This window comes from Lepus europaeus, chromosome 13 (assembly GCF_033115175.1).
Source record: "Lepus europaeus isolate LE1 chromosome 13, mLepTim1.pri, whole genome shotgun sequence".
NCBI lineage: Eukaryota > Metazoa > Chordata > Mammalia > Lagomorpha > Leporidae > Lepus > Lepus europaeus.
In genome coordinates this window covers 24,008,066-24,245,361 of record NC_084839.1, presented here as the reverse complement: position 1 = coordinate 24,245,361, position 237,296 = coordinate 24,008,066, and the positions used below count along the sequence as shown (strand labels likewise).

The following is a 237,296-nucleotide window of genomic DNA, read 5'->3' as shown; positions in this document are numbered from 1 at the left end:
TTAAAGCCGATCAAACATTCAAGGCCTGGCTCCAGCCTGTCTAGTATCCAAGACTGCCTAAGCTATGAGAATAATAGCATGTTGATTTAGAGTATAGATCATGAGTTCCATTTGTAAAATATATTTAGGCTTGAAGTGTGTGCACTATCCAAGCATCTTCTGCCCCAGAAGATGTGTTTTGCTTTTGATCCAACAAATAGGTGTACAGGAAAAGCATTTCATTCATCTGCCACAATCCCTGCCAGTCTTCTGGGCCAGGTCCTTTATTTGTTTCAGCATCATCATGGTCCATGTTATTCTAGCTGTTTTTGCCCTCAGATATGTTCTTTCTCCAAATAATGGTAAAAGTTGTCACCCAGGGGCCAGCACTGTGGCGTGGGGAGTAAAGCCGCCACCTGCAGTGCTGGCATCCAAAGTGGGCACTGGTTCAAGTCCTGGCTGCCCCACTTCCGATCCAGCTTCCTGCTCTGGCCCGGGAAAGCAGTAAAAGATGGCCCAAGTTCCTGGGCTCCTGCACCCATATTGGAGACCCAGAAGAGGTTCCTGGCTCCTGGCTTTAAATTAGCCCAGCTCTGGCCGTCATGGCCATTTGGGGAGTGAACCAGTGGTTGGAAGACTCTCTCTATCTCTCTCTCTCTCTCTGCCTCTCTGTAATTTTGCCTTTCAAATAAATAAATCTTTAAATTAAAAAAAAGCTGTTACCCAACCATTTGTGTCCAGATAATTCTTAGAAACCTCTGAACTTCTTTAGCTCTGCCTAGGTCACAGATACTATTCACAACGATTCAGTTCCTAATGTCAGATCCACATACAAGTGCAAGTTTCCAAAAGCTCTCGGTTTTATTTGGCTGTTCTTTCACCCTTCCCTAATCTCCTTTCTCCCAAAACTTTCCTTGATTCTTGGTCTACCTTGTAATCTCCCAAAACAATCTTGGCAGATCTCTGTACTTACCCTGCTCTTCCACCCACTTCAACTCTGTCTTCTTCTGTTGGAACTGCTCATATGTATCTGTGGCTTCCTAGGGGATGAGGATCAAATCCAGGCATCTGTGTCTCCTCCATAATACTACAGTCTGGTCTCTAATGTCCCCCAAGGCTGAGCATTACTCTACTTTTCTCATAACCCCTGAACATCATGTCCAACTATATAAGAATTGAATTCACTTGACATGTTACCATTCAATTACTTGGCAAGTAAAAGAACTCTCACTGTCTAGGGTCCTCCTTCATCTAGCACTGGAGAAAGCTAGCTCTATAGTATATCCCATTCACAGGTAAGAGTGGGGCTGCTCCACACACAGATCATTAACGGGATCGAAAGATTCTCTGCCCTCTCAAGCCAAAGAAAGCTGGGTCTCTTCTCTGACTTGACCCTGCTTGTGATGCCCAGATGTGAGATAAATTTACTCAATCAAAGCACATTGGAGAGAATTGTGGGGGAAAGAGAAGAAAAGGGCCTTGCAGGAAACTTGCCTAACTTTAGCCATGTCGAGTTGCAGAGTTAGGAACAGGTGTTTGTGGAGAGTGAGACACGAAGGAGTGACACTCAGAAGGCACTGTGAGAACTGTGTTTGGTTAGAGATATAACGCTGCACTGGAAAGACGTAGAAAGGAAAACACTAATCAGATAGAGGCTGGGGGCCCTCGGATGTATAGAAGGGACCTTATGGCTGCCTTTGAAAGGTTGATCATCCCATAAAACCTACATCCGGGCTCCTTAGTAGCCACCCTCCTACCTAAAAGCTCCAGGGACCTTCTTGACAGAGGTTTTATTATGGTGTTCCTGGGTGTCTGTAACCTGGATATTTCTTGGGCACAAGGGGGAGCCATCTCTCTACTATCGGAGCCATACATCACAGTTAACTGCAGGATTGGCATGGATCTGGGGTGAACAAGGGTACCTTTGAGATCTACAATGTGCAGACTAGAGTTTCCCGTGTTTGTTGGGTCCTGCCACCAAAGGATGTTCAGCACCCTCAGAGCTCCTTGTGTTCCTCCTACAAACCTGGGGCTGGGGATGCAACCCCTACTTCATAATCTAATATCTGGGTGTAGAATTCATTCTAGTGATAAGGATTCTGTCATGTCGAATCAAGATTGCCTTTCCCTGGGTGCCTTATGTTAGGAATTATCTTAAAGTTCCCACTTCTTGATTTGTGTCTGTGTGATCGGAGTGTGTGCCCATGTGCATATGCATGTGCCTGTATGTTGGAACTGGGGGATATTGTGATGCTAGAATCACGTTTGATCGGGGCCACACAAAGAGGGATGGGGTAAGAATTAAAGAATCTGATGTTGAGATCAACCTCTGCCATCCGTCCTGTCCCACTTCTCACCCACTGAGTCTGTTTACTGACCTTGGAAGGTTAACTTTCCAAAACAAGACACTGGATTTTATTTTTGATATCAGAATAAGCCAGTGAACATGGAAACCATTGGGTCAAGAACAAGAACGTCTCCTCCAGGGTGGTCAGACTCTTTCTTCCCATGTTGAGCTGTAGGTACCCCTGGAAACTGGGCTTCTTCCTCCCATCACATGTGCTGCTGGCACAAGTCCCCTCGGACCCCGCTGGCTGGGCCGTCTTCACACGCCCGGAAACATCAGTTCACTGCACAGCAGGTTCCGGAGCCTCCTGGGGGTCCGCGCTGCGCTTCCGGCCGGGCCCAGTGAGGGCGCTCCTGACAGCCTCGCAGATGGAAGCAGCCGCAGCCAGGTGCGCCTGAGCCTCAGGGATGGAGCACCGGAATAGGAGGCTCAGCAAGGCTACGGGAATCACCTGTGGGGAAGAGGCAAGACGAACTGAGGGCTGAGACAGTGAGGTCATCTGGAGGAGTTCGAGCACTCAGAGTGGGAGTCAGGATCCACCAGGGTGGATGCAAGAATACAAAGTCACCAAGACTACAAAGTGGTGGGGGCCGGAGTTGTGGCACAGCAGGTTAAGCGGCCATCTGTGATGCAGGCATCCCATATGGGCACCGGTTCCAGTGCCGGCTGCTCTGCTTCTGATCCAGCTCCCTGCTAATGTGCCTGGGAAAGCAGCGCAGGATGGTCCAGGTACTTGGACCCCTACAACCACGTGGGAGACCCAGATAAAGCTCCCAGCTCCTGGCTTCAGCCTGGCTGTTGCAGCCACTCGGGGAGGGAACCAGCAGTGGGAAGATCGCTCTCTCTGCCTCTCCTCTCTCTCTATGTCTCTGTCTCTCTCTCTCTCTCTCTCTCTCTCTGTCTCTCCTTCTCTTTCTATAACTCTGCCTTTCAAATAATTAACTAATAAATCTTTTAAAAATAAAAGAAGACTAGAAAGTGGTAATACAGTGGGTCAACAGCAGAGAGGAACCAAAAAACTCCTATTCTTCCTTAAAACCCAGTCCAAACACGCCCCCCTCCCTTTCTGATGCTCCTCTAGGCAGAACTGAAGACCCGTTTCCTATGCCTCTGCAGTACCTTTTTCACAACTCTGTGACCGTTTGTCACTGTCACATGAATGAGGAGCTCCTGGTGGACAGAATGTCACTGAACTTTGTAAACCCAGTGTCAAGCAAAGTTCCCGACACATTGAAGTACTCACTAAGTGTTGAAAGACCAGCCATTGGGCAGGATACCTGATCTTTGCAGTGTGCAACCTGGATGTGGCGGGAGATGGGAGCAGCCCGAATATCATCTGACAACGGCTGAGGAAAGTGAATCGCTTGGAGTAGGCTTTCAATGCATCGCGCCTTGGACTGTCCAGAGAACCGCTGTGGAACAAGTGGTAAGGTCAGTTCCAGGCGAGAAAGCCAGGAGAACTGAGTGAGGTCAAGGAAGAACTGGGAAGGTGGGAGGCTGGGATACTGAAGAAGGAACATAGACAGTCCCATAATTCCCAGGGATGGGGAAAATGGAGTTAAAATAGGTGGTGGATGGGGCTGGTGCTGTGGTGTAGCAGGTAAAGCTGCCACCTGCAGTGCCGGCATACCACATGGGCGCTGGTTCCAGTCCCGGCTGCTCCACTTCCTATCCAGCTCTCTGCTATGGCCTGGGAAAGCAGTAGAAGATGGCCCAAGCCCTTGGGCCCTTGCACCCATGTGATAAACCTGGAAGAAGCTCCTGGCTCCTGGCTTTGGATGGGCCCAGCTCCAGCCATTGCAGCCAGTTGGGGAGTGAACCAGTGGATGGAAGACTCTCTCTCTCCCTCCCTCCCTCTCTCTCTCTCTCTCTCTCTCTCTCTCTCTCTCTGCCTCTCCTTCTCTCTATATGTAACTCTGACTTTCAAGTAAAATAAATAAATCTTAAAAAAAAAATCGGTGGTGGGCCTTGATTGGCTGGGTTAAACTGCAGAACTAATGGCAGATTGGACAAATTCTCAGCTGTGTCCCACCAACTTCATAGGTTGCTAATCTTAAAATGTACGCCCTCCCTCCAGTTTTCTCCTTAATTAAAGCATCCTGCACACTGCTGTCAAGACAGTTCATCTGCAGATACTGCTTCCGTTTTGTCACTACCTGTCCCTCTATCTAGCTCAGCGCTGTCCAGTAGAAATATACTGCAAGCAGCATGTGTAATTTTAAGTTTTCTAATAGATACATTAAAAGAGAGGTGGGACGTAGGCATTTGGTGCAGCAGTTAAGATGTTGCTTGGGATGGCTGCAGCCCATGACAGCCTTCAGGCTGTGCTTCTGAGTCCAGCTTCCTGCTGGTGTGTACCCTGGGAGACAGCAGGTGATGGCGCAAGTACTTGGGTCCCTGACAACCACATGGGAGAATTGGATTGAGTTCCTAGCTCCAGGCTTCATCCTGGCCCAATCTTGCTTGCTGTGAGCATTTGGGGAAAGAGCTAGTGGATGGAAGATCTCTTTCTGTCTATCTGTTTCTCTGTCTCTGCCTTTCAAATAGAATTAAAATAAAAAATATAAAGAATAGGAAAATTAATTTTTAATAATTTAATGAGATATATAAAGTATTTCAGCATGTAAGCAATATTAAAAGTTATGAGGTATTTTACAATATTTTTGCAATAAGTCTTCGATATCTGGTGTGTATTTTACAATCATAGAATACCTTGATTTAAACGTAGTCCTACCAAAACAATAAAGTTGCATTTAATGAAAAAAAAAACTGCTTTAATTTTTAAATAAAACTAAAATTCAGTTTCTCAGCCACACTAGCCACATTTCGAGGTTCAGTAATGGCGTGTGGCTGGTGGCCGTGTTTTGGAAAGCACCGGCAAGTTCAGATTCCTGTCTGGTTCTAACCTTTTGTGTTTACTCCCCTTCCTGCTCCCCTCTAACCCATCCCCTCTCTGGTCAGTGTTCCTTTTTATAGGAAAGCCTTTCAGTCCTGCATCTACCCAAGTCCTTAACCAGCAGGCCTAGAGTAAATATCACCTCTTCCGTGGAGCCTCTGTTTTGCTGTAGTGTGTGCGGACTCCACCTCCACCTCTTCTGTAGTTCCTCTGGACTTCAGTGATGACCAGAGATTGTCTTAGGGACCTGGTGTGCTTGCTAGATGCTCACTGACTGATTCCTTTCACTGGATTTAGCACTAAAACCATAGGACATCCTGTTACATTTGAATTTCAGATAAATAATGAAAAAAATTATATATGTGCCAAATATTGCATAGGACATTTTACGCTAAAAATTATTCCTTATTTATCTGAAATGCAAATTTAACTGAGTGTCCTGCATTTTACTTTGCTAAATCTGGCAGCCATATTTCCATGGCCATCTGTCACGCTATCTGCTCAGCATCCATTCCTCCTCTTTCTGGCATCAACACCTTGGTTTTCCCCTGGGGAACCATTGCTCTGCGTGCTCAGGCCATGACGCTAGACGGAGGCTCACCTCCCAGCCCTTCCTACACTACTATCCTGGAAGTCCATGGACGAGTGTGGATGCAGTGCTCTTTCCCCTTGAGCTCAGGAGTTGGTTCCAGGTTGTGCATGTGACCCAAGCCGAACCAATGAGAGCCTTCCCCCTGGCATTTGTGAGAATCGTGTGGACAAATCAACTTTCTCCCCACGAAGGTTGCTAAGTTGGTTAGACGTCAGTCTGGCACTATGGATGGCTGATTTGCCACTTAATGGAGAAAACCTACCTGAGAATGAGTGAAACCCAGAGGAAGGCAGAGCTAAGGCCTGAAGGTTCTGGAGCTCATCATTAGAGTATCTGAATCCAGCTGCTCTGGGGCTGTTCAGTCATTTGCCTTGGTTAGTGTGAACCAGCATGAACCAGTATGAACCAGTATAAACCTAGTTTCTGTCGCACACTTGGAACTAAAAGAATCCTTCCTATCGTTTATAGTTCCACAAAAATTTCTTAAAGGAAAGGATGCACCTAGCAGAAGCATGAGAGGAACTCAGGGGAAAAGTCAGCCCTTACCCTACATATCTCCACAGCTCTGCAAAGCGCCCTCCTGTGACAGCCTGGGCACTGAGGCCAGACCCACCCCGCCCCTCCCGCTCACGCCCCTACCTGCAGCATGGCCAGGGCCCGCCAGAAGAGCTTGGAGTTGCTAATGCGGATTTCCAACATGTGGTTTTGTAGGATCTTCCCAAGAAGCACGTGGGCCCCTGTACTCACCGTATTCAGCACCCATTTGGTGCTGAGCTCACGCTGGAACTTCTAAAAAGGGGAGACACAAGAGTGTTGAAAATTAGAGGAAATGAGAAAGCAGGTTGGATAGGGCCCTATTATCTGACAGGAAATCAACAGTTGAAAACAAGGGACCAAAATGCAGATATGATTTGTTTGACCAACTCAAGGTCTAATTGTTGGAGACGATAAGTGCAAACCAGGACTGTCCCATGCAAACCCGGAGCCTTCACTCATGTTTGAGCATGTTTTAATGAATTAATTTTACTTGAAAAGCAGAGAGAGAGAGAGGGAGAGAGAGAGCAAGCTCCCATCCACTGATTCATTCTCCAAATGCCTGCAACGGCCGGGGCTGGGCCGTGCTGAAGCTAAGAGCTCAGAACTTGATTGGGTGTCAAGGACTCAAGTACTTGAGCCATCACCCACTGCCTCACAGGGTGTACATTAGCAGGAAGCTGAAATGGGGACCGTAGCTGGGACTCGAACCTAAGGATTCCAATATGGGGCGCAGTCATCCCAAGCTGTAGCTTAATGGCTCAAGGCCTCTGCCACCCATGTGGGAGACCTGGATGATACTCTGGGCTCCTGGCTTCAGCCTGGGCCAGCCCCAGCCACTGCAATCATTTGGGGGAGTGAACCAGCAGACAGAAGATCTTTCTCTTTCTCTCTTCCTCTCTATCGCTCTCTCTTTCAAAAGATATATAATTTTTTTAAAAAAGAAAACAGTGAACCTAACTGTTTATTACATTGATAACATCACTACAGAGGAAAAAAGAATCAATTCAAATTATTTGTCAATACTTCACTCTGATTATATACTTTTAGTGGGATATGATCATAAAACAAGAAGAACTGCAAAGAAATCTTGAACATTTTTGGGTAACTTTTGTAGGTGATAGATGGTATTAGGGTAGCAACTCTACAACTGTTTAGTGTATATTTTAGGACTGAATAAATATGTTGATGATGTTGTAAATCAATGTTCTTGCTAAAGGAAAAGAGGAAGAAAAGTCAGAATATATATGAGCACATATATAGTACACACACACGTGCCCTTGTTGTTTGTACTGATAGAGATTAGAGGCAAAGACATACCAGCAGCAGTGTGAATACACCTAGCGACTAGAGTTTTAATAATAGAACCCAGGGAGAATGAGGATTCCCTGGAAGGATTGCGACTCCAGGGCTGGACCAGAGAAAGGACAATTGAATCTGTGACCGTGTTTTTGGGTTCCTCCCTACAATATTAACTGGGTGAAATAGTGTACTTGGACACACAGCAATGTAAATAATAGTAAGAAAGAGACCAATAAACAGCAGTGGCATGATTTTTGGAGTATCTTGTTACACAAAACCTATAAGATACAAAAGGATTCTATCCCTTGCTTAAAAATAAGTGGATTTCCTTTCTTCTTTTTTTTTTTCCCCACAAAAAGAAATATAGCACAGGATTCAAATACTGATGTGACTATATCACAAGAATCATTTTGAGTATTAAAATGAGTGAATAATGACAAAATGGATTAAAACACATTTTACAACACCACACTCATGAATCTATACAAATACTAAGCAAACAAACAGAAATGGCTAGGAGGGAGAAGAGAAAGTTTTGCTGTACAGAAGAATACAAGTCATAACGTAGACAGAGGGCTAGAAATAGCAAAGCCACCCCAGTCAGAAACTGATTCAGCCAGTGATCATGGTGGATGCTGAGATCATGGGAGATTCCTGAGGAACAGGACACAGAGAATGCTAGCAGGCACTACTTTCACCAACGATCAAACGCGGTGTCACCAACAGAGTGACAAGCTGACATCAGGCACCTGCTGCTGTGATGCCCTGATTAGGACACCACCTCCCCTTTGCAGTACTCACGCCAAAAAATGGGCCCCAAACATAAGGCAGAAACAACCAGGCCAATCCAAAGTGAGGCACGTTCTGGAAGACAATGGCCTAGACTTCTTAAACATCAATGTCACCGAAGACAAAAAAAGAAAGAAGACCGAGGAACTCAGCTAGATTAAAGGAAACCACAGAGACCTGATAACTAAATGCAATGAGTTATCTTTGGTTGGATCCTGGATCCAGAAAAATAAAAACAATACGGGAGAATGGAGGGCAGTTTGAATATGGTCTGGATATTAGACAGTAGTATTTTTATTAATTGCTATTTTCCTGAGTGGATAATTATACCATACGTATGTAAACAGATGCCCTTGTTCTTAGGGGACACATGCCAAAGTAATTACTGTGAAGTGTCGTGATAGCTCTGATTATCTTTCAAATGATTCAGAGGAAAGAAGAGGTGAAACAAATGTGGAAAATGTTAATGATTGTTGAATTTAGGGAAAAGCATATGGGTGCTCATTGCACTATTCTTGCAATTTCTCTGTATGTTTGAAATTTTTCAGATTAAGGATGTGGGGGCAGTTTGTATCAAAAATATTTCTACAGCTAAAGATCTACCAGCCCTAATGGATGTCTCCTGTTTCAAACAGTTACAATCCAGTTAAAGGAATAAAGCCAGCAGAAAGCAAAAGACAAAATTCACAAAGGAAAAGATTGGTAGATTTGACTACATAAAAATTTAAATGTCTCTGCATCACTATTATAAAAATATAATAGACAGAAAAAAATCTAGAACAACAAAAAAGGCTACTGTCTATAAATACCCCTTCTTACAAATCAGTAAGAAGAAATAAATAAATAAATACCTTCCAAAAAGAATGAGTGAATATACCCAGAAGACTTATTAAAGCAGTACATGGGGGCCAGTGTTGTAGCATTATGGGTTAAGTTACCACCTGTGACACCAGCATCCCATAGGGCCCTGGTCTGTGTCTAGCTGCTCCACTTCTGATCCAGCTCCCTACTAATGCAACTGGGAAAGCAGCAGAAGATGGCCCAAGTGCTTGAGCCCCTGCACCTACATGGGAGCTCCTGGCTCTTGGCTTCAGATTGGCCCAGCTCCGGTCATTGCAGCCATTTGGGAGTGAACCAGTGGATGAAAGTATATTACTATCATAAGCTTTTTCTTTTAAGCTACAATTGCTTAGAAGATCACAAATACCATTCTCTACTATTTTCCTTATCCCTGGAATAGTACCTGGCATATGATGTTTGTTGAAAGAAAGAAAGAGAGAGAGAATGAAAGAAAGAGAGAAAGAGAGCAAGAGAGAGAGAAAGAGAGAGAGAGAGAGAGAAAGAGAGAGAGAAAGAAAGAGAGAAAGGGAAAAGAGAGAAAGAGAGAAAGAACCTGGTTCTTACATACAACTAAAAATTTTATATGGCGAATAAACCATGGATTTAGAGTCACAAGCCTTGAGTTCAAATCCTGACTCCTATTTTAGCTAAATAGCCATGATCACAATCTCTTGGTTTCAACCATGAAATGGCAATATTAAATAGACATTCTTTAGCAGATTGTTGTGAGAACGGAGATAAGGTATATGAGATACTTTGTAAAGTGTGACAGGCTATCCCAGTGTGGAGAAGAATATAACAACTGAGCAGCTAAGGTGACGTGAGCTCAATTAGAGAAGATGTCTTAGAAGATGGGAGATCTCAAAGGAGACAATGGACGTGCAGAGCATGCAGTAGAGATGTGACCAATGAGCACTGTTTGGAAGGAAGACAAACATACACATTGGAAGGGAAGCGGATCCCCTGCCTAGGATAGAAGCCGCCGTAAGAGTTCCAACAGCAGGTGAGGCAGCATGCTTGCCTAGAGGGTTGCTAAAGGAGGTGTTCTGAATAATGGGTAAGAGACTGCATCTTTCCCTTTGGGGCCCAGGTTCTGCTCTGTGATGGCTGCGCTGGCAGTGTGTGAAGAAAACGGAAACCCAGTGGGCTAGCATTGTGGCTCAGTGTTTAAGCTGCCACTTGCAATGCCAGCATCCCATATTGGAGTGCCAGCTTGAGTCCTGGTTGCTCTGCTAACAACCCAGCTTCCTGCTAATATGTCTAGGGAGGTAACAGAAGATGGCCCTTGTACCTGAGCCCTTGCTACAAAGGTGGGAGTCCCAGAGGGAATTCCTGGCTCCTGGCTTCTGCCTGGCCCCGGACCTGGTTGTTGCAACCATTTGGAGAGTGAACCAGCAAATGGAAGATTCTCTCTCTCTCTCGCTGTCGCTCTGACTTTCAAATAAGTAAATTGCTCTGACTTTCAAATAAATAAATAGGTGATAGATAGATAGACTTAAAAAAAAGATGTAAAATTGCTGTCTTTTATGGCCCACACAGCAATCGGCATCTAGATCTCTTCATGCCAATTCCAAACTAAATTGCAATGTGCACAGAAACTGATGATTATGTCTATGTTTATTATTAGTGCTTATACTAGATCATAATTTTATTAGCACAAAAAGGCTAAACATGATCTGCAGTGATATAAACAGAGTATAACTTATCAAAAAAAAATGCCTTAATGGCTTTTGGATAATGAAGATGACTATGGTATTGATGATCAACCTGTTCCAAAGGACAAATGAGATTTCTGTCCAGTGGCCTATACCATGCCTTTAGCATATTCCTAGAGAGAAGTGAACTCAGTAGCTCGTTGCCTTGGAAACTCTAACTAGTAGTCTGGTAACTCAAGAACTTGCCCAGTTGGCTTTGTGGGGAGACATAGCCTTCAAAAGAGCCCCTCACTGAAGGGATCACCTTGTCATTCCCCATACCTGGATGAAGTTCCCTTCATACTCAAAGAAGAGCAGTGGCCATGTGATGCTGATGATGGAAGGAAAGAGCTTCTTCAGGGGGCTCTGAAGAGAAAGACAGGTGAGAGGAGAGGTCTTTCCAGGAAGGCCTGGCTGTAACTGCCAGCTAGAGCCCCCTCCTCAAGGCGGGACCCTCACCGGCAGGGACTGCCCCACAGTGCTGTGCACCAGGGCCTGGATGTTGCTGGTCTTCTCTTTCACCTGCTCCACCAGTGTCTGCACCTCTGAGAGGTTGTCTAGGAGACCGGGAAGGCATCAGAATCAAAAGGCTGCTGGGCTGCTGTCATTCCCACTACCCTAGGGTCCATTCAGGCCTCTCATCCCATTCCTCCCGTGAACTCAGAGAATCAACAGCTCCTCTGAGCTCCCTACCACCTCCGCCCTCCCAACCCCCCACTCCCATCATCCCCCTCACCATCCAGAGTGAAGATGAAGACCACAGTGTCAATGTCTGTGAGGGAGGGCAGGATGGAAGTCTGGAAGTCCTCCTGGGAGAAGGTGAACTGGGGACCCTGGGGCAGGAGAAGATGGGAAAGTCCTTCCAGGCAAGCACAGTGGAACACAGACTTGAAGACACAGGAGGACCCTGGAGGGCAGCTGCCACAGATGGAAACCTGAGGCTCCCACTAGCAAAGTATATTGCCCAAGAGGAGGTGGGAAGTCAGTGGTGTGGAGCCAGGCTCGGGGGGTGAACACAGCTTTCCACACTTCCTGTGCTGCCCCAGAACTCCTGACCTCTCACTCACCACCCCTTCTCTGGACCATCTCTCCTAATGTGCACCCTCCATTCTCTTCTCCTTCCCTCCCACCCTCTGCACACCGATGACCTTCACAACCACCCCAGGTCCCGTCTTCCTCTGACCTGGTTGGTGAGTTCAGCTTTCTGGTTAAACATGTCACTGTGATCACCCATGAGAAAGCCACGGATATCTCGGAAATCTGGGGAATTTAAGGACAGGGAGATAGAAGTGGTGGGTGTTACAGGAAAGCGGGGTTCTAGACCATGGGGGTGTCCATGGGGCTGGGAGGGGAAGACAGCAGGTGGAGCAGAGGATGAGGAGTAACCCATGAGGGAGACCAGAGCAAAGCACAGGAGTAGGAGTTAAGTAATCAAACACTGAGCTGGGGTTCGATGGAAGAAGCATTTGACCGTTATGCTTATTTAAATAGGGCAGGCTGGGCATAGAGGAACCCCCGCGGTTTGGTGGGACAGTGTCTGGCCAGTGGCCAGCGTGGTTGGGATCAGGAGGAATCAGGAAAGACGTCTGGACCGAGGTCCCCACCAGCGCCAAAGGTGTGGATGCATTCAACTCCGTCCATGATGGCAATGATGCCCAGGGTCTGCCAGCCGACCAAGTGCACACGGCCTTTCTTCTTCAGGCTGAGAGGAGTCGGGGCCAGGACAGGAGAGACCACAGTGAAGAGGTCAGAGAGGCACTTGGAAGAGCACAGTGGTAGTAAACAAACAAGAAGCCTGCCATGGCCTGCCAACACACAGACGCATCGCCCTCACCACCTGACCAGGTCTCAGGGAAGGCCCCTGCCCTCAGGGCGACCCCCACCCAGGCCACACACACATCTACACACCTGCTGCTGACTTGCTTCATCAGGGCGGCAATCTTGGGGCTTTGGCTGTAGGTGACCTGATGAGCCCGCTCAAATGTCCGCAGGATTTCCAGGAGGCATCTGGGAAAAAGGCCACCAGCTGCCAGGGAGGGCCCAGCGCCCTCTCAGAAAGCCTAGGTACCCTCCAACCCCCCCCCCCTTAAAACCCAAGTCTGCTGGTCCTGCTGGGTACACAGAGAGTAGAGCAGACTGCATTCGGGAAGATCAGAAAGGGCTTCAGTGGGCAGAAAACTCAAGGACGGGAAGAGGGGTAAGAGCATTGTGGGGGCATTGGGAAGAGGGTGGGGTCTGAGAGTTGAAGAGGATGAAAAGGAACAGTCTGGAAGCGAGACAGGAAACCTGGGGAAGAGAGGAGGCCCACAGCAGGACGAGCTCTACCCTACATGGCCGGGGTTGTCCCCAGTCAAGGACCTGCAGGAGCCAGGCTGGCCTTGGAGATCCCAGGCAGGCTCAGGGATTAGGCCTGGCCCTGAGGACTCCAGAGTCCACTGGAAACAAGCCGGACCCCGCAAGCACGTGGTAGGAACAGCAGCATCCACTTGCCAGCTCCCGTCCTGGGGCAGGTGGCGGGGTGGCAGTCTGGCTGCCACCAGCCCACTTCACAGCTCTGGACTTGCCAGTCCCCCGTGCACACCACCCCTTCCCCTGCCTGACTCTGATCTCTCTCCGGTCCAGCCCCTCCTTACTTTGGAGAGGCTGCAATGCCCCGGTCCACCGTCTTGTGCGCTGCTAATAACAGGGTTTCCAACAGGACCTTGGTGGCACTTCCGCCTTTCATCCGGGAGGAACCACTGAGACCCTCAGGCTGGGGAGGCAATGACAGCCAAGAGGGAAGGTGAGAGGAAGGAAGACGCTGGAGCCTATGGGTAAGGACCCGTGTTTAGTGACCTCTTGACAGTCCTGGTGGCTCCCAGTGTGCCGTGAGGAATGCCAAGGAGGGCTTCACTAAGAAGAGAAGGGAGAGAAAAGGGGCCACTTCTGATGACTCCTACGGCCCATTCAGGACTCTGGGGAGGAAGTCACAGGGATTGGATCTCTTGGTGACCGAGTCAAGGGTTTTTTTCAGAGAATGCTTTTCTTTCTGTGCCACCATGCCCACCATTCTTTGTCATGGGTCAATCCAAAGACCACATGTCACATGCTTTGGACAGAGCAGTGTAGTGGCTGTTGCAATGGTCCAAATATACAACACATCAAACAGGCAAAGAGATGCCAACAAGGAGGCTGTCAAACCCAGTGGCTGGATCTGCCCTCCTATGCCTATGGCAGCACTCTCCACGATAGCCAAGGTGTAGAATCGACCTCAGTGCCTATCAACAGCTGAGTGGGTGGAGAATAGGCGGTGTACTTACAAAATGATATACTACTCAGCCATAAAACAGTAGGAATGCTGTCATTCACACCGACACAGGTGAGCATTATGTTGGCTGAAATAAGATGGACACTGAAAGAGAAATGCTCTGTGATTTCACCCATAGGTGGACTCTAAAGAAATCAATCTCATAGAAGGGTGGTCACCAGAGGCTGGGGAGGAGAAGGGGAGAGGGGAATGGGAGAGGTCAAAGGGTGAAATGTCACAGTTAAATAGTTAATTGTTCTACTGCAGTTAAATGTTCCATTGCACAGCAGGGTGCCTATAGCTAAGAATGGTGTGCTGTCTATTTCAAACTAGCTGGAAGAGAGGATCTCGAATGTTCTCACTACAAAGACATGATAAATATTTGAGATGAAGAATACACTAATTAATCTGGTCATTAAGTGACACAAACATGCACTAAAACGTCACACTTTACCCTGTAAATATGTATAGTTATGTGTCAATCAAACATAGGCTAAAACATACAAAGCAGTGATGGAGAAAATAAGATTGAAAGTCAACAGTTCCACAGAGGAGAGAAGCACAAGGAGGCTCTGGAAGCTGCAGGTGCAAACCTCTGGCATAACATGAGGTTCTGACTTCCTGTCACACAAAAGGAGGCTCTAGGGGAATGTCAGATGTGCCCACCACCAGGAGAGGGAGGCATAGGCAGTGATTTGGTGAAGGCCGTCGCAAGGCCAAAGCCAGGGGAGATGGTTCCAGTGAGATGGAGCTACCACCCAGAGGAGAACAGAGGAATAGCAGCGTTAGAAGCTAAAAAGGCACACCCAAGGGTCAGCATTGTGGCATAGTTGGTAAAGACTGGATTGTGGCATAGAGGGTAAAGCTGTGGTCTACAATGCTGGCATCCCATATAGGCACTAGTTCATGCCCCACCTTCTCCACTTCCGATCCAGCTTCCTGCTAATCGCATGGGATAGGCAGCAGAGGATGGCCCAAGTACCTGGGCCCCTGCCACCTACAGAAGAAGCCCCTGGATCCTGGTTACTGGCTTCAGCCTGGCCCAGTGCTAGCTGTTGTGTCCATCTGGGGAGTAAATCAGTGAATGGAAGCTCTCTTTCTTTTTTTTTTTTTTTCTTTTTTTCGACAGGCAGAGTGGATAGTGAGAGAGAGAGAGACAGAGAGAAAGGTCTTCCTTTTTGCTGTTGTTTCACCCTCCAATGGCCACTGCGGCCAGCACATCTCGCTGATCCAAAGCCAGGAGCCAGGTGCTTCTCCTGATCTCCGATATGGGTGCAGGGCCCAAGGACTTGGGCCATCCTCCACTGCCTTCCTGGGCCATAGCAGAGGGCTGGACTGGAAGAGGGGCAACCGGGATAGAATCCGGCACCCCAACCGGGACTAGAACCCGGTGTGCTGGCGCCACAAGGCAGAGGATTAGCCTGTTAAGCCACGGCGCCAGCCAAGGAAGCTCTCTTTCTCTCTGTCTTTCCCTCTCTCTCTCTCTGCAACTCTTTCTAAATAAATAAATAAATCTTAAAAAAAAAAAAAAAAAGAAAAGAAAAGCACACCCAGTTTTGGAAAGAACTTCAAAAGGCAGAAGGATAAAACTGCACCATATTTTTTTAAAGTTCATATTTGAAATTTAAATACACAAAGAGGCAGAATGAGACATCACAACAGCTATTCAATGGTGTCTCTACACAGATGGAAAAGAGAGCCTTTAAATAGAGCTACTGAAGTGTTTAAAGATTGCTGATTTGAGAGCCAGGGTCAGCAGGAAGGCAAACATCACAAGGTGGAAAACAAGAAATCAGGATGTGATTTATAACGTTAGCAGACACATCATGCCTCCGGAATTTAGACAAGATGTTATACAGCCCGAAACCAGAGGTCCAAGCAAATGGCAAGCCATTCTCAGTTTCAGGGGGAGAGGGGAAGGCACATAGGAAAAGAAGAACGAGGCCCTACCCCAACCGCAGGGTTGAGCACAAAAGCTTCCTGTTTCTCCTGCACTTTTAGCATCCGTTCTGCGATTTGTCGGAATGTTGAGCTCCAGTCTTCAATGGGGTCATTTCTGGGATCCGGAGAGACACAGAGATGGAAGGATTGTCCATGAGTATCTAAAGGAAGGGCTTCAACGAGGAGCTGGGATCTTAGACCACACTGGGTTTGGGGTCAGAAGTCAAAGACTTCATAGAGGTATGCACACATGGGGCACCATGTCCCTGAACCCCGAGGACAGAGGTTAATGAAACTTTCAGCCCAGAGCCCAGAGAAAAGCCAATGCTCAAGTTTAAAGTTCCAGCCTGGGATCAGAGCCTTCTTGTATCCTGGTTCTTGCATAAGTCCTGCTGCTGTGGCCACACGAGCCTTGTGTTCTGTAGAACCCTGAAGGAATGAATGCTGTCATCTGATTCTCAAAACTGTCCCCTTAGTTCCCATCTTAGGGTCCATCAGAAGCCTTTCCCGTTCCTGGAAGCCCCTCCAAAGAGTGAATCTGTGAGAGAGATGCAGTTCCCAGCAAGGGAACAAAGCTGTAAGGTCTGTAGCGCCTAAGGGTTGGCAAACATTCCTTGAATGAGTTCATCAGGAACAAAGCAGAGTGTCCACGAGCCTGCTATCTGCTTAGTTACAAATCGCAGAATCTGAAAGATTGAGGGTCTTCTGTGGATGATTCATGATGGCTTTGTGAGGGGATCATTTGTGAATCACCCCTTACAGGAGGACCCCAGAGTTACCACTGTCCAGGGTACCCCAACTTTCCCTTCTCTCCCCAGGTCTGCCAAGCTTCCATCCCTTCTTTAATAATTTTTACATTTTTTCTGTATTACTTCTAAGGCTGACAAATCGTACCTATTTCCTACCCCTTGTGTGACGCAGTTCCTATCATTTGTCCTTAAACTATTTTTAAAACTTCTTAGAGACCTAATAAAGAGCAGACAGTGTCCCTATTATACGGTTGAAAAATCAAGATCCCCCAGCTAGCCTAGGCATCCAAATCACCTGGAGACTCTTATTTATTAATAATCACGCATTTGGGGGGTGGGACATGCACCTGAGATCCAGATTCAGTAGTTCTGGAGCACAGCCCCCCCCCCCCATCTGTATTTTTAAAAAGCCTCCCAGATGACTCTGATGATCAGCCAAGTTTAAGAGTCACTGATTTAAGGAACAACTGGAAGATCTCCACGCCTACTTTGTTTGAAGCTCTTCACTTCCCTTAGTCACAGGGCCTGAAATTAGCATCCACTGCAGCAGATATATTTCTGGGGAAGAGTCCTCCACGGAAAGGGTCACCCTTTACACCTTGTTATGAATGATCCTACAAGCCCAGCCCTAGCATCTGAGAAAGAATCCAGCTGCTCTCTCTCCCCAGGACCACCGGGAAAGAGTCACAGCTGCTGTAAAGTGACAAGCCTCAGCTGCCATCTCTCCAGGCACAGGCCACCTGGTTTCATGAGGTGGCCCACTCCAGTGCTTTATTTAACAGAATCCCCAGGGAGGCTTTAAAAAAAAAAAATAGGTATTTCTGGGCCTTACCCCAAACCTACAAAAGCAGACCTCTTATGTAAGGGACTCAGGATCTTCTTTCTTAAAAGTTTTTTAACACTCCCCAGGGCAGCTCAGGCACAGAACCACATCTGAGTGCTGCTGGTCTAACACACTGACTTTTCTCTAAGATCAGACAAAGTAGCCATTGAAACAGAGAAAAGGGCTGGTGCTGTGGCGCAGCGGGTTAACGCCCTGGCCTGAAGCGCCGGCATCCCATATAGCATCCATATCTACTCCCGGCTGCTCCTCTTCCAATCCAGCTCTCTGTTATGGCCTGGGATAGCAGTACAAAATGGCCCAATTCCTGGGGACCCTGCACCCACATGGGACACCCGGAAGAAGCTCCTGGCTCCTGACTTCGGATCGGCACAGCTCCAGCTGTTGCTGCCAATTGGGGAGTGAACCAGCAGATGGAAGACCTCTCTCTCTCTCTGCCTCTCCTCTGTCTGTGTAACTCTGACTTTTGAATAAATAAATGAAATCTTAAAAAAAAAAAAAAAAGAAAGAAAGAAAGAAAGAAACAGAGAAAAGAGGGAGGTGATCTGTTGGCACAGGGCTCTCGGGAAGGGGACCGGTCAGGAGGGAGCACAGAGGGAATGAGCACTAAAATAAGGCGGCAGTTCCTGGCACACACCAATGCTAATTTGAAACAATGCTTGGAGCTTGCCCCAAATGGAAGCACAGATCTTTAGCGTCCGCATTTTTCCTGACCCTATTTTATCTTCCGGATCTTCTTGTCTTTGCCTCTTAAATCCCTGTTTTGAATGCATGCTCTCTTACACGTTATGTAGCATTTGTAAAGCTGCCTTCAGTCCTTTCTGAAGCAGAGAGAGTAACTAAGTACACTAAATACACCAACCAACCAAGAAGCCAAAATCTCCCAAGCGTGGGGCACCCCTGTTTGCTCGGGTTTGGTGAGCGAGACTACACTCATCTGTCCTCCCTGTGACTGTGCGGTAGACTTTGCTACGTTCCCCAGCCGCCCCCGGGGCTGGCCACTCTCTGTCTTTCAACATAGAAGGCTCACCTGGCCATGCTCACTGGATTGAAACCAACCAGGACTGGCAAGAAGACAGCTGTGTTATCCATGCAGTAGTCCATCTGGCCTGCCACAAAGGGAGCCTGGTAGCAGGGAGAGAGGAGGGGGTGATGGGGAACAGCAGTACTTTGAGTGTTGCCTGAGGCCCACGTGCATCAGAATCCTTCAACATCCTGCTAGCAATGCAGGTCCCTAGTGCCAGTGAAGATCTACTGGATCTGAATCTGAAAGGGAGGGGCCACATTGTTTTGTTTTAGATTTATTTATTATTTATTTGAAAAGCAGGGAGAGAGAGAGAGAGAGAGAGAGAGAGAGAGAGAGAGAGAGGTATCTTCCATCCAGTGGTTCACTCACCAAATGGCTGCAACAACTAGGACTAGGCCGAGGCTGCAGGCATCGTCTTTACTCACTACACCACAGCACTGGCCCCAGGGTCCACATCTGTAACAAGTTTGCTGGGGCCAGCGCTGTGCCATAGCGGGAAAAGTTGCTGCCTGTGGCTCTGGCATCCTATATGGCTGCTGGTTCGAGTCCTGGTTGCTCTACTTCTGATCAAGCTCCCTGCTAATCTGCCTGGGAAAGCAGCAGAAGATGGCACAAGTTCTTGGGCCCCTGCACTCAGGTGGGAGACCTGGAAGAAGCTTCTGGCTTCATCCTGGCCCAGCTCAGCCATTGCAACCATTTGGGGTGTGAACCAGTGGATGGAAGATCTCTCTCTTCTGTCTCTGTCTCTCTAACTCTACCTTTCAAATAAATAAATAAATCTTAAAAAAAAAATACCAAGTTTGCCAAGACTACTCGGTTTTTAATAAGTTCTCCAAGGAAATCTTCTGCATGGTAAAGTCTGAAAAACCACAGGAGTAAATTGTAAGCTCCTTGAAGTCAATGCCCTGTTCCCTCTACGTTCCCCTTTGACGGCTAACAATGCTGAGATCTAGCTTTTGCTCGGTGAATTCTCAGAATCAGAGAGCTGCAGAGAGAACACTTGGGTTCATCTAGTTCAGTGCTTAACAAACACTGGGCATCTTATTAAAATGCAAATTTAGACTCAGCAGGTCTGGGGAGGGGCCTGAAATCCTACATGTCTAATAAGCACGCTTTCAGCAGCAAGGGACTAGTCCAGGGACCAGATTTTTCTGTAAAGGACTAGAGAGTAAATTTGCTTTGGGCTTTGTGGGCCCTATGATCTCTGTCCAACTGTTCAACCTAAGGTCGTGCTATGAAAGAGGCATAGGCCATATGGAAACACAAATGGCTATGTTCCAATAAAGTCTTATTTACAAAAACAGGAAGCTGGCAAGATTGACCTGACAGTGTGGTTTGCTGACCCCTGGACTAGTCAGTCCACCTGTGTTGGTTGTGGATGATTGATACACAGCTATCCTGAGACAGGTCCCCTTCCCCACTTCCCACATTCATAAAACCGGATCCAACTTAGGGAAACTAAAATCAAGTTCCTTTGCGCAGACGTTGTCTCCTAGCTCCACCTTGTCCGTCCAGCTTCCACACCATGTCCTTCCCACCCCGTTCCTCCCTGTAGAACAGAGCCACTCAACCTGCCGCACACTCACAGAGAGTCCCACTGAAATGCCGATGACGATCACCCTCTTCTTCCCCGCAGCCACCTAGGAGAGGAGGAAGTGCCAGGTCACGGGTGGCACACACGCATTGTGTGCCGATGTCAGGACCAGCACCAGGGCAGGGGAAGGCTTTGGCTGGATGTCGGGGTTTTTATGTCCTGTGAGGAGGAACAGCTAGGGGTCTCTGGCTGAGTATCGGTGGGAAGCACACACCTTCTTCAGTTCCTCAATCCCGTGCAGAGCGCTGTCTTCTGTCCCCTCCCTAGAGGCCACCACAGACCTAAGAGGACAGAGTCAAGGTCAGTGATACTGGCTGGGAAGAGAAGCATATGGTTTCTTGAGGCAGGCCGCCTTAAAGAGAAGAGAATGAGGGAAAACTATCACTGAACAAGCAACCACTGATTGCTGGTCACCATGATAGATACTCCAGAGTCAAAAAAAAAAAAAAATTCAAATAACTACAAGCAGTAGTCAGGCGACATCAGTGTGTGAAGTGGGCCCAGTGTAAGGCAATTAGGAGTGGTGGGGACCAAGGTAAACTGGATGCAAACTCTTTTTGGAGACGTTCAAATTCAGTTTCTAAAAACTACTATTCTAGTGAAATAAAATACTCCTGGGTCATCTCGCTCACCTGTCACCTCCTGCAATGAGGTAGGTGTAAAGAGGTTTCTGTCCGAGGCCTCTCATCAGCTGGTTAAAGGAAACCTGTCCAAGGGCAGAGGACGGGAAGAGGTAAGGACCACCAAGGAACAATCGCTGTGGAGTTTCAACTCCTAGAAGGCATACGTTGCATAATGGCTGTCTTCACCCAGTCCTGCTTGCAATCCAGCACTTAGAAATGCTATCTGGAAATGATTAAGTGGGGGCCCATGAGATTTAGAGAATTGGCAATGGACTGGTAGGACTGGGAGAGGCTGAGAAGACATGAGACTCCATGGGAAGATGCAGCTTTTAGAGACTAGAGAGAGTGAGCCAGTCCCGGGGTCCAGGTTGAGGGAGGGGTTCACCTGGGAGCCTAGCTATGATCAGCTTCCTGGTCCTCATAAAGTCATCCCCAGAAAGGGGAGGAAGGAAAAGCAGGCACTGGGGTACTCACCGACATGAGGAACGCCATCCGGCCAGAAGTGCCTCCTCCACTCAGCACCACCAGCCCCCCGTCAGGCTCCTAAGGAAGGAACCATCCCTGGGTCAGCAACAGAAGAGGAACTGGAAGGTCTCCTTATCCTTCCTTTCATTGCAAAATTGAACAGAACACAGGCTGTTGGTGTAGCAAAAAGAACCCTCGACTCAAGCAAGAAATCTCAGATTGATATAGCTTAGCTACTTATTCAAAGCCTTACTTATCCCAGACAGGACTAAAGACAGCTTTGTCATCTAAATAAAAACTAATGATGAAAGCAGCAGCATCCATCAATTATTAGCTAATTGTATTTGGGCAATCTACTGTGATTACCCTTCCTAAGTCTTTCTCACTAAAAAAAAAAAAAAAAAAAAAATACAGGCAGTAATGCCAAGTCTGCAGGTTCGGGGAAGGTAACGGCTATGAATGCGCATTGCCAATTTTAGTGTATGATGGGGATAATGGTTATTATTATAATCATTCCTGATTAAGAAGATGACAACAGGGACCCAAAAGGGAGGACTGGCAGAGGGGGACAACTGAGAGCTATAAAAGTGAGAGATGGAGATCACTCCCCCCAGAGAGAGAAAGTTACGGGGCAGGAGGTAGATGGAGGGACGGTACCTTCAGCACTTCCTGAACTTTCCCAGCCACTTGTACCATGGTGGTCAGAACTGACTCGCTGTACAGTCGCTGTGGGGGACAGGTAGCAATCAGAAGCCAAGGGAAGGAGGACAGTGGGTGGGGGTGGGGAGGGCTCGCGGGGCTTCCAAAATCAGGAGCAATGGTCTGAGAGGGCAGAGGTTGAGGTGGGGTTAGGGTTAGGGTTGGCATCTTGATTTGCCTGTCGCAGGGGATGGGTCTGGGTCACCTGGTACGTGGGCACGACTTGCCCTTCCTCCTGGAAGATCTCCGCATCACATTGCCCCAGCAACTGCACAATTCTCTCTGCATCCGCTTTGTCCAGGTCTCGGGTCAGTGGGTTTGACTTCTCTGTGATTGGCACAGCAGCCTCATACCCAGACAACTAGGAGGAAGGGGAGATAGAGATGGAGGCTGGACGGTAAAACCTGCTGAACAGGAGGTGGGAGTGGTGGCAGGCACAGTGTTAGGACTCTGCACGCACACACACACACACACGCCAGGAACTTAGTCTGCACTTGGGGCTCTGCACCTGCTAGGGAAAGAAGATCAAAAAGGAAGACAGGAGGGCAGAGGAACTGAGCAAACACCTCCGGTAGAGGGAAATCCAGATGAAAGGTGATCCTCGGAGTCAGTGAGAAGGCCAACATGGAGAAGGGGGTCTCACCTCCCACTCGCCAGGCTCCGGGGTCTCAATCACATGTTGAAAGCGTTTCGTGCCTGGCATGGTCCCGTTCTGTGGGAGCCCTGTCCTGCCTGCCTCTTCAGCCATGCAAACTCCACTGGTGGCAATGACCACTTCCAGCTGGCAGGGCCTTATCTGAGCTACAGCGATGATTAACCCAGGGACTCACCTCTCTGAGCACCACCCCCTGCACCTCTGCCCAGTCACTAGGCCCCCAGGTGGCTGGCAAGCCCAGGGGAGTTCCTGGGCCTCCCCTTCACAAGCTCCCCCGACTCGCCAGCCCTGGCCATGGTCCCTGAAGTCCTGCTGCTCTTGCCCATCAGGTGCAATGGCCTGTTCTCTGCAGGACCTGGAGCCTAGGTGTGCAAGACAACCCCCAGGCCAGAGAGGTCGCCTGGGCAAGAGCGCTCTGGGACCAGGATGCCTTGGGAGGCCAGAGATCAGGGTCCTCGGGTCAGCAGGAGTCAGAGGACCATGGCTTGATCACGTGCTCAGCATCCACGGTTCTGCCCTGCCCTGCCCCACTGGCCCGTTTTCCCGTCTCTGCAAGGAAGGCACTGGAAGCCTCAGAGCCCTGGAGTGCATACCCTGAACTGGATATTACCAGGGAAAAGAGCCGCAGAAATAGAAATCCCGCAGCGAGGCTCAGTGACCACAGAATGTGCCCTAAACACAACGGGAGCCGGCGCTTAACTAACACGGAACCACGGGCTTCTCACATCCACACCGGGATAGTCCAAGCTGGCACCCTCACGGCTCAGATGCAGACACCCAGGCTCAGAGAAGTGAAGTCGGTTGCTTAAGGTCACACAGCCAGCCACAGCAGGACCCACGCTCAGGCACGCTCCTCTCCCAGATGTCATGCTAAGCCAAAGAGTTTAAATAACTTTAAGGCTCTGTGGTTGTTGAGTGAACAAAGTCACTAAGTGGGAGCCGATGATCATAATCGCCCATGCACACGGCGATCCTTAAGGGCGTCTCATTTGGTCCTCAGCAGAGCCTTGTGGGCTTGCATTGGCTCTGCTTCACAGGCGGGCTACCTGAAGCGCAGGTTCATTTCTTCAAAACCGCTCGGTAAAGCGGCAGAGCTTAAAAAAAAAAGAAAAAGAAAAAAAGAAAAAGAAAGAAAGAAAGAGAAAAGCCAAAGGTCTTTGTTCCTGAACGCTCCCTCTAAACCTAGCTCTCAACAATCGCCGCGCTCAGCTCTTACGGTAATGTCAGACCCATAGGAGACGCTCAATACATATTTGTTGAATAAATGAAAGACTGAATGAGGAGGCGAACGGAATCCGGCCAGGCGATGAATGGCAAAGACACTTAACAAGCTGACGCAGTCTGCAAGCAGGAGACGGCTCAAACCATCCTCCTCGCCACCCCTCAGCCCTCCCGCGCCCGCAGCAGACCCCCCCCCCCCCCAGGTGCCCGAGACCCTCGCCACTGCGCGGGTCCCCGCGCCCCCGCCGGCTCGCGGCCAAGCGAGGCGAGCGCGCCGGCGGGACCCGGGAGGCCGCCATTGAGAGGGTCGTGGGAGGAGCCCCGAGAGAACCGGGTTGGGGGCGGGGGATGACGGCGGCGAGAGCCCCGGCGGGGCGGGGCGGGCCCGCACGTCCCGGCCGGGCTGCGGCGGTGCGAGCCGGGCCAGCGCTGCAGAAGGCGGCGGCTGGCTCGCCGGGACGGTCACATCCCGCTGCAGGGGCTGGCGGGGGCAGCCGCACTGCCTCGCGCCCGGGGGACCCAGGCCCGCGGCCAGGCCGCTCCGGCAACGCCCCCTGCTCCCTGGCAGGCTGAGCTTGAGGTGGGGGGGGGGGGCTCCCCAGACCCGCGCCCGTGCCCCCTCCGCAGCTCGGCCCCGCGCTGCCCGCCTCGCCGGGCCGGCGCCGGGATGGGGTAGGGGCAGCGCCAGAGTCGGGCGATGGGCCCCGCTCTGGGCACGGAGCAGCCCCCCGAGGCCTGACCGACCGCGAGGACCCGCGGAGGTGGGTGTGGGCAGGGCGGGCCGCGCGCGGGGGGCGCAGGGCGAATACGAGGGCCGGGGAGGAGCCGGGGGGACGCGGGAGAGCGGCTGCGGGCCCCAGGCGCCCGGGACGGCGGCTTGCCCACCGCGCGTTCTGGGCAGCCCTTGACCTCGCACAACTCCTGCTGCCGCCAGGACCCCGCCTGGAATGTCAAGCGGATACCCCCGTGCCCCGCAGCGGACGCGGTGGGGACCATGGCTTCGCTGATGCCCCTCTCCCCATATCTAAGCCCCACGGTCCTCTTGCTGGTCAGCTGCGACCTGGGCTTTGTGAGAGCGGGTGAGTGAAGAGGTCGGAGCGGGGTGGGGGCCGACCGGAGAGGGCCTGTGGGGGAAACCTGTTAGCCTGCTCACACCCTGGCACCCGCAGATCGGCCGCCCTCTCCTGTGAATGTGACTGTCACTCACCTCAGAGCCAACTCAGCCACCGTGTCCTGGGACGTCCCAGAAGGCAACATCGTCATTGGCTACTCCATTTCCCAGCAAGTACGACCCACCCTCCCGCCACCCCAACCCGTGTCCTTGGCTCTCTGGACTTCCCCGGAACTCCCCGGGGAAGAGGTGGGAAGCCGGGGGGCTGGCATTTCCCCGCTCCAGCGGCCCTTTCCATCCTCCCTCCTTGGAGTTCTTGGATGCTCTGGGTGAGCCTTGTGGCGCGGGCCTGGGATGAGGCCGTGCCCTCGTCTCCCTGCAGCGGCAGAACGGCCCCGGGCAGCGTGTGATCAGAGAGGTGAACACGACCACGCGGGCTTGTGCGCTCTGGGGCCTGGCTGAGGACAGCGACTACACGGTGCAGGTCAGGAGCATCGGCCTCCGAGGAGAGAGCCCTCCAGGGCCCCGGGTGCACTTCCGAACTCTCAAGGGTTCTGACCGACTACCCTCCAACAGCTCCAGCCCAGGTGAGGAGGATCGGAGCTACTGGACGCCCCGGCTTTTCGCCTCTCACTTGCTTCCCCTAGGCAAGCAACAGTCTAGCTTCGATGAATAGCAGGATGATTTAATTCCTTGTACTGCCAGGAAAGGAAGCGAAAGCAGGTGGGCAGGGGCTGGGTAGAGCCAGGCTGTCAGGAATCATTTAGGGGATGGGCTTTTCAGCTGCTTTTACCCAACCTCATTTCTTAGCATCACGTGCAGCCTTCCTGAACAAGCACCTGACCTGTAGCCCTTCTGCCTTTTTGTTTTTCACCACCTGTCCACCAGTGCCATCCTCCCAGAGAGGAGCTGCCCTACGGCAACTTCAGGGGCAACACTGATGGGTCTAGTCTAACTCTGCCCCCTTCCCCAGATGCTCCATCTCTAGCTGGCTCCCAGTCACCCGGAGTCTGTCTCTCCTCCTTTGTCAGGTGACATCACAGTGGAGGGCCTGGATGGAGAGCGGCCGCTGCAGACGGGGGAGGTGGTCATCATCGTGGTGGTGTTGCTCATGTGGGCTGGTGAGTAAGCAGATAGGTGAGGGGCCCAGGGACTTAGAGAGTGAGACTCAGTGTGGGCAGGCAAGAGGTGACCAAGGGTGTCAGGAGAGCAGGGGGAGACGCTTACCCGAGAGTGGCTGATCGGGAGAAGTTTGAAGAGAATGAGAGGAGGCTGTGGGAGCCTAGAGAGGAAGATCGCCTGGGCACCGGGTCTTCAAGGAGTTGCTTCTTGCATCGTCTAGAAGCTGTGCGGGTACGGTGCTACCCTTCAAGGCTGAGACTGTATTGTTGTGTTTCAGCTGTAATTGGGCTGTTCTGCCGTCAGTATGACATCATCAAAGACAACGACTCCAACAACAACCCCAAGGAGAAGGGGAAGGGGCCAGAACAGAGTCCTCAGGGAAGGCCAGCGGGGACAAGACAGGTGATGTGGGGGCCAGTGAGGGTGGCAAGGGTGACTTTACCCCAGAGGGGCAGCCAGGGAAAGGCAGAGGACAAAAATGGGCAGGACAAGCAGGAGAATGGATGGTCCGGGGTTGGGGAGGCTGGCGAGAACCGGGGGCGCCCACTACATTCTGGAAATTAGAGACCCAGGCCATTTTCTTTCACAGAAAAAGTCACCATCCATCAACACCATCGACGTTTGAGTGACGAAACAGAACCCGAAGACCACTGCGCTAAGGACCTGGGGCTAGGGCTGGGGTCAGGGACAGCCTACGATGGTGATCTGCCCGAGTCTCCCAGAGGGTGATGGCACTCCCACACTCTCAGGCTGGTACCCATCCTCTTTCCACTGTGAGCAGGGCCAGAAGGTAGGTCTGTTAGAGTCTGCACCCCTGGACATGGAGAGCGGCTACGAGATGGGATAGCTCCTCCCATCCCGCAGGCCCAGGGGAGAGTGACCTGTTCAACACTACCCCATTCGGTCCCAAAGAGGGGCCCCATTTCCCCTGCGTCAGGACTCTCGGCACCCCCAGCTGCTCTCACGTCTTGCCTCTGGGCCTCAGAGAGAGGCGCTGCAGCAGGCCCTCCTCCTCTCCCAGCAAACAGAAGGCGTCGTCCCGGCCTAGAGGCAGATGCTGTACTGCACTACTCCAATGTCTTCCACGGAGCCTCAGGTGCTCCCCCCGCTCACCGGCAGCCCCTCCAGCTGCTGGTGATCTCGCCCCTTGGACATTTTTCCAATAAAGGTTCTTGGACAAACTGGAACTGACTGTATGGTATACTGTACAGTATGCTGAAGATGTGGTCCTGCCTTGTCTCTCTCCTGGCTCTCCAGGGGGCCCTCAGATCACCTCCAACTCGAGAGGCGCAGACTCACTGGAAGGTGCTCGCTTCTGTTCTCTAGCCTGGAATGGGTGGAGAGGGATGACCCAGAAGAATGGTGTAGGACGCTAAGGCCTAGTTTCTTTTGCTTTGTTTGGTGAGAAGGAGGGAAAGGAGAAAAGACGCGCGCACTTCCAGCGCCGGGGGACACTAAGCTCTAAAATGTGAGAGGGCCGCCAGCCTTTTCGTCTTTACCGCTGACACTGGCAGCCAGCTCCGCACCATTTCATTTTCAGATTCCTTCATTACCATGGGGCTAACGGTCCACGCAGGACTGAGCACTGGGGACTAACAAAAGTGGATCCCTCTGTGCCACGTGCTCCTGTCCTGTGTGTTCCTGTGACTGCACTTCTTGCCTTTGCTCTCCCTTTCATCTTTGTCTCTGTTCAGCAGGTCCAAGTGAATAATAACTGTTGAGCAGAATTGAGTTTGTATCCACGCTTAGCCACCATGACCTGAGGATGATTCTGGAAATAAAACTGAGGGATTGTGTCTCCCCTGTCAAAAACATTCTAATTTGGGCTCTGAGGCCTACTTGTGTCCTGTGGAAAAAAGGGGCTATTCCCCGTGCTTCCCTTGCTTGCAATGGGGAGTTGGTGGCAGTGAAAGAAATACCTACTGACATTCTCAACTCCAGCAGGGGAAAAACACAGTCTAAATGGAGAGCATATGAGACACTTTCTGGCGGGTTATGGGTCATTCCCAACGGGGATTATGAAGAACTCCTTTTGAGCATTTTGATCTCTCTGCTATGCTACAAGAAATTAGTCTCAAAGGGACCCCAACTCAAACAAAGGTCAAGAAGTCACTATCTTCAACTAACCACGCTGCAAGCCCAGGTATCACAAGGCTTAGCCAGAACCTCTCAGGTGTGCCAAGCTCGTCTGCCCTGCCCCCTGAACCCTAAAAACATCCTGCTCTAAGCAGCAGTCTCACCTACCATTACCCAATCCGGGGCACTTTATCTTTCCCTGGACAAGGTTTGCATAACACATCTCAAACTCTGGAACCACCATCATTTCTTGGGACAACAGTGTCAGAGGGAATATATAGAAGCAAAACGCGGTGATAACGAGCTAGGAGTTGGGAAGGAATGGAATCAGCTCTGGGTTGAATCCTAGTTCCATCCTGTACTGACTGCCTTAGTTTGGGCAAGCGACCCCTCTAATCTCGAGACCCCCGGTTGGTAAAATGTGGCTAATAATAATGCTATCCCCTTCAAAAGGTGGTTTTGAGATTAAGTGACATCACGCACGTACACTTTGCACATACGGAATATTCACTGTTAGCTATCGGTATTAGCCCCGTGATCCTGTGCAAGCTGCATAGCCTATTTGGGTTCCTTTTGGTCGATTGCAAAAGGGCCATCACAGCAGCCGCGCTGATCTCCCCAGAAGTTGTGAGGATTCAAAGGGGATGCACTCAGTCACGTATAAATCCTCAAAGAGCGAGAAAGCCTACATTACGACTACGATTACGCAGGACCCGGAGTTTGCCGAAGCCCGTGGGCGGGGCTTGGGCTAGGGTTCGCAGACAGCGACGGGATTGGTCAGGAGAGGATTCCGCCCTCTCGAGGCCCCGCCCTCGCTTTCATCGCGCATGCGCACGTTCTGTTTTCTTCGGCGCGCACCTACGTGCTGACCCTGCGACGTGTGTTGCGCTCGGGTCGCGTAAGCGTCCGCGGCTGTCGCTGCGGCTGCGTGACGGGTTGTCCAGGTAACCACGGGAGTTGTCGCTGTCGGGTGGCATCTGAGAGACAGGTGTGCGCCATGCAGTTGAAGCACCTGAGGACCCTGCTGAGCCCTCAGGTGAGGAGTTGCGTGTCTCTCCCCTCCCCCGCCCGCCCTGCGTTCCCAGAGCAGTAAGGGAACTGCAGTTTAATGATGTTGAGCGCCTACTGTGTGCAGAGCGCAAAGTGTGCGGCGGCGATCCGACTCTGCCCCGTTGATCCGGCGTGGAGCAGGCGAGATGGACCGCTAGCCGTTGTGGTTTTCATGACATTCCATAAATGCCGGTTGTGTGCCAGGCCCCGTGCCGAACCTTTGGTTCTGACGGTGAAGCCGGAGCTCCTCGGATTCGGGAGAGGCCGGGCCCCAGGGGAGGAGTCCCGAAACGGATTCGTCCCAGCTCCGCTGCCCTTTAGCTAAGTATCCTGCTGTCCGACCGTAGCCCTTATCACACAGCGTCCCTCTCCGAACACTCACTGGCCTCTTCGTCTTGAAAATCAGAGTACCGCTAATAGCAACTCAAGGGGTTTCGGGGGAGAGTTAAGTACAAACGCCAAAGAGCATTGTAAACTGAAAAGCAATGTGAAAATGCTTTGACAAAGCTGAAACCACAGGATGACATAAAGCTGGTAAGAATATCTTCATTATTGAGCGTTTAATATGTCCCAGGGCAGCGTAGCTGAAAGGCAGGATTGTGGTTTATAGAGTCAGCTGTACCCGGATTTAGCTTCGAACCATGACCATCTCCCACGTGTGGTGGGAGTTGTAAACTTGGGGAAAGTCCTTCTCTTTTCTGTGCCTCACCCTCCCCACCTGGAAAGGGGGAATAGCAGTAGCATCTACGCCAGAATTATGAACTAAAATGGGATACTGCATGTCAGACACTTATCAGCATGCCAGTCTATTCCCTACCTCATTGGATTCTGTGGCTGTCCTATGAGGTATATATTATGGAGAAAGGAAAATTAATTAATTGTTAGCATCAAGAATGCTTCCCAAAAGTGGCATTTGGTGCCCTGGGAAGCAGCAGGTGGTGGATCAAGTCCTTGGGGCCTTGCCACCACCATGGAAGACCTGGATTGAGTTCCAGGGTTCTAGCTTTCCTGGCCCAGCGTAGCTGTTGTAAGCATTTAGGGAGTCAGCCAGTGGTGGAATATTTCTGTCTGCCTCTATCTCTGCTTTTTTTAGTGAATACTTTTTTTTTTAAGTTTGTGGAAATGGAATTAAAAGAAGTCTTTTTTTTCAAAATGCATTGATAATAGAAGGAAATTAGAACAAGAGAGCACCGTACTCATTGCTCAGTGAGCTGCCCTTTGAATCTGAAATGTAAAATTCCTTTACCTTAATGGAAAAATAGGAAATGAAATCCTTCAATCTCTGAAAATTAGATGATGCCATGGCGCAAGTGCGGCCATGCCCAGGATTGGGCACAGCCATGGGGCGGGACAATTAGCAAAGCTTGGTGAGGAGCTCTCAGCCCTTCCAGCCTCAAGTAATGAAGACTGGAAAGAGAATGGCCATGGTGTGGCTGCTTTCTGGCTTGGTGTTGTTGTGTTGTGTTGTGTTGTGAAAAGGAACCGTTTTCCTTCTGATTTGGGAGGTAGATGGCTTCAGAGTGAAAAGTGATTAAGTCAGAGCTCTAGAGCGCGAGGAATTAAACAACTGGAACAGAAGCTAAATGTTCTGTTTCATGGAGGCAAGTCCTTAGTGGCAGAACCACAGGGAAGCAGAGCTGGTGGTGGAAGGGACAGATGTTGAGAATAACCCACCAAGAGATGAGCACTTCCAGCTTGGGTCCCCATGAAGTGGAGAGTTAAGGAGAGGAGGAATAATAGCGTTTTTCATCCTAGGTTGCAACTCTAATTATCTCGTACCCATTCTATAGCTTTCACTGTCTCTTCCTCTTTGCCAGTGTAGCCCCAGACTCCTTAGCTTCACTTCAGAGGTTTTTCCTGAACTGGCCCAGTCTGTTTTTCCTGCTTTACCTCCTCTATTTTTATTTATTCATTTGAAAGGTAGAGTTATGGAGAGAAGGGGAGAAGATCTTCCATCTGTTGGTTCACTCCCCAAATGATCATAATGGCCTGGGCTCAGCCAAGTTGAAATCAGGAGCCTGGAACCCCATCCAGGTCTCCTGCATGGGGGCCCAAGTACTTGGGCCATCTTCTATTGCCTTCCCAGGTGCATTAGCAGGGAGCTGGGTGGGAAGTGGAGCAGCTGGGACTCCACCCAGCACTCATATGGGGTGCTGGCATCACAGGCCATGGCCTACTCTGCTATGCCACAATGCCAGCCCCCTATTCTATTTACGTGGTAGTTTCAGCTAGCCTAACTTATTCTTCCTTGATCAGAACTTGCCTTTGCTCATGTTATTCATTGTAATTTCCTACTCAACTGTATCCATTCTTCAAAGCCTAACTTTGATCATGTAAGTATAGAATTATCTTGGGCTTCTCCAAATGAAACTGTATAACACACTTCTTTTATGGGACTCTTCTTACTTTGTACCAACTTAGTAACTCCTAGATAAGTTGCACTCTTTGTTTCTCTCTACAAGAGCCTTTCTCAGTAGAGCACTCAAAATATATCAATTGAGGCCGGCGCCGTGGCTCAACAGGCTAATCCTCCGCCTTGCGGCGCCGGCACACCGGGTTCTAGTCCCGGTCAGGGCACCGATCCTGTCCCGGTTGCCCCTCTTCCAGGCCAGCTCTCTGCTGTGGCCAGGAAGTGCAGTGGAGGATAGCCCAAGTGTTTGGGCTCTGCACCCCATGGGAGACCAGGAGAAGCACCTGGCTCCTGCCATCGGAACAGCGCGGTGCGCCGGCCGCAGCGCGCTACCGCGGCGGCCATTGGAGGGTGAACCAACGGCAAAAGGAAGACCTTTCTCTCTGTCTCTCTCTCTCTGTCCACTCTGCCTGTCAAAAATAAAAATAAAAATAAAATATATATATATATATATATCAATTGAATGCTTAGCTGAAGACCTAAACTTGGGGCCCACACTGTGACGAAGCAGGTAAAGTTGCTGCCTGCTGGCACTGGCATCTCATGTGGGTGCCAGTTTGAGTCCTGGCTGCTCCACCTCTGATCCAGCTCCTTGCTGTTGGCCTGGGAAAATGGTATAGGGTGGCCCAAGTGCTTGGGTCCCTGCACCCATGTGGGTGACCCAGAGGAAGTTCCTGGCTCCAGGCTTCATATCGACCTGGCCCAGCTCTGGCTGTTGCAGCATTTGGGGAGTGAACCAGCAGATGGAAGATATTTCTCTCTCTGTCTCTCTCTCTCTATCTAACTCTGCCTTTCAAATAAATAAATAAATAAATAAATAAAGCTAAAAAAAAAAGAGAAAACTTGTCAGACTGCTTGAATTTATTCTAGTAGCAGATCTGGGATACAAGGGAGTAAAGAGCCCATTACACTGACACATTGGTGCAGTTTATTTGGCACATTGCCTCTTAGTGCATTTGTATTGTGGGTGTCTAGAAACACATTGTTTGGCCGGTGCCACGGCTCAATAGGCTAATCCTCCACCTGCGGTGCCGGCACACCAGGTTCTAGTCCCAGTCGGGGCGCTGGATTCTGTCCCGGTTGCTCCTCTTCCAGTCCAGCTCTCTGCTGTGGCCCGGGAGTGCAGAGGAGGATGGCCCAAGTGCTCAGGCCCTGCACCTGCATGGGAGACCAGTAGAAAGAAGCACCTGGCTCCTGGCTTTGGATCAGCGTGGTGCACCAGCTGCAGCGGCCATTGGAGAGTGAACCAACGGAAAAAGGAAGACCTTTCTCTCTGTCCCTCTTTCTCTCACTGTCCACTTTGCCTGTCAAAAAAGAAAAATAATATAATAATAATAATGAAACACATTGTTCTCCCAGTCTTGGGTCTGATGGCCTTGGAGTCCAGGATGAGCCACAGGCATCTCTCTCTCTCTCTCTTAAAGATTTATTTATTAAAGATTTATTTATTTATCTGAAAGGCAGAGTCAGAGAAGGAGAAAGAGAGAAATCTTCCATCTGCTGGTTCACTCCCCAGATGCCTGCAGCAGCAAGGACCCCAGCCAAAGCAGGAGCCTATAGCTTCTTTCAGGCCTCCCATGTGGGTGCAGAGGTCCAAGCACTTGGGCCATCTTCCCTTGCTTTCCTAGGCACATTAGCAGGGAGCTGGATTAGAAGTGGAGCTGCTGGGACTTAATCTGGAGCCCATATGGGATGCCAGCATCCTAGGCAGTGGTTTAACCTGCTGTGCCCCAGTGCTATCCCCAGATCTTTTTGTTTTAAGGAAGGGACAAGGGTCCAGCAATGTGACATAGCAGGTTAAGTCACCGCCTGTGATACCGGCATCCCATATGAGCACCGATTCAAGTTCTGGCTACTGGGATTCCAATCCAGCTCCCTGCAGGTGTGCCTGGGAAAGCAGTGTAAGATGACCCTCCCCTGCCACCAACCTGGGAGGCCTGGATGAAGCTCCTGGCTCCTGGCTTCTGCCTGGCCCAGCCCTGACCTTTGTGGCCATCTCGGAAGTGAACCAATAGCTGGAAGATCTCATCCTCTCTGTCTCTCCCTCTCTATATATAACTCTTTCAAATTAAAAAATAATAATAATAAAAAATAAGGAAAAGACCATGAAAGGAAGAAAATGGACCAAAATCACCATAGAAACAGTGGAACTTGGGGCCAGCGTTGTGGCAGGTAAGGCCACCACCTGTGATACCCATGTTTCTCTGCAGGATGGAGCTGCAAAGGTGACCTGCATGGCTTGGTCCCAGAACAATGCCAAATTTGCTGTCTGCACTGTGGACCGAGTGGTATTGCTGTATGATGAACATGGGGAGCGAAGAGATAAATTCTCCACCAAACCAGCTGACATGAAGGTAAAGAGGGTACTTCTGTGTGCCTACGGATGGGCTGTACAAATTTGGAAGACTTCCTAGCCCACCTGCTTGCCATAGGCATAGGAAATGGCCTATTCCAGCTTTTCTTGGTATAAAACTCTCCAGACTGTTAGAACACACATGTACATTTTTTCTTGTGTGTATACTCACTGTGATTCTTTTTTTTTTTTTTTTGGACTCTTAGTATGGCAGAAAGAGCTACATGGTGAAAGGCATGGCTTTTTCTCCTGATTCCACTAAAATTGCCATAGGACAGACTGACAACATCATCTATGTCTACAAGATTGGAGAAGATTGGTAAGGCCAGAAACTGGGAGATAGGATGGCCCAGCAAAGAAGGGGAGGGCAAGAGAAGTGCCCCACTGGGGAGGGGGAGAGTGGGATGGAGAGCCAAGTCCAGGCAGGAATGACAGACTTTCTGGAGTCTGCTGTTCCTTCCCTCCCATTGCCTGCCCCCTGGGTTCTGCCATCCCATCAGTCTGGGGTCCACAGGAGGCCCTGTGAGACTCTGGGATCCAGAGGGTATTGCGGCTTTGTTATGAATTGTTCCCAAGCTCCTCGAGCTGCCTCTCAGGCCCCCTTCTGGGGCTTCTACAGAGTGGTAGGAAACTCTAGAGGCCAGGGAAGGTGTTTGCTCTTTCTTCCCTTCCCTCAGCATCATTTTTTGGCCATTTACCTATGGAAGTAGTTTCTAATGGGCTTTCCCTCCTTTTACTTGGCAGGGGTGACAAGAAAGTCATCTGCAACAAATTCATCCAGACGGTAATTCAGACCAGTCCTGGGAGCTTAAGATGAGCAAACTATCAGTCTGCTCACAAACGTAACCAGGAGTTGCCTTTCGGAACATCTGAATCAGGCTTGTCCTGGGAGGAGCGTGCTGCCTGTCCGCACACCTGCTGTCGTCTCTTTTCCTGCTAGGAGCCCGGCTGTGTCCCCTCCTTAGGGATAGGAGATTGGGGGGTGGCATGTGGGGAGGAGGGGGTGGCGTTCTCCATGTTAGACCTGTGCTAACCCGCACAGATGCATTGTCCTTCTCATCATGTCTCTGCACAGAGTGCTGTCACCTGTCTGCAGTGGCCGGCAGAGTACATCATTGTCTTTGGTCTGGCCGAAGGGAAGGTAAGGAGGGAGGGGAAGCACAGGAGAGGCTGGGCTAGGAAGGCGGTTCAGGAGAGAGCAGTGTGCTCCGCCTTCTCCCTGCGGGGCAGGTGGCCCACGGGGCGGGGGGGGGTGGTGGTGGTGGTGGTGGTGGTGGTGGTGTGCCAGTTGTGTTGTTTCGGCTCTTTTCTTTTTCTTTCCTTAGGGCTTTGGGTGAAGTTCAAGGTGGCCTAACCAGGCTTATATTGTTCCCTCATTTCAGGTTCGTTTAGCAAACACTAAAACAAGTAAATCGTCTACCATCTATGGGACAGACTCTTACGTGGTATCACTGACAACAAAGTGAGTAAGAGAGAGTCTCAAGAGCTTAAAAATGTTAGGAAAAATCTGTCTAGACTGGGAGACTGTAGATGAAAGATGGGAGGGCTGGAAACAGGAGCCGTAGGTAGGGTAGAGTTTGACAGAGAAAGGGGACTTTGCTGGGGAGAGAGAATGATCTCTTCCTAGATTTTTCTCCTTTCTTCTTTCCCCTCTTTTCAGTTGTTCTGGGAAAGGAATCCTCTCTGGCCATGCAGATGGTACCATCGTCAGATATTTCTTTGACGACGAAGGCTCTGGAGAGTCACAGGTATGAATAAAGGGGGCTCTAGGGTGGGGTAGAGGGGATTCCAGGAGCCCTCCCAGAAGAGGTTGGGCCTCTGAGGCATTGAGATGGAGGTGCTTCACAGGAGGGAGCAGGCTAAGGAGGAAGACCTCAGGGAGACAGCTGGGTGCTGCCACAGGAAGGGGTGGTGTTCAGGAGACTGGAGCTCGCCGTTTATAGGAAGGCTGACTCAGCGGAAGGGACCTTTAGATGAAGAGAATGAAGACTGAGGGGAAGGGAAAGTGAAGATTATTCCCATTTATGCTTAAAAAATGCATTTATGTATATCAATTCATAGAAAAATTAACCATTTTCTCTGGAGAAGAGAAAGGAAAGATGAGGGATAAAAGGGAACTTGGATGTTTTACTTTATATAGCTCTGTGTTGGAATCTTTTACACTTGGAATTATTTAGATTATTAACTCAGCCCCCTAAAAAAAGAGGACCATGTGCTCGCTCTGTCTGTGGGCGGAGACAGTGTTGGCTAAAGTGCAGGACGCGTGCCTCTGGGGAATTTCACTAAGCGCATATGAGAGGTCTTCAACACGCAACTACTTTGAGGTTTCTCTAGAGCACGAAGCCAGCAAAGTGCGTGTATGTCATGTGTTTGTACACGCATGCTCACACACAGGGATGAGACAAAAAGATGGTTTGTGGAGCCTTCAGACTTAGGATGTATCACAGCGGGAAGGTGTTGGGAGGAAGCTCTCTGCAGGGTGGGGTGGTCAGAGTGTCTGGTGCTGGAAATGAGGCATTTCCGAGGCAGAGTCCTCAGAAAGTGATTAGCCCTCCTTCTGTCCCAGGGGAAGTTGGTTAACCACCCGTGCCCACCCTATGCCTTGGCTTGGGCAACGAACAGCATCGTGGCTGCAGGCTGTGATCGGAGGATCGTGGCCTACGGAAAGGAAGGCCACGTGCTACAGACGTTTGATTATAGCCGTGACCCTCAGGAGCGGGAGTTCACCACAGCTGCAGCAAGTCCCGGAGGCCAGTCGGTGGTGCTGGGAAGCTATGACAGGTGGGTCCCCTCTCCAGTCGCACCTTCCGTCTGCTTTCCCTGTGCGCCCTCTGCGGTAGCCACATTATCCTGCGTGTGACTGGGAGACTGGACCACAGTCAGGCATGTCTTCAAAGGCAGTCTCAGAAGGCCATTCGTGCACTTCCCTCTTCAAGCTCGTGCCATCCATTGGCCCACTGGCAGTTCCAAAATGCACCGTGCCTGGGTTTCACCTCCGTGCCTCTCCCTGGGCTCCCGTAGCAGAAGTCACCTCCATTTCATTTGTGTCTCCACTGCCCCTTTCAGACCACTGGCGTGGAGTGTATCACATCTGGCTCCACATCTGGCTAAATTGAAGAGTCCTTGAGAAGAAGGCCTTTTGCTCATCTTCTTATCTCCACTGACTGAATTAGCAGTTAGTACTTCCTCTGTGCTCAGCTGCATGGGGAGTGAATGGCAGAACAGCAGATAACCAGCTACGACTGGATCCCCCACGTTCTGGGAGTGGGTTTAACCCAGCCTTGTCAGGCCTGTCTCCCAAGCCTGTCAGTCTTATGTTTCTCTGTTGCTTTTTCTTCCCTGACCCCATTTCTCTTTTCTTTTTTCATTATTTCTCTAGCACTCACAGTTCCTTTTTCTCACCTGCCCTTTTTCTTTTCTTTTCTCCGCTGTCATCACCCATACTCCATTTTATTTTTGCCTTGATCTTCCCAACTTCCTTCCTTCCCATCGTTGTGCCATCTCCTGCTAGACTTGCCGCCTCATCTGTTCTATTGCCTTTCCTCTGAGACAGCGAGACCAGTCTCTTCCTTCTCTTCTAAGTTACATGCTTTGTTTCAGACTTCGAGTGTTCAACTGGAGCCCTCGAAGAAGCATTTGGGAAGAGGCGAGGCCCAAGGAAATTGCCAACTTATACACCATCACCGCCTTGGCCTGGAAGCGAGATGGCTCACGGCTGTGCGCGGTGTGTTACTCCTAGCCCTTTTCTCCATTGTAAACCCCCTCCAAACTAGAAAAAAAATCCTGCTTTATCCTGAAGCACTCTTCCCTAACACTGAAGAATCTACTCTTTCCTTCTGAACCCAACCTAAAGATCCAGTGTTAAAGGCAGGAAAGAGAAATTTATACTTAAGCGGACACCAACGGGGCAGAGTTGTGTAGGCAGGGCTGATTTCTCCCTAATCCCTTCAATATACAGTGCCTTTGAGCCCTGTGATTGCTCCGTCTTTCCTTCTGCCACTTCCAACAACTGCCGGTCTTTTCACTGCCAGTGCTTCAGATTCTACAGCCTTACACTTTGCGGCCATCTCTGGATGTGCTGCCGTGCCTGTGTGCTGTGTGTTACTCTCTGTGCCCTCCCTTTCCTTCTAGGGTACACTTTGTGGTGGTGTGGAACAATTTGACTGCTGCCTCCGAAGGAGCATCTACAAGAACAAGTTTGAGTTGACTTACGTGGGACCTAGCCAGGTAAGCAGCTGAGAGCTTGCCACTCGGACGTTGTGCGTGGCGCATTCTCTGCCTTCTGGCCACAGTCAATGTCAAGTGTAATGGCCATCCTTCTGGTAGAGCTGCTCCGGGGAGTAGAATGTGTCAGGGCTCGTTCTTCCAGCCTCTTCCAAGAAAATGCTTAAGCTTCAGGCTTAATGCATGCTGTTGACTGGGGAAGTTGATAAATAGGACAGCCAAGATGAACTCTTGTTTGGGGCCTCCGAACTCACTGGGCATGATGCTGCAAGCTAATTTTTTAGTTCCTGAGCCTACTTTCTCCTTTTATATACTTCTTTCCTTCTTTCTTTCCACTTAGTATTCATTGGCTCCTTCATTCTTTCATTCTCTCCAGAGACATTTATACATTCTCTGCTATGTGTCAGCATTGTTAGGCATTGAAAATGTGTAGATGAGTATCTATGGGATATTGTTCTTTAACCAAGGAGATCATTATAGCAAAGAACACAAACATATCAAAAAAATATAAGACACTCTGGTGAATGATATGAAGGTTTGTATAGGGAGCTATCAGAACGAAAAGAGAGTGATTGGTTTTACTCAGTGGAACTTTGAGAATCATGTGAGTATTGAAAGAGGTATGTATGGAAGCGTTGGCTAAATAGTGAAGCCCTACATAAACATAAGGATCCATCATCAACAATATCCTGGCCCAGGGAGGAAGCCAGCTGCTGGCTTTGTTCAGCACTGTGGACGTGGGCAAAGGCCATAGCACGTTCACCCCTCTTTTGATCTGGGGAAACCTAAGGGGCTCAGACTTGTCCCTTACCAAGGTGATTGTGAAGAACCTGTCATCGGGGACCCGAGTGGTACTCAAGTCACGCTATGGCTACGAGGTGGAAGAGGTGAAGATCCTGGGGAAGGAACGTTACTTGGTGGCCCACACATCAGACACGCTGCTGCTGGGGGACCTGAACGCCAATCGCTTGAGTGAGGTAGGAACCAAAAGTGGAGAGGTGGGGAATAGGACAGCCTGGCTTGTTACCTCTATGAACCCAGGGTCCCTGGGGGTAAAATCTCCATGGGAGGTGCCAACATTCTGTTTTCAGGGAATGAGACTTGGGAGGGTTGGAGTCCTGGAACAGGAATCACCAGAGTTGGACTGTTTTTATGCTGTCTCTCAGAAACATAGGGACCAAGGCAAAATCTGACATTTGTGCAATGCCAAAGCCTCCCTGCCTTGATCTCTGTCTCCCACTTGTCACTCTGTAAATGTTTCTGGGTTGATTGTCTACGTTGTTTCTTATGTCTTTTTTCCCTTTACAGGTAGCTTGGCAGGGATCTGGTGGCAATGAGAAGTATTTCTTTGAGAATGAGAATGTGAGTAGAGCTTGACTGACTATCAGCATCATGGTGAGCCTCTTTCTGGCTCCTATGTCAGAAGGGTGGCAAGGGATGGAGGGACAGCTGATAAAGAAAGAGGGAAGATGAGATAGGCAGGGGAACAGAACAAGGAGAAAAGTGGGAGTCCCCTTGAACTGATAACACCTCCCTCTACTGTTCTGCTTCATGCGACCTTCCTACCATATAACAATTCCATTCTTCCCCAGGTATGCATGATCTTCAATGCTGGAGAGCTAACCCTGGTGGAATATGGGAGTAATGACACCCTGGGTTCTGTACGCACTGAATTCATGAACCCCCACCTCATCAGGTAACCTCACACAGCTCTCTAAATCCTTACAACCCAGAACAATTCCTCTTTGACTTTTACATTCTGTCTCCTGAGGTTAGTCTAAAACCTTCAACACGTAAGTACTTCAGAGCCTTTGATAAATATCCTGACTACTTAAGCCCATTTGGCCTTACCTACCCTTCCTATTTCAGCGTCCGTATTAATGAGCGGTGTCAGCGAGGAATGGAAGATAATAAGAAGTTGGCCTATCTTGTTGATATTAAGACTATTGCTATAGGTAAGACGCTCATAATTTTAATAATGAAATAGATGTTTGTATTATACTCCCATATCTCAGGGATGTTTTAGATGGTGAATCCAGGAATCTGAGAGACACCAGGTAAATACATAACTCCACTCTCACATTAATATGTGCAGTGCTCAAGTCTATGCATAGGTCTATACCTAGATGTCCAGTATATACCCCCTCATATATACTGTATAGAGCTGTCCATATTCATGTTCCCCGGACTCAAAAATTGTGAATGGTAGAGAGGAACCATTAGCAAATTTATGAATTTTCCTGTTTAGGCTTCATGGAATCATAAACTCTTAAAACTAGAAGAGGGCTTATTTTTTGTATAGTTTGTTGTTGGTACCTATAATGATAAAGACTATTTTTATCTCACAAATGTTTGAGTTTATACACTTTATTTTATTAATATTTAATTTTTATGATGAGATGGTTCAAGTATAGTAAAAAGTACAGAGAATAACATGGAGTTCTCTAAAAAGTATAGGGACCTATATAGTATACCTGTAAAAATGGGCTCAAGTCAAACCAGCCACTTCTCTACTTGCTACCTGTGTGATCTTAGCTGCTAACTTACGTAACCTTTCTGTCTCTCAATATCCTCACCAACAAAATGGGGATAAAACTAATATTTGCCTCATAGGAAAAGACCTTAGGCAAGTTTCTGGTACATACTAAGTACTTGATAAATAAATGTTAGCTATTAATAATGATGTTCTCACTTATTCACCCCTACCCGGTTCTGTCAAATCCTAACATCTGTTATTCGTAGACATTTAAGTTGTTAATTTTTCACTACTACAGTGATTCAGTTTAGAAGTCTATATGTAGAGTGGAACTGCTGAATCATAGAGGAAATATATCTTTAAGTCCACTAAATAATTTCTAAATTGCTCTCCAAAGAGGCTGGATCAATTTACACCTTCCTCAGCAGTTAGAGTTCTCGCTGTGTGATATCCTCTCCAATACTTGAAATTGCCTGACCTCATAATTTGGCTCACTGTTGTATGTGAAACAATATGTGATTGTATTCATTTCATTTATTTATTGGCCATTTGGATTACTTCTGTGAATTGCCAGTTCCTCTCCCTTAACTCATTTTTTTAAGATTTTATTTGTTTCAGAGTTACAGACAGAGAGAGAAAGGTCTTGCATCCGCTGATTCACTCCCAAGATGGCCACAATGGCCAGAGCTGAGCCAAACCGAAGCCAGGAGCCAGGAGCTTCTTCTGGGTCTCCCACATGGGTGCAGGGCCCCAGGCACTTGGGCCATCTTCTACTGTTTTCCCAGGCCATAGCAGAGAGCTGAATCAGAAGAGGTGCAGGGGCCAGCGCAGCTCCGGCTTTGCAAACAGCTGGGGAGTGAACCAATGGATGGAAGACGTCTCTCTCTCTCTGCCTCTCCTTTTCGCTCTGTGTAACTCTTTCAAATAAATAAATCTTTAAAAAAAAAAAGAAAAGAAAAGAAAAGAAATAGAAGAAGAGGAACAGCTGGGACATGAACTGGCACCCGTATGGGATTCTGGTGCTACAGGTAGAGGCTTAGCCCACTGCGCCACAGTGCTAGCCCGCCTTAACCCATTTTTTAAATCAGGTTATCCCTTATTGATTTGAAGGTCTTTGCAAATACATATGTAGACTCTTGGTTATTAGCATCACAGAAATTTTGTCTCAGCCTGTGGCTTTTCTTTTTATGTTCAGACATTTTACATTTTAGTGTAGTTCATTTGTTACTTTAAAAAGTTTCTGATTTTTGAGGCCTTATTTTAAAAATTCTTCCCTATGCCTTCCTGTACTTTAACACTTTAAAACTTTGCTTTTCACCTGGAATTTATTTTTATGTATATTGTGGGTAGGGATCTAATTTTGTTTTTTTTCCATATGTTTAACCAGTTATTGAAAGTCCGTTCTTCACCCACTAATTTGTAATGCCATTTCTCTCATAAACCAAATTTCCATACAGATGGACCTATTCTTAAGATAGTATTACATTTCATGAATATTCTATTTCTTTAAAAAAATTTGTATGTATTCATTTGAGAGTCAGAGATGTCTCAAATGCCTGTGATGACCAGGCTGGGCCAAGGCTGAAGTTGGGAGCTGGGAACTCAACCCAGGTCTCCCCTGTGGAGTCAGGGACCCAAATACTTGAGTTTCTGCTGCCTTTCTGGGTGCACACTAGCAGGAAGCTGGAGTCAGGAGCCAGTGCCAGAGCTGAGTACCCACGCCAGGCACAACGGTGTAGGACTTGAGCATCCTAATTCCTGCCAAACACTCACCCCGTGAATATTATATTTCACATCATGTTGTTGAGTTCAGATACGTAGGTATCTATGATGGAAATAATAATTTTTTTATTTTTTAAAGATTTATTTATTTTTTTGAAAGTCAGAGTTACACAGAGAGAGGAGAGGCAGAGAGAGAGAGAGGTCTTCCACCCGCTGGTTCACTCCCCAATTGGCCGCAATGGCTGGAGCTGCAACGATCCGAAGCCAGGAGCCAGGAGCTTCTTCCAGGTCTCCCACATGGCTGCAGGGGCCCAAGGACTTGGGCCATCTTCTACTGCTTTCCCAGGCCATAGCAGAGAGCTGGATTGGAAGTGGAGCATTCAGGTCCCGAACCAATGTCCATATGAGATGCCGGCACTTCAGGCCAGGGTGTTAACCCACTGTGCCACAGCGCTGGCCCCAATAATAATGTTTTATTACTCATAAGATAGCTGAGATTATAGTGACAATAAAGGGCCATGAAATTTTGGACAATACGATTTACTGTGTAGGTCCCATTTTCAATATATGTAAAATGACAGTTCTTTTCTTAACCTTTTCTGGTCACCAATTCCTTTGAGCATCTAATAAAAAAATCACAGAACCCTTCACCAGAAAAAAATGTATATAGCCACACATAATTTTGTGTATAACTTCAGGGTTCACAGGAAGACATCCTTGTAGCTGTAGCTTTTTGTGATTCTACTTAGAATTGGGACATTGAAACCTGGCTTGACTACTTTGCACTTTATTTATTTTTTTATTTTGGAAAGTTTTTGATTAACATGCATACTTGTACATCTCTGTAGGGTACAGTGCAATATTTTATCAGTGTATACCCTGTACACTGATCAAATCAGACAGTCGGCATTTCCACTTCTTATGGTTTCTCTGTTTGCAGCCTACCAGCTCCTCTCTTCCTGTTCTATATACAACATGTGATACATTACTGTGCATTTGCAGTTGCCCTACTATGCAGTAGAATGTTAGACCTTGCTACTATCTTTACCATTTTGATTTTTTTAATTATTTATTTATTCATTTATTAGAACAATAAACAGTTCCCATTTGCTGGTTCACTCTCCAAATGTCTGCAAGGAGGAGTGGAGCACAAAGTCAAGAATTCATTCTCAGGGGCCAGCACAGTGGCGTAGTGGGCTAAGCCTCTGCCTGCAGCACCAGCATCCCATATGGACTCTGGTTCGAGTCCCAGCTGCTCCTCTTCCAAACCAGCTCTCTGCTATGCTCTGGGAAAGCAGTAGAGGATGGCCCAAGTCCTTGGGTCTCTGCACCCATGTGGGAGACTCAGAAGAGGTTCTTGGCTCCTGGCTCTTAGCTTCTGATTGGCTCAGCTCTTGCCATTGCAGCCATTTGGGGAGTGAACCAGAGCTTGGAAGACCTTCCTGTCTGTCCCTCTCTCTCTGTCTATAACTCTACCTGTCAAATGAATAATTGTTATCTTTTAAAAAAGAATTCATTCTAGGTCTCCTATGTGGGAAGCAGTAACTCAACTTCTTGGGCCATCACTGCTGCCCCCAGAGTCTGCATTAGCAGGAAGCTAGAACAGGAGCCAGAGCCAGGAGATGAACCAAGGCACTCCTGTGGGATGCAGGCTTCCTAACTGGTGGCTTAAGTGCCAGATCCAATACCCACTCCCATTTTACCTCTTAATTAAATTAACATTCATTTTTAAGTTTATCTTCCCAATTTTAGACTGTGGCAGTACTTGGTCTTTGGCTTAAATATATGTAACAAAGGCAGGCACACTGTTTATTAATAATGTATGTCAGGGAGACTGGCATTGTGGCATAGTGGCTAAAGCTATTGCCTGCGATGCCAGCATCCCACATGGGTGCCCAGTTTGAGTCCTGGCTGCTCCACTTCTGATCCAGCTGTCTGCTATGGCCTGGGAAAAACAACAGGAGATAACCAGGTGTTTGGGCCTCTGCACCCACATGGGAGACCTGGAAGAAACTTCTGGCTCTTGGCTTCAGGTTGGTCTAGCTCTGGCCATTGCAACCATTTGGAGAATGAACCAGCAGATGGAAGATGCCCCCTGCCCCCATCTCTCCTCCGTCTGTAACTCTTTCAAAATTAATAAATAAATCTAAAAAAAAAAAAAAAGAAAAGAATGTATGTCAGGGGCCAGCACTGTGGCATAGTGAGTTAAGCTACTGTTTGCAATGCTACATCCCATATCAGAGTGCCTGCTGTAGTGCCAGTTGCTCAACTTCTAATTCAGCTCCCTTCTAATGTGCCTGGGAAAGCAGCAGTTGATGGCCAAGTAGTTGGGCCCCTGCAGCCACACGGGAGACTCAGATGGAGTTCTGAGCTCCTGACTTCAGCCTGGCCCAGCCCTAACCATCACAGCCACTTGGAGAGTGAACCAGCAATTGCTGGAAGATCTCTCTGTCTTCCTTCTTCTCTCTGTCTCTGTGTCACCCTGTCTTTCAAATAAATAAATCTTTTCTTTTAAATGTATATCAATATGAGTTGTGGGTGGTGGTTAATCAAGAGACTGTCTGAAGCCATTGTTTCTTCTGTTTTCTACAGGATTCAGACCAAACTAAATATCCATCCTCTGCTTTGACCAGGCTAATTTTAGACAAAGATTTCTCCTATTTTACCTGAGAACCATCCCCACTGCTTGCATTTTAGTATGCTTATACCATTGGCACTCTAATTTGTGTAACTCCCGGAGAGAACACGATCCTCAAGGGCACTTCATTCATCAGCTTTGTCTCACTGTGTGTAATGGGTTCAACGCAATGTGCTCAGTGCTGCCCTCTAGAGGATTTCAAGAGTAATAGAAGCAACTTGCTCGGTTCTGCAAGAGTCCCAAAGAAGAAATCACTTTAAAAAAAATTTTTTTTTTATTTGAAAGCCAGAGAGACAGATATTTCCCATCTCCTGGTTTACTCCCCAAATGCCTGCAACAAATCAGGGCTGGGCCAGACTGAAGGCAGGAGCCAGGAACTCAATCCAGGTTTCCCATAGGGGTGGCAGGGACCCAACTATTTGAGCCATCATCTGCTAACTCCCAGACTGTGCATTAACAGGGTGCTAAAATTGGGAGCAGAGCTGGTACTTGAACCCAGGCACTCTGACATGGAAGTGGACATCGCAATTAGTGTGCTAATTGCTACACCAACACGCACCCCCGAAATCACATTTCTTGATGGGTCAGGACCTTTTGAGTTAACTACAGAATTAAATAAAACCATCTACACTTCTACAAGAAACCCAGTTTCTTAAGCATCCTGGCAAAATTATGGCATAATTTCCATTTGCATTCCATAGTGGCACACTCTGAGCTGAAGTGACATTCTTAAGCCCCAATGTATGATTGTGACAGATTTTTATGAATTACTTCATGCCCTGCATATGAGTATACAGAATGTCTCTTCTTTTTTTTTTTTTTTAAACTTTTTTTTTTTAATTTTTTTATTTTTTTGACAGGCAGAGTGGACAGTAGAGGGAGCCAGAGAGAAAGGTCTTCCTTTTTGCCGTTGGTTCACCCTCCAATGGCCGCCGCGGTAGGCGCGCTGCAGCCGGCGCACCGCGCTGATCCGAAGGCAGGAGCCAGGTGCTTCTCCTGGTCTCCCATGGGGTGCAGGGCCCAAGCACTTGGGCCATCCTCCACTGCACTCCCTGGCCACAGCAGAGAGCTGGCCTGGAAGAGGGGCAACCGGGACAGGATCGGTGCCCCGACCGGGACTAGAACCCGGTGTGCCGGTGCCGCAAGGTGGAGGATTAGCCTGTTAAGCCACGGCGCCGGCTGGAATGTCTCTTCTAACTCTATATCCTTTACTCTGTAGTGGACCTGATTGGTGGCTACAATATTGGTACCATCAGCCACGAAAGCCGTGTGGATTGGCTGGAACTAAATGAAACTGGACACAAGCTCCTCTTCAGGGACCGGAAACTTCGTGTAAGAGGGATTATTAGGGCCCTAGGCATTGGCTGGTCTGTATAGGGTATGAGGCAGGCTGCTTCCGGGGATGGTTGGGGGCAGGATTGAGCATACTTTCTTGGTGCTATGCCAATAGCATCGTGAAAGGTACGGAAGAATCAGCGTTGTCTGTATCCAGTGTCACACCCTGACCTATATTGCCCTTGAGAAGATTGCACTGTAATGGCAACAAAGGCAAGAGGGGAGTTTAAAGTTGGTTTCTCTCTCACTGTCCACAAGTCTGTGCCCTCCTGAAATCTCCTTGCCCTGCCCCTGCCCCTCCTCTGCCCAGACCTGGCGTCTCCGTACTCTTCAGCTACACTCGCCTGGTGTCGTTCAAGCTGCTGGAGGAGCCTCCTCCCAGCCCCTCACGGGTTCTCAGCTCAGAATGCAAACACCAGTGAGTTCAGCCATGGGGCCAAAGAGACAGTCTGGTGATTTTTCATTTCCCTGAAAGCTATATCACAAATTATCAGATAATCCAATTTATTTGATGGCCTTACTTCTGTAATCCAAGCCGGCCCAGAGTTGTTCTAAATATAGATCTCTGTTGTTTTGGTCATCTCTTATTTGGCCACAGTCAGGATCTGCCAACTTAGCACACAAATTTCAAGGGCTGCAGGTCAGTGAGCTTTGCAGTTCTGCATGGAGCTGACTGGTGTGTCATTTCATTTCACCTTTAGGGAAATGCTGCAAATCAGAAGACACCCCCACATCCCCTTCTAACTGTGCTCTCTGCCTCTCCTTCAGTTGCATCTGTACGATATTGAAAGCTGCTCAAAGACCATGATCCTCAACTTCTGCTCCTACGTGCAGTGGGTCCCCGGAAGCGACGTGCTGGTAGCTCAGAACCGAAACAGCTTGTGTGTGTGGTACAACATTGAGGCACCTGAGAGGGTCACCATGTCTTCGATCAGGGTATGTGGACAGCAGGGGACCTCAGACCTGGTCAAGCTGATTAACTAGAGCCCTGAGGAGACTCAGGTTGCTACCTACCTTTCATAATCTCTGTGACGCAGCTGGCAGGCGATGCTTACAACTCTTCCCACAGTGGGGAAGTTTTTAAAACCATCCTTGTGGCCGGTGCTGTGGCTTAACAGGCTAATCCTCCACCTTGCGGCACCGGCACACCGGGTTCTAGTCGGGGCGCTGGATTCTATCCTGGTTGCCCCTCTTCCAGGCCAGCTCTCTGCTATGGCCCGGGAAGGCAGTGGAGGATGGCCCAAGTGCTTGGGCCCTGCACCCTCATGGGAGACCAGGAGAAGCACCTGGCTCCTGGCTTCGAATCAGCACAATGTGCCGGCCGTAGCGGCCATTGGAGGGTGAACCAACGGCAAAAGGAAGACCTTTCTCTCTGTCTCTCTCTCTCTCACTATCCACTCTGCCTGTCCAAAAAAAAAACAAAACAAAACAAAACAAAAAAAACAAAAAACATCCTTGTTCAGATCCCTTACGTTATATTCGACCCTTGGAGTGTGGATCTCCATGTCAGGGCCCAGGGAATTCACCACGTCCCAGTGTGGCACCCTCTCCGGGTGGGAAGGTCCCTGATAGCACAGGTGGCTCGGTGCCATCCTCCCGTGTGCTGCCTCGCTGCTGTGAGCCATTCAGAATTCCTTTTGCCAGCTTGCAGATCAGATCTCCTTTCCTGTCCTGCCACAACATCACCCCCAAAGGTGGGAGTGTCTGTGGGCCAGGAGAGAGGCAGGCCCCTGCGCCGGGTGCGGGTGTGGACAGTACCCCTGATGCTTTCGTTTTGTCCCTTCTCTGTAACCTCTTTTTTTCCTCCTTTTTTGCCTTATTTCAGACTGAGTCTAAAATCAGTTTGTTTTATCTTTATTTTTAAGCACCTTTTATTCACTTTTTTAGCTGGAGATGATATATCCTATTTCTATAGCAGTCCTGAAAATTTCACAGGCTTTTAAAAATTTTTTACAAAGATTTATCTATTTGAAAGGCAGAGTTATGAAAACAGAGAGAGAAGGTGAGACAGAGAGGTCTTCTGTCTGCTAGTCCACTCCTTAAATGGCCACAATGAGCTGAAGCCAAGAGTAAGGATCTTCATCTAGGCCCCGCATATGGGTGGCAGGGACTTGGGCCGTCCTCCCCTGCTTTCCCAGGCACAGTAGCAAGGAGCTGGATCGGAAGTGGAGCAGCTGGGACTCGAACTGGCACCCATAAGGGATGCTGGCGTCCAAGGTTGGCAGCTTTACCTGCTACACCACAGCACTGGACCCAGGTGTTGAAATTGTAAATATCTAAAGTTAATGAGCATCTAACCACCGCTTCCTTGCAAACAGTACAAAAACCTTAAAAAGCATTAACTTTGATCACATCCCCTTTGTCATTTTTGTCCAGTATTTTTATTTCTAATCATTTAAAAATATATATTTATTTATTTTGAAAGTCAGAGTTACATATGGAGGAGAGCCAGAGAGAGAGAATATTCCTCCCCCAGTCATTCCCCAGATGGCCACAACAGCCAGCACTGAGCCAGGCCAAAGCCAGGAGCCAGGAGCTTCATTTGGGTCTCCCACATGGTGATAGGAGCCCAAGCATGTGAGCCATCTTCCACTGATTTTCCCAGGCCATTAGCAGGGAGCTAGATAGGAAGTCAATATGAACCTGGGACATGAACCAGTGCCCATATGGATGCTGGTATCACAGGTGGTGGCCTTATGTGCTACACTACAAGGCCAGCCCTTCTAATCATTTTATATCCAGAAAATTAGACATTAATCATCTACTGGTTCACTCCCCAAAAGAACACAACAGCAAGGACTGGGCTTGGCAAAGCCAGGAACCAGAAATGCCGTCCAGGTCTCCCACAGGGGTGGCAAGAACCCTAACATTACATGAACCATCACCACTGCCTTCCAGAGTCTGCAGTGACAGGAAACTGGAATGGGGACCAGAGCTGAGAATCTAACTCAGGTACTCCAGCGTGAGATGCGGGCATCTTAACTGTTAGGCTAAATGCCCACTGCCATAACTGTTGCTTTTAATACATGACATCTTTGAAGATCCATAACTGTTGTTAGTAATTATCATTTAACTGTTCCATAGTGGTTTGTTTCTTTGCATTTTGTTCTTTTTTTTAATCATGAGCTCATACGACCTTGAATGTAATATTTAATCCTGAGTGCTTAACACAGGCATGTTTTCCTCTGGAGTTGATTCACGGTTGCTTCCACAGGAATCAGGTGTTATAGTGGTTGGTCCTGCTTGCTTAGTGGGTTCTTAGTGCAGTGAGGGAGTTTCAGATTCAACGCCCCCTTCTGCTGGATGGCCCAGGCTTATGGTCCTGATAATTGTGCTTGTCTTTAGGACAACTGTATCTTTCCTATTTGTTCACTTTCCATTTTTTCTGTTCAGCTTACTGACCTTTTTCTGTGTTTTTTTTTTTTTTTTAAAGGATGCTTAGGATAGAGATAAGGAAAATTTTCTCTAGTGATTTATTCAAATGAGCCCAGAAGTGCATTAAAAATCACGTTCCAGGTTCAAGTTGTGTTTTAACAGGGGATGTTTAAGATCCTGGTCTGGGGACTGGCATTATGGCACAGCGGGTTAAGCCATCTCAAGATGCTGTTTCCCACATTGGAGTGCCATCAGGTTCCAGCTATTCCACTTCCAATCCAGATTCCTGGGTGATACACCTGGAAAGACTTGAGACCTTGCCACCCATATGGGTGATCAGGATGGAGCGCCTGGCTCCTGGCTTCAGTGTGGCCTAGCACCTGCCATGCAGCCATTTGGGGGGTGACCAGTGAATGGAAGATTCCTCTCTCTCTCTCTCTAATAAATAAATCTTAAAGAGAAAGAAAAAAGAAGGAACACCTGGTCTGCAGTGCTGCCAGCAGGGGCTGCCATGCAGTGCTAAGGCTTCCCAGCATTGCTGCTGTCATGGCAACGAGTGTATTTACCCCAAAGATAAAGCATTGTTATCTGTTGGAGAGAAACCGAATGTCAGGGAAAGGAGGGCCGTGTGTGAGCGCTAGGGTTGGGTGCGGGCAGGTCTCTTCTACAGGTGTTTCCGTGGAAGCGCTAACCTGGAGTTTGGGTGGGCTGGGGGAATGAACTTTTACAGGGCGATGTTGTAGGTCTGGAGCGGGGCGGGGGAAAGACGGAGGTGATGGTGTCAGAAGGTGTGACCACTGTAGCCTACACGCTGAATGAGGGCCTTATCGAGTTTGGAACAGCCATTGATGACGGCAACTACACCCGGTGAGAGGCTGGCTGACGCCAACCGGCAGGTGGTGGGAGAGCCTGCGTCCAGGAGGAGGGCCTGGGGCAGGTATAAAGCTGGTCCTGTCTAATCAGGGGAGGAGGTTGGGAGAAAAGAGCCAAACACTGGCTGGCCCCGCCCCTCTCCCCGCCCCTGTCCTCCTGTGTTGTCAGGAACCTGCCCTCACTCCTTAATGTTTGCTTCCTTTCTTCTCCAGGGCAACAGCCTTTTTGGAGACTCTGGAAATGACCCCAGAAACAGAGGCCATGTGGAAAACCTTGAGTAAACTGGCACTAGAAGCCAAGCAGCTGCACATTGCTGAGAGGTGAGGTAGCTGTGTGGACAGCTGGGAGGGCCCGCGCTGGGGGGTCTCCGTGGAGGCTGCCCCTGCCCCACGCTGAGGCACTGCTTCCCTTCTCCGGGCTGACAGAGGTCCTCGAGCCCTTCCTGGGCAGTCGTTCCGAACACCCTGCCCTCCTAGGTTGCGGAGTGTGCCTCTGATCACATCGCTTTCCCTCCCTGCAGTGAGGCGGCCCGTCAGAATTTTTAGCATTCATATCCTTCACCCCGCGCTTTGACGTGTATATTTCATGTGCTGGTGCAGTAACGTAGTTAACAGGACAAAGCTCGGGACCCCAGCCTCCTTGAGTTCAAACTTTGGTTCCAATGACTGACTTGGTAACATACAGAAGTGATTTAATCTTTCCAAAGCATGCTTTCTGGATGTTCTCATTGTAAGATGGGGATAATAACAGAATTGCCTTGGTCAAATGGTAGGGAAGGAATGAGAGAAGTTGTGCACCGAGCTTACCATACTACAAGTGCTCAGTGTCCACTGCTGCTGTGTTGGCTGGGAACCATGCTTGATCCCGGTGCCCCGCACCTCCCCCATGTGAGCTGTCAGTAAGTCCTAAGGACTCTGTCTTCACAACAGACCCGAATTCCCGATCTGCTCTGACTCTCCTGCCTCGACCCTGGTGCAGACCGCTGCATCTTGCACCTGCAGCCCTGCAGAGCCTGTCCAGCAGGCGCGCGGATACTGTTCTTGCACCCTGCAAGCCAGTCATTCCACAGCAGATGAAGTCATTTTTTAGAAAACTTGAGTTAGATTGTATCAGTTTCCTGCTTGGAATTTTCCAATAGCTTACTATTACATTTAGTATGGAATCCAAACTCCTTGCCGTGGCCTGAGGCCCTACAAATATTTGCCCTCTGCTTCCTTCTTATACCAGTTACCTGCTTGCCCATTAGTCACAAGCCACACTGACATCCTCTTGGCCCTTCAAGCAAGCCAAGCTCCTTCTTGCTGTAGGGCATCTACGCTACCAGTTTCCTTTGTCTGCAATGACTTTCCCCGTTGGCCATGACTGGCTCTTTCTCGCATTCAGCTCTCAACTCAGATTAGCTCCTTGGAGAAAGAAGCTTCCTGTGACTACCGACTTAAATAGGCCCCTCATTCATTGTCTGCAATATCACACTATTTCCTTTTTCACTCTCTCATTTTTATTTGCTTAATTATTTGTGTCCACTAGAAGTTCCCCGAGAGCAAGGGCCTCATCTTCTTATTCCCTTTTGTGTGTCCGTTGACAGTAGCAGTGCCTGGCACATGATAGATGCTCCATGTCTGTTTGCTGAGCCAGTGGGTCAGTGATGGCCCTCTAATGACGTCACTATTGCTCCCATGCTGTAGGTGTTTTTCTGCACTGGGCCATGTAGCAAAAGCTCGATTCCTGCATGAGACTAACGAGATTGCAGATCAAGTGTCCCGGGAATATGCAAGTATTATCCTCCTGACACATTCAGGCTCCCGAGCCAAGACTTCTGCCAGCATTCAGCCCCACGACTCCTAGCCTTCCAGCCTTCCCTAGTTTCTTCTGCCCTGCCCACCCCAGCGCTCTCCTTGAGTGGTCCGTTTTTGGAACTGTTTGTGAAAGCTCAAGCCTCTAAGCCCCCCGTAAATCCTTTTAGTCTCCCAGGTCGTCCCTCCAAGCATCCTGTCTCAGCCACACAGACAGAGTCCAGAATCTCCTTTTCTGCCGCAGGGTGGAGAGGGAACAGACTTCTATCAGGTCCGAGCACGTTTGGCCATGCTCGAGAAGAACTATAAGTTGGCAGAAATGATCTTCTTGGAACAGGTAACGGGGGAGAAGGGATGCGAGGGGGAGGGGATCTGTGGGGAAAAGGCAGTGAGGCCTGCAGCAGCCTGGAGAGTCTTCCAGACCTTTCAAGAGAGGTATACATAGTTAATTTCACTCCTTTCTTACTTCCTTCCTCTTGTGTTAGTCATTACTGTATCTGGGCAGACTTCCTCCTTTGGCCTTCAGTTATTGCTTTCTTTTACAAATAGTCTACTATCAACCCCTTACTCGAGAGCCTGTTGTTGGAATTCTTATCTGCAGGGGGTTCAGGTTTTGTGGGGCCCAAAACTTAGATAAATCAAGGAGCTCTCTTTAAGAGAACTTGCCTCGGAAGGGCCTGTGAAAACAACCCTGGAGCATAAGGTTCTTTTAGTTTCACAATAAATCCACACCTGCTATGCAATAAGGAAAGTGTGAGTGTCTTGCTGTTCATGGCCTAGCACCTTAGCCAGGCCAAGGAGGGCTTGCTGATTTCAGATTCTTGTATCTTCCTGATGTCCCCCTTTCCTCTGCCTGGTTCCCCTAGAATGCCATTGAGGAGGCCATGGCCATGTACCAGGAGCTCCACCGCTGGGATGAGTGCATTGCTGTGGCTGAGGCCAAGGTACCCGTTTTGTCTACTCCACAGTTGTTCAGAATTGGGTTCTACCACTTTCAGAAACCTCCTATTGTCAAGGAGGCCATGGAAGCCAGAGTAGGGTTGGAGCAGGGACCTGACACAGGGAGGAGTAAGGATACTAACATGCCGGGGGGATTGGAGCAGTGTGGGAAGCAGGGCTGTGACTCCTACTTCTCCCCTGTGCACATCCAGGGGCACCCAGCCCTGGAGAAGCTGCGCCGAGGCTACTACCAGTGGCTGATGGACACAAAGCAAGAGGAGCGAGCAGGTGAACTTCAGGAGAGCCAAGGAGATGGGCTAGCAGCCATCAGCCTCTACCTCAAAGCTGGGCTCCCTGCCAAAGCTGCTCGGCTGGTGCTGACCCGAGAGGAACTGCTAGCCAACACGGAGCTGGTGGAGCGCATCACCACGGCCCTTACCAAGGGAGAGCTCTACGAAAGGGTAGGGCTGGCTTCCTTTCCCTGGGGTGCAGGCCCTCCCTGACTTCTGGCGGTCCCTTCCTTTTGTAGTGTCAGGTGGTTCTGTGTGTCGTGGCGGTGTTGTTATAGTCATGTGGTCTATGTTAACAGGCAGGTGATCTCTTTGAGAAGATTCGAAATCCACAGCGGGCCCTCGAGTGCTACTGTAAAGGCAATGCCTTCGTGAAAGGTATCGGCCGCTCCCCCCGCCCCCTTACTGTTGTACACCTCGGGCCCCACTCTCCCGGCTCCTCGTTTGGCACACTGATTCAGGCTGGCCAGCTTCGGTTCACGACGCTTCCGCTCCTCACCTGCTCTTCATGCCTCATTTCCCTGTCCCACTTGTCTCTGAGCTGAGTACCTTCTGTATCCCTGGCAGCTGTCGAGCTGGCTCGCCTGGCCTTCCCCGGGGAGGTGGTGCGACTGGAGGAGGCATGGGGGGACCACCTGGTACAGCAGAAGCAGCTCGATGCCGCCATTAACCACTACATCGAAGCCAGGTACGGTGGCATGACAATGGCAAGCAGAAGTGGGCGTGGCGTGAGAGGTAGTGGGGCAAGGAGGAACACCGGAAAGAAGAGCTCTTCTGGTCCAGGCTGAAGTGTGCTGAAGGGGTCTCCGTACCCGCATCCATCTTCCTCTTCCCTCATGCATATTTATGTCCTCCCCGACTATGCCAGGTGCTCCATTAAGGCAATTGAGGCTGCCCTGGGTGCCCGCCAGTGGAAGAAGGCAATTTATATATTGGATCTACAGGACCGGAACATCGCGTCCAAATACTATCCTCGTGTGGCCCAACACTATGCATCTCTGCAGGCGTATGAGGTAGGGAAGAGGCCCTTTGTGCAGTTCGGGATGACAAGGGGAGAACCCAAAAACAGGAAGTGGAGGCCAGCTCACCAGCTCCTTCTTTCTGGGGCCCGGACAGCATCAGCGCTCTGCCTGGGAAGAAAGTGGTTTACTTCCCCAGTGTCATCTGGCATGACAGAGAAGGGGAGCCCCCTCGGGCACTCTTCCGGCGCCAGCACGAGGGACCCTCCATGAGTCGCTCCAGCACAGTTACACTGTGGAACTGCCTAGAGCTGCAGAAATGGGACCCGGGGGAGTTCCACTGAATTGTCCTCAGACTGTTCGGGGTGGGGCTTTCTTTCAAAGAGTGGGAGGTCTGAGACCCCCATACGTCTTTTCTCTTATCCCTAAGGTAGCGTTGCAGGCTGCCCACTGCCGCAGCTGAGGTCTGATCCTTCCTCCCACGAGATGCCTCAGCTCTGTTCCCCTGACCATTCGCATCTCCCTCTCACCAACTAGATTGCTGAGGAGCTCTATATCAAGGGTGACCGGACCAAGGACGCCATAGACATGTACACCCAGGCTGGCCGCTGGGAGCAAGCCCACAAGGTAGAGAACAGGGCAGTTCGGGAGAGCACTCTGCCTTAGTGGCTGGGGCGGGGTGGGGGGTGGGCCTTGTTCCTTGCTCCCCGATTTGCCCCTGTCATTGGCTTCCCTGAAAACTGAGAAAGTGTACCAAGGTATCATGTGGGCCACCGGGATCCCTAGCCACAGGGAAAGGCAGGGATGAGGAGAGGCCCCTGTTCCCAAGCCTGTAATTCTGAAGAGAGCAGACGGACTTGGGAGCTGGGGAATCTGAGCTCCCACCCCTGAAGCCTTTGGTCACACTGATGACTTTGTTCTCGCCCCTAACTCCAGAGCTAGTAGGGGCAGTGGGAGTCTGGCCTTGCGCATACGTGCTCCAGCACAAGCCATCACATGCCTTCCTGCCAAGGCAGAGTAACGTTCTTTCCCGGTCCCGTACGGCCTTGGAATTCCCATACTGTTATCAGGAGAGTTCTAAGTACCTGGGCAGACAGGCTCCCCTGAAGCTCTGCCGCCCATGCCCACGGAACTTGGCTCCTGTGGCCACCCAGGCTGTCTGTGTCTGCACAGCTGGCCATGAAGTGCATGCGACCAGAAGATGTGTCGGTGTTGTACATCAACCAGGCCCAGGAAATGGAGAAGCAGGGCAAGTACCGTGAGGCTGAAAGGTGAGCGGTGGCTCAGGGCTGGAAGGGGCAGTGGAGTCTGAGGGTGTGAAGCCCCTGCCCAGAGAGCAATGGCGGCAGGGACGTGGGGCTCGGAGGCCGCAGTGTATTTGCCGTCCCCAGGCTCTATGTGACAGTGGACGAGCCTGATCTTGCCATCACCATGTTCAAGAAGCACAAATTATACGGTGATCTGATCCGCCTGGTGGGGAAGCACCACCCCGATCTACTCAGCGACACACATCTCCACCTGGGCAAGGTGAGCCCTTCCCCCGGCCTGCCCATCTCGTTCCCAACCAGGGTGCATCCCCTGCATGCTGGCCACCTCCCTGCAGGAGCTGGAGGCTGAGGGCCGTCTGCAGGAGGCTGAGTACCACTACCTCGAGGCCCAGGAGTGGAAGGCAACAGTGAACATGTATCGGTCCAGTGGGCTCTGGGAAGAGGCCTACCAGGTAAGTCTTGGCCACACCGGTGGGGCCTCCACCCTCTTTGCCACTTTGAAATGACTGCTTCTAAACTGGGCACCGCATGTTTGAAAATGTAGTAAAGACTGGAGTCTCTTTTGCCAGAGACATGTCCACCCCTGTGCACACAAAATTCCCCTTGTAAGTTGGAGAGTCTGTGGACTAGCTGAAGCCCATCCTTGGACTCTGAGCACTCTAGCCTCAGTGAAGAGGCTCTGAAACTTAGCCTTCCTCCTGTGGGTTTAGATTCTTGTCAGAGGTGAGGTCAGGGGCCCAGCAATGGGAAGGGGGCAGCTCTGCCCTGAGCATTAATGAATGGCTTTGCTTTCCAGGTGGCCAAGGCTCACGGAGGAGCTAACGCCCACAAACACGTGGCCTACCTGTGGGCCAAGAGCCTCGGTGGGAAGGCTGCAGTTAGACTGCTCAACAAGCTGGGGCTCCTGGAAGCTGCCATTGACCATGCTGCTGACAACTGGTGAGGCCCTGGGGCCCACCCTCCCCGGCCCTGCCCTGCCTGCCCAGCCAGGGCACCTGCACACAGGGGGGACAGTCATGTGTAGTGAAAACTTTTTCCAAAGGCGGAGGCAAGAGTGAAGAACAGTGCTAGAGAGGTCCTTGGGAGAACACGGTACAGTGGCAGGAACAAATGAGTAGCTGCTCCTGTTCACTAGGGGCTGAGACTGGGTTTAATCTTTGGTCTTTCTGGAAGGTGGGGAGGGGACAGCTTTATTTATTTATTTTTCTTTAATTTTAAAGATTTATTATTTTGAGAGACAGAAAGGAGGAGAGAAAGGGAAAGACAAGCTCGCATCTTTTGGTTCACTCTTCAGATGCTCACTGGGCTAACGTCAGGAACCTGCGACCCCATGCAAGTCTCCCATGGTGATGGCAGGAACCCAGCTATGTGAGCCATCCCCTGCTGCCCCCAGTGTGCACGCTAACTAGCAGTAAGCCTGAAACAGGCGCAGGGTTTGGGCTCAAGCCTAGACACTCCAGCATGGGATGCAGGCCTCCCAACCTGGAATCTTTTTTTTTTTTTTTTTTTAAGGTTTTATTTATTCATTTGAGAGGTAGAGTTACAGATAGAGAAACAGAAAGGTCTTCCATCCACTGGTTCACTTCCCAAATGGCTGCAATGGCTGGAGCTGGGCCAGTCAGAAGCCAGGAGCCAGGAGCTTCTCCATGTCTCCCATGAGGGTGCAGGGGTCCAGACACTTGGGCCATATGCCACAGTGCCTGCCCCCCAGCCTGGGGTCTCAACCGCTAAGCCAAATACCTGCCCCAGGGACATCTTTTAAAGCTAGGACTGCACTAATAGAGACCGAATTCCAAGTAATAGAAATGTGCTTCTGATAAATGCAAAAAGAACTCTTCTTAAGCAGATGTTACAAAGGCCAGGAGCAGGGCCAGATGGCTGAGGGTAGACTTGGAGAGGCTGCTGGTGTTGCTGGTGCTCAACAAGAGGCGTGAGCGCAGCCAGGGCTCCCTACCAGCTAGGGTTGGGAGACTCAGGCCTCCTCCTCCGCGGGGGAAGCACAGGCTTCCCTAGCTCTGTGGAGCCACAGTGACACAGCGTCACCATCCCCTGGCTGCCTGCCCCTGCCTTCCGTGCCTTTCTCTCTTCCGCGGTCATTTTACTTCTGTGTCTTTTCATCTTGGCCCTTTCCTCCCTGCAGTCCACGTCCCCTCTCTGCTTCCTGTTTCCCTGTGACGTGAGCAGATTTCGTCTGCACCTTCCCTTTCAGCTCCTTTGAATTTGCTTTTGAACTCTCTCGGCTGGCCGCCAAGCACAAAACCCCCGAGATTCATCTCAGATACGCTATGTACCTGGAGGATGAGGTATGATGGGATTTGGACCCTGACCGCAGAGCCCTCCTGTTCCGTCCGCTAGCCCCCTGCTGCCAGGTGCACAAACTCCTGTCTCACAGCTGCCCACGTGGCCCGTCTGCTTCTCACCCTGAGTGGCTGCCATTCTCTCCCTGTAGGGGAAATTTGAAGAGGCTGAAGCCGAATTCATCAGCGCTGGCAAGCCCAAGGAAGCGGTACTGATGTAAGTTACCCATGAATCCCTCAGTGCTGTCCTCCCAGTCCCGCTCCAGACCTTTCCCGGCCATCTTCCCCTTCGCTCAACCTCGAACCCGTGAATCGTGCACCCTGCAGGCCATGGCCGTTTGTCTGCCACTGCTGAAGCCCCAGTCCTGTACTCAGCTTCTCCCGTGTCCCCGCCTGGGGGCAGGTTTGTCCATAACCAGGATTGGGAAGCAGCTCAGCGAGTGGCCGAGGCCCATGACCCTGACAGTGTCGCCGAGGTGCTCGTGGTCCAAGCCCGGGGGGCCTTGGAGGAGAAGGACTTTCAGAAAGCGGAAGGGCTGCTGCTGCGGGCCCAGAGGCCAGACCTGGCCCTCAGTTATTACAAGGTGGGCGCTGGATTGAGACCACGGCGGAGGGCCACGGGATCTGACAGCAAGGCTGGCCCCCGGGGCTGAGCGATGGGGCAGGCTAGCGTGGCGGAGGGGGAACGGTAGGCAGGAGGGAGAAGGGAGGTCCAAGGACCCAGGCATCAGAGGGCCAGGCACCTGTGGGGCAGCGGGAAGCCGGCGTGCTGACACCTGGAAACCTGAGCAGGAAGCGGGGCTGTGGAGCGACGCGCTGCGGATCTGCAAGGACTACATGCCTGGCCAGCTGGAGGCGCTGCAGGAAGAGTACGAGCGGGAAGCTACCAAGAAGGGGGCCAGGTAGGACGCCGGAGGGCTGGGGGGCCCGCGAGGCAGGCACGGTGGGGGAGGCCGTGCTGGCCCGGCCCGGCCCTGGCCCCGAGCGCTCCGATCTCCACAGGGGCGTGGAGGGGTTCGTGGAGCAGGCCCGACAGTGGGAGCAGGCCGGCGAGTACAGCCGCGCGGTGGACTGCTACCTCAAAGTGCGGGAGTCGGGGAGCAGCAGCCTGCAGGAGAAGTGCTGGATGAAGGTGAGGGGTCTCCTGCATCTCCCGTGTCTCCCGGCCTTCCTGGCGCGCTTGGCTCTCAAGTGCCAGCTTTCCTCCTGGGCTTCTTGTTTTCTGCCAGGTAGCAGGTGTCTGCCGCATGCTCCCCCGTATTAGAGCCAGAACTTTGGAAGGCAGAGCCCTGAGAGCCAGAGGTTGGGAAAGCTTGACTAGATGAGCACGAGGCACTATTCATTAGTACTATTCCTGAGTAAGAACTGAGGTGTGTGCTTCAGAGCGGAGCTCAGAGACGAAGGAGGTCTCTGTGGGCGGCCGTGGTCAGCAAAGCTCTGGGAGGGAAGTGGGGATCAGGACAGGAGGGAGAAGGGCAGCTCCAGACCCGGGAGTCGGCACCAGACAGAAGCCGTGACAAAAACCTGGGCTCCTCCCCTCTTACCCAAGCTCTGCAAAGGAAACCTCTAGCAAATTAAGCCAGGCCAGTATGTTTTACTTCTAAAACGTGTTAGAGAAACTGGATCACAAAACACACTCACAGTGGTGCCTCATGACATTTATGGGGATGAGGGGAGGGAGGTGGAATTAAAAGCTGTGTCCAGAGGCCGGCATATTGGAGTGCCTGGCTCGAATCCCAGCTGCCACGCTTCCAATCCAGCCTCCTGCTGCTGCATGTCCTGGGGGCAGCAGGTGATGGCTCAAGTACTTGTGTCCCTGCCTTTCATGTGTGAGGCCCAGATAGAGTTTTGGGCTCCTAGCTTTGGCCTGGCCTAGCCCTGGCCATCGCAGGCATTTATGGAGTGAACTAGTGAATGGAAGATCTCAATCTCTCTCTGTCTCTCTCCCTCACTTGCTCACTCTTGTTCTTGTTCTTTCAATATTTTTGTTTAAAGATTTTTATTTATTTGACAGGTAGACTTACAGACAGTGAGAGAGAGAGACAGAGAGAAAGGTCTTCCTTCCGTTGTTTTACTTCCCAAATGGCCACAACAGACGGAGCTACACCGATCCGAAGCCAGGAGCCAGGTGCTTCCTCCTGGTCTCCCATGTGGGTGCAGGGGCCCAGGCACTTGGGCCTTCCTCCACTGCCTTCCCGGGCCACAGCAGAGAGCTGGACTGGAAGAGGAGCAACTGGCACTACAACCGGCACCCATATGGGATGCTGGCGTCGCAGGCAGAGGATTAACCTAGTGTGCCAGCGTGCTGGCCCCCCAATATTTTTTTTAAAGATATATCCGGGGGTGGACATTTGTCACGGTGGTTGAGATGCCACCTGGGACATCTGCATCCCATATCAAAGTGCCTGGGTTTGAGACCTGGCTCCTGATTGCAGCTTCCTGCTAATGCTAACCCTGGGAGACAGCAGGTCACGGCTTGACTGGCTGGATCCCTGCCACCCACCCACATGGCAGGATTAGGGTCCAGTCTCCCAGCTTTAGCCCCAACTAGGGGCTTCTGTGGGCACTTGAGGAGTGAACCAGAAGATGGGAGAGTTCTCCGTCTCTCTTCCGTTCAAATAAGTAAATTTATTTTGAGCAAAAAAAAAAAAAAAAAGTAAATTCATGCATAATTTTTTTATAATTCTCATTTTCCACAAACCTTTTGAAGACCATATATATATATTTATATATATATAAATGGGGTGGAGGAACATAGCAATTAATAACAAGGAATTGGCTCACATAATTATGGAGGCAAACAAGTACCAAGATCTGCAGGGTGAATTGGCGAGCGGGAGACCCCGGCAGCCCTAGGTACTTCCTATCTGATGGCTGGGAGACTTGAGGGCCAGGAAGGGAAGAACCCTCTCTCGCTCAGAGAGAGGCAGCCTTTTTGTCCTACTCAGGCCTTCAACTGATTGGAAAAGGCCCTTCCACATAAGAGGGACAGTGTGCCTTCCCAGTCTGCTGATTTAAATTGTTAGTTTTATCCAGAAACACCCAAAATAATGTTTGACCAAATATCTGGATACCATGTGGCCCAGTCAACACATAAAATTAATCACCTACACATATGTAATCACATTTTCATTTTCTTGAAATTGGGATGTATAATCTAGTTTAAAACATGCACTTCTGATACAGTGTAAAAGGGGCAGCATGTGGCATAGCAGGTAAAGCCACCACCTGCAACTCTAGCGTCCCATGTGAGTACCTGTGCCAGCCCTGACTGCTCCTCTTCCAATCCAGCTCTCTGCTGATGTGCCTAGGAAGGCAGTGAAAGACAGCCCAAGTGCTTGGGCCCCGGCACCGACATGGGAGACCCAAAATGAGGCTCCTGGCTTTGGCCTGGCCTAGCCCTTGCCCTTGCAGCCATCTGGGGAGTGAACAAGCAGATGAAAGATCTCCTTTTCCCTGTCTCTCCTCTCTCTCTGTAACTCTGCTTTTCAAATAAATCTTTTTTTAAAAACAGTGTAATATGATTTGGGGAAGTTGGAGGCAGGATGAGATTGTCCCACAAAATGTTGGTTTAATGATGCTCTTGCAAAAATTTCCCTTGGGTTCCTCAGGCCTTATAATTTTTTCCAAAATGTTTATGTTTTATTTTTAAGATCTATTCATTTGAAAGATTGAGTTGGGGGGGATATTTTCCATCCACTGGTTCACTTCCCCAAATGGCTACAACGTCTAGGTCTGTGCCAGGCTGAAGCCAGGAGCCAGGAACTCTTAGTCTCCCATGTGGGTGGCAGGGCCCAAAGACTTGGGCCATCTTCTGCTTTCCCAGGCACATTAGCAGGGAGCTGGATTGGAAGGAAAGCACTCTGATATGGGATACCAGTGTCACAAGCAGCGGCTCTAACCACTGGGTCACAATGCCAGCCCATATTTATTTTCATCTTCTTGAAAGGCAGAGTGATGAGAGATGAGAGGGACCTTCCATCTGCTGGTTCACTCCCCAAATGCCTGAAACAGCTGGGAACTTGAAATTCCATCCAAATCTTCTCCCATGTGGGTGGCAGGGGCCCAAACTTGCATTAGCAGGAACGTGGATCAGAAATAGGGTAGCTGGAACTTGAACTGGTGCTCCTGTATGGGTTACGGGTATCCCAGGCAATGGTTTAACCCACTGTGCCACAATGCAATGAGGTCTTACAGCTGAGTAGCTCCTAGAAGTTGGAAGGAAGGAAGTAGAAAGAGGGGCTGGCTTTAGTCAGGAAGTATTTATGAAGCAGCTGACGTCTTTTACTCTGGAGCATTGTTTACCGGGTCTGCATGACTGCATTTTCTTTTCTTTTTTTTTTTTTTTAAAGATTTATTTATTTTACTTGAAAGTCACAGTTACACAGAGAAAGGAGATGCAGAGAGAGAGAGGGAGAGAGAGATCTTCCATCCTCTGGTTCACTCCCCAAATGGCCGCAACGGCCGGAGCTGCGCCGATCTGAAGCCAGGAGCCAGGAGCTTCTTCTGGGTCTCCCATGTGGGTTCAGGGGCCCAAGGACTTGGGCCATCTTCTACTGCTTTCCCAGGCCATAGCAGAGACCTGGATTGGAAGTGGAGCATCCGGGTCTCAAACCGGTGCCCATATGGGATGCTGGCACTGCAAGCAGCGGCTTTACCCGCTACGCCACAGTGCCAGCCCCTGTATCTTCTTCGAGTTAGCCCTAGAATGGCTCCCTGGGCCCAGGGGAAGGGGTATTCTAAGCTTTGAAGGGTTTGGCAGGTAAAGAAAGGGCAGCAAGACAGGTGAAGGGCAGAGCAGGGGATCTTAGCAGACTGTAGCTAAACTGGCTCATGTGGACATTAAAATCTGGTTAGGATGTTAGCATACAGTGGGAACAGTGATCTTACAGAAAAGTTGGGTTTGTACAATCACTGAGTTTTAAGGTTGAAAGGTATCTTCAAGGCCATCTGGGGGTGGGCAGTTAGGACGCTGCTGGGGAGGCCTGTGTTCCACATCAGAGTAGCTGGGTGTGAGTCCCAGCTCCAAATGTAACTTCCTGCTGATATAGGCCCTGGGAGGCAGTGGTAACGGCTCAGGTAGCTGAGAGTCTGCCACCCACTTGGAGACCTGGATTGCGTTCCTGTTGCAGCTTCAGCCTGGCCCATCCCTAGCTATTGTAATCAGTTACCAGCAATGATCCCCTTCCATGTGTGTGTGTGTGTGTGTGTGTATAAAATATATATGTGTGTGTGTATGTATATATATATATATATATATATAAAATCAAAGATAACAAAAGATCATTTAGTCTAGCACAGTCCACTAGAAATATAATGTAAGAAACAATCGTAAGCCACACGTGTACTTCACAATTTCTAATAGCCATGCTTTAAAAAGTAAAAAGGGAGTGGGCATTGAGTTTAGCAGTTAAGATGCCTGCTTCCAGGGGCCAGCATGGTGGCACAGGGGGTTAAGCCACAGCTTGCAATGCTGGCATCCCCTATTGGAGGGCTGGTTCGAGTCCCAGCTGCGGCACTTCTGATCCAGCTCCCTGCTGACACACCTCAGAAGGCGGCAGAGGCTGACCCCAGGTCCTTGGGCCCTGCCCTGGCTGTTGTAGCCATCTGAGGCATGAACCAGCAGAGGGAAGCGTTTTCTCTCTCAGTGTCTCCCTCCCTCCCTCTCTTTTTCTCTCTCTCTACTTCTCCCCCTCCTTCCCTCCTTCTCTGTCATTCTGCCTTTCAAATAAATAAATCTTAAAAACAAAAAAAGCCTCCTTCCACGTTGGAATGCCCGAGTGCACCTGAGTTTGATTCCTGGCTCCAGCTTCCCGCTAGTGCAGACCCCTGTGGGCACAGGTAACCACTTAGGTAGTTGGGTCCACGCCGTCCATGTGAGACCGGAATTGAGATCTAGCTCCTGGATTCCTGGATTGGGCCCTGGTCCAGCTCGAGCCATTGCAGGAATTTGGGGAATAAACTAGGGGATAAGAATGCTGTGTGTGTCTGTCTTCCCCTCTCTGCCTCTTAAATAACAAAGTTTAAAAATAATTTTTAAAGAAATGAAAGGGGCAGGCACTTGGCTCAGTTAAGATGCTGCTTGGATACGTGCATTCCGTGTCAGTGTCCCTGGGTTTGGTGACCCGGCTTCCTGCTAATGTGCACCCCGGAGCATTCCGTGTCAGTGTCCCTGGGTTTGGTGACCCGGCTTCCTGCTAATGTGCACCCCGGAGGCAGCAGAGGGGGCTCACGTACTCAGGGCCCTGCCACCCGCACGGGAGACCCCAGTTAACTTCCGGGCTCCTGGATGTGGCCTGCCTCACCCTTAGCTCTTATGAGCATTTTGTAAGTAACCAGCTGATGGAAGATCTCTCAGCTTCCTGTCTTTCAAATAAAAATAAGTAAAAATTTTCAAAAAAGTAAAAATAGAGGAAAATAATTGTAATATATGTTATTTAGTCCAATATATCTAAAATATTTTCATTTCAGTATTTATGGAGGGGTCTTCAAAAAGTTCATGGGAAATGTATGTTGTGAAAAACTATGGATTTCAAAATTTTCTACACCACAATAATCTCATCTTTTAAATTTTCAAATTAGGCCGGCGCCGCGGCTCACTAGGCTAATCCTCCGCCTTGCGGCGCCGGCACACCGGGTTCTAGTCCCGGTCGGGGCACCGATCCTGTCCCGGTTGCCCCTCTTCCAGGCCGGCTCTCTGCTGTGGCCGGGGAGTGCAGTGGAGGATGGCCCAGGTGCTTGGGCCCTGCACCCCATGGGAGACCGGGAGAGGCACCTGGCTCCTGCCATCGGATCAGCGCACTGCGCCGGCCGCAGCGCGCTACCGCGGCGGCCATTGGAGGGTGAACCAGCGGCAGAGGGAAGACCTTTCTCTCTGTCTCTCTCTCACTGTCCACTCTGCCTGTCAAAAAAAAAAAAAAAAATTTTCAAATTAATCAACTTTACTTGTTTGAAAGGCAGAGGGACAAGCATTGTGGCGTAGCAGATAAAGCTGCCACCTGTGACATCAGCATCCCACGTGGGCGCCAGTTCAGTTCTCAGCTGCTCCTTCCCAACCAGCTCTCTGCTAATGTGTCTGGGAAAGCAGCGGAGGACGGCCCAAGTGCTTGGGTCCCTGCTCCCATATAGAGGACCTGGATGAAACTCCTGGCTCCTGGCTCCTGGCATCAATCTGGCCCAGCTGTTTGGGGAGTGAAACAGTGGGTGGAAGATCTCTCTGTCTTTCCCTCTCTCTCTCTGTAACTCTGCCTTTCAAATAAAATAAATAATAAATATTTTTTAAAAAAAGTTACTCTAAAATGGGACACAAGTGTCACCAGTGGCATCTTAACTGCTGTGCCAAACACCTACACCTACTGTGACTTTTTTTTTTTTTTAATTTCAATTTTCCATGAACCTTTTAAGGTGACTTTATGCTAATAGACAATATTCTTGAGCAATCTTTTTACTTTTTTTATACTAAGTCTTTCAAGTCCATCTGTGGATGGAAAAACTAAGGCTCATAATAGCCCAGCAAGATAACTGCGAAGTACCCTGGACTCATACTAGGAGTTCCTTCTGTTTCCATGCTACCAAGATTCTGTGGCAAAGAACTTGAGAAACCCGTTTTCCAAGGGTGGCAGGACCCAATGCAGTGACCTTCGACAGCAAAGAAAGTGTCGCAAAGAGTTACTGGTGGGGATGGATAGGTCCAGAGTCGCTGGTGGGGATGGATAGGTCCGCTGATGGCCGCCTGCAGGCTCCGACGGACCACAAGCAGAAGGGAGAAAGTCGGCATCCGAGGAAAAGTGTGTGCAGTCAGTGAGGCTGAGGCCTGGCAGCATTTGTCTCTGCTACCCGTTTCCCTTTTCTGCCCAACCATGCAGGCAGCTGAGCTCGCCATCAAGTTCCTGCCCCCCCAGCGCAGCCTAGAAGTCGTTCGGGCTGTAGGACCCCAGCTGATTGGAACTGGAAAGCACAGCGCAGTAAGTAGCATGCTCGGACTGACAGGAAATCCATTCCACGGAGATGGGCTGGCACGGCGACGGCACCCAGGAAGCTGGGCCTCTTGGCAGGTGTGGCTTGTGCTGGCGGAACAGGGGAGCCCGGGGTGCAGGAGGTCGTCTCCCTTCTGATCCCCGTGTGCAGGCCGCGGAGCTCTACCTGAACCTGGACCTCGTCAAGGAAGCCATCGATGCTTTCATCGAGGGCGAGGAGTGGAACAAGGCCAAGCGCGTGGCCAAGGAGCTCGATCCCCGGTACTCACGACCCCTCCTCCCCGGGCTACCCCTCCCACCTCACTTTGGAAAGCCTGGGAGAAAGCTCCCATGGGGAGGGGCCCATGGCGTTAGAGGTGTCCGTGCCTGTTCACAGATACGAGGACTACGTGGACCAGCATTATAAAGAGTTCCTCAAGAACCAGGGCAAAGTGGACTCGGTGAGGCGTGCGGAGTCGGCGGGAGGTGCGGTGCCCGCAGAGGCTCAGGGGAGTCTCCCTCTCCTTGCTGTCACGCGAGCTGTCTCCTCCCATGACTCTGTTTTCCACTGATCCACAGCTGGTGGGTGTGGATGTGGTAGCCGCCTTGGACCTGTACGTGGAGCAGGGCCAGTGGGACAAGTGCATTGAAACAGCCACAAAGCAGGTCCTGCTCTCTTCTTCTCGTTCCCAGCTCCTCTGTTCCTTTCCCTCCGATTCCCCCTGTTCCTGAGCTGCATCCGTCTCCTCTCTCCCAAAGCCCGAAGCCCAGCTGTCTGGTCAGCATCTGAGAGCTCGGACTTCCACGCTCTGAAACTGGCCTCAGAGGTCTAGCTGCCCTTTGCTTCCTGAACTAACCTCTGGCTTCAGTCACCACTCTCCCCTCCCTGCCTGCTCCTGCTTCCCACTGGCCCCAGCCTCACCCCTGCGTTTCCCCCACCCCCCGACAGAACTACAAGATTCTGCACAAGTATGTGGCTTTGTATGCGACCCACCTGATCCGAGAGGGAGGCTGTGCCCAGGCACTGGCCCTGTATGTGCAGCACGGAGCTCCTGCGAACCCACAGGTAGCAGCCCCTGCCCTCCTTGGGGGGATATTTCTGCAAGGAGATGCTTCCGCTTCTGGACCACCCTTCTCCTTGGGAGCTGTCTTTGGGAAGATTCTGAGAACATTCGGTCCAGAGACCCCCTGCCACCCCTTCTGTAGGGTGCTGCCTCTCGAGGACTTACCTTTGAGCAAAGACCCAAGGAGCCCCCGGGGTCTTAGCCAGTGCACAGGGACCCGTGTTTCCGGGAGGAATCCCACACACCCCTCCAGGGCCTCCGTGTCGCCCTGAGACTCCCAGCCCGCGAACACTGATCCGCAGAGCCTCCACACAGTAGCCCACACTCACCGAACACCCCCTAGTAAGAAACAGGGGCTTCCTCACTCCCTCCTTTTCCCTAAAATAACCAGGACTTTGCCTGCCACTGCCCCTAGCTCCTAGTGGGTACGCACGCACACACGTGTACACACACACACATACATATGCCAGGCGCCGCCCGCTCCTCCTCTCTTTGGCCCTACCTCACCGACCCTGTCTTCCAGTGGTGCCCTTCTCACCCAGATCTGCTTCCCTCAACCCCTAGAACTTCAACATCTACAGACGGATCTTTGCCGACGTGGTGAGCTCCCCTGGGACCAACTGCGCGGAGGCTTATCACAGCTGGGCTGACCTGCGGGACGTCCTCTTCAACCTGGTGAGGCGCTGGCCCGGCCAGAGTGGGGGGACGCACTGCCTGCCCTGGCCGGGTCTCTTCCTCCCACACATGGGCCTTTTCCCTCAGTGTGCTGCATCTCCTTTGTACAGATGGCCAGCAGCCACCGTCCTGTGGCCCTGGCACGCCTTTGACTCCTGAGGCAGGCTGTGCCTGCTTCCTTTTTTAAAAAAAGATTCATTTACTTGAAAGGCGGTCGCAGAAAGAGAGAGAGAGAGAGGTCTTCTGCCCACTGGTTCACTCCCCAGATGGCTGCAGTGGCTGGCGCTGGGCCAAGCCGAAGCAACGAGCCAGGAACTCCATGCAGGTCCCCGCCATGGATGCAGGCGCCCAGTACCTGGGCCATCCTCTCTGCTGCCTTCCCAGGCACACGAGCAGGGAGCTGCATCGAAGTGGGGCAGACAGGACGCGAAACGGTGCCCATCGGGATTTGCTGGTGTCGCAGACCACAGCCTACCCACTGTGCCACAGCGCTGGCCCCACACTCCCTTCCTTCCCTAGTGTGAAAACCTGGTGAAGTCCAGCGAGGCCAACTCCCCGGCCCATGAGGAGTTTGAGACGATGCTGCTGATCGCTCATTACTACGCCACGCGCTCCGCTGCCCAGAGCGTCAAACAGCTGGTGAGACGGGTAGGGGGAGGAGCAGCCGAGGGTGCCTTCAGGGGCGTGAGGTTGAAGGAACCCAAGCTCTGAGTCCCCAGGCCTGTGGGCTCCAACTTCTCCACCTCTTTTTTTTTTTTTTTTAAGATTGATTTATTTATTTGAAAGAGTTACACAGAGGAGAGGCAGAGAGAGAGGGAGAGAGAGAGAGGACTTCCATCCACTGGTTCACTCCCCAATTGGCCGCAATGGCCAGAGCTACACTGATCCGAAGCCAGGAGCCTGGAGCCTCCTCCTGGTCTCCCACGTGGGTGCAGGGGCCCAAAGAATTGGGCCACCTTCTACTGCTTTCCCAGGCCATAGCAGAGAGCTGGATTGGAAGTGGAGCAGCTGGAACTCGAACCGGCGCCCATATGGGATGCCGGCACTGCAAATGGTGGCTTTACCCACTACGCCACAGCACCTTCCACCTCTTTTAGCTTCTCATCTCTAATCAGTCTTTTAATCAATCTTTGAGCCTTGCTGAAGGGATTTTTTAAAAAGATTTATTATTATTTATTTGAAAGAGTTACAGAGAGAGGTGGAGACAGAGAGAGAGGTCTTCCATCTGCTGGCTCACTCCCCAAATGGCCACAATGGCCAGAGCTGCACCAATCCAAAGCCAAGAGCCAGGAGCTTCTTCCAGGTCTCCCATGTGGGTGCAGGGGCCCAAGGACTTGGGCCATCTTCTACTGCTTTCTCAGGCGATAACAGAGAGCTGGATCGGAAGTGGAGCATTCAGGTCCCAAACCAGTGCCCATATGAGATGCGGGCACTTCAGGCCAGGGTGTTAACCCACTGCGCCACAGCGCCGGCCCCTGGGATGTTTTCTTTCTATATTGCTCTGACCTTGGGGCTGCACCCACACAGCTCCAGCCTCGCTGTTCAAACATTCAAATCCCATGATTTCTGGATTCATCTCTTACAATGTATGTGTACTTCTGGCTTGTTTGTGAAGGTTTACTGTATGTTTATCTCATGTACTTGGAGGACAGGATTCTAGAAGTGGGAGGAACCTTAGAAATCACCGATGCCCATTCTCTTGCACAAATAAAAAACCCAGTGACGCAGAAGGGCATGAGATTTGGAGCAGCTTAATATCGACTGCTGATTGTCTAGTTCCGCGGCTGCGCCGGCTCTGGGGCCCCGAGCCTGGTGCCACAGTCACTGTGGTGCCGGCATCCTAACGCTGTGACTGTGATCTACAGGAAACAGTGGCTGCCAGGCTTTCCGTGTCACTCCTGCGTCACACCCAGCTCCTACCTGCAGACAAGGCCTTCTATGAAGCAGGCACTGCCGCCAAGGTGCGCTGGGGCAAGGAAGGGTGGGGCTGACAGATGAGGAAGTGAGAAGTGGAAAATAGACTACCCATGCTGCGCATGCGCAGCACAGCACAGCTGAGTGCCAGGGCCGAGAGGGTGGGGACATGGTTCTCTCCCGTCTTCCTGGATCCTGGCCCCCCCGCCCCGCCCCCGCGTCCTACAGAAGCAGAACCCAAGCCCAGCTTGCCCAGTCCCATTTACAGCTTCTCCCTGCTGCAGGCAGTGGGCTGGGAGAACATGGCCTTCATCTTCCTCAACCGCTTTTTGGACCTGACCGACGTGAGTTGGGGGGTGGTGCCCAGAGGTCGGGAGGTGTTGCTGTCACACACTCGCCTGTCTCACGGTTGCCCGCTTTGCCACAGGCAATTGAGGAAGGGACTCTGGATGCCCTAGACCACTCTGATTTTCAAGACACAGACATTCCTTTCGAGGTGCCGCTCCCAGCCAAACAGCACGTTCCGGTAAGGGCACAGGGCTGGACGTAGACACAACCACGCCAGTGTGAAGACATTGAGGAGGGAGGGCGACGAAATACAAGGCTGGGACTGTGTCCCCCCGACCAGGCAGGACCGAGCATGGCTAAGGCTGTCGGACAGGACGCAGCTTAGCACCCCCTCCCCTCCACCCCGCTTGCCTGGCCCTGCCCTCTCCTGCCTTACGGAGGGGAGGGGCTGCTCCCTGTCCTTCCCAGGAGGCCCAGAGAGAAGAGGTTCGAGACTGGGTGCTCACAGTCTCCATGGACCAGCGGCTGGAGCAGGTTCTGCCCCGTGATGAGCGAGGCGCCTACGAGGCCTCCCTGGTGGCAGCGAATACTGGCGTCCGGGCACTGCCCTGCCTCATCACAGGTACAGAACCCCACTGCGCAGGCGGAAGGAAGGGGGAAGCAGGAAGAGGAAGCAGTCATTTCCCTCTAGGTGCAAAGATGGGACCCTCCCGCTGGGACCCCGCCCTGGGCTGCGCTCCTCTCGCCCCTGGATCTCTCAAACCCCGTTCCATCCCTCTTTCCTTCCTCCACAGGATACCCCATTCTAAGGAACAAAATTGAATTTAAGCGGCCAGGGAAGGCCGCCAACAAGGACAACTGGAATAAATTCCTTATGGCCATTAAGGTTAGCGAGGGAGGCTTGAAGGGCCAGGGCAGGGAGAGCAGCTGCCCGTGACACTGAGCCGGAGCGGGTTTTCTTTGCGTCAGGAATGTTCGCATTAATGCCTGCCTCTCCCGTTCTGTCCACCTGCTTACAGACGTCCCACAGCCCCGTGTGCCAGGACGTGCTGAAATTCATCAGTCAGTGGTGTGGCGGGCTCCCCAGCACCAGCTTTTCCTTCCAGTGACTGCTGGGGCCGGGGCAGGGCCTCCCCTCATTAAAGTTTTGTAAGTAACCAAGACCACTGGATGCCTTGCTCAGTCCCCCAACACCAGCACGGCGCCCTTTCCCCTATGAGGAATCAGAAAGAAGAGAAGAGAAGTTCTTTTATTACTATGGTTCGCATCATCCTGGTTCAGGGCCCCTTGCTCAGAGGGAAACCCTTGTGCAGGGACTGAGCCGTGGAGCAGCGCCTGTTTGAAAGAGGGAAGAACCGAGCAGGTCAGAAGGGAGGCAGAGCTGGCCCGGTCCCTGCCCGCGGAGCCCAGTACCTGTCCTAAGCCCAGCTTTTCTGCGGTGCCTGGATTTCCTGACTTTGACCCAGCAGCTGTACGTTTTCGTGCCTTTTACGTTTAGGAGGTTCAAACTCTGTCAGTTCCTCCAGCTACAGAAGAAGACGGAGTTAGTCCCCGGGCCCTGAGTGAGGCTGTGTTGAATGAGCCTTTCCTGTTGCCCCTGCTCACCTGCCCCTGAAGCCCTTCCTTCCTGCAGGGCCCAACTCCTCGGAGGGTGAGTGCAGCCACGCAGCAGCTGCCGGACAGGGCGGCCTCCGCGGCGGACATGAGCAGAGAAGGGACCCAGAGGGCCAGGGCTGTTTCCTGAAAAGCACAAGGCAACTCCGGGCTGAGCGGAGCAGGGCAGGGCAAGTTGTTGTGGACTGCGAGAGGAAGAGAATACTAACATAGATTCTCGTGGGGTCAAAGGGGCAGTCAGTGTGTCCAGGCCCCTCATCGGGTGGTACCGGGTAGCAGTCAGCCATAAGACGGCGGCCACCGTTGGCCACGGTGAGCGACACGGCAAGGAGGAGGCCCAGGGAGCAGGCGGCCGACAGGAGCAGGTTCACCAGCGCGAGTGCCAGCAGGGCCCAGTGCTGGCAGGGAGAGAAGATGGGCGTGAGCGGCCGGGCCCGGGAACGCTCAAGGACTAGCAGCCTCAGTTTCTCCCCTCCATCCACTGATGGATGATGCTGTCAGCCCCCATATCCCTGAAGTCCCCTCTCACCAGTGTCGGGCGCAGGAGGTTCTTGGATACCAAGAGGGCCACAAGTCCCACGGAAACACTCTGCAGAAGACACCAAGCCTTTGGCGCGCTGGGCTCCCAGCGCAACTGCGCCCACTCCCCGCCCCTCCCCCCATCCCGTGCGCTCACCAGCAGCCCCGAGACCACGGAGATGACATTGGCGGTGGTGTACTCGGGCGTGATGGCTCCGCGGGGATTGGCCACGTGCCGCAGGACGGTGCCGTGCAGCACGGCCCCCAGCAGCAGATTCACGTGGCCTACCAGGATCAGCGCGAGGCCCACACGCATTAGCCGCCGGGGCCCTCGGGCGGCGTCTGCAAGGCACGGGGGAGGGGCAGGTCTGAACCAGGCAGGCAGGAGCGAGAGGCCCGGGCTCGGGCGCCGAGCGGGCCAACCGCGGGCCGCAGGGTGAACCTCTCGCTCGCCAGGGAAGGAGGCGGGAGTTACCGAACGTGCAGAGGCGGCAGCACCGCATCCTGTCCCCCCGCAGAGCGCAGAGCGCCGGCGGCCCACGGCCCGGCAGTCTACCTGGGCCCAGGCCCGGGCCAGCCCTCCGCGCCCGCCCCACCCATCGCCACCTGAGGCCCAACCCCCGCGCCGGCCGCTGGCTCCGCGGCTACACCTAGCGGGCTGGGCGCGCACGCGCACACACAGACACGCACACAGGACGCTCGTAGCAAAAAGTAGACTTTTATTACAGCAGCAACTGAGGCGAATCGAATGGCCCCCCAGGGCCACCACTGCAGCACCACCTTGCTCTCCCGCCCGGCCGCCCCCGCGGGATTGTAGAATGCAGCCCCCCAGTGCCCGTGGGCGCCTTTCCACACAGGCTGGCCGGGAGCTGGCAGGTCAGCAACGAGCCCGCAGCTAGACGGCGGCTGCTGAGAAGGCCCAGGCCCACGTCTGTGCAAAACAAGTAAACAAAGTGCAGAGGGGAGGAGGGGAGGGCGAGGGCGGGGTGGTGCTCAGAACCAGGGCGCCCCCAGAGCCCTCCTGAATAATGAAGGAGAGGGGCTTCAAGGGTAATACTGACGGGGGGGGGGGGGGTCGAGGGGCAGGAGGGCCGCAGCAGTCGGGGGACAGCCACAGCTCAGAGGGGCTCTAAGAGGAGACGGTGACAGCGGCTGAGTTGAGGGTGCTGTTCCTGGCAAAGTTGAACTTGTTCAGGGTCTCCTCCAGCAGAGAAGTCAGCCGGCTCTGGTCAGCCTGGGGAGAAGACGCCGTGAGGAGGGCGGGGGCAGAGGCACAGGGCAGCGGGCGGAGGAGGGCGGCCCTCACCTCACTGATGAAGCCCAGCTGCACCAGCTCGGCCGCCAGCTCCGAGATGTTCTCATCTGGCAGCAAAACGGGACAGGGTGAGCACGTGCGGCAGCGAGGCCGACCTGGCGGGGCCCCGCTACCTCTGGGGGCTAAGATGCTTTTCTGAGTGACTCAGTGTCCCGCCCCAGACCATGGCCCTCCAAGACACAGCTCGCAGACTCTCCAGCCCCCGCAGGAAAGGAGAGACTCACTTGGCATCAGGTCACAGCTCAGGTGCCGGTTCAGTTTGTCCTCCAGCTTCAGCAGAAGCGTCAGCTGGAGAACAGGACAGTGAGAAAGTGGGGCTCCTGCTGCCTGCCCCGGCCACCCAGCCCACACAGCCCTGGCCCTGAGCCTTACGTGGTGTTTGACTCCCTCCTCCACCGACTCGATGTTGCACTGCATCAGCACCACCTACAAGAGAGGACAGAAAGGTTCACCCCTAGGCAGAGGGACCCAGTCAGCAAAAAATAAAAAACCCAGTTAGACGCCTGCCAGTAAAAATCCCTAACCCCTGGAAGCCTTTCCAGCCCACAGGCCTGGCTGCCAGGGAACAGAAATGCATTCTTGGATCCGCCTCATTGGAGAGTCCTGTCTCCCTCTCTGACCGTGAAGACATCCGGGCTCCCACAGCCCCCACCTTGCGCGTCTCCACCTCTGCTGGCTCGGGTGTTGGAGTCTTGACAGAGGGGGGCACCACAGGGGATGTCACCTCCTCCTGCTGTGGCTGCTGCGGCCGAGGCAGCCCAAAGGCCGTCAGAGGGTAGATCCCATTCCTGGGAGGAGAGTAAGACAGGTCACGTGGGCTCCGTGATGCCTTACGACACCAACCCCTGCTTCCTCCTTACTATTCTCTCACCTGACATCTTCAAGGAATTTATCTAACTCCAGAGCTGGAGACTGCGAGTACCTGCAAGAGAGCGGAGGAGCAGATGCCAGGAAGGACGCAGGCAGAATGGCAGATGTGACCTCTCCCTGAGGAGGGGCCGTTTACACAAAGCCTCAGAGTAGCAGTGGCCCATCTGTCCTTTGTGTCCCCCAGACAGCCACTCACAAAGTCTGCACTGGTTCTCTTCCTGGTCCTGCAGGGATTTCAGCCAGTACAGCGCTGGTGTCCATGTTTTTGGTGATCTCCTCCAAAGCGTTCTCTGGGATCATGTCTGGAGGGCATGATGGGGTGGGATGTTACAGACGAACACTGATCGTGTCACAGCAGGCAAAGAGCCACAGGGGTAAAGGCTCCCTTGGGAAGTAGAAAAGACAGCATGCCGGTGACAGTCCCAAGTCTCCAGAGTGGGGGAAACTCCTTGCAGGACCAAGGAAACTCACGTTGGTGTCCGACAATGCAGTGGGCAGCGAGGAGTTTGAGCGAGGGCACTTCAAACAGTGCTGGGTGGAAGAGCAGCTCTCTAGCTGTTGGTCTGCGAGCAGGCTCAGGCTGCAGGCACTTCTGAATAAACTCCTGGAAAGACAGGATTCACAGCAGGCATCTGGCAAGCCTCCCCTCATGCTCACCTGTACAGTTCCCAACGTTATAGCACACGGCGTTGTACCTACTGGGTGCTCAGCACCTGCTGAAGACACATGTTGATAAACACACCTGAAAGGGTTGTCAAACACGTAAGATAGGATGTGAAAGTATCATTCACTGTCTGGTTTTGATTATTTTTCTGCTCTCCAACCACAGTATTTTTAAAGTTCAAATAATGTTCAATGATTTAAAGTTCATGTTTCTGTTTCTTGATTTTTTACGTCTGCTTTTTTAGCCCACTCACTGCATCCTTTCTTTTCCAACCTTTGCCACATTTAGCCATGGTTTCAAAACGTACCCACTGGGGTCAAAATCGCCATCCTTTCCATTTCCCGAGACTAGTATCACAGTTTCCTTTGTCCACCACATTAAATTCACTGGATTTCCTATACTTCCTCTAATCTCCCATCTCCCTCCCATTTCCACCTCCTGCTAAGTCTCGTGACAACCTGCTTTCCTACTTTCAGGCTTGAAGGCCAACAAGACAACAAGACAACGCATCTAATCTTCAGACCGAATCCCATCCCAGTGCTGAACTGGGCTTCCCATGTCTGTCTTCTTTTCTCTCCTGTACCTATTTACTTCTCTAATGAGCTACAAACTATTTTTGTTTGGTCCTTCTGTCCAGCCTCTACTTAGTGTATCTACTGATTCATAACCCTTGTATCTTTAAATCTTCACTCATTATTTCAAGGCGCCCTCCCTAACTAAACTATATAAATATAAAATCTCAAATAACTTATTTGATTAATTCAAACTGATTAATTTGCTTTAGAATGTCAAGACAGTTGTATGAGTCTACAGCAACTGCCTGAAATAACCATGAGTTTACCTTCACGTAGACAAACGTAGCATCACTTTGAACCGCACTGTTGGCCACCTTAACCCTAGCCTGTGTATGCACACACACACACAGTACACACCTCCTAGGGAAATGCTGTCTTTCCTTTCTGCTTTCTGTTCTCTTGCTCTTAGCAGAGTGCATATACATGAAGGAGTCTTCAAAAAGTTCTTGGAAATGTATACTGTAAAAAACTATGCGTGGGAGGCCAGTGCTGTGGTGTAGCAGGTAAAGCCACTATATATTTAATATAAATATAAAGAAATATCTTTTATTTTATTTTTTTTCTTTTAAGAGGCAGTGAGAGACGGAGGGATCTCCTATCCACTGCATCAACCCCCCAATTGCCGGTAACAGCCAGAGGTGAGCCAGGCTAAAGCCAGGAGCCAGGAACTCAATCCAGTCTCCACACAGGTGGCAGAAACACAAGTACTTGAACCAGCACCTGTTAACGCAGACTCTGGAATCAGGAGCCAGAGCCAGGTACTCCAATATAGGGCATAGTCCAGTTCAGCAGTGGGATGAGTGTTCAGTTTGAAGCAGGCATCCTAACCTGCATCTTAACCACCAGGAAGATTTTTATTCCATTTTTCCATCGTTTTTGAAGTATCCTCATATTCTCATAGGTAGAAAGGAAGAAAAGCTTGGGATCAGCATTGTGGTGCAGCAGGTTAAGCGGCAACCTGTGATGCCAGCATCCCATATCGGCACAGGTTCAAGTCCTAGCTGCTCCACTTCCTATCCAGCTCCCTGCTAATGTGCCTGAGAAAGTAGTGGAAGATGGCCCAAGTGCTCGGGACCCTGTTGCCCACATGGGAGACCTGGATGGAGTTCCATCCAGGCTTCTTGCTTTGCCCTGGCCCAGCCCTGGCCATTGTGGCCATTTGGAGAATGAACCAGCAGGTCTCTGTATCTCTGCCTTTCAAATAAATAAGTAAATCTTGGGGGGGGGGGGGGAGGAGACTTTAAGACATTCGAAAACCAGTTTGAAGAAAGTAATCCTAATCTCTGTGAAAAGGTTAGCTCTAAGTAGGTGAATAAAGCTATGCACATGTTTTGAAAGTGGAAGGGCGGGAGGGAGGGAAGGGGGGGGGGAGGAGGGAGGAATCCTGACACTCCTTACCCTCTGTAATGGGTCTTCTAGAAGCTGGATGGCACTGCTGATGGCTTCCTGCGGCACATAGGAGGACTCCCCATTGCCCTGAATCTCCAGCACTGCCATCTGCGGTGAGGAGGAGCAAGCAGGAAGAGACCTAAGGACCTCAGTGCGCCCTGACTGCTCCCTCAACACCTCACCGTCTCCCTCCACTTCCCTTCCATCTCCTCATCTGACCCTTCCCCCTCCCTTCTGGGTTGCTCACCTCCAGTGCACACATGCCAAAAGAGTAGATGTCCACGGCTGTTGTCACATTGGTGACTTCTATGGAGAACAGAAAAGGCTGTGGTGAATCAGAGGATTGGGGCGGGAGTGATGGAAATGAGACAGAGATAAAGATGATGAGGGAGGGAGGGGACAGGCACCTCTGTGCAGCCAGAGGTGACATCGCCTCCATACCTCAGGTCAGGAGGGACAACACCAGGGGGATGAGGACGGCAGACAAACCAGGATGCCTCACCTCCGTACTCTGGCGCAAAGAAGTGTAGATTCTTCTGCTCTTCCCGACAGGTCTTCACGTGATTGTTGATGGTGTCAGGAGCCACTGGGAGTAGGGGAGACACCCACAATCTGACCACCATCAACAAAGTATAGTCTCACTGCAGAGAGAGGTCCCCAAAAGCCAAATTCTCTCCTAAAGTCTCCGTTCTAACCCTCAATAGGCACAAGCCTATCCCCTTCCCCATCCTGAACTGTACATGGGCCAAACAGAAAACCACCTGCCTCCCTTTCTCAGGCCTACTGCTTTGAATGTAAGGTCCCTAACTCAGTAGCAACAAAGTCACCGCACTAGATAGTTAGGGCTGACAAGGAGCAAAACAGTCTAAGGAAAAACTTTCCCTTGTGACCTGTTCACCTTCGCCAAATCCCAGGTGCATCTGCTCCTTGATCAATGAAAATACGATTTACTTTTTTTCATCCACCTTGAAAATAACACAAAAACACAGGCAACCCTTCCTAATCTGGGACATTTGGAGACCTCAGGAATTTGGATAAAGAAAAATAAGAAACATTGACAACCAAGGAGCTAGCCTCCTTCTTACCCACCTTTGCTCAGAATTGAGCCAATATCCTTGAACCGATTTCATTTTTAGCCTACTCATACTTTTTAGATGCCTGTTCTACCCCCTATTCCTCAACACTGCAGGCCACAGGGCTGAACGAGGAACCAGGGCCAGGCCACCTGGGACTCACTGGGTCATAAACAATGACTACAAGTCACAGAGAATCTGGGAGCACAGTATGATGTGGGGAACCAGCCTGATGATGAGGGGGGAGTATGAATCGAGGCGGTAAGTAGCCAGCCAGGCAGAATCCACAGGAAACAAGCAGGTTATGGAGGGGAGAGCAGGTTTAGGGCTGGCAGGGCAGAAGCTAAGCAGGCATAATTAGGCAGGGGAGGTAGGGGATTAAGGCTTGCTCCCACGACTGCATGCACTGGGCAGCCGCAAAGGGAGCAGAGGAAGCACAAACAGAGCCCCAAGTGGGGCAGAGGGAGCTCTCACCATTAGCAAAAATCCTATGAAAGACTGTTGGGAACAGAGCAGCCCGTAAGCGGGAGGGAGGAAAACAGAGAAAAGTTGTGAGCGATGGAGCAGCCAAGCCCCAGACAAATGGACACACAAACAACACGCAGACACAGCACACAGAAATGCCGTACACTGCACACAGATACACAGCAAATGAAAGCACTCACAGCAGGCACAGTCTGGAACTTCTGGTAGGGTCTGGCCCCGAGGCGCAAATCAGACCTCACGTCCATTTCTTGCTCTTTCCCAACCTCCTACCAATATCTCTATTTTAAACTCAACTTCCCTCCAAAAAGATACAAGATTATATACCCTGTACGCTCGTCGCTGACTGGCCTCTCCCAGCGAATCACCCCTAGTAAGTCCTTTCTCTTATCACCAGCCCACACCTCAGATTTTTGCTCTGTTCTCCCCCAAATCCTTTCATCTTACCCCCATGGTCCCCAAATTCCCGAGGCTCCCCTGCCCAGAACCTCTCCCTCCCCTCACCAGAGCCAATCTTGATGAGTCCGTTGTGCTGGATGAAGATGGTGTCACAGGTCAGGTTCCCATGGATGATGGGGGGGTCACAGGAGTGCAGGTAGCTGTGGGGGCACTGGGCTGTTAGAGGGGCCACTGGGAAATTAAGGGCAGGGGGAACCCAAGGGTTAAAAGGAGCAAGGGCCTGCCAGGTCTCCTGCTGGTGACCATAAAGATAATCCCCACACTCTGAATCTCCATTATGCCTGATGATTTAAATAACTGGATAAGCACTAGGAGAAAGAGGTAGGAGATAGTGTAGTGGTTAGGGCATTAGGATGAACCCTTTAAAGGACCCATAGGGGACCTAATCTTGCCAATATGACTCAGAGTAGGGAGAGGCAGAACACAACAGCAGAGTAGTGCCCTGAAATCTGTTTAGAGGAACTAAATCAGGAAACAGGGAAGAAAACTGGCCGGATACTACTCACCTTAGGGCAGAGAGGATTTGCGTGCACCAGCGCTTCCAAGCCTGGGACAAAGTTTGGTCCAGGGGTCAGTAGGAATTCTCTCTCTCAAACTCCCCACCAGCTCCCTCCAGTTCTTGATCAGCTTTATAATGAACATAGTCTTCTAACCCCTCAACTAGCCAAAAGCTGTCTGCTCTCCCTCCATACCTTTTCATTCATAGTCTTGTGGTTCTTTTTGGTCTTCTTCAGAAATTGTTTAAGACTCCCAGATGACATGTACTCTGTGATAAAAATGACCTGAGAAGGCAAAACACTTACCATAAGGCTTTATGGTAAAAATCCCTTAATTGGTGATGTATGTACCAGATATATATTAAATGTGTTCTTGGCATCACTTCTAGGACAATAAAAACTACTAAGTAATTAGAGCATGAGAAGGAAGCAAAAGTCCATTCATTCCTGCCCTACCCATAATCAGACAAAAGGCATAGGTGGTAGATACAGCCCTACTTCCATTGCCACAACAGCTGATACACCAGTTCTCTTTCAAAAGCACCTGTTTCAATCTCTGAGGGTAAAGGGAAAAATCAACACAGCTGGCCATTTGCAGTAAGTTCAGGAAATACCAGGACAAAAATTCTTACCCTGGCTTTGTTCTCTTTAATGTCAGCCCAGTACTTGTGAAACTTAACAATGTTGAGATGTTCCAACTGAATCAGATTATCAAACACAGCACGGACCTTTTCCTGGGATCAAGGAGACAGATAACAGAGGTCACAAGTCACCTCAATAATCCTCAAAAGCCATTTCCTATCCCCCACCCAACACTATCAACATGATCTGACCCAATACGCTCTCAGAGATTCCCAACAGCAGGCCTCTTTAACACCAGTGCTCCAGTGCCTCCAGGCTACATGCTTTCACCATGACCTACCTCTTGCAGCTTGTAGTTCTTGCGCTCAGAGAACTGCACCTCATTCCACACAACCTCTACACCCTCCTCTGTATCCATGGCTAGGTATGCACTGTCAATACCTGGTACATTCCGCTGATTCACCTGGAAGAAATTTAAACGAAAGGGAATTAAATGTAATTCACAAAACCTCCATTGTACTACTCCGATAGCCTTCTAACCCCTACCCTGTTGCAGATTGGTCTGCCCCTTTGGGACTGCTCCTCCAGCTCTTAGAATTCACCTCCCAAGAAGGACATTATCACCTTACCTCTTCTCGCCTCTTCTGCCAGCGCCCACAGGGTGACTCTTCCAAGATCTCAGACTCATCTTCACTTTCTTCTTCTTCTTCTGGGGAAGCAGCTGAGGTCGTGGAGGTCACAGGAGGTGACACTGATGTCAAGCCAGGAGCAGAAGATGAGGATTCTACCTTTGGGTCTGAGCCACTGCTGAGTACTGTCTGGGACTCCCCCTCCGACATGCTGGAATGAACACTCAGGCCTGCATTGGTTGGGGCCAAGCACACAGGGAGAAGGCGGCGGTCAGGGTAGATCTCTAAAGATTTAATAATCCTAATAACCCCATTGTGAGTTCAAAAGAAAATAAAAAACATATTCCATTTCCTTTAAATGCACAATCAGAATTTATCCTATCTAAATACTAAAACATTAACCAGTCTTAACTCTAATATAGCAAAGGGGAGCTTTCTTCATTGAAGATGACCCACCCAGGAGCAGCAAATCGAAGATTTATTATGCAATATCACCTCCCCTTAGTGAGCTCCAAATGAACAGCAAAATCAGGAGACCTATTCCTTCTAAGGAAATACTCATCTAATAGGCTGCCCTTTGAATCCCCATTCATCACTATTTGTACTGTGCTCAAGAACTAAGCTACATGGGCACCATTCAGAACAGGTGACTCCAGACTCCAAAGTGTTCCACAGACTGCCCCTAAAGGTGGACCTGTAGCACCCTCAGCCTACTTATCCAGCTAGAATTAACCTTGGCATTCCCTATCTATCCCTCCTATGCACAGAAGGAGCCTGCTAGTCCATACTGAGGCTCCCTTGGAGCCAGACGACCGGCTGTGGTTAGTGACTTCATCCCTGATGATCTCATCTTCCCTGTGATGTGAGTGTGGCAAATGGGTTCGGTTAGCAATGTTTTTCATTCATTCATTCATTTGTTCATTCATTCAAGAAGTGTTTATAATTGTTTATTGTGGGGCTAGGGCTATGGCACAGTGGGTTAAAGCCCAGGTATCCCATATGTGTGCCAGTTCGAGCCCCAGCTACTCCACCTCTGATCCAGCTCTCTGCTATGGCCTGGGAAAACAGTTGAAGGTGGCCCAAGTGCTTGGGCTCCTGCACCCACATGGGAGACCTGGAAGAAGCTCCTGGCTCCTGATAAGCTCAGCTCTGGTCATTGCAGCCATTTGGGGACTGAACCATTGGATGGAAGACCTCGTTCTTTCTGTCTCTACCTCTCTCTGTAACTCTTTCAAATAAATAAAATGAATCTTTAAAAATATAAATAAAATTGGGGCCAGCACTGTGGCATAGCATGTAAGGCCACCACCTGCAGTGCCAGCATCCTATATGGGTGCTGGTTTGAGTCCCAGCTGCTCCACTTCCCATCCAGCTCTCTGCTTGGCCTGAGAAAGCAGAAGCTGGCCCAAGTCCCTGGGCCCCTGCAATTGCATGGGAGACCTGGAAGAGGCTCCTGGCTCCTGGCTTCGGATCAACTCAGCTCTGGCTGTTGCAGCCATTTGGGGAGTGAACCAGCAGATGGAAGACCTCTCTCTCTCTGCCTCTGCCTCTCTGTAACTCTGACCTTCAAACAAATAAAACTTAAATAAATATATATTATATATATATATAATTTTTAAAATAAAATAGTTTATTGTGAGCCAAACACTGGGCCAGGTGCTTGAGATACAAAACAAATGAACTGCACACAACACACACATACACAGTCACAAATTCAAGGCAGATCTTTACAACTCTAAGCTTCCCACTTTAATTGCATTCACATTGCTCACAGGTTTCCAAGTTTTTATTCTCTGTGGCACTGGACCTGACTTAAATATTTCAAGTACAAACAAGTTAAGGTGAAGCTTTTGTGTGAAGAAGTATCACAGAATGTAACCTTTTTTCCTGGAGTATGGCTACCTGAAAAGAGAAAATTTTCAAAAGCCGAATATCACTGCCCTGTGCAAAAAATCACCACCAGACAACCCCAGACTGTTATTCTGTAAGAACTAAGGTGTGAAGGGGTTGGAACCTGTGTGTGCTGGGCTCAAGGGAGCGTTCTCCAATATGAAGGTGACACCCGAGAAGTAACTTTGCTCCTCTAAGTTCAGAGTGCCAGAGGCCTCCAATCAACACAAATCATTTGAAAGCTCACAGCTCTTTTTAGAACTCTCAGCTCTCAGTTTTCTCCTGAAATGCCACCTGGCCTATTAAGCGTATTCTCTTCATTAAACTTTGTTACCTCACTTCTACTGTCTCACAGCCGAAATTATTTTCTTGGGGCCAGAGTTGTGACACAACGGGGTAAGTCGCCACCTGCAATGCTCCACTTCCTATCCAGCTCCCTGTGAATGTGCCTGGGAAGCAGTGGGAGACGTTTGAGTCTGCCAGCCACATAGGAGACCTGGATGAAGCTTCTGGCTTCAGCCTGGCACACCTCTCTACCCCCACCCCGCCGCTGTGGCCATTTAGGGAGTGAACCAGTAGATAGAAGAGCTTCTCTGTCTTTCTCTCTCCCTCTCTAACTTTGCCTTTCAAATAAAATAAATCTTAAAAAAAAAATTATTTTCTTGTGCAAAGATAAGGACCCCTGATCCAGCCAGGGCTCTAGGCTGAGTATCATCCTAATTAATGAAACCTAGAATCTCTTAACATAATGATCTGCCTCTTTCAGATCTCAGTCAAATATGTTCTGTAGCAACTTAGGTACCCTACTATATTCTCATGATAAAGTCAAGCCATCAAGCAGGTTCCCAAGGGACTGCACTGATGTCCAACACACCCTGTGAACAGAGCCACACCTGGCTTCAGCACCTGGTTCAGCAGCCCACCCTCCCTCTGCAGCCTCCATAAAAACCCCAGATCATCCTCACCAAGCAGGATGATGGTTCTTGAAACTCAAAAGTCTGCTGCCTCCTCATCTATGAATAAACTTTCTCTTTCTTCTACCTTCAAAAAGAAAAAAAGAAAAAAAAGAAACCTCTCTGATGCCCACATCTGCCCTCAACAGACACCATAAGGCAAATCAGAAGATTTTTATTAGATGGCATTGTAGTGACCACCAAATGGCAATGAGGCCCATCAGAGAGAACTGGCACTCTTTGTCCCGCGTTATTTTGCAGGTCTGTGCCCATCCTAGAGACTCGGCCAGCCAGGGAAGCTATCTGCACGTGTCAGTTAGAAAGTCTATCAGTCATCTTCCAGAGCAGCTGGATTCTCTGAATGCGTCTAGAATTTCTGGCTAGATTACAACAGTAAGCATCAGTGGAATTCCAACACGAGGCTGAAACCAATGAGATCTGAAGAAGCGTCTGGCCCCCACTCACCCACACTAGGGCAGCACGGGAGAAGCCAAACCTTTATCAGGCACAGACAGAAGCCCTTGGAATGGTATTGTCTCCCCCTTCCCCAGTCTTCTCCCGGTGGGCAAGATGAGGCCACTGCCCAAGAGCGGCCAGCCGCCCACCATCGGAGACGCAGCCTGGGCAACACGGGGCCTGCTGCCAAGTTAGAGAGAGGCCACATATGGAAAGGCCCGTTTCCAACCACCGGGGACTCGCCACCCTCGGCTGCCAGGCGCGTCCACTCTGGAGCAGCGCAGCGGACCCGCAAAGTTTTTTCTCCGAGAGTTTGATTTATTGGACCGCAGCCCCTCTCCGCCTGTCAACTCCGCCGCAGCTCCCAGGCCACAGGGCCCCTCGGCTGTCCTTAACGCCGCCGCACGGAAAGCAAGCTCCGGGGAGGGAAGGAGGCCCTCGGAACTGCGCACTCCAACAGGTCCGGCCCGCGCGGCGTCCGCCAGGCAGCGGGGCGCTGCGGCCCGCGGCGGCCACCTCATCAAAGGCCGGGCCGCCGCGCGTCAGGGCGCAGGCCACGCCCCCGCGCCGCCGGCGCGCCGCCCGCGAGCAGGCCGGGCCGGGCCGCGCAGCTTCCGCAGGCCGCCCGGCCGCCGCCGCCCCCGCCCCCGCCGCCGGCCCCGCCTCTCGCAGCCCGAGTTCCAAGCGAACGCCGGGGCCTCCCGAGCCGCGCCGCGGAGTTCCGGGGCCGCCGCCGCCGCCACGCCGGGGAGGCCAGGGAGCGCCGGGCGGCGGCCGCGGGGCCGAGCAGGCCCCTCAGCTCCGGCCAGCCCGGGGTGCCGAGCGGACAGGGCCGCCTCAGCACCCGCCTACCGGGTGCCGCGAGCGGGCCTCAGAGACCGATCCCTCCGCCCTCTCGCGAGCCCCTCCGTTCCCGGGACCCCATCGCCCCGGGCGCTCACCTCCCGACTCCGCGCCCCGCAGCCTGCGCCTCAGCTCCAGCTCGGGTTCCGGGGCCCCGGATCGCGGCGACTCCCTCACAGCTGCGCTCCGCAGCGCAACCGAACTGCGGGCCCCGCCCTCGCGGCGTCCTGACCAACAGATGGGCGGCGCCGCGGCGCCGTCAGGTTTCCATTGGACAAGGCGGCGGGGGGCGGTGCCCGCCGGGCGGCCGCTCGCCGGGCAGCTCTGCTACCGGGTCTCCGCCCCGACGGCGGGTGCCGCGGGCGCCGCGCGGGGCTCGGGCTTCTCCGGGCCGAGGTGGGGCTCGCCCGCGTCCAGCCCCCCGGCCGGTCCTGGTGCCCCCGACGGTCCTGCTGGGCCCGAGGAAGGGCCTCTCCCTCTTCTGGAAGGCGCCATGACAGTTCTCATGCCACGGACAGACAAAAGGAGCGGGCGACGCAGCGTCGGTCTGAGGGGAGCGCCCGCTGCCGCTCGTTCCTTCGGGCCGGTGCTGTGTGCGCGGGGCGCCACTTCTTCGGAAGGCGCTTCGTACTGAAAATTAATAGCGCTGTGTGATTGCACAGCACTGACGGCCGCCAAACTGCGTGCAAGGCGCTTGACGCAGATCGTGTGATCCTGGTGGGAACGGACTCGTGGACATTATCGTTCGGTGACACCTGACAAACACGAGAGTAGAGTCAGATCTAGAGTCCCAGACAGGAAGACTCGCCGGAGACTTCCTTGAATGCTATTCGGAACGTGTGTAGACTGGGTGCCGCGGCGAGGTGCGAGCTTGGGGCTGCGACCTGGACTCGGAGCCTGGGGGGTGTCGTTCCCTCTGGCACCAGACGTGAATGGTGGAGGGCGGAGGCTGGATCCATCACCAGGATTGGGGAGTGTCTTCATCTCCCGGGGCCGCTGTCCTTAGAGGGGTCTCTAATCCTTCTCCAGAAGCATGTTAATTAAAAAAAAAAAAAAAAAAAAAAAAAAAAAAAAAAAGTTCGCACTCACCAAATTTATCATGTAATTTCAGAGTGTTGAGGCTAGAATCTTTGTTCTCATCTCAAAGAAAATAATGTTCCTGCTGCTCTCCAGATTAAGCTTCTCCCTCTGTGGGCTCCAAAACAGTTGGAACATCTGACCCATGGTAAATGTTCATTAAACGTCAGTTCCTGTCATGGTTATAGTTTCTAATTTCTTCCGTATGAGCCTTAGCAACCTTTTCCTTTCAAGTATGCATAGAGGATCCTTTGACATCTTCAGGCTCTCATTCCAACCTTGCATTTACATCTGGTATTATCAGACACTGCCTGTGTTTTCACCCCCTCATTTATTTTTATTTTTCCTGCTTACAAAAATAAAAAATGCGTGATTGTAAAAATGTCACAATATTTCAAAAATATTTTAGTACTATATATAGTAGCTTCTATGAGCTAGGGCATGCTTTAATTGTCTCGTGATATATTAACTCATTCAATCCTCACACTTATACAAATATTAACAACTAGCACAGAAAGTGAAATCTCTTATAATCCTATTTCTCCAAAATAAATATTATTATTTGGGTTTAAAAAAAAAGGGCTGGTTTATTTGAAAGACTGAGTTAGGAAGGAAGAGATCCTCTATGTGCTGGTTCACTCTCTAACAGCCCTGGCCTTAGCCAAGAGCTTGGAATTCCATCTGCATCTCCCACAGGGACCCAAGCACTTGAGCCATCCTCTGCTGCTTTCCCAGGCACATTAGCTGGGAGCTGGATTGAAAATGGAACAACCAGGACTCAAACCAGTGCTCATATGGGATGCTGGTATCACAGGCAGTGGCTTATGTGGGTATATTAATATATGTGTATATACTTTAAAAACAAATTTATATTACTTTATTTTTAAAATTTACTCTTTTCATTTTTTTCCATGGTGAGGCTGCATAACTTCTTAACCACTATTTTAATTATTATTTACTGCACTGGAAACCAGTAGCATATTCCACTGTTCAAATATGTTAGCACTTGATAAATAATTACCACTGGAAATTAGAGTAATTTTTAGCATTTATCACTACAAATAAAGTCACAGTAAGTAATCTCTACATATGTCTTTGACTACTTGTGAAAAAGGCTTTTTTAGGCCGGCGCCACGGCTCACTAGGCTAATCCTCCACCTGCAGCACCAGCACCCTGGGTTCTAGTCCCGGTTGGGGCGCCGGGTACTAGTCCCGGTTGCTCCTCTTCCAGTCCAGCTCTCTGCTGTGGCCTGGGAAGGCAGTGGAGGATGGCCCAAGTGCTTGGGCCCCGCATGGGAGACCAGGAGGAGGCACCTGGCTCCTGGCTTTGGATCGGCGCGGTGCGCCGGCCACAGCGGCCATTTGGGGGGTGAACCAACAGAAGGAAGACCTATCTCTGTCTCTCTCTCTCTCGCTGTCTAACCCTGCCTGTTAAAAAAAAAAAAAAGGCTTTTTTAAATGTTTATTTTTATCTATTTGGAAAGCAGAGAGAGGTGGGGGGTGGGGGGGTCTTCCATCTGCTGGTTCACTCCCCAAAAGCCTGCAACAGTCAGGGATGGGCCAGGCTGAAGCCAGAAGCCAGGAACTCCATCTGAGGCTCCCGTATTTGTGGCAGAGGCCCAAGCACTTGAGCCATCATCTGCTGCCTCCCAAGACACATTGACAGGAAGCTGGAATGAACCAGCAGGTGAGAGTTAGCTCTGTCTCTGTTACTCTGCCTTTCAAATAGATGAAAAATAAAATATGAATAAACATTATATATATCTTGGGGAATAGTCTCCTGGGTTGCCTGCATCCCAATCAGTGTGCCTGCATTTTTATCCTGGCTTCACTTCTGACTCCAGCTTCCTACATGCCTGGGAATCAGCAGGTAATGGCTGCTTGGGTCCCTGTCACCCACATGGGAGACACTTATTGAATTCCTGGTTCCTGGTTATGGGCTGGACTAGTCCCGACTACTGGGGGTATTAGGGGAATAAACCAGCAAGCGGAAGATTTCTTTTTTTTTTTTTTTTTTTTGACAGGCTGAGTGGATAGAGAGAGAGACAGAGAGAAAGGTCTTCCTTTTGCCGTTGGTTCACCCTCCAATGGCCGCCGCGGCTGGCGCGCTGCGGCCAGCGCACCGCGCTGATCCGAAGGCAGGAGCCAGGTGCTTCTCCTGGTCTCCCAATGCGGGTGCAGGGCCCAAGGACTCGGGCCATTCTCCACTGCACTCCCTGGCCACAGCAGAGAGCTGGCCTGGAAGAGGGGCAAGTGAAACAGAATCTGACACCCCGACTGGGACTAGAGCCTGGTGTGCCGGCGCCGCTAGGCGGAGGATTAGCCTATTGAGCCACGGCGCCGGCCCAAACGGAAGATTTTCATTGTCTCTCTGTGTCTCAGCCTCTCAAATAAACTAAATTTTTAAAAAATGTTTATTTATTTATTTGAAAGAGTTACACAGAGAAGAAGAGGCAGAGAGAGGAGAGGTGGGGCTGGTAGGTCTTTCATCTGCTGGTTCACTCCCCAGTTGGCCACAACGGTTGTAGTTGCGCTGAACCGAAGCCAGGAACCAGGAAATTCTTTCAGTCTCCCGTGTGAGCGCAGGGGCTCAAGGTCCTGGGCCATCTTGTACTCCTTTCCCAGGCCATAACAGAGAGCTGGATTGGAAGTGGAGCAGCCGGGACTTAAACCGGTGCCCATATGGGATGCCCGCACTGAAGGTGGTGGCTTTACCCGCTACACCACAGCGCTAGCCCCCCCCCCCCCCCAATAAATTTTTAAAAGATAGCCTGGAGCCAGCGCTGTGGCGCAGTGGGTTAACACCCTGGCCTGCAGCGCCAGCATCCCATATGGGCAACGGTTTGAGACCTGGCTGCTCCACTTCCGTTCCAGCTCTCTGCTGTGGCCTGGGAAAACAGTGGAAGATGGCCCAAGTGCTTGGGCCCCTGCACCTGCATGGTGCAGGCTCCTGGCTTCAGATCAGGAAGAAGCTCCCGGTTCCTGGCTTCAGATGGGCGCAGCTCCGGCCGTTGTGGTCAATTGGGGAGTGAACCCTCAGATGGAAGACCTTTCTCTATATATATGCCTCTCCTCTCTCTGTGTAACTCTGACTCTCAAATAAATAAAGAAATCTTTTTTTTTTTTTTTTTTTTTTGACAGGCAGAGTGGATAGTGAGAGAGAGAGACAGAGAGAAAGGTCTTCCTTTGCTGTTGGTTCACCCTCCAATGGCCGCTGCAGCCGGCGTGCTGCGGCCGGCGTACCACGTTGATCCAAAGGCAGGAGCCAGGTGCTTCTCCTGGTCTCCCATGGGGTGCAGGGCCCAAGGACTTGGGCCATCCTCCACTGCACTCCCTGGCCACAGCAGAGAGCTGGCCTGGAAGAGGGGCAACTGGGACAGAATCCAGTGCCCCGACTGGGACTAGAACCCGGTGTGCCGGCACCGCTAGGCGGAGGATTAGCCTATTGAGCCACGGTGCCGGCCAAATAAATAAATCTTTTTAAAAAATTGTAAAAATATAATTGAAAATGAATCTTGATGTGAATGGAATGGGAGAGGGAGCGGGAGATGGAAGGGGTGTGAGTGGGAGGGAAATTATGGGGGGGAAGCCATTGTAATCCATAAACTGTACTTTGGAAATTTATATTTACTAAATAAATAAATTTTAAAAAAGAAGCTCTAAAAAATAAAAATAAAAAAAATAGGTTAATCCTCTGCCTGCAGCGCCAGCATCCCATATGGGTGCCGTTTCTAGACCCGGCTGGTCCTCTTCTGATCCAGCTCTCTGCTATGTGGCCTGGGAAAACAGTGGAAGATGGCCCAAGTGCTTGGGCCCCTGCACCCGTGTGAAAGACCTGGAAGAAGCTCTTGGCTCCTGGCTTCAGATCAGCTTAGCCCCGACCATTGCGGCTGTTTGGGGAGTGAACCAGTGAATGGAAGACCTTTCTCTCTGCCTCTGCCTCTCACTGTCTGTAACTCTACCTCTCAAATAAATAAATAAAATCTTTAAAAAACTTTAGCCTAAGTGGCCGGCGCCGTGGCTCAACAGGCTAATCCTCTGCCTTGCGGCACCGGCACACCGGGTTCTAGTCCCGGTTGGGGCGCCGGATTCTGTCCCGGTTGCCCCCCTTCCAGGCCAGCTCTCTGCTGTGGACCGGGAAGGCAGTGGAGGATGGCCCAAGTCCTTGGGCCCTGCACCCCATGGGAGACCAGGAGAAGCACCTGGCTCCTGCCTTCGGATCAGCGCGGTGCGCCAGCCGCGGCAGCCATTGGAGGGTGAACCAACAGCAAAGGAAGACCTCTCTCTCTCTCTCTCTCTCTCTCTCTCTCTCTCTGTCTCTCTCTCACACTGTCCACTCTGCCTGTCCAAAAAAAAAAAAATTTAGCCTAAGTATTTGGATATTTAGCCTAGTGGTTGAGACACTGATTTAAGGTACCTGCATCCCGTATCGGAGAGCCTGGATTAAACAACTGTTTCTGGCTTCTGACTTGTTTGCTGCTAAAACAAATCCTGGGGGCAGCAGTGATTGCTCAAGTAATCTGGTTTCTATTTATTATTTATTTATTTATTTATTTTTTGACAGGCAGAGTGGACAGTGAGAGAGAGAGACAGGAAGGCCTTCCTTTTCCGTTGGTTCATCCCCCAATGGCCAGCGGCCAGCGCACCACGCTGATCCAAAGCCAGGAGCCAGGTGCTTCCTGGTCTCCCATGCGGGTGCAGGGCCCAAGGACTTGGGCCATCCTCCACTGCCTTCCCGGGCCACAGCAGAGAGCTGGACTGGAAGAGGAGCGACCAGGACTAGAACCCGGGGTGCTGGTGCCACAGGCGGAGGGTTAGCCTATTGAACCACGGACCAGTCAAGTAATCTGGTTTCTGCCACCCTGTGGGAGACTGGTTTGAGTTCCTAGCTTCCAGCTTCAGTGTAGTCCAAATTCCAGTCATTGTGGACACTTGGGTAGTGGACTAGGAGATGGGAGCTAGCTCATCCCCCACCCCCATCTCAAATAAATAAAAATTTAGGGGCTGGCGCTGTGGTATAGTGGGTAAAGATGCCACCTGCAGTGCCGGCATCCTATATGAGCACTGGTTTGAGTCCCAGCTGCTCCACTTCCAATCCAGCTCTCTGCTGTGGCCTGGGAAAGCAATAGAAGATGGCCCAACTGCTTGGGCCCCTGCATCCATGTGGGAAACCTGGAAGAGCCTCCTGACTCCTGGCTTTGGATCGGCTCAGCTCTGGCCATTGCAGCCATTTGGGGAGTGAACCAGCAGATGGAAGACCTCTCTCTCTCTCTGCCTCTGCTTCTCTGTAACTCTGCCTTTCAAATAAATAAATATTTTTAAAAATTTTTAAATAAGTATAACCACTGATGAGCTTCCAGGGTGTCAGCTGAATGATATTTACCTCTGGTACTTACATCTTGTCCAAGCTCCAAGATGCTCCACTGTCACCTCAAACTTCCTTTGCACAAAGATTTCTATTGCAATTCAGAAATCCACCTCATGAATCAATTGACTGGAATTGAGAGCTCGATGGCTGGGTGACAGGGAGTGCGGAGGGAGCTTTTTCTTCTCCATTTATGCCTTTGAACTTTGTGTCATCTATGCATTTTTGTTCATAAAGAGCATTTAACAAAGAAACAATTTATTGATCATAGAATAAAGAAAGGCAATATGGGGCCAGCGCTGTGGCGCAGCGGGTTAACACATGGCCTGAAGTGCCGGCATCCCCTATGGGCACCGGTTCTAGTTCTGGCTGCTCCACTTCTGTTCCAGCTCTCTGCTATGGCCTGGGAAAGCAGTAGAAGATGGCCCAAGTGCATCCATGTGAGAGACCCAGAAGAAGCTCCTGGCTCCTGGCTTCGGATCAGCGCAGCTCCAGCCATTGGGGCCATCTGGGGAGTGAACCATTGGATGGAAAACCTCTCTCTCTCTCCTCTCTCTGTGTAGCTTTGACTTTCAAATAAATAAATCTTAAAAAAAAAAGGGAATGTCTTATTTTTCACTACAACTTTATTGAGGTATAATTACCAAATAAAAATGTATACATCTAGGGGCCAGCACTGTGGCATGGCAGGTGAGGCCACCACCTGCAGTGCCAATATCCCATATGGGCGCTGGTTCTAGTTCTGGCTGCTCCACTTCCGGTCCAGCTCTCTGCTGTGGCCTGGAAAGGCAGTGCAAGATGGCCCCTGCACCCACATGGGAGACCCAGAGGAAGCTCCTGGCTCCTGGCTTTAGATCGGCTCAGCTCAAGCCATTGCAGCCATTTGGGGAGTGAACCAATGGATGAAAGACCCTTTCTCTCTCTCTCTCTCTCTCTCTCTCTCTCTTTGCCTCTGCCTCTCTCTAACTCTGCCTTTCAAATAAATAAATAAATCTTTTTAAAAAATGTATAATTCTAGTGTACAAGATGTTTGACACGTATATATGTATTGTACAATGGTTACCACAATCAAACTATTTGACATATGCATCACTTGGCGTAGTTACCTTTGAATGTGTATGTATGAACATTTAAGATCTACTCTCAGCAAATTTCAAAACTATAATACGGTATCATTAGCTACAGTTGCCATGTTCTACATTAGGTCTCCAGAACTTATTCATGAACTTATTCACATCCCATAGCAGACTTTGTACCCTCTGACTAACATTTCTCCTTTCCCCACTCCTCGGCACCCTCCCTCCCCACCCCAGCCAATCACCATTCTACTCTTTGCTTCTATGAGTTTGAGTGTTTTAGAATCTACATGAAAGGGAGATCATGAGGTATTTGTTTCTCTGTGCCTGGCTTATTTCACTTAGCATACTGTCCTCCTGGTTCATCATGGTGTCACAAATGACAGGATTTCCTTTTTTTAGGCTAATATTCGATCATATATCACATTCTTTTGAGCCTTTCGTCCTTCAAGGGACTCATGTTGATTCCATATCTTGGCTATTGTGAATAATGTGCAATCAGCATAGATGGGGTGCAGATATCTCTTTGGGGTCCAGATTTTTATTTTCTTTGGATGCATATCCCGAAGTGGGATTTCTGGATCATATGGTAGTTCTAACTTTCATTTTGTGAGGATCCTTCATACTGTTTTCCCTAATGATTGTGCCAACTCACATTCCCAACCAACAGTGTACAAAGGTTCTCTTTTCTCCACATCCTTGCCTACACTTGTCATCTTTTGTCTTCATAAAAGCAGTCATTCTAACTGTGATGAGATGATATCTCACTGCACTTTTGATTTCTATTTCCCTGATAATTAGTTGATGTTGAGCATTTTTTTTCATATACCTGTTAGCCATTTGTTTGTCTTCGACAAATATCTATTCAGGTCCTTTGCAGATTAAAAAAAAAATGGGAGTGAATTTATGGTGCAGTGGGTTAAGCCATAACTTACAACACCACCATCCCTACTGGAGTGCTAATTCAAGTCCCAGCTGTTCAATCCTGTTGATGTGCCTAGGAAGGGAGCATAAAATGGTTCAAATGCTTGGGTTGCTGCCATCCACATGGGAGACCCAGAAGGAGTTCCTGGCTCCTGGCTTTGGCCTGACCCAGTCCTGCTGTTGCAGCCTTTTAAGGGTGAACCAGTGGATGGAAGCGCTCGCTCTCTCTCTCATGCACACACATGTACACACACACAGTCTCTGTCTTTCAAATAAGAATAAAAGGCAGAACACCAGAGAGAGACAGAGAGAGAGAGACAGAGAGAGAGAGAGAGAATCTTCCATATACTGGTTCATTCTTCAAAATCCAGCCAGGGTTGGGCCAGGCTGAAACCCAGAACTCAATTTGGGTCTCCCTAATGGGTAGCAGCAACCCAATTACCCAATTATTTGGGCTGCTACTGCTACCTCCAAGCTGGAATCATAAGCAGAACTGGGACTCAAACCCCAGCATTCCAATATGAGATGTAGGAATCCTAACTGGCACCCCAACCACTGAGCCAAATGCCCACCAGCCCTTTGTCCATTTTTAAATCACATGATATGCTTTCTTGCTGTTAAATTCCTTATATATTTTGTATATTAACCCCCTACCAGATGTATGGTTTGCAAATAAGCTTTCCCATTCCACAGGCTATTTCTGCACTCTGTCAATAGTTCCTTTGTTCTGCCGTCTCACTTGTCTGGTTCTCACTTCCATTTGCTCAAATTCTAAGAGTCCCAGGTGACCTGTGTGAAAGCCATCAGAGGGGCCAGCGCTGTGGCGTAGCAGGAAAAGCCGCTGCCTGCAGTGCCAGCATCCCATATGGGTGTCAGTTCGAGTCCTGGCTGTTCCACTTCCCATCCAGCTCTCTGCTGTGGCCTGGGAAAGCAGTAGAAAGCTGCTGGCTCCTGGCTTCGGATAGGCGCAGCTTCAGCCATTATGGCCAATTGGGGAGTGAACCAGTAGATGGAAGACCCTCTCTCTGCCTCTCTCTCTCTCTCTCTCTCTCTGTGTGTGTGTGTGTGTGTGTGTAATAAATCTTAAGAAAAGAAAGCCATCAGAAACAAAATGGAGTTGCTCCTGTCAACTCCAACAAAGATAACTCAATAAAGCCTGGAGGTTATGAAGGAAGGGCTCTCACACATGATTGCCTAGTAATAACTATCACAAAAGACTGCCCTAACCACAAGCTTGCGCAAAGGCTACAAGGATATACAAAAGGTACTTCTGCGAGGACATCTGCCCAGCAACTGTTTGTTCAACCTCAGACTAATGCCACTGCTATTAATCACTGTGGCCAAAGATTATTGTTTCAAAATACCTTATGTAATCCTCCTTATTTTTGCCTTTAAAAACTTCCTCTTGACTCAACCCCACTGAATACTCCCATAGTTTACTATACTATGTGTGTCTCCAATGCAATGCTATTACCAATGGCTGTCTCTCTCTCTGTGTCACTCTGCCATTCAAAAAATCTTTCTTTAAAACACTCCTTTGCCTCAACTTTGGCATTTATTTACTTTTCTGCAGTACTGAAAACTGAAAGAAACCTGAATCTAATAATTGTGAATTATTTGAGGTGCCCTAAAACATACAGTCCCAGCACCCTCCCTGGATCAACCAAATGTGTATCTCAGGGTGGGGTAGGGGAAAAGATTTGGGTTCTTGAATGGCGCCTTGGCTCACTAGGCTAATCCTCCGCCTGCGGCACCAGCACCGTGGGTTCTAGTCCCGGTCTAGGCGCCAGATTCTGTCCTTGTTGCTCCTCTTCTAGTCAAGCTCTCTGCTGTGGTCCCGGAGGGCAGTGGAGGATGACCCAAGTACTTGGGCCCCTGCACCCGCATGAGAGACCGGGAGGAAGTACCCAGCTCCTGGCTTCGGATCGGTGCAGCTCTGGCTGTTGCGGCCATTAGGGGAATGAACCAATGGAAGGAAGACCTATCTCTCTGTCTCTCTCTCACTGTCTATAACTCTCTCTCTGTCTCTCTATCACTGTCTAACTCTGCCTGACCCAAAAAAAAAAAAAAAGAGAGAGAGAGAGAGATTTGGGTTCCCATATGTTTAAGAATTTTTCCAGCCAACACAGGTATCCTGGCCTGTCATTAGGCTGAAGGGTGATAACCATCACCCTGGTCCACATTTTAGCCCTATCTAGGAATGATACCTTTGGGCATTGTCTCATGTCAGGCTGCCGAGCTTTGCCCTTCAAGTTACTAAATAGGAACATTATTTAGCTCTATACTTGTAAATCATTTCATAAGGAATTAGGGCAACTTCTAAAATAAACATAATACATAATAGGGCCATGGGAGAGTGAAATAAAGCAATACAGTCCATCTAAATTAATAATTTGGGGTGCACACTGTGGCACAGCAGGTTAAGCTGCCACTCAAGGTGCTCACAACCCCATTTGGAATGCTTGGATAGTCTCACCTCTGCTTCCAGTCTATCTTCCTGCTAATGCACACCCTGGGAGGCCAACTACTTGAGGCCCTGCCATCCATGTGGAAGACCTGGATGGAGTTCCTGGCTCCTGGCTTGGCTTGGCCCAGCCTCAGCTGTTGTGAGCATTTGGAGAGTGAACCCAGTGAATGGAAGATTCTCTCTCCTCTCTCTCTCTCTCTTTCTCTCTCTCCCTCTCTCTCGCTTTGCCTTTCAAGTACATAAAAATAAGCAAATAAAAAACCACTCTTCTTCCAGTCCCATTCTCTGATGTGGCCTGGGAAGGCAGTGGAGGATGGCCCAGGTCCTTGGGCCCTGCACCCGCATGGGAGACCAGGAGAAGGCACCTGGCTCCTGGCTTCGGATCAGCACAGTGCGCTGGCTGCAGCACGCCGGCCACAGCGGCCACTGGGGGGTGAACCAATGGAAAAAAAGGAAGACCTTTCTCTCTGTCTTTCTCTCTCTCACTGTCCACTCTGCCTGTCAAAAAAAAAAAAAAAGAAAGAAAAGAAAAGCAATGAAGTATTGATGAAAGCTATTAGTCACTAAATTTTGATAAGTTTTTTTTTAATTATTTATTTGAAAGGCAGAGTTACAGAGAGAGAGAGAGAGAGAGAGAGATTGATCTTCCATTTACTGGCTCACTCCCCAAATGGCCACAACAACCAAAGCTGGGCAGATGGGAAGCCAGGAACCAACACCCATATGGGATGCCAGCACTGCAGGCGAAGGCTTTACCCACTATGCCACAGCACTGGCTCCAACAATAGGCTTTTAGTACTAATAAAATCAACACACACTGCTATGGCTTGAATGTCCTACCCAAAACTCATGTTGAAATGTAATCTCCTTTGTGCGGGATTAAGAGGCAGGACTTTTAAGAGATGTTGAGTCGTGAAGGCTCTGTCTCCTGGATGGGCCCCCAGGTGCGTGATGTCCTATACCACCTTGGTACTCTGCAGAGACTCCATGCAGATTCAGCCTCTCGACTTTAGATTTCCTAGGCCTCAGAACTGTACAAAATAAATGTCTTTTCTTTATAAATTACCCACTATCAGTTCTAGAAGGATAAAATGGATTAAGACAAACACTGTGGCACGATGTAGAGGTATCTGGACAACACCAAGGTTAAAAAGAAAGTTGGCAAAGTTACCAGAGATTGGAGTTGGGGTGGGGGATGGATTACCTATGAAATAACAGTAACACTGAGATGAGACTTCTGTCAATCCAGAATTTTTATCCCCAGCCAAACTGTCATTGAAGGGTGAAGGCAAAATACATTTTGATATGCCAGAAATGATGAAGGAATTTTAAAAAATGTTTTATTTATTTATTTATTTTGGAAGGCAGAGAGCCAGAGATAGAAAGACAGATGGTCCATTCACTGGTTCATTCGCTGGTTCATGCCCCAAATGCCTGATATAGCCAAGGCTGGGCCAATCCAGGCCCAAGCTGGGAGCCTGGACTGGAATTGACTCTGGGTCTGCCATGTGCATGACAGGAACCCAGGCACTGGAACCATTGTCTTCTACCTCCTAGGGTGTGCATTAGCAGGAACTGGGTCAGAAAAAGAGAACTGGAACCCAGGCACTCCAGTGTGGGAGGTGGTAACCCAAGCTGCATCTTAATTGCTGTGCCAAATACCTGCCCTGAAGCAAGGTGCCTGTGAGTGACACACTATGGTTCTCTTGGGCCAATCGCCATGTGCCCTCAGTTCTCTGCAGCCTGTATGGCAAGGATGTTCTCTTGCTCAAGGATCTTGGGGAATCCCTAAGGAAAGCCTAAGTGCACAGAGATCCTCCCTGGTGATTACTCTCACTTCTGCCAGCTGCCCTTACCTTAGACACTGCCTCTCCCAGGCTTTGCCACCACCTCATCAGGGCTCTCCACATGGCCTCATGCCAACGGTGATAGGAGTTTCTCACTTTATTCCCCAAAGTTCATCTTGGTCCAGGCTGTTCAGCTTAACAAGACACAGAGGTCATGGACATTAAAAATCAAATGTAAGAGCAGTGTCCCATATGGGAGTACCTGGGTTTTGTTCCTCAGTCTGGTTTCTGACTCTAATTTCCTGCTAATGCAACTCCTGGAGACAGTGGGGATGGCTCAAGTAATTGGATTCCTTCCACCCCCATGGAAGGATTGGATTGGGTTCCCAGTTCCTAGCTCTAGCTTTGGCCCAGCCCTGGTCATCGCAGGCACCTGGGGAGTGAACCAATAGATTTAAGATCTCGCTCTTTCAGTTTCTCTCTCTGTTGTTCTGCCTTTCAAGTAGATGAAAAATAAACACTAAAAAAATAACAAATAGGGACCAGCGCTGTGGTGTAGTGGGTAAAGCCACTACCTGTGGCACCGGCATCCCATATGGGTGCCGGTTCGAATCCCAGTTGCTGCACTTCCAATCCAGCTCCCTGCTAACGTGCCTGGGAAAGTAATGGAAGATGGCTCAAGTATTTGGGCTCCTGGAGACCCAGAAGAAGCTCCTGGTTCTGGATTTCGGATTGACCCAGCTCCGGCTATTGTGGCCATTTGGGAAATGAACCAGCAGATAGAAGATTGATCCATCTCTCTCTCTCTCCTTCCCTCCCTCCCTAACTCTCCCTCTCTGCCTTTCAAATAAAATGCATGAACAAAAATGTTAAAATAAAAAAATAGTATTTTATTTGCATATGACTTCTATAATCCTTTTGTTTACTTTAAATCACATTTAGATTACTTGTAATATCTAATTCAATGTAAATGTGATTTACATAGTTGTTATACTGTATTGTTTAGAAAGTAACAAGAAAAAAATGTTCAATACAGAAGCAATTTATCTTTTCTAATATTTTTGCTCTGCTGTTGGTTGAATCGGCACATGTGAACACACAGATGTAGAGGGCTGGCTATCTTTCCTTTACACATATATGTAGAAGAACCATTCTAGGAAGTTTCACTGATGTCTTGCCCTAGAAATATAAAAGTGCAACTACAGGGGCCGGTGTTGTAGTGTAGTGGGTAAAGCTGCTGCCTGCAATGCCAGCATCCCATATGCTCCACTTCCAATGCAGTTCCATGCTAATGGCCTAGGAAAAACATCGGAAGACGGCCCAAGTGTTTGGGTCCCTGCCACCCACGTGGGAGACCTGGATGGAACTCCTGGCTTTCGCCTGGCTCAGCCTGGTTGTTGCAACCATTTGGGGAGCGAACCAGCAGATGGAAGATCTGTGTGTGTGTGTGTGTCTCCCTCTCTCTGTAACTTTTTCAAATAAACAAATCTTTAAAAAAAAACAAAACATACAACTATAAAATATAATACTTTTTTGACTTAAAAACAAAGTTTCATTTTGTCTGTGTTCCTTTACAAGAGGAGGCCCAGAGAAGCACAGGAAAACAAAGCATATTACATTCTCATGTCCTAGAGAGAGGGACACTGCGTGCTACATGGGTTGCTAGGGGAAATGCCAAGTTGTGGCTGGTGGGCATAAGACAGTAGCGAGGGGCAAATCTGAGTCAGAGCCTTTATTGGGTTTGCCAAGGGAAAGGCATGGTGGGGCAAGGAGTTGAGGATTGGCCAGTTTGAATAATTCCCACAGGCTCTAAGCTTTCAGGTTGGTCCAGCGCTGCCTGGGATGATTAATGTAGATTATCTCCTGTAGTAGGTGGGCCAGATAGAGAAGGTGTGGCTCTGGACTGGTCAGTTGTATATCAGAGGCCTACTAGCTGAATCTGTCGCTCTCTCAAAACTAGCTAGTCCTGGGAGTAGTATCTCTCCCAGCCTGAGAGCATTCTTTAAAATGTCAAAACATCTGGCCGGTGCAGCAGCTCCATAGGCTAATCCTCCGCCTTGCGACACCGGCACACTGGGTTCTAGTCCCGGTCGGGGCACTGGATTCTGTCCCGGTTGCCCCTCTTCCAGGCCAGCTCTCTGCTGTGGCCAGGGAGTACAGTGGAGGATGGCCCAAGTCCTTGGGCCCTGCACCCCATGGGAGACCAGGATAAGCACCTGGCTCCTGCCTTTGGATCACCGTGGTGCGCCAGCCGCAGCGCGCCAGCCATTGGAGGGTGAACCAATGGCAAAGGAAGACCTTTCTCTCTGTCTCTCTCTCTCACTGTCCACTCTGCCTGTCAAAAAAATAAATAATAAATAAAATGTCAAAACATCATAATATGCAGAAATATCACACACACACATTCAGCATCCTTTTAAAATTTATGAGTACAAGGGCAAGCATTTGGTGTAGTGGTTTGGAATGCCCACATCCCATACTGGAGTGCCTGGGTTCAACTCCCACCTCTGCTTTTGATTCTAGCTTCCTGTTAATGTACACCCTAAGGAGGCAACAGGTGATGGCTCCAGCAGTTGGGTCCCTGCCATTCATGTGGGAGAACAGGATTAAGTTCCAGACTAGGCCAGCTTCAATCTGGCCTAGTCTGGTTTATTTCAGGCCTTTGAGGAGTGAATCAGGGGATGGGAGATCTTTTTCTGCCTTTCAAATGAATAAAATTTAAAAAAATAAAAATAAATGGAATATACCATAGCATCAAAACTGTTGTTTCCAAAGCTACTATTTTATGAATAGAGTAATGTCATCATATGTGAAGGAAATACATGAAAGAAGAGTCAAAAACAGAATTAAAAACCCCAAGAAAAGCATGGAAGGAAAAGCCAGGAATGACCTACTTCCCAATTTCATTCACTTTTCTTTCTCTCCTTAGTTAACATCTTCCATAAGCAGTTTTGCAATCTGTGACTCATTGCCCTCTAGGTGTCTTGTATTTCCAAAGCATTTTGAATCCACCATGAGATTTTTTTTTTTTTTAAGATTTATTTTCTCTAACTGAAAGGCTGAGCAATACAGTGAAAGAGAGATATCTTCCATCTGCTGGTTCACTCCCCAAATGAACACAACAGCCAGGGCTGTAATAGGCTGAAGCCAGGAGCCAGGAGTTCCTTCCAGGTCTCCCATGTGGGTGCAGAGGCCTAAGGACTTGGGCCATCTTCTGCTGCTTTCCTGGGTGTATTAGCAGAGAGCTGGATCGGAAGTGCAGCAGCTGGGATGCTGGCTCTGAAGGTGGGTGGCTTAAACTGTTATGCCACGATGCAAGCCTAAGAATTTTTAAACTGTTTTACTTATTATGTTATATGAGCATACTAGCATATTTTATTATTGGCATATTTTATTAGCATAATCATCTAGATTAACATTTCTGAGTGATCTTGAGTCTACATTGAAGTTTACCATTGAACTGGTGTCACTCTAAAGTTAAAGCATTTGACTTTAAGGCAAAGTTGGCTGAACTGGGCTCCTTTGAATTCCCAGTGTCTTTTTTTTTTTATTTAAAAAAAAATTATTTGAAAGGCAGAGTGACAGGAAGAAGGAATGAGAGGCAAAGACAAAAAGATATCTTCCATCTGCTCGTTCACTTCCCCAGATAGCTGTAACATCCAGGATTGACCAGGCTGAAGCAAGGAGCCTGGAACTCCTTCCAGATCTCCCACAGGCATGGCAGAGGCCCAAGCACTTGGGCCACCTTCTACTCCTTTCCCAGGTACATTAATAGGGAGATGGATGAGATGGGATGCTGGGGCGTTGCAAGTAGTAGGCTTAACATGCTGTGTCACATGCTGGCTCCCTCGGTGTTTATGTTTGCAACACTGGCTTAACCAACTTTTCTCTTTTGTTTGAGAGGCAAATGAAAACAGACAATAAAGGTTTTTAAATGCCTTGTATTTGGGGCTGGCTCTGTGGCATAGCGGATAAAGCCACTGCCAGTGATGCCAGCATCCCATGTGGGCGCCAGTTCAAGTCCCAGCTGCTCCTCTTGTGATCCAGCTCCCTGCTATGGCCTGAGGAAGCAGTGGAAGATGGCCCAAGTGCTTAGGTCCCTGTATCTGCATGAGAGACCCAGAAGAAGCTCCTGGCTCCTGGCTTTGGATCAGCCCAGCTCCGGCTGTTGTGGCCACTTGGGGAGTGAACCAGCAGATGGAAGACCTTTCTCTTTCTGTCTCTCCCACTGTTAATCTACCTCTCAAATCTTTAAAAAGAATGCCTTGATGTCAGTTATCGTCATTGCTTGACCAGTGTGAGAAATGGCCATAATATTAGCAATCTAATGAATTTTTAAAAATAAAGCAAAAGTGATACTAGGATATATTATTGTGAATATGTGTAGGAATTACCAAATGCTCAAAATTGGTTATTTTCTGTCCACAACAAATCAATCCCATTTATTTTTTGTTATTGAATAAAGGTATCTACAAGTATCAAAATGTTATTGGAGGGGGCCGGCACTATGGTGCAGCGGGTTAAGCCCTGGCCTGAGGTGCCAGCATCCCATATGGGTGCTGGTTTGAATCCTAGCTGCTCCTCTTCTGATCCAGCTCTCTGCTATGGCCTGGGAAAGCAGTGGAAAATGGCCCAGGTGCTTGGGCCCCTGCACCCTTGTGGGAGACCTTGAAGAAGCTCCTGGCTCCTGGTTTTGGATTGGTGCAGCTCTGGCCATTGTGGCCATCTGGGGAGTGAACCAGCTGATGGAAGACCTCTCTCTCTGTCTCTACCTTTCTCTGTAACTCTGTCTTTCAAATAAATAAATAAGTAAAATACGTCTTTTAAAAAAAGTTATTGGAAAATGGAATTAAAAGTTTCGATTGCAAACATTTTTGAAATTCATATTTCTGTGATACACACTTCCCACGAACTCTTTGAAGGCCTTTCATATTGAAGAGATCTTTTCATTCAGACCAGTCTCTCAAATACACAGATGCTCAGGATCTGGGGTTACGGCACAGCAGGTTAGCTGCCACCTGTTGATGCCAGCACCCCATAGAGGAGCATTTGTTTAAGTCCCAGCTGCTCTGTTTCCTATCCAGCTCCCTGACAATGTGCCTGGAAAAGCCGTGGAAGTGGCCCAGGTACTTAGTTCCCTGCCACCCATGTGGAGACCCAGATGTAGTTCCAGGCTCCTAACTTCAACTTGACCTAGCCCTGGTTGTTGTGGCCATTTGGGGAATGGATGTTTCTCCTCTGTCGCTCTGCCTTTCAAATAAATTATTTTCACATGAAGTTATTTATTTCAAAAAAAAGTATATACATATTTATTTTAAAAAAAAAAGTATATACATATTCAGGAGCTGGTTCTATTATCACATTTGAAGAGCCAGATCATTGTAGCTCATGTTTAAAGACAGATTCATGACTACCAATCTGAATACGTTTTGAGTGGAGATTTTATTTTCCAGTTTTTTTTTTTCCTTTTGGCCCTCTAATTCAAAGCATGAAATCTTGTGTCCTTGGAAGGTTCTGTAGTGGTTTGGGTGGTGGTGGCAAGGATGTGGAAGAGAGTAGAGACAACATCATCTTCATATTTTGTCTCTCCCACCTTTTTCCATAAGTGCTTTAGTATCTCCAGTTCTCTTTGGTGACACCATTGCTCTCCCAGTGTGTTTTTACTTGTCATTATTTTCTTTTCCATTTTCCTTGTCTGTTTTGTTTCAGACCATTTTAAGATTTATTTATTTGAAAGAGTTACACACACACACACACAGAGAGAGAGAGAGAGAGAGAGAGAGAGAGAGAGAGGTCTTCCATCTGCTGGTTTACTCCCCAGATGGCCGCAACGGGTGGAGCTGCGCCAATCCAAAGTCGGGAGCCAGAAGCTTCCGCCAGATCTCCCATGCAGGTGCAGGGGCCCAAGCACTTGGGCCATCCTCTTACTGCTTTCCCAGGCCATAGCAGAGAGCTGGAGGGGGAGCGGAGCAGTGGGAACTCTAACCAGCACCCATATGGGATGCTGGCACTGCAGGCGGTGGCTTTGCCTGCTACACCACAGCACTGGCCCCACCATCTCCTATTTTTCTGTGAAGATAATTTGATGTGATTTAGCATGTATGTATATTTAATAAATGCCAGCCTTTTAACACAGCATTCATGGAGGACTTGGTGCTAGTACCTGGCTTCTCTTTAAAGCTTTCAAAGGAAGAGCAACAGAGATTTTTTCCATCCACTGATTCACTCCCTAAATGGCTGCAATAGCTAGGGGTGGGCCAGGTTGAAGCCAGGAGCTAGGAATTCCATCCAGGTCCTTCTCATGGGTGGCAGGGTCTGAGCACTTGGGCCATCATCTGCTGCCTCCTAGGGGCGTTAGCAGGGAACCGGACTGGAAGCAGAGTATCCGGGACTGGAACCAATATTCTGATAGGGCCTGTCACATGTGGGGGCTTCACCAGCTGCATCGCAACGCCAGTCTCTCAGCTTTCCTTACTCTTAGGGTAATCTCAAAGAGTAGATTGTATGTAGTAGTTGTATGTCTAACAGATGAAAAACTCAAAGTGGAAATAATTTGTGAAAGATCCTTACATAATGCATGGCACCATCTATTCTCATGGAAATAAAAACACACAATGGAAGAAGCAGGAGAGGCAGCAGCAGCCATGGCAGTTGAGAGGTTTCATGATCCTTCTGCACCGCCATGGTCCGAGATGGCAAGCCTAATTATGTTGATATTCTTTATCCTCATGGCCTAATTCCAATCCAATATTTTCAACATGTCACCTTAAACTGAACTGTTTTCTCCCAAAACTTGAACAGTCCCCTTACAACCCTTGCAAACTACCCAATTTTTTATTAATAGCTCCCACCAGATTTTTTCATTCAGGGTCAAAACCTTTGCATCATTCATTCATTCAACAAATATTTAAACACTACTGAGCACATCCAAGAATTATGCCACTGGGAGACACCATGATAATAACTTCAAGGGAGTTTTTAACTTCCTCATGGTTTACAGTTCAGCAGGAAAAACAAACCAGTGGGGAGGCCAACTAGTGCAGGGGTATTAGAGGTAGGAAGTGACGGTCTATAGGGCGGGCAGAGAAGTGTGTTCCACGGATGCAAGCATGGGAAGAGAAAGCATGGATTGGAGGTACCCAAAACATCACTGAAACACTGAGTTGCACGAGAAAACGAGAGAAAAAGGAGACGCACACTTGAAAATTATGTCAAGGAATGTGGACTATCGTAAAAGTTAAGAAGAAGCCATGACTACTTTTGTATTGTACATTTTTTTAAAAAAAATTATTTATTTGAAAGTCAGAGTTACATAGAGATAGGAGAGGCAGAGAGACAGAGAGAGAGAGAGAGAGAGAGAGAGAGAGAGAGGTCTTCCATCCGATGGTTCACTCTCCAATTGGCCGCAACGGCTGGATCGGAGCCGATCCGAAGCCAGGAGCCAGGAGCTCCCTCTGGGTCTCCCACGCGGGTGCAGGGGCCCAAGGACAGTGCTTTCCCAGGCCATAGCAGAGAGCTGGATCGGAAGTGGAGCAGCAGGGTCTCGAACCGGCGCCCATATGGGATGCCAGCGCTTCAGGCCAGGGCGTTAATCGGCTGCACCACAGTGCCCGCCCCCTACTTCTGTATATTAAAATAATCTGAGTTTCCAGAATTCCTTTTCCTTCCACTCCCTGAATCCAACCTATGACTAAATCCTCCACTGTTGCTGCCTGATTTGTCCTGTCATCTCCCTTCTGCCACTCTGCCATCACCTTGGTCCCAGCGCTTCTGTCTCCTGCTGGAGTCCTCCAACCAGTTACAGCGCCCAGACTCGCCTCGTCCACGCAGACCACGCCAGCGATCCTAAAATGCCACGCCAGCATGCCCACCGAGCCAGATACTCACGTCGGCGCTCACACAGCCGCTCCGACCCGGGCGGCTCCCTCCTACACTCGCCCCCGCCCCGGCTCCATCCACTCGGCTCTGCTGCCACCCCGGGCCCAATTCCCTCTCTCGCTCCGCACAACACAACCCCGACGGGTCCCGTCTGAGCGTCCCACTCCCCGACGCCACAGCTCGTCACCCCTCCTCGGAGCTCGCCTCACCCAGCTGAACCACGCATTTCTACACTGTGTTAACTCCCAATTACGTCATCACCCAGGTCTTCATTTTCCTGTCAGAAAAGACCCTCGCGCAGTCTCTCAGTCTAGGCCTGCGGGAGGAACCGCGTAAACTCAAATGCTAGGCAACTTTCCCTGAACCCCACCGGCCGGGGTGCGCCGAGTCCGTGGCCCCGGTCGGGGGGCAGAGGGGCGGACATCACGCGAGGGCGGACCGGAAGCGCCGGGTCCGACTCACGGGAGGCCCAGCCAACAAGGCTCTGGAGAGGCGGCGGACAGGGAAGCGAAAGCGAGCGACAGCAAGATGGGGGCGCGGGGCCGCGCGGGCCGCGGCCGTTGGTGGGCGTGGCCGCGCCAGTCTCGCGGGAGCGGCGGTTGGGCGGGCCGTTGTCCCCCGCGGGCGGGGCGAGTTGCTAAGGAAATGCCTGCCCGCTGCGCCTCGCCGCGCCGCGCCGGCCGGGCGGGGCCTGGAGCTGCGCCGTTTCCGCTTCCGCTCCCTCTGTGCTGTCGTCCCGTTACCGCCTCCCGGCCGGCCTCGCGCCTTTCACCGGCACCTTGCGTCGGCCGCGCTCACCGGCCTGCTCCTGCCACGCGCGCCCCGGGGGCTCCGGCTCCGGCGCCGGCACGGGTCGCGCCCAGCTTGTCTGCCTCTGAGGACGCCGGCCAGCTGCCGCCATGGGTGCCTACCTCTCCCAGCCCAACACAGTGAAGTGCTCCGGGGACGGGGTCGGTGCCCCGCGCCTGCCGCTGCCCTACGGCTTCTCCGCCATGCAGGGCTGGCGCGTCTCCATGGAGGTGAGGCGGCAGGGACCCATCGGCTGGCCACTGCACGGCGGGAACCCGAAGGAGAAAGGGAGCGGGGGATGGGGCTCTCCCCCGGGGAAGGGTCCCAGACGCGAGCCGGTGTCGGCAGCGGCGGTTCAGGGCGGCAGCGAGCGCGGGGTCGGCGCCTAGGGGCCGTGTGCCGGCGGCCGGCGGCGGCGAGGCGCTGCCATGTGGGGAGAGGCACCTTCCGCCCGCTGACCGCCCTCTCCCCGAGCCTTCGCGCCATCTCGCTCCGTGCTCGTAAACGGCGTGCGGGTTTGTGTGGGCGTGAAGACGAAACGAGGGACCATTTATTCATTAGCTTTTCGAGGAACAGGCGGATAGATGGGAGCGGCTTGTTACTTTTTTTTTTTTTAATTTGAATTTTTTAAACATACGTGACGTGGGGAGGTCTCTCTGGGCGAGGGACTTGACAGGGAAAGGCGAAGCCCGGGCGAATGGTCTGTTTCACATTCTTAACTCCTAGTTTCCTGGCCTTGGGCACTGTGTGTTAGCTTCCCAGGCTCTGCTTGACTTCTCGGAGTTGTCACTCCTTGGTAAGCTTCCTCGGGGCTTTTTATGACTTTTGCAGACACACACTGTGGCAGACACTGGACTTTTTTTTTTTTTATCCTGCTTGGCCCCCACCCCTTTGGGATTTCTCTAAAACTTACTGAATAATTGTCATTTGCAGCTGCTTGTTGTAGTTAAGTTTCCTTGATTCGCAGTCACTAATTTCTTTTCACACCACAACTTACAACTTTCTTTTCTTTTTTTTTTTAAGAAAATTTCACTCGATAAAAGGGGAAAATCTGGATAAAAAGGACTAGTAGTGGGCAAAATGGATGTGAAACTACAAAGAATAAGGAGAACCTTGTTAAGAAGGAAAGGAAGAAAGATGGATATGGTGTGTGTTTGTGAAGAGGGATTGAGTTCTAGGCAGAGAGGCCAGAGAAACGCTCTAATTATGTCTGGGATTGAGGCTTTATCCGCTTCCTAGGTGGGCTTCAGGTAGCAGCCAAGTACTGGCTCTCTTGGGAATTTTTCAGCTCTTTCACTGCTCCCTGTGGTTAGCTCTGGAATGACAGCATGAACCTAAATGATTTGTTGTCAGACTCAAATTTTATACCCACAGCAGACATTAAGAATGATTCTATCATTAGGTACAGCAGTTCAAGAATGAAGGGGACCCTGCACTTTATCCCACCGCACTTGGTTCCTGCCTTGTACAGCTAGGAAACTGAGGCCGGGAAAGATTAGGACACTTGTCTTGTTGGAAAGAATCTGTAGGATTAGATTGCCCCAAGACACCACATGCTGGTATCGTCTGTGTCAAGCTGAAGTTTGGCATTTGTGTTTCATTGGGATTGGTGTGTAGTGTAACTGGGTGCTTGGCAAAGGTATTGTCTGAGTTTTGGTAACATCTGGATACAGCTTAGACAGGAAGGCCTTGACGTTGGGTGGTCTGGAGGTTCTGTTTCTGTGATACTTTCAGTTAAGGTAAGATGTGAGTGAATGTGGCATCTCACAGCAAGACTTTCTCCAAGTTTCCCATTCTTGATTTTCCCCTTCCTTCTCTGCTGTAGTAGTTCCCTTTCTTCGGTACTCTCCTTTCCAGTTTCTGCTGAATTGATGCTTCCATACTCTGTTTTCAAGTTGTTTGTCCAGCAATTCTGTGCCATGTGTTTCTTCACTGCAAGGTATTTCCCTTTGTTTTTGGCTTCTCTGGTAATTAGAAAATGACCTTTCATCAGGGGCTGTTTGGTGTGTAGAGATCTTGCCAGACTGTTCTTTAGATCTTAATCTTCCTGAGAGGTAACTACTAGGATATTAAAATCTTCCTCATGTGCTATTGCTGAATTTAGCCTCGTTGGTAGTTAACTGTCCCTAATGAAGTCCTCTTGAAGTACTGTTGGACTCTTCTTTTTCATTGATGCTTTTTCCTCTGGCTTTATTCCACTTCTCTTAAAATATAACATAGCTTCTTTGCACTGGCAGGAAAATAACCATGACCATTGGCCTGAGTCTTAATCTTTTTAGAAAGTGTACTCCTATTCCTCTGAACCTTTAGGGCTTAATTCCACCAATTAATAAAGTCTGTTTACCTTATTTGCTTGATTCTAATGATTCAGGTGAGGTAATGTTACCATAAAAATGTACCTTATGAAGATTGCTAAAATCCTGACTGCTGCATAGATTCAGCTTTAGGACAGGTTAAACCCTTCTCTTAAGGTAAGGATGGCAGCCATCAACAGCTGGAGTTTTATACTTTCTGCGTCTCTCCTGTCACTTTTGCTGTGGAACCAGGTATTTTGAGGAGGGGTTTTCCTAATACTGCGATTGATGTTCCCCTCCCTTCTTTCTTCATGGTCTGGAGAGCCCTCACATGGTTAAGATGATGTGCTTTGGAGTTAAGAGGTGGGTGTTGTGGCACAGAGGGTTAAGCTTTATCCTGCAATGCCTGCATCCCATATGAGTGCAGGTTCAAGTCCTGACTGCTCTGTTTCTAATCCAGCTCCCTGCTAATGTTCTGGGGAAGGCAAAAGAACATGACCCAAGTATTTGGACCTCTGCCACCCATGTAGGAGACCCAGATGGAGTTCCTGGCTCCTGGCTTCAGCCTGGCCTGGCTCTCACCTCCTCACTATTGCAGCCATTTGGCAGAGTGAACCAACAGATTGAAGATCTCTGTCTCGCCGTCTCTGTCATTCTGCCTCACAATTAGATAAAATAAAGGCTTTTTTTTTTTTTTTTTTTTTAAATAAGGTAGATTTGGGAGTGTTGCCTGAGAAATATATGAAGACAGACTGGCTAATGAGAACTCCAATCTGGTAGATTATTTAGTTAATATAGTTTTAAAGTATCAAAGGTGCTATCAATTTTTGATTGTAAGGTTCTCCAGAAGTGACAAAACAGCCTTCTGTGGAAAGTTAGTTTTTCTATAAATTATATTTCCATTTATTAAAGGCAGTGTCAATTCCTGTAGTATGATTTTGAGTAGGCCAGCTCTTTCCTGCCATATAGGAGCTGGCTTATTAATGGCAATAAGAAGTCATCTGAAATTTAGAGGTTGTACTGAGCAGAAAGTTCTTAAGATAGTGTATGACACTTTCAATCATTATATTAATGAGAAAAATATAAAACAGGACATCACAACCATGCCGTGGGTTTCCGTTTTAGAGAAGGTGTCCAAGGCTGAAGAGTATTTATTGTCTTCAGAGTAGCATTTCATCTGTTTCAGCACTTTTTACTTAGTGTACCACATCAGGATTCTTTTGACTAGGATGAAGTTAAGCAACTTTGTGTTTTTAAAAAAAGATTGATTTATTTGAAAGGCAGAATTACAGAGAAGAAGGGGGAGACATGGAGAGAGAAAGAACCATCTGCTGCTTCACTCCCCAAATGGTTACAATGGCCAGGGCTGGGCTGGGCCAAAACCAGGAGGAAGAAATTTCGTCCAAGTCTCCCACGTGGTTGGCAGGGGCACAAACTTTTAGGCCATCTTCTACTACTTTCCTGGGTGCATTAGGGAGCTGGATTGGAAGTGGAGTAGTGAAGATACGGGATGCAGGTGTTGTAGGGGAGTTAACCCTCTGCACCACAACACTGGCCCAAAGCACATTTGATAAAAGGGAATTCTATTCATTTGATTAACATGTAGTACCTGTTCAACATTCAAAACTAATATAAATGCCCATGAATATGGAAAAATTATTTTCTATGCCATTCTTTTATAAGTTCTTTTTATTTGAAAGAGTTAGAGAGAGAGACAGAGAGAGACAGAGATCTTTCATCTGCTGATTCACTCCCCAGATGCCCACAATGGCTGGGTTAGGCCAGGCTGAAGCCAGGAGCCAGGAACTCCATCTGGTCTCCAACATGAATGATGGGATGCAAGCACTTGAGCCATTCTCTGCAGCCTTGTAGGCACTTTAGCAGGAATGCTGTATCAGAAGCAGAGGAGCTGGGACTCCAGCCAGCACTTGGATATGTGATGCCAGTGTCTCAAGTGGCAGCTTAACCACCTGCACCACAGTGCCTGCCCTATGTAAGTTCTTAATCAACTGAAAGATACAATCAGAATGTATTCCCCAAGGTTTCAAGAATGTTGTACGTAAATTTTTATTGCCCAATCCTCCTAGCATTTGTTACTACTACTTCTCCACCCCTGCCTGGTTCTCCTTTGGGTTATCATTTTGGAATTGTACTTTGAGAGTAAGGACCTAAATTTGACTATAGATATTTAGACATGATTAGTGGTTTTGCCTTGTAAGCTGCACTTAACAATTATGCTATCTGGAAGCACAAATCTTTAGAACTGAACTAAAACTGAAGTTAAAACTAATGCTTATTGATATTTTCTAGACTGAGTTCTGATTTCAGTAGGGTGGTTTTTTGTTTGTATCCAGAACTAGTTCAATGGGATGTATCAATTTTTAGTAATTAATATTTGAAAATGTATAGAGGCCAGTGATGTGGCATAGCGGTTAAAGCCGCCGCCTGCAGTGCCAACATCCCATATGGGCACCAGTTCTAGTCCCGGCTGCTACTTTTCCGATCCGTCTCTCTGCTATGGCCTGGGAAAGCGGTAGAAGATGGTCTAAGTCCTTGGGCCCCTGCACCCGTGTGGGAGAATATATTTTATTTATTTAATTTTGAGATGTAGAGTTACAGACAGAGGGAGAGATAGAGAGGTCTTTCATCTGCTAGTTCACTTCCCTAATGTCACAGCAGCCCGAGGTGGGCTGATCTGAAGCCAGGGGCTTCTTCTGGGTCTCCCATGGTGCAGGGATCCAAGCACCTGGGCCATTTTCTGCTGCTTTCCCAAGCCATAGTAGAGAACTGGATTGAATCGGTGCTCATATGGGATGCTGGTGCTGTAGGCGGAGGCTTTAGCCCACTATGCCACAGCACCAACTCCTACAGGTCCTTTTTTTTTTTTTAAATTTTTGAGAGGCAGAGTGGACAGTGAGAGAGAGACAGAGAGAAAGGTCTTCCTTTTGCCGTTGGTTCACCCTCCAATGGCCGCCGCGGTAGGCGCGCTGCGGCCGGTGCACCGCGCTGATCCGATGGCAAGAGCCAGGTGCTTATCCTGGTTTCCCTTGGGATGCAGGGCCCAAGGACTTGGGCCATCCTCCACTGCCTTTCCGGGCCACAGCAAAGAGCTGGCCTGGAAGAGGGGCAACCGGGACAGGATCGGTGCCCCGACCAGGACTAGAACCTGGTGTGCCGGCGCCGCAAGGCGGAGGATTAGCCTAGTAAGCCATGGCGCCGGCCTTACAGGTCCATTTTTAAAACAACTTTATTAAGGTATAATTCACACATTTAAAAGATAAAATTCAGTTTTATTTTATATTAATACACAGTTGTACAGCTATCACCACATTCGATTTTAGATCATTTTCATCACCCCAAAAAGAAACCCTGTATCCCATACCAGTCACTCTCTGTTTTATATCTCCCATCCCATGGCAATCACTAAATTGCATTCTGTTTCTACAAATTTATCTATTCTGAACATTTTATAGAAGTGGAATCATAACTGTTGTCTAACTGTATATCTCACTGAATAGTATTTTTAAGAGTAGTAGTATTTTAGGTCATCAGTGTTATATAACAAATCATTCAGTGTTTTTTTTTAATGCTTGGATGCTATTCTGCTGTATGGAGATGTCAGTTTGTTTCCCCACTGTTCCGCTGATCAACATTTGGATTTCCACATTTTGACTATTGTGAATAATGATGCTATGAACATTTATGTACAAGTCTTTGTATGGACCTGTGCCCTCATTTCTCTGAACTATATACATAAGAGTGGTTTTCCTGGGAATGATATTGTAAAATAGAGTTGATTTTTGTCTATTGGCATACAACTTTTAAAATTCTTGGAGTCCCCAAAGTGATGTGTCTTTTTGATTTTATAAAAAGATTTATTTATTTACTTACTTGAAAGGCAGAGCAACAAGAGACAGAGAACTTTCATCTGCTGATTGACTCCCCAAATGACTGCAATGGCCAGGGCTGGGCCAAGCTCAGACCTGAGCCCAGAATGCCATCCCAGTCTCCAGCGTGGGTGGCAGGAGTCCAGGTACTCAGGCCATATTCTGCTGCTTTCCCGGGTGTGTTAGCTGGGAGCTGGATCACTCCAAGCTAGCACAAACTGGCCCTGGCTGTTAACCCATCGGGCAGCCCCCTAATACGTGTGTATGTGTGTGTCAATATTTATTTATTTGAAAGGCATAGTTAGAGGCAGAGGCAGAGAGAGATCTTCCATCCGCTGGTTCATTCCCCAGATGGCTACAAAAGCCAGAGCTGCGCCGATTGAAAGCCAGGAGCCAGGAGCTTCTTCTGGGTCTCCCCTGTGGTTGCAGGGGCCCAAGGATTTGGGCCATCTTCTACTGCCTTCCCAGGCCATAGCAGAGAGCTGGATCAGAAGTGGAGCAGCTGGGACTCAAACCAGCGCCCATATGGGATTCCGGCACTGCAGGTAGTGCGGCTTTACCCACAGTGCCACAGCATCGGTCCCCCTAATGTATTTTTTTTATAATTTAATGAATTGACTGGTAGCTGACAGCTCCTGTGCACCTTCAGGAGGGCTGGTCACAGCAATGATCAAGGCATGATAGGAAGGTTGGGACTTTGAGTACACCCTCAAACCTACAGGCAGGGAAGAGGGGCTAAAGGTTGGATTTATCACACATGGCCAGTGATTTAATCCATTATGACTATGTAATGAGGCTTCCATAAAACCCAGAAAGGATAGTTCAGGGAGCTTCCTGATAGTTGAACTTGCAGAGGTTCCTGGAGGGTGGCACCCAGAGGCATGGACGCTCCCCTTCCCTTGCCACATCCCTTACTCTATGGATCTTTTCATCTGTGTTTTTCCTAATAGCCTTTGCAATAAACTGGTAACGTTAAGTGTTTCTCTGAATTCTGTGAACCACTCTAGGGAGGTAATTGAACTTGAGGAAGGGAGAGTGGGAACCCTGATTTATAGCTGATTGGTCCAAAGCACAGGTGAAACAACCTGGGGCTTGTGATTGGCACCAGAAGGGAGAGGCTGTCTTGAGGGACTGGGCCCTCAGTCTGTGGGACCAGAAACTGTCTCCAGGTGGGTAGTGTCAGAATCAAATTGTGTTAATGGGCGTCCAGCTGGTGTCTGCTGCTGAAGGAAACTTGCTTGTTGTGTGGAGAAAACTCACACATTGGAGGGCACAGAAGTATTTTGTGTTGTGGTAGTAGAGTAGGGAAAAAGTTCATTTTTTCCCTCTCTCAGACTGGGTCATGTGGTAACTACTTGTTTAACATTTTGAGGAACTACTAAACTCTTTTCCAAAGTGGCCAAACCATTTTCCATATCCACCAGCTTTAATTTCTCATGTTTTCCCTACACTTACCTGGCTTTTTATAATAGCCATTCTATTGGAGTGAAATGATCTCATTGTGGACTTCATTTGTGTTTTCCTCATAGATAATGATGGTTGAGCATCTTTTTGTGTGCTTATTGACGTTTTGTGTATCTTCTTTGGAGCATTTAGATGCTTTGTCCATTTCTTTTAAAAAAAATTATTTATTTGGAGGGAAAAAGGGAGAAAGAGGAAGAGAATGTTCACCTGCTGATTCACTCCCCACATACCTGGGCTCCCAGATGGGTGGCAAGGACCCAACTACTTGAGCCATTGCCTTCTGCTTTCCAGAGTCTACATTAGCAGAAAGCTGCAACTGGGAGCAGAGTCAGGACTCTGAACCTAGGCACTTGATGTGGGATGCAAGCATCCTGACAGATGTCTTAACTGCTAGGCCAAATGCCCACCCTTCTTGTCCCTTTTTAATTGGATTGTTTCTTTGTCATTTTATTGAATTGTAAAGGTTCTTTATATTCTGAATACAAATACTTTATCATATGGTTTGTAAATATTTTCTTATTTGTAGGCTACCCTTTCATTTTCTTGACAGTCTCTTTGGAGCAAAAATTTTTTTGATTTTGATGGAAGTCCAATTTTTCTATTTTTTTCTTGTATCTTTTGTTTTCAGAGTTACAGCTTTTAAAAAGCTCTGCCTTGGGCCGGCGCTGCGGCTCAATAGGCTAATCCTCCGCCTTGTGGCGCTGGCACACTGGGTTCTAGTCCTGGTCAGGGCGCCAGATTCTGTCCTGGTTGCCCCTCTTCCAGGCCAGCTCTCTGCTGTGGCACGGGAGTGCAGTGGAAGATGGTCCAAGTGCTTGGGCCCTGCACCCCATGGGAGACCAGGAGAAGCACCTGGTTCCTGGCTTCGGATCAGCGCGGTGCGCCGGCCGCGGCGGCCATTGGAGGGTGAACCAATGGCAAAGGAAGACCTTTCTTTCTCTCTCTCTCTCTCTTTCTCTCTCTTTCACTGTCCACTCTGCCTGTCAAGAAAAAAAAAAAAAAAAAAAAAGCTCTGCCTAGCCCAAAGTCATAACAGTTTACTCTAGGTTTTCGTCTAAGAGTGTTGTAGTTTTAGCTCTTGAATTTAAGAACTAATTTGAGTTAATTTTTGTGTGTGGTGTTAAGGAAGTGATCCAGTTTCATTCTTTGCATGTAGATCTCTAGTTCTCCCAGAACCAATTGTTAAAAAGACTATTCTATGGGCCGGTGCCGCGGCTCACTAGGCTAATCCTCCGCCTACGGCGTCAGCCCTCCGGGTTCTAGTCCAGGTCGGGGCGCTGGATTCTGTCCCGGTTGCTCCTCTTCCAGTCCAGCTCTCTGCTGTGGCCTGGGAAGGCAGTGGAGGATGGCCCAAGTGCTTGGGCCCTGCACCTGCATGGGAGACCAGGAGGAAGTGCTTGCCTCCTGGCTTCGGATTAGTGCAGCACGCCGGCCGGCCGTAGTGGCCATTTTGGGGGGGTGAACCAACGGAAAGAAGACCTTTCTCCTTGTCTCTCTCACTGTCTAACTCTGCCTGTAAAAAAAAAAAAAAAAAAAAAAAAAAAAAAAAAAAGAATTCTAGGCCCAGCGCTGTGGCACAGTGGGTTTAATATCCTGGCCTGCAGCACCGGCATCCCCTATGGGTGCCAGTTCTAGTCCCGGCTGCTCCTCTTTTGATCCAGCTCTCTGCTATGGTCTGGGAAAGCAGTAAGAGGATGGCCCAAGTCCTTGGGCCCCTGCACCCATGTGGGAGACCTGGAGGAAGCTCCTGGTTCCTAGCTTCGGATGGGCCCAGCCCCGGCTGTTGTGGCCAGTTGGGGAGTGAACCATTGGATGGAAGACACCTCTCCCTCTCTCTCTCTCTCTGACTCTCCTCTCTGTATAACTCTTTCAAATTAAAAATAAGTAAATCTTTAAAAAAAAAGACTATTCTTTTCCCCTTGAATTATCATGACATTATTGTTGAAGATCAATTGACCATAAGTTTGAAGGTTTATTTTTACTGTCAGTTCCATTTCTTTGATCTAGATGTTTTTATGTGATTATCACACTATCTTGGTAGTAAGTGTTAAAGTTGAGAAGTATAATTCTTCCAAATTTGTTATATTTTATATTTCTGCTTTTCTGAGACCTTTATATTTCCATATGAATTTTAGGATTAAGTTGTCAATTTCTGCAGAAAGAGATCTCTCATCTGATATTTCATTCCCCAAATGGCCACAACAGTCAAGGATGGGCCATGTCAAAGCCAAGAGCCAGGAACTCCATCTGGGTTTCCCATGTAGGTGGCAGGGACTCGAGCCATTATCCAGTGCTTTCCCAGGCACTTTTGCGGGGCGCTGGATTGGAAGTGGAACAGCTAGGACTTGAATTAGCACTCTGATCAGGGATGCCAGTGTCTGAAGCAGCAGCTTAACCTGTACCACGGCACTGGTCCTAGGCCATCTGGGATTTTGATAGAGATTGTACATTTATTGGGGAGTATTGGCATCTTCACAGTATTAAGTCTTCTGGTTGATGAACATGGACTTCTTTTCCATTTTATTTGGGTCTTTAATTGCTTTCAGCAATGTTTTGAAGTTTTCAAAGTTCATGTTTTGTTTCTTTTAGTAAATACGTTCCTAATTATTTTTTTTTTTAAATTGGAAATAAGGCTCAAAGTTTTTTAACTTTTTTAAAAGAAAGATTTATTTATTTATTTGAGAGGTAGAATTACAGACAGAGAGAGGGAGATAGAGAGAGAACGGTCTTCCACCCACTGGTTCACTTCCCAGATGGCTGTAATGGCCGGAGTTGAGCCATTCCAAAGCCAGGAGTGTCTTCTAGGTCTCCCAGTGGGCACAGAGGCCCAAGTACTTGAGCCATCTTGTACTGCTTTCTCAGGCTTGGCAGAGGAGCAGAGCCAGGATATGAACCCAGCGCCCATATGGGATTCCAGAGGCGCAGGCGGAAGCTTAGCCCATTATGCCACAGCGCCAGCCCCGTTTTGTTCTTTTTATTTTTTTTTTTTTAAAGATTTGTTTATTTGAAAGGCAGAGTTACAGAGAGAGAGAGACTGAGAGATTTTCCACCTGCTGGTTCACTCCCCAAATTGCTACAACAGGACTGATCTGAAGCCAGGAGCCAGGAGCTTCTTCTGGGTCTCCCTCTGGGTGCTGGGGCCCAAGCACTTGGGTCATCCTCCACTGCTTTCCTAGGCACATCATCCGTGAGCTGTATTGGAAGTGGAGGAGCCGGTACTTTAACCAGTGCCCATGTGGGATGCCGGTGCTGCTGGTGGTAGCTTTACCCACTACACCACAGCGCTGGCCCGTTTTCTTTTTGATGCTATTATAAATGGGTTTGTTTTCTTAAAATCATTCTTGAATAGTTATTGTTGAGTTTTGTGTATTGGTCTTGTGCCCTGCAGCCATGCTGAACTTGTTACTTAGTTCCAGTATGGATTTTAGTTGATTTCTTGGGATTTCTCTATTTAAGATTGTTATCTACAAATAGAGATACTACTCCTGTTACTTACTCCCTCCAAATCTAAATGACATTTATTTCTTTTTCTTTCCTAACTGCCTTGGCTAGAATCTCCAGTACAATGTTGAGCCACAGTGATGAAAGCAGATGTCCTCATCTTGTTCTTAATCTTACAGGGAAGACTTCCAGTCTTTCACCATTGAGTTAGATGTTAACTGTGGGTTTTTTGTCGATGCATTCTATCAGGTTGAGGAAGTTTCTTTTTATTCCTAGATCATTTGATCATTGTGCATAATCCTTTTTATGTTTTGCTGGATTTGTTTTGCCACTGTTTTGTTGAGGGTTTTTGTGTCTGTATCCATAAGCGGTATTTATAGTTTTCTTGTGAGATGTTTGTCTGATTTTGGTATTGGTGATACTGGCCTCATAGAATGAGGTGGAAAGTATTGCTTCCTTTCTGTTTTGGAAGAGTTTGTGAAGAATTGATTCAGTTGTCCCTTGGTATTTATGGGGATTGAGTCCAGAACTCCCTGCAGATAGAAAAATCTGCAGATGCTCAAGTCCCTTACATAAAAATGGCATAGTATTTATATATAACATATATATCCTCCTGTATATGTTAACTAACCTCTTCATTGCTTGTAATACCAAATACAATATTAATACTGCCCTAGATAGTAAATAATAACAAAAAAGTCTGCATGATCAGTATAGAAGCAACTAAAAATTCTTTTTCTCTTCTTTTTTTTTAAATGACATTTATTTAGAGGTAGCATCACAAACAGATAGAGGGAGACACAGAGAGAAAGGTTTTCCATCCACTGGTTCACTCCCTAAATGGCCCCAGCGGCCAAAGCTGGGCTGATCTGAATACAGGAACTTCCTGTGGGTCTCCCACGTTGGTGCAGGGGCCCAAGCACTTGGGCCATCTTCGACTGCTTTCCCAGGCCATAACAGAGAGCCAGATAAGAAGAGGAGCAGCCAGTACTCGAATTGTCGCACATATGGGATGCTGGCGCCACAGATGGAGGCTCAACCCACTACACTGCAGTGCCAACCCCTAAAAATTTTTTTTTCAATCTGTGGTTGGTTGAGTCAAATCCACAGATGTGGAACCTGAGGCTACAGAACTCAGGGATACAGAGGGATGACTGTATTAATTTTTCTTCAGCTATTTGATGAAATTCACCAGCAAAGCCACTTGAGCCTGGGCTTCTCTTTGTGGAAAGTTGTATGTGTATTTTATTGTGCTAAAATGCATATACTACAAATTTTACCATATTAATCATTTTAGAGCATACAGTTCTGAAGTGTTAAATATATTCACACCATGCAACCAATCTCTAGAACTCTTCTTGTGTTATAAAACTGAAACGACATATTGATAAAATCCAATTCCTTTTCTTCCCAGAACCCTATCACCCACTATTCTGCTTTCTGTCTCTGTGATTTTGACTACTCCAATTGCCTCATGTAAGTGGAGTCATAGTAATTATCTTTTTGTGGCTGATTTCATATAACATAGTGTACTCAGGGGTCATCCATTTATCAGAATTTTCTGAATGATAGTTCATTATATGAATATACCTCATTTGGGTATCCATTCATCCATCAATGGATACTTGTTGCTTTTACTTTTGGGTTGTTGTGAATAATGATGCTGTGAACACAGGTATACAAACATCTTTTGGAGATATTGTTTTTAATTCCTTTGGTTATATACCCAGAAGTAGAATTGTTGCTTTGTATGGTGGTTTTATTTTATCTTTTAAGATTTATTATTTATTTTAAAGGCAGAGTTACAGAGAGGGAGGGAGAGACAGAGACACAAAGAAAGATCTTCTGGGGCCAGTGCCGTGATGCAGTACATTAATCCTCTGCCTGCAGTGCTGGCATCCCATATGGGCGCTGGTACTAGTCCTGGCTGCTCCTCTTCCAATCCAGCTCTCTGCGATGGCCTGGGAAAGCAGTGGATGATGGCCCAAGTACTTGGGCCCCTGCAGCCGCGTGGGAGACCAGGAAGAAGTTCCTGGCTCCTGGCTTCAGATCAGCGCAGCTCCAGCTGTTGTGGGCATTTGGGGAGTGAACCAATAGAAGGAAGATATTTCTCTCTGTCTCTCCCTCTTACTATCTGTAACTCTACCTCTCAAATTAAAATAAAATAAAATAAAATAAAAAGGGCTGGAGGGATCCAGCAGGCCCTTCTGCCTTCTGTCCTTTATTTTAAAAAAAAAAAAAAAAAGAAAGAAAAAAGGAAAGATCTTCCATCTGCTGGTTTGCTCCCCAGATAACTACTGTGGCTGGAGCTATGCCAAAGCCACAAGCCCAGAGCTACTTCTATGTCTCCTACGTGGTTGTAGGGGCCCCAGGACTTGGGTAAGCTTCCATTGCTTTCCCAGGCCCATTAGCAGGGATCTAGATCAGAAATGGAGCAGCTGGGTCTCAAACTGCTACCCATATGGTGTGTTGGCATCACAGGTGGTGGCTTAACCTGCTACACAAAAATACCAGCCTCTAATTTGGGTTTTTTTGAGGTGCTATTATACTGTTATCCACAGTATATCATTTTACAATCCCACCAATAGCACATAAAGGTTCTGATTTTTCCATGTTCTTCTAATAGTTATTGTCTGACTTTTTTTTATGATAATCATCCTAATGGGTATGAATTGGTTGTTTGCACTTTTATGAATGATTTTTTTTAAAGATTTATTTATTTATTTGAAAGTCAGGGTTAAACAGAGAGAGGAGAGGTATATATATATAGAGAGAGAGAGGTCTTCCATCCGATGATTCACTTCCCAGTTGGCTGCAATGGCTGGAGCTGCGCTGATCCGAAGCCAGGAGCCAGGAGCATCTTCCAGGTCTCCCACGTGGGTGCAGGGGCCCGAGGACTTGGGCCATCTTCTACTGCTTTCCCAGGCCATAGCAGAGAGCTGGATCAGAAGTGGTGCAGCCTGGTCTCAAACCAGTGCCCATAGGGGATGCCGGCACTAAAGGCCAGGTATGCTGCTGCACCACAGTGCTGGCCCCTTTTATGAATGATTAATTGGAATCAGAACACCCTCCATGTACAAGAAGAATCTCCTAAATGATGTCAAACTTTTGGAAAATGAGTTATCAGTCCAATTGCAAGAAAATCCTTGGACATATGAGTGATCAGAAATGATTTCACTTCTGTGGGCACTAGACCAGGTAGTAAAATTCAGGGAAAATAATTCAAATGCTTTTGAGCCATGCAAAGAGGCTTAAAGCTACCATAGTATCTTTCCTAAAGATGTAAGAACAGGGGCCGCCGCTGTGTCAGAGCAGTTAAAGCTGCCACCTGCAGTGCCGGCATCCCTATGGGCACTGATTTGAGGCTAGGCTGCTCCGCTTCTGATCCAGCTCTCTACTATGGCCTGGGAAAGCAGTAGAAGGTGACCCAAGTCCTGGGGCCCCTGCACCCATGTGGGAGACCCGGAAGAAGCTGCTGGTTTTGGGTTGGCTCAGCTCCATTGCGGCCGTCTGGGGAGTAAACCAGCAGATGGAAGACCCTTTCTCTCTTTCTGTCTCTGCCTCTGATTCTCTGTTACTCTACCTTTCAAATAAATAAATAAGATTTTTTTTTTTTAAGATTTATTTATTTATTTGAAAGAGTTAGGCAGAGAAAGAGAGAGGTCTTCATCCTCTAGTTCACTCTCCAGTTAGCCACAACAGCCAGAGCTGCACCAGTCTGGAGCCAGGAGCTTCTTCTGGGTCTCCCATGTGGGTGCAGGGGCCCAAGGACTTGGGCCATCTTCTACTGCTTTCCCAGGCCATAGCAGAGAGCTGGATCAGAAGTGGAGCAGCCGGGTCTTGAACCGGTGCCCATATGGGATGCCGCCACTGCAGGCAGTGGCTCTACCTGCTATGCCACATTGCTGGCTCCAAAAAATAAAATCTTTTTTAAAAAATGATGTAAGGGCCGGGGCTGCGGCTCAATAGGCTAATCCTCCGCCTTGCGGTGCCGGCACCCCGGGTTCTAGTCCTGGTCAGGGCACTGGATTCTGTCCCGGTTGCCCCTCTTCCAGGCCAGCTCTCTGCTGTGGCCCGGGAGTGCAGTGGAGGATGGCCCAAGTGCTTGGGCCCTGCACCCCATGGGAGACCAGGATAAGCACCTGGCTCCTGGCTTCAGATCAGTGTGATGCGCCGGCCACAGCGGCCATTGGAGGGTGAACCAACGGCAAAAAGGAAGACCTTTCTCTCTGTCTCTCTCTCTCACTGTCTACTCTGCCTGTCAAAAAAAAAAAAAAAAGTAAGAACATAGTAAGGTGATATTATAATAATCATTTATAAAATTAATGTTCCAGAAAGGAAATTAATTTTTATTATTAACCATTTTTCTATTATTATTATTTGCATACCCAAGACATTTGTTACCCTTCCCCAAACTAGGAACAAAGAATCTCATAGGTGGGTAAAAGAAGGAAAAGATTCCTCTCCATTTCCATAATACCAATTGCTTATTAGTTTCATTAATTTTTAAAAAAGATTTTATTTATTTGAAAGGCAGAGTTACAGAGAAAGATCTTCCATGCGCTGGTTCACTCCCAAAATGGCCACAGTGATCAGGGCTGGGCTGGGCCGGGCTGGGTCAGGCCAAAGCCAAGGGCCAAGGGCTTCTTCTGGGTCTCCCACGTGAGTACAGGAGTCCAAGGATTTGGGCCATCCTCCTCCTCTGCTTTATTAAAAATTTTTATTTTATTTATTTGAGAGACAAAGCCCTAATTTGCCATTTCATTGCCTAAATGTGTGCAGTTGGCTGGGGCTGATCCAAGGTCAAAGCTAGGAGCCAGGAATCTAATCCAGTCTCCCAGGTAGGTGGTGGGAAACCAAATACTTGACCCCTCACTGTTGCCTCCCAGGATCTGCATTAGCAGGAAGTGAAGTCCAAGAGCCCGAACTGCTTACTGAATGAATCCAGACATCTGATGAAGGTTGTAGGGTTCCCAGTAATTAGACTAAATGACTGCTCCTGATTTTTTTGGTTTTTTGAAACTATTTTTCAACTTTTTAGATTCTTAAAAAATATTTATTTATTTATTTATTTAAAAGGCAGAGGCAGAGAGAGTGTGAGAGAGGTCTTCCATCTACTGGTTTATTCCCCAAATTGCTGCAGTGGCCAGAACTGAACTGATTTGAAGCCAGGAGCCTAGAGCTTCTTCCAGATCTCCCTCACAGGTGGAAGATCCCAATGATTTGGGCCATCTTATACTTTCCCAGGTATAGCAAAGAGCTGGATCGGAAGTAGAGCATCCGCGACTTGAACCAACACACATATGGGATGCTGGCACTGCAGGTGACGACTTTACCTCTCTGCCACAGCACCAGCCCCAGGTTTTTTGTTTTTTTTTTAAATAAGGAAAGAGGGAGTCAGATTTGGAGAAGGAAATGTGGTAATGGAAGTAAAGGTCAGAGAGTGAGGTTTATTTTTTTTGTTTTGTTGTTTAAGATTTATTTAGTTATTTGAAAGGCAAAGTTTACACACAGAGAGATCTTCCAGCTGTTGGTTCACTCTCCCAAATGGCTGCCATTATCAAGGCTGGGTCAGGGTGAAGTCAGGAGTCTGGAACTCCATCCAAGTATCCAATGTGGGTGCCAGGGGCTCAAACACTTGGGCCATCTTCTGCTGCTTTCCCAGGTTCATTAGCAGGAAGCTGGATCAGAGGTAGAGTGAGGGCTGGCGCCGTGGCTCACTTGGTTAATCCTCTGCCTGCGGCGCCGGGTTCTAGTCCTGGTTGCTCCTCTTCCAGTCCAGCTCTCTGCTGTGGCCTGGGAGGTTAGTGGAGGATGGCTCAAGTGTTTGGGCTCCTGCACCCGCATGGGAGACCAGGAAGAAACACCTGGCTCCTTGCTTCGGATTGGCGCAGTGCCAGCCATGGCGGCCATTTGGGGAGTGAACCAACGTAAAGAAGACCCTTTTCTCTGTCTCTCTCTCTCACTGTCTATAACTGTCAAAAAAAAAAAAAAAAAAAAAAAAAGAAGTAGGAGAAACTGGTGTTCTGATATGAGATGCTGATGCCACAACCCAGTGTAATAACAAACAAAATTAACTAGATATGCACTCCATGATACATCGTTAAATGAGAAATGCTCAGGGTCTCACTGTGGCACAGTAGGCTCAGCCTCCAAGTGTGGCATCAGCATCCTATATGGGTGCTGGTTCTAGTCCCTGCTGCTCCTTTTCCAACCCAGCTCTCTACTATGGCCCGGAAAAGCAATAGAAGATGGCCCAAGTGCTTGGGTCCCTGCACCACACAGGAGACCTGGAAGAAGCTCCTGGCTTCAGATTGGCTCAGCCCTGGCCATTGTGACCATTTGGGAAGTGAACCAGTGGATGGAAGATCTCTCTCTGTAACTCTGCCTTTCTAATAAATAAATAAACTCTTTAAAAAATTTAAACATGGAAAATCTTGTATGATATACCTGCACTCCTGTTTTTTTAATGTTTACTTACTTGAAGAGAGAGAGAATTTTCCATTTGGTAGTTCATTCCCTAGACAGCTTCGACAGCCACAGTTGGGTCAGGCAGAAACCAGGAGCCAGAAACTCCATTCAGATTGGTGGCAGGAGCCCAAGTACTTGAGCCATCTTTTGCTGCCTTCCTAGAAGCATGAGCAGCAAACTGGATTGGAAGACTCGAGCTGACACTGATAGAGTTGCCAACATTATAAGTGGTGGTTTGACTGACACAATGCTGGCACCTCCCACTCCTGGTCATAGGTGTTCCCCTCCAGTTCTCCCCACTTCCTGCCATCCCATGAGATAACTCAAACTCCATCCCTGATATCTTCAGACTCAGCTCTGAAGGACCTTCTGTAGTCTGGTAAGTGGATGCATCATTGGCAGCAAGATTGTGGCAATAGCCAGTTTGAAGTAATGCTAGTGTCTTTCCTCCTGGGGCCACACATAGGTCAAGCACAGTGTCTCCAGGCTGCAGGCTAAAGGCCAGGACAAGCAGCAAGGAAGCAGCATCCATGAGGTAGTAGTCCGTGACACCTAGGTTGCCAAGTCTGGCAGGAGAGAAGCACTGACATCTCCTTTGACAAAAGTGCATCATCAAAGGTTTGGACTGTAGGCCCAGGAGGCTGGGGGTGGGGTTGCGGATTGGTCATTCTCAGGGTTGATGGCTTCATTCAGGAAGTCCCTGGCACTCATCTGCTCCAGTTTAGCACTTGCATGATCTCAAGCAGCAGTCATTGACCAGTGCACCATACTTCTGCTCTGAGAGGAGACTGACATGGAGAGATGGCCAAAGATCCCCAAACTGCACGCTGCAGAGCCAGTTGACTGGCAGGAAATTTGGGCTCTGTGGCAGCCTTCAGTCATGCAGTGACTGGCACCACAATGCTCAGAATCGCAGGGTTGAGGGTTATTTCAGAAAAGTTCCCAGAACTCAGGGAGATGGGATAGGGAGAATTCACCAAACCCATTTCTTACCTCGATGTCTCCATGGGACTGTCACAAAGTCCATATTTGTCACCATCTTCTGAGCGTATCTCGGTATGGATGCAACCATATCAGCATCCATCCATACATTGCAATTTTAAACCCAAAAATGTAATTTCCTTCCATGCAAGTTCATGTCTTTAATCTTGATTTGTAAAGATTTAGATGAAGTTGTGTATTGCAGATCTAAATGGTTGGCCCTGGGATACAGGAACATCTTATGAGATTGACACCGGGAATAACAACCGACCCTTTCTTAATGCAGATGCATAGTTGTCCGAGAGGTTAGAAGAGTTGTATGTGTTATGTGGCTTAGTAGGTAGGCCTCATAACCTTGACGGAGGTGACTGTGTGCTCTTAGTCATCTCCTTCACTTGGAGTGGTCATTGTGTTATATCTCTGGGTGTAGGGTAGGCAGTGCAGGCAGTATCTTACTAAAGGTAGTTTTGAGGCACCTGGGAACTCCTCATTGTAAGCCGTTGTGGAGGACTTGATGTGTTGTAAAAATAGTATTTGGTCCCAGAGCTATAAAGAAATTTGATGCAGCCTTTGCTTTCATGTTGGTTCAGATCCAGTTCTGGAGCTAAGATTCCTCACCTCAGTGAATGTAATACAATGATAACAATACAAGGCCGCATCTGCTAAGTGCCAGATTATTGGCAGACGCAGGAAATACTAAGAGTTAGAGCACTGGTGGTCCTGGGACAGGGCTCTTGGAGGTGGTGAGACTTCAGCTGGACCTGAAGGGAAGTGTGCAGGAGAAAAGAGGAGGAAAGTGGGGAAAGAAACAGTACATTCTAGGAGAGCATGCTTACTGCCTTGGTGGGTGGATGTCAGTGTCAAGAGTGGAGTAGTTTCTATTGGGAAATAGTGAGAGGTAAGAGATTGTTATAAAGATGGGTAGGAATGATGTCTGAGTGCCTTGAAGCAAGGTAATCCAAGAACAACATGATGAAAGCTACCATGGAAAACTCAGCAGGGCTTAAGTGATGCATGGTGGAAGGCAGGAAGTTAAAGATGACTGGTGTTAGCTGTTACCTGAGGGAGTCAGGATTCCATTGACAGAGATAAGACCGGTAGGGAAACCTTTGATGTTTTGAAGACTGCTGAGTTTACCTGGGCTGCGGAGTGATGAAAGACCATCCTGTAGAAACAAGTAATTGGAGGTACATAACTACAGTTCTTCACAGAATCCAAGAAAGATTATTACAGTTTATACTATTTAATTCTACAAGTATTTGGGGAGAATGAAGCCTACCAAATGGTTATTTGGACTGTGTTGTTAAGGTTATTGCCTTCTCTGTGAAGTAAGATCTTGAAGGACTTGAGTTCAGGAGTTTAAGATGAAATGTCATTCTAGGAAGAGAGTGAAGCATTGCTATTGAAGCAGAAGTAAGGGACAGGCTAGATAAAGCTAAAACTACCAAGGAAACTTTGAGTTAGAATAGAGAAGATGAGATAGTTCTTAAGAGGTGTGTTTATTTGCTGAGAGTGAATTGAGAACTTGAATTGAATGGGGAAGATTTGCCACTGGTTCTGTGTATTTAGGAGTTAATATAAACTTTAAATAAGCCGGCGCTGTGGCTTAACAGGCTAATCCTCCACCTTGCAGCACCGGCACACCGGGTTCTAGTCCCGGTCGGGGCGCCGGATTCTATCCTGGTTGCCCCTCTTCCAGGCCAGCTCTCTGCTGTGGCCCAGGAAGGCAGTGGAGGATGGCCCAAGTCCTTGGGCCCTGCACTCGCATGGGAGACCAGGAGAAGCACCTGGCTCCTGGCTTCGGATCAGCGCGATGCGCTGGCCGCAGTGGCCATTGGAGGGTGAACCAACGGCAAAGGAAGACCTTTCTCTCTGTCTCTCTCTCTCACTATCCACTCTGCCTGTAAAAAACAAAACAAAACAAAAAAAACACTTTAAATAGAGAATGAGAGAGAGAGAGAGAGAGATGCTGAATGTAAGTAGTGACCACAGTTTCTTCTTTCTTTTCTTTCTCTCTCTCTTTTTTTTTTTTTTTAAGATTCATTTATTTATTTGAAAGGCAGAGTTACAGAAAGGCAGAGGCATTGAGAGAGAAGTCTTCCATCTGCTGGTTCACTCCCCAGATGGCCACAATGGCTGGAGCTGCTCTGATCCGAAACCAGGAGCCAGGAGCTTCTTCTGGGTCTCCCACATGGGTGCAGGGGCCCAAGGACTTGGACCATCTTCTGCCTTCCCAGGCCATAGCAGAAAGCTGGATTAGAAGTGGAGCAGCCGGGACTTGAACTGGCGCCCATATGGGATGCTGGCACTGCAAGCAGCAGCTTTACCTGCTACGCCACAGTGCTGGTCCCATGACCACAGTTTCAACATAATATCATAACATTTTATGAGTAGCCATCCTTAGTGATTCTGATTCAGAACATTAAACAGTCAATGGGGTTATACAAGGCTGAGTAAGTATTTCTAGATTGCTAGGAGACAGTGTTGAAATACTTGGCTCTGGCATAGAAAGGGACAGAGAAAGAAAGTCAGGGCTAAAGGTTATGAACAGATGTAAAGGGGGAAATCAAAGTGTTTTGAGAAGATGGAGCAGTTTCAAGAGATAGTACACTTTTTTTTTTTTTTAAAGATTTATTTATTTATTTATTTGAGGGGCAGAGTTAGAGAGTTCTTGCATATACTGGTTCTTTCCCCAGAGGGTCGCAACGGCCGGAGCTACTCTGATCTGGAGCCAGGAGCTTCTTCCAGATCTCATGCAGGTGCAGGGGCCCAAGGACTTGGGCCATCTTCTACTGCTTTCCCAGGCTATAGCAGAGAGCTTGATTGGAAGTGGAGCAGCTGGGTCTTGAACTGGTGCCCATATGGGATGCCAGCACTGCAGGTGGTGGCTTTATGTGCTACGCTATGGAGCCAGCCCTGATAATACACTTTCACAGCATTACTAAGAAGTAGAGAAGGTAATGTCTGCTATGAGCATTCTTTGAGTTAAATGGTTGAGAAGAAAAATGTGAACCAGATGATCAATATCAGAGAAGAAAAATATTTATATAGCAAATTCAGGTTTACAAAAGGCTTTTACATATTTGGTAGCATCCTTTGTGTGTGTGTGTGTGTGTGTGTGTGACAGAGTTAGAGACAGTGAGAGAGAGAGAGACAGAAAAGTCTTCCTTTCCATTGGTTCACCCCTCAAATGGCTGCTAAGGCCGGTGTGCTGTAGCCAGTGCACTGCGCCGATCAGAAGCCAGGTGCTTCCTCCTGGTCTCCCATGTGGGTGCAGGGCCCAAGCACTTGGGCCATCCCCCACTGCCCTCCTGGGCCACAGCAGAGAGCTAGACTGGAAGAGGAGCAACTGGGACAGAATCCAGCACCCCAACCGGGACTAGAACTGCTAGTTCCCGGGGTGCTGGCGCTGCAGGCGGAGGATTAGCCAAGTGAGCTGCGGCACCGGCCTTGGTAGCATCCTTAAAACTATCCAATGATGATGTGGGTAAGGTAGATACCATTATTCCCTATTATAGAAGGTAAAATCAGGACATACCATAAGGTAGCTGGCTCAGTGCATGTAGTATGGTCAGCCCCCTGTATCTGTGGGTTCTGTTTCTGTGGATTCAACCAACTGTGTATTGAAAATAAAAAATTGTCTTTTACTGAACGTGTACAGATTTTCTCCCCTTTTCATTTTTTTTAAAGGCACTTGTTACTCTTTTTTTTTTTTTTTTAAGACAGTAAGAGACAGAGAGAAAGGTCTTCCTTCTTTTGGTTCACCCCCCAACTGGCTGCCATGGCCGGAGCTATGCTGATCCAAAGCCAGGAGCCACGGCGCTGGCCCCTTCATTATTTCCTAAACAGTAACCGAATAACAACTATTGATTTTCAGAGCATTTATATTATTTTGGACATAAGTAATTTAAAGATGAGTTACAGTATAGAGGAGAATGTGCTTGGGTTCTGTGTCAATACAATACTATTATATAAAGGACTTAGCGTCTGCAGATTTTGGTATCCCGAGTATCCTGGAATCAGTCCCTCAAGAGATACTGGCTGGATATTGAGGACAGCTGTATATGGTGGGAAGGCAGCTCAAGGTTGGTTCATAAGTTTGTTTTGTTTTCCTTACTATTCAAAATGGAACAAATGTGACTTGTACCAAAAAATTTAAAAATGAAAAATAGGGAGGTCGGCACTATGGTATAACAGATAAAGCTGCTGCCATTAACCCGCTGCGCCACAGCGGCAGCCCCAATAAATCTTAAAACAAAATAAAACAAAACAAAAAAAGCTGAAAAGTAAGAAACAGTTATTACCCAAATTTTACCCTCTACTGCTGTTTAGTGTGTAATCTTCCAGACTGATACAGATCTGTATTTTTATTGCTTAATGTGAACTGGTTTCCAAATTAACACATAATCACCATTTCTTTTTATTTTTTGTCCAAGTTCAGTAAATTTATTTTGTCAAAACACTTGATTTTTTTGAGCCAACAGGGTATCAAAATGAAAAGTTTTATTCATTTTGAAAGAGTTATGGAGAGAGGTCTTCCCTCCGCTGGTTCACTCCCCTAATGGCCAGAGCTGAAGCTGAGCTAATCTGAAGCCAGGAGCCTGGAGTTTCCTCTGGGTCTCCCACATGGGTGCATGGGCCCAAGAACTTGGACCATCCTCTGCTGCTTTCCCAGGCCATAGCAGAGAGCTGGATCGGAAGTGGAGCACCCAGGGCCTTAACCCACTGTGCCACAGCGCCAGCCCCATAATCATCATTTCTAACAGCTGCATATATTGAAGGGATATACTGTTTGTAATCTCTTCCTAGAAATTAGATGGTTATAATTGTTTTTATTATTAAATAATATAATGAATATTCTTATACATATCTTGGTATCCTTGTGTAAAATAAACTTTTTGAAGTCAAAGTACTAGATCAAAGGGCATGCACATTTGGAATTTTGATAGATATTATCAAATCGCCCTCTAGGAAGACTGTACTAATATATATATTCCTGTCAATCAAGGTATAAGAATGAGTACCTTTCTTATTAAGATTTTATTTGTTTATTTGAGAGGTAGAGTTAGAGACAGAGAAAAAGGTCTGTCTGCTGGTTCACTCCCCAGATGGCTGCAACAGCCAGAACTGGACCAGTCCGTAGCCAAAAGCTGCTTCTGGGTCTCCCATGTGGGTGCAGGGGCCCAAGCACTTGGGCCATCTTCCACTGCTTTCCCAGGCCATAGCAGAGAGCTGGATTGGAAGAGGAGCAGCCGGGACACGAACTAGCACCCATATGGGATGCCAGCACTGCAGGCAGAGGCTTAGCCTTCTGTGCCACAGTGCCAGCCCCTGTACCTTTACTCTTTTTACCCTAGATCCTGATGATCTTGTTTCATCCTTCTGATTTTGTACAAAAGGCTGTCTAATTTAGTGCTCATTTCTTTGATGACTAGTGACGTTAACTATTGTTTCTTCTGTTCACTGAGACTGAGTCTTATGCTTCGCAATCATATATTCACGTGAGTAACAATAAGGAAGTCAGGAAGATGGTTTGGTTAGAGTGTGGGTTCAGGAGAGCGAGTACAGCTATGATTTGGAGAAGTGTGCAGGCCAGGACAGGCTCAGTTGCTACCATCCTTCCCAAAAAAAAAAGGTAAAATTAGTTGAGACCACCTCTCAGCTTCTTAGTAATACATTTGAGTTTTTAAAGAAGCATTTAATTTACTTTTGGAATAGCTAAGCCTTCCCATAGTTAGCTGTTGTATCCTTGTAATACATTGTGAAAAAAGAAATCTGTTCCTGTGCTCCCTTTACACAAAAGGCATTTACTATATACATTGTTTTGTACTTTGTTTTCTTTAACAAAATATCTTGGAGTGGGAGTGTGGGTGTTTGTTGCAGCAGTTAAGAAATCACTTGGGACATCCACATCCCATATTGGAATGCCTGGGTTGGAGTCCTGGCTCCACTTCCACTTTTGGCTTTTTTGCTAATATGCACCTTGGGATGCAGTAGGTGAAGGCTTAAGTAGTTGGTTCTCTGCCACCCACATGGGAGACAACCTGGCTTTAGCCTGGCCCAGTCCTGGCTGTTGTGAGCAGACTATAAAATTAACAAGATTAAGTGACACAGTTATTTTTGTTGAAATCAACTGAACACTCACAGCATGACAGTGACTACTGAGGTACAGGTTCTTACAGGTTTAGCGTACTTGTACCTGTGCTGTATCCTAGGCCATTTCCATTCTGCTTTTCTGTAGTCCAGCCCCGTTCTCCATTGTTTTCCTTTTTCTTTTTCCCAAGCACTTCCTACTTGTTGTATGTGATCTCACTCAAGTGTATGTATGTCTTTATTTTGGTACTCATATGCCCTGAGTACTCAGTGGTTCCTGAAGGAAGGTTGGATTGTTTCCAAGATGGAGCAGATACGCTGCAGCTGACTTTTTCCAAGGTCTGGCAGTTGTGGTTGAACTTTGGCTTAGCCTGGAGCATCAGTTTGGGGTGGCAGAATTTTATTAGAAGAATTTGATCTGGCTCAGCCTTCCTGCCAAAATGTTGGTGTGGCCAGGTAGGCTGTGCCTTGGGCATTGAATGGTGTCTTTTCTTTCTACTTATGTCTCGGAGGTGAGAAGACTGTGTAGGGTGTTGCAAATTCCAGTTAACTAGTACTAAGTACTATAGTTTAACAGGGTTGTTTGTCAGGAAAATATTATTTGTAGATATGTCCACACCTAGCTTAAAGGTTAACTTCGTCAGTGGTTAAGCTTTCAGAGAAGAGAGGAAGAATTTTTAGGTGGGTTTTTTTTTGGTTTGTTTTTGTTTTTGGTGGTGTTTTGTTTGTTTTCTGGTGCTTTCACTTAATCTGTTTTAGGATTCCTATTAACTTCAAGTGGGTAAGGTCCTCGGGTCTCTTTTTGCTATCTTCCCAACATTTTCTTCTGTGAGGTTCACTGATTATTCAAAGAATAGGTCTCAGGTGACTTTAAAGTTCATTTATTTTAATATTCCCCATAGTTGCCACAAATCCAAAAGAGGGAGGTCTAAGTTCCACAGCCAGATGTTGTGCCATCTGGACTGAGGTCTCCCAGGGAGAGGCTGCTAGATTACAGAGGCAGACCTGCCTGTCCCCTCCTGCCCCCTTCCTTCCCCTCCCTTCCCTCTTTCAGTTTCCTCTTTCCTTCTCCCCATACTTCTTCTTTTATCATCCCACCTTCCTTGTCTTATTTCTGGGCCATAGAGACCATCTAAGGGTTAGTGAGATGAAGGTGTGAAGGTAGTAGTGGTTCTTCTGACTTGAGGTGCACAAGAAGGAATACTCAGACTTTTGAGACTTGCTGATTATGTTCTTCTTTTCCTAGGATGCTCACAACTGTATTCCTGAGCTGGACAGTGAGACAGCCATGTTTTCTGTCTACGATGGTCATGGAGGTAACTTCGGTAGCTCACACTGGTAACATTCCAGGACCTTAATACAGGGCAAGAACAGGTCCTTTGTTCTTTTGCTTTCCAGGGTTCTGGCCCTTGGGTATTATTTCCTGCCTGGTGCTGGTTTTTTTTTTTTTTAAATCCTGCCATTCCTTTTTATTTTGTGGGTTAATAATCTTACCGGGCCTTGTTTTAATCTGCAAAGCTTCTTTCTACATTAGCATTTATCTTATTTTCACTGAAAAACTAAGTATGCAAGCACAGGTAAGAAAAGACAAGGGACATATTAATGGACCTCTGGAAAGGGTGATGGTGAAATCCACTTTCCTGGTCAGAACTTCACAAACTCCTCAACCCTTAGAGTTAACTCCAGTATGATGCTATAAATACATCCCTTTCTGTGTGTGGGAAGCACTGCTCTGGGTGACCTAAGGTTTCTTCTAGGAGAGGAAGTTGCCTTGTACTGTGCCAAATATCTTCCTGATATCATCAAAGACCAGAAGGCCTACAAGGAAGGCAAGCTACAGAAGGTCTGTTTCCACTGTGTAGGCTTTGCTTTGCTTCAAACTGCGGCTCTTCCTTCCTTTCTGTTCCTGACTGTAACTTATTTACTGTATTTCTTAAATAATTCTTTGCCTAAAATGAGCTTATTTACACTTGGGTCTTTTTTAGACCTGCCTGATTCATTATTGCCAGGTCTCTGAACTGTTTTTCCTGTTAGTGTCTCCTAGTGTGACAGATCACACTCTTAATTTGCATCCTGTCTTTGTGCCCAGGATTACTGTGTAGGCAGTTCTTTTGGTACCCACTGTGTCTTCCCCTGTACTTGCCTTACACTGTTCTGTTTATATTCAGGCTTTAGAAGATGCTTTCTTGGCTATTGATGCCAAACTGACAACTGAGGAAGTCATTAAGGAGCTCGCACAGATTGCAGGGCGACCCACTGAGGATGAGGATGAAAAAGAAAAAGTAGCTGATGAAGATGACGGTGAGTTTGGCATCCCTTGTCTGAGAGAAATTCAGCATTTTTAAGAAGTGTTCTTTAATATATATTGTTTATTTATCAATTCTAAGAGAGGATGGCTTTGTAGGTCCCTGGGGAGCTCTTACATTAAAGAGCCCTGTGATATGTACTACCTATGGTTAAAAAGGAAGGAGACAATTAATTTTTGTTGAGTGGCTAGCATATATCCTTTGGTGTAATTGTAAGCATTTTTATAGACATTATCTCTTGTCATTGTGATGGGGTCTTCCTGGTTCCTGTTGTTATTTATGTGACCTTTTTTTCTAGACCAGAGTAGTGCTTAGACCCAGTAGCCAGCCATTAAGCCTGGGCCTGAGGCTTAGACTACTAGCATTGTGGGCTTTCTGGATCCTCAGCTAAAACAGGGTTTCCAGCTTAACAGTATCAAATGAGAGGTGAGGGGGGAAATTTGGAAACTAGTGTTCCTTTGATTAAGAAGGAACAAAAGAGGCAAGGACCAAAAGAGGTCTGTGGAGGAGAAGGAAGCTATGGGATGGTCCTCTGAGACTCAGGAAGAAGCAGCATAGGAGTGGGAGGTTGTGGGAAGATGGAACCCAGGCTGCAAGGGCCATTGACGTAGTGAGAGGGACTGATCCCATGAGGAGTCTGGCATGGGGGCTCTGATTTAGCCTCTTCCCCGCAGTGGACAATGAGGAGGCTGCACTGCTGCATGAAGAGGCTACCATGACTATTGAAGAGCTGCTGACACGCTACGGGCAGAACTGTCACAAGGGCCCTCCCCACAGCAAATCTGGAGCTGGGACAGGCGAGGAACCAGGGTCCCAGGGCCTCAATGGGGAGGCAGGACCCGAGGACCCATCTAGGGAAACTCCTTCACAGGAAAATGGCCCCACATCCAAGGCCCACACAGGCCTTTCCTCCAACTCGGAACGTGGGACTGAGGCAGGCCAGGTTGGTGAGCCTGGCACTCCTACTGGTGAGGCTGGGCCTTCCTGCTCTTCAGCCTCCGACAAGCTGCCTCGAGTTGCTAAGTCCAAGTTCTTTGAGGACAGTGAGGATGAGTCAGATGAGGCGGAGGAGGAAGAGGAAGACAGTGAGGTAAGGGCCTGTGAGGGCAAGCAGATGCTGAAGTTGCAGAGAGGGCCTGTTTGGTCACCATCCGTAGCTTTCAGCTCTCTTCCTTCTCCTGTCTTGACTTCATCCCCCAAGACCCCACTGTACTCCAAACTTCTGCCTTCTTGAATTCATTATCTCTACCATCACACGTACCATTTAGCCCTCTTGTCTTTTGTCAATGATGTAACAAACAGATCTAGTTCTGGCCTGTCAGTCTTAGAGAACAAGAAGGTAGTAGGTGTTACCTTGGATATTTGGGTGTTTCCTTCTCTCTACAATTTGTTTTCTGATCATATTGCCTGGAAAGTACTTTTGACTGGCAGCCCTGGCCTTTCCTAGGGCTTCATGCTAATGAGTACCAAGCCCAGTTCAGGATAAGTGTCACACTCATCCTAGCCCTCCCCTCTTCCCCAGATCTCCTGATCATGTCGTTGTAGCTTTCATTGTTTCTGAGGGCCTGTGCTCAGTCAGGACCTCTTGGTGTTCTGAGTACAAGTTAGGGTGGGGGTGGAGGGAGAACAGGGGTCATCCCAGTCTCAGCAGCCTGGGATCCTCCTCCTGGCAGGAATGCAGTGAGGAAGAGGATGGCTACAGCAGTGAGGAGGCAAGGAATGAGGAAGATGAGGATGACACTGAGGAGGCTGAAGAGGATGAAGAGGAGGAGGAAGAGGAGGAGGAAGAGATGATGGTGCCTGGGATGGAAGGCAAAGAGGAGGTATGTGTGTGGGGAAGAGAGGTGAATTTGAAGAGGTCAAAAGGCAGGGAAAAATCCTGATTTTGATTTTGAGAAGGGGGAGCCCCTTGATATCTTAGTAAACTTGTGGTTATTAGAGATTTATTCTCCAAGGGGAACTACATGATAAATCTTTTGGGTAGAATTATTTCAGAAAAGGGAGGGAGCTTGCTGGTGTCTTTGGAAAGATGGAATCTGTCTTTCTCTTGTTTGTTAAAATTATCTTGGGTATCCCAGTGAGAGGAGAAAGCATAGGTCAGGGGTGTACCTAATGAGGAATTCATGTGTCCAGACTCCCATGATGCTCCCTTTCTTCCTCTTAAGCCTGGCTCTGACAGTGGTACAACAGCGGTGGTGGCTCTGATACGAGGGAAGCAGTTGATTGTAGCCAATGCAGGAGACTCTCGCTGTGTGGTGTCCGAGGCTGGCAAAGCTTTAGACATGTCGTATGACCACAAACCGGAGGATGAAGTGGAGCTAGCACGCATCAAGAATGCTGGTGGAAAGGTTACTATGGATGGGCGAGTCAACGGGGGCCTCAACCTCTCCAGAGCCATTGGTAAGGGCCATGAAACTATGGGAAAGACTTCTGGGAGTCTTGCCTTCTGTCCAGACTACTTAGTAGTAAACTTTTTTTTTAATTTTTTTATTTTTTGACAGGCAGAGTGGATAGTGAGAGAGAGACAGAGAGAAAGGTCTTCCTTTTGCCGTTGGTTCACCCTCCAATGGCTGCCGCGGTAGCGCGCTGCGGCCGGCGCACCGCGCTGATCCGATGGCAGGAGCCAGGTGCTTCTCCTGGTCTCCCATGGGGTGCAGGGCCCAAGGACTTGGGCCATCCTCCACTGCACTCCCTGGCCACAGCAGAGAGCTGGCCTGGAAGAGGGGCAACCGGGACAGGATCGGTGCCCCGACCGGGACTAGAACCCGGTGTGCCGGCGCCGCAAGGCGGAGGATTAGCCTAGTGAGCCGCGGCGCCGGCCCTTAGTAGTAAACTTTAATCTTTATAGCCCTTGTACCTTTCAGAATACTTCCATATTTGCTACCTCTGTCCTTAAATATCTCTGGGAAATAGCCAAGATAAGTATCATTATTCTCAGTACCTTTTGGATTGTGAAGACACAGGTGAAAGACTTATTTGAGGTTCAGCAACCTGATGACAGGGCTGAAACTAGAAAAACTGGAAAATAGTTCCACTAGGTGATGGAACTGATAAAGAAGGGAATGAATGGCAGTGGCAAGTGTGACCTGTCTGAAAAGACTAGTCTGTGGGAAGTCCTTCAGCTGCTGGTCAAGCAACCATTCCTTTACTTCAGGAGACCACTTCTACAAGAGAAACAAGAACCTGCCACCTGAGGAACAGATGATTTCAGCCCTTCCAGACATCAAGGTGCTGACTCTCACGGATGACCACGAGTTCATGGTCATTGCCTGTGATGGCATCTGGTGAGCATTGGCAGAGTGCCCTAAAATCCCTTTTTTTGCAGCATTATTTCTTGTAGAACTCAGAGCTGTTGTAGGATTAGAGCCCAGGCAGACGTCTTGGTGAGTCAAGACCGCCAAACCTAAGGCAGAGTCAAGGAGAATTTCTGTAGGTGTTTCCATTGGCCTGGGTCACCGCCTCTCTCCACATCTCTACTCTGCCTTGGTGGGACTAAAGAAGATTCTATCCTTTTTGGCCCCAGGAATGTGATGAGCAGCCAAGAGGTTGTAGACTTTATTCAATCAAAGATCAGCCAACGTGATGAAAATGGGGAACTTCGGTTATTGTCATCCATTGTGGAGGAGGTGAGTTCCAGGGTGGAGAGAGGGTCCCCTTCTCTTCTCAGTATCAGTAATTACTGACAGATACCAAACCCTGACCAAAAAGTTCCCCCTTCTCCCGGATCCTGAGTCTTCCATGTACCTCATGAACTAGCAAGTTCCCTCTTTCCTGTTGCCTTTTCCTCTCCTTCGGCCACCTGTCTTGGCAGGGCCAGTTCTCTCGGGAGACTGTGGGTTCTCAGGACGGTGTTCAGACCCCGTGGCTGAGCTATTCCGTGCCTTTTGTAGCTGCTGGATCAGTGCCTGGCACCAGACACTTCTGGGGATGGTACAGGGTGTGACAACATGACCTGCATCATCATTTGCTTCAAGCCCCGAAACACAGCCGCGCTGCAGCCAGAGAGCGGGAAACGGAAACTGGAGGAAGTGCTCTCCGCTGAGGGGGCCGAAGAAAACGGCAGCAGCGACAAGAAGAAGAAGGCCAAGCGGGACTAGCAGCCACGCGGACCCTGCCCACCTAGACTGTTTCTGAGCCCTCCGGACCTGAGACTGGGTTTTGTCTTTTTCCTTTAGCCTTAGCAGTGGGTGTGAGGTGTGCAGGGGGAGCTGGGTGGCTGTACTCGGCCCATTCCAAAGAGGGCTCTTCCTCCACACGGCCGCCGGGGAGCCTCCGCTGTCCTCCCGGCCGCCTCTCGCTCCTTTGGGCTCATCACCGGTTCTGTGCCTGTGCTCTGTTGTGTTGGAGGGAAGGACTGGCGGTTCTGGTTTTTACTCTGAACACTTTATTTAAGGACATTCTTTTTTATTGGCGGCTCCATGGTCCCCAGCCGCTTGCGCCCGCTCTCTGTTGTACACTTTCAATCAACACTTTTTCAGACTAAAGGCCAAAACCTAATCGTGCCCGTGGTGTCCTTCTTTCTCCGCTGCCGTGGCCCCAGACTTGAGACTTGGCCCCATCGGGAGCATGTAGCGAGCCTCTGCACACGAGTGTGTGCGTGTGTGCGCGCGTGTGTTTCCCCGTCCGTCCGTCCCTCGTGTGTGTAGGGGCCAGGGGTGCTCTGGGCACTGCGACTCTGCCGAGTGAGTTGCGGCCGCCTGACGTCAGCTCCTCCTCAGCCGCTCCTGGAATCAGGAACGACTTCCTAGTTCCTCTGGCCCGGGTCCGGGCCGGTCGGCCAGCCCCGAACCTGAAGCCGCGGGCAGGGCTTCTTGCCGGGCTCGCGGCCCAGGTCGTCTCCGAGCGCGGATTGGCCCGCCCGCCCTCTCGTCACAATCACTTCCTGGTCACGCCGCGCGCGTCCTCGCCGCTCTTCGCCCCGCGGACTACGCGTCCCGTGCGGCTCTGCGGCGGCGGAAGCGGAAGCGAGTACGGAGGTACCAGCTGGTCTCCATAGGGGGGGTAGGGGGCTCCATGAATGGAAGAGGCGGCGGCGGCGGGAGCGGCCTGAGCTGGGTGCCGGGGCCAGGGCCGGGGGCTGCCCGGGGCCCGCGCCGCTGCATGGGGGCGGCCCGTGGCCCCTGAGAGGAAGGGCGGGCGGGGGGGGGGGGGGCCAGTCGGGAGGGGCGGGGCCGGGCGGCCGCAGGCCGAAGGCGCTTCGGGCTGGAGCCGGTCACGATGCCCCGAAGGAAGCAAAGCCACCCGCAGCCCGTGAAATGCGAGGGGGTCAAAGGTCAGGGGTCAGGGGCCTTGTGTGGGGAGGGGCGGGCCGGGGTCAGGGGTGTGGGGCTGAGGTCAGGGTGGAGGGAGACTTCTGAGGGATGGGGCGGCGATCTGGGCTTCCCACTGTGGTGCTAAGGGAAAGCCGAGAGGGTCAACGACCACGGGAAGCGCTGTGCACGAGGGCTGGCTCCCCGGGGGCGGGTGCTGGGCACGGCTCCTGAGGGAGAGTCCACAAGCCCTCTCCCCTCTTCAGTGGATCCTGAAGACTCCCTCGACGAAGGACCCGGGGCCCTGGTCTTGGAGAGTGATTTGCTACTAGGCCAGGATCTGGAGTTTGAGGAGGAAGAGGAAGAAGAGGAAGGTGATGGTAACAGCGACCGGCTTATGGGCTTCGAGAGAGACTCTGAAGGTGGGTTTGGGGGCCTTGGCTACAGATTTGTGACTGCTGGGGACCCCAGCCTTCCAGGAGGCAGGTTAGGGTTTAGTGTCCACGAGCAGCAGCCCCATTTGCTGCACAGCCTGGGGCTGCTGTAGTTGGATCTGAGCTAGAGGACTTCATTTGCCTGATGGTTCCATCAGCTTCATCAGTTGTTGAGGTAAAATTCTAGAGCCTGGTCCAAAGGTGATATGAGCCGGAGGGTGGATGAATCCCGCGAAGTGACTGGTAAAAAGTAATGCCCTTTTTAATAACCTTGTTCCCCTTCCTTGTCTGTTCCCTGTGTATGTTTACTTTAAGTGTAGGAAGCCACTTCTCTAAGTCACTCAAGTGGGGACTCATGTCATTCCCTTCACCTGCACCACAGCTCCTTAAGAGTGCCCCACAATCCTGGGCTCCTGGCTTCACCCTTACCCCGACTCGCTGTGCTGTCTGCTCACTTGGGATGCTTAGCAAAGTCATGGACTGTCTACGTGTTATTAGAGCAAGCAAGTGGGACTACGTGTGCTATTTTCATTGCTTTTCCCTCCGCATCTTGCCTGCCCGTGGGACAGGTTTATTTTATAACCAGCCCCAAACTGAAAGAGGTTTATTACTAATGTAGAGCTCAACGGTTTCAGGCCTCCCTGCCATTTGTAGTTTTACTTTCTCAAGAATTACATTACTGGTTCATTTCAGTCCTTGGGCCATTGTGAGCCATGGATCCTTTTCCATTCAGTGGAGTTGGGTACAACTAACCGTCTTCACTAGGTTAGTCCAGACTCTGAGGCAGACGATTCCGGGGTCACTGCAGGGGAACCATAGGCATCAGGAAAGCTGAGAGAATGGTGGGGCCCCAAGTGGGAAAGGGAGTGTGTGCAGCCTGGTCCTACGCCATGCTAACCTTGCTTCTCCTGTCTGTCTCACCAGGAGACTCTCTGGGGCCCAGGCCTGGGCTGCCCTACGGGCTGAGTGACGACGAGTCTGGGGGCGGCCGGGCACTAAGTGCCGAGAGTGAAGTTGAGGAGCCAGCCAGGGGTCCAGGGGAGGCCAGGGGTGAGAGGCCAGGCCCAGCCTGCCAGCTGTGTGGGGGGCCGACAGGTGAGGGGCCGTGTTGTGGGGCAGGAGGGCCGGGTGGGGGGCCCCCGCTGCCCCCACGGCTACTGTACTCATGCCGCCTCTGCGCCTTCGTGTCCCACTACTCGAGCCACCTGAAGCGGCACATGCAGACACACAGCGGGGAGAAGCCGTTCCGCTGTGGCCGCTGCCCCTACGCCTCAGCCCAGCTCGTCAACCTGACACGACATACCCGCACCCACACTGGCGAGAAGCCCTACCGCTGTCCCCACTGCCCCTTTGCCTGCAGCAGCCTGGGCAACCTGAGGCGGCATCAGCGCACCCACGCAGGGCCCCCCACTCCTCCCTGCCCGACCTGTGGCTTCCGCTGCTGTGCTCCACGACCAACACGGCCTCCCAGTCCCACAGAGCAGGAGGGGGCAGTGCCCCGGCGACCTGAAGGTAAAAAGCCAGGGACCAAAGGTCCTGGGACGTGGGTGGATGGCCCCAAGGAGACTTGGATTCTTAGCCCATGTCTTCTTGTCCCCACAGATGCTTTGCTCCTTCCAGATTTGAGCCTTCATGTGCCACCAGGTGGTGCCAGTTTCCTGCCAGACTGTGGGCAGCTGCGCAGTGAAGGGGAGGGCCTGTGTGGGACTGGATCAGAACCACTGCCAGAGCTGCTGTTTCCTTGGACCTGCCGGGGCTGTGGACAAGAGCTGGAGGAGGGTGAGGGTAGTCGGCTGGGAGCTGCCATGTGTGGGCGCTGCATGCGAGGAGAGGATGGAGGGGGTGCCAGTGGGGGGCCCCAGGGCCCCAGTGACAAAGGCTTTGCCTGTAGCCTCTGTCCCTTTGCCACTCACTATCCCAACCACCTGGCCCGGCACATGAAGACACACAGTGGCGAGAAGCCTTTCCGCTGCGCCCGCTGTCCTTATGCCTCTGCTCACCTGGATAACCTGAAACGGCATCAGCGCGTCCACACGGGAGAGAAGCCCTACAAGTGTCCCCTCTGCCCCTATGCCTGTGGCAACCTGGCCAACCTCAAGCGTCACGGTCGCATCCACTCTGGTGACAAACCTTTTCGGTGTAGCCTTTGCAACTACAGCTGCAACCAGAGCATGAACCTCAAACGCCACATGCTGCGGCACACAGGCGAGAAGCCCTTCCGCTGTGCCACCTGCGCCTATACCACAGGCCACTGGGACAATTACAAGCGCCACCAGAAGGTGCACGGCCACGGGGGGCCAGGAGGGCCTGGCCTCTCTGCCTCTGAGAGCTGGGCCCCACCTCACAGCCCACCCTCTGTTTTGAGCTCTCGGGGTCCACCAGCCCTGGGTGCCGCTGGTAGCCATGCTCTCCACACAGACTCACCCTGAACCAGGGCCTACTTCCTCAGGGCCCTGCAGTGAGCCCTGAATCTCCTGTACGTTTTATATACAGATGGACCAGAAGTCACCTTCTCCTTCCTCCCCCGCTGGCCAGGGGCTCCACACAGACTAACCTAGGCACTGTATGGACCTGCCCAAAACCCATGGGCGGGGGCTCATATGGACCAGGGGGCCTTGCCTTGACTCATGCGCTTCATGAGCTCAGTGAGAGGGCCTTGTATTCACCGCCACTGCTCCCAGGGGCTGTGGATGAATGCTGGGGGACTGCCCAGCCTCCCACCTGTTTATTTAACTTATTTCAGTGCTTTATAATAAAGGAAACACTAACAAAGCCATGTCTATGCTGAATTGGCAATGGCAAGAACAGTTTGGCATCACCCTTAACACAGTAGACCTTGCTGTGGGGGGTGGGGAAGCAGGGGCAGTGAGAGGGAACCAGAGGTAGGCAGCAATCAGGCTGAGTTTAATGACGGGGAACTGGGCCAGACCATACACAGACTTTTGCCCATGCCCTTGGCCCATGGCCCTGGGAAGCCAGAAGCAGCCCAGGGAGAGCTGTGGTTCCTCCCCAAGGCAGGCAGCCATGGTCTCTTGGACTTTGTGCAAAATACTAAATGCTAATTTGGCATCGAGGGCCAGCTGTGTAAAGAGGGGGCAGTCCTTTGTGCAGCCAGCCCAGGGGGTAAGGAGGCCCCTGGCCAAAAGAAAAGGAAAGTGAGAAGGGGGAAGGAAAAGGACCCCCTTCCCCCAAGCTTGGGGGATACAGGCACAGGGCAAGTTTCTCTAAATTCCTCTGGGGGAGAGGCAGACATCGAAGCAGTGGAGATTACAGATCCTCATCTCCAATGCCCTCGAAGGCGAAATTGCCGTGGACATCACCGGCACTGGCGTCTGTGCTGGGACTGCCAATCCCCCGCAAGCTCACGGCACTCAGCTTGCTCTGTAACAGAGGCAGGGGTGGGATTCAGAGGGCTGGAGCCTGCGCATCCCCTGCACACACCAACCTCACCAAGCCTGTCACTCACTGAGAGTTTGATCATGGACTCCCGGCTGGCATCGGGGGACTCCTGGGGAGGGGAGAAGAAGGCAGAGGTGTCAGGCTAGGGGAGGGCAGGCAAGGCTGGGAGCCAGCATACTATCCAAGGCTGGCACTTACCAGCAGTGGCGGGGACTTCACTGCTTGCTGGCTGTCTGAGCGTCTCAGTGTGCCCCCCACCCGCCGGCGGAGCATCTGGGGACAGAGACAGAAGGTGCTGACTGAGGGCAGCTCTCCCTTTAGAAGCCCAGTGGCTTCCCTGCTCCAGCCACAACCTGGGACGAAGAGGAGGGAGAGCACACGGTGCAGCTGCGTGGCCACACTTAGCCCGGGCTTGCTCTACTTACCTTTCGGATGCTGCCGCCGGATTTCTTCACCATCAGCTCGTCTACCATGGACTGTAAGCAGATGCTCATCATGATGGCCTGAGGGCAAGACGAGAGCTCAGCCTGACCACCGTGGTCATCCTGCGCCCAGGCCCCCCCACGTGGGCTTCCACTCACATGGAGGCCTGGAAGCCCTAGATTTGGGTATCTAAGTGGCTCCAGAGGAGGTCTGAGGGTGGGCTCACACCTGGGGGCTGGTGATGGTGACCCACTGTAGCCGATCCTTGCTCATGAGGTATTCGAAAGCCAGTTCCAGGCGTACCTCACCCCGGCCCCGGCCAGGGCTGCTCGTGCCTCCACTGGGCAGTGGCACCTAGAGGAGGAAGGGAGGTCAGCCGGCTGGGTTCCTTCTGACCAACTTGCCTGCCTTCTGACCCGCTGCGGCCCATTTCTGAAGCTCAAGGCTTGCCTAGCCTCCATTCCCGAAGGCCGCCCCTTCCTACCCCAACTCACAGAGGAGGTGACCCGCCAGCACCGCATGCGGGTGACCCGGAAGGAGCCTTCTCGGAGTTGCTGGCCAGGCAGGCGGAGCTGGAGGCTGAGCTCACTGTTGCCTGCGCTCACCACCACGGGGCAGTCCTTCTCGGGGAAGTCAGCCACACAGGCGTCGAAGCGCAGATAGCCGTAGTGCCTGAGGGTCTGGGCCAGCCGTAGGAACTGGAAAAGAGTCACCGTGTGTGGCAGGTCAGGAGAGGGAGCAGAGCAGTCCAGAGGCAGCGAGCCCCTTAGCGGCGGACCGCGGCAGAGCTCACCTCCTTCTTGGAGACCTTCTCTTGCAGAGACTTGAGCTGGCGGTGCTGCTCCTTGGTGACCAGGATCCACCCACGTTCAATATCTGACACTGTCTACAGCAGAGACAAGTGGGGGGGGGGGGGGGCTCCCAGTCAGCCGTCTCAGGAAGGCGTCCACAGTTCTTTCTGTACAGCCTGACTTTAGCCCCACACTTCTCTGCAAAGAGTCCTGGACCTTATCTGCTTGTAAAGTGGGAAGAGAAGTTGTGTCACAAGCCCTAACAGTTTTCTAGAACTTCCTCATCAACTAGCCAAGGACGGGAGTTTTCATGAGAGAGTGGGACACCAGACTCATTTTTAGGGGAGGGGTTCTGAGGCAGCTCCAAGCTCACCTGAGCATAAAGCAGGTTCAGGCCAACCCGGTTCTCCATGACATCGTCGTCATAGGCAGAGTCCCAATAACTGTGAGGCCAAGGGGTGGAGAGGGGTAATGGGCTGAGCTGGGGTAAAGCAAGAGGTAGGATGGGAAACTGGGGCTATCAGGGGCTAATGGTCACATTGTGGGAGGCCTGGTAGAAACAGCCAGCACTACTCCCTTGTCCAGATTATTCTGTCTCCGTTTGTGGCCCCATAACCCAATCCAGTACCCTCCCCCGCCCCCTCCCCCAGGTCCAGCCCTGACCTCTTCCTTAGCACAATCTTATACTCTTGACTCCGAAGACTGGTAACAGACACGTAAGGCAGCTCGAACTCTTGTAACTTCCGTACAACTGTGGGTTAAAAGGGAAATGTCATGGGGCTCAAGAAAGCAGCAACTTGAGGAAATGCTCCATTTGGGGCAGGGGAACAGGGAGGCAAGCTCCCTGCTGCCAGAAGCACAGGAAGCTGCAGAGGACAGAGAGACTCACAGGAAATGGCTCCATCCTCTTTTTCTCGAACTAGGAAGAGACTAAAGTATCCAATCAAGTCATCTGGAAGATCTAGCTTTGCAGCCACAGCCTGGGGACAGGGACGGGAAGGATGGGTTACCATGTTGGATGGCCCTAATCACCTCCAAACCTGAGACCCTGGGGTGTAAGGGGACGAGGGCAGCGCCAAACAAGCACCTCACCTCTAGGACATCCTCGGTCTGATCGGAAGTTAGCACGTTGACCAGAACCTTCTGCCCGTTGCTGAGCAGCACTTCCAAGGAGACCTCCTCCGTGGGGACCTGTTGTGTCTCCTGTCGCGAGCATCCGTGGGCGTGGCAGGCACTGCCTTGTTAACCCTCGCCCAGAGCCCAACCGTGACCCCATCCCCGACTCTTATGTTCAGAGCCCTCTGGTGTCTTTGTCCTCAGCCACTTAAACACAGGCTAGGGCTTCCTTGACTTCATTGGTAAAGCAGAAATGTCATTCCAAAAAAAAAAAAAACCAACCTGCCAGGATGGTCCTCTTGTAGCCACATCATTCTCCCACAAAGCCCTTCCCTTAAACCTTGATCCCATCCAAAGCCTTACCTGTTGTGCCCGACGTAAGAAACTATTGAAGGTCTCACTGCTCCCAAGCAAAGGGTCCTGTCGAACTGTGGAACAAGAGAGCGACGTTCTCCTACCTCAGGAAGCATGCCTGGCTCCCCCAGTCCTCCTCTTAGTAGGTGCCCCCCGACCCCCTTTCCTGGGCTGATGGTGGCCTGCCACATCCCCAGCTGGCCTCACCTCACTCACTGTTTGCATAAATTCTTCACCTGCCCCACCCTTGGCTGCCATCTAGTTGAGTCCAGTCTACAGAACTAGGGAAATAACAATGATGTTAATCTAAAGCACATCAGATACAGATTAAGTTCTCCCCACCAATCTAAGTTGCTTAAAGTCTAGCTTTAGGTATTTCTCGGAGATGTTAGTACCCAAACTGCTTTGCCAGTATACAGAGTTTCACGTCCTTGCAGACTATTTACTTGGCTAATTAAATAACAGATCAAGTTAGCAGTTGCCCAGATTTGGAAACGAACGTCGGACCTTCCCCACAGTCCTCCGTCCGCAGTGCCCTCCAAGCACTCACCAGCTTGCATGTACTTCTCTAACTGCTCTCTCCTCTGTTCTACCTCAGCAGGTGTCAGAGAGAAAAGCTTCTTTGGGGGGAATGCAGGAAGCACATTGGCCCCATACTCCTTCCGAAGCTATTTAGAGAAAGAGATAAACCCTTCGCATAAACATAGGAAATGAGAAGAGGCGATGGAGACTCAACAATGTTCTCTTGGGCTCCCATTCCCGTCCCTGGGTCCCTGCTCCCCTATCTACCCTGTCACCCGGGAAGCAGTCCCTTTGGCGGGGGTAGCGTCTCCAGGGGGCTGTCCTACATAGGCGTTGTTAGCTTCCTGTGACGAAGTCAGCCCCTCCACATGATGGAGAGGGTCTGCATGGGGCCAGGACCTAAGAAGCCCCTGCTTATCTAGCAACACTGTTCACTGGAACAACCCTCACTGGAAGCAAAGGGCTTTACAGGAAAACTGAAGTGCACACATAGTTAAGCGCTAGCTAGGCACGTTTACAAAATATCTGAGCCCTGAAAAGGCCTTTGCAGACCCAGGAATCCAATGTGCAGCTGCAGAACCTGAGGCCTAAAGTAATTGGGTAACCTGCTCAGAGTTGCACAACGAACTATCATCAGTGGATCCGAGACTCTCTACTGAGTTAAGTACAGAGTTCGCAGCCTGGTGAGGAAGGCACAGAGACATCACATTACAAGTACGTGAGGATAACTGGAGCACCCCCCACCCGCTGACATGAGCCAAGGAACGCACAAGGAAATCGGTGAATGGTTTGTAAAAGCAGGGGAGAAAATCTGGAGCTGCAGCTCAGGTGGCAGAAGGCACGCACGCAGGCGGTCGGGTGGGAGGGCTCGGTGTCTCCATGCAAGGGTAAAGGCTGAAAGAGGGGCAGAGAAGCCAGGAGCAGGCTGCGAGGAGAGCAAGGGGGAGTCGCTGTGCCAGACAGTAGGCCTCTTGGGGAGCTTCCCGGGAATGTCAGAGGTCAGATAAAGTCCCCCACCTTCCCCTGTGGCAGGGACTAACGACTGCAGCGAATGGGCAGACACGATGAAGGGGAAAGGGAGATACTGGTGCTCGTATGCAGGAAAGGGCTCGAAGCTGTTTCAAGGCAGGGGTGCTGGTCCCACCTGCTCGTGCAGCCCCAGGAGCTGGCTGTAGCGCACCCGACAGTGCAGGACTCCATTCACGTGAATGTTATAGGCCTGAGGACACAAAAGCAGGCGAGCTCTTTTAGGGTCGTCGTCCAGAACCCTGGCCGGAAGTTGCTTGGCACAGCTCAGTCTGAGTAATGCGCCGAGATTCTCCCGAGGGCTGGTCAGTCTGCTTCCTCCCGGGACCAGGTCCCAACGCAGAAGCACCAGAAAGGCGCACACTAGGCCCCTTGTGCAGCAATCTCCCTCCCCAAGGGGCCAGCGGTGCCCACCACAGAAGCCGCGGCCTAGCTGGGGGAGGCGATCGGCCGAACGAAAGACCTGCAGGTGCTGGGACGACCTGTGTACGAGTCTGACCCACGCGACAGGCTCCCAGCGAGGCCGTCGGGGGTCAGTGGCTCAAGACCAGGCCCTGCGGGCGGCGGCCAGGCCTGCGAAGCCGCCCGGAGAGGGCTCGGGCCCGTTATCCCCGCCCCTGCCCGGCCCGGCTCCGGCCGCTCCTCACCACGTAGGCGGAGCCGCCGCTGTCCCCGCTGCGGGACTCGGTTTCAGGAATGGAAAAGTGCATGTTCCCAGCGGCAGGGCCCGGCTGGGCTCCAGACTGTGAGGCCCGCAGCGGCTCTGCACGCTCGCCTCCGCCACTCAGCGCGTCCCCGCCGCCTCACTCGCCATTTTGGGCGCTTGAGACCGGAGGTGGGAAGGCGGTTGGACGTCGGCTCTATGGGAGCCGCGCCCCTGGCATGCCGGGAACTGTAGTCCACAGGGCAGGAGGAGGCTTTCCGGACTGAGCGCCCAAACCGAAGTGGCCCTCGTCGCGACCCGTAGTCCGGGGCGGGGACCCAGTGCCCGACGGAAGTTGTAGTCCGCCCGGGGCTGTGCGCGGCGGGTGTCGGCGTCTCGGCCTCCGGCCTCCGGCCCAGGTGGCGCTGTAGTCCCGGCGACCGCCGAGCCAGGCCCTGGGACGGCCCTCTGATCCGGCGGCCGGAACCTAGGGCGCAGAACGATGGCTGCTGTGGCCGTGGCCGTTCGCGAGGGTGAGTGAAGGGCCGGGAGCCCCAGCAGGGTCGCGGGCCGACCGGCCCCGGGCGGGTGGCGCGGGGCCTGGAGCTGCTTTGGGCCCTCTGGTTCCGTTCCGGCGCCACACGCGCGACTCTGGTCTCCCCGGTCTGGGACGCAGCCCCGCTCCGCGCCCCGGCGGCGGGTGCCCGCGGGAGGGTGGGTGACCCCGCCTCTGTCCCTCCCCCGCGCCTTGGCTTTGATCCCGCCGCGCAGTGCGTCCCCACGCGGGTCCCCGGCTGGCCGGCGCGCGGCGGCGGAGCCGTGGTCATGCCAACCCGGCAGCCGGCGGCGCCGAGGACCAGTGCCCCCCAGCCCTCCCGGAGCCTCTCCGGCTCACTGTGTGCCCTGTTTTCTGATGCAGACTCGGGATCCAGCATGAAGGCGGAGCTTTGTGCTCGGCCCGGGGTGAGTGAGCCGGTCCTCCCACGCCGCTCTGGAAGCCGGGTCGGGTCCGTTCCGGTTTGCTTCCAAGTCGCGACAGGAGATTTCACAGAGTGCCTTCGACCCCTAGCCCCTCTGGGGGAGCGCTGATCCCTGTGGCGCGGAAGCTTGTAGCAGGGAATTTGGGGCAGTTCGGGAGGCTCGGGGACTTGGCCTGGTGGGAATTCGGTACGCATCCGTAGTGTGGCTTCACTGTGTTCACAGCGTCCTGTGTTTGTCCCAGGCAGGGGGGAAGGAGATGACCCAAGAAGAGAAGCTGCAGCTTCGGAAGGAAAAGAAACAGCAAAAGAAGAAACGGAAAGAGGAAAAGGGGACAGACGCGGTCACTCCCTCTGCGGTGTCGGCAGCCCAGTGTCCAGGTGCCGCGTCTTTTTTTTTTTTTTTTTTAAGGACTGGGGTGTGGAGCCTGGTCTGGGGTTGTGCAGGGAGAAAGGAGGAGGAGAGGAGACAACTAGTTTGGGCAAGGTGGAAAGCGAAAAGGTGTAGATAAACAGGGAGAGAAGCTTTGGCCAGGGTGCAGGTCCCCCTTGCCTGGGCTGGGTCACCTCTTCCTTGTACCTTGAATAGGCCCAGCCAGAGAAGCGCCAGGACCTGGCAGTCAGTCCAGCACTCCTGGTGAGAAAGTTCCAGCTGGCCGGAGCAAGGCTGAGCTGCGCGCTGAGCGGCGAGCCAAGCAGGAGGCTGAGCGGGCCCTGAAGCAGGCCAGGAAAGGGGAGCAAGGAGGGCCACCCCCACAGGCCTCCCCCAGCACGGCTGGAGAAGCCCCCGCAGGTATCTTCTGTTCCATTCAGAGACCCATTTACTCCCGGTTCTGTGCCAGCTCACTGGTCCTCATCGTAAAACAGCTCTCTGCTCCCATTCTCACCTTGGAACCCAGAGTTCAAAGTTTCCCCCCCAACCCCGTTCTGACGCCTGTTTCTTCCTGTTCTCCCCTGCCTTCTCCTCCACCCCCGTCCTGTTTTTTTTGGTGCCCTAGTATGCTGTAAGGACAAATGACATGTTTCAAAACCTGCGCTGTCTTGAAAGCACGGTCGTTATGTTTTAGGAGGGAAGCGTCTCACCGAGCACACCCAGGCTAATGACCCCACACTGCTGAGAAGGCCTGTCAAAAAGTCAGAGCGGCAGCAGGTAGGAAGTGGGTTTGGTGCAGGGCCAGAAAGCGCCTGGGCCGTGTAAGGCCAGTGAAGTCGTGGCCCGGCCCTGCCAAGGCAGCTGCACTCGGGACCTGAAATTCAGCAGATCTAAAGCAGGCTCATTTCTAAGTGGATCCTTTTGTGTGGCCTGTGAATGACGTTACAGATGTCCTCATGGCCCTTCCCCAGCCCTGGCAGAGGGAGGCAAGGAGCTTGGGGCACAGTGGAACCTGGGAGAAGGATGGGTATTTGGGTCAAAGAAGGCTCACTGTTCACCTCCGTTCCAGCCTCGTCCCGTAAGTTTAAAACTGTGTGCCACTGGTCTGTCCTGTTTTGTCAAGGATCTTACGCGGAAGGATTATGGATCCAAAGTCAGTCTCTTCTCCCACCTCCCCCAGTACAGCAGACAGAACTCTCTGACACAGTACATGAGGTAGGAGCCTGTGAACCCTTTCTCTGTTAGGTCCGGAGGATTTTAGTTACCCTGAATTGATCATGTCTGGGGATTCGAGATGGGGTCTGTGGGAAGAAGTCTGAACTCAAGGCGAAAACCCAAGAGGGCACGGGGAAGTCTGTGCCGGTGAAGGGCGTTCCTTTTCCCCGGGGGCCCGTGGGCAGTAGGTGCTCAAGCCCCTGGCAAAGTCTGTGACTCCGCCATCCCATCAGCATCCCATCCTCTGTGATCCACCCAGCCATGGTGCGACTCGGCTTGCAGTACTCCCAGGGCCTGATCAGTGGCTCCAACGCCCGGTGTATTGCCCTACTCCGGGCCTTGCAGCAGGTAGGCCTTGTCCTTCTCTCCTTTGTATCCCAGCCACACCCTCCCTAACACCTAACACCGCCCTGCCTTCTCTCACCCAGGGTGATCTCTGGGGCAAAGGGGATGGTTCTACCCTCAGAAGCTGGTCCCTGGCCTTCCTTTCAGAGAGCTCCTCTAGGGGGCGCTCTGCTGATCCCCTTGTGCACTCTGTAGGTGATTCAGGATTACACGACGCCTCCCAATGAGGAGCTCTCCAGGGATCTGGTGAATAAACTCAAACCCTACATCAGGTAAGGACAAGCGCTCCGGGGCCGCCCCCTCTCCCCTAGTCCTTTTCTTGTACGCCTCTTGCTCTGTCACTCTCCTTTCGTTTGCCCGGTCTCTTTAAAAAAAGTGTGAAAGTCTTTTATGTTGTCTGTAAGGCATAAGGGTGCTTCATAAAGTCTGTGGACACCATCAGCTTATTTTGGTGCTAAAGCCTTTTGAAACCGATGCACGTGAGAAGTCTTCAGAAAGTATGTGGAAAATGGGATGCATGGCTTTCAAAACGTTTTGGCACCAAAATAAACCTCATCTTTAATTCCCATTTTCCATGAACTTTCAGAAGCCCTGTGGTATTGTCGTTGTAGCTTCCTGACTCAGTGCCGCCCCCTGTCGGCAAGCATGTACAATGCCATCAAGTTCCTTAACAAGGAGATCACTGGAGTGAGCAGCACCAAGCGGGAAGAGGAGGTGATGAGTTATGAGGAAGGAGAAAGGCATACGCCCGGGGCTGGAGTCAGAAAACACGTTGCGCACTCCTAGGGAGACCCACATAAGCCGTTCTGCCTGGGCCCATGGGTTAAGGAAGTGCTTGGGTGACCTGACTCTTGCCCCTTGTGCTCCCTTTGGAGCCTGTTTGGGTCCCCATTCTGCATCCAGCATGATCTCCCAGGGAAGCCGTGTGTCCGTCTCTTGTTCCCTCAGCGTCTCACCCGCTCCCTTTAGGCCAAGGCGGAACTTCAAGCAGCAGCTGATCGGTACGTGCAGGAGAAGATCGTGCTCGCCGCTCAGGCAATTCTGCGCTTTGCTTCCCAGAAGATCAGTAACGGGGACGTGATCCTGGTGTACGGCTGGTATGGCTCAGACGCCGTGAGACAGCGGGGGTGGGATGGTGTGCGGGGGCGGTGAGCGGGTCATCGGTCAGTGACATTCCAGCTGTGTCCCTCTCTCCCTTCCCTCTAGCTCATCTCTCGTGTCACGGATCCTTCAGGAGGCGTGGTCCGAGGGCCGCAAGTTTCGGGTGGTGGTGGTGGACAGCCGGCCCCGGCTGGAGGGAAGGCACATGCTACGCTTTCTGGTCCGTGCAGGGGTCCCTGCCTCCTACCTGCTGATTCCTGCAGCCTCTTACGTGCTCCCAGAGGTGAGGACAGAGGAAGCAGACTCCAACGTTAGAGACAAAGAGGCCTAGTAACGTACAGATAACTCTACCTCCCTAAGGTACCAGTTATTCAGAAATATTAGACTTGTGCCGGCGCTGTGGCTCACTAGGCTAATCCTCTGCCTTGCGGCGCCGGCACACCGGGTTCTAGTCCCGGTCGGGGCACCGGATTCTGTCCCGGTTGCCCCTCTTCCAGGCCAGCTCTCTGCTGTGGCCAGGGAGTGCAGTGGAGGATGGCCCAAGTGCTTGGGCCCTGCACCCCATGGGAGACCAGGATAGGCACCTGGCTCCTGCCATCGGATCAGCGCGTTGCGCCGGCCACAGCGCGCCAGCCGCGGCAGCCATTGGAGGGTGAGCCAACGGCAAAGGAAGACCTTTCTCTCTGTCTCTCTCTCTCACTATCCACTCTGCCTGTCAAAAAAAAAAGAAAGAAATATTAGACTTGTATAGCCCTGTTTCTGTTTACTGTGCAGGCTGCAGCACAGTGTCACTACCACAAGAACCCCGTACTGTGTTACTAACCACCCCGAGGGGACAGGGCAAAAGTCACTTACAGTTAGTGGGAGGCTGGGAGTCCGTGGTCAGGGGTTTTCCAAGGAGAGCCATCATTAAGGTGTATTACTTGTCTTCTCACTGCTCTCCAGGGCAGAAGTGGGGACTTCCTCTGCTATGATACAGCATGACTTGTTTCCCCTTCCTTTTCTTCATTCTCCAAAACAAACAGGTTTCTAAGGTGCTCTTGGGAGCTCACGCACTCCTGGCCAATGGATCTGTGATGTCGCGGGTGGGGACAGCACAGCTGGCCCTGGTGGCTCGAGCCCACAATGTGCCAGTGCTGGTCTGTTGTGAAACATACAAGTTCTGTGAGCGTGTGCAGACTGATGCCTTTGTCTCTAATGAGCTAGGTAAGGTGGGGCAGGGAGAAGCTTTCAGGAACCTGAGAAAGTTGGAGAGGGAGAGGGGAGGTTAAAGTGCTGCTTTTCTAAAAGGATGTGATGGGTGCCTCCCGTTACAGATGACCCTGACGACCTGCAGTGCGAACGGGGGGATCACGTAGCCCTGGCGAACTGGCAGAGCTACCCCTCCCTCCGGTTGCTGAATCTCGTCTATGATGTCACGCCGCCCGAGCTCGTGGATCTGGTGATCACAGAGCTGGGGATGATCCCTTGTAGTTCTGTTCCTGTTGTCCTACGAGTCAAGAGCAGTGACCAGTGACGGGGAAGCCGGGTCAATAAAGGACATGCTCCCTCTTCCTAAGCAACTCTCCGGCCTTTGTATCTTACTGTCTCCACCACGTAAGGAAGGAGTCCAGACCTCCTAACTCACTCGCTCTTTTTTTTTTTTTTTTTTTTTTAAGATTTATTTCTTTCTTTGAAATAAATATGGTCATCTGGTTCACTTGCCAGATGTCCATTCAGTCCAAAGCCAGGAGCCAGGAGCTCCACCCAGGTCTCCCACAGAGCAGGGAGGAGGGGCGCAAACATTGGGCCACCCTTTGCTGCCTCCTCGGTACATTACAGCAAGGTGAATGGGAAGCAGAGTAGCCGGGATTCAACCAGGAACTCCAGTATGGGATGTGGGCATCCCAAGCAGTGGCTTAATCCGCTGCACCACAACACCCGCCCCTCCCCAACCCCTCTTATCACCGCCACCAGCCTCAAAGCCTCACGAGACTCTGTCAGGTGACTAGATCCATGCTAGTGCTTTGGGGCAAAAGTGAGGTTCAGTAGGGTGACCAAAACCAACCAAATCATCAGTGATTTACTGAGCCTTTCACATGCCAGACACTTGGGAGGAAGGGGAGGACACGTAAGAGTCCTAAGCTTAGTAGTAAGTTAGTCTTTTTTTTTTTTTTTTTAAGATTTTATTCATTTATTTGAGAGGTAGAGTTACAGACAGTGAGAGGAAGAAACAGAAAGGTCTTCCTTCCTTTGGTTCACTTTCCAAATGGCCGCAATGGCCGGAACTGTGCCGATCTAAAGCCAGGAGCCAGGTGCTTCTTCTCGGTCTCCCATTGGGTACAGGTACCCAAGCACTTGGGCCATCTTCCACTGCTTTCCCAGGCCACAACAAAGAGCTGGATTGGAAGTGGAGTAACCGGGACTAGAACTGGCACCCATATGGAATGCCAGCACCGCAGGCGGAGGATGAACCTACTGTGCCACAGCACCGGCCCCAGTAGTAAGTTAGCCTTCACTGAGCACCTGTTGTATGTCAGAAACTGTTCTGAGCCATTCCTAGCCCACTTCAGTTTATTCAACTCTGAAGTAAAGGAGACTTCAGGCACAGAGAGGTTAAGTCATTCACCCAAGGTACACAAAGGTTAAGTTACTTGCCCAAGGCAACACAGCTAAGGCACAGGCCAAGATTATTGCCCAAGGTAGCACAGTCAGCAGGTGATCCAGGATGTAATCATAGGCAGTCTGTATGTAGATACTGTACCCTTAACTTTTATACTGCGTGCCCATCGGGAGCACTTAACGTAAAGTAGGAAGACAGGCAAGCTTTGTCTCCAGTATGAGATAAGTTCTTTGAGTAGGATGAACAGTATTCATTGGAAGTAACCGAGAAGGATGTCCCCGGGTCTAGAACGGTTGGTGAAGACTTCACTGGTAATATCTGACCCAGTCCTTGAAAGATAAGTAGTTTCCCTGTTGGAAAAGAACAGAAAGGCAGGTCAGCAGAGGAAACCGCTCTAGTACAGAGATGGTGCCTTAAAAGTGAGTGGCCAGGGGCTGGCGCTGTGGCACAGTGTCGGACCCTCGCCAGCAAGGGTCCAACGCAATCACGACATGATCACTGTTTCTCGGTTCTCAAGGAACTTTTACTTGTGGGGGCAGAAGGAAAGAGTGAGGGAGAGAAAAGAAAAGAGAAGGAGGGGCTCCAAGCCCAATTCCCAATGTCCCTTTATACCCCAAGTCCCTTGGTGCATCCGCTCCACAGCCAATAGCAGCTCTCTTCCCGTGCAGTTCACACTGGTATCGTCCAATCAGATGAAAGGATGCATATAGTCTCAGGTCGAAAGTTCATCTGTTTCACCTGATTCTTCCTAGTTGTTTATGCAGAGTCCGTCCTGCCTCAGCTTCATCTGTTTCACCGGGTTCCTCCGAGTTGTTTATGCAGAGTCCATTCTGTTTCATCTGTTTCACCTGGCTGTTTTCGTGGGCCTTGTGGTCGACCGATTGCTGCAAGCTATGCAGATGAGGAGGTTCTCACAGGTGGCCAGCCTGCGGTTCCCCACAGCACAGTGGGTTAAAGCTCCGGCCTGCAGTGCTGGCATCCCATATGGGCTCTGGTTCAAGTCCTGGCTGCTCCTCTTCCAATCCAGCTCTCTGCTGTGGCCTGGGAAAGCAGTGTAAGATGGCCCAAGTCCTTGGACTCCTGCACCCACATAGGAGACCCAGAAGAAGCTCCTGGCTCCTAGCTTCAGATCAGCTCAGTTCTGGCCGTTGTAGTCATTTGGGAAGTAAACCAGCGGATGGAAGATCTCTCTCCATGGCTCTACCTCTCTGTATAACTCTTTCAACTAAACAAAATAAAATAAATCTTCAAAAAAGGTTATTAAAAAAGTGAGTGACCAGTTTCCAAATGGCAAATGCAGTGAGGCTGGATCTGAGGCTTAATGTTCAGATAAGGCTGCAAAGGTAGGCTGTGGTCAGACTGTGAGTCTCACCGCTGTTTACCTTTTTTTTTTTTTAACAGATAGAGTTAGACAGTGAGAGAGAGAGAGAGAGAGAGAAAGGTCTTCTTTGTTGGTTCACACCCCAAATGGCCGCTATGGCCGGAGCTATGCCGATCTGAAGACAAGAGCCAGGTGCTTCTCCTGGTCTCCCATGCGGGTGCAGGGGCCCAAGCACTAGGGCCATCCTCCACTGCCTTCCCGGGCCACAGCAGAGAGCTGGACTAGAAGAGAAGCAACTGGGACTAGAACCTGGTGCCCATATGGGATGCCGGCGCTGCAGGAGGAGGATTAACCAAGTGAGCCACGGCGCCAGCCCCGCTGTTTAGCTTTAAAAGGGAAAGTCACTTTAAAAATTTTTTCTTTTTATTATTTTATTTGAAATACAGAGTTACAGAGAGGCAGAAGCAGAGAGATCTATCTGCTGGTTCACTCCTCAAATGGTTGAAATAGTTAGGTCTCTTAAAAAGCAGCCTCCCCTTCCCTCTTCTCTCATGACATTGTCTTAGAGAAAACAGGTCAGAATGTTCCCCCTCTGGGTTTTACTGCTGACTTGTGCTGTCAATGAACTCATTTCTCTAAGCCTTGTATTTTCAATCAGCACAGGGCAAGGATACTTAATTGCAACAGCCAGAGCTGGGCTGCTCCAAAACCAGGAGCCAGGAGGTTCCTGTGGTCTCCCACCTCAGTGCAGAGGCCCAAGCACTTGGGCCATCTGTTGCTACTTTCCCAGGTGCATTAGCAGGGAGCTGGATTGGAAGTGGAGCAGCTGGGACTCAAACTGGCACCCATGTGGGATACCTATCTTGCAGGCAGCAGCTTTACCCACTACATCAGCACCAGCCCCAAAAGTCACTTTATAAAACTTTTTTGAGAGAGTTCCTATCTGCTGGTTCACTTCTCAGATACCCTTAACAGTGGAGGCAGCAGTAGCCAAAGCTGGGAACCTGGTGCATGCTGGAACCCAGTCACTTGAGCCAGTGCTGCCTCCTGGGTTCTGCATTAGCAATAGCTGGAGTCAGGAGCCACAGCCAAGAGTTGAACCCAGGCACTCCAATGTAGGATAGGGGTATCTTAACCACTACACCAGGAGTCTCCTCCTGAGTGTTTTGTGGGTGTATGTGCATCATACTGGAAATTTTGAAGCAACACAAAGTGAACTATACAGGAATCCTCATCACAAATGTAGCAGTTATCAAGATGCACCACGTGTGCTTTTTTTTTTTTTGAGTTACAGAGTCAGGGGAGAGAGAGTCAGAGAATCTTCCATCTACTGGTTCACTCCCCAAATGGCCACAATGTAAGGGCTGAGGGCTGAGCCAAGCCAGGAGCTTTGCCCAGGTTGCCCATGTAGGTGGCAGGGGCCCAAACACTTGGGCCATCTTTCACTGCTTGTCCCAGACCATCAACAGGGAGTGGCCCCTCTCTCTTTGATTTTCCTTGCTGGAGTTACAGTAGATACCAGGTACTGCATCATTTCACTCCTACAAATTTCAATGTGTCTTGAAAAATATGTACATTTTTCATAATATCACAGTTATTAGATCATGCTTTCTTAGTATTACCTAGTCCATAATCAGATTTTCTTCATTGTCTCAGAAATGGCTTTTTTTTTTTTTTAGGTTTATTTATTTATTTGAAAGGTAGAGATATAAAGAGGCAGAGGTAGAGAGATCTTCCATCTGCTGATTCACTCCCCAAATGGCTGCAAAGGCCAGAACTGAGCCAATCTGGAGCCAGAAGTGAGGTGCCAGGTGCTTCTTCTAGGTCTCCAGAAGCACTTGGGCCATCCTCCACTGCTTCCCCAGGCCACAGCAGAGAGCTGGATCAGAAGTAGAGCAGCTGGGACTTGAACCAGCACCCATAAGGGATGCTGGCACTGCAGGCAGCAGCTTTACCTGCTATGCCACAGCGCCAGCCAGAAGTGGCTTTTTACAGTTGGTTGGTTTGGGTTCTAAACAAGTTCATGTATTACACTTGGTAGTTAGGTCTCTTAAAAAGCAGCCTCCCCTTCCCTCTTCTCTCATGACGTTGTCTTAGAGAAAACAGGTCAGAATGTTCCCCCTCTGGGTTTTACTGCTGACTTGTGCTGTCAATGAACTCATTTCTCTAAGCCTTGTGTTTTCAATCAGCACAGGGCAAGGATACTTAATAAGTGGTTCTGTGTGCTTCATGTTGCCTCGCGTCAGGAGGCAGCCAATGGTTGGTGTTTCACTTCCCGTGATGAGTGGCTACAGGGGTTTGAAAGCTCCTCGCAAACCTTTTAGGGACTTAGTAGTTTTATCCACTGATGGCGGTTACCTGAATTTATTCCACAGGGAGATGCAAAACAGTGATTTTTCTCATCCTTTCACTGGCTGTTGATCCTCTAGAAAGAATTCTCATCCATTCTTCTGGACTACAGTTCACACTGGAAAGGCATACTTAATACTTTCCTTTTACTGGCCAGCTTCCAAATTGTCACTAGTTATTTCCAGTGGTGTACAATGAATTAGTTAATTATTTTTTTGTTTGTTTTCTCTTTCCAAAATTAAAATTTTATACATTTATTTATTTGAGAGGCAGAGGGACAGAGATCTCCCATCTCCTAGTTCCTTCCCCAGACACCTGCAACAGCTCCTACAGCAGGGGCTGGGCCAGGAACACAATCCAGGTCTTCCATGTGGGTGGCAGGGACTGAACTACTTGAGCCATCACCTACTGCCTCCCAGAGTGTGCATTAGGAAGCTGGAATCAGGAACAGAGCTGGAACTCAAAACCAGGTGCCCTGGGGCCCACACAGTGGGTTAGCCACCACCTGCAACGTTAGCATCCCACATTAGAGTGCTGCTTCAAGTCCCAGCTGCTCTGCTTCTGATCCAGCTCCCTGCTAATGCACCTGAGAAGGCAGACAATGTCCAAGTAGTTGAGCCACCCACCTGTGAGACCCAGATGGGATTCTAGGCTCTTGGCTTTGGTCCAGCCCTGGCCATTGCAGCCATTTGGGAAGTTAACAAGCAGATGGAAGACTTCTCTCTGTCTCTTCCTCTTGCTCTATCATTCTGCCTTTCAAGAAAATAAATATTGGGCTTGCATTGTGGCATAATGGGTTAAGCTGCTGCCTGCAATGCCAGCATGCCATGTGGGCACTCATTTGGGTCCTGGCTGCTCCACTTCTGATCCGGCTACCTGCTAATGTGCCTGGGAAAGCAGTGGAGGATGGCCCAGTCCTTGGGGCCGCTGTAACCACGTGGGAGACAGGAAAGTTCCTGGTTCCTGGCTTTGGCCTGGGCCAGCGCTCGCTGTTGCAGCCATTTGGGGAGTGAACAAACAGATGGAAGATAACTCTCTAACTCTGCCTTTCAAATAAATAAAAGAAATCTTTTTAAAAAATCTGTAAAAAAACAAAACAGGTATCTGAGAAGAGAGCAGGCATCCCAAAGTGGGATCCTAGTTGCTATTCCAAATTCCCACATCTTTTTTTAAAAAGATCTTTCTGAACTAATGGATTTTATACGTTGAGCACACCAGTCATCAAATTAGGCAAAGAGGGGCCGGTGCTGTGGCACAGCAGGTTAAAGCCCTGGCCTGAAGCGCCAGCATCCCATATGGGCTCTGGTTCAAGTCCTGGCTGCTCCTCTTCCAATCCAGCTCTCTGCTATGGCCTGGGAAAGCAGTTAAAGATGGCCCAAGTCCTTGGGCACCTGCACCCACGTGGGAGACCTGGGAGAAGCTCCTGGATCCTGGCTTCGGATCAGCTCAGCTGCGGCCATTGCAGCCATCTGAGGAGTAAACCAGCAGATGGAAAACCTCTCTCTCGGTCTCTACCTCTCTCTGTAATTGTCTTTCAAATAAATAAAATAAATCTTTAAAAAAAATTAAGCAAAGAATCAACAGGGTCAACTTTATGCTTTAGTAAGATAAGCAGGAAAGATTAGATGCAGAGAAATAGATGGGTTAAAAGATTGCTTAAGGCGGCACCGTGGCTTAACAGGCTGATCCTCCACCTTGCGGCGCTTGCACACCGGGTTCTAGTACCTGTTGGGGCGCCAGATTCTATCCCAGTTGCCCCTCTTCCAGGCCAGCTCTCTGCTATGGCCCGGGAGTGCAGTGGAGGATGGCCCAAGTGCTTGGGCCCTGCACTCGCATGGGAGACCAGGATAAGCACCTGGCTCCTGGCTTCGGATCAGCGAGATGTACCGGCCGCAGCAGCCATTGGAGGGTGAACCAACGGCAAAAAGGAAGACCTTTCTCTCTGTCTCTCTCTCTCTCACTATCCACTCTGCCTGTCAAAAAAAAAAAAAAAAAAAAAAAAAAAAAAAGATTGCTTAAAAAAATTAAGATTAGAAATGTACCTACACTGGTTCAGCAATGACTTCTAGGAAAATTTCCTACCCATGTTTGAAGTAACTTAGATACAAGGTTAGTTATAGCAGCACTGTTTATAATAGCAAAAGACTGGAAACCACCTAAATACCCATTATTACCATTAAGAGACTAATTCAAATATACTACATCCATATAACCAGTACGAAGCAGTCATAACAAAGAATGAGAAATGTTTATGTACAGAAATGGAACAATCTCCACAGAGCACTCAGCTAAAAGAAGGTACAGAACAGGATGCATAGTTGCTATTTTAACTGAAAAGTGATATGTGTATAGAAGTACACAAAATGTCTTGGACCCACACCAAGAAACCAATTGCCTGGTTGGACAAAGTGGGAAGAGTTTTCATTTTAAACCTTTGTGACTTGAATTTTACAAATGTTTTATTTGAAAGGCAGACAGACATGTGGAAAAAGATCTTTCATCTGCTGGTTCAGTTTCCAAATGCTTGCAACAGCCAGGGCTGGGCCAGGCTGAAGCCAGCAGCCAGGAATTTAAGTACCTGAACCGTTACCTGCTGCTTCCCAGGATGCCATTAGCAGCAGGAAGCTGGATCAGAAACAGAGTAGCTCTGACCTGAGCCAGGTACTCCGACAGGGGATGGCAGTGTCCAGGCAGTGTTGTAACCACTTTGCCACACACCCACCCATGAATTTTTTTTTTTAGATTTACTTATTTATTTGAGAGGTAGAGTTATAGACAGAGAGACAGAGAGAGATCTTCCATCCACTGGTTGACTCCCCAAATGGCCAAAAAGGCCAGGCTGAAGCCAGGAGCCAGGAGGCTCCATCCAGGTCTCCCATGTGGATAGCAGGGGTCCAAACACTTGGCTCATCTTCCTTTGCCTTCTCAGGCACATTAGCAGGAATATGGACTCAAACTGCCGATCACATGGAATGTCAGCGTTGCAGGCAGCTCCATGCGCTGTGTCACAATGCTGGGCCCAGCCCCATGAATTTTTAAAACACTATTTTTTTTATTTGAAAGAGAAATCCTGCACCCCAAATGTCTGCAACAGCAGGGCCTAGGCAGGCTGAAGCCAGGAGTCAAAAACTCAATCTGGGGTCTCCCACGTGGGTGGCAGGGGCCCAACCAGTTGAGTCGTCATCTGCTGCCTCCCAAGGTGTCCATTAACAGGAGGCAGAAGTGGGACTGGAACCCAAGCAGTGTGGTAATAACTGCACCGACGCTGTCCCATTCCTTGAATTCTGAGCCATGTTCAACTTACTCCAGAAATAAATACAACTATTCATCTAAAAAAGATTTGCAGTAATTTATTTTTTTAAAAAAGATTTATTTATTTATTTACTTGAAAGAGTTACACAGAGGAGAGAGAGGTCTTTCATCCGCTGGTTCACTCCCCAGTTGGCTGCAACGGCTGGAGCTGCGCCGTTATGAAGCCAGGAGCCAGGAGCTCCCTCTGGGTCTCCCACGCGGGTGCAGGGGCCCAAGGACTTGGGCCATCTTCTACTGCTTTCCCAGGCTATAGCAGAGAGCTGGATCGGAAGAGGAGCAGCTGGGACTAGAACCAGTGCCCATATGGGATGCCGGCGCTTCAGGCCAGGGCATTAACCCGCTGCACCGCAGTGCTGGCCCCTGCAGTAATTTAAGTCAAAGATTGCCTAATCTGGGCAGCAGCAATAAAGAGATTTATTCACTACAGAAGTTCAGTGTTTGAAACAGAGCTATCCATTACATAAGCATTGAAGACCCAAAAGGGCAGAGAAGAAACTGGAGTTCCTTTGGGAACAGTAGAATCGCAGGTCCACTAGCTCTATTAGCTCCTCTACACTTTCTTAAATGCCTTACGCAGCCAAGGTAATGTAATGTGTGAGGTTTTGGGGAAGAGTCAGACTGGGTTACTCCCCGGCTTCCTTGCACCCACTCTGGATATGTGGACCCCTGAGCACTTGCAGGCCCTGCGCGCCTGAGAGGGACGGGCACTGGCCGCACGCCTCGCCCCTGCACCGCAGGCCAGCTCTCAAGGGTGGCGTGGGACGGGGCGCTCGTGGAGGCGTTTCTCCTTTCGCGCCTTCCGTTTCTTGCCTTCCTCCCAAACCCCTTTTCATCTTCCTGCCCCCGGCCCGTCCCGGACTCCCGCGGGGGCAGGAGCCAGCGGCATCCTCTGGCGGCAGGCGGCGAGGGGTCGTCTCTGAGCCAGTCTTGGGCTCGGACAGCGCCGGGCTGCAGCCCGCCACAAGCCACGCACTCCGCACCGAAGGGCCCGGGCCCGGGCCCGGCGCCCGCACACCTGCGGAGCCGGCGAGGCCGCGCAGGCGTCCGCCTCGGCTTCGGGAACACTGCAATTCCCAGAAGGCGCCGCGCGGCCGGCCGCGGGCTGGGGGGGCGCCGCAGCTGGCGCGCGCTGCATGATGGACTACGGAGTCTGAGAGAAAACCTAGCCGGGCACGGACGCCCGACGGGGCTCACGTGTTTACCTTGTGCACGGGGTAGGGGGGCAATTGAAAAGCAGCTGCGGGCTTTCGTCATAAGACCGCGACCGAGCAGGCGGCGCCATCTTCGAACTTGGACTTCCGGAAGGACTTTGGCAAGGGTGAGTGTACCGCAGCGGGGTGTGCGGGGGCCCCCACGATTACTCGTCCCCTTCTTTTGCCGTAGCACTAAGATATTGGGAACCAGCTCCCGGCCCCGCTCTCCCGCCCTGCGCACAGCAGCGCGCCCTCGAGCCCTGCGCGCCTGCAGGAAACCATCACGCCCCCACCGCCTGCCTTCCCTTCGAGGCCGCCGTGTGCGTCCCCCCGCTCTGCAAGCCGCGGGGCTCGCCCTCCTCCCCAGCGCCGTGTCCGTTACGCGCCAGCCGGGGCCTCGGCCTCGGCGCGGCTGGCGCTCCGTCTCCCGGGCCCGGCCAGCCCCCGGTGCTCCTTAGTCTCGGGAAAGCCAGGGCTGGCCTCTAGCAGGCTGGTGGCCAGAGCTGCCCCACGGCCAGCCTTGGGGGAGGACAGGCGGCGGCCCCTACGATGGTGACGCGCCAATCTGCTCTTTCTGTCGCGAGCCAGCCTCTTCCTCCCCGAGGCGCCTCTAACCCCGGGGGTTGTGCCCCGCGCGCTGCAAGCCCATTGGCGCAGCCAAGGGCCAGTTATGTTTCCTGTCTCGTCCTTTTATTCCCGCGGCAGGTTGGCAGGCTGCTGGGGAAGCCGAGGTGGCGACTTCAGCTCCCCCGGAGGTAACTGGCTTTGTCGGAGGCGTGTAGCGAACGGCCAAACCTCTTGGCCACCCGCGGCCTATTGTTATGCACCTTTCAGTCGTTCTTAAGCTTTCGTCGCTGTTTTTGCCCTCCATATCCACTGTGTGGTTTAAATATCTATTTTCCGAGTTTAAAGGCATTACATCTCTAATACGGATGAAGCGTCGGTAACATGGGCTAGCTGTAGCTTTTATTAAGGTAAAAATAAAAAGCACAATTTGGCGTGGGTGTTTGGCCGTGGTTAGGATCGGCTTGGGATGCTCGCATCCTCGTCTGAGTGCCTGGTTTGAATCCCAGCTCCGCTTCCCATTTCAGCCTCCTGCTAATGTTCACCCAGGGAGGCAGCAGGTGGTGGCTCAACTACTTGAGTGCCTGCCATCCACGTAGGAAACTCAAGTTAAGTTCTAGGCTCCTCGCTCTGGCCTGACTCAGCCCCAGCTGTTCTCTCTCACCCTCCCTCCCTCTGGACTGCCCACCCTCCTTTCTTCCCTCACTTCCTCTCCTTTTCAAATAAAAAATAAAATAAATAAAAATACAATTAGTCAGATGAAAACGTTTATTTTTGTACCATTAGAATCACCTTCCAGAGGGGCGTATAGCCTAATGGCTAAGACGACCATGTTCCATAGCCCAATTCCTGGGTTCCATTCTGACTTCTGTGTCCTGCTGAAGCAGACCCTGGGAAGCAGTGGTGACAGCTCAAGTAGTTTTGTCCCTGCCACCTACATAGGAGACCTGGATTGAGCTCCCAGCTTCTGTACAGTCCAGGCCATTGCAGACATTTGAGGGATGTGAACCAGCAGATGAACCCAACTCACGCTCTCTCAAATACATTTTTAAAAATATCCTGCATGCCACCAGTATACCATAGGAACACTTTGGGAAACAGTTGAAGAAATAGTGAGCTTAAAGTATTCCACTGCTTTGGGGCAGATTAATTATTTCCTTGGTGGGGAGGTCAGGCTGGCAGGCTGGGTGCAGCAAGGAAACCAAACAGGTTGGGGTACAAATGGGAGATTTCTGTGAACTCGAGTATGAATTTACTAAGCCTCCCTTCCTGTACTGTGTGTCCAAAATGTGTAAAGTTGTAAATGGAAATTAACCACCCACCCTGCTGCTTGCCTTCCCAGAGAGGCAGATCCCTGGAGAGCTGTTAATGGTATTCGGGATTTAGTCATCCAGTCAGTAGATGTTAAGGGATAATGATTGCACCTGCATGCAGTAGTGGGTCAGATGGGTAAGATCCCTGACCTGTGAAACCGCCAGGGAAGGTAGATACTACATTAATAAATGCCGGTATCTCCGGACACCAACACTTCAGGTGAACTTAGGAGCTACATGTAATTTCGAAAACGAAAAAAAGTCAGTACAGGAGAATGAGAGACTTCTCAGTGGAGTGGGAAATATCTTTAAAGAACAATTTTAAGAATTTATTTAAGAGGCAGAAAGAGAGGTTTGACCACTGGCTCGCTTCCCAGATGCCTGCAAGTGGGTCAAAGCTAGGAGCCAGGATCTCAGTCCAGGTCTCCCACATGGTCGCTTGAACCATCACTGCTGCTTCCTGGGGTCTGTATTAAACAGGAAGCTGGAGTCAGAGTCGGGACTCTAACCCAGGTACTGTGTGTTGTGGAATGGAGGTCTTGTAACTGCTAGGCTAAATGCCCATTTGAATACCTTTTTTAAAAAAAATTTTTTTTTATTTGACGGGCAGATTTAGACAGAGAGAGACAGAGAGAAAGGTCTTCCTTCCATTGTTCACCCTCCAAATGGCCGCTATGGCTGGCGCGCTGTGCTGATCTGAAGCCAGGAGCCAGGTGCTTCCTCCTGGTCTGCCATGTGGGTGCAGGGCCCAAGCACTTGGGCCATCTTCCACTGCCTTTCCGGGCCACAGCAGAGAGCTGGACAGGAAGAGGAGCAATCGGGACAGAACCGGCGCCCCAACTGGGACTAGAACCCGGGGTGCCGGCACCGCGGAGGATTAGCCAAGTGAGCCGTGGCACCGGCCCCAATACCTTTTTAAGACAAACAGATGCTATGACGGAGAAGATTGAGAAATTTTACTCATAAAAATTTAAAAACTTCAGTTTAGTAAGAAACATTAACACAGAAGTGGATATAGAAAGAAAATATTTGCAACATGAATAGCAACTCCCACAGCTGAATACAGGGGAAAAATCCCTATAGAAATACAGTCAAATGGTAAGTACAGGTAGTTTAGAAGGGTATAGATGTCCAAATACAACATGCTAACTTCAATTATCTGAGGACAAAGCAGTTAAATATAGTAGGGCAGCATTCTCTTATCAGATTGGCAAAAATAAGGAAGATTGTCGTGGATGTGGTAAAAAGGACTGATGAATGGTTGGTGGGAGTATAAGCAGGTTTTCTTTCTGGTGAATTATTTGAGACGCAGGTGTTGAACCTAATGGTTAGGATGCCGTTTAGAACACCTATATCCCATATCAGAGTGCTGGGGTTCAAATCCTGGCTCCACTTCCAATTCCTGCTTCATGTTAAGGCATCCCAGGTTGGCAGCAGGTGATGGATCAAGTGGTTGAGTCCCTGCTACCCATGTGGGAGACCTGGATGGAATTCCCAACTTTGACCTGGCCTAACCCTCCCCTTGAGGGCAGTTGGATAGTGAACCAGTGGATGGGAGCTCTTTGTCCACCTCTCAAATAAAATCAGTTCTGAAAAGTGAAACCCTTTTAAATGTGTACCCTTCAACCAGTACGTTAATTCTACTTTCAGGTGATTATTCTAGAAAGATAATGCCTCGTTAATGAAGAGCTCTGTAGCAGAATGTTCATTGCGGCATTGTTTCCAATAGTGTTGTAATCCAAGTGTTCTTTAAATACAAAGTCTTGGGGCACCCACGAAGGTTCTCTTAACTGATCTCCATTTAACTAGCCCCCTGTTAAAGGACACTTCTCATTTCCTCTGTCTAGCATACAGATGCCCATGGTCTTGAAGCTTGTGAGGCGCTGTGGGTCTGCTCACTCTGCTCCATTAGTTCACTGCAGTGCTTACTGAGAGCTGTATTTGTCCTCATATTTTTAAAATCTCAGTTGGTTTGTCTTTATATAAATGTTGTGTGTATATATGTATTTAAATTACAAAGACATTGTAGTGTGAAAAAACCATTTGTTAAAACTGATTTGAAACATGGTAGATACACAGGATTTTGTTATGTTGCTATTTATGTTCTACCCATATTTATGAGTATTTTGTATCAACTAAATTTTTTTAAAAGCAGTTTTTAAAAAAGCAAACTAAGTTGAATATTTTTGGAAAGACAAAGAGGTGCATTTACAAAGAAGCTGCCAAATAGGTGAGACTAGGATAAGTGTAAAGGACTGAAGAAAATTTGTAAAATCTGGAAGGCTGCTACACTTGAGTTGCTTCTCAAGGAAAAGGAATGGTGGATAGTGTCGTGCTGTTGAGAGGGCTAATAACAGGGACTGAGAAGGAGCCATTGGCTTAATGACACAGTGGTTATTGATGATTTTAGCTTTGGTGATGAGTTGCAGGAAAGTATCCCAGTTGGGATGAAGCAGGGAAATTGAAGTATCAGGGGAAGACAGTTCTTTCAGAAGTTTGTGAGAGGAGAGAGAAAGTAGTTGGAGGGGGAACATGGGCTGAAAGGTGGTCGTGTGCATAAACATAGTCAAGTGCTGTTTGGGAGGAGCCAGTGGGGAAGAAAAGGACAATCAATGACTCTGGTTTCCTTAGGAGGTGGGGGGAGGGGGCCAGAACTCGTGGAGGGTTGGTCTGAGGGAGTGGATAAGGGTTCAATGCAGGAAGGGTCAGCTTACTTGACAAGTTGAAGTATTTCCCACCCAGTGGTTTTGGGTTTTGTTCAGAAGTCGGAATTGAAGTTATTGCAGAGAACCAGAGGGTCGGAGGTTGGAGGAGAGAGAGTATGTGAGAGCTGCCAGACAGAGTGGGCTTGCCAGTGGTCGGCAGTTCCATTGCGTCCGTGGGGAAGACACATGGCTGGACTCGTGCAGGGTTTGACGTCTGCCAGTCCTATGGAGCAAAACGACAAGAAGGAGAGTTCACAATACCAACAAAAGTCTGACTGAAATGGGGGAAGCTAAACCAGGTAGGGTTGGGCTGACGTGGGGAGAAGTTAGATCAAGGGGTAGTGGCTTCCATGCGGTTGATTGATGAGATACAGTCATTGAGCGGTGTAGCTAGTGTAGCTAGGACGGGGAGATTGTGAGATAGTAGAATGTCTCCGAGGCTTTGGCGGTCGAGAGGTTTGGGATGACGACAAGGTTCAGGTGTCCGTGAACTAAGCAGCAGTGGTGGTTTGGCTGACTGTTAGAAACGCCTAAGGAACAAGGTTTTTACAAGGAGGGAGACACTGTTGGTCTGGAAGTAGCATTGGAGACAGTTGAGAAGACACTGATCCCACTTTCACTGTGAGGTAAGTGGGATGTGAGAGAATGAGCAAGCTCCACTTGAGAGCTTAGAAAGCTAGAAATTGCATTTCCTGGAGGTGTTTTATTTTGATTTTTGGGGGGCCCAGGATTCTGAATATGATTTAGGTTTGCAAATCAAATGAGCTCTTGGAGAACTTGAATTTGGAATCAAGCTTAGTGAGGAGAGAGGCAGGTGAGGTAGGAGGCATGCATTCTGCTTGAGCAGATGGCGACAGTGTCTGGTTCTACGCTGGGAGCCAGAGAAGCGGCTTCTCCCCACAGTCAGGTCACTTTCCAGTTATTGCGGAGATGGCTTGTTTGTGGAGCTGTCAGCTGTGGCAGAGGCTGTTTAATTCAGTGGATGGCTTCCTGGCGTGGTATAGGAGAGGCCATCTGGTTCTGGCACCAGCAGCTGTAAAAGCAACAAGCAGTTGTCCCTGAACTGCTTCCACCCCGTGAGCCTCCCAGTGGTCGTGTGTGGGAGTTGTTTGAAACTTCCGTGTGCATCAGAGTCCCCTGAAGGGCTTCTTCAAACAGAGTGCTGGCCCCATGCAGCGTTTCTGATTCCATAGGTGTGGGGTAGGTGATGCGGTTGCTGCTTTTCTGGGACCACGCTTTGAGAACCACTGATCTGAGCTGTTTAATGGCCTGTAGTGAGCTCCTTTCTGCTTGAACTGGCTGGAGAGGATTCTGTTCTTTGCAACTCAACCTTGACCAGTATAGAGGTCAGTAATTACTTTATTCATATCTTCACTTGATTTGTCAGTGATTAAAGGAAGTTATTCTGTTTCTTGAAGATTTTGCTTTACGTGTTTTGAGGTTATGTTATGTGACATCTATAGGTTAGTAGCATTTCTAGCTTTTATGACTTGAACTTTTGTGCATAGTAAATTGCTCTATTTTTCTTCCATTTAATATTGTTCTCTGAATTCAACTTTAGTGAATTCAACCATCAAAACTCCTATTTTCTTTATGCTTATGTTTGTGTGTTTTAGGTATGTCTTTCAGCTTATTGAGTTCTTTCATTGATGTTTGTTAAGCAAATAGTTATTTGGCTTTTAAACTCAGTTTGAATGCTTATTTTTTTGATGCATGAGTTTATCTGATATGTTGCGATATATTTTGATTATCTTCTGTGATCTTTTTCCTTTTTTTATTGTTTCATTTATTTTAGATCCTTTATTGCTTTCTTTTTAAAAAATTCTCTGGTTCTTTTGACCTACTGAGTATTTTGGGTATAATACAGAATTCTCAGCTTTATTAAATTTCTGAATGATTAAAGTCTATATTTTCAGTTTATCAACTGTAGAAGCAAAATTAAAAAACCTTTTTTGTCTTAATCTTTTTACATTGTGAGACCTTAAGGATTTCAAGTTAGAATTCACTATATCCCTGGTTACCATGGAAGTCTAAACTCAAGTTTGCTTATTAAATGCCTATTGCCAGTTTCATACCACAGCTTCCCCACTAGGAAATTCTTCCTTCATATTGATTAATCTTTCTCTGTTAGGTTTTCAAGTGAGGTTTTTTTTGGGGAGGGGATGTTTTTGTGTGCGTGCTGTGCTCCCTAGAGGCTTGCTGGTTCAGAATGGCATCCTGCTGCCTTTGCATGACCGATCTCAGTTCAGCAGAGAATTCTCTCAGTCCTCTCCTTTTCTGCATCTTCTGCCTAAAAGTATTTATGAGGACTGAGGCTGGCGAATTTTTTTTCCCTTTGTAAGAGCTATGTTTCTTCAGCTGTGATATGTTTATTTCAATAATTTTTTTTGAAGGCAGAATGACAAAAGGAGAGACAGAGAAATCTTCCATCTGTTGGTTCCCTCCCCTAACAGTTAATAATAATAGAATAAATATAATAATAATAATAATAATAGCTAATGTCAGGAGCCAGGAACTCCATGTAGGTCTCCCATGTGGATGGCAAGGGCCCAAGCACTTGGGCCATTATCAGTTGCCTTCCCAGATGCATTAACAAAGAACTGGATCGGAAGTGGAGCAGCTAAGACTCTAGCTGGCTCCAATATGGAATGCGGATTGCAAGCAGCAGCCTAGCCTGCTACACCTTATTTTTTTTGAAAAAAAAAAAAATATTTATTTGAAAGATAAAGTTACAGAGAGAGGTAGAGACAGAGAGAGAGGTCTTCCATTCGCTGGTTCACTCCACAGATGGCCGCAATGGCTGGAGCTGCGCCAATCTGAAACCAGGAGCCAGGTGCTTCTTCCGGGTCTCCCATGTGGTGCAGGGACCCAAGGACTGGGGCCATCTTCTACTGCTTTCCCAGGCCATAGCAGAGAGCTGTAGGGGAAGAAGAGCAGCCGGGACTAGAACCGACACCCATATGGGATGCCTGCACTTCAGGCCAGGACTTTAACCTGCTGTGCCACAGCCAGCCCCTACACTTCCTTTTTTATTTCAAGAAATTTTTAAAAAATTTTATCATAGAAAGTTATCTTGTTAAATTTTTGAAGTTTTTTCCTTTGCCTAGTTTTTAGCTCTTTTCTTGAGGAACATCAGTTATTCATGTTAGTGCCCCATTTTCTCTTTCCCATCTGTCATCTTCTCATTAATCATTTTTCTCCCTTTGCAGTCTGATTTTAAATCTGTCCTTCGTGTCACTGCTGGTTTCCAGCAATGTCATTTCTATTTGTTGCTTCTCCTGTGGTTTTCATTTCTATGATTCTTTTACTCAGTTTCTTTCCTGTGACGGCCAGCTCATTTTTACCTTGCCGTTGTTTTATTTCCTCTTGATCTCTTCTGTTTTGGATTCCATAATCTCTTTTTTTGTTGGAAATTTTCTTATTTTCTGCAGCAGTTCTTTTTACCTTTCTATCTTTCTGTTGTCTCACATTCCATCCTTTTTGTTTATCATTGTGTTTGAATGGGGTAGTTTTTGTTTTTGTTTTTTTGACAGGCAGAGTGGACAGTGAGAGAGAGAGACAAAGGTCTTCCTTTGCCATTGGTTCACCCTGCAATGGCCGCTGCAGCCAGCGCACTGCGGCCGGCGCACCACGCTGATCCGATGGCAGGAGCCAGGTGCTTCTCCTGGTCTCCCATGGGGTGCAGGGCCCAAGCACTTAGGCCATCCTCCACTGCACTCCCGGGCCATAGCAGAGAGCTGGTCTGGAAGAGGGGCAACCGGGACAGAATCCGGTGCCCCGACCAGGACTAGAACCGGTGTGCCGGCGCCACAAGGTGGAGGATTAGCCTGTTGAGCCACGGCGGGATTACTACTTGCCAAAAAACAGTAGGGGCAGATTTTTGGTTCCCTCTGTTTACCTTGGCTCTATTATATTGTACCTTTAGCATATGAAGTTACAGTGTGTCCTCAGCACTTGAATTAGAAGATGGACTATTGTTAGAGTTTGTCATCTGTGTAGGGTAGCTTCCCTGAAGAGAGAAGGTAGCTGGGAATTTTACTTTTTTTTTTTTTTTTTTGACAGGCTGAGTGGATAGTGAGAGAGAGAGAGAGACAGAGAGAAAGGTCTTCCTTTTTGCCATTGGTTCACCCTCCAATGGCCGCTGCAGCCCGCACATCGTGCTGATCCGAAGGCAGGAGCCAGGTGCTTCTCCTGGTCTCCCATGCGGGTGCAGGGCCCAAGGACTTGGGCCATCCTCCACTGCCTTCCCGGGCCATAGCAGAGAGCTGGCCTGGAAGAGGGGCAACCGGGATAGAATCCGGCGCCCCAACCGGGACTAGAACCCAGTGTTCTGGCACCGCAAGGCGGAGGATTAGCCTGTTGAGCCACGGTGCCGGCCCACTTTGTATATTTCTAATGATATTTGTATTAGCACTCCTGTCCACTGAGGCTGCTGGGTCCATTTTCTCAGACTTACACAACCTATGGGCATTCCTTCCTGGGACTTGAACCATTTCTCCCCTTTGCCACAGACAAGCAGGATAATTTGGCCAAAAATCAGACCTCAGAATTTTGGCTTGATGATCAGTGTTTTATTTCTGTCAGTTTGGATACTTTGGTTCAAGTTGCACAGTGACCTTCTGAGTTTGGAGAAAAAATTTGAGACCATCATGTCCGTTCTTCAATGTAAAAAAGTTCTCTTGCTGTACTAAGACATTCCTTAATTTTCCCCTAGCCTGCCCACCTCCCCCATGCAGGTGAAAGGCTGAGTTTTATGGTCTTTAATCACTCTGTCCTTGGCTGGTATTCACGGATGGGTGTTAGCTCTAGGCAGCCCTCTTGTGTGTGGCCTCCATTTTCTAGTTTCTGTCAGCCGTTCTTTATAGTTTGTTTTAGGAAACTCACCCTCTCCTAGACGAATAATAACTTCTTTGTCTCTCTTTCTGGGGGTGGGAATGTGTGTGTTTCATTTTATTGGGTTTCAAGAAGAGGAGGTAAATTAGTGGCATTTGCTGCAGTATCCGTACAAGAAAATGTATGAGCATTGAGTTCAGCGATGTATATACAGCACTATAGTGCTCGCTCGGCACATGGTAAGCATTTAATAAATGACTTTGTGATTGTTTACTGTCTGTTGTCTGCTTTACCAGATGTGAGTTCCATGAGGACAGGGGTCTTACCTGCTTAACTGTCATACTAACCAGTTCCTAGAACTGTCTGACATAGAAGATGCTTGGTAATTACTATTGAATGAATGAATGATCATAGAACGTGGGTTTCTGTTGTGAGAGTGAGGGGAGAAAAGACGGGAAAACAGAAGAGAATCTGAGCTTCTACCTTCTATTCATTTGTATGTCTCTGTGTGCAGGGGCAGCCATATTGGGGGGTGCTGATGGATACCTGCGGGGTCGGCTGTGTTGCCCTGGGGGAGGCCGGCCCCGTGGGGAACATGACTGTGGTAGACTGTCCTGGACAAGAGGCGCTAAGCCAGCTTGATGTCAAGGCCTGTTCAGAAGCGACCAGCACGGAGGCTTCTCTAGAGATGTCACTGCCCACGCCTTTGTCTGGATGTGAGGGTTCTCCCGAAGAGATGGGGCTCCCTGCTGAGCAGGAAAGCCTCTGCAGCCTATCCGGACAGCCAGGTACGCACGTTGGTTTTCTCCCCTTTTATCTACCCGGGCTTAGCTTAAGATGAAAGGAGCAGGTTGAGCTCACAGGAACTTACAACCCTGGGTACAGTGTAATCTATTCCAGACAGGTTTGAGCTCTAGTCCCATCTCACAGACCCATATTCTTCTCTACAGATCTTTCTTCAGAGATGTCAAAGGTCTCAAAGCCTAGGGCCTCAAAGCCTGGCCGGAAGAAAGGTGGTAGGACACGAAAAGGCCCCAAAAGGCCCCAACTGCCTAACCCTCCACCAACCCCTCTGGCTCCTGGTCTGTTAGATCAATCCAACCCTCTACCCACCCCCATGCCTAAGAAACGAGGGCGAAAGTCCAAGGCAGAGCTGCTACTGCTGAAGTTGTCCAAAGGCCTAGAGCAGCCAGAGTCTCCACCTCCAAAGAGGCCCCCTGAGGACTTTGAGACCCCTTCTGGGGAACGACCCCGCCGAAGGGCTGCCCAAGTGTAAGGATTATGGGGCACAGCTTGGTGGAGGGGGGCTGGGGAGAAGGGACTGGTGGGGGACAGACACTGAAGAGGTGTGGAGACTGTGAGGCATCAGGTAAGCAGGGAGGGCGGTGTTTGGATGCCAGGTGGCTGGGACGATCCTTTGGTTCTCACCACAGCAGCTTGCTTTGTGTGTGCTGCCAACTCTGCTTATCTAAGGGGTTTCTTGCTGTACCTTGTGTCCCCTCACATGTTTTACAAACATCGCCAGGTCTTTGTGGGTATTCTGCCTCCTGGCATGTATCAGTAATTGCGTGCCCTTCCGTTCTTTCCCCTTGCCCTGTGTGTTCTGGACTGTGGTAGAGTGAAGAGTGCGTTGGACTTGGAGTCAAGACCTGGGTCCAGTTTCCACATTTGTTGTCTGAACTTTCCTGATTTCCACTTAACTTTCCTGGATTTCTTTTTCTTTTTCTTTTTCTTTATCTGTGAGAGGAGAGGGGGGAAATGAGGAGCTGGTTCGCAGAGTACTGGGAGGATCCAGTGAGATAAGAAGCAAACAAGTCTGGCAGAGTGGGCTCTCAGTTAGGTGTTGGCGAGTGCGGCTCTGACTCTGCCCTGTCCCGCAGGGCACTTCTGTATCTTCAGGAACTGGCTGAAGAGCTCTCGACAACCCTGCCGGCCCCAGTGACCTGTCCCGAGAACCCCAAGGTGGGCAGCCCCACTGCACCGAAGAAGAGCCCGCCACAGGCTGCCTGTCAAGGTGGAGAAGAGGCAGAGAGTGCCAGGCGGGATGAGGACTTTGTTCTCCAGGTTGCGGCTGAAGAGGAGGAAGAGAGTGAGGGCCCAAGTGAGAGCTCATCAGAACCCGAGCCCGTAGCGCCCCGAAGCGCCCCGAGAGGGCCTGCCTCAGCGGTAAGCTGAACGCACGAGAAAGTGAGCGGGGAAGGGAGACGCCGGGGCAGATAGCTTTGGCCGGGTAACTGTGGTAGCCAAAACAAGTGACCTAGGAAGGGGACAGTGACCGAACGGTTGAGAAAATATTGGGTAGGTTGCAGAGAGAGAGGTGTATTTGTTCGTATATTGACTGTTCTCTGGTAAGAAACAGAAGTGAGAGACCTGCTTCACAAGGCTTGTGGTGTCGTGAGCACTCCACGGGGAGTGAACCAAATGCAGTAGGCTGTAGGGAAAGGGGAGTTCGCTGCCCGGGCTTCACAGAGGCCTGCTGGCTTGCGGCTTGAAGGGTCAAGAGAAGTTTCCCAGAGCGGCAGCTTTCTCAGAAATCGATTGTGTCTGCAGCATCAGGCCTGGGTAGTGTAGAGGAGGTGGAACTAGACAGGATGAAAGAACTAAGGTTGGTAAGAGCCGACAAGAATCGCTTTTGTTTGTTTTTAAATCATGATACATACATAACATAAAGTATACTATTTTAACCATTTAAATAAATAATGTCCAATTCAGTGGCATTTAGTGCATATGCAATGTCATTCAACCATCACCACTATCCATTTGCAGAACTTTTTCATCATCCCAAAGAGAAACTCAAAGATTTTTTTTTTTTTTTAAGTAGAAAAATAGCCTGGGGGCCAGCATTGTGGCATAGCGGGGAAAGCTGCCACTGGTTGTGTCCTGGCTGCTCCACTTCTGATCCAGTTCCCTGCTAATAGCTTAGGAAAAACAGCAGAAAATGGCCCAAGAGTTTGGGCCCCTGCCACCCATGTGGGAGACCCAAATAAGGCTTTGGTCTGGCCCAGTCCCGTCCTCTGTATCCATTTGAAGAGTGAACCAGCAGATGGAAGAACGATCTCTCTCCTCTCTGTCTGTAACTTTGACTTTCAAATAAATAAAATCTTTAAAAAGGCAAAAAGAAGGGAGAGAAGGAGGGAGGGAGGGAAGGAGATAACATGATCAGTACATAAAATAGGTTGGACTACAGTTTGCAGTTAGAAGACAACTGCAGTGACCCTGGACCAAGCAGTGAAGGAAGAGAAGCTGGGGCAGACTGAAGAGCTGTGTAAGGGAATTAGTAGGGCTTGGAGTAGGGGGAAAGGAAGGAGTTGACTAGAAGTTTCCAGTTTAGATGGAAATCAGTAAAAAAGGTGGTAGCATGGTGCTCTGAGCTTGAAACATGGGGAAGTGGGAGGGGGCTGGTAGGCAGGGGAGATGCTGAATTCACTTCCTGATCTGGACGTGCCTCTAGGCCATGGGCCATCCTGCTGGAGACACCTGATTGCCAGTTGTATATATGGGACCAGGTCCTCACTTGCCTTAGGTACAACATCAAAGGGAGCACTGAAATGCAGTCATCCAGATAAGCGGTATTTCAAATATTCTTTAAAAAAAAAAAAGTTTGTTTGAAGGGGAGAGTGAGAAGGGGAAGAAGAAAGAGAAAGATATCTTCCATCTGTTGGTTCACTCCCCAAATGGCCAGGAGCCTGGAATTCCATCCAGGTCTCCCACGTGGATGCAGGGCCCAAGCACTTGGCCAGTCCTCCACTGCTTTCTCAGGCACATTAGCAGGGAGCTGGATCTGAGAGCAGAGCAGCCAGCACTCTAACTGGCACTCCGCTCCGGTGTGGGAAGCCAGCATCATAGGCAGCAGCTTAATTTGCCATGCTAAAATGCTGGCCCCTCGATGCAAAAATTTTTTTTTAAGGCAAAGTTAATGCAATAAATCCATGTTGAACACAATATCAAAATTTTAAAGGCTGGAACTTTGCTGATTTTTTTACTGATTGCCACTGGCTTGGCACAACACCATGTGGTTATAGTACTTGTAGAAAAGTTGAGACAGAGTCAAGTTTACATTTACTGAGATGTAAACTTGATAATCACACATGAAGATGGTAGTCTAACCCCTGGGCATGGTGTGAGTTACCAGGAGTGTATGTGGGAAGGTGAGACGCAAACAGGGCATAACACAGCAGACACATCAGAGGAGATAGAGCCTTGGAGAAGAGGTTGAAGAAGCAGGGAGAGACTTCCCCCACAGGACAGGCGTTCCAAGAAAAGCATGGAGAAATCATTGTAGTGGTCAAAACAGGATCTTTTAAAGATGCTGGTAGTCAGTGGTTGGAGGGCAGGTAATGCCAAGGAAAGTAAAAGCTGGGGAAGAAAGCTATCTTCTGGCACTGTTTCCAACCTAGAAAATCCTCTCCCTTACATTCTCTTCAATTTGATCCTCAGAAACAGAAACCACACTGCCGGGGAATGGCTCTCAATGGCTTACCCAATCACATCATGGCACCTGTGTGGAAATGCCTCCATCTCACCAAGGACCTGTGAGGCTGGGGACTGGGGGGCTGGGGGTAGAGGGGCGGTGGGGAAGCTCACAGACAGTCCAGAAGGGGGCATGGGAAAAAGAGACACACCCACAGGTGGGGCACAGTAGTGATGCTCATTGCTAAAAGACACTGCTCCAGAGGCTGGAGCTCTGGAGCTGTGTAGTTCAGATGAAATGAAATAAAAAGTCCATTGCACAGCTGCAGTAGCCACATTTCAGGTGCCTAGGGGCTTCTTGCAGCTAGCAGCGCACGTGCCTTTGCATCCTCGCAGAGGCTTGTATTGGGCAGCTCTGCTCTGGAATCTCTCCTCCGGCTCCACTGATGCCTCTTTTGGTTTTCCAGCCGAGAGCAGAAGCATTCCTACTGGGAGTTTGCTGAATGGATTCCTTTAGCCTGGAAGTGGCACTTGTTATCGGAGCTGTAAGTTGTAGCAACATTCCTGAAGGCGAGGAGGGGGTGACACTGGAGATGGAAGGGTCACAGAGGACTCTGGATGTATGGTAAGAATTCTGGGGTGGGTGAAGCTTCCAAATTCAAGCTGTTGTTTGCCTTCCACCAGTGAGGCAGCGCCCTACCTGCCCCAGGAGGAGAAGTCGCCTTTGTTTTCTGTACAACGGGAAGGGCTTCCTGAAGATGGCACACTCTATAGAATAAACAGGTGAAGATGCAACTCGGGCTTTGTTCTGATTCTCAGAAACAGGAAACAGCCCTGTCCTCCCACTGGTGCTGGTCCAGTTGGTTCCAAGGATGGGAGTCCTGGCTAGAGCTGATCAACCCTCTGATTTGTAGTGCTTGGTGCTGCCAGCCAGACGGAGGGAAACTGGGAAGACTTAGGGTGAAACCGGTTTACAACGTGGCATCTACTCCAGTGGAACTGGATGGATGAACCCTAGAGGGAATACTGCAGGAGGCCAGAATGAACAGCCCATCGTCTTTGAAGATGAGCTGGAGCTACACGGACTGGGAGGGGAAGGAGGAAGACTGTGGCCAAGGATGTTCTCATCTGCAGGCTGTTCTGGGTGCACCCTGGATGAATGCAGCTCACACCATCTCAGCTGGACTCCCATCCTGTCCTCATTACCTCATACTAACTCCTTTCCTCATCTCACCTTTGGCTTTCCTCTAGATTTAGCTCCATCACAGCACACCCAGAGCGCTGGGACGTGTCCTTCTTCACGGGCGGCCCACTCTGGGCTCTAGACTGGTGCCCTGTGCCAGAGGGGGCAGCAGCTTCGCAGTATGTGGCCCTTTTCTCCAGCCCAGACATGAATGAAACACACTCACTGAGCCAGATTCATTCAGGCCCTGGGCTGCTGCAGCTGTGGGGTCTTGGGACCTTGCAACAAGAAAGCTGGTAAGGTGGGGCTGGGACACTGCCATGGGTGGGTGGGGGAGGGAGAGGGCAGCATGGAGGCTGGGCAGGTTGGGGAGAAGGGCCCGGGCTAGGCTAAGACCTAGGAGCATGGCTCCAGCAGCACCAGGCCCCTCCCTACCCACTGTCCCCAAATGTGTTTTTCCCCTAGTCCTGGCAACAGGGCCCACTTTGTATATGGGATTGCTTGTGACCACGGCTGCATCTGGGACCTCAAGTTCTGCCCCAGTGGAGCATGGGAGCTTCCAAGCACTCCTCGGAAGGTACTCAGTTGAATGTGGGATGGCCTTAGGACTTGGAGACAGGACAGAGAAGTCTTGGGAGCGCTCTGGAGTTGGAGGAAGGGAGGTTTTCAGGGACCTTAGCCTCAGACCTGCAAGCAGCAAGCGTCAGCCTAGCTCTGTCTCCCCTCCAGGCTCCTCTCCTCCCCCGGCTGGGTCTCCTGGCTCTTGCCTGCTCAGATGGGAAGGTGCTGCTGTTCAGTCTACCCCATCCTGAGGCCCTGCTGGCACAGCAACCTCCAGGTGAGTAGCAGAGCAAGGAGAAAAGGAACTGTGGTAGCAGTGGCCAGAGCTAGGAGTGCCTGTCCATCATAGCAAAAGTCCTCTGGCTCAGTCACTCCCCTCCATCCCCCATTGTGTGACCTCATGCTTTTGCTCTTGGGTTGTCATTTTTTTTTTTTTTTTTAAGATTTATTTATTTTACTTGAAAGTCACAGTTACACAGAGAGAGAGAGGTCTTCCATCCGCTGGTTCACTCCCCAATTGGCCTCAGTGGTCGGAGCTGCGCCAGTCCGGAGCCAGGAGCTTCCAGGTCTCCCACACAGGTGCAGGGGCCCAAAGACTTGGGCCATCTTCTACTGCTTTCCCAGACCATAGCAGAGAGCTGGATCAGAAGTGGAGCATCCAGGTCTCGAACCAGCGCACATATGGGATGGCGGCACTGCAGGTGGTGGTTTACCCGCTATGCCACAGCGCGGCCAGCCCTGGGCTGTCTGTTTTGCAGTCTTATAACTGCACTCCTTTAGTGCATTGCGCCTCCCCCCGATTTGAGAGACAGAGAAACTAAGAGCTCCCATCTGCTAGTTCACTTCCCAAATGCCTTCAGCAGCCCTTGGCTGGGGCCAAAGCTAGGAACATAATCTAGATCTCCTTTGTGGGTGATAGGAACACAGCTACTTGAACCATTCGTTAGCTGCTGCCTCCTCCAGTGTGTGTTGGCAGGAAGCTGGAGTCAAACAGAACCAAGAGACTGAAACCCAGGTGTTCAGATACGGGATGCAAGTGTCCCAGCTGGTGGCTTTTATGCCCACCATTCCCCATTCTTCCATATTCTCAAGCCTTTTCCCTTCCTGTGCCAGCGTTAATTGGCTCTGTAAAAAGCTGCTCAGGGCTGAAGCTGACACAGGGCCAATCCCCCTGCCTCACCATCTGGCTGTCCTGTGCTCACCACCACACGTACACAGATGCAAACATCCTGTTTCCTGTGCACAGAGAATCAGAGCTGATGATGAGCAAGAAGAGGAAGGGGTCAGGGACAGTGGTTCCTATGTGTAGAATTTATCTGTTCTTGGCAACACTGAGTACTAGAAGAAAAGGGCACCCGGGTTTGAGCTGTGCAGGGAAGTCCTGCACTTGGTGTCCTGATGTGGGAGTGGGTAGAGGAGGGGACAGGAAGGGAACACAGTAAGTACAGATGAGTCCTCCTGGAAGCTTTGCTGTGAAGAGCAACAAATGTGCAAGGTGCCTGGAGTGAATAAGGCCAGTGGAAGCTCTATGTTCGTTTGGATAGGATACAGGGCGTTTCTGTGGGAATATGGGAATGACCCAGGAGGGGAGGGAGCAAGTAGATAATGTAGGAGGAAAGAGGGCTAGCTGAACGAGCAAAGGTCTGGAGAGGGTGAGAGATGAGAAGGGAGCAGAGTGGAGGCATTAAACCATTCTGATAGGAGGAGAGAGACTCAGGAGTAGCAGAGGGAAAGAAGGTGGGGACAGAGAGAAATAGATCACAGAGTCGATTGTGGGAAGACGAGGACTTGCTCAAAGGTTAGGGAAGATAATTATCCAGAGGGCAGAGTCTGAACTAAGAGCAAGGCCTGATCAGGAGCTCAGTCCTCTGGACCCTAGCATCAGCTTCTGCTCTTCTTCCCTCACAGATGTAATGAAGCCCACCATCTATAAGGTGAGTGAGGAACCTGCTGTCTGAGGCTCCAACTTCTGAGAGCCCCACCTTACTGATTCCACAGTGAGTCTCCTGGTACTTCTGAAAAACGCCCCGTCCTGCTGGGTTAAACATGGCTTTGAGCTTTGTTGTAGACTGTAGATATTCCTAACCTCTTCTTCTGTTCTGCAGGTGCAGTGTGTGGCAACCCTTCAGGTGGGGTCTATGCAAGCTACGGACCCCTCTGAGTGTGGTCAGTGCCTTAGCCTGGCCTGGATGCCTACCAGGCCCCACCATCACCTGGCTGCTGGCTATTATAATGGTAAAAACAAAATGAAACAAGACAAAAGGGGCCACTGCTCTTTGCAGATATGCTTGGTTTTTGGTTATTGTTTTTCACTTCACTGTTGTGCCTTTTATATAGTTGTAAACATTCAAGCAATGTCAAAACATACAAAGAATGAAATGTCACTATAATTTCTCTGATTGAAAATATAAAAGTAGACAAACAATTTCATGCAGTTCTCTGTATATGCTAAGATGAAAAGATTGAAGGAAAGAATTTATAAAAATGGGATTATGCTTTATAAGCTACTTTAAATGAAAAGATATTAATTTAATTATACTTTAATTAAAGACAAAGAAAAAACACTAAGGTCAAACTGAAAAAATTAGCTAAACACCTAATAAATGTTGCTTTACCACTAGTATTCCTTAAATATGATTTCTTAAGATTAAAAAGGAAAAAAATACCATGATGCAGTGGAGTTATGAGGTGGTGGTGGTTTTTAAATGGCAGTCTTAGACTCTGTGCCCGGAAGATAAGGAGATTCGCTCTCTTGCACTTCTTTCTGTATCTTCCCTCTCTCCATCTGCTGTTTTGCTTTGGGTGGTACTATTCTTACTTTAAGGAGCATGATACCTGATACTGTTCCTAGTTATTTAATGATTGTCTCTACCAGTCTTCTTATCTCAATCTCTTCCTCATTTGTTGAATTATTTATATTGCTTAGCTGTCAGTACATTTTTTTTTCAAGAGAGGCAAATCGGTACTATACTCCCTGGGTTTTATGTATAAAAGAGGGTAAGCTACAAGTAACTTTCCCACCTATTTAAGATTTTTATTGTTAATTTGCCCTTTATTTTTATCTGTTATACAAGGATGCTTCAAAATGTTCATGGGAAATGGAATTAAAAAATTTAGGGACAGGTGTTGTGGCACAGTGGGTTAGACCACTGCCTGGGACATGCCGACCCCGTATCAGTGCTGTTTTGAGTTCTGGTACTTCCACTTCTGATCCAGCTTCCTGCTGCTGCATTCTGGGAGGCAGCCAGTTGGTGGCTCAAGTGCTTGAGCCCCTTCTGTCCACTGGGGAGATCTGGATGTAGTTCCGGGCTCCTGGCTTCATATTGGTCTACCCCCAGCTGTTGTGGGTATTTGCAGAGTGAACCAGCAGGTGGAAGATATCTTCTCTCTTGTTTTACCTTTCAAATAAATAAATATTTCTTTAAAAAATTGTTTATTTTGGTGCAAAAAAATTTGAAATACAAGAAGAGGAGGGGTTTAAAGTTCATGGAACCATGTATTATAAAAAAAACTATGCATGAATTTCAAAAATTCAAAAAATTCTGCACCAAAATAAACTTACCTTTTAACCCCATTTTCTTTTTTTTTTTTTTTAATCTTTAAAAGATTTATTTATGTATTTGAAAGAGTTACAAAGAGTGAAAGAGAGGGAAATGATGGAATCACTCCCCCAGTGGCCTCAACGGCCAAGGGAAGCTAGGAGCCAGGAAATTCTGGTCTGCCACATGGGTGCAGGGGCCCAAGGACTTGGGCCGTTTTCTGCTGCTTTCCCAGGTGCATTAGCAGGGAGCTGGATCAGAAGCAGAGCAGGCCGGCGCCGTGGCTTAACAGGCTAATCCTCCGCCTTGCGGCACCAGCACACTGGGTTCTAGTCCCGGTTGGGGCGCCGGATTCTATCCCGGTTGTCCCTTTTCCAGGCCAGCTCTCTGCTATGGCCCGGGAAGGCAGTGGAGGATGGCCCATGCACCCGCATGGGAGACCAGGAGAAGCGCCTGGCTCCTGGCTTCGGATCAGCACGATGCGCCGGCCGTTGGAGGGTGAACCAACGGCAAAAAGGAAGACCTTTCTCTCTGTCTGTCTCTCTCACTATCCACTCTGCCTGTCAAAAAAAGAGAAGCAGAGCAGATGGGACTTGAACCAGTACCCATAAGGGATACCAATTTCAGCAGTAGATTTACCTGGTACACCACAATGCTGGCCCCAGGGTTTATGCTTTTAAAAAGTCCCTTACTTTGATTTAATAGGGAGTAGAGGCTACTGTGTACATTTAACCTATTGCTTCAATTGCAAACTAAGCCATTACTTTTTTATTGATGGAAATTGGGACTAAAATGTCAGATTGAGCCTTTAAACCATGGAGGTAGTATTGGGTAGCTAACTGTGATTCCCCATAATATTTCAGATCTGAGGGTAGAAAATGGTCCTAGGGCCCATAGAAAGAAATAAGAACAAAGAAGAGAGAACCTGTCTGCCTTTAACGCCTACACATTCTGTCCCTACTTCAGGCATGGTCGTTTTCTGGAACCTTCCCACTAACTCACCCCTGCAGCGGATACGGCTCCCAGATGGCTCCTTAAAGCTCTACCCTTTCCAGTGTTTCTTAGCCCATGACCAGGCTGTGCGTACCCTTCAATGGTGCAAAGCCAACAGGTATACAGTAGAAGGGCTGTGGAGGGGAAGACTGGAACAGGCTGACTCTTCCATATTTGTTCATGTTTGATCTCCCATCTTTTCAGCCATTTTCTAGTCTCTGCAGGGAGTGACCGCAAAATTAAATTCTGGGACCTTCGACGACCGTATGAGCCAATAAACTCTATCAAGCGCTTCTTGAGTACAGAGCTGGCCTGGCTGCTCCCCTACAATGGTGTCACTGTGGCTCAGGACAACTGCTATGCCTCGTACGGCAAGATGGAGATAGGAGTTCTAGGGATAGGCCCTCAAGGGGTTGGGGTGCAGCATGGGTTGGATTATTGGGGGGAAGGGGAGATCAAGGTAGTTCACTGGGGTAGTTTGAGTTCTGCAAGGAACTAGGGAGAAGAAATGTTGTATTTCTTTTCCAGTTATGGACTCTGTGGAATCCATTATATTGATGCTGGTTACCTTGGTTTCAAGGCCTACTTCACTGCTCCTCGAAAAGGCACTGTCTGGGTGAGCTTCTCTCTCTTCTGTGGTCATTACACAGGAAAATGGCTCATTCTCTCACTAGTGATGGTCAGCAAAAGGCAGTAGTTATAGGTAGAAAGAAGAGAAAATAGGTATGTGGTAACTGTAGCATCAGGGATACGGGGTTTGTATGATAAACGCATTTTTTGTTTGTGTGTCTCCCCTCAGATTACGCAGTCATTACCAGTTCACAGAATTGAATACGTATACAAATGAATGAATGCTGTTTCTCCTTATTAGAGTCTTTCAGGATCCGACTGGCTTGGGACAATAGCCGCAGGAGATATATCTGGGGAACTCATTGCAGCTATTTTGCCTGATATGGCACTGAACCCAATAAATGTCAAGCGACCTGTAGAGCGAAGATTTGTACGTATATCAACAGCCACCAGCAGCACCAACTCTCGCATCGTAATCTGCATGTCCTCCTAACCCCTCCTGGCAGCATGTAAATGAGCACTAGGTCTCCCAGCCCTGTTATTATCCCTTAGCAAAGACCTGTGTGTAATCTTCCTGCCCTACTGCAACTGAACAGATATTGAAACATACCACTTTCTTGGCACCACAACAGTTTAATCTCTTTGCTCTTATTCTGTCTCCAGTATTATAGAACCTAATGTCCTGATCTCCTTTCTAGCCTATTTATAAAGCAGATCTGATGCCGTATCAGGACAGTCCTGAAGACCAAGACCACTCCTCTGCCACATCTGGGGTCCCCAATCCTCCCAAGGCTCGAACTTATGCAGAAACTGTCACCCATCACTACTTACTCTTTCAAGATACAGATTTGGTAAGTTGAAGCCAGGAGAATGGGTGTGGTATTAGAAAAGGTGGAAAATCTAGTCCTCGTAGAGTAGGGAGTCCTGAGGAGTCCCAGCACAAAGACGCAGAACTAAAGAGCTGCTCGCTTCCTCTTTTCTGCTGCACTGCCCCCTGCCAGGGTTCCTTCCACAATCTGCTCCATAGAGAACCAATGCTGCGCATGCAGGTGGGAGAGGGACACTCTCAGCTCTGCCTGGATAGGCTGCAGCTCGAGGCCATTCATAAGGTAAGAGCCTTGTCTCAACTTCACTTCCCCCCAACTCGCGTCTGTGATAGAGTGAAGCAGCTCTGGCAACGGCTTCCTCATCACTGGCTTCCTTTTCCTACCTCTCTCACCTGCTCATGGTCCTGACCTTTTGATTGTGACCCATTTCTTTGCTCATACTGCGGACTTGCCCCACCACGAGGCATTTCTCTCTTGTTTTCTGTTTTCTTCACAGGTACGTTTCAGCCCAAACCTGGACTCCTATGGATGGCTGGTTTCTGGGGGGCAGTCAGGGCTGGTTCGGATCCATTTTGTCCGTGGACTCACCTCCCCGCTGGGCCACCGTCTGCAGCTTGAAAGTCGAGCCCACTTCAGTGCTATGTTCCAACCAACCTCCCCACCTAAAGGGCCTGGCTTCCCTCCAGCCAGCCATCGCCTTCTGCCTGGTCCCTAGTGTTGGTCCAGCAGGAATGAAGTCTGCCAAGAACAAATGGCCCCCATGCACAGAGCCATAGGAACTGGGGCCTTCCTGGACGGTGATGCTGCCAGGCCTGACCTTTAGGCCTGCCTCCCCAGGACTCCTTAGATCTCTCTCCTTCCACAGACTTCTTTAGTCACAGCCCGCTGTGGGCAAGGGGACTGCTCTCCCACAAGGCGCCTCAGCCTAAAACTATGGCTCACAAGAAACACTCAGGCCTGACCTAGGCTTGGGAGTCAGATTGCTCATATTGAGCATATTGTGAAGTAGGTAAAGCTAAGTAAAGGTACTGGGTGTTTTTGAGACCACTTGTGAGTGGTGTTTGGAGAACTGGAAAGGGTATCCACATGAAGGCTCCTGCTGGGCTATAATCCAGGATCCATTGTCACTGCCTTCCCAGACATCCTCTTTAGCTTAACCAACGGGCCCAAGAGGGTGACAGTCACTTATGGGACTGAAGCTGCTTCTAGCACCTTTAACCGAGGCCCGCCACCAACAGCCGGCCAGGAGATTGGCGGCTCAGCTCTTGCTCCTGCGTAGGAATCCCCTCCCAGCCACTAGTCATCTGGCCCTAGCTGGGCACTCCCAGACAGTCATGTTTTTAAAATCTTCCTTTCTATCAAGTCAAAGAGCAAACCTCTTAATTTTACTCATGGGTGTTAGAAAACCTAGCCATTCTTCCTTGTAATTGCCCTTTTAAGTATTTAACAATAGCTATCATGTGTTTCCCAAGTCTTTTCTTCTCTAGATTAAATATCTTCAGTTACTACAACCATTCTTTTACACGTCATTTTTTTTTTTTTTTTTTTTTTAATTTGAGAGGCACAGAGAGGGAGAATGTCCACTCCTCAGATGCCCTCAATTACCAGGGCCAAAGCCAGGAGTTGGGAATGCAGGTCTCCTGTGTTGGTGGCAGGAACCCAATTATTTGAGCCATCCTCATTGCCTCCCAGGATCTACATTAGCCGGAAGCTAGAGTCAGGAATGGAACGCCCAGTACTCTGATGTGGGATGCAAGTGTCTTAACTGCTCGGCCAAGTGCCCACTCCATGCACATTGTGATTTTTGATCCTTGTGATATTGCCTCATAGACCTACAGTGGGATGAGGCACTCAAGTGACTACAATACTGCCTCAGCAAGGGTAGGCCCCAGTAACGAGAAACAGGCAAACTGTAGTCTTGGAACACAGGGGGTACGGGCTGGGATCTGGAGGGCAGTAGAAAACCTCAGGAAATAGGAAAAATAGGCAGCCAACTCCCATCAGGGAGAGGGGAGTGTAGCTGGACATGAAAACCTCTGGCAGCCTAGAGGGGTGTTGGGCAGGATTCTGGGAAGAGCTTTTTGCTGCTCTAGGGAATTTATCATGTCAAAATCTCCTTTAAGAAGGGGGGAATCAAGTAGTCCGGTCTCCTGTGCGGAAGAGGAAACCTTGGTCCCTAAGCAGCACAGGGAACGTAACGCATGGCCACGAAAGGAGCCGAGGGTTGCGCTGCCGCTGTCGCCCGCTCTGGTCGGCCGCTGCCTTTGGAGCTGCGAGGGCAGTCCTCACGGCCCAGCCGCTCTGCTCCTTCTCCACAGCCACGGTGCACACTGACTGTGGAGACCGGCCGCGGGTCCCAGCCTCCCTGCTCCTGCTGCTGGAGCTCAGCCCGGGTCTGCGCGTCCAGAAGAAACCCCCCGGGTGGCGCTTTCTGATGGTGCTCCTTACCGCAGACTTTCCCCCAGGCTGCGGTCTTCCAGCCCTCTCTGCAACAACGGCCATTTCACCTTGTGCCGCTGCTCACTGTCCCTCCAGGAACATCCTCTGCTAAAGCCTGCTCATCCTTTAGGATCCCCGTTCAGATTCCACCGTCACCAGGGAGCCTCCCAGATTTCTCCCTCCCCCCGGGTTCCCCAAGGAGGAAGGAAGGGGAAAGGAGGCACACGGTGTCGAGCACTGTTTCAGGCACTTCGTGTGTTAATCTAGGCAGGTGTTGTTTTTACTTCAGAGATTCTGAGGGTGAACACGTCAGGTCATCAGGAACTAGTGGTGGGATTCGAGCCTGCCGGTCTGCCTTCAGAACACAGCTTTCCAACCAGCCGCAAGCGTGGGCTGTTAGTAAATTCACTTTTTGGAATGGTGTTTCACAGATAGGAGCCTTTTAGTGAAATGACTGAATTCTCTTGCTTCCCGAACGGTCTTCTCCAGTATCCGTGACAGGATTCTCTCTGCGTTATCCACATAGGAACTGAGTGCACTGGGGCCGCAGGTAGGCAAGTGGAGAGCGGTGAGCTCCCTGCCTGCCACGTGTGGCCCCTGGAGCTCAGCAGAGCTGCCCGCCTGACAGCGCCCCTTGCGGGAAAGGATCCTGCGGTGTGTGCACAGAATCCGAGTGTCAGAGCTGGAAGGGATTCGGAAATCACCTAGTAGTTCTGACGCTTCGCTGTGGGCCCCTTTGTTAAAAATGGCTCTTTCTAGAGGTAATGTATTTTAAACAGCTACGGCAGGGGCCGACAGCCCCACTCCCACACACCTCCTACAGACCCCTGGAAGTGAGGGGTGCGGCTAAGTCCGGGTGTAGTGACCGGGGCTCCCCAAGTCCTCACGCAGCTTTCCCGCAGGGGCTGTAGTGGGCAGAGCGCTGAGCCGGGTGCTGTGAGGACGAGTGGGGACGAGCTCGGCTCACGGAGGCGGGAACAACCCGGGACGAAAGGAGCGCACGCACTAACCCACCACTTAGGGCTTCCCTCCTGGATTCTGAGACCGAGGGCCCACAAGCTCGCGTCCTTCGGAGCAGCGAGGGGCGGGCCCGGGCCGCGGGGCGTGAGGGGCGGAAGCAGGCTGGAGTTGGACCCCGGTGGGAAGTAACGCCCGGCGACACCACACCGGGGCCCGACACAGTCCACTCGGAGAAGGGGTGACCGAGCTGAGCAGCTCTCCACGGCGATCAGTGGCGTTGTAGACCCATTCCCCTCTGGGTCCCAAAGTCTGCGGGCAGGCGGGCCGGAAGGGGCGGGGCTTGTGGCGGAAGTCCCTCGGCCAGCGCGCATCACGTGGGAGGACCGCTGGGCGCGGAGCGCGCACGCAGGTGAGTGATGGGTGAGCCGCGGTTACTGGCTGGGAGTGGCGCGCGCCACGAGTGCCCACAGGGCACGTGGTCCTCCAGGCCCAGGCAGCGATGGGTCCTGTGGCTGGCGTGGAGTTGGACTCCGTACGCGTACCGGTGCTCACTGAATCGGGGGGCTGACTGAACTCACTCTTCCGGGACCCAAGCTCCGGGTGGGCGCCAGGGCGAGCTTGCCCTGACAGGTGGGGTAGCAGATGGTTACCGCCAGGAACCCAGGGCTCCCCGCAGTCCTCTCCCCCGACTGTCGGGGCGGCTCCTGGGACGAAGCATCCCTCTCGGGCCCCTGCCCCTTTAAGACGCATTGGAGAGGGGGTGGGGGAAGTGGGCCCGAGGATGCCAGGCGTCTTCTTCATCGTGGGGAGCCGCGGGGGTGACCCCCTCTCCTCTTGGCTTGGCAGGAAGCATGGCACTGTGGCGGGCATACCAGCGGGCCCTGGCTGCTCACCCGTGGAAGGTCCAGGTCCTGACGGCTGGTGAGTGTCCCTCTGGGACCCGAGTGCGACCAGAGCAGGCTGACTGACAGGAGACGCCACACCTCCCTCGTTTCCTGCTTCTTTGCAGACCCCTGGAGAGGCTAGCTGGCACCCCACGCGGTCCCCAGTGTGGTCCCCAGTGTGCTTCGGAGGGTAGGTGCCCCGAGGCTGTGCTTAAGCGCCCACGTTGGCTGTGAAGGTCTTCAAGCAGCAGAGTATGTAGGCATTGCCCAGGAGTCTCCGACTTGGAAAATAACTCAGCAAATTCTCTAACATTTTACAGTGCACAAAGCACTTCCACGTACAGGATATCGTGAGGGGCCCACAAAGCATTATTCGAATCATGTGAGATCACACACCTAAATCTGAAATCAAGGTTCTCAAACAACTATCTTATTTTTCCTAGTATTTCTTATTGTGAAATACCCCAAAGAATACTAAAACATGTATTTACAGTGTAAGTGGTATTAGGAAGGAACATTCCTGTATCAGTACCCGGATTTGAGAGCCCGTGGGTGCCTGAGTCAGGCAGAGACTGCCGTTTTCCTGGCTTCTGTTTATATCATTCTTTCGCTTTCCTATCTATGTGTGCATCCCCAAACAATATACTAGCCAAGGCTTTTTTTAGAACTCAGTGGAGATTGAGTAACAGCCTCACCGTGGTAACCCAACCACTTACCTGCACGTGTTCCCGTCTTCACTCTGCAGGGCAGCTCCCGTAGGGGGCGGTGCACAGCTAGGTAACTTTGCAGGAGGAGGGGCCGGAAGTCTCTGACCACTGGGGCAGTGCAAAGGGGAATCTGGTTAAAGCGGGGTCTCCCCTGTGTTTGGAGGAAGGGCGCAGGACTCGAGAATGTTGGAAGGGGTGGGGAGCTACAGAAAGCAAGGTTGAAAGGGGCTCCTGATGCCAGCATCACCCCGCGTCAGCACTAGAGGCGTCACCGCAGGATGGGTCAGCGGATGGACTCTTGCCCCTCCTTGGGCCCTTCTCCAGCCTCCTGTGCCCAGCCACCTCGTGTCCTGTCCTCGGAGCGTCCGGCAGCCTGCATGACTCACCTGGCTGCGTGTGTGGTGACTCACGCTGGACTGTGTGGCTGTGATGGGAACTGACACGCTGGGCCCTCTGCCCAGCCTCAAATTCCCTCAGGGCCCGGAGCTGCCAGGTGGCAGGTTCCCCCTCGTGGCCGTCAGACTAGGGAAGGAAGGATAGTCCTTTGGTTTCCCTATTCAAGGGATCTGGAGCTGGAGCCCCAAGGGGCCTGAGTGCAGAAATGCGGCTGAGTGGAGGCTCTGGGCCATTGGTGGCAGAGCGCTCTGGCTCCCCTCCCTCAGCCTTCCTAAGGCTCTGCTCACGTCCCAGCTCAGCCCTGAAGCTGCCTGTGGCCGCCTAGCCTTCTTCTCCAACATTTCCTCCCTTGGACGTGGAGCAAACTACACATAAAACGAGAAGGTGGATGTAGCTCACTGAGCCGTATGTGGACCCCAGCATAGTAGTCGCTGAGGTCCCGTCCCACCAGAGAACAGCACAGAGATTTCAGACTTGGCTTTGGAAGACCAGGATTTAAATCGCAGGGCCGTAGCACCTAGGAGCTGCGTTATCAGGACACGTCAGTAAACCCCTTAAGGCTTCAGTTCTCTGAGGCTTGCGTTTAGCAATAGGACCTTACAGGGACAACAGAGGGGCTATCTCTGAAGAGGCTTTAGCAATCAGGAAATGCTCAGTAAACTTAAAGGCTCAAGAGGCTGGCCCTTCTTGCGACTACTGGCAATCCAGGCACAACAAGCTGTTCTTCTACAATGGTCTTGGGTTGGGTTGGGTGTGTTCCACTTGCCATCGTGGATGACTGTCTTAGCCCTGGTCTCCAAAGAACAGAGCCTGAAGCCCATGTGCAGGTGCTTTGTTGGCGAGTAGGAAGTAACCCCATGGAGGGGAAGAGAGAACAGTAAGAAAGTGCATTATCAGATTGGCCGCTGCAAAGGGCTGCTGGTTGCTCAGCCCCTTGAAACTGGCTGAGAAGCTTTTGAACTACTTAGAACTCTGAAAGAACAGAGGCTTTCCAGCTCCCATCCTGCGTTGGCCAAAGGTTCCCCTCGGGATGTGACCTCCCCTCAATGCGCAAGCTGCACAGTCACTGACATCGACAGTGAAGGCCCAGGTGTGGATAGGCCTGGAGGAAGGATCCACTACTAGGAAGGACCCACTACTAGGTCGAACTGCAGTGCTGGCTGGAATCAGACTTAAATCGCAGAAATCTGAACCGGCTCAAGGGAAGTGTGTAATACTCAGCTTTGGCCAAGCCAGAGTCAGGCGCAGGGCAGCCTGGAGCAGCTTTGCAGTGTGTTCTGCAGAGTCTGAGTCAGCCGTATCCCTTCCTTTCTTGAGGGCCCTTTCAGTCTCCACTTGGCCCAGTTCCAGCCATCTTAGGTCACCTAGTCCCACTATGGGAGTAGCCAGGCTCCCACAGACACTGCCTTCCCTGGAGTCTGAAGTAAACCAGAATGTGAGAGCTCAACCGGCCTAGGAAACCATTCAGTCTAGTGCCTGATAACCACAGCAGAAAACTGAGGCAAAGGGAGAATGACATGCCCTGAGGCCTTGTGGTTGGCAGTAGAGCTGGCATTAGAACCCAGGGCGCTGGGGCCAGCATTGTGGTAAAGCTGGGAAAGCCGCCACTGGAGATGCTGGCATCTCGTGTGAATGCTGGTTTGAGCCCCGGCTGCCCCACTTCTGATCTAGCTCCCTGTGCTTGTGCCTGGGAAGGCAGCAGAAGATGTCCCAAGTGCTTGGACCCTGCAACCTATGTGGGAGACCAGAAGAGAGTTCCTGGCTCCTGGCTTCAGCCTGGTCCATCTCTGGCCATTGTGGCCTCTGGGGACTGAACCAGCAGGTGGAAGAGCTCTTTCTGTCTCTCCCTCCCTGTTTCTAACTCTGACTTTGAAATAAATAAGTGTTTTTTTTTATGAAGTGTTTGTTTGTTTATTTGAAAGGCAGAGTTACAGAGAGAGAAGGCGCCCTTATGGAATCCAGTGCTGGATACGTGCTACACCACAGTGTGGACCCAATAGATAGATAGATAGATAGATAGATAGATAGATAGATAGATAGATAGCCAACCGAGGATGCTGCCCATGGCACTGCCCTGCACTTGGGAGTCTTGGGGCCAGCAGATGCTGAGCATAGTCTCGGCTGTATTTAGATACTCAACAGGCGGCAGAACCTTCCATTCTGTGTCATTTTCTGGGTTCAGACCGGGAATGGGAACATTGAGGCCAGGTGCACTCTTCCACTTCCCACATGCTGGGCTTCAGCTCTCCCTGGCTCTGTACCAAACCAATCTCTTATCCCAACCAGGCAGGCAGGCAGTTCATGGTTGGAGACCCCTGGGCCAGCAGCTGCTGCTCCGTGCCGGTAGCTGTCTATCCTGCCCACCTGCCTGTACTGCTCCTCATTCCAAGAAGCTACTTCCTGTCCCTCTACCATCTCGCCTTCTGTAAATGCTTTATTTTCTCACATGTAAGACTCCACATAAAAGTCAGCAGTTGGGGCCAGCGCTGTGGCATAGTAGGTTAAGCCTCTTCCTGCAGCACTAGCATCCCATATGGATGCCGGTTGGAGTCCTGGCTGCTCCACTTCCAATCCAACTCCCAGCTTATGGCCTGGGAAAGCAGTAGAAGATGGCCCAAGTCGTTGGGCCCCCGCACCCACATGGGAGACCCAGAGGAAGCCTCTGGTTCCTGGCTTTGGATACACCCAGCCCTGGCTGTTGTGACCATTTGGAGAGTGAACCAGTGGATGGAAGACCTTTCTCTCTGTTTCTCCCTCTCTCTCTGACCTGCCTCTCAAATAAATAAATCTTTAAAAAAATAAAAATAAAAAAGGACAGGAGCAAAACAGAGGAAGTAGGGCATTTATCCCTACTCTGGGAAAATGTAGAAGTTGGGGCTTTTCCACTTGTACACTGGGTGATCCCAAATCTGTGCTCAGAGGCAGGCTCCCCTTCCCCTGCCCGCTGGATCTGGTGGGGAGTGACGGCATGAGAACTGGCACCTGCCCAAAGGTATGATGTCACACCTGCGCCAGCGCCTGCTCACTGGGCTCTGCGCCCAGGTTGGCACTGGGACATCACTACCCAGCAGCCCCTTGCCCTGCCCCATCAGGACCCTGGGCATTGGTGTCTGCAGGCCTCCAGCCACAACTCCAAGGAGAAGGAATCCAGGGCACTGGAAGATCCTGGACAACCCCTCATTTCCGGGGCGGGGTCTGTTTGGGTTGGGGAAGGGGGGATGAAGAATCTGAGTGGCTGATTCCTTCCTCAAAGAATCCTGTGGGCTACAAATACAGGTCTTGTTCTTTGGACCTGTGCCTTAGACCAGCATGGAGTTGCTGTGGGTCCAGGGGCCCTGATCATCTGTGGGCAGAGCAGGAACCTGTGGTGTCTGAGATGAACAGAACTGGCAGAGGCTGCAGAGTGCGTACCACCTGTCACTTCCGCTGTCACCCGGTCATCCTTCCAGCTTGATGGTCACACTTCAGGGGCCTAGAATCCATCTTTCTCGAAGCCTGTTGGCTTCCAGGACCATGGGGCTAAAAGTCAGGAACTTGTTGTGTGACTGTTGGCAAGGCATACCTCTCTGGGTCCTGGGAATTTGTTGCCTGCCATCCCTACAAGGTGACAGGAATACTAGGGAATAAAGACAGTCCAGGAGGCATCTCTGATACACAGGCCCTTGGGGCCCTGGCTTGGGCAGGGACTCCATGCAGAGTAGCAGCCGCAGGAACCTCTTGGCACCTCCTGGCCTCTGAGCCTGTAGCCTCCTTGCTCCTCCTCGAGAGAGGCCCTGCATCCATCCCAACTCCACTACTTACCAAGTCCAATCCCTCAGAGACTTCCTTTATCATCAGATGGAGGTGGGTTCACTTCCTGCCTAGGCCTTTTGTGAGATATTAAGTGTGTGAGAGCCCTTTGCACACTGACCATCTGGCCCAAGTGGACAGTCAGACCATTAGTTCCTCCATTTAGGAAGTGATTGCCTTTTCTGTTCCCCTGTGTCGACCTCCTCACGTCTCTTTATTCCCTGGGAGTGCACCTGGTACCTCCTGTTGTCAGGTGGGGGTGCGGGAAGTGTTAAGAGCTGACTGCCTGGGGGTGGGGAGCAAGCCTCGGTTCCCTGGTTCTCTCCTGCAGCCTGACCACGGTCCTTCAGGCTGGACTTGGAGTTCTCCACGCCCTTTTCTAGGGTAGGCCTGTGATTTGAGGCTGTATGACATTTTTCCTTTGTTGATTTCCTGAGCTCCTGCCAGGGGGCTCCTCTGAGTGTCAGAGGGAATAGGATAGCGAGGTGTTTGGGCTTCTGTTCTTGTCCTTGGAGACCTCATATCTAGCAGTGTTCTGGGAAGAGCCCCCACCACTTTGGGGATTCCCTGGAGAGCCAAGACAGGGCTGCCTTGATGGGTGTGCCAGGGGGCCCGGGGCTGCTCCATGACCAGCAGCCCAGGTCACCAAGGGGTGCCTGGCCCCAGCCCAGCCCCCAGCCTCCCCCAGTTGCCCATGGGTAGGCTGTCCTGGGGCAGAGCTGTGCGGAGGGTATGGGGGAAGAGCAGACCAGTGAGTGTGCAGCCAGCACGGACGTCAGAGCCAGCTCCGGGCCAAGGAACAGGGTGGAAGATGTGTTTGCCCAGTGCTAATTGAGGGCACAGGGACAGTGGTGGCTGTGGGACCAGAGGGGCTCTCATTACTCAGACAGGCAAGCTGGAGATTGTGCGGTCACCCCCAGGCGGCCCCATCAGGGTGTGTTTGCTAGAAACCGTAATGCCGCTGTCATTGACGGGGCTTTGTCAATAGAGATGATGTCTGTTTTGGCTTCTGGGTGGGGGTGACTGATGAGGGCTGCTTGAAGCTAGGCCTCTGCAGTGATGGGAGGGGTTGCCGGTGCGCAGGCCTGGGGGAATGGCTGTGACACCTACACCAGCTCAGTCTGGGGTGTCATAGGGAAGTCAGGGTTTGGCTGATTCTGCTGAGAGGTGGTCAGGACTCGCTCCACCAGTCACCTGCCTGCCTGGTATCACTTGAGCACTGTTGTTTTAGAAAAAGAGTTACTCCGGGGGCCTACGCTGTGGTGCAGTGGGTTAACGCTCTGGCGTGAAGCGCCGGCATTCCATATGGGTGCCTGTTCAAGACCCTACTGCTCTCTGCTATGACCCGGAAAAGCAGTGGAAGATGGCCCAAGACCTTGGGCCCCTGCACCCACTTGGGAGACCAGAGGAAGCTCCTGGCTCCTGGCTTTGGATCAGCACAGCTCCGGCCATTGTAGCCAATTGGGGAGTAAACCATCAGATGGAAGCCCTCTCTCTCTCTCTCTCTCTCTCTCTCTTTCTCTGCCTCTCCTCTCTTTCTGTAACTTTGACTTTCAAATAAATAAATAAATCTTTAAAAGAAAAAGAGTTACTCCTGCTGCTTTCACAAATAGACCCCCAGACCAAGGTAAAGAGCAGTGGCCAGGGTCCTTGCCATCCTACACATGACCTAGTCACAGTGCAGTGTCCTGGAAGGACCCAGGTCTAACAGTCCCACCCCGGTTCTTGCCTCGGTTCTGCCCTTACTGGATATGTGAGTTCCTGCATTCTCGTTTCCACACCTCTAAAAGCAGGAGTTTGGAGGAAGTGATTGTGCAGGTCTCAGCCCCAGGATCTTAAGATTTCCTTCCTCTGTCTATAGTTTTTTTTTTTTTTTTTTTTTTTTTGACAGGCAGAGTGGACAGTGAGAGAGAGAGACAGAGAGAAAGGTCTTCCTTTTTGCCATTGGTTCACCCTCCAATGGCCGCTGCGGCTGGCGTATCACGCTGATCCGAAGCCAGGAGCCAGGTGCTTCTCCTGGTCTCCCATGCAGGTGCAGGGCCCAAGGACTTGGGCCATCCTCCACTGCCTTCCCGGGCCACAGCAGAGAGCTGGCCTGGAAGAGGGGCAACCGGGATAGAATCCGGCGCCCCGATGGGGACTAGAACCCAGTGTGCTGGCGCCACAAGGCAGAGAATTAGCCTGTTAAGCCACGGCGCTGGCCTATAGTTTCTGATTCCCCCATTGCTGCTCAGTACAGTGCTCCTAGGCCCTAGCCTGTTCATCCCAGTTTCTGATAGGCACACGCGAGGTGTCACCATCCTTGGGGAGAGGAGGGCTTTGAGGCAGGAAGAAGGAACTGGTCCTTTACCCCCAGAAGGAAGAAGTCCTGGGGCCCAGAGCACCAGAGCAGACTCACTTCCCTCCTGGAGTAGCAGCCGTGTTCTGACAACACCTGTGTACCCTGCACAGGGTCCCTGATGGGCCTGGGTGACATTATCTCACAGCAGCTGGTGGAGAAACGCGGTCTGCGGGAACACCAGACCGGCCGGACCCTGACCATGGCATCTCTGGGCTGTGGCTTTGTGGTAAGTTCTGCCTGCAGCAGGGCTGCAGCCAGCGGGACGGTGTTCTGGTTCTGTGCTGCCCTTTAGTGGCCTGTGGCCTCTCCACGCTTCAGCCAGCCCTGCCACCCTCCTTTTATCTTGGTGTCTGCCTCCCTGGGAGTTGGGTTCTGGTATCTGGGGGAGGAGCTTTGTGATTTAAAAGCCACGGGTCCCCTCGCTGCATCCAGCTCCCCTGTCGGGCTGACTCTCAGGGCCCGGTAGTAGGAGGCTGGTATAAGGTTCTGGACCGGCTCCTCCCAGGCGGCACCAAGGTGGATGCGCTGAAGAAGATGCTGTTGGATCAGGTGAGCAGAAAGAACAGGGAGTCGGGAAGGGTGGGCTGGGGGCGGGGCAGTAAGGGGCTCACGGAGCTTTCGTTTCTTGTCCTAGGGGTGCTTTGCCCCATGTTTCCTAGGCTGCTTCCTCCCTCTGGTAGGGACACTCAATGGACTGTCGGCCCAGGACAATTGGGCTAAGCTACAGCGGGTGAGCGGGGCAGGTGTGGGCAAGGCTTCTGGCTGCCAGGGTGGCAGCCCATGGGGAAAGAGGTAGGCAGAAGGTGGAGGTGCAGGTGGAGCCCTGGGCTGTGGAGGAGAGGGGCTGAGGGGAGTGTGAGACAGGAGTGTGCTCTGAAGAGAAGTTTGTGTGTAACATTCACATTGGGAGGTGGGAGCTGCTTGGAGGAAGATGTGTTAATTTGTTGTTTCTCTGTCTCTTCAGGATTATCTTGACGCCCTCATCACCAACTACTACGTAAGAGCTGACACACTCACAGCCTGTCTTGTTGCCTTAAGTTCAGAGATGCCCTGGGGGTCCTTCCAACCCAAGAACCCTTCCATTGGGGTTCCCATTGCCTGTGTGGGCACCATGCTCAGGGAAGCACTCAGCAGGTTTTCAGCTGTTACTGGTGTGCGGAAGTTGGGGCAGGGGCAGGGCCAGGTAAGGCACTGAGTCTAGGGGCCAGCCACTAACCATCACCTTCTGTCCCTTGCAGCTCTGGCCTGCTGTGCAGTTAGCCAACTTCTACTTGGTCCCCCTGCACTACAGGTATGCAGCCCCCTACCCGACCCTACAAGGAAGAGCCATGTTACCAGCAGTTGGAAGCAAATAGTAGGCAAGCTCAGATCCCCAGTGGCACACTCTGCCCTGGTCAGAGCTTCTCAGATCTCTAAGTGTTTTTTCCAGAACCTCTCAGTCTTCATAGAACCTGCTCAGGGTGCCTGCCCACTGACTGTCATCTTCCCAGGGAGGATTCTGCCTCCTCAACCCTTGATTCTCTGCCTTTGATGGCACATCTGCAGGGACAGTGCCTAGGGTGCCACAGCCTAGGTTACACAGACAGGTAGACCAGAAGGCCAAGTAGGAACCTGATCGGGTTAGTTTACTGCAAAGTAGTAATAATAAACATGATTGCGCAAGCACAGTTTTTAAAAAATAGAGTGGAACTCACAATAGTAGTTAGAATAGTAGTAGTTAGAATGCTTGGAGTTGAGGGGTCTTGGGAACAGGTGAAAATATAGAACTCATTAGAGGGAAGACAGTCAAAATTTACACGACTCACCATACTAAAAGGAATGGAGAATTACCAAATACCAAACACTAGGATCCTGTACAACATCATTGAAACTAGAGCCAGGTTAACTTAAGATAAATGGCAATATTCCTTTATCCAGCAGGCAGAGTATTTTTGAAAGGAAAAATCTCAGCTGGTGCAAGGTGCATAGAAAAATGTATTTGGAAAGGGCGTGGCCAGGGGCCTGTGTGGCAGACCTGTGCATGTCACCACAGCTGCTGAGGGTGCTTAACTTTGGAGGTCCTCATCCAGGAGACAGAGCTCGGGGATGGCACCAGGATCTGAGCTGTGTCCTCTGGTCCAGGCCACACAGGCCCCCCCTCCATGAGGGGCTGGCGGGAGGAGACTAACTCCTCCCTTTCCCTTCCCTCTTCCTGCCCTTCCCTGTGCTCTTCCTGCTCCCTAGGTTGGCCGTTGTCCAGTCTGTTGCCGTCATCTGGAACTCCTACCTGTCCTGGAAGGCACACCAGCTCTAAGCCTGCCTTGCTCCACTGTTAGTACCTTGCAGTGACAGATTGACCCTGGAATGGTCAGACAACCTCCCCAAAGGGGCCAGGGCAGTTTCCATGTGGTTGGGCCACTCGCCAGAACTTCATGGGGTTTGTCCTCTGAGCTGGCACATTTCACCCTAAAATGTAAACTAACAGCTTCTGAAGTCACTAAAACCTTCATAATGCATCACTTAACAACAAGGAAGCTTTCTGAGAGGTGTCTCCTTAGGTGCTTTTGTCATTGTGTGAGCATCCTAGATGAGAGAGATCAGTCACTTGCGGTGGCCTCTTGAGATGAAGCCTACAGGCTGCTACCAGCATAACTCAGCACACAGTCAAGGTTGTTAATAGGTAGGAGTACACGCTAACAGTTAAAAGTAGAGCATAGTAAATACATAAGCCAGTAACATAGTCGTTTATTACCAAGAATTATGTCCTGTAACTGTATTTACTGTACCCACATGACTGTAACATGGTAGGTTTGTTTTCGCCAGCATTGCCACAGATGGGTGAGGAATGCATTACACTTCCATGTTACAACATCACCATGGCCACAGTGCCGCCAGGTGGTAGGGGCTGCTGTGGGATGTGCAGGTCGTCACATCAGCATAATTAGGCAGCACCTGACTGACCATACTCCCACCATGGTACATAACTCCACAAATAAATGTTTGTTTTAAAGATTGATTTATCAGAGCCGGCACTGTGGCAGAGAGGGTTAGGCTGCCGCCTGCAGTACTGGCATCCCATATGGGCACCGGTTTGAGTTCCAGCTGCTCCACTTCTGATTCAGCTCTCTGCTAATGTGCCTGGGAAAGCAGGAGAAGACGGTGCAGGTGCTTGGGCCCCTGCACCCACGTGGCAGACCCAGAAGAAGTCCTGGCTCCTGGCTTTGGTCTGGCCCAGCCCCGGCCATTGCAGCCATCTGGGAAGTGAACCAATGGATGGAAGACTTCTCTCTCTGCCCCTTCCTCTCCCTCTCTGTATCTCTGCCTTTCAAATAAATAAATAACTTAAAAAGAGCTTCCAGGTCTCCCACATGGATGGCAGGGGCCCAAGTACTTGGGCCATCCTCATCTGCTGCTTTTCGCATGCCAAAAGCAGGGAGCTGGGTCAGAATTGGACCATCCAGGACTCGGACTGGCACCCATATGGGATGCCAGCATCTCAGGTGGTGGCTTTCCCACTGTGCCACAATGCTGGCCCTGTAAATATGTGTTGTACCATCTGACCTTGTCAGTTTTACACCCAGTGCCCGGCAAATGCCACTCATCCCCTCTCTCCCCAGACACATCTGCCAATCCAGCCCTTCCCAGCCCAAGTGTAGTTCCAACTCTTTGGGGTCCTTCAAACCGCATATGCTGCAGTAAGTATGGCATTGAGTATGTGATCTGGAACCCGCAGAGGAAATGAGCAAGACTCAGCAGAAAACTACTGAGGAGTCGCAATTTCTCGAACTGGCAAGAGGCCTGGGAGTACCAACCCAGTGTGGACACTGAGATCCTTGGAAGTCAGGTCACCCGTGAGTTAGTGACAGTAGAAACTTGAACTCAAGTTTTCTCACTTCTTACCCAGTGATCTTAACTAGAAAGCCAAAGCTCTAGTAACACTTGTCTGATTCCCGGGAGAAAGACTGGCCTTTGCTAAGCCACCACTTTGGGCGAACTCAGAAGCAGAAGGAGGCCGGCGCCGCGGCTCACTAGGCTAATCCTCCGCCTTGCGGCGCTGGCACACCGGGTTTTAGTCCCGGTCGGGGCACCGATCCTGTCCCGGTTGCCCCTCTTCCAGGCCAGCTCTCTGCTGTGGCCAGGGAGTGCAGTGGAGGATGGCCCAAGTGCTTGGGCCCTGCACCCCATGGGAGACCAGGAGAAGCACCTGGCTCCTGCCATCGGATCAGCGCAGTGCGCCGGCCGCAGCGCGCCAGCTGCGGCAGCCATTGGAGGGTGAACCAACGGCAAAAGGAAGACCTTTCTCTCTGTCTCTCTCTCTCACTGTCCACTCTGCCTGTCAAAAAAAAAAAAAAGAAGAAGAAGAAGGAGCAGCCTCATGTGGTTCGAAAGCACCCTGAGGCTAGAGACCCTCTTCAGCTTAGTGCCTCATTCAGGCAGCCACAGGACCTTAGACCCAGGGTTGTAATGAGGTCTTTATTGGAGACTTTGTGGCAGGCGCTGGCGTTGGCTGAATGCCGGTGGTGCGCTGCCGATTCTCTGTGTGCACAACTGATAGCTGCAGCAGGGGACTGGATCTGAGCAGCAGAGCCTTCTCCGGATGCCTCTGGCCCCCTGCTTGAGGCCCCGGGCAGGGTCAGCACCATGGACAGCTTCTGTGGCTCGCCTCCCTTTCGTGTGCCTAAGAAGAAACTCGGGAGCAGTCTGCTTTGGGGATGGGCCTCCACACTGCTGGCTGCTCTAAGGGGGCGAGGGGCACTGGGGGTGTCAGAGCAACCTTTAGGTCCCAGCCGGCTTCCGGATCTCGGGAGTCCAGTGCTGTTTCCAGCGCTGGCCCCAGGGACACGATCTCGTGTCCGGAGTGTGCCCCTCCGGGGGCACGCAACCTGCCGAACTCGGGGCTGAAGCTGTCATTGCTTCCACGATCGGTGCGAGCTCTTCGCTGACGTCAGTCGGAGCTGTCCTGGCGCTATATAAGGCTGGCGGCGGTCCCGGGACAGACCCCGCGTTTCCCCAGGCGCACTCGGCCCGCCCCAAGGGACAGAGGCTGGAGCTCCGTCTCGCGCCGGGCGGGCGCTCTCCGACAACCTGTGAGTGGCTCCGAGCGTCCACCAAGCTCCCTCAGCTCCAGGACTCCGCACTCAGTCCACCCACCGCGACCCTCCGGGAGGGAGGCACGGAGCTCGGGGAGGAGGGCGAGGGAAGGAAAGAGGTGGGCCGGGAAGCGGCTAGAGCTGGGGGCAGGCTGTGCGCACTGGGCGGCAGCCAGAGGGACCCGGCAGGGCGCTGGGTGTGCGCAGGGAGTTTGCCACCTGCGGCTGCCCCAGGCACACCTCACCCCGCGCTACCCCTGTGTGTTCAGGGCCGGCGGCACCATGAGGCAGGCGGGACGCGCGGCGCTACTGGGGGCGCTGCTCCTTTTGGCACAGCTGCGCCCCGGGAGCAACCAGTGGAGCCCGGCGGAGGCGGCGGCGGCGGCCGGGGTCCAGGACCCGAGTCTCCGTTGGAGCCCCGGGACGCGGAACCACGGCGGCGGAGCCCGCGCTCTCCTCCTGCTGCTGGCTGAGCGGTTTCCGCGCCGCGCGGGATCGGGCAGCTGGGGACCCAGCACGGCGAGCGAGCGGCCGCGGCGCGACGACCCTCCTCTGTCCATTGACCTCACTTTCCACCTGCTGCGGACCCTGCTGGAGCTGGCGCGAACGCAGAGTCAGCGGGAGCGCGCCGAGCAGAACCGCGTCATATTCGACTCTGTGGGCAAGTGACCGTCGGGCCGGGGCCGGCAAAGCCCCTACCTCTTCCCCCTCCACGGGCTGGACCGTGCGCGACCGGAACTGACTCAGTCCCGCTGGGCATCGTGCGTGGCCCAGTCACCCAGGGCACTCCCTGCGTGTCTTTTTTTTTTTTTTTTTTTAAATAAAAGTGCGGAAGAGCCTTTGACTTCTGTGGTGGGGGCGCGGCAGCCACTACAGGGTCAGAACCTGTGGGAGGGACCCAGGTGCTGCAGGGGCCCCGCGAGAGCAGCTTCCGGCCAGGCCCCTATGAATCCAGTTGCCCCCGAAACCCCGCAACCCAGAGGGCCCAGCGCCCCCGCACCACCCCCAACCTTCGCCCCAGAGCACGGGCTCGAGGGGCCGTTCCTGGCATCGGGGAGATGCCCAGTGGAGGTTCGTCTCTCTCCCGTCCCCCAAGTGGTGTTTGGGGAAGAGAGGAAGGCGGCGAGGTCGCCTGAAGCCGAGGCTACGGGAGTGGGCAGCGAAAGGAGAGAAGGGTCCGGGACGCCAGAGTCCTTTATTGAGCCCCTACTCCTGGGGGCGGCCGGGCGCAGCGCCGAGTTGGGGCGCGGGGGTCGCTGCGCAGATCCTCCACCACCCCGGCGCGGGCTCTCCAGCTCGGGTCGGGTCAGTGCGGGCCTGTGCTCCGAAGGTGCAGCTTGGTGAGCGGATGCCCCAAAGGCCCACTCCCGCTCCCCAGCCACGTGGGCGTCTCCTCTGCTCGCCCACCCACCCAGGCAGCGGCTGGTGGCGAGGAAAGTGTGCTTTGACGCGCGCTTAGGGCTCTCCTTTGTGGCTCGGAGGGGGTGGGGGCTCCCAACGACCCCCGGTGCCCGAGGGAGGGCAATCACCTGAGCAGGGGACAGGCGCGTGCCAGCCCGCCCCACTCCCCGGAGCCCTAGGCCCGCGCTCACCTTCCGGCGCGTGCGGCCGCCCGTCCTCCGGCCCTGCGCCGCCCTCATCCCCGTCCAACGCCACCTCTTCATCGTCTTCGTCCCCGGAAGCGCCTGGGGCGAAGCAAGGCGGGGTGAAGCGGAGGCCAGGTCTTTCCCGCCGCTGAGCCCACGCCGAGGGTCTGAACGCGCAGCCCCCGGTGGCCGCCGCCGCGCAAGCCTTTCTCTCTCTCTCTCTCTCTCTCTCTCTCTCTCTCTCTCTCTCTCTCTCTCTCTCTCCCTCTCACCTGGCTGGAAGTCGATGGTCCTGAGCATTTCGGCCACGTGCTCCACGCTCACGCTGAACTGATCCATGCTCTCGTAGCCTTGCTCCGGCCGGCCCGCCAGCTCCACCTTGGACATCGCCCCGACCCTGCGGTGGCCGCGGCGGCTCAGCTGGCAACGCCCCAGCCCCCTCCTCCCCTCCCGGCGCCCGTGGAGTCCGCGCGGCCCCTTCGCTCCCCTACTCACTTATTGATCAGCTCCTTGGCCTGCTGTAGGGGAGAATAGAGGGTGCCAGTAAGCACGGGGCGAGCCGCCCGCTTCTAATTCTCACTCAGGCCTGTGGGGCAGGTGGGGTGCGCACCCCAGTTCGTTAGGGAGAAAACGAGCTCTGGGCGGGGTTGGGGAGGTGGGAGGTGACTTGCCCCAGGTCGTGGGGGCAAACAGAAGGACAGACAAGACTTGAACCTGGGTCTCCAGGTGTCAGTGCCCAGACTCCGACACTATGCGGGGCAGCCGGCGCCCCCCAGCGCCCACCTGGAGGTAGAGCGCCATCTGCGGCTCCTCCATGGACTGGATGGCCGACTCCACCAGCTTGGAGGAGGCCTCCAGGTGGTCTCCGTACTGCCGGATGAGGCCGCGGACCCGCTGCAGCTTCTCCTCCTGCTCGCGGGCCAGCGCCTGCAGCAGCTCGCCCTTGCGCTCCTCCAGCACGGCGCAAAGGCTCTCGAACCTCTGGTTTAACAACTGCTTCTGCCGCCGGCTGTTGTCCTAGACCGTCCAAGGGAGAGAAGAAGAAGGGTGCTGCTGAAACCCTGTGGCTGGGAGAGCGGGGATGCTGGTCCTGCTTCTCAGTGTGACTCAAAGAGAGGCAAGAAAGCAGGGTGCACGTGGGTCTGGGCAAGTTCATGGCAGAACCAGAATCCACCCTGCCAATCTTTCCAGTAACAACAGGAGATACTTTAAAGCAATGCTGTCACCAGGGGCTCTCTGTATCTTTGGCCCTGGGCTTCCCTTGTATTGATCCATTAAATTCTCAGAAAGACGCACTGATCCGGCCACTATATCATGATCATCATCATCACCAACGCCACCAAAGCACGGAGAGGTTAAATAACTGAACCGAAGTCACAGAGCTACTGAGCAGCAGAGCTGGGAGTCAGACCTGGCTGAGCATTTGCTAACATTTTTAGGAGGCCAGAAATGTTCTGGCCGTGTGGGCCAGAGGTCAGGGAAGAGCTGTTCCCTCGGGAGCCTGCACTGTCCACGTCAGCCACCGTGTTCCCTCGCCCCCGCCCAGCCCAGGCTCACCTCGATGGTCCGGCACACTTCCTCCATCTGTGTGATCACCGCTTGCACACGGTCGTTGCCTGCCACCAGCATCGCGATGCCGTCACTGAGTTCACTCTGCCACACACACAGGCCAGCTTAGGGCTGGAGGAGCTGGCCCAGAGCTGCTCCCCTCCCACCCCAGCCAGGGCTGCATGGGTGAGGTGTGCTCCCTCCCCCGCCCCTCCATCAGTGCGGGTACAGAGATCTAGAAGGCCAGGAGCCATCCAGGAAGTGGGGAAGCACACTCTATGGGTTCTGGAAGGAGACACAAGCCTTCCATTGCCAAAGGAACTGACATTCTCCAAACACCCTCCAAAGGCCAGCCACTGTGCTAGATGCTTTATCTGTAGATTCATGTCTTCCATCAGTTCTGGAGCATTCCTAGTGGTTATCATTCAGATAATGTTGCTTCTTCCCCAGGCTCTGTTCTGTCATTCCAGGAGTCTGATCAGCCAGTTAGACAATCTTTTTTTTTTTTTTTAATTTATTTGACAGGTAGAGTTATAGACAGTGAGAGAGAGAGAGCAAAAGGTCTTCCTTCCGTTGGTTCACCCCCCAAATGGCCGCTACAGCCAGTGCCACGCCAATCCGAAGCCAGGAGCCAGGTGCTTCTCCTGGTCTGCCATGTGGGTGCAGGGGCCCAAGCACTTGGGCCATCCTCCACTGTACTCCCAGGCCTCAGCAGAGAGCTGGACTGCAAGAGGAGCAACCAGGACTAGAACCCGGCACCCATATGGGAGCCGGCACCGCAGGGGGAGGATTAACCAATATTGGAGTGCCTGGGTTCCATTTCCATCCACCCATGTGAGAGATCTCAATTGAGTTCCGGGCACCTGACTTCAGCCACGGCGCCGGCCCCCAGTTAGACATTCTTATTCTCAACCTCTTGTCTCCCAGGGCTGTATCCTGTTCTCAGTCCTCTTGTTCTATTCACTAATTACCTCTTCAGAGAAATCTGTTGCTTAATTAACTCCCTGAATATTCTATTCCAACAAATAAGTTTCTATTTATTTTTTAAAAAATATTTTATGTATTTACTTGAGAGGTAGAGTTACAAAGAGAGGGAGAGACAGAGAGAGAGGACTTCCATCTGCTGGTCACTCCCCAGATGGCCGCAACAACTGCAGCTGAGCTGATCTGCAGCCAGGAGCCAGAAGCTTTTTCCAGGTCTCCCACATGGGTGCAGGGGTCCAAGCACTTGGGCCATCTTCCACTGCTTTCCCAGGCCATAGCAGAGAGCTGGATCAGAAGAGGAGCAGCTGGGAGTCCAACCAGTGCCCATATGGGATGCTGGTGCTGCAAGCGGAGGTTCAGCCCACTACGCCACAGTATTGGCCCCATGTTTCTATTTCTAAAAGCTTTATTTGGTTCTTTGTCAAAAATGCATGATCAGAAGCCAGTGTTGTGGCATACCAGGTAAAGCTGCCACCTGTGACGCTGGCATCCCACATAGGTGCTGGTTCAAGTTCCAGCTGCTCCACTTCCAATCCAGTTCTCTGCTGTGGCCTGGGAAAGCAGTAGAAGATGGCCCAAGTACTTGGGCCCCTGCACCCTGGTGGGAAGATCTGGAAGAAGCTCCTGGCTCCTGGCTTCAGATCAGGCAGCTCCAGCTGTTGCAGCCTGTTGGGGAGTGAACCAGTGGATGGAAGACCTTTCTCTCTCTCTCTCTGCCTCTCCTTCTCTCTCTGTGTAGCTGACTTATAAATAAATCTTTAAAAAAAAAAAAAAGAAAAAGAAAAAAAGATGGCCCAGGTGCTTGGGCCCCTTCCTCCATGTTGGAGGCTCCTGGCTTTGGCCTGGCCCAGTCCTGTCTGTTGTAGCCATCTGGGGAGTGAACCAGCGGATGCAGGATATCTCTTTATGCTTTTTAAAAAGACTTTATGCTTTTTTAAAAGACTTATTTATTTGAAAGGCAGAATTACAGGGTGGGAGGAGTGAAGAGAGAAATCTTCCATTTGTTGGTTCACTCCCCAAATCGCTGCAACAGCCAGAGCTGAGCCGGGCCAAAGCCAGGAGCCAGAAGCTTCATCTGGGTCTCTCAGGTGGGTGCAGGGGCCCAAGCACTTGGGCTGTATTTAGCTGCTTTCCCAGGCACATTATCAGGGAGCTGGATCCGAAGTGGAGCAGCCAGGACTCAAACTGGTGCCCATATGGGATGCTGACATTGTAGGTAGTGGTTTAACCTGCTGCACCACAATGTTGACCCTGATCTTGACTTAAAACCAAGCAATGGGGCAGACTTTTGGCCCAGCAAAGAAGCCGCATGGGATGCCCACATCTCATATTGGAGTGCCTGGGTTCCATTTCCATCTCTGCTTCCAATTCCAGCTTCCTGCTGGTACACACCTGGGAGGCAGCAGGTGACAAACCAAGTATATGGGTCCCCGCCACCCACGTGAGAGATCTCAACTGAGTTCCAGGCTCCTGACTTCAGCCTGGCCCAACCCTGGCCATTGTAGGCATTTGGAGAGTGAACCAGAAGATGGGTGATCCATGTTTGTTTCTTGGCCTTGGCAATGAAACTAAAATAAATAAAACCAAGCGGAATAAGAGGCCGACCCTGTCCTGGTCCCCAACCCTCCACTCCCTCCCTGCTGGATACCTTTTGGCGTTTGTAAATGGTGGGCAGCGGGGCCACCTCGCAGTCCTTGTGGGCCCCGAAGACCTTGCAGAGGGAGCAGGTGGGCACCTCGCAGCTCAGGCAGTAGATGTTGATCTTCTCGTCCTCATGCTCTTCGCACATGAGGTGCTGCTCGGCCTTGGAGTGCAGTGGCCTGGAGAGGAGTGCACAGGGACAGGTGGCGGGGTCAGGGGTCAGGCCCCAGGGAGCACCCAAGCAGGTGGCAGGGAGGGCCAGGCACCAGCCCCTGAGGAGCGCCCGTGCGTGTGGGGCCCCTCAACACCTTCTCTTCAGCCTCCACCAACCACCAGCACCTTCCCTGCCCCTGCCGTGGGTGCTTGGCTGGATGGGTGAGTGACTTCCACGGGGCTCTTAATTTGGAGAACAGAAGGACTTAAGAGGTGGAGGAGGCTTGGATCCGAGAAGAGACTGCATTTCGGGGGCCCAGGGAGCCCCACGGGACAGCAGTCATGAGAGGGGAGAGGGGAAACCTGGGCCTGGGTGGAGCAGGGATGCCTGGCCTCTCTGGGTGGCCGGGGGCAAGCCCCTGCCTCCTCTGGGCCCATCCTTGCATCTCCAAACTGAAGGAGCAGATCGCCTGATTCCACAGCACCACCCCCCCCACGTGGCTCTGTGGAGCACCCAGGCTGTGCCCCAGGCACACGCGGCCCTGAGGCTCACCGCGAGGACTCCTGCTTGTAGATGTCGATGATGTTCTCCACCAGCAGGTTCCTCTGCAGGCCATAGACCCCGTGTCGGTCCAGGACAACCTCGTGCCTGCAAGATGGGCAGCGGAAGCGGCCTCCTGAAGACACGGTGCTGGAGCCCCGGGATTGCCACAGAGGGTTGGAGGCCTGTAGGGATGGGCTTCGTGAGAAGACAGGCACGGCGAGGTGTGCGAGGACTGAGGGGAGCAGGGGCGAAGGTGGTGAGGGCGCGGGAGGAGGAGGAGAATGGGGCGGGGCGGGGCAGCTCCGGCAGGTGGCCATGGAGCTCTTGGGCCTCGCCTCGTCACCCAGCCTGGCTCTGTAAGTGTTCAACTCCATAGCCTAGCTCTTGTCAGGGCCCAGCCACGATGGGGCCTCTACTGAGGGGTCCAGTTTGGAGCGATGGGGAGATGTTGGCCTTTACAAGAAAAGCTGGGGTAGGAAAGGGACTCGGAGCCAGACCGTAGCCGAGAGCTGGATCAGAAGTGGAGCAGCTGGGATTCAAACTGTCGTCCATTTGCGATGCCAGCACTGCAGGCGGCGGTTTTACCCACTCTGCCACAACGGCGCCCCCTGCCCTAGCAGTCATTACTACATGGTCAGATACAATAAAGCTTGGGCTGAGATGATGTCCCGCGCTAACATGTGTCTCTGAGTCTTAGGCAGAGGCAAAGGTTTTTAAATGAAAACAAACTTCATTTTATTTTAAACACAAAGTGAGAGAGAGACAGATGGAGAGAGAGCTCCCATCTACGGGCTCCAAATGCCCCCAACAGCCAGGAGTGGGCCAGGCCAGAGCCAGGAGCCCAGAACTCCATGAAGGTCCCCCACGTGGATGACAGAGACCCTCGCACTGGAGCCGTCCTCTGCTGCCTCTCAGAGTGCACGCCAGCAGGGAGTGGGATCGGAAGTGGGGTAACTGGCACTGGAGCCAGGCACCTGCCCATATGTGGACGTCCCAAGTGGCGACTTAACCACTGTGCCAAATGCTTGCCCCGGGATGACTGAGCATCAACCCCCTTCACAGAGGAAAAAAGCTACAGCCTAAAAATCAGTGATGCAACTCTAGATGGACGTTACTGAAGCAAAGATAAAGAAAAGGCAACCCAGCAAATCAAAGCCAGGTGTCCCACCAAGCGCCTAAGGGCTCCTTCCCACCAGAACGGCCTGCTCGTCTGTGACAGGGAAACAAATCCTGGCACCTGAGCAGTCAACCAGCGGATGGAAGATCTCTGGCTCTCTCTCTGCCTATCTTTTTTTTTTTTTAAGATTTATTTATTTATTTGAAAGTCAGTTACACAGAGAGAGGAGAGGCAGAGAGAGAGAGAGAGAGAGAGAGAGACAGAGAGAGAGAGAGAGAGAGAGAGGTCTTCCATCCACTGGTTCACTCCCTAATTGGTCACAACGGCTGGAGCTGCGCTGATCCGAAGCCAGGAGCCAGGAGCTTCTTCCAGGTCTCCCTTGCAGGTGCAGGGGCCCAAAGACTTGGGCCATCTTCTACTGCTTTCCCAGGCTACAGCAGAGATTTGGATCAGAAGTGGAACAGCCGGGTCTCAAACCAGCACCCACATGGGATGCCAGTGCTTCAGGCCAGGGTGTTAACCCGTTGTGCTACAGCACTGGCCCCCTCACTGCCTTTCAAATAGATAACAATAAAATAGTAAGACTTTGAAAATGGTTACATTTCATGTTCTGTGCTTCTTACCGCAACTTTCACAGAGGGAACAGAGGGAACCAAGAGTGGGGGATCCTTGGCCCCTGGGCCTGCCGCTTGTTCCCTCTGCAGGGACCCACAGCCGGTTTCGCTGAGGCAGCACGTGCCTCTCCCCAGCTCCCCCACACTAAAGAAGTTTCCTAAACGCTCCTCACAGCGGCTAATCCTGGAACCCGGAAGGCCGAGACTCCCTCACTCCGCAGGCAGCCCGCCCCAGGGCCTGTGCTGCAAGAGCCCTTCTCTGCGGGAGAGGAAGCAGGAAGCTGAGCGCACACAGGCCCCCCTGCCCCCTGGCCTTCTCTGTGGCCTGGCTCAGCGCGGCACCATGGGCTGGCGTCTCCTGTGTCTCCCGTGTGGCCTTCCGGCCCCTGGTCCCGCGGCCCCTCTGCCGTCTCCTGGGCCCGGCCTGGCTGCCCCTTCTGTGACAGCTTCGGTTGCCTCCACCCAACTCCCAGCCCTACTTTTTTGCCAGTCTCTGGCACACACACACACACACACACACACGCACACACACACACACGCACACACGTGCGCTTTGCTCCCAGGACTACATTTGCCTGGCAACAAAATAGTAAAGCTGATCTCTGGGACTTTCCAGGGCCGCCCGGTGCGTGGTGCGGGACTCACGTCGCCTGGAGCCCTTCGCTGTGCTTCCCAGAGCATGGAGCCACCTGCTGTGAGCAATAGGAAGACTGTGGCGGGTGGCAGCAGGGACATCTAGGGTCCGTATGAGTTTATTCTGATGCAGATTAGGGAAAAACGTCTGTAAGACTGGGGATTTTTTTCATGGATGTTATTGCTTAGGGTAAGGATAGAGAAGATATTGCTTAAAAATGCAAATGTTGGGCCGGCACCATGGCTCAACAGACTAATCCTCCGCCTAGCGGCGCCGGCACCCCGGGTTCTAGTCCCGGTCGAGGCGCCGGATTCTATCCCGGTTGCCCCTCTTCCAGGCCAGTTCTCTGCTATGGCCTAGGAAGGCAGTGGAGGATGGCCCAAGTGCTTGGGCCCTGCACCCCATGGGAGACCAGGAGAAGCACCTGGCTCCTGCCATCGGATCAGCACGATGCGCCGGCCGCGGTGCCCATTGGAGGGGGAACCAACGGCAAGGAAAGACCTTTCTCTCTGTCTCTCTCTCTCTCACTGTCCACTCTGCCTGTAAAAAAAAAAAAAAAAACATAAAAACAATGCAAATGTTAAATCATTCTCCAGGTATGGTCTGCAGCTATGGCCAAAGTCAGGAAGGAGAGGTGCGCATGACTCCCTCTCCTGCTTCAGAAAAGCATCCAGGGGCCAGCGCTGTGGCGCAGTGGGTTAAAGTCCGGGCCTGCGGTGCCGGCATCCCATATGGGCTCCGGTTCAAGTCCCGGCTGCTCCACTTCCAATCCAGCTCTCTGCTGTAGCCTGGGAAAGCAGTAGAAGATGGCCCAAGTCTTTGGGCCCCTGCACCTGCAAGGGAGACCTGGAAGAAGCTCCTGGCTCCTGGCTTCAAATTGGCGCAGCTCCAGCCGTTGTGACCAATTAGGGAGTGAACCGTAGGATTAAAGACCTCTCTCTCAGGCCGGCGCCGCGGCTCAATAGGCTAATCCTCCGCCTTGTGGCACTGGCACACCGGGTTCTAGTCCCGGTTGGGGCGCCGGATTCTGTCCCAGTTGCCCCTCTTCCAGGCCAGCTCTCTGCTGTGGCCCGGGAATGCAGTGGAGGATGGCCCAAGTGCTTGGGCCCTGCACCCCATGGGAGACCAGGATAAGTACCTGGCTCCTGGCTCCTGCCTTCGGATCCACGCTGCCTGTCAAATAAATAAATGAATAAATAAAAAGACCTCTCTCTCTCTCTACCTCTCCTCTCTCTGTGTAACTCTTTCAAATAAATAAATCAATTTCCACGCTGCCTGTCAAATAAATAAATAAATAAAAAGACCTCTCTCTCTCTCTCTACCTCTCCTCTCTCTGTGTAACTCTGACTTTCAAATAAATAAATCAATTAAAAAAAATTTTTTTTGACAGGCAGAGTGGACAGTGAGAGAGAGAGACAGAGAGAAAGGTCTTCCTTTTTGCCGTTGGTTCACCCTGCAATGGCTGCTGCGGCCGGCGCATCTCGCTGATCCAAAGCCAGGAGCCAGGTGCTTCTCCTGGTCTCCCATGGGGTGCAGGGCCCAAGCACTTGGGCCATCCTCCACTGCATTCCCGGGCCACAGCAGAGAGCTGGCCTGGAAGAGGGGCAACTGGGACAGAATCCGGCGCCCCAACCGGGACTAGAACCCGGTGTGCCGGTGCTACAAGGCGGAGGATTAGCCTGTTAAGCCACAGCGCCGGCCGCCTCTGTGTTTTAACATTGGGCGTTTAACGCAGCCAAAGGAGGGAGGTAGCACTGTGAGAAGGCCGTGGCCTGCTCTGTGTGGCCTCGGGTAAGTCACTTCTCTCGGAGCCCCCATTTCCTCAGCTATAACCTGTGTTTGTGCACTGGGTCACTGAACCTTTGTGGAAAGAATTACAAGAATTTCAGATGCCCGGAGCAGCCGCTGTGAGCGTGCACGTAGGGTGGGGAAGGGAGTTGGCGGTTTCTGTCAAATCTTCCCATCTCACACCTGGAGGCCGCCACCACCTGTCTGGCCATCTAGTGTGTCACCCCGCCTGGGTGCCGCCCGCTGGCTGTGTCTGGAGCGCCCTCTGCCGTCCGCTGTAGGCAGTGCCTGAAACCCCATCTCTGAAGCAGCCTCCGTGTGTGCTGATGGGCGAATTCCTCCAAGGCGGCCCTGGCGACCCTGTGGCTTCTCTCCTCCCCCGGCGTTGCCTTACTCCTCTGTTCCCACCCCACGTTGTATTTACTACATTTAACTATCACGTCCAAGAGTGTTTTAAAGAGCTTACTGGGACAAGACACCACGAAAGACGGGAGCTACAGCAATGACCTTGTAATTCCACTTTGGAAGCAAGCCCAGGGATCCAAATTACCAAATACAAAGATCTATGCACCACCGTTCATGCAGAAAAAGGTGTTCCCACTCCATGAAGAGCGGCAATCAATCCCATGGAATGCTCGTCTTCAGGTAGGAAGAACGGGGTGCAGTGGTTAAGCTGCGGGTAGGTTCACCTGCATTCCTTGTCACACTGCCTGGGTTCGAGTCCTGGCTCCACTGCCAGTCTCAGCTTTCTGCTTTTTTTTTTTTTTTTAAGGTTTATGTATTTAGCTGAAAGGCAGAGATACAGAGAGAGAAGGAGAGCGAGCGAGCTCGCAAGAGAGATATCAGTCTTCTATTTGCTGGATCACTCCCCAAGTGGCTGCAATGGCCTGGGCCTGGGCAAGGCTGAAGCCAGGAGCCAGGAGCTCCTTCCAGGTCTCCCACAGCGCCTGTATAGGAAGCTGGCACTGCAGGTAGAGGGTAACCTTCTACACCACAGCGCCGGCCCCTCATCTCCCTGTTACTGCAGACCCCGTGAGCGAATGAATGTGAGCTCAGAGAACTGGGTCCCTGCCGCCACATGGGAATCCAGGATTGAGTTCCTGGCTTCTGGGCTGTGGGGAGTGGGGAGGAACCAGCAGGTGGGAGCCTGTTCCCTCATTGCCTCTTGGGTAAATAAAATAAACTATAAATTAATTAAGACAAAATTGAAAAGATTGCGGTAGGTACGCATGCACTGTCGTGCCGAAGTATTGAGTTGTTATGTAGAAAAAGTAATTTGAAAATATATTTGATGCCTCTTTTGGTAACACATGCGTGTCACTATATGTTAAAGAAAAAATGGCAGGATATACACCATGCTGCTGATGGCATTTGTCTCCCAGGGATTGGGATTATGGGGGATTTATTCATTCCACAATTTACAGTATCTACAAGGTTTAAATTTATATATTTGTGTTATTTTGCAATTAGAATAAACAAAAAACTGCCTTTTAATATCAGCCACTACCTGGGTATTTAATAATAAAAAGAATATTAAATGACATACAGTGGAATATTTTGCTTCTATCTTTGAGTTCTTAGTAACAATGGGGAGAGATTCATGTTAAATTTTAATCATTAAAAATCAGAATATAAATCTATATAGACAGTAGAATCCTGGTTTTTAAAATAAAGTTTGTTGGTTTTTATTTATTTGAAAATCAGAGAGAGAGAGAGAAATATCTGCTGGTTTGCTCCTCAAACACCAGCAACAGTCAGGGCTAGGCTAGGTTGAAGCTGGGGTCCAGGAACTCAGTCCAGGTCTCCCACATGGGAGTCTGGAACCCAAGTGTTTGAGCCATCCTCTGCTGCCTTCTGGGGTGCACATTAGCAGGGCGCTGGTATCAGAAGCAGAGTGGGGATTCTAACCCAGGCACTCCAGTATGGGACGCAGGCGTCCCAAGGTCTTAACTACTGTGTCAAATGCCTGTCCCCAATTTTAAAATGATTCCAATTTTAAAATGAGTGATGGATTTACAGGTGGTTTCCATTTTCCTTCATTGCATTCATCTACATTTCCCAAATTTCTCCATATAGACCATGAATCACTTTATAAGACACATAAAAATAAGAATGAAATAGTTTTGAAAAATTTTTTCTTTTCATGATAGAATTGTGGGTGAGTTTGTACTTCTCCCTTTCTCTTTTAAAAATAATTTCTGAGTTACCTGCAAGGGCCTTGGGCTTTGGAAAATTTTTTTACTTTTTTACAAATGCAATGCTCAGGCCTAACATGAAAGACAGGGGGCGCTAGAGTGCCATAATAAAGTAAGAGGCCGTCAGAGACCATTACCTAGAGAACTGGTAACTACGTGAACTCAACCATGATCAGGTGAGAGAAGACAGCATTCAAGACGGACCTGAAGTCAGGGCAGGCAGGTAGCAGGAGATGGTAAGTCACAAAGCTGCAGGAGCCAGGAGGGTCTATAGGAATTCAGGCTGCCAACAGGGGATCAGGGGAGAAGCAAGAAGGGTGGGCTTTACCTCAGAGGAGTTTGATCCAAGGGTGAGGATCTGAACTTGATTTTGTAGGTTACCTCTCTAACCTAACAGAGGAAGCTGGATGGGTGGGAAGGAGAGAGAGGCTGCGGGCAAAGATTGGCTGGGGAGCGAGCACCGCAGATAGCACACGTCACAGGGCGTGCGCTCAGAGTGGTGAGCCCGCAGGACTCGGATGTGTGGCGCTGGGTCGAGCAGGGAGCCGGAGGCCATTCTGGAGTTGCAAGGCGGGGTGCCTGGAGAGACCGGGGAGTCCCTCACCAGGGGCCACAGACCCCAAGAGATGCAGGAACGGAGTTGGGGGTAGGGCTCTGTGGACTTGGAGGAGGAGAAAGTTACATCTTGACTTGCACTCGCCTCTGGCGGGGACCAAGCCCTTCCCTCGGTGATGCATGCGGGCTGCAAACCGCAGCAGTTTTAGTAGCACCTGGCTCTCTGTCACCAACGGAAATAACAGCTGTTTCCCTTTCACATTACGGTCGCTGCTGAAACCTCAAAGTTACACCTGTCATTATCTCTGCGCGACAGTGGGCGTTGGGCACACTGCTCCACCTCAGTATTCAATGTGTTAACCAAGAAGCGCTTCCTACTATCGTACACGCTTTCGATATTTTGGTAATTATATCTCAGGGCCCCGCAAGCTCCTTTTCATTATTGCTGCTCTCTCCAAGTGTCTTTTTAGACGTTTCCACCTTAATTCCCCTCCTTGCCCCCTTAAATGTTAATGCCAGAGACACACAGTGCAACCTCCTTAAGTACCGCATGCACGCCTATGCCTCGCACTCCTTCAGAGCCATGTGTGTTACATTTTATGCATTTAAAAGCATCTCTCTGGGGGTGGGCCTTGTGGTTAAGATGTCCACATCCTATGTCAGAATGCCTGTTTGAGTCCCAGCTCCACCTTCTGATTCGAGCTAATGCAGGCCCTGGAAGGCAGCAGGTGATGGCTTAAGTAGTTGGGTCCCTGCCACCCATGGGAAAGACCTGGGTGGAGTTCTAGACTCTTGGCTTTGACCTGACCCAGGCCTGGCTGTTGCGAGCACTTGGGGAAAGAACCAGCAGATGGGAGCGCTGTTTCTCTGTCTCTTGAATAAATTTAAAAAATAATTAGGGACAAGCGTTTCACCTAGCAGTTAAGACACGACGTGAGACACCTGCGTCCCACATCAGAGTGCCTGGGTTTGAGTCCCGGCTCCACTCCTGATTCCAATTTCCTGCCAATGCACACCCTGGGAGGCAGAACGGATAGCTCAGGTAGTTGGGTCCCTGCCACCCATGTGGAAGACCTGGATTGAGTTCCAGGCTAATGGCTCCCACCTGGCCCATCCCAAGCTAGTGTGGGCATTTGGCGTGAACCAGCAAATGGGGGATTGCTCTCTGTCTGCCTCTCTGCCTCTCAAAGAAACAAACAGAAAAAAATTTTAAACTTTTTAAAAGTAAAAACATCATGGGGTCAGCGCTATGATGTACCAGGTTAAGCTTCTGCATGCGATGCTGGCATCCATATGGCACCAGTTCAAGACCTGGCTGTTCCACTTCTGATCCAGCTCCCTGGAAAAAGCAGCAGAAGACGGCCTGAGTGTTTGGGTCCCTGTACCCATGTGGGAGACCTGGAAGAGGCTCCTGGCTTCTGGCTTTGGCCTGGCCCAGCCCTGGTCATTGCAGTCATTTGGGGAGTAAACCAATGGATGGAAGATCTCTCTGTCCTCATCTATCTATAACTCTGTCTTTCAAATAAATAAATAATAATTCTTTAAAAAAGATATAATAAAAATGAAAAATAATGCACCAAGTACGCACTGGGCTGCAAGTTCAGGCTTTTAAAACGAATTGTTTGTAAAATAGGATGCATAGGTTTCATAGACTGACAAGTGAGTCAATGGCACAAAAAAAAAAAAAAAAGAAAAGAAAAGAAAAAAGAAAATTGCCCTCTTCCCTGAGTGTAAGTGTCTGAAATCCCTCGTGACAAAGACGGACTGTGTGCTCCGAGGAAGATGGCAGCCTCCTTAATGCATCCTCAGGGTTGATGGCCTCTACGTTGGGCTAAAGATCTCTCTGCTAAGATTCTGTTAGCAAAACCACAGCTCCAGTGTCTGCCTCTCTTTCTGTTTCCAGACTAAGAGTTATCTACCGACTCCATGGTACACACAAATGTCTGGTTTTCCCTTTGCATTGCACATTTCCACAAGAGGGACTGTCCCATAGAGTGAAACTGTGTGTGTGGGACACAGGACACCCAGACTGACAGCCCCGCTTGTCCCCTTGTGTGACTGTAACCGGTTTCCTGCATCTTCCCCTATAAAATGGAGAGAACATCCATTTTTTTCTGAAATGCAATCATGTTTGTGAATGTCCCCTATAAATTATAAAGCCCTACACAGTGGCAAAGGGAGGCTGGCGATCCTGATCTGGATCTCAAAAATAAATGACCACACAGAAACACGGGGCCTGAACTACGTGTCACTGCTCTTTCCTCTCTGTGAAGAACAAAATGGAATGGGACAAGTAGATGGAGTTTCATTCTAGCTCACGTGCAGGCCTCTCGTGTGGCATCCAAGCCACATGCTGTGTGTGTCCCTTTCCCGCCTTCTAGTTCTTTGTAATGTTGCGTAGCATCTGATAGGAACGCTCTATCCTGGGGCTGGTGCATAGTGGATAAGGCCACCGCCTGCAGTGCTGGCATCTCATATGAGCACTGGTTCAAGTCCCTGCTGCTCCACTTCCAACCCAGCTCTCTGCTATGGCCTGGGAAAGCAGTAGAAGATGGCCCAAGTCCTTGGGCCCCTGCACCCGTGTGCGAGACCCAGAAGAAGCTCCTGGCTCCTGGCTTCAAACTGGCGCAGCCCTGGCTGTCGCGGCCAATTGGGGAGTGAACCAGCGCATGGAACACCTCTCTTTCTCTGCGTCTCTCTCTCTCTGTGTAACTCTGACTTTCAAATAAATAAATAAATCTTAAAAAAAAAAAAAAAAAAGAATTGCTCCATCCAGCAAGATGCTCTGAAAATGCAATTAGGGGCCGGTGCCGTGGCTCTCTTGGTTAATCCTCTGCCTGTGGCGCTGGCATCCCATATGGGTGCTGGGTTCTAGCCCCAGTTGCTCCTCTTCCAGTCCAGCTCTCTGCTGTGGCCCAGGAGTGCAGTGGAGGATGGCCCAAGTGCTTGGGCCCTGCACCCGCATGGGAGACCAGGAGAAGCACCTGGCTCCTGCTTCGGATCGGTGTAGCTCCGGCTGTAGCAGCCATTTGGGGAGTGAACCAATGGAAGGAAGACCTTTCTCTCTGTCTCTCTCTCTCACTGCCTATAACTCTACTTGTCAAATAAATTTTTTAAAAAATTAAAAAACAAAGAAAATGCAATTACTTGACAAACCCATACTTATCTCAGAGTGTTTCCCTGCTTCCCTGGCTATCCAGGAGGCTGCCAGCCAACTGGGGGCCCAGACCTGGGGTGTGTCTCCCCCAGACTGAGGTCCTGGCCAGTGGTGAATGGAGGACCACGCAGGTGTCGTGAGCCAGGTGCTCAGAACACACCGGAAGGTTGAGGAACCACAGAGAAGCCCAATCTTCTACTGGTAAAGGCTGAGCTGTGGGTGTGGGAGGGACTGAGTGGGGTTAGCTGTGGCTGCCAGGTCCTAGGGGAGAGCCTGGCACAGAGGGTGATAACCCAAGCCTGCTTAGCCAGGAGGGTGATGTGTGGGACAGCGGGCCACGTCAGGACACTGGTGACAGGACAGGAAGCCCTTACAAAATGGAAATCCTTTCTACTATTTTTTTTAAGATTTATTTTTTATTTATTTGAAAGGCAGTGTTACCTAGAGAGGAGAGACAGAAAGAGAGAGAATCTTCCATCTGCTAGGTCACTTCCTAGATGGCCACAACAGCGGGGCTGGGTCAGGCGGAAGCCAGGAGTCCAGAGCTTCTTCTGGGTCTCCCACATGGGTGCAGGGGCCCAAGGACTTGGGCCATCTTCCACTGCTTTCCCAGGCGCACTAGCAGGGAGCTGGATCAGAAGTGGAGCAGCCAGGTCTGCAACCAGCACTCTTATGGGAAGCTGGTATCACAGGCAAAGGCTATGCCACAACACCAACCCCTATACTATTTCTTGAACTTGTGAAACTTCATTAGAATCACCAAGAGACGTTAAAAATCAGTTTTAGATACTTTTAAAATCTACAGATGTGTAAACAAGCTGGAAGGAGTGAAAGAGCCTGATTGACACTCATGGCAAATCTCTGAAGAAACTGGAAGAGAACCCAGCCATGCTAGATGGTTTGTTTCCATGCAACCAAAATTTTAAACCTATGGAAGTCAGACTCATAACCCTGCTCTAAGGTTACTGCAAGCTACAAGATATCAGTGCACCAATTTCTCATCAAGTTTAGGCTGGAGGAGCCACGTAGCCCTCGGGAGAGTGGGAGTGGCTCGGGAGGCAAGCTGGGTGGGATCTTCACTGGTGGGCCTGCATCTGACAGCAGGCTGTAACAATTAACCAACAAAGAACTGGAGTGACACAGAGGTCATCCCTCTCCCAGAAGGTCCTGTTGTTAGAGAAGGACCACCCCCTCCCCCCAGTCTTGCTGTCCCTACCTCCCTGAGTCCCTCCCTCTGGAGACACCCTCCAGAAAAGCTGCACCTGAACAACCCTGCAAAGCCTCTAGCCATCTGCTGCACGACAGGCTGCAGCTCACGAGTGTCCACAGTCAAGAGGAGAGGCATAAAAATAAACCCAGGACTCGCTTCAAAGTAGTTTAGGAGTGAGGCGAATTTACAAATACAGAAACACATGGGATGATGTTTGTGTCAAATTCCCACGCCAACAGTTTTCTTCTTGTCAGAATTCTTGGTAGCTGAGTGGGTGCAAGTGTGGGGAAAGAGGCACAGAGAGAGGAGAGGGGGATAATGTGGTGTTTTGATGTTTTATTTCAATTCAGTGAGAGAGAGACATGCGGTAGCTCTAAAGAGAAGTAGGTAAGTTATGATGGTAACTATGTAAAAATATGCACAGGGACAACGGCTTCAAAACAGTTGTTCTGGGGAGCTAGGATTATGGAGAATTTATTTATAGATCTCTAATGCTGTTCAATATTTTCAATGATGTTTTTAAACTTTTCAAAGTGTCCTTCTTGATTGTCTAGTTAGCCTGGTCTTATAAAAATCACAGTTCCTAAAACTTCTTATTTGTTGTCCATTACAAGTGTTTAGGACAAGAAAACACTGGAGAGCATCCCACAGGTTTGGATGACAGGTTCACAGACTGTGGTGCAGCCAACACGAGGGAGCACCACACAGCTATGTAAAAGGGCAGCACGGAGCTAGCGTGTGGATATGGACAGCCATAGGGAGAGCAGCGAACACAGGCAGGTGCAGGACAGTGAGTCCAGTCTGCATGTGCATATGTGCCAACACGCACCCATGCATGGAACTCTCCTGGAAGGATTCCCAAGAAAGTTGGTAATGGTTACTTCCACCTGAGAAAGGGATTTGAGGGTCTGAGGTGGGCGGTGGATTCATTTTTCATGATGTAAATTCCTGTACTGTCCTCAAAATTTAGGTATGAAGCCCTTCAAAAAGTTCATAGAGGGGCCGGCACTATGGTGCAGCAGGCAAAGCCACCACCTGCAACACTGCCATCCCATATGGGTGTCAGTTTGAGTCCTGTGCCGGTTTGGGTCCTGGCTACTCCACTTCTGATCCAGCCTCCTGCTAATGCACCTGGGAAAGCAGCAGAAGATGGCTCAATTCCTTAGGCCCAGCACCCATGTGGGGGACCGGATGAAGCTCCTGGCTCCTGCCTTCAGCCTGGCTCAGCCCTGACCGTTGCAGCCATTTGGGGGCATCAACCAGTGCATGGAAAATCTCTCTCCATCTCTCTGCCTCTGTCTCTCCTTCTCTGTAACTCTTTCAAATAAATAAGACAGTCTCTTTTTTAAAAAGTTTAAAAAAATGGAATTGTTTATTTTGGTTGAAAATGTTGAAAGTCATGCATAGATTTTTCATAATATGCACTTCCCACCAACTTTTTGGAGGCCCCTCATGTGAGTGTGTGTGTACTGATGTAAAATGGGTATATTGTTGCTTTTGTAACTATCACTTTTCTAGGCAATGCTCTAAGGGTCTAGTCTTCCTAAGCAGCTTGAAGATAGAGGAATCAAAAGTCCTATTCTTGTCCCTAAACTTAGAAAACAGACAATCTGATTATGCCCAGAGTTGTCAAAATGTGGAGGCAACGTGTGAAAAAACCAAATATGCTCATCTTTCAGATGGAGGTCTACCGAGATGCACCGAGACGCATATACCTCAGTGCAGCTGAAGAACTGGGTCAGCCTCCCACCAGGCCCTCCCAAATAAAGCAGCCAGGAGATGAGCCGTTTGTGCTTCTCTCCTTGGAGGGTCCAGGGTGTTCTGCACTTTAGAAGACCCACAGACTCATCCCAACTCCCAAATGGTCTGCACAGGGTTTGACTTGAGCCATCCCGAATCAGTATCCTAGAGCTTGCTGGATCCCAAGCAAGTGCCTGGACACGGAGGACTGACTTGAGCCAAGGAGGTAACTCAAATCTCTGTTGGCCTCCATGTGTGGCACCCAGGCCGGGGTTCCTCTGCCACATGATGCTATGACCACTATTTGACAGGATGCATTGTCTGTGCCTCCCAGCCTTTTTGCTTTTATGTATCTCAGGTTCTAGTAAGAGGGTGCTTCACTATAAACCCATGAGAAGCGATGGCAAAATCTCCCTGCCATTTCCTCCTAGGGATCTCACCTGATAGGTGTTCAGGGAGTTCCTTAGTCCAAGGGAGAAACCCAGGTGGCAGGCAAGGTGTGGCTTCTCACACAGGACTTGAGCAAGGCACAGCATTTGGTCCGGGACCCTGATCTGGGTAAAGCTACTGGCTGTGAGACTCTTGGGCCAATGATGACTGGTTTGGATACTTAGAAGGATAGGAGGTGGGAGTGGCCTAAATGGGGAGATGGCAGGAGAGACTTTGGGGTTCTGGGCGCACATAAAGAGGGCACAGGACAGACACACAGTAGGGAGGTAAAAGGCACAGCATGGGATGGCCTGGCTTAGCCCATTCTTTCCCCCAAACATGCTGCCCTAAGCAACCTAAGAAGCCAAGCATTTTCTTGATTAAGTTAAAAATCACCTATAGGGCCGGCACCGTGGCTCAACAGGCTAATCCTCCGCCTTGCTGCGCCGGCACACTGGGTTCTAGTCCCGGTCGGGGCACCGGATTCTGTCCCGGTTGCCCCTCTTCCAGACCAGCTCTCTGCTGTGGCCCGGGAATGCAGTGGAGGATGGCCCAGGTGCTTGGGCCCTGCACCCCATGGGAGACCAGGAGATGCACCTGGATCCTGGCTTCGGATCAGCGAGATGCGCCGGCGGCCGCAGCGGCCATTGGAGGGTGAACCAACGGCAAAAAGGAAGACCTTTCTCTCTGTCTCTCTCTCTTTACTATCTACTCTGCCTGTCAAAAAAAAAAAAAAAAAATCACCTATGTTTGTGGCTGGCTTTGTGGTGTAGTGGGTTAAGCCACTGCCTGCAATGCTGGCATCCCACATGGGCACCAGTTCAATTCCCAGCTGCTCTACTTCTGATCCAGCTCCCTCCTAATGTGCCTGAGCAAGCAGAGGAAGATGGCCCAAGTTCTTGGGTCCCAGCACCCATGTGGGCGACCCAGATGAAGCTTCTGGCTCCCAGCTTTGGCCTGGCCCAGCCCCAACTGTGGCAGCCATTTGAGGAATGAACCAGAAGATGGAAGATCTCTCTCTCCCCCTGCCTATCAAATAAATACAACAAATCTTAAAAAACAAAAACAAACACCTGTGTTCAGTACATTCCCTCCAAACCTCTGATACAGATGAAGAATACTTGTTCATGATCTCCACGTCACTTACATGCATGCTAAGCCATCCAGCTCGAGTCTACTCCGGATTTTTACATCATCTGCAAGGGCAGATTTCTGGGTGTTTTCCCTGAGGTCTGTTCCAATAGCCTACTAGATCCTTCCCCAGCAGCACAGGTCAAGAAAGCATCTTTATAGGGGCCAGTGCTGTGACATAGTGGGTAAAGCTGCTGCCTGCAGTGCCGGCATCCCCTATGGGCACTGGTTCAAGTCCCAGCTGCTCCACTTCTGATACAGCTCTGCTATGGTCTGGGAAAGCAGTAGAAGATGGCCCAAGTCCTTGGGCCCCTGCACCAGTGTGGGAGATCCAGAAGAAGCTCCTGGCTCCTGGCTCCTGGCTTCTGGCTTTGGATCAGCCCAGCTCCAGGCATTGTGGCCATCTGGGGAGTGAACCAGCAGATGGAAGACCTCTCTCTCTCTCTCTCTCTCTGCCTCTGCCTCTGCCTCTCTGTAACTCTGCCTTTGAAATAAACAAATAAATCTTAAAAAAAAAAAAAAGGAAAAAAGAAAGTCCCTTTATAAACCAGTCTGGCACGCGCTCCTTGTATTTTTGAAACCTGCGGCTAAAATGGCTTCTGTGAGTTTGCTTCACTATGCTTTGCTCCACCACCACGAATAAACAAAACCTGGCCGTAGGCTGGGGAACGCAGCCTCTCCACCTTCTCTCTGCACGAGCCAGGGGAGGCCTCCCTGCTGTGCTGAGCAGTCCGGAGGGCCGCAGGCACAAACTGACGCTGGGGACAGTTCCTAGCCTCCTACCTGCCATGTCTCATTTCGCTGGGCTTCGCCTTCAGGACAAACCACTCTGTGTCGGGATGGCGCTTTCTCGGGGAGGGGGGGTTACTGTTTCTTTCTCGCTCTGACCCTTTCCCTCTCCCGGTTTTCCACACTGTTCTCAAAGTCCGAAGCCCCAGGCTGAAATGCAGAGTCGCGCGCAGGCTCTCATGGAGCCCCGGGGGTAGGAGCCCTTTCTGCGCAGTCCCTGTGATACCGGGCCCCCGGCTGCTGCCCCAGGACAGGCTGTACCCGCCAGCCTGCTGGGCGGCTGCTGACTCATGCTTACCTTGGGATCCACAGGACGGCCCGGCTCCTCCCCTCTTCAGCCACAAAGGCTACTGCCCGCCTCCCAGAGCCCTCTGCCCACCCCCTTCTGGGGTCTCCAGGCCAAGCCCACCTGGAAGACGTCGTTGGCGCACTTGCGGCACAGGTTGTGTTGGCAGGGCAGGATCACCACCGGCTTGGAGAACATCTCCAGGCAGATGGGGCAAATGAGCTGCTTCTCCAGGTTGTCCATGCTGTGCGCATCCCCTAGCAGCGGCTTGAAACCCACCGTGAAGTTCATCCCTTCAGCGATCGTGCCTGCCCTGGCCGCGGCCCTGGTCCTGGCCTTCTCTCGCTGCCTCGGGACCCTTCCTCACGCCCCTTAAGCGGTCTGTAGACGCTCTGTTCCCTTCGGCTGCTCGCTCTGGAAATAGCTCTGCTATAGCTCCTGTCCCTTCCTCTCACAACTTGTCTCGTCCGTAGGGAGTGGGTTCCAGATGCTTCTCGGTCTCTCTACTCTGCTCTGCACCCTGCCCGCTCTCTCTCTCCTCTTAATTCTCTTTTGTCCCCCGAATGACTCTCTCCTGTCCACTCTGTGGGCAGCACTGTCTGTCCCTTACTCCCCCAAGAGGAGATTAATTTTACTGTGGGGGTGGGGAGAGAGGGGCATCTGCATGACATTCCAGCTCCCGATTTAGCTCGTGTAAGGCGAGCCCCAGCTGTCACCCAGTGAGTGACCCTGACTCACGCAGGGATGGGCGGCTCCCTTCAGCAAGGGCAGGGGTGAGCGTCACTCCGGACGGTGAAAGGTGGGCCAGCAGTCACCCAGAGGCTCCTGGGAGCCCTTGGCCCTGTGCTCTGGCTTGGGGTCTTCTTTCAGAACAGTGACACAGACTAAAGTGGCTTGTATGAGGGGCAGCACGGTTCATGGCTCAGGGTGGGAGGAGAGATCTGGCCAGACCTTCGGAGAGGGTCAGTGACAGTCTCCTCCTCCCCAAGACCACGTGGTTCAGAACAGGGCACCGGACACTAGAGAGACAGCCTCTCGTCCAACACGTCTGGCTCCGTTTTGTGCTTGCCCAGCCATCTCTTCACTCTAGGGAAAGAAGCTCAGGAGGCTGCAAGTGGCTGTTGTAGCCCTGAGAGAGTGGGATTCTGGCCCGCCCACCCACTGCTGGGGCCACTCCACGGAATTTCAGTTTGTTAGGAAACTGGGAGATGCTGGGCAGGGCGGGAAGGACCTGAGAGCCAGAGACCTATTTTGAGCAGCAGGCAGTCAGTCTCCAGGGAAACTTCAGAGCACCAGAAAGCCACAGCCACAGAGCATGGGCAGCGTCTGCCTGGCCCGACACGTGTCCCAGACTCCTGCCCTGCGAACCAGGCTCGCCGCACGTGGCTTTCTCGCGTTTTCTCCTACGGCCTTCTTTCTCTGCCCCTGGCACCATCTGTCTTCTTTGGGCCCAACGCACGCCCTGGGATTGTCAAAAGTTCTTTTATTTACTAACATTCCTTCACCTTTCTCCCAGACAAGGGCGAAGTTAGAGGAGTTCCTAGGCTCTGACCCTGAGTGGGCGGAGAACGGGTGGTGTGGAGAGGCAGGACGTAGAAGGAAGAGCGGGGACAGTCTGCAAGGCACAGCCTTCGCCTCATCACGTTTCCTGTCCTGTTTTAAGGACAAAATGCGTGGCGACCAGCCTGCACCAGGCGAGGTCCAGAGGATGGGGGCAAGCAGATGCTGATGCAAGAACTTCGGCCGACCCCGGGGGCCAGGCTGGCGGGGGCTGTGCCGGCAGCTGGGGTCCAGGGACAGTCCACAGGTGGGATACCTGCCCCAAGCCGCATAAGCACTCATTTGCCCTGGGCTGACTCGAGGTGGCAGGGCTGAGCTGGCCACCAGAGGAGGAAGACCAGCCTCAGAAAGGTGTCTTGGCTTAGGAAGGAGGCTGATGGTAGGAATTCTTGGTCCACAGTGGCAACAAAGGAAGGTTAACTGGTGCAGCAGCTCTGGGGACAGGGCCCGCCCTGCTCGGTTATCAAATCTTGATGGAGAAATTCAAGCGGCTCAGGCCTCTGACATCGGCTCAGACCCCAAGGAAGGCCCAGGAGAGACAGTCCTCAGGGAAAGTCTGCCACTGTTGCCCGAGGCTTCAAAAGGTGGGCATGGGAGGGCTGCTCTCTGAGAGAGACAACAACTGAGACTGTGGCTAAAGAGAAGAGTAGCTTGGGGCACCATACGGCCAGAGTCATACCATCGAGGGCAGAGACGGGGTCCTTACTGGGATGGACGTCATCAATGCTTCTCAAGTAGGGGTTCCTATAAGAAGAGGAGTCAGTTCAGGGTTCATGTCAGGACAGGGCTACTTGCTCCTCCTTTCAATGTGTCCAGTGGACTGGGCAGCAGAGGGCACCCACACCGGGTCAGCACCTAGTGGCAGAAGAAGGTGGCATCTTATGGACTAGAAGGAATGATCGTGCAGAATTTAAAGAAAACCCTATGTCTGTAAGGATATAAATACTTGGGGTTCACAAATATATAAACTTTCCAGCAATGGCTCATCTGAAGTTAGCTTATATGCTTTTCCGATCCTTTGAAAACCGCCTTCGGTTTACATACCCCTCTTCTTCATCTTTTATTAAAAATCTTCACTATCTTCATCTCTTCTACCTCTGGTTCCTAAAATGGAATTACATATCCATGACATATATAAACACTTAGTCACAATTTTTCAGTCTACTAGTGAGAAAATGGTTACCTCACAGCTACTCATTAGCACCACCAGGTGGCACCGGTGTGGACTTCAGCTACACCTCAATTTTAAAGTTTATGCAGGGCGGGAACAACCTTTGACACATCATCCTCCTTTTGAGTACATGCCTTAAATTGCATCCTTGAGCCCGTCTTCGATTACTGCATTTTATTATTTTTCTTTTTAAAAATTTTTAGTAATATAAAAAGAGCAGATCGCATGTACTTCATAGATGCAGTTCTAAGACAACCATACTTGCCCCCTCCCTCAATTCCCCTCTTTCCTTCCTTTCTTTTCCTTTAATTTCTGCAATAACATCACATCAATTTACTTTTTAATCACAGGCTCAATGCAGCACTAACCACAACGATTACTGCATTTTCCAGACATAACCTCCCGCCTCCTTCCTCAGCTTAACAGACAGGGGCAGCCCACCGGACACTCAAACTCAGTTTGCGGCGTAGGATGCTCAGAAACCTCTCATCCGCGGTCTCTTTCTTCCCCTTCTCCCAACGCCAGCTTGAAGTGACCACTTGTAGGGGTGGACCTGCTGTTTTCCCAGCTCCTCCTTGCCCGCGACCATCTCCTTTTCTGATGCTTTCCCCAGGCCCCTGCCGCGGGTCTCACCTGACCGCGGGGGCTGAGTCTGGACGTTGGGCTGCTGTCTTCTCCTATTGACGTCCTCGGGGGGCGGCTTAAGGGCGCCGCAGCAGAAGCAGCAGCAGCAGCAGCAACAACAACACGTGAGCAGCGCACAGAGGATGACAAGTGTCTGAAAGCCGGGCGGGAACGGCCTCAGTCCTGCTGCTCGCCCGCCCCCCCCCCCCCCCCCCCCCCGGCAAGCTCCCCTCCCGCCGCCCCCGATAGCACCCAGGAAATAGGACACGAGAAGCGCTTGTCCCAGGCTGGGCAGTTCCCTCTCCTTCCTCCGTCTTAAGGGCCTCGGGGGAACCCGTACCTTGAACCAACAACTATTCACTGTGTAGTAGTAGCGTACACCTTCTTCCCCAAAGTGATCGTACAGATAGATTCCAAAGGAGCCGTGCTGGTCATAGATCTTCCGCTTCTTGGGGTCACTCAGCACGGAGTGGGCGGTGTTGATCTCTTTGAATATTTCTGCCGCTTGAGGGTTCCCTGGGTTCTTGTCAGGGTGATACTGCAAGGCCAGTCTCCTACACAGGCAGAACCCCACAAAGGGTGGGGTGGGGGAGGGCTAGGATGAAGGGCAGGATATGTCGCTAGACAGAATGTGGTCCAAGAGGCCAAGCTCGAAACGCCTTCCCGAGCCACAGGGAGGAGGGCGATGGCCCCGTCTGGCCCCACAGCGCAGGCTTGCTGCGATTTCAAAGTGGGTCAGAAAGCCAGCCATAAAGAGAAGTTTTTCAGGGAGGGCTTCCCAGGGCTCAGGGCAGGCGGGGTGGGAACCTGTAGGCCTTTTTGACGTCTTCAGCGGGGGCGCCCTTCTTCAGCTCCAGCACTGCGTAGAGGGTCGACCCCCTCTTGGACAGCCGGCGGGCTGCCTCGTCCACATGAGCCATGTCCTGGGCCAGAGGACAGGGAGCACCCGTGAGAAGTCGCACAGGGCAGGGCACAGGCAGAACTGCCGCAGACAGCAACAGGCAAGAGCAGCAGGGAAATGCAACCGAGCAGGAAAGCACGCAGCTCCCGGTGTGCCCTCACACTTCCCAGCATCCTCCAGCTACCCAGCCCCGAGAGAGGCCTGGCCGAGAGGGGCCCAAGCCGCAGGGGCAGCTGGGCTTCCTCCGGAGCTTCTGTCACCTCCAGTAACCAGTGCGGGGCTGTCTAAGCTCACTGCCGGGTTTGCAAGGCAAGGGCGGCCCCAGCCTCGGAACAGGGTGGGTCAGGTACAGGGAGGAGCCACAAGTCCCAAGGGAGAAACAATCCGGACCAAACCGAGTGCGGCCGAGAAGCCAGCGAGGCCAGGGACTCGTTCTTGGCCCCCTGCCCCAGCCCCCAAAGCTCTCAAACCACCCCAGAGAGGCAGCAGGCAGGGGCTGGGCGTGGGGGGCCGCCGGGGAGGCAGGGACAAGGCCCCAGAGCGGGGTGCCCAGAGGCGAGCCAAGGCGACAAGCTGGGAGGGCGTGCGCTGAGTGCACAGGGGGCCCACGTGGGCCCGGCCCCTTACCTCGTAGTCGTCGTCGCTCTCCGAAGCCACGTTGGCTTCATAGACGCTTCACCCTCCCGGGTGTGAAACTTCACAGTCCGCTGCGGCCCATTGCGCTTGCGCGCTGCGCCGCCCCTGTGGGCCGTTTTTGGTGCCGCCGGAAGGAAGCACTGTATGCGGCGAGGCTACGTTGGCCCCGGGACTTATTTCGCAGGGGATCTGCGGTGTCCGCGGCCCAGGACGGGTGAGCGTTGCTCGCACTGCAGGCATGGACGCCGACTCCTGCAGCGTCTTTCTGGTCCACGAGGAGGGCATCGCCCCTCCTGAGTGCCGTCGTGGCTCCTCGGCTCACTTACGGAGAGACTGCCGAGCAGCGTGGATGGGAGGCGCGGCTGCCGCAAGCCTTCTCCACAGGTGTGTTATCTAACGCGGCTCATTCAGAACCTGGGGGTTTCCGCTCGGGCCGGCCTTGCCCTGCCACCTGGAGACTCCTTTAAGACCAGCCTCAAACGTCAGTGTGCCAGGGCCCCATCCTTCACCCGCCCCCCACTTCACCCCGCCCCCCACTGGACGGCCCCTTGTCTGTCAAAGCATTTTCCCTACGACATTGTCATCGTTAGTTTGCATACGCCTATTAGATGGTAGCTTGAGTCTCCAAAAATCTGGGCCTGGAACACTTCCCTTAAATACTGTCGCATCATGAAGATGTACCAGGATGTAATTAAGTATAGGGTCTAGGTTAGATATTTAAGTTGTTTCTATTTGATAGTGTGATAACCTTCAAGTGAAAATTCCTACACATAAATCCTTTCTGACTCTCTCCTCCCTCCCACACCCCAAGGATGGATTCCTACAAGTGGAATGATTGTGTCAAAATGAATTGTTTCAGTACTTTTGATCCATGTTGCTAACTCTCTTCCCAGCAGGGTACCAGAAGTACCAGTTGCAGCCTTACCTGCAGATCTTGGGGGTACCTGTCTCTACCGGGCCTCACTTCCTGTGACCTCCCCAGGGAGGCAGTGTTTGCATCACTTAGAATGCACCAGGTTGTGGTGTTGGTTTTCTCCACAGAGGACACACTCCTCTCATATGTCATTGAGAGAGCTTTATTACTTCAGTAACATCTGCTACCTCTCTTGTGAATCTATCATCTCTTCCCTTCGTTACAGCGATCTGAGCGCACTGTTCTCCCCTTTTAGATTCCGAGTGTCCAGTCGATCCTCTGCCCCAAGTTGGGAGCCGTCTAAGCAAACAGTTGTGCAGTAAGCACAGTGACCACTGAGTCAATGAATTTTGTCTGTAGATCCATGATCGGTGCATAGAATGAAACCCTGGGCCACCGTTCACCCCAGTTCATACGTTCTGGGTCAGATGACTTTAGACGTTCCATGCTTAAGGAGAAAGCACTGAAGCTGACGATATCTTTGATGGTTGGTTTTACGCCAAGTTTCCCTAGTTAACCTCCAACGTCCCAGTCATGATCATGGGATGGCAGAACTGTCAGAACAAGCCAGCTCGTTTCGTCCGTTGCAATGGGAAGAGGGCAGAAGCCATTGGAAGTGCCTGGCCGTACCTCATCGAGTGCTTGTCCCAGTCCTCAAGGTCCAGTATGATCCTGCCCCGCCTCTGCGACCTTGCGGTGAACCCTGTCCTGCTCGCGCTGGGCTCTGCCCCATGGCTGCCTGGTACTTCTTTGAAGACACCGTGTTCCTTCTTGCTTCAGGAGCCTTTGAGGTCTCTGCCTGCGGCTCCTCCTGGGGCTCGCTTCTTGTGAGTGCATTCTCATCCTGGCTCCGCAGAGAGGCCTCGGGACTGGCTTCTCCTCCCTGCCCCACCTCACGGCACCCTCGCCTTGCTTTCTGAATACAGGTGTACTTGTGTGTTGGTTTATGTAAGGTCTGCCTTCCCTAGTTGACAGTTCCACGAGGCCAGAGAACTTGTTTGTCCCCTGTTGGATCCCCAGCACCTAGAACTGTGCTTGGCTCAATGAACTCTTAAATGAGCTACAGTCCAAGGAGCCCTCTGCCGCTCTAATGGCAGCCTGCTGGTCGGCCCATATTAAGAACTTCCTGGGACAGAAGCACTCAGCTGGGGAACTGGACAGGACAACCAGGGCCATCTTCCTCTTAGGATCCTAGATGAGAAGAGACAATGACACAGGGCTGGCCTTGTGGTGCAGCAGGTTAAGCCACCACTTGCAACACCAACATGCCATAACACAGTGCCAGTTTGAGTCCCAGATGCTGTTTTTCCAATCCAGCCCCCTGCTGACGCACCTGAGAAAACGGAAGAGGATGGTCCGAATGTTTGGGCCCCTGCCACCCATGTCAGAGACCAGGCTGAAGTTCCTGGCTCCTGGCTCTGGCTTGCACCAGCCCTGGCTATTGAGGGCATTTGGGAAGTGAACCAGCAGATGGAAGATTCTCTCTCTCTCTCTCCCCCTCTCTCCCTCCCTCCCTCCCTCTGTCACTCTTCCTTTCAAATAAATAAATATAAATTTTAAAAAAGAGAGGCCGGCGCCGCGGCTCATAGGCTAATTCTCCGCCTTGTGGCGCTGGCACACCAGGTTCTAGTCCCGGTCAGGGCGCCGGATTCTGTCCCGGTTGCCCCTCTTCCAGGCCAGCTCTCTGCTATGGCCCGGGAGTGCAGTGGAGGATGGCCCAAGTGCTTGGGCTCTGCACCCGCATGGGAGACCAGGAGAAGCACCTGGCTCCTGGCTTCGGATCAGCGAGATGCGTTGGCCGCAGTGGCCATTGGAGGGTGAACCAACAGTAAAGGAAGACCTTTCTCGGTGTCTCTCTCTCTCACTGTCCACTCTGCCTGTCAAAAAATAAATAAATAAAAATAAAAATAAATAAAAAGGGGGGGGGGCAGAAATAAGGCAAGGAGGGAGATAACAGTAAGATTCCAAGCTTTTTGTTTCTTGTTTGTCTTAGTTCCTAACACAGTTCCTGGAGTATTGCGGGCGCTCAGCAAATGTGGGTTGGTGGGATGCTGGGCAGACAGACGTGTGGCTCCTCAGAGGCACTCTCCTTGATTATCTCCCGGATGCTCATAAAAACCCTGGTGGGTGATGGCATCACATCCCCGTTACGTGGACGTGAGCCCTGAGAAAGAGGACACATTTGGCGCAGAGAGGAGCGAGGAAACATCTTTTACATCTTGCCAGAGGTTCCACAGTGCCATTAGTCCTTATCATTGCCCTCTGACATTCTAATTAATCACAGCTCAAGGCTCTTGAAATAGCTGTTATCTGTAAGTCGTGTGAGGCTGCACTCTGAACGAAAGGGCACTGTGGCCAGGACGCTGCAAAGATGGGAACAGAGCAGCGGGGGGAGCCGGGGTCCTCTGTTCAGAGGCTGGCTCTCCACGGGCCTCCTCCTAGAAGCCACAGCCCCTGTGAGACTTGTCTTCTAAGCCGGGGGGCTCTTCCCAACCCAGCACAGTCCTAGGAAAAACACACAAGCCAGGAGGCGGAAGCCCTGGATCTTGGTGCTGGCTCCGGCTCTAACAAGCTGTCTGACCTCAGACAAGTCCCCTCACCTCTGAGTCTCTTTCTTTTGTAAAAACCCATGGCGTTTCATGGAGTTGCTGTCAAAGACCTATCAGATTTGTAAAACTAATGGTAAAAGCAGACAATAACGATGCCAAAGAGTGATAACGGACTGCACCCCTTTCTAAAATAGCCTGCACTCCCGCCCCAACTTGAGTTAGTGATCTTGTAGTTCCCCGCCTCCCAGAGCCATTTGGTCTCTCCAGAAGAAAACCAAGAAGCATCCCTTATTTACCCATAAACAACTAAAGTTTTAGTCATATAGCTGGAATACACATCCATACAGACAGCAGACATTGGCATATTTAGACCCAAAATACCACGCTCCAGAGCATATGCAGTGGGAGAGAGAGATCATAATTTGTCACACCCAACCGCCAGGTTCTAGAATTGTTCAGCTTCTGAGCTGGAAGGGACCACAGAGATTTAACTCTCATCGGATGTTTTCATTTTATATTTGAGGAAGGTGCTGCCCAGAGGGAAGAAGTGACCTACTCCAGGTCACTCAGTGAGGTCCAGACTTCAGTGGCGACACAATGACTGCTCCTGTATGTACCAGCTCCCTCCCAAGTTCAAAATCTAGGTCTGGATTTTGAAAAAGCTGTCCTCTCCCAGGCGATGTCAGATAATGTCCCCCTTTCCTATCTGCCAGATGGACCCACACTCTCCCCAAGCCAGACAGCCTGGGTGGGAGGGGGTGGGCTTCCAGCCAGAGATGTTGCTTCATGCTCCTGCCTCTCTGACCTGCAGACCGACAGCCAGGTCACAGCACACCTGCCTTGCCTGTGGAATGGAGACAATAGTGTCTTCCTCTTAGGGTTGTTAGGAGGATTAAGGTGTTTTTTTTTTTGTTTTTTTTTTTTTTTTGTTTTTGTTTTGACAGGCAGAGTGGACAGTGAGAGAGAGAGACAGAGAGAAAGGTGTTCCTTATGCTGTTGGATCACCCTCCAATGGCCGCCGCGGCCGGCGCGCTGCGGCCAGCGCACTGCACTGATCCGATGGCAGGAGCCAGGTGCTTCTCCTGGTCTCCCATGCGGGTGCAGGGCCCAAGCACTTGGGCCATCCTCCACTGCACTCCCTGGCCACAGCAGAGAGCTGGCCTGGAAGAGGGGCAACCGGGACAGAATCCGGTGCCCGGACTGGGACTAGAACCCAGTGTGACAGCGCTTCAGGTGGAGGATTAGCCTGTTGAGCCACGGCGCTGGCGCAGGAGGATTAAGTTTTTAATTTGAACAGTGCTTGGCACATGGTAAGGACTTCTTATTATTACAATTAGCATTATTTTAATAGTTTTTTCTATCCTGTCTCTCAGTTTTGTAAGGAGAGAAGTTACTTTCCATTTTGCCTCTGGGAAGAAGGAAAGATATCAGGGTCCTATTTTTTTTTTTTTTTTTTTTAGGTAGAGTTAGACAGTGAGTGAGAGAGACAGAGAGAAAGGTCTTCCTTCCATTGGTTCACTCCCCAAATGGCTGCTACTGCCAGAGCTGCTCCGATCTGAAGCCAGGAGCCAGGTGCTTCCTCCTGGTCTCCCATGTGGGTGCAGGGGCCCAAGCACTTGGGCCATCCTCGACTGCCCTCCTGGGCCACAGCAGAGAGCTGGACTGGAAGAGGAGCAACCGAGACTAGAACCCGGCACCTATATGGGATGCCGGTGCCACAGGCAGTGGATTAACCAAGTGAGCCACGGCGTCGGCCCCAAGTGTCCTACCTTTAAGAAGACGTGAATTGTCACTGGTGGCTCCCCACCCCCTCTGCATCCTTCTCCCAGTCTCATAGAATCCATCTTCTTGGTCCCCATGCAGTCCCCCGTGCTGCCCTCTGAAGCATCTCCGTCTCCCAGTGGTTCTGCCCAAGCAGCCAGAACTCTGAAATTACCTCCCTCACTTCCTTTTCATACAACATTTAAAAGAAAAGCTGTTGCCTCTGTGAAATGATCTCAGCCCTGAGGGTTAGGAAGGAAGCAATCTCCTTAAAACATCAAAATTCAGTTTCTAGTGAGCGAGACAATGAATACCTCCCCCTCCTGATTCTTACTAATGGGAAAGGAATAGCAGATAGAACTTCAGGCAGTGTGACGTGAAAAGCACAAGGTTATGTTTTGGGAAGGCTTTTGAGCTGTAAAGACTTCTTGTCCAACCACACCGTGTCCGTGCCCCCACCCTGGGCTCCGCACTCTTCTGGCTCTCCCCCGCTCCCGTCAGTAGCCTGTCTCCCCTGTTGGACCCTCCTTCTCTCACCTCCCAACTCTGCATATGCTGTCTGCTTGGTCTTTATGTTTCTGCGCAGGCTCTTGCTCCTCTCTCCCAGAGAGCCAGTCTCCCCGTGCCTCAGTTACACTCCCAAATCTGTACTCTTCCCTCTGCCCCCAAACCAGGTGTTCCCTTTGGTTCCTCTATGTCTGTTACTGTTGTGGGCATGTCCAAGATAATGAAGCACAAAACCCAAGCATCGCAGGGCTGTAGACTCATTATTTTCCCCACATTCAGATTAAATAGTCTAATTTTTTCTTTTTTTTAAGATTTATTTATTTATTTGAAAGTCAGAGTTACACACAGAGAGAAGGAGAGACAGAGGGAGGGAGGTCTTCCATCCGCTGGTTCACTCCCCAATTGGCCGCAACGGCTGGAGCTCTGATGATCCGAAGCCAGGAGCCAGGAGCTTCTTCCTGGTCTCCCACATGGGTGCAGGGGCCCAAGGACTTGGGCCATCTTCTGCTGCTTTCCCAGGCCACAGCAGAGAGCTGGATTGGAAGATGAGCAGCCGGGACTCGAACCAGAGCCCATATGGGATGCTTGCACTGTAGGCGGTGGCTTTACCCACCATGCCACAGCACCGGCCCCTTAATTTTCTTTTTTTCAAAATAGCTCTCTCATTTGTCCGTTCTTTTTAGCTCCCACATCCTGGAGACATCCCAGTTGCAGAATCTTGTTATCACACTACCTGTGGTGCCAGCTTCTTCACTGCTTTCCCCACTGCCGGTGTCTTCCTGGATACCTCAGCCAGACCAGTGCTCGTCCAGCAGGGCCTCTGTCATTGCCACTCGCTGGTGCTTAGCCTGCAGGATGCACAGCCACCTTGACAAGATGTATAATCATCATTTGGAAGGCAGAAGGCCAGAGACAGAGACAGAGACAGTCTCCCTAGTCTGGTCCCAGCCCTTTTTACTTCATCATTTCCTGATTCCTATCATGCAGTCCTTCTTTCTCCAGGCTGTTTTGCTTATTCTCCTGTGTTACAGATGGTACTCCACTTTTTAGCTGGCTTCCACATTCTCTGTGTCGGACGTGCAGGGACAAAGTGTGACCTCTCTGTCTCACTCCTAGATGGAGAATACACTGTAGGGAAACATGGAGGCCACCTAGAAGGCCACTGCGATAATCCGGACAGATTGCAGTGGTCTGGACAGGATGGGCAGGATCTGCGGTCAGACCGAGTGTGGGGTGAAAACAGTGACCCTGAGATCTTTAGCAGGAGCACATCGAAGGGTGGAGTTAGCAGGTGCTGATACAGGATGACTGCAGAAACAGAAGGTTTGGGACTGAGTGACAGTCAGCTCTCCTTTGGGTTTAGGAAGCTTGAGATGCCTGCTTATTATTAGGGCTTACAGAGAAGAAAGGTCAAGTTGATGATTGGGTCAATGAACTTGGAGTCCAAGTGAGAGATCTGGGAATCATCATCATACAAATGCTATTTGTTTTTTTACTCTTTTTGTTTTAATAGAAAATTTCAAACACATACAAAACCAGAGAGACTATACAATGATTCCCCAGGTACCCAACATCCAACTTCAACAACAATTGCTTTCTGCTGTTACTCAATAGTTTTTAAAGACTTGAGACTGGACAATAGCTCCATGCAAGCGAGTGTACAAAGATAAGAGGGGACCAAGTGACCAGCTAATGTAGCATTAAAGATGCAGGAGGAGGGGGCACTTAGCACTGCAGTTAAGTTGTTGCCTGGGGTGTCTGCGCCTGAGTACTGTGCTTCTGATCCAGCTTCCTGCTAATGTGCACCCTGGAAGGCAGTAGATGATGGCCCAAGTACTTGGGTCCTTGCCGCCTACACGGGAAACCCAGACTGAGTCTATGGGTACTGGCTTCGGCCTGGCCCAGCCCTGGCTAGCCAGTGGCAGGCATCTAGGGAGCGAATTAGTGGGTGGAAGATCTGTTTCTGTTTCTCTGTCTCTCTGCCTTCCAAATAAAGTGGAAAAAATAAGATGGAGGAGGACATAGGAGATAATGAGCAACCAGCAAAGGAGACCGAAAATAAGCAGTCAGAAGGAGGAAGAAAACCTTACTACGGTATCCTGGAAGCCGAATGAAGAAACAGGTAATTCTCAGGTAACAATTTAAGTGGTAAGAAAGACACAGTAGTATGAAAGCAGAGTGTATCACGTGAGAACTGATCTAGTCTGTGGACCAGGGAGGCTTCCTTGAGGCAGTAATATTTAAAGGCAGCCCTGGGGCCAGCTTTGCGGCATAAAGCCACTGCCTGCAATGCCAGCATCTCACATGGGCACCAGTTTGAGTCCCGGCTGCTCCACTTCCAATCCAGCTCCCTGCTAATGCACCTGGGAAAGCAGCTGAAGATGGCCCAAGTGCCTGGGCCCCTGTGCCCACATAGGAGACCCAGATGAAGCTCCTAGCTTTGGGCTGGCATCACCCTGGCCAGTGTGGCCTTCTGGAGAGTGAACCAGCAGATAGAAGATTCTCTTTGTTTCTCTCTCTTTTTCTGTCCTTCCCTCCCTCCCTGTATGTAACTCTGTCATTCAAATAAATAAATAAATCTTTATTATTTTTAAGATTTATTTATTTGAGAGGCAGAGTTACAGACAGAGGGAGGGAGAGACCGAGAGAGAGGTCTTGCATCCGCTGGTTCACTCCCCAAATGGCCACAGTTGCTGGAGCTGGGCCAGACAGAAGCCAGGAACCAGGAGCTTCTTCTGGGTCTCCCACGTGGTGCAGAGGCCCAAGTGCTTGGGCCATCTGCTGCTACTTTCCTAGGCCATTAGCAGAGAGCTGGATCAGGAGAGGAGCAGCCGGGCCTCTAACTGGTGCCCATATGGGATGCTGGCACTGCAAACAGAGGCTTAGCTTATTATGCCCCAGCACCGCCCCCAGTAAATGAATCTTTAAAAAAATAAATGAATACATAAAGGCAGCCTTCCCTTACCCCCTTCTGGCCATCTGAAGTCCATCCTGCTTCCATGCTGACAGCCAGCTCACCCTCTCTTGGGTGGCTTGTGTGCCAGTCATTAGTGGGGTGCTGGGGACACAGTCTGAGAAAGACACAGTTCCTGCTTTCAGAGAGCTTGCCCTGTGGTGAGGAGACAAGCAGACAAAAATCTGTCCCTGCCCTGTGTGAGAGCTGTGCTCAGATAAGCACCACAGAGGGGCGCAGACCCACCAGGGGCTGTCGGCATGGAGCAGTGGAACCTCCGGCTGCTGCTGCCATCCCTTCCACTGGTCAGGATCTCTCGAGCACTAACTCTTACCCACTTGCTTGGATTCCAAAATTTTTAACAAAACTTATTTTATTCATTTGAAAGGGAAAGAGAGAAGATATGGGGGAGAGAGGATGAGAGTAAGAGAGAAGGAATCTTCCATCTGCTGGTTGACTCTCCAAAGGCCTGCAATGGCCAGGGTTTGGCCAGGCCAAAGCCAGGAGCTGGAAACTCAATGTGGGTCTCCCAGATGGCCAGCAGGCACCCAAGTGCCTGGGCCATCACCTGCTGCCTCCCAGGATTCACATTATCAGAAAGCTGGAGTTGGAGCAGAGCTAGCACTCAAATCCAGCCACTGCAATATAGGATATGGGCACCCCAAGTGGCATCTTTAATTTTTTAAAAAATTTTTATTTATTTATTTATTTTATTTATTTTGACAGGCAGAGTGGATAGTGAGAGAGAGAGAGACAGAGAGAAAGGTCTTCCTTTTTGCCGTTGGTTCACCCTCCAATGGCCGCTGTGGCCGGCGCATCGCACTGATCCGAAACCAGGAGCCAGGTGCTTCTCCTGGTCTCCCATGTGGGTGCAGGGCCCAAGCACTTGGGCCATCCTCCACTGCCTTCCCGGGCCATAGCAGAGAGCTGGCCTGGAAGAGGGGCAACCGGGATAGAATCCGGTGACCCGACCGGGACTGGAACCCGGTGTGCCAGCACCGCAAGGCGGAGGATTAGCCTGTTAAGCCACGGCGCCGGCCCCCAAGTGGCATCTTAACCCTTGTGCCAAGTGCCTGCCCCTAGATTCCAAATTTTACTCAACATCTCCAGTCTAGCTTGAATCCTGATCTCAGCATGGGGTTGGCTGACGTCTCTCAACAGGAACTCATCCAGGGTGGATTTCTAGGCTGGGTCTGTAGAAGCTTCTAGAAGCTGGCTTCCTGCCTCCATCAGCCATTTGGGTTTAACCATGGCCTAATGGCTCAGCTTAGGGAAGGGGCTGGGCAGGCAGGCAGAGCTGTGCGTGAATCGGTGACAAGGGATGTAGAAATCTCTCGGATCCAGTCAGGAGAGGAGGGAACAGGTCTGTTTTTTCTCACCATCGGCTCTCAGGCTAGCAA

At 50.8% G+C, this 237,296-nt stretch overlaps 14 protein-coding genes and 1 pseudogene across 29 annotated transcripts; 8 read left to right on the top strand and 7 right to left on the bottom strand.

Moving 5' to 3' along the window:
• Positions 1 to 2,366: 2,366 nt before the first annotated feature.
• On the bottom strand, positions 2,367 to 23,216 carry GCKR (glucokinase regulator). The gene is made up of 19 exons (XM_062209165.1): positions 22,842 to 23,216; positions 22,404 to 22,559; positions 22,157 to 22,225; positions 21,509 to 21,577; positions 21,044 to 21,117; positions 20,626 to 20,692; positions 20,404 to 20,457; positions 18,821 to 18,915; positions 16,210 to 16,315; positions 13,607 to 13,725; positions 12,882 to 12,980; positions 12,578 to 12,675; positions 12,157 to 12,233; positions 11,710 to 11,806; positions 11,433 to 11,530; positions 11,256 to 11,339; positions 6,454 to 6,603; positions 3,604 to 3,738; positions 2,367 to 2,777 (listed from the first exon to the last, which is right to left on the bottom strand). Exons 1-19 carry the CDS (start codon positions 22,944 to 22,946, stop codon positions 2,607 to 2,609), a joined length of 1,923 nt encoding a protein of 640 aa, XP_062065149.1. The 5' UTR covers positions 22,947 to 23,216; the 3' UTR covers positions 2,367 to 2,606.
• A 947-nt stretch (positions 23,217 to 24,163) lies between these two features.
• FNDC4 (fibronectin type III domain containing 4) lies at positions 24,164 to 27,192 on the top strand. Its single transcript, XM_062208824.1, has 8 exons — positions 24,164 to 24,339; positions 24,394 to 24,835; positions 25,009 to 25,153; positions 25,244 to 25,359; positions 25,568 to 25,772; positions 26,217 to 26,306; positions 26,585 to 26,709; positions 26,897 to 27,192. Exons 1-8 carry the CDS (start codon positions 24,164 to 24,166, stop codon positions 26,930 to 26,932), a joined length of 1,335 nt encoding a protein of 444 aa, XP_062064808.1. The 3' UTR covers positions 26,933 to 27,192.
• A 2,050-nt stretch (positions 27,193 to 29,242) lies between these two features.
• IFT172 (intraflagellar transport 172) lies at positions 29,243 to 71,469 on the top strand. The gene is made up of 48 exons (XM_062209160.1): positions 29,243 to 29,419; positions 34,054 to 34,197; positions 34,403 to 34,515; positions 34,941 to 34,980; positions 35,272 to 35,337; positions 35,579 to 35,658; positions 35,857 to 35,944; positions 36,763 to 36,977; positions 37,797 to 37,920; positions 38,328 to 38,423; positions 39,236 to 39,397; positions 39,729 to 39,782; positions 40,013 to 40,116; positions 40,290 to 40,375; positions 46,476 to 46,588; positions 47,360 to 47,527; positions 50,697 to 50,833; positions 51,052 to 51,159; positions 52,525 to 52,609; positions 52,877 to 52,969; positions 53,499 to 53,576; positions 53,784 to 54,032; positions 54,161 to 54,239; positions 54,429 to 54,549; positions 54,730 to 54,874; positions 55,358 to 55,447; positions 55,994 to 56,091; positions 56,212 to 56,347; positions 56,424 to 56,540; positions 56,885 to 57,027; positions 58,298 to 58,391; positions 58,538 to 58,602; positions 58,789 to 58,969; positions 59,178 to 59,287; positions 59,388 to 59,517; positions 66,251 to 66,349; positions 66,513 to 66,622; positions 66,738 to 66,801; positions 66,920 to 67,006; positions 67,290 to 67,406; positions 67,969 to 68,079; positions 68,599 to 68,718; positions 69,945 to 70,040; positions 70,278 to 70,337; positions 70,421 to 70,519; positions 70,750 to 70,903; positions 71,076 to 71,167; positions 71,301 to 71,469. Exons 1-48 carry the CDS (start codon positions 29,381 to 29,383, stop codon positions 71,388 to 71,390), a joined length of 5,250 nt encoding a protein of 1,749 aa, XP_062065144.1. The 5' UTR covers positions 29,243 to 29,380; the 3' UTR covers positions 71,391 to 71,469.
• A 42-nt stretch (positions 71,470 to 71,511) lies between these two features.
• Positions 71,512 to 72,931, bottom strand: KRTCAP3 (keratinocyte associated protein 3). The gene is made up of 7 exons (XM_062209164.1): positions 72,890 to 72,931; positions 72,572 to 72,756; positions 72,425 to 72,484; positions 72,105 to 72,293; positions 71,887 to 72,021; positions 71,695 to 71,807; positions 71,512 to 71,616 (listed from the first exon to the last, which is right to left on the bottom strand). The coding sequence occupies exons 1-6, from the start codon at positions 72,915 to 72,917 to the stop codon at positions 71,700 to 71,702; spliced, it is 705 nt and encodes a 234-aa protein (XP_062065148.1). The 5' UTR covers positions 72,918 to 72,931; the 3' UTR covers positions 71,512 to 71,616; positions 71,695 to 71,699.
• A 181-nt stretch (positions 72,932 to 73,112) lies between these two features.
• On the bottom strand, positions 73,113 to 85,297 carry NRBP1 (nuclear receptor binding protein 1). 3 transcript variants are annotated; one of them, XM_062209162.1, is made up of 19 exons: positions 85,191 to 85,290; positions 83,806 to 83,881; positions 80,951 to 81,180; positions 80,662 to 80,784; positions 80,372 to 80,473; positions 79,935 to 80,024; positions 79,749 to 79,789; positions 79,288 to 79,382; positions 77,730 to 77,813; positions 77,475 to 77,533; positions 77,237 to 77,335; positions 75,071 to 75,203; positions 74,796 to 74,901; positions 74,601 to 74,651; positions 74,382 to 74,517; positions 74,102 to 74,155; positions 73,954 to 74,017; positions 73,721 to 73,776; positions 73,113 to 73,648 (listed from the first exon to the last, which is right to left on the bottom strand). In XM_062209162.1, exons 3-19 carry the CDS (start codon positions 81,158 to 81,160, stop codon positions 73,544 to 73,546), a joined length of 1,608 nt encoding a protein of 535 aa, XP_062065146.1. In that variant the 5' UTR covers positions 81,161 to 81,180; positions 83,806 to 83,881; positions 85,191 to 85,290; the 3' UTR covers positions 73,113 to 73,543. The 3 variants fall into 3 exon arrangements, with proteins under 3 accessions (XP_062065146.1, XP_062065145.1, XP_062065147.1); XM_062209161.1 differs by lacking the exon at positions 83,806 to 83,881 and having other exon boundaries at positions 85,191 to 85,297; XM_062209163.1 differs by lacking the exons at positions 73,721 to 73,776; positions 83,806 to 83,881 and having other exon boundaries at positions 73,575 to 73,648; positions 85,191 to 85,297.
• Positions 85,298 to 106,453: 21,156 nt separating this feature from the next.
• Positions 106,454 to 137,894, top strand: PPM1G (protein phosphatase, Mg2+/Mn2+ dependent 1G). Of its 2 annotated transcripts, none has more exons than XM_062209159.1 (10): positions 106,454 to 106,685; positions 132,333 to 132,402; positions 132,844 to 132,929; positions 133,255 to 133,387; positions 134,067 to 134,335; positions 135,066 to 135,215; positions 135,558 to 135,792; positions 136,547 to 136,676; positions 136,916 to 137,018; positions 137,283 to 137,894. In XM_062209159.1, exons 1-10 carry the CDS (start codon positions 106,566 to 106,568, stop codon positions 137,487 to 137,489), a joined length of 1,503 nt encoding a protein of 500 aa, XP_062065143.1. In that variant the 5' UTR covers positions 106,454 to 106,565; the 3' UTR covers positions 137,490 to 137,894. The 2 variants fall into 2 exon arrangements, with proteins under 2 accessions (XP_062065143.1, XP_062065142.1); XM_062209158.1 differs by having other exon boundaries at positions 106,457 to 106,685; positions 134,067 to 134,482.
• Positions 124,234 to 124,998, bottom strand: LOC133772939 (5-methylcytosine rRNA methyltransferase NSUN4-like; annotated as a pseudogene).
• A 668-nt stretch (positions 137,895 to 138,562) lies between the features above and the next one.
• Positions 138,563 to 141,884, top strand: ZNF513 (zinc finger protein 513). Its single transcript, XM_062209154.1, has 4 exons — positions 138,563 to 138,664; positions 138,908 to 139,063; positions 140,000 to 140,587; positions 140,678 to 141,884. The coding sequence occupies exons 1-4, from the start codon at positions 138,610 to 138,612 to the stop codon at positions 141,502 to 141,504; spliced, it is 1,626 nt and encodes a 541-aa protein (XP_062065138.1). The 5' UTR covers positions 138,563 to 138,609; the 3' UTR covers positions 141,505 to 141,884.
• Positions 141,885 to 141,958: 74 nt separating this feature from the next.
• On the bottom strand, positions 141,959 to 147,623 carry SNX17 (sorting nexin 17). Of its 2 annotated transcripts, XM_062209155.1 has the most exons (15): positions 147,354 to 147,623; positions 146,825 to 146,899; positions 145,709 to 145,826; positions 145,168 to 145,232; positions 144,781 to 144,891; positions 144,578 to 144,668; positions 144,352 to 144,439; positions 144,062 to 144,131; positions 143,691 to 143,783; positions 143,392 to 143,595; positions 143,126 to 143,251; positions 142,900 to 142,977; positions 142,673 to 142,747; positions 142,542 to 142,583; positions 141,959 to 142,456 (listed from the first exon to the last, which is right to left on the bottom strand). In XM_062209155.1, exons 1-15 carry the CDS (start codon positions 147,414 to 147,416, stop codon positions 142,343 to 142,345), a joined length of 1,413 nt encoding a protein of 470 aa, XP_062065139.1. In that variant the 5' UTR covers positions 147,417 to 147,623; the 3' UTR covers positions 141,959 to 142,342. The 2 variants fall into 2 exon arrangements, with proteins under 2 accessions (XP_062065139.1, XP_062065140.1); XM_062209156.1 differs by lacking the exons at positions 146,825 to 146,899; positions 147,354 to 147,623 and adding an exon at positions 146,698 to 146,817.
• A 149-nt stretch (positions 147,624 to 147,772) lies between these two features.
• Positions 147,773 to 152,922, top strand: EIF2B4 (eukaryotic translation initiation factor 2B subunit delta). 4 transcript variants are annotated; one of them, XM_062209151.1, is made up of 13 exons: positions 147,773 to 147,882; positions 148,269 to 148,312; positions 148,572 to 148,707; positions 148,916 to 149,119; positions 149,394 to 149,476; positions 149,823 to 149,914; positions 150,148 to 150,262; positions 150,455 to 150,531; positions 150,871 to 150,973; positions 151,229 to 151,356; positions 151,466 to 151,643; positions 152,386 to 152,566; positions 152,677 to 152,922. In XM_062209151.1, the coding sequence occupies exons 1-13, from the start codon at positions 147,852 to 147,854 to the stop codon at positions 152,874 to 152,876; spliced, it is 1,572 nt and encodes a 523-aa protein (XP_062065135.1). In that variant the 5' UTR covers positions 147,773 to 147,851; the 3' UTR covers positions 152,877 to 152,922. The 4 variants fall into 4 exon arrangements, with proteins under 4 accessions (XP_062065135.1, XP_062065136.1, XP_062065134.1 ...); XM_062209152.1 differs by having other exon boundaries at positions 147,865 to 147,882; positions 148,576 to 148,707; XM_062209150.1 differs by lacking the exon at positions 147,773 to 147,882 and having other exon boundaries at positions 148,155 to 148,312.
• A 9,180-nt stretch (positions 152,923 to 162,102) lies between these two features.
• On the top strand, positions 162,103 to 185,804 carry GTF3C2 (general transcription factor IIIC subunit 2). 2 transcript variants are annotated; one of them, XM_062209149.1, is made up of 20 exons: positions 162,103 to 162,262; positions 167,913 to 168,065; positions 172,067 to 172,340; positions 172,503 to 172,824; positions 173,433 to 173,718; positions 175,990 to 176,084; positions 176,430 to 176,507; positions 176,647 to 176,745; positions 177,214 to 177,441; positions 177,611 to 177,722; positions 177,875 to 177,983; positions 179,615 to 179,640; positions 179,812 to 179,941; positions 182,212 to 182,356; positions 182,443 to 182,604; positions 182,767 to 182,854; positions 183,110 to 183,238; positions 183,507 to 183,659; positions 183,810 to 183,917; positions 184,132 to 185,804. In XM_062209149.1, the coding sequence occupies exons 3-20, from the start codon at positions 172,091 to 172,093 to the stop codon at positions 184,348 to 184,350; spliced, it is 2,739 nt and encodes a 912-aa protein (XP_062065133.1). In that variant the 5' UTR covers positions 162,103 to 162,262; positions 167,913 to 168,065; positions 172,067 to 172,090; the 3' UTR covers positions 184,351 to 185,804. The 2 variants fall into 2 exon arrangements, with proteins under 2 accessions (XP_062065133.1, XP_062065132.1); XM_062209148.1 differs by lacking the exon at positions 167,913 to 168,065 and having other exon boundaries at positions 184,132 to 185,803.
• A 1,361-nt stretch (positions 185,805 to 187,165) lies between these two features.
• MPV17 (mitochondrial inner membrane protein MPV17) lies at positions 187,166 to 199,196 on the top strand. Of its 8 annotated transcripts, none has more exons than XM_062209147.1 (8): positions 187,166 to 187,443; positions 187,881 to 187,955; positions 195,297 to 195,377; positions 195,657 to 195,700; positions 195,786 to 195,881; positions 196,116 to 196,148; positions 196,390 to 196,442; positions 197,375 to 198,481. In XM_062209147.1, the coding sequence occupies exons 2-8, from the start codon at positions 187,886 to 187,888 to the stop codon at positions 197,442 to 197,444; spliced, it is 447 nt and encodes a 148-aa protein (XP_062065131.1). In that variant the 5' UTR covers positions 187,166 to 187,443; positions 187,881 to 187,885; the 3' UTR covers positions 197,445 to 198,481. The 8 variants fall into 8 exon arrangements, with proteins under 8 accessions (XP_062065131.1, XP_062065127.1, XP_062065126.1 ...); XM_062209143.1 differs by having other exon boundaries at positions 187,167 to 187,443; positions 195,262 to 195,377; positions 195,584 to 195,700; XM_062209142.1 differs by lacking the exon at positions 187,166 to 187,443 and adding an exon at positions 198,748 to 199,196 and having other exon boundaries at positions 195,262 to 195,377; positions 195,584 to 195,700; positions 197,375 to 197,461.
• A 292-nt stretch (positions 199,197 to 199,488) lies between these two features.
• UCN (urocortin) lies at positions 199,489 to 201,011 on the top strand. The gene has a single exon (XM_062210168.1). It carries the CDS (start codon positions 200,503 to 200,505, stop codon positions 200,887 to 200,889), a length of 387 nt encoding a protein of 128 aa, XP_062066152.1. The 5' UTR covers positions 199,489 to 200,502; the 3' UTR covers positions 200,890 to 201,011.
• A 385-nt stretch (positions 201,012 to 201,396) lies between these two features.
• Positions 201,397 to 222,912, bottom strand: TRIM54 (tripartite motif containing 54). Its single transcript, XM_062210167.1, has 9 exons — positions 222,445 to 222,912; positions 206,686 to 206,858; positions 205,987 to 206,158; positions 203,364 to 203,459; positions 202,590 to 202,823; positions 202,302 to 202,324; positions 202,079 to 202,203; positions 201,813 to 201,905; positions 201,397 to 201,537 (listed from the first exon to the last, which is right to left on the bottom strand). Exons 1-9 carry the CDS (start codon positions 222,610 to 222,612, stop codon positions 201,527 to 201,529), a joined length of 1,095 nt encoding a protein of 364 aa, XP_062066151.1. The 5' UTR covers positions 222,613 to 222,912; the 3' UTR covers positions 201,397 to 201,526.
• Positions 222,913 to 224,652: 1,740 nt separating this feature from the next.
• DNAJC5G (DnaJ heat shock protein family (Hsp40) member C5 gamma) lies at positions 224,653 to 227,498 on the bottom strand. The gene is made up of 5 exons (XM_062208823.1): positions 227,299 to 227,498; positions 227,205 to 227,250; positions 226,484 to 226,599; positions 226,017 to 226,230; positions 224,653 to 224,736 (listed from the first exon to the last, which is right to left on the bottom strand). The coding sequence occupies exons 1-5, from the start codon at positions 227,496 to 227,498 to the stop codon at positions 224,653 to 224,655; spliced, it is 660 nt and encodes a 219-aa protein (XP_062064807.1).
• Positions 227,499 to 237,296: the final 9,798 nt, after the last annotated feature.

What these genes read in the sequence shown, in the direction of transcription:
- GCKR (XM_062209165.1), bottom strand. Translation starts at nt 22,946, where the DNA reads ATGGCTGAAGAGGCAGGCAGGACAGGGCTCCCACAGAACGGGACCATG. An exon ending in CGGAGCCTGGCGAGTGGGAG is followed by an intron (nt 22,560 to 22,841) that starts GTGAGACCCCCT and finishes CCTTCCTCCTAG; the next exon opens with TTGTCTGGGTATGAGGCTGC. An exon ending in ATGAAGCAAGTCAGCAGCAG is followed by an intron (nt 12,676 to 12,881) that starts GTGTGTAGATGT and finishes GACTCCTCTCAG; the next exon opens with CCTGAAGAAGAAAGGCCGTG.
- FNDC4 (XM_062208824.1), top strand. Translation starts at nt 24,164, where the DNA reads ATGGCAAAGACACTTAACAAGCTGACGCAGTCTGCAAGCAGGAGACGG. An exon ending in CCGGCTCGCGGCCAAGCGAG is followed by an intron (nt 24,340 to 24,393) that starts GCGAGCGCGCCG and finishes TCGTGGGAGGAG; the next exon opens with CCCCGAGAGAACCGGGTTGG. An exon ending in GGTGTTGCTCATGTGGGCTG is followed by an intron (nt 26,307 to 26,584) that starts GTGAGTAAGCAG and finishes GTTGTGTTTCAG; the next exon opens with CTGTAATTGGGCTGTTCTGC.
- IFT172 (XM_062209160.1), top strand. Translation starts at nt 29,381, where the DNA reads ATGCAGTTGAAGCACCTGAGGACCCTGCTGAGCCCTCAG. An exon ending in TCACCATGTCTTCGATCAGG is followed by an intron (nt 47,528 to 50,696) that starts GTATGTGGACAG and finishes GAACTTTTACAG; the next exon opens with GGCGATGTTGTAGGTCTGGA. An exon ending in CCCAGAGCGTCAAACAGCTG is followed by an intron (nt 68,719 to 69,944) that starts GTGAGACGGGTA and finishes TGTGATCTACAG; the next exon opens with GAAACAGTGGCTGCCAGGCT.
- KRTCAP3 (XM_062209164.1), bottom strand. Translation starts at nt 72,917, where the DNA reads ATGCGGTGCTGCCGCCTCTGCACGTTCG. An exon ending in ACCTCCTGCGCCCGACACTG is followed by an intron (nt 72,294 to 72,424) that starts GTGAGAGGGGAC and finishes TCTCCCTGCCAG; the next exon opens with CACTGGGCCCTGCTGGCACT. An exon ending in AGGAAGGGCTTCAGGGGCAG is followed by an intron (nt 71,808 to 71,886) that starts GTGAGCAGGGGC and finishes CTTCTTCTGTAG; the next exon opens with CTGGAGGAACTGACAGAGTT.
- NRBP1 (XM_062209161.1), bottom strand. Translation starts at nt 81,160, where the DNA reads ATGTCGGAGGGGGAGTCCCAGACAGTACTCAGCAGTGGCTCAGACCCA. An exon ending in CAAATCCTCTCTGCCCTAAG is followed by an intron (nt 79,383 to 79,748) that starts GTGAGTAGTATC and finishes GTGCCCCCACAG; the next exon opens with CTACCTGCACTCCTGTGACC. An exon ending in CAGAGGTGGAGACGCGCAAG is followed by an intron (nt 74,156 to 74,381) that starts GTGGGGGCTGTG and finishes CCTCTCTTGTAG; the next exon opens with GTGGTGCTGATGCAGTGCAA.
- PPM1G (XM_062209158.1), top strand. Translation starts at nt 106,566, where the DNA reads ATGGGTGCCTACCTCTCCCAGCCCAACACAGTGAAGTGCTCCGGGGAC. An exon ending in GGATGGAAGGCAAAGAGGAG is followed by an intron (nt 135,216 to 135,557) that starts GTATGTGTGTGG and finishes CTTCCTCTTAAG; the next exon opens with CCTGGCTCTGACAGTGGTAC. An exon ending in ATTGCCTGTGATGGCATCTG is followed by an intron (nt 136,677 to 136,915) that starts GTGAGCATTGGC and finishes TTTTGGCCCCAG; the next exon opens with GAATGTGATGAGCAGCCAAG.
- ZNF513 (XM_062209154.1), top strand. Translation starts at nt 138,610, where the DNA reads ATGCCCCGAAGGAAGCAAAGCCACCCGCAGCCCGTGAAATGCGAGGGG. An exon ending in GAAATGCGAGGGGGTCAAAG is followed by an intron (nt 138,665 to 138,907) that starts GTCAGGGGTCAG and finishes TCCCCTCTTCAG; the next exon opens with TGGATCCTGAAGACTCCCTC. An exon ending in CTTCGAGAGAGACTCTGAAG is followed by an intron (nt 139,064 to 139,999) that starts GTGGGTTTGGGG and finishes CTGTCTCACCAG; the next exon opens with GAGACTCTCTGGGGCCCAGG.
- SNX17 (XM_062209155.1), bottom strand. Translation starts at nt 147,416, where the DNA reads ATGCACTTTTCCATTCCTGAAACCGAGTCCCGCAGCGGGGACAGCGGC. An exon ending in TCCTGGGGCTGCACGAGCAG is followed by an intron (nt 145,827 to 146,824) that starts GTGGGACCAGCA and finishes TTCTCTAAATAG; the next exon opens with CTTCGGAAGGAGTATGGGGC. An exon ending in TCTTACGTCGGGCACAACAG is followed by an intron (nt 144,892 to 145,167) that starts GTAAGGCTTTGG and finishes TGCTCGCGACAG; the next exon opens with GAGACACAACAGGTCCCCAC.
- EIF2B4 (XM_062209150.1), top strand. Translation starts at nt 148,175, where the DNA reads ATGCCAACCCGGCAGCCGGCGGCGCCGAGGACCAGTGCCCCCCAGCCC. An exon ending in GCACCAAGCGGGAAGAGGAG is followed by an intron (nt 150,974 to 151,228) that starts GTGATGAGTTAT and finishes CGCTCCCTTTAG; the next exon opens with GCCAAGGCGGAACTTCAAGC. An exon ending in CCTCTTACGTGCTCCCAGAG is followed by an intron (nt 151,644 to 152,385) that starts GTGAGGACAGAG and finishes CAAAACAAACAG; the next exon opens with GTTTCTAAGGTGCTCTTGGG.
- GTF3C2 (XM_062209149.1), top strand. Translation starts at nt 172,091, where the DNA reads ATGGATACCTGCGGGGTCGGCTGTGTTGCCCTGGGGGAGGCCGGCCCC. An exon ending in CTCCATCTCACCAAGGACCT is followed by an intron (nt 176,085 to 176,429) that starts GTGAGGCTGGGG and finishes TTGGTTTTCCAG; the next exon opens with CCGAGAGCAGAAGCATTCCT. An exon ending in AGCTCGAGGCCATTCATAAG is followed by an intron (nt 183,918 to 184,131) that starts GTAAGAGCCTTG and finishes TTTTCTTCACAG; the next exon opens with GTACGTTTCAGCCCAAACCT.
- MPV17 (XM_062209142.1), top strand. Translation starts at nt 187,886, where the DNA reads ATGGCACTGTGGCGGGCATACCAGCGGGCCCTGGCTGCTCACCCGTGG. An exon ending in CTCTGGGCTGTGGCTTTGTG is followed by an intron (nt 195,378 to 195,583) that starts GTAAGTTCTGCC and finishes CGCTGCATCCAG; the next exon opens with CTCCCCTGTCGGGCTGACTC. An exon ending in AGAAGATGCTGTTGGATCAG is followed by an intron (nt 195,701 to 195,785) that starts GTGAGCAGAAAG and finishes TTCTTGTCCTAG; the next exon opens with GGGTGCTTTGCCCCATGTTT.
- UCN (XM_062210168.1), top strand. Translation starts at nt 200,503, where the DNA reads ATGAGGCAGGCGGGACGCGCGGCGCTACTGGGGGCGCTGCTCCTTTTG.
- TRIM54 (XM_062210167.1), bottom strand. Translation starts at nt 222,612, where the DNA reads ATGAACTTCACGGTGGGTTTCAAGCCGCTGCTAGGGGATGCGCACAGC. An exon ending in AGATGGCGCTCTACCTCCAG is followed by an intron (nt 202,325 to 202,589) that starts GTGGGCGCTGGG and finishes TCTCCCCTACAG; the next exon opens with CAGGCCAAGGAGCTGATCAA. An exon ending in GACCATCGACTTCCAGCCAG is followed by an intron (nt 201,906 to 202,078) that starts GTGAGAGGGAGA and finishes GCTTCGCCCCAG; the next exon opens with GCGCTTCCGGGGACGAAGAC.
- DNAJC5G (XM_062208823.1), bottom strand. Translation starts at nt 227,498, where the DNA reads ATGCCCTCCTCGTGGACCAGAAAGACGCTGCAGGAGTCGGCGTCCATG. An exon ending in GACGTCAAAAAGGCCTACAG is followed by an intron (nt 226,231 to 226,483) that starts GTTCCCACCCCG and finishes CTGCCTGTGTAG; the next exon opens with GAGACTGGCCTTGCAGTATC. An exon ending in TGAATAGTTGTTGGTTCAAG is followed by an intron (nt 224,737 to 226,016) that starts GTACGGGTTCCC and finishes TTCTGCCACTAG; the next exon opens with GTGCTGACCCGGTGTGGGTG.